The sequence below is a fragment of the Cetorhinus maximus genome, chromosome 7 (genome assembly GCF_964194155.1).
Source record: "Cetorhinus maximus chromosome 7, sCetMax3.hap1.1, whole genome shotgun sequence".
Taxonomy (NCBI): Eukaryota; Metazoa; Chordata; class Chondrichthyes; order Lamniformes; family Cetorhinidae; genus Cetorhinus; species Cetorhinus maximus.
The window spans coordinates 27,151,992-27,440,349 of NC_135885.1; the positions used below are offsets into that span (position 1 = coordinate 27,151,992).

Here is a 288,358-nt window from a genome sequence, read left to right on the forward strand (position 1 = left end):
TCACTCTTAAGGGGTTACAATTTCTTTTTTAAAAACTCCATCTCCGACCAGATAATCAGAGCCTGATCTGCATTCAATATTTAATGCGGAGCCCAGTCGCTTGGAGTTGGTGCCCGTACTGCCTAAAGGTTTTAGTCAACCTGATTAGAGTGGAAAAGGAGTGGTTAAGTTCACCACTCCAATTCTGTTACCATCACTCCCTGCCTCTACTCCCCCAACTCCTCCACTTCCAAAAGTGTCCAAACTAAAGGTGTATAGAATTCTCTGCCATAGATTGTGGAAGCAGAGTCCATGAATGCTTTTGAAAAGAAATTAGAAAGTTACCTTAAAAAGAAGGATTTTGCAGGGTATGGGGAAGCAAGCAGACCAGTGAAAAATCCGGGCACAGACTTGTTGAAGCCATTTACTTGTTTTTGTACTTCAATATCGTACAATTGTTTTTCATCCAGTCCACTGAAATACAATTTGAATATTCATTGCATAAATACGCTTTGCCCTAATTGAATTGAACCAGCCAATAATTCTAGGTTCACATCATTAATGTCCTCAATATGTCCCAAGTGCAGCAGAGTCGCTTCAAGAGCATCTGGTCAATATCAGACAAGGAACCTGAACCATTTTTGCAGCCCTTAGAAGCTTCAACCCTACAGATCCCAGTTGCTAACCCTTGTTATAACACAGCAGATGGTAAATGCTGAGCTGTTCAAATCCCAGAGGGAAACTTGAAACAACTGTCATGACTAATTTCCAATTTATATGTTTCGAGATGCAGGCTTTGAATTCAGTAGTAAGACCACCAAGTCTTAAGAGATTTTTTATAAAACTAAATTAAACATTTATTAATAAGAGAAATGATTTTAAATACATACATAGATCTACAAATTACTACCACTTCTAAATCCCCTAATCAATTTAACTCCCAGTTACACTTTCATTAATGCAAAAGATTTTAAGACCCAGGCAAAGAAACATGATACCCTGAACAAGTCTACTTCCAAGTGAGTTTTCTTAACTTCAGTCCTTTGAAGACAACAGTTTGAGGCATAGATGCTGAAGGCTTTTCACCCTTGTTGAATCTTAGATCGCCTACCCTTACATGTAGCCTGAACTCCTTTATACATATTTTTCCCTTTGAATGCAAATTCCCATTGTTTCACTATGTCTTTGGACTTTATCTTTCTGATAATAAAAATCTCTCATAGCACTAAGTTTACCAGTAAGCTTTGGGAAAAATAAACACATTTTTTCCAAACTTTGCCTGGCTAGGTGACACATTTCACTCCCTCTTTTGAAAACAATCTAGTTTGGTTTATTTAAAAATGCAAATGTTCCCTTTAAACTTCACATTTTAAAACTTCCCATGTTTACCTAATTAACATTTCAAACCTAACTTCTCTTCTTACATCAAAGCGCCCAGACTAGCCGCCTCTAATTCAATTAAGTCTCACTCACACATGTACACACGCACAGACACACACACGCACATACACATCCCACTGTCACTCTATCTTACAATAAATTCCAATAACATTACGGAAATTATTACATCTTCCTGGCACCCTAGAAAAATAGCCTTTCTTGTTTGGAGATGGGAAGGGTTTACTGGCAGCCCACTGTCTGAATTGGTAATCTGAAGAAGCGAGGCACAATTTTAAAGGGCGATTTTCAATGGCTGTGCTAATTTCTTCCATTCCATTCTGATTTCCAGTTTCATTTTGAAAGTTTCCAAATGCTTCCCTCTTCTCTACTTTGAATCACTCAACAATCACAGAGTTTGAAATTTCAGCTTTGAATTTACTGGTATGGTTCTTGAACAACAATACTTTTGCATTTATACAGCCATTTAATGTAGTAAAAAGTCCCAAGTGTCTATCAAGGGGTCTTTGGACACTTAACAGGAGTTGGGAGACGAATAACAGAGATAGGGCAGATCTGAAAGCAGCTAATTGAATCTGCAAGAATCTGTCCTGAAATTTCATAGGAATTCTATTGATCTCTCACCAGAACCATGGGGAGAACTCCAGCCTCTCCAGCCCCACAGCCATGAAGCACTATGGGCGGGCTATAAACAGGGCCAGCGTGGGACTCCCGCCCCCTTATTGGGATGAAGTCCTGCCCTTGGGAGCTGGCAGCCAATCCAATTGGCCAGCAGCTTCATCAGTCCCAGCAGTGCCAAGAAGGCATTAGTGGCCACTGCTGGGACTGCAATGAGGAAACAGAAGAAGGCTCAATGGATCCCAGGAAATAGGTAAGTCCAGGACTTTGGGCAAGAAGGGCTTGGGCAGGTTCAGGAGACAGGCGGTGAGGTGGTGGGGGTGCTGGGTTTAAGGCAGCATGCGAATAGGAAGAAAGGCAGGGTTCTATCTTGGAGCAGGGACCCCACAAAGGGCAGTACCCGAAAATAGAACCTCCCCCCCACCCCCACTCTTTCCCACCCTTTGAAGAATTTATTTTTAAAATCGAGCTGCCCACACCCACCCGACTGCCCGTTCCAAACGTTTCATGGCGCGGGAAGCGTATTATCAGGATCAATTGGCTTGGTAACAAGCCTAACTGACCCTTGATTATCTATTTATATAAGGTGGGTGGAATTTCAATTTTGGCACCTGCCCAACCTTCCTATTAAGGGGATGCACTGTGGGGTGGGTGGGAAGGTGGGCACCTACCCCCAGCCGAGAACCCACCCAGTGGAGGCCTGTAAAATGCAGCCCCATATTCAGGAGGCAGCTTTCCAAAGATGTGTGGCAACTAGGAACATCACCCAAAGTCAATGCCTATTGGAAGCTTCAGGTGTTGATGGTTTTCCAAAATTTGCAGTGCATGAGATTCCTCACTGCCATTATGTATTTTGAAACTTTAGAATGTAGTGTCCATGCAGGACCATAGAAACAGGAATAGGCCATTCAGCCTGTCAAGCTGGTCCTGCAATTCAATTTGATCACGATTGATCTGTATTGGAACTCCTTCTACCTATTTTGGTTCCGTAATCATTAATATCCTTGCCTCACAAAATCTATTTGCACCACCACCCCACCCCCACCCCCCCACCCCTCCCCAACCTCCCCACTGAGGTTCAATAGCTTTTTGGGGGAAATGAGATCCAAATTTCCACCACCCAAACAAGAGTTTCTGCCATTACCCCTGAATGGCCTAACTCCACTTTTAAGATTATGCCCCCTTGTTCTCGACTCCCCACCAGAGGAAATCATTTCTCTCCATCTATCCTATCAAATCTTTTAATCAGCATAAAGATCTCAATTAGATCAACACTTAATCTCATTTACGCAAAGGAGTATGAACCTAATTTATACAATCCTTTTAACCCAGGCACTTATTCCCAGTTAAATGGGACACGTACATGTGGAAGTTTATACACCTGGGTTAAAAAGGTTGTATAACCGTCGACATGTACAACCTTATTTGAGTCAGGGCATCTTGTCATTTAACTATCGTTGCCTAGAGTGGTGGTGTCCCTTTCTCTAGGCCAGAAGGTCCAGGTTCAAGTCCCACTCCAGGTCTTGATGGCCATGAAACTGAGTTCATAACATGGTCGAACAGGGTGTTTAGCAGCCTGTCAATCCTTCTAATACGCCTGATGGCAGTTGGTAAGAGCAGGAGAGTTTCATGGTCAGCCATACTACAGAAGGCAACAGCAAACCACTGCAGTACTTTGCCAAGCATGGGCCAACCCAATGGAAGTCCATGATTACCAATGCCCTCTCAAGGCGGGGTACCTGAAGGAGGAGGAGGGTTGCTGCAAAGAGAGCCTTCATTAAAATGGGTCCATGGAATTCTAAAATTGCTGACACTTGCTGGTGTGAATGCCAGTTCTATTAATCTGCCAGTCACTGTGGTGCTGTGAAAGACAGTAATAAAACTATCACAGTGACATAAACTGAGTCTCCCTCTGCCTTTTAGCTTTCAAAGGAGGCACTGTAAACTTGCAGGTAGGCAAAGAGGGGTAATTTACTGTTAAATTAGCACCTTCAAAATGTTCCATTTAACTGGGAATAAACAACGCTATGCCATATTTAATGCCATCAATTAACACAACATGGATGATGAAAATATCTGAGCTATAGCCAACTTCTACAATCATCTCATAAATTATTATTTTACCTTATAATGACAAAAATGTGTGCTTTAACCCACAATGCTCTCCATGGTGCACTATTCTAATATTTCAGTTTTTGCAGCTGTCTTTACTTTTCCATGTTCCTGTATATGTAACAGTAATTATTTCGGTCATGTTTTCAATTATTTAACTTTGTATTTTAAAATGGACAAAAAGTAAACAAAAAAATACCCTCAGGTTAAAGTCTGAACCAAATTTATAATATATATGTATATATTGGACACACACTGGGTAACAGGTTGGGCCCAGCTGAGTCCACTCATGAGAACGACTTTATAATTGAGATGAAAGTTACAAGTGAATTTTAAAATCCATTTTGCTGGAATGTACCGAGCCTTCACTTTTTTCCCATTATGTGTTCTGCTTATGTGACTTACAATGCCATAAAGATGAGGGAGGTCCCAAGTTCTTTCTCTGATCTTTGTTAAAGAAGACAATAACTGACCTCTTACTGACTGTCTGAGATCACATGTGGTGGCATGTGGAAAGATTGTTGGTATTGTGCAACCATACCCAGCATGAGTCAAATAGAATTGTTGGGGAGGGAAAAATACAACTCATGTGGGAAATATTTATTACTAGTTTAATACAATGATCGCAAGCGTATAAAGCAAAGCACTTTAATATTTTACACTGGGACTTGGCTCCTTTCTCTAGCTCCTCATCTTAAATCCCTTCACTGTCGCTGGGTCGAAATCCTGGAACTTCCTCCCTAGCGGCACTGTGGATGTACCTATACCATATGGACTGTAGTGGTTCAACCACCACTTTCTCAAGGGCAATTGGGGATGGGCAATAAATGCTGCCCTAGCCAGCGAAGCTCACATCACATGAATGAATGAAAAAAAATAACCCTCAGTAGATTTGTTGTGACCATTTTGATCTTGGATCGAAGGACCGTATCATTTAGCTTCCTAAACCTGTAAAAAGACAAAATCTTGACTTTTGCCAAACTCAATGGCCAACGTACAGTCTCCCCTTCCACATTACCAATCACAGACTTCTTCTAACCAATATCTAGTATCTAACCAATAGTTCCTAATTTACTCATTCTTCACTCTAATCTTTTCAATTTATGTCATACCTAGTTTTATAATGCTCCTGTGAAGCACCATGGGATTTAAAGGCACCATATAGATATAAGTTTTGTTGTTGTTGTATGCAGGACTGTACCACATGCCTTAGCTTTCCCTGCTTCCACATGTGTAATACTGTGTGACTAAGTTTTTATTATACAGATTGAATATCCTTTATCCATAAACCTGAAAACCACACATAAGACCATAAGACCATAAGACATAGGAGCAGAAATTAGGCCATTCGGCCCATCGAGTCTGCTCCGCCATTCAATCATGGCTGATAAGTTTCTCAACCCTATTCTCCCGCCTTCTCCCCCGTAACCTTTGATCCCCTTACCAATCAAGAACCTATCTATCTCAGTCTTAAATACACTCAATGACCTGGCCTCCACAGCCTTCTGTGGCAATGAATTCCATAGATTCACCACTCTCTGGCTAAAGAAGTTTCTCCTCATCTCTGTTCTAAAAGGTCTTCCCTTTACTCTGAGGCTGTGCCCTCGGGTCCTAGTCTCTCCTTCTAATGGAAACATCTTCCCCACATCCAAAAACTGCACTTTTTTTTGCATCTCATTGACCTTTAGTGGGGGAAATCTAGTTGTTTGTCTGCACTGTTTACCTTGCGATTTTTGTGGCTAAGTGTCAAAAAAGAAACTTATTACAGGTTCCCTGTATTTATTATTCCATGATACATCTCACTGGTCTAGCCATTTTATTTACTTTAGACTATAGCTAGCCTAGGCTTAGGCCATTGTAATGTAAGTTTAGGTGTGGTACCCGAAAACCGAAATTATCTGAAATCCAAAATGCAATCGGTCCCGAGGGTTTCAGATAAAGGATACTCGACCTATAATAATCTAATGCAACAATCTATAAAAGCCCTTCTGAAAATTGTCATGTACATTCACCACATTGCCTGTATTTATAAAATTTTGTGGATTTCTTATCAAAGCAATTTAGTTAAGCACATTGTGACCTTTAAAAATTCATCTGGACTTACCTTATGGGTCCACAACCCTCTCACTATTCACTACTTACATGCCAATTTAATCAACTGCAGCAAGCCGAATTTCTGTGGAGTTCTCCTGAGCTCCCAGTCAAACTTCAACAGAAATCCCAGTGAAACAATATAAATAGCCATTTACACCAATTTTCCATCCAAGTTATGGAAGTATCGCCACTGACATTCTCCCCACCCCTCCCCTCCCACCCCACCACCACCCACACCCCCACTAAAGGTTTATCCACAACCCAGGCAAGGCTCACTGGCTAATGATATCCCTCACCCTTAAGGGTATAACATTTACCACCCTGCGGTCCTTTGAGACAATTCCCATTTCTGTCATCACAACAAAAGCTGCAGAAATTTAAGGAAAAAGTTCATCATTCTCTTCTCAAGACAACTCAGGATGGAGATGTGGCCTTGCCAAGATCGCCTATATCCTGAGATTAAAATTTAAGAAAGGATCTAATGACTTATTTATTTTTAGACTCAACTTTCTAAATAAAATTTTAATATATTATCTCCAGTTCATTCTCCTGTGGTACATCTATAGGCTCATTTTCTCCTTCTTCTGTAAAAATAGAAGTGAAATACTTAAAGCATTTGCACCGTTCCCTCATTCTCAACTGCAAGATGTCAAGTTCATCTTTAAACGGTCTTTTTCCTTTTTTTGATTATCTTATTTCTTAAAGTTCATAAAATGCGCTGTTGTTTCTCTGAATATTGACATTCTTTCTAATCTCTCTTTTGATGACCTTCTGTACATTTTATATGGGCAAAGTTTTTAGCTCAGTGGAGGGGCGTGCGCCCGACCCGCTCGAGCGTAAAAATGATGTGCGATAATGTCGGGCGAGCTTCTCAACGTCAATGGGCAGTCGTGTGATATTTTGCTTGGGGGGGTGGGGGTGCAGACCGGAGGCAGCAGCACGCCCACCAACAATTAAAAGGCCTGTTAAGGCCATTAAAAAGATAATTGAAGGAAATTTATCACTGCCAGTCCAAACTTATGGCAAAAATAAAATAAAAAATTTAAAATTTAATTATTAACATGTCTCTGCTCGTGTGACAGAGCCTGTGCCCCAGGGAGATTATCAAGCACAGGCACAAAGTTCGTGCTCGCACCGCTCACACTCCCCACCCCCGCCCCCGCCCGCACAGGCAGTGCTGAGCGCTGCCGCTCGCGTTTCACTCTGGGTGGGCCCTAATTGGCCCAGCAGCGTGAAACCACCTTCCGGCCTCGATCGCAGGCAGTGGTCAGCTTTCCGACTGCACCTACGCCCACCCACCCCCGCCAAGCCCACCCAACAAGGGCAAAATTCTGCCCATATATTTCAAATGTTTTTTTTCTTTATCTACCATGGGGAGGTGGAACCAGTACAAACTGGACGGGTTACACCTGGGCAGGACCGGGACTGATGTCCTGGGGGGAACATTTGCTAGAATGGTTGGGGAGGGTTTAAACTAAAACGGCAGGGGGATGGGAACCTATGCAAGGAGTCAGAGGAACGGAAATCAAAGACAAGAACAAAAGACAGAAATGGGAATGAGAAAAGTGATAGAGAAATCAAGGGCAAGAATCAAACAGGGCCTCAGTGAAAAATAGTGGGAACGGGACAAGTAATGTTAAAAAGACAAGCCTTAAGGCTTTGTGCCTTAACGCAAGGAGCATTCGCAATAAAGTGGATGAATTAACCGCGCAAATAGCTGTAAACAGGTATGATATAGCCAGGATTACGGAGACATGGCTGCAGGGTGACCAGGGATGGGAACTGAACATCCAGAGGTATTCAGTATTTAGGAAGGACAGACAAAAAGGAAAAGGCGGTAGAGTTGCATTGCTGGTTAAAGAGGAAATTAACACAATAGTAAGGAAAGATATTAGCTCCGACGATGTGGAATCTGCACGGGTAGAACTGAGAAACACTAAGGGACAAAAAACATTACTGGGGGTTGTATATAGACCCCCAAACTGTAGTGGTGTTGTTGGGAATGGCATTAAACAGGAAATTAGAGATGCATGCAATAAAGGAACATCTGTAATCATGGGTGACTTTACATGCATGTAGATTGGGCAAATCAAATTAGTAACAATACCGTAGAGGAGGAATTCCTCGAGTGCATATGGGATGTTTTTCTGGACCAACATGTTGAGGAACCAACTAGAGAATAGGCCATCCTAGACGGGATATTGTGTAATGAGAAAGGAGCAATTGGCAATCTAGTTGTGCAAGGCCCCTTGGGGATGAGCAACCATAATATGATAGAATTCTTCATCAGGATGGAGAATGACGTAGTTGGTTCTGAGACTAGGGTCCTGAATCTTAATAAAGGAAACTACGATGGTATGAGGGGCGAGTTGGCTATGATGGATTGGGAAACGTTACTTAAAGGGATGACGGTGGATAGGCAATGGCAAACTTTCAAAGAGTGCGTGGGTGAGCTGCAACAATTGTTTATTCCTGTCTGGTGCAAAAGTAAAAGAGAAAAGGTGGCCAAACCATGGCTTACAAGGGAAATTAGAGATAGTATTAGATGCAAGGAAGAGGCATACAAATTGACCAGAAAAAGCAACAGGCCTGAGGATTGAGAGCACTTTAGAATTCAGCAAAGGAGGACCAAGGGATTGAATAAAAAGGGGAAAATAGAGTACGAAAGTAAGCTTGCGGGGAACATAAAAACTGATTGTAAAAGTTTCTATAGGTATGTGAAGGGAAAAAGATTGGTGAAGACAAATGTAGGTCCCTTACAGTCAGAAACAGGAGAATTTATAATGGGGAACAAAGAAATGGCTGACCAACTAAATACATACTTTGGTTCTGTCTTCACAAAGGAGGACACAAATAACATACCAGAAATGTTGGGGAACACAGGGTTTATTGAGAGGGAGGAACTGAAAGAAATCAGTATTAGTAGGGAAATGGTGTTGGGGGAATTGATGGGATTGAAGGCCGATAAATGCCCAGGGCCTGATAATTTACATTTCAGAGTATTTACGCAAGCGGCCCTAGAAATAATGGATGCATTGGTGGTCATCTTCCGAGATTCTATGCACTCTGGAACAGTTCCTACAGATTGGAGGGTAGCTAATGTAACCCCACTATTTAAAAAGAGAGGTAGAGAGAAAACAGGGAACTATAGACCAGTCAGCCTGACGTTGGTAGTGGGGAAAATTTTGAGTCCAGTTTAAAAGATTTAATAGTTGAGCACGTGGACAACAGTGGCAGAATTGGACAGAGTCAGCATGGATTTATGAAAGGGATATCATGCTTGACAAATCTACTGGAACTTTTTGAGGATGTAACTAGTAGAGTTGATGACAGGGAGCCAGTGAATATGTTTTATTTGGACTTTCAGAAGGCTTTCCACAAAGTCCCACATAAGAGATTGGCGTGTAAATTTAAAGCGCATGGGATTGGGGGTAGTGTATTGAGATGGATAGAAAACTGGTTGGCAGACAGGAAACAAAGAGTAGGAATAAATGGGTCTTTTTCCAAATGGCAGGCAGTGACTATTGGGGTACTGCAGGGATCGGTGCTGGGATCCCAGTTATTCACAATATATATTAATGATTTAGATGAGGGAACTAAATGTAATGTCTCCAAATTTGCAGATGACACAAAGCTGGGTGGGAGGGTGAGCTGTGAGGAGGATGCAGAGATGCTTCAGTGTGATTTAGACAAGCTGAATGAGTGGGCAAATGCATGGCAGATGCAGTATAATGTGGATAAATGTGAGGTTATCCACTTTGGTAGCAAAAACAGGAAGGCAGATTATTATCTGAATGGCTATAAATTGAGAGAGGGGAATGTGCAACGATACCTGGGTGTCCTCATAGACCAGTCACTGAAGGTAAGCATGCAGGTGCAGCAGGCGGTAAAGAAGGCAAATGGTATGCTGGCCTTCACAGCCGGAGGATTCGAGTACAGGAAACAAGGATGTCTTCCTGCAATTGTACAGGCCTTGCTGAGACCACACCTGGAATATTGTGTGCAGTTTTGGTCTCCTTACCTGAGGAAGGATGCACTTGCTATAGAGGGAGTGCAGCGAAGGTTTACCCAACTGAGTCCTGGGATGGCGGGACTGACATATAAGGAGAGATTGAGTCGGTTAGGATTATATTCGCTGGAGTTCAGAAGAATGAGGGGGGATCTCATAGAAACCTATAAAATTCTAACAGGGTAGATGCAGGAAGGATGTTCCCGATGGTGGGGGAGTCCAGAACCAGGGGGTCACAGTCTGAGGGTACGGGGTAGACCATTTAGGACTGAGATGAGGAGAAATTTCTTCACCCAGCGAGTGGTGAGCATGTGGAATTCGTTATCACAGAAAGCAGTTGAGGCCAAAACATTGTATGTTTTCAAGAAGGAGTTAGATATAGCTCTTGGGGCGAAAGAGATCAAAGGATATGGGGAGAAAGCGGGAGCAGGCTATTGAGTTGGATGATCAGCCATGATCATAATGAACAGCGGAGCAGGCTCGAAGGGCCGAATGGCCTACTCCTGCTCCTATTTTCTATGTTTCTTTGTTTATCATATGTTATTTATTATAACTTCAGTTTATCTCTACATTCCTTACTTGTCCCCAGGACTATTTGAAGTACACCATTTACATCCAGTATTTAATCTGGAGCGTATAAATTTCGGCCCTGATTTTCGTGTCGTGATTAAGTCGTGATGGGTACGGGTTACACAAAAATCTAGTCAGTGGATCTGCAATTTTGAATTTCCTATTGGAAAAGTAGCCCAGACAAACTTCCCACAGTCAGGAAAAGATTCAAGTCATGCTCAGGTTTAGAGTGATGATGCACAGTCTCTGGTGTCGGGGTCACCACTGACGGCCCTAGGGGAAATTTGTTTATCCTGTACCTCTAGTATTTTCTTCAGGTCAGGTGGGTTTTGCACAGCTTCTGAAAACCCACCTTGTTTGCCCGTTTGTGATCCCTGGGGGAAGCCTGCTGAGGAGCCGGCAGGTAAATGGGGGAAACAATGGCGTAGTGGTATTGTTGCTGGACTAGTAATCCAGAAACCCAGGTGATCCAGGTTCAAATCCCACAACAGCAGATGGTGGAATTTGAATCCAATATAAATCTGGAATTAAAAGTCTAATGATGACCATGAAACAATTGTCGATTTCCCCTTTAGGGGAAGGAAATCTGCCACTCTTACCTGGTCTGGCCTACATGTGACTCCAGACCCACAGCAATGTGGTTGACTCTGAAATGGTCTAGCAAGCAACTCAGTTGTATCAAAACCGCTACAAAGCCTCAAAAAAGGAATGAAACTGGTTGGACCACACCTGGCACTGGAAAAGACAATGGCAAACTCAGCCTTATCAACCCTTATTAACATCTGGGTCTAGTGCCAAAATTGAGAGAGCTGCCTCACAGGCAAGTCAAGCAGCCTGACATAGTCATCCTCATGGAATGGAATCACAACTTACAGTCGAGGTCCCAGACACCACCATCACCATCACCGCCCAGCAGAGGTGGCAGCACAGTGGTAAATAGTCAGGAGGATGTTGCCCTGGGAGTCCTCAACATTGACTTTAGACCCCATGAAGTCTTATGGAACCAGGTCAAACATGGGCAAGGAAACCTCCTGCTGATTAACACATACCGCCTCCCACTCCCTCCCCCACCCCCGCCTCAGCTGATGAATCAGTACTTCTCCATGTTGAACACCACTTGGAGGAAGCGCTGAGAGTGGCAAGGGCACAGAATGTACACTGGTGGGGGACTTCAATGTCCATCATCAAGAGTGGCTCGGTAGCACCACTACTGACCGAGCTGGCCAAGTCCTAAAGGACATAGCTGCTAGACTGGGTCTGCGGCAGGTGGTGAGGGAACCAACAAGAGCGAAAAACATACTTGACCTCATTCTCACCAACCTACCTACTGTCCATGACAGTAGCAGTAGGAGTGGCCACTGCACAGTCCTTATGGAGACAAGGTCCTGCCTTCACATTGAGGATACCTTCCATCGTGTTGTATGGTACTACCACCGTGCTAAATGGGATAGATTTTGAACCGATCTAGCAACTCAAGCCTGGACAACCATGAGGCACAGTGGACCATCAGCAGCAGCAGAATTGTACTCGAACACAATCTGTAATCTCATGGCCTGGCATATCCCCAACTATACCATTACCATCAAGCCAGGGGGAGGAAAGAGTGCAGGAGGGAATGCCAGGCATACCTAAAAATGAGGTGTCAATCTGGTGAAGCTATACAGGACTATTTGCATGCCAAACAGCATAAGCAGCAAGGGATAGACAGAGCTAAGTGATCACACAACCAATGGATCAGATCAAAGCTCTGCAGTCCTGCCGCAACAAGTCGTGAATAGTGGTGGACAATTGAGCAACTCACTGGAGGGGGAGGCTCCACAAATATCCCTATCATCAATGATGGAGGAGCTCAACACATCAATGCAACAATCCTCAGGCAGAAGTGACGACTGGATGATCCATCTCGACCTCCTCTGGAGGTTCCCTAGCATCACAGCTGCCTGTCTTCAGCCAATTCGATTAACTCCACATGATGTCAAGAAATGGTTGAAGACACTGGATACTGCAAAGGCTATGGGCCCTGACAATATTCCAGCAATTGTACTGAAGACTTGTTCTCCAGAACTTGCCGCACCCCGAGCCAAGCTGCTCCAGTACAGCTACAACATTGGCATCTACCCGGCAACGGGGAAAATTGCCCAAGTATGTCCTGTACACAAAAAGCAGGACAAATCCAAGTCGGCCAATTACCACTGCTTCAGTCTAGTCTCGATCATCAGTAAAGTAATGGAAGATGTCATCAACAGTGCTGTCAAGAAGCACTTGCTTAGCAATAATCTGCTTACTAACACGCAAATTGGGTTCCGCCAGGGCCACTCAGCTCCTTGACCTCATTACAGTCTTGGTTCAAACATGGACAAAAGAGCTGAAATCCTGAGGTGAGGTGAGAGTGACTGCCCTTGACATCAAGGCAGCATTTGACTGAATGTGGCATCAAGGAGCCCTAGCAAAACTGGAGTCAATGGGAATCAGAGGGAAAACCCTCCTCTGGTTGGAGTCATACCTAGCACAAAGGAAGGTGGTTGTGGTTGTTGGAGGTCAATCATCTCAGCTCCAGGACATCACTGCAGCAGTTCCTCAGGGTAGTGTCCTCAGCCCAACCATCTTCAGCTGCTTCATTAATGACCTTCCTTCCATCATAAGGTCAGGAGTGGGTTTTTTTGCTGATGAATGCACAATGTTCAGCACCATTCACAACTCCTCAGATACTGAAGCAGACCATGTCCAAATGCAGCAAGACCTGGGCAATATCCAGGCTTGGGCTGACAAGTGGCAAGTAACATTCATGCCACACAAGTGCTTGGCAATGACCATGTCCAACAAGAGAGAGTCTAACCATCACCGCATGGTGTTCAATGGCATTACGATCACTGAATCACCCACTATCAACATCCTGGGGGCTACCATTGATCAGGAACTGAACTGGACTAGTCATATAAATACCGTGGCTACAAGAACAGGTCAGAGGCTAGGAATCCTGCGGTGAGTAACTCCACCTCCTGACTCCCCAAAGCCTGTTCACCATCTACAAGGCACAAATCAGGAGTGTGATGGAATAATCCCCACTTGCCTGGATGACTGCAGCTCCCCAACACTCAAGAAGCTTGACACCATCCAGGACAAAGCAGCCCGCTTGATTGGCACCACATCCATAAACATTCACTCCCTCCACCACCAACGCACAGTAGCAGCAGTGTGTACCATCTACAAGGAGCACTGCAGGAATTCACCAAGGCTTTTTAGGCAGCACCTTCCAAACGCACAACCACTATCATCTAGAAGGACAAAAGCAGAAGATACATGGAACACCACCACCTGGAAGTTCCCCTCCAAGTCACTCACAATCCTGACGTGGAAATATATTGCTGTTACTTCATTGTAGCTGGCTCAAAATCCTGGAACCCCCTTCCTAACAGCACTGTGGGTGTACCTACACCACATGGACTGGCAGCGGTTCAAGAAAGTAGCTCACCGCCATCTACTCAAGGGCAACTAGGGATGGGCAATAAATGTTTGCCCAGCCAGCGAAGTCCACATCCTGTGAATGAATAAAAAAAAAGTGTTACATGGTTTGACAGCTTCAACTATCTTTATTAGATGCTATCTGATAAGTTAGATGTGTTTTTAGTGAAGTGATTGATCATAGGTCTCTGCCCTGCAAAGGTAATCAACCATTAAATTGTTCAGCATTGTGTAAGTGTTGAGATGCATTAGAGTACTTTTCATATTAGGAAAAGTGTTATTACGCTTTCAAAACTGAAGAAAACAGTGCTGAGAAACTCTAATGTCATGATCGGAAATGATTTAAATGTCCACAGTTTTTTTAAATTTGAGAAAAATGGGACTGCAATTTTCACTAAGAGAAAAAAAAGCCAGTAGCTTAGAAAAAAAAGCTAGCCATCTGATTTTGTAGTTTCAATTGGCTTCATATTTTGGAGCTGTAATGGTTTGTTTTGACAGCTGAGACCATTATGAATGCCTGGCTGAGTTTCAGAAACTTAAGAACGACTTATCTCACCGGGGTTTTGTTCACAGTTTGATTGGCAGTTTTAAGAGAGTATTAAAGGATTATCTGCCTTTGATGTGGCTACTGAATAGATGTTTGTTTGCTTTTACAACTGAATGGCCACTTGAGGGGATTTACATTTTTTCATTGTGTCATGAATTCTTTAAAAACTGATTGGCTGTGTTTGTCCATGACAGCTCATTAGATTGTTAGAGGTGTACCTTTTAAATTTCAATTTCAAAGGATTGTCATTGTTAATACATGGCTCCTGAGGACTGTGTATATTTGATTCTACATAACTGGCGATGGAAGATACCTGGGTGTTTGAAGGGAGCATAGGGTATAAGGGAGAAAAGGGGTATAGGGAATATAGAGGGGACATAATAAATATGAGGGAACATGGAGGGGGCATGGGGAACATGAGGGGACTTTGAGGGGGCATAGGGAATGTGAGGAGGCATAGTGTATGAGGGAGCATAGGGGCATGGAAGGTGTACAAGGGGGCATGAGGTAGGTATGAAGAGCCATAGACAGGACACGGTGAATATGAGGGAAATGGGGGCATGAGGGGGCATGGAGAGGGCATGGGGGTGTGTGGGGGTAGGGGGTGGGGGCTGAGGGTGAGTGGGAAAAGAAGGATGTTGGAGAGCTAGGTTGATGTCGTAGCGAACTGAGGCAGGCCTTATAACCAGCCCACCTTGGCATCTCTCTCCTTTGACTCTGCCTCAGAAATCAGAAGACCCAAACCCTGCCCATCCATACCTCTAGGTGATAAAAATATGGTGGGTACGGGCAAAGGTGACGGACATATGTTTTCAAAGTCCCGAATGGCCCAATTCCCATTTCCTGAGCCCAGCGTGAAAATTTAGCCCAAAACATTTAAATAATTATCACAACTGATCGATTGTATGCCTGTGTATTTCATAGTCTGTTGGTTACCTTTTACATGTTAGTGATTTAATGCATATTGGTTCCCCAATACATGGTGGAAGTAATAGATATGCAAGTACTCCATTTTATTCATTACCTTGTGAACCTATTGTGCCTTTATTATTTTCTAGGTATCTGTATCATGAATAACTTGCCTTGTCAAACTGCTTCAGTGCATCATCTTATTTGTAAAGAAATTTGACTACTAGTTTTAGCCTAACCATTATGTTCTGACAGGGTGCTTTCTTGCATCTTTTCCAGCAGACAGTTGAACATGGTGAAAATTCCACATAAGCTCCAGTGCACTATATCATAAGTAAGGTAATTATTATCTATTACCTGTACTATTTCGCTCATGGCATACATAAAATTGCAGGTCTTAATTCATGGCAAGTTTGGTCTGCATATGAAGCTGTTTTTGCATGAGCATGAGAGCCTGAACTGTACTATCAGGTGTGGTTCTATTAGTAACAATGGAATTAATCACATTTATTATTAGGTGAGAAAAATGTTTTCTTAGAGCGACATGCTCCTTCCTGGCAGTGCTGAGTGTAGGAATTTCCTTGCTGGGGGTCTGTTCTTACCATTATTTATTATTTCTTCAATTAAATTCTTCTTTAAGTTTGGCAGGAAGGCAAGATGTGTAGGAGGATCAACTTAAACATACTGGCTGACTCAGAAGGACTCTGGTTCAGTCCTGCTAATTTAGGGGTCTGGGGACAACTCACCTGTCCTTTCTTTAGTTCCTATGATCAATAGATTCCTTGGCTGGAGCCAAACTTAGCTCCATGGCTCTTGTTTCAGAAGGAATACAAAGGCTTATTTATAGTGACAAACAGAAATCGGATTCTTCTCAAAATCAACTGAAATCTGACCTTCATTTGCCTCTATAAATCACTCTTATTATGCATTTGTGATAAGTCACCAGTGTTAACAAAACCAATCTCAGAGGTAGCTACTCATGATAGTAAAAGCAAAAAACTGCGGATGCTGGAAATCCAAAACAAAAATAAAAATACCTGGAAAAACTCAGCAGGTCTGGCAGCATCTGCGGAGAGGAACACAGTTAACGTTTCGAATCTGTATGACTCTTCAACAGAACTAAGTAAAAATAGAAAAGAGGTGAAATATAAGCTGGTTTAAGGCGGTGGGGGGGGTGGGGGGACAAGTAGAGCTGGATAGAGGGCCAGTGATAGGTGGAGATTGCCAAAAGATGTCATAGACAAAAGGACAAAGAGGTGTTGAAGGTTTATTATCTAATATTATCTAAGGAAAGTTCTAAATAAGGGGAGAAAGCAGGACAAGCAAGGTACAGATAGCCCTAGTGGGGGTGGGGTGGGTGAAGGAATCGAAATAGGCTAAAAGGTAGAGATAAAACAATGGATGGAAATACATTTAAAAATAATGGAAATAGGTAGAAAAAGAAAAATCTATATAAATTATTGGAAAAAAAGGGGGGGGGTTGGAAAGGGGGTGGGGATGGAGGAGAGAGTTCATGATCTAAAATTGTTGAACTCAATATTCAGTCCGGAAGGCTGTAAAGTGCCTAGTCGGAAGATGAAGTGCTATTCCTCCAGTTTGCGTTGAGCTTCACTGGAACAATGCAGCAGGCCAAGGATGGACATGTGGGCATGAGAGCAGGGTGGAGTGTTGAAATGGCAAGCGACAGGGAGGTCTGGGTCATGCTTGCGGACAGACTGAAGGTGTTCTGCAAAGCGGTCACCCAGTCTGCGTTTGGTCTCTCCAATGTAGAGGAAACCGCATTGGGAGCAACGAATGCTGTAGACATGATAGTGTCAGTTTTGATGCATATATAGTTCGGTTAACAAATTCACAACACAAATCTTCCTCTACCATTTCACGGCTCTCCCTGTCCTATTAACCACACCTACCCCTATCTCATTAAGGTCTCTCATACATCACAACTGCCTTGTGCAAGCCAAGTGCTGAAGTGAATACAGATGTCATGCTGTACAAGAATGGCAGTTCCTCTCACTCTGCTAAGTCTGTCCTTCACATCAAGATGGCAAGGCCTCTATATAAGGGGAGTCTCATTATTATTACCTATTTAAGTGGTGAGTTGGAAGAATTACCATAACTTTTAACATTCTATTTAACTTTTCAATTTACCTTGATATCATCAATCGTCTTTACGCTTGGTCCATTTATCCAGGTAACTTGACATCATCAAAACATTTTATATGACTATAAACACATTCTCTGCACAATTTATGAATAACACTGACATCAGGAGACTCAAAACAGAAATTGCAAAATTTCACAACTCACCAAAGATTTCTCATCAATTACCATGAAAGGCATTCTATAGCCAAGCCAGTTTTCAATCCTGCTAGCTAATTTATTATTAACTCCTCAACTGCAACTCTCTTTAAAAGATTCACATGTAATGCTTTGAATTGAATGCCTTCCGCAATGTTGTTACCTCCTCAAAGAATTCCTGTAAATTCATGAAGCATGACCTATTGCTTCAAAAAACTATTCTGACTGCTTCTTCTGGCCTCCAACACTTTAGATGAACATTGATAGCATCCTGTAGAATGCACTCATCTATAAATGTTGGACTCACTGGTTTGTAAATGCCAGATTCCTGTCTCAATCCTTTCATGAATATTAGGATAACAGTCACTATCCTGCAGCTCTTAAGCACAGTTCTTCAATTAAGGGGAATTCTAAAAATATCAAGCAGAATCTTGGCTGCTTGAGGATTCGTTGATGGACTCCATCTAGGCCATTAAGGTTAGTTTGCATGCTGCTAGCTTTAATTGGAAAATCCAGTAAGGTGTACATGGTGATAAATATTTAACACCAGTGGACTAAAATAATGCAATAAACCAACTATTGAGAGCATAGATCTAACTAAGGTAAAGCATGCCACATATTCTGATTAGCAAAATAGTGCAATTTGACCAAATGTCACACATCCGGCTCAACCAAATTGTCCTTAGACCCCTGAATTAGGAGGCCTGAGCCTGCTGAATTACATTCAAAGCGACAGCATGGTTCTCATATGACTTTATCGATGAAGCTATGGGCACAAATGAAAGAGAGAGCAGGAAAATCTTCTTCATGATATTTACTTTGTGACTGAATATCATTCCTAAGTTTAGTGGGGAACCGTAGATACAAAGTTTTAAACATTTCAAGCTGATGACAATTCTCATTGGAGTTCTACAGCAAAACGATTGAAGAGAGATCACATTCTTTGAGATTCAATTTGAATGCAGGTAACAGATTCACACAGCAGCCCACTAAGCTCGTCCCCCAAGTTATTGGGCGGAATTTTCCATGCCCACTGGCGTCAGGCGGCATGGCATGTGTAAGTGGACAATGTGACGGGAAGGGCAAAAATCGCTTTCACGCCGTTGTGAAACATGTTTGCAACTGTCCACTCCACCCATCAATGGCGGGCCATGTTTCCCACCACCAAACATTGGGAACTTCATTCCAATACATCTGCATGTCATTATAAGCCCAGCTCGCCGGAATCACACCCCCACACTGGATCATTTGAGCACGTTAGTGTGATTGCACGCCGACGTGTTTCACAACAGCATTTATAAGGCGTGCAGCTGGGGGGCTGCACTTCCAGGGCAACTCGGAGGTGAGTGCATAGTAACGTTACGCAACACTCGTGAGGGTTGCCTATTAGCCCTCAAGGTTGAGGCGTTGCGGATTCAGGCGAGGGCACAGGCAGGTCGCTTTTTCCCAGCTGGCTGAGGCATGTTGGTGGGATGGAGGGGGGGCAAGGGCTGCCCTGTAATTGAGGTGAGTTGGGGGTGGTGGGGGGGCAAGGGCTGCCCTATGGTTGATGGTAGTGCACAAGCAAGTGCAGGGAGGGGGTGGGGATGGAAGTGGTCATGCATTGGGGAAACCCAAGGTGACCATTGTGTCGTAGCTGAGACAGTTCAGACACAGCCACATTGATATGCTTGGACACGGGCCTCTAGTATATCTGCCCACTCAAGCAATGCAGAGGCCTGAAAGCACCACCAAGTGCTCCAGAGTTCTTCACCCCTCAGGCACAGGCTGCAAACTGATGAGCATTTTAGTGGACTGCAGAACAGCTGGATAACTGGGCACATTGTACAGTCTCTTTGCTAAAGCTGGCCATGGAGCAGTCACTGGTGGAGGTGCTCACAGCCCCTTGCAATGTCATCATCCGGGTTTGGACCATTCTCCCCCATGGTTCAGGCTAACACCGCAGCCTTGCAGTGCGGGTTAGGAGAATGGCTGCACCTGAGCTGAGAGCACAGCATGCAGTCCAGTGGGCAAAGCTGCTGCCATTCGATCAAGTAGAGTGGGGCGGAGTTGGGTAAAGTTTCAGGCAGCCATACAGCGCACTAAACTCTAGCCATCCAAGTGGTTGCCAGCACTCTTTGGGATGTGTTAAGGGGCCTTCGGACTTAACCAATCAAGGTTCTTAGAACGCCCAATCTAACCCACGTATCTCTCTTTTATCCCGCAGGGGGAGTACTTCAAGAGCACGGGGCTTGGTGAATTAGCTGTGTGCCTCATGGCGTACAGAGAGCAGAGACAACGAAGAAGAGAGTGACTGAGGTGCCTGGCTGCGCAGAGGGAGGCGCAGTACCCTCAGGAAGAAGGGGTGGCTGGGGCTCCCACACAGGCTGCTAAAGAGCCACAGCGAGCAGTTGCTGGTCAGTGCCTAGGCAGACCCAGGGTCTATAAATGCCGCCTGTCATTCCTGCAGACCGAGAACCAGTGTCGCCAAAAACTGCGCATGCCTAAGGAACTGGTCGATCACGTCTGCCATCTGCTGCAGGATTTGACGCCACGGGGACATGGAGGGCATACACTGCCATTGGCCCTGAAAATGACTGCGATGCTCAATTTTTATGCCAGTGGCTCCTTTCAGGGATCCACAAGTGACCTCTGTGGGATTTCACAAGCCTCCACCCACTCTGAGGAGTGCAGTGGACATCCCTTCCTGATGTTCCCGAGCTTGCCTTTGCAGCTCCACTGACTGTGACATGACCAAGTCCAGAGGCTCGTCATCTGACTCGGACTCAGCAAATTTCTGGCCTCCAGCAGTCCTCCCAGTGCCGGGGGCCTGGGAAGTTCCTGCCACCAGCTGCTGTGGATCAGAAAGGGCAATGTGCTCAGCAGATTGTGACCCCGAGGCTACTCTAAAGCTAGGCCCCACCGAGGTGTGTGTCTGTGCGCTGGTGGACAGTGTGGGTGAGCGCTGTGATGGGACTTCAATTGGGGTTTCAGCAGATTCCTCTTCCGGGCTTGAGCCGAGGACCTGAGTCGTGGAATCCCTCGGCTATTTCCCAGATGTGCCTGCGGAAGGAAGGGGAGATAATTAATGCATGGCAGTAGCCTGTGAAACAGGACACATCACTCACAGCATGGTTGTCTGATGGATGTTGCACTGCTGGATCCTCACTTGATAGAGCACCGCCGACCTCACCAACAGCACAGGACTGGTCTATATCGTCGCTGGCTAGATGCTTGGCTCTGTTTTCAAAGTCTGTGAGGACCTTGATTTCATGCATTCCGCCAACAGTTTGTAACCTCTCCCTTTTGTTGTGTGCAAACAGGACGCATGAAGACAGATGGACAGAGTGTAACCAGAATGCTTGCCAGGCCAGGTGATAAGTATGCCTGGCATGTGCAGGTGGTGAATCAGGCCATGGACAGGATGAGGACAATGAAGGTGTTTGTGAGAGAGTGAATGGTGATGTCCTTTGAACTGGCAGTGAGTGAGGTCCCTGTGGATGTGTAATGGGTTTGTGAGTGTGTGAATTGAGAGTGATGAGGAGAGTGATTTACCCTAGTGGAACAGAGGAGACCTTTTTCGGCACTGGGTGGCTGTCCTCTTTTGTAGGGCGTTGGCGCTGACCACCGCTGCCACCACCTCTCATGCTGGATTGGTGATGTTGCTGCACATCCTGCAGCCAGATCGAGGGCAGAGGACATCACCGTGGGCCTCCACAGCATTCAAAAGATGCTCAAAGGAAGTGTCATTTAACCTGGGGACTACAGGCTTCTTGCCTTTTGGGGCCATGTCTTCTGTGCAGCAGCCCTGGGCTGGAAGCACTGAGAGGTATGCATGAGGCTGCATAGTGTGATGAAGAGGCAGGGTGATGGCATGGTGGGTGAATGAGACCCGCTATGCCATCGAAACGGCGTGTTCCCCAGGAATGCATAATTAATGTGGCAGGATTGAGGCAATATGGCTTGAGAAGCCACCATTGTGGCCAGTGGGTAAAATGTCATTTTTCCCGCCCACTACCGCACTTTGTGCAAATCTGGGACAGTTCCACCCAGGGACTTCATATAGTCATTACAATAAATGCTGTAACTCTCACTTTGAGTCAAACTGCCCCTTAAATTGGCATGTAGAATGCAATCAAAGTTAACACACATTCTTTTAAGACAAAAAGTTGATTGGCTGAAATTGATGTATCCTGATTCCCAAATATGGAGCTACCTTACTGCTGTATCTTTAGACAATGTACAATTTTCACAAGAGGGAACGCCATCTTATTTCATTTCCTCATGACAGGGAGTACAGCTGTTAAAATTTTCCTTTGTCATCTAATGTAATTGAATTATTTGATTCTAACATTTTAATCTGTATTATTCCACCCAGCTGCATTCCTTAAATGACATTTCTACAGCCTGAATAACACAGCAAAGTTGTATTTTAGAGCATTAATCACTTCATGGAATCACAGACTGGTTACAGCACAGGAGGAGGCCATTTGGCCCGTCGTGTCTGTGCTGGGTCTGCAGGAGCAATTTACCTAGTGTCACTCCCCGCAGCCTTCTCCTCATAGCCCTGCACGTTCTTCCTTTTCGGATCATATTTGCTTCTTTCTACATTTGTTCTTCTTGCTTTCAATCAGTTTCCATCTAATTATTTTAACTGCATTAATATTTTTGAGGGGAATGTATTTCATTTTACCAAATAACCTGAGAGAAAAAAACGGCGTCTAATCCCAGTGTTAATTTTTAACCTGCTATGCTCCTATCCCTCTAGTTCTTTACAAACAGGTAAATAGCCTCGCATGCCTCATCACAGAATCACAGAATCTTAATGGCACAGAAGGGGGTCATCCAAGCCCATCGTGTCTGTACTGGTTCTCCAAATGAGCATATTGACCTAGTGCCATTGCCCTACCTTTTCCCCATATCCTTGCACATTGTTTCTATTCAAATAATCATCTAATGTTCTCTTGAATGTCTCGATTGAACTTGCCTCCACTACATTTCCAGGCAGTGCATTCCAGACCCAAACCACTCAGTGTGTGAAAAAGTTTTTTCTGACATCATACTTGCTTCTTTTGCAAATCACTTTAAATCTGTGCCCTCTTGTTCTTGATGCTTTTACAAGTGGGAACAGCTTCTCCCTATCTACCCTGCCCAGCCCCTCATGATTTTGAACACCTCTATCAAATCTCCTCTCAGCCTTCTTCTCTTCAAGAAGAATAGTCCCAACCTTTCCAATCTATCCTCATAGCTGAAGTTTCTCATCCCTGGTACCATTCTTGTAAACCTCTTCTGCACTCTCTCCAATGTGTGCACATCCTTTCTATAATATGGCGACCAGAACTGTACACAATACTCCAGCTGAGTTCTAACCAGTATCCTACATAAATTCAGCATAACCTCCCTGCTCTTGTACTCTATGCCCCTATTAATAAAGCCCAGGATACTTTATTAACTGCTCTCTCCACCTGTCCTACCACCTTCAATGATCAATGCAATTATACACACAAGACTTTCTGCTCCTGCACACCCTTCAAAATTTCACCCCTTATTTTATATTGTCTGTCCATGTTCTTCCTACCAAAATGCATCACCTCACACTTCTCTGCATTGAACTTCATTTGCCACCTATCTGCCCACTCCACCAACTTGTCAATGTCCTCTTGAAGTTCCACAACATCCTCCTCGCAGTTCACAACACTCCCAAGCTTCGTATCATCTGCAAACTTTGAAATTGCCCCCTGCACACCAAGATCTAGATCATTAATATATGTCAGGAAAAGCAAGTGTCCCAATACCAACCCCTGGGATACTCCATTACAAACCTTCCTCCAGCCCGAAAAATATCCATTTATCATTGCTCTCTGCTTCCTATTTTTCAGCCAATTTTGTATCCACGTTGCTACTGTCCCTTTTATTCCATTGGCAATAACTTTTCTCACAAGTCTGTTGTGTGGCACTGTGTCAAATGCCTTTTGAAAGTCAATGTACACCACATCAACAGCATTACCCTCATTGATCTTTTCTGTTACCTCTTTAAAAAACTCTTCAAAAAACTCCAGCAAGTTAGTTAAACACATTTTCTCCTTTAGAAACCTATGCTGGCTCTTCCTTATCAACCCATATTTTTCCATGTGACTATTAATTCTATCCCAAATAATTGTTTCTCGAATCTTGCCCACCACTGAAGTTAAACTGACTGGTCTGTAATTGCTGGGCTTATCCTTATAACCTTTTTCAAGCAAGGACATAATGTTTGCAATCCTCCAGTCCTCTGGCACCTCCCCTGAGTCTAGGGAAGACTGAGAAATTATGTTCAGTGCCCCTGCAATTTCTACTCTCACTTCCTTCAATATCCTTGGATGGATCTCATCCGGTCCTGGTGTGTTGTCAACTTTAAGTACTGACAGTCTATTAAACACTTCTTCCTTGTCAATTTTGAACCCTTCTAGTGACAGAGTTTCCTCGTCTGTCACCATGGCCTGTGTAGCATCTACCTCCTTGGTAAAGCCAGATGCAAAATATTCATTTAATACCCCTTCGTCCATGTGTAAATCCCCTTTTAAATCCCTAATCGTCCCTACTCCTCCTTTTACCACCCTTTTACTATTTATATGCCTAAAGAAGACTTTGGGATTCCCCTTTATATTGACTGCCAATCTTTTCTCATAATCCCTCTTCGCTTCTCTAATATGTTTTTTCACCTCCCCTCTGAACCTTCTGTATTCCTCTTGGTTCTCAATTGTATGCTCTACCTGACACCTCTCATAAGCGCACTTTTTATTCTTTATCTTAATTTCTATCTCCTTTTTCACTCAAGGAGCTCTGGATTTGTTTGCCCTACCTTTCCCTTTTGATGGAATATACCTTGACTGTGCCCGAACCAATTATTTTTTGATGATAGCCCATTGTTCAGATGCAGCTTTTCCTGCTAATCTTTCATTCCAGCCTATCTGGCCCAGCTCTGTTCTTGCCCCATCGAAGTTGGCTCTTGTCCAGTTAATTATTCTTACTCTGGATTGCCTATCATCCTTTTCTATCATCATCCTAAAACATACAATACAATGATCACTGTCTCCTAAATGTTCCCCCCACTGACACTTGATCAACTTGGCCCGCCTCATTTCCAAGAACCAGGTTCAACAGTACGTCTTTTCTTGTTGGATTGGACACATACTTCTGTAGAAAATTCTCCTGAACACAATCTAGGAACTTCTGCCCCTCTCCGCCCTTTACACTACCACTGTCCCAGTCAACATTTGGGTAATTAAAGTCACCCATTGTAACTACTCTATAATGCCTGCATCTCTCTGTAATTTCCCTGCAAGTTTGTTCTTCTACGTCCTTCTCACTATTTGGTGTCCTATGCACTCCACCGAGCAATGTAATGACTCTAGCCAAATTGATTCTGCCCTTGAACCCTCTGGGACCTCCTCTTTCTCCAGCACTGCAATACTCTCCTTAACCAATACTGTCACCCCTCCTCCTTTCCTTCCTTTCCTATCTCTTCTGAACACTTTGTACCTGGGAATATTTAACACCCAGTTCTGCCCTTCCATGAGCCAGGTCTCTGTTATCGCCAAAACATCATATTTCCACATGGCAATCTGTGCCTGTAACTCCCCAATCTTATTTACTATACTCCATGCATTCACATACATGCATAGTAACCCTAATATAGATTTTGTTACTTTCTCCCTCACCCCTACTTCACCTATTAACTTACTATTCTTTATACTAGTGTTATCTGTCCCTCCCAGTATTTTGTTCACCCTGGTATTCCTCTCCAATATTTTTTCTTGGCTCTCATACCCCTGCCAAGTTAGTTTAAAGCCCTCCAAACAGCTCTAGCAAAACACCCTGCAAGGAATTCAGTCCCAGCTCTGTTTAGGTGCAACCAGTCCAGTTCAGGTGCCATCTTTCCCACAGCCAGTCCCAGTGCCCAAGGAATCTAAAGCCCTCCCTCCTGCACCATATTACCAGCCACACATCATTCTGCCTTATCCTCCTATTTCTATACTCACTGGTACGTGGCACTGGGAGTAATTTGGAGATTACTACACTAGAGGTCCTGCTTGTTAATTTTCTATCTAGTTCCCTAAATTCTGATTACAGGACCACATCCCCCTTCCTACCTAAGTCATTGGTACCAATGTGGACCATGGCCTCTGGCTGTTCACCCTCCCCAAGGAGAATGTCCTACAGTCACTCTGCGACATCCTTGACCCTGGTACCGGGGATTCAACATGCCATCCTGGAGTCAGTTCTACAGCCACAGAGCTGCCTGTCTGTTCCCCAAACCAATGAATCCACTACCATTATAGCACTTCCTTTCTCCTTCCTCCCCTCCTGTACAGCCAAGCTGTTCATGGTGCCACAAACTTGGCTGTGACTGCACTCCTCTGAGGAACCAGCTTCCAAAACAGAAAACCGATTTGTGAGCAGGACCACAAGGGACCCTTGCACTACCTGCCGACTTCTCTTGGACTGCCTGGTGATCACCCATTCCCTCGCTCTCCCCAGGCCTTTAAGCTGCGGCATTACCACCTTTCAGAGAGGGAAGCATAGCGAGAGAGGAAAGAATCAAAACTAGTGTGAAATGGGTGTAAGTAAATAATAAATAGAACTGAATAATTATCACCATATTGGGATGAAACAGTCATAGTGACGAGCTCCCCAACAATTCAAAGACAATACCTCACGTGCTGTAATATTGAGCTGTACAGAGCAGGAACTGGTGAAAGGATACAACAGTTGAACCTCATATGCTTGCGAAGAGTAAGCAATTTGCTTTCCAGTGACTCTTGATAGAAGTTATATGTGTGAGGACTGAATCATTCTCACTTTAGAAGATTCTTGTTGAACAGCTTGTCAACACTGAATATCTAAGCTTAGGCCCAACAGGCCTGAGTTCAGTTGTGCACGATGAGTCTAGCTAATGAAAGGTCATCAACCTGAAACATTGGGCTGAATTTTCCCAGTTGGGCCGCGATCCTGAATCAGCCTCTAATCCAGTTCGGGAACCTGGAAGTTACCGTGGCAGGACATGGATTACGATCTTTGCAGAGGTGGAAGATTGAGAAGGCTCCTCTGGGAGCCCTGTCCAATTAAGGATGGTGGCAGACCAGGGAAGTTGGAGGCCCAGTCGGAGGGCCTGCAGCAACGTGCGGCAAGCAACCTCACCGGGAGAGGTGGGCATCCCTGAAGAGGAGGGAGGACTAGGAGGTGCCTCAAAATGGAGACACTCATGAAGGCCTCCTTATTCAGCTGAAATAAAAGGCACAGTTCTGTGAAGAACCTGAGGGTGGAGGGATAACCTCTCTGGAAGAATGCCTGTGGCCACTCCTAGAGCCATGTGAGCCTTGTGGTCCCCTGATGCAGCCATTTAATGCAGCCTGCAGTAGCCTGTCAACCTCCCGGTGAGAGGTAGGGGCGTCTGATGGCAGGAAACTTCCATCACTTTTGGAAAATAGCCCTTAAGAGGGCGTTAATTGTCTGCCCACCTCAGTGCAATGAGCTACCAACTTTTATTCAAAGCCAGCCCCTGGAAAATTCCCCTGGAGGCTTTCTCTTTATTCTTTCATGGGGTGTGGGCAATGCTGACAAGGCCAGCATTTGTTGCCCATCCCTAATTGCCCTTGAACTGAGCAGCTTGCAAGACCATTTCAGAGGGTGGTTAAGAGTTGACTACATTGCTGTTGGCCTGAAGAACGGATGGCAGATTTCCTTCCCTGAAGGACATTAGTGAGTCAGATGGTTTTTTTTACAACAATCACGATTGTTGTTATGGTCACCATTACTAAGACTAGCTTTCAACTCCAGATTTATTAATTGAATTTAAATTCTGCCAGCTGTAGGGGTAGGAATTGAACCTGTGTCCCCAGGGCATAAGCCTGGGCCTCTGGATTATTAGGTAATGGATTAATAATTACCACTATTACCACTACACCATCATCTCCCTTACACAAGTGACAAGGTGTCGAGGAGCAGTCCCGATGAGGGTCCCCCCTCTTCTTTGGATACAAAGAGTTTAGGCTAATGAGGGAGGACTCTGCCTCTGGATGTCATAATGAAGGTAGATTCCTCATTCCACATTTCTGTTATGTTTTTTCTTTAAATCAAATGTACCAATCATACACAAAGATTGGTGAAACGATAAAGTGGATTGCTTATTTGAAGATAAGACTATATACAGATAGTGTTCACTGGGAGACTATTATAAAAATATCGGCCTGAACTTTACTCTTGGCAGGTGCGTGTGATTGATGGGCCTGGGACCAGCCGAGCAAAGGACCCCTGACCGCGATTTCACACCGGCTGGCCAACTAACGGCTAGCCAACGTGAAACGTGCGCTGAAAAGCTCAGCGCTGCCGAGGTGGGGGTGGGAAGAGGGCAGATGATCACGTTACTGCGGGTGCGGGTGAGCGCTGCGAGAGAGCTCCCTGAAGGCAGATAGCTGTCAGACAGCTGCCTCAGGGAGCTGCAGACCTGCAAATGATGAAATAAAAGGCAGAATTTTACACACCGCAGCCGGGGGCATGCCCGACCGGCCGGGCATAAAACCACACGAGATGATGTCGGGCGAGCGTCCTGACATCATTGCGTACTCTTGCGATATTTCGTTTGGTGGGCACGCGCAATGGCTGGAAGCGCACTAGCCTTCAATTAAGAGGGTAATTAAGCCCATTAACGGCGCAATTGTCTCCAATTTTTCGTGGCCCGTCCAACCTTATGGTTGGCAGACGGGTGAATCGACCAGGCGGCCTTTACATTTTTCATTGACCCTCATCCAAGGGCGGGGATGAAATCTCTGCTACGAAATAAAATAAAAATAAATCTCTGGGGACAGCATTTTTTTATGAGGTATGCTTTCAGGTGCTTGATTGTGATGCATGGGCATTTTTTTTGCAGCTTTTAAACCTTTATTTTAGCATTTGCAGGTCTGCAGCTCCCTGAGGCAGCTGTCTGCCCACGGTGACGTCATCACCCACCCTCTTCCCGCTCTCACCCCAGCAGCGCTGAGCTTTTCAGCACGTTTTTAACGCTGGCTGTCTGCTGTGAAGTCGCGGTCAGGGGCCAATCATGGTCGGGGGTCCGTTTCCTAGCTGCTCCTGGGCCCGCTGCTCGCGCATGCCCGTCAAGGGCAAAGTCAGGCCAAAGGTTGCAAAAGAATGTCCATGCATCACAATCGAGCACCTGAAAGCATACCTCATAAAAATGCTGTCCACAGATATTTACATTTATTTTATTTCATAACGGAGATTTCATCCCGCCCTTGGATGAGGTTTGATGAAAATGTAAAGGCCGCCTGGCCGATTCACCCATCCACCGACCGTAAGGTTGGATGGGCCACGAAAAATCGCAGACAATTGCACGGTTAATGGCCTTAATTGCCTGCTGAATTCTCGGTGGGCGCGCTTCTGACTTTTGTGCGTGCCCGCCGAGCGAAATATCGTGTGAGTGCGCAATGACATCAGGACGCTCGCCCAAAGCCATCTCGTGTGATTTTACATCCGGTCGGGTTGGGCACGCGCCCGCCCGCCCGCAGGACATAAAATTCTGCCCATCAGTATCTGCGTACTTACCTTCAAATAATGAACCCACAATCCTTGTGTGTGATTGGTACATTTATGTCGAAGATAAGAAAAACATAACACTTCCTGTAGAGCCATAGCCAAAAACCTGATCCATCCTTCTCACTCATAGGCACAGTAATCTTGCCAACAAACTCAATACATATCTATAAAACATCAATATACAAAGTACTCCAGGAACAGAATGTATCTGAATTAATCTGATTAAAAAACTACAGAGTTCCACTCACAGACATTTGTCCATGTACATGTTTAGGGGAGTTCTTTAATACTTCGACAGTATGTACAAAGTCTAACATGTAAATATTGGGGTAATGTAACTTACAACAAACTCTATTTACAATTCCATTTTTACAAAATGTCTTTACAGGAGGTTCATTATCTCAAAGACGACAGAGGTACACTAAATGGACCAAAAATGGTGTTATACAATAATAAATATTGATCTAAAAATGAATGCAATGAGGAACATGATTTCTACAACCAGTTCAGTAATAGACAAAACAGTACAGGTATTTCCACACTACATTATCATTCCAATATTAAAAAGTAAATAATTTGTACATATAGACTTTGTTAATTATTCTGTAAACTGTATCATGTTAATATATTCAGCAGAGGTAAGATAGACATAGGACTCATGCCTATATGGAACACTGACAGGTCTACCATGCAACCATATTTTGCCAACATCTGATAAGATTCATTTACATTTATAATTTAATAACTTTATTACATGCATTAGATTAATTAACTGACATAATTCTCATTCCCAGTTAAAATATTCAGATTCTAGTCACATTTTCCTAGCTGTCTGTCAATCACAGGTATCCACAGGAAATATGTAAATGTTGCATATATCAGGATCAGCACATTCAACAAAACAGGTTAATAAATAGCACAATTTCAAAGCCACCCTTTGAAGATACAATACGGTGATGGTAACACTGAAGAGATTACAATTTTTATGGCACTGGTTTGATCATCTAATTTTAAAAGGGGTGCTCAAGGGAGACATTCTTCTGCCTTCTTTTCTATTGAGGAGAGATGAGTCTTTTTTTTATTCTTGTCACATCAACAATCCTTAATCGTCTTTTGTAACGTAATTATAATTGTTTCAGTCTTTTACTGATACTGGTTTTTGCTGCTGATGATGTTTCAGCTTGGGGTCTAAAGTAAAACAGATAAGAGTCAGTCATGCATAAACACCATACAGACATAATACTAAAGTCACATCACTTTACCAGTGACAAGCAATGAGATCAACAGGTAAAGACTGGAGAAACAGAGTTGCCAGGGGACTATGAGTGCTAAACAATTTACTAATAAATGTTACTATTATTAAGATAAATTCTGACAATTTCATCAACTGTAATCATTTCCTCCTGCATTCCAAGTATTGACAAGATTAAAATCTATGACGTATGATTCTCTACCACAGTTAAGATGGTGCAGGCACTGCCGCTTACTGTATAAGAGGGATGAGGATAAGCTAGGTGTCTGGAATGTTTTGACAGTTGCTGGTCCCTCTCCAGCTGTAGTCAGCAGTTGTACCTCCAACCTGTAACACGTTGATGGCCTCAGATTAGACACAATGAGCGAGTGGTGGTCCTGAATAAGAAAAACACAATATTTCAGTATTTTAATGTTTATCGTACTCTTGTTCTAAATGTAGAATCTACTTGGCTATATAAAACAAGTCAGATCAATACAGAATTCCCTATTGTGGATTAACAAAAAATAACTTAATTGAGGCCACTAGGACACGAGGACACCAGGACCAGATGTACTAAGTGGCATCATTAATGGAGCTTGATAGGAGAATCAAGAAAGTAACCTCAAAGATCAGTACAATTTCGTATATTTTAAAATAAAGCACCTAAATATATTAAAATGGAACAGTTCTGTGGCTATGCCGATATTTACTGTAAATCACTCGTGGCGGTGTATTTACATAGTGGCGTTTGTTTTTCGATTCACCATTTTATTGTGGATTTTTACAGTGCTAAAGTACAAAGGTACAGATAGAAACATCCATTTTATGTTGTATGCTGGGGCTTTCACATCACATTTATTTCCACGTGATCCTTATTATTTTGCAAGAAGAAATGGCAAAGTCAATTGGGAAAATCCTCATTGGTATTACTACTCTTCAGGCACTACACTTCCATACCACAGGCTCACAAGTTCATTGATATTACTCATTGGTATTACTACTCTTCGAGCACTACACTTCCATACCACAGGCTCATAAGTTCATTGATATTACTCATTGGTATTACTACTCTTCGAGCACTACACTTCCACACCACAGGCTCACAAGTTCATTGATATTACTCATTGGTATTACTACTCTTCGAGCACTACACTTCCATACCACAGGCTCACAAGTCCAACCCAAAAGTTCACTGCCATGAGTGTGTCCAGTTTCCAGTCAAGGTGCCCATGTGATATGACAAAAGGCCCATTCTGCACGAACTTTGATCATGCAGAAGCTGGTAGCAGGTGGCTTCCTGATGCTCTGGCCAGGTAAGGTGCAGGCATCAGGGGCATTCAAAAGGGAAAAGGTATCAAAAAGTTATTTGAGTGACTACAATCAAACGATAGTAATTGGCTTACTGGTGGCAATATTTGCGACTGGGATATAATGCTGTTCGGTAAGCTGTTTTGCCGGCTCTCCGTGGTCACCTCTGCCCATGTAACCTGGAATCCTGTTATCGGCTGATGAAGCTGTGTTTTAAACACTCTCCAGTGGAAGTGTCCCGTAATGTTTCCTGCGTGAATTATGAACGATGCTGACAAATTCTCGGGTTTGACCAGCACTTTAGGGATGGTTGTCACTGTAAAAGAGGAACAAGGGCTACACAATTGTTGACTTTTCGTACTTAAGGCTTTAATGATGCCTAGAACGCCAGCAATAAAATATCTGATGGTTAACAATTTAATGCAAGCTCTGTTAAATCCTAATTGAACTTACTCTATTACTACCAAGGCACAGAAATGGAGCAGACAATACTAGTATCTGTCTTTAACCTAAAGGAAACACATAAGGCTGAATGTTATGGGGTGCCTGACCCCCGCACAACCACCCCACTCCGCCAACCTGCTAAAAGGTTGGGGAGTCGGTGGGGGGAGGGGATGATGAAGGAGCCCCCTCGTGACCCCGACTGCTGGTCTGCAGCAATCTCAACTCTCCCCCAAGGAAGAGCCCCACCAACAGCAACCTGCACAGCTAAAGCTGCGGGGCTTCCTGCATGGCTTCGGCCTTGACCCACCGCAGGCAAAACATCAGCAGTGGCAGGATGAGGTCCTTAAGTGGCCATCAATGGGCCCCCTTTGGGCCTCATTAGGCCCAAGGGCAGGCAGGCTGCCGGACACCCTCCCCCGTAAAGTTTCAGGAAGGTCCGGGTCAGCAGGCAGGAGGCGGGCAAACAACCCACTGGACTTTACAAGCCCCTCCTCGATTTTGAACCCCCGGAGGAGCAGAAGATCCAGCCCATAGTCTGACATTTTTCAGAAGGAGAATATTTTGTGCTCAGATAGGTTTCTCGTTATCAAATCCGGGACATAATACAAAATAGGAATGCAGATGCCTAAACAAACAGTCTAGCTTATATAAACTTTATGGTTCAGCAGAATTTGCTTCTGAAAAACAACAGAGGTATCAAACATATAGGAAACAGAACCCATTTTGTGTGTGCTGTCTGCTATTTAATCTTATCCACAAGTAAGGTTGGCAGCTATCCATGTTTGACTACATGGTCCAATTTTTGGACAGGTTTTCCAGTTGTTATTGTATGTTTTTCCTGGATCATTTTCGTCTGAGAAAATATGAAAATTGGACCAATTTAAACTGTTTCTGTGGCTACAAGATTGACCGGGGCTTCAAAATTAAGCTTTGTGTCATCAATAAGGTCAGGGAAGCAGCCAGTTCCACAAGCTAATAGTTTGTATCTAAAATTGTAAAATCTAATTATGTAAATGGCCACAAACAGCAGCCAAGAAATCCTTACAACAATGAGAGAGGCTGTATTAAAATTAATTTACCCTCATGTTATTAATAAGTATGGTATTCTTGGCTTTATAAATAGAGGTACAGAGCAATAGTTAATGTTGGTAATGGGGGTCTTGCCTGCTGGCTGGAGAGCTGGCCAGAGCCCCGTGTTGCTTCTTTTAGGGAAGGCATGCTGAATTGCCGTATTAAGCTCCATTCAGGCACTTAATGGGACAGCGAGGGGCCTTCCGTGGAATCAGGAGCTGTTCGCCAAGAGCTGCCACCCAATCAGAACCCAGCGTCTCTAATCAATGGCGGCGCGGAGGGGAGGCGGTGGCTGCTGCCGCCATGACAACCACCCGAGGCTCAGTGTCGTCGCTGGATCCCAGAGCACAGGTGAGTGGTGCCGGGATGGGGTTTGCAGGGAAGGTGGGGGGAGGGAGGTCGGCAGCAAGGTCAGGGGATGGCTTTCAGCAGGGCCCTCTTCCCAATGCCGGATCCCTCGATCAGGCACTGAGAACCGTTGAACGAGGGAGCACTCCCCGGGAGAGCAGATTTGCTTGTCGTACATTAATTGCCCACGTAAGAGCCTCAATGGGTGACAGGGGGGACTTATTTGGGGTGGTGGTGATGGGAAGTCGGTGGGGTCCCCACCTTCCACACTCCTGCCTGATGAAATGCCCCCCGCTACCAAGCTCACCATAGGGCAGGGCATTAAATTCCAACCAGAGTATAAAAGCGTAGTAGTTAAGGAGCAGAATTTTTTGTCCCATGGGCAGGCACATGCCCAACCCGAATGGGAGTGAAATATCGCGCGTTGATGTCGGGTGAGCATCCCAATGTCATCACGCAGTCACGCGATATTTCACTCAGCGGGCACATGCGGGTGCCAGAGTGGCGCCCGCCGTTAGTTAAGCGGCCACTTAAGGCCCTTTATCTTGCCCATGCTCATCGCACAGGCAAAACGGGCAGGCGCCAGCCAACATTTTCACAAACCTGATCCAAGGGCAGGATTAAAATGATCATCAGTATTGCCAATGTGAGTAGTGCGCAGTTTTGGAGATAGTTTGCAGCTGTCCAGGGTGCAATCAACTGCACTTGCGGCCATCAAGGCGCCAGCAGGTGAGCCCGGTGCCTTCCTCAACAGGAAGGGCTTCCACTCCATGAACGTACAGATAGTGTGTGATCACAGGATGCTGATTCTATAAGTCTGTGCAAGGTAGCCAGGCAGCTCCCATGATGTCTACATCCTCAGACACTCCCAGATGCCGAGGCTCTTCAGTGCTATAGCCGACTAGATGGATAGCTGCTGGGTGATAGGGCTAACCATTGAAGAGGTGGCTCATGACACCTCTCCGCCACCCACAAACAGAGGCAGAGAAGCATTACAATATGAGTCATGCCTCCACAAGTGTGGTGGTAGAGAGGACCATAGGTCTTCTCAAAATGTCTGGACCGTTCAGGGGGAGCACTACAATACCCCTCAGAGCGGGTATCACTGATAGTAGTCGCATGCTGCGCTCTCCACAATCAGGCGCTGGAAAGGAGGGACCCACTGGAGGAAGAGGATCTTGAGGCAGCTGCACAGGCCACAAATGATGAGTCCAGTAGTGAGCCCAAAGAGGAGCACGGTGAGGAGAACGCTGTGGGCATAGATCCAGACCTCAGTAACCTCCAGGGAGGCAGGGGCACCAGGGACGCCGTAATGCAACGATCCTTCAGCTAGGCCATCAAAGATCAGCTTCAAACGCATGTCAGGGCTACGGCCGCCATCCTGGATGTCTGAAAGGACCCTTTCATTTGAACACAAAGAACACTCAGAGCCTGTGCAATAAAGTTCAGAGGCACATCCAGCATTACATACTGGTGTACCCTGCACCAATAAAAATGTGAAGCATACTCAGGCCATGACGACAAAAACAAAATTTATCTCATTTTGACAACTCCAAACTATTTACATAAACTTCTCTGGTCTTCATTTCCAGACCAGTATAGATAAAGTAAACATATATGAATATAAATTCACTCGTGACCTGTCCCTCTTGTGCTCATGGAGCCTTTAACTTATGCTTGTGAGTGCTACATTTAGGTGCTGTCCCCTCGCTGGGACCGGCATTGGAGACAGCCTGTGACTCTGCTGTCTTGTTGGCCTTGATGACTTTGGCGGTCGTCCTCTGGCCGGTGGACCCTGTGCTGGCCCCGCCTGGGAGGGAGCGGCCGGTGGCATCTCCCCTGTCGCCGCAGCCTCATCAGATGCCACAGCCACTGGCAGAGGGGCGGAGGAGCTGCTGCCCTCATCCAGAGCGCCCTGAGAGGAGCCCACAGAGATGACAGGCAGCTCGTGCGCCAACATGAGGTCGCTGTGGACCTCCCTGCTCGCCATTGATGGACAGGTACCCAGCTGGGATACTGGGTGCCTCATCCATCTCCCACACTGACACTGACTATCGGAAGTTAGTGCCTGTGTAAGGGCTTGCAGGTCCGGGTGCAATCCTAGGGACCCCTGATTCTGTTCCTGGAACTGCCCCTCCATGAGAGTCACCATTTTCTCAATGGAGGAGGCAGTGCGCTCACTCTTGGCAGTCAACGCAGTGCTCACGCTCTGCATGAACTCATCCATCATGGGACCATGGCACGCACACCCTCATGGATCTCCGCACAATTCTCCCGCACATACTGCTGGACGTCCAGCATCTGCCACCTTTTGGACAACTCCAGAGGCTCATCATCTGCCTTCGACTGAGCATCGTCCTAGTCTCCAGCAGCCCTCTGTTTGCCGGCGCCTTGGGCACTCTCCACCTCTACCTGCTCCTCAAGAAGTGCCCTCACCAATGTGCACCTAGATACTAGCCACCACTCTAATGCCCACCAAGGTGCTGGTATCTGCGCTGGTGCCTACTTCAGAGAGCGGATGTGACACAGGTGAAAATGACACCCGGTGGTCCTCCAGTGTCAGGGGTGGCCCTTCGGGGTCTGCAGATCGGACGCCTGTTGGCGAACCTAAAAGGGAGAAGAAGCACATGTCATTAATTAAAGTCATCACACTGTCACCGCGCATGCCAGGCACCCTGGTGAGACAATCACCGTGCCATCGTCTTTCAATGATCAATGGGGACTCTATGTTCGAGGCTCCCATCAATTAAGAGACTACACTAGAATGGTTGCATAATCCGAAAGTCTCACCTTTGTGCACTGCACTCATACTTCTGTCGGGCACACCCACCTCTCTATCCCCGGTTGCATTGGGACCATGCCGGCTCTCCCGCTCCAGGGTGTCCTGCTTGAACCAGGAGAGCAGCAGCAGGTTGGGTTGGCCTCCGCCTGTCCACGACCTCTCGGTTTGGCTATCGCTCATCTTCTCCTGAAAGGACAGAGGATCATTGATTAGTCCACTCTGTACCTGCAGCGCCATTGCAGCCTGGCCAACCCCAGCTGAGGAACATCTCATAGGGCACATCCAAGTCATGGCCCTCGAGCTGCAAGGCACTCAGTCCAAGCAGCCCGGGCTCACCCCCTTGGCCAGCTCTGGCATCACTGACAGTTGGCACTCAGACTCTAACACCCCTGAGGTACATGAGGGGATGACCACACCTTAACACTTCTGCACACTGACCCATGCCAACACAGTACTCACCCATCCTGAGCACAGCAGGTCATTGAAGCGTTTCTGGCACTGCACCCATGTGCATCATGGATGCTCAACAGGGCTGCCACCTCCTCCCATGCCCTCTTGGTGTGTTGCGGTGGCCTCCTCCTCCCACTTCTGGGCACAAGGGTGTCCCTCCTGGCAGCCACCTCCTCCAGGAGGGCAGCGAGGCACACACCATGGGGTTGAGTGCCCACCCAACCTACACTCCCGCCTGGCATTTGCAGATGCACTTGACTCCATCGTTACAATGGCAGACAGACGTCCTTCCCTGGCAGCCTTTCTGGGGCTGCCTGGGCCGTTTTTAAACAGGCCACCAGGTCGCCATTCGACCCAGCGGCCGACGGGCCCCCACCCCCGCCCGGCCCTTCCCAATCAGTGCGGGGTCGAAGTTCAGGCTGGGCGGACCTTAATTGGCTCGCCAGCATGAAACCGCGGTCAGGGCCCGATTGTGGGCGGCGGTAGGTTTCGCAGTCATTACTCAGCTGGGCATTGCGTCCAATTCTGGGACAACATCTTCTCAAGGTCTCTGAGAATGTGCAGAGCAGATTTAACAGAATGGCACCAAGATGAGTGACTTCAGTTATACAGAGAGAGTGCAGAAGGTGGGATTGTTCTGCTTGGGACAGTGAAGGTTAAGGGAGATTTAATAGAGCAAATGGTCACAACCTTATTTACAGGTCTGTTATTCAGTTACCTCCATTGTGATGACTAAGATACTCTTTCAGATTATTGGCAAAGTATATTGAGATGTTGTTGTAGGAATCAGAAATACACAGGACTGAATTTTTCGTTCGTCAGGCGCACATGGTTGGTGGGCCCAGAAACAGACGGGAAATGGGCGACAATCGGCCACCGACTACGATTTCACACTGGCTGACCAATTAATGGCCAGGCAGCGTGAAAGGCGAGCTGAGAAATGCTCAGCGCTGCCGGGGTGGGAGGGCGGGAAGAGTGCGGGCGCCGACCTAACTGAGGGTGCAGGTGAGCGCTTCTAGTGAGCTCCCTGAAGGCGAACAGCGGGCCCCAGGAAGCTGCAGGCCTCCACAGAATAAAGGAAACGGCAAATATGCTGCAAAACATATCCATCCAGCACAGTCAAGCACCCGAAAGCATACCTTATAAATAATAGTCCCCAGATATCTCTTTTTATTTTACTTTCCCACGGAGATTTCACCCCGCCCTGGATCGAGGTTTGAGCAAAAATGGGAATGCCGTCTGGGGGAATGGCCCGTCCGCCAGCCGCAAATGTGGACAGGTCACGTCAAATCGCTGTTAATTGCATCGTTAATGGGCTTCATTGCCCGCTTAATTGTCGGTGGACGTACTTCCAATTGCCGCGGCGCCTGCCGAGTGAAATGTCGTGCAAGTGTGCACGGTGATGTCAGGACGCTCGCCCAACATCATGTCGCTCTACTTCACACCCGCTCGGGTCGGGCATCTGCCCGCCTGCCCGCCAGTGGGATGTAAAACTCTGGCCATAGAGAAAGGTCCAGATGAACCAAGTGCATAATCTACCACAAATGAGTCACAGGTAGGTCCTGGGTAATCAGGTCCGCGTGGGGAATTTTCTGTATTTATACTGTGTCCGCTGGCAGATTTTTAAACCAAGTTTTTGACATTTCAAATTCCTGTTTATATTTGAAAATTGCTCCTGAAAGAGCAGATTCCGGATGACACTCTTAGACATGCATCATCGTGTTATTGGGCCTTAATTAGACTTTGTGTTATATATGCGCCATCACGATATCCCAGGTAAACTTGTCATCGTATCCAATATAATATCTCAAAAATGGTGTAGGACAATTCTCCCAACAGGAAAAATTATAAACGTTGGGAGGAAATGCTAATCATCAATCTTACTCTTTTCGTAAGAAAGCTTCATTGGTGAAGTTCAAACTTACTTTGTAGTTTTTATTTGTTTTTTCCATTTTAAGCTATGTTAAAGATTGTTCTCCCACTCTCATGACCGCTTCATATCATGTGCACTTCCCTTGGCTGAAATGTAAGCAGGTGACCAGTTCCCAGCTGGCTGCCCATGTAAATTTTGAACTGTTCTCCAAGACGTTTCTTAAAAATTCGTTCATGGGATGTGGGTGTCGCTGGCTAGGCCAGCATTTATTTATTTATTGCCCATTCCTAATTGCCATTGTTCAGAGGGCATTTAAGAGTCAACCACATTGCTTTGGGTCTGCAAGTGCTTCGAAATTTTCGACCCCCGGAGAGTTATGGCCGCTCAGTTGAACGGTTGCTAAATTTGCCGATGACACATAGATGGGTAGGAAAGTAAGTTGTGAAGAGGACATAAGGAGTCTGCAAAGCGATATGGACAGGTTAGGTCAGTGGGCAGAAATTTGGCAAATGGAGTGCAATGTGGGAAAATGTGAACTTATCCACTTGGGTAGGGACATTAGAAAAGCAGCATATTGGGCCTGAACATCCTTGGAGTGGCAGTCAGTGTTGGATTGACCAGTTTCTTACCTGGTTTATTTCCCAGCCTCTCAGGTGTCAGGCCTCAGGCGTGGCAGGTTGGGCCTCAAAGGCAGAGGGTGCAGGTGAGAGCTGGTCTCAGGGTGGGCAGTGGGGGTGGCGGTGGTGGTGAGTGGGGTGGTGAGTGGGGGCAGGAGTCCCATGTGGGTGCGGGGAATCCCATGAGGGGGTATTCAGGGGGTGGCGGGAGACCTCTGGGGGTGGGGTAGTCCCACTGGGGGTGGGAGGGTAGCCGGGGAGTGCCTGAGGGTCAGGGGGTGCAAGAGTACCGTGGGGAGTGTGGTCAAGTTGGGGGGGAGACCCCTGGGGGGTTGGGGTGGGTGGGTCCCATGATGGGGGGTAGTCATGGGAGGGATTGGGGGGTGTCGGGGTCAGTCCCATGAGGGGTCAGTCTGGGTGTGTAAAATAGCTACCTAGAAGTTAGAAGTGGTTTTAATCCTTCTAACTTTTTCTGGGTAACTATTGGTGTAACCCAGTCAGAACCATCCAAAGCTTATGATTTAAATCGCACTTTCGAATGGTTCCCTCTGTAGGGCAGTTGCTCAGGGGATATTTGCACTTCTGGGCAATTGCCATCAACGCCTTACCTGGGAACTTCCAAAGGGGATTCCCCAGCACATCTTTGGGATACCCCCCCCCCTCCAATCTGACATTGGGTAGCTCAGAAGTTATGGCCCATTATTTAAATGGAGAGAGATTACAGAGGTACAGAGGGATTTGGGTGTCCTGGTACATGAAACACAAAGATTGGTGTGCAGATACAGCAAGTGATTAGGAAAGCAAATGGAATGCTGTCATTTATTGCAAGGGGAATGGAATATAAAAGTGGGGATGCTTTGCTACAGCTGTGTAGGGCATTGGTGAGACCACATCTGGAGTACTGTGCACAGTTTTGGCCTCTTTATTTAACAAAGGTTATAAATGGGTTAGAGGCAGTTCAGAGAAGGTTCACTTGATTGATACCTGAGATGGCGGGGGTTATCTTAATGAAGAACGGTTGGACAGGCTTGGCCTATTAGGGTTTAGATGATTGAGAGGTGATCTTATTGAAACATATAAGATCCTGAGGGGACTTGACAGGGTGGATGCTGAAAGGATGTTTCTCCTTGTGGGAGAGACTAGAACTAGAGGACACAATTTTTTAAAAGGGGTTGCCGATTTAAGATGGACATGAGGAGAACTCTTTTCTCCCAGAGGGTCATGAATTTTGGAACTTTCTTCTCCAGAGAGCGGTTGAGGCGGGGTCATTGAATATTTTTAAGGCAGAGGTAGATAAATTCTTGACTAACATGGGTTATCGGGGGTAGGCGGAATGTGGAGTTGAGGTTACAATCAGATCAACCATGATCTTATTAAATGGCAGAGCAGGCTCGAATGGACCAAGTGGCCTACTGCTGTTCCTAATTTGTATGTTCGTATGTTCAAAACCGAGGTCAATGGATTTTTGGATACTAAACGATTTAAGGGATGTGGGGATAGAGCTGGCACATAAGAACCTACATAAGAAATAGGAGCAGGACATGGCCATTTGGTTCTTCAAGCCTGCTCCAACATTCATTAAGATCATGACTGATCTTCTGCCTCAACTCCACCTTCCCACATTATCCCCATACCCCTTAATGGCTTTGTATCCTAAAATCTATTGATCTCTGTCTTGAATATACTTAACAACTAAAACTCTCACAGCTCTCTAAGGTAGAGAATTCTAAAGATTCACAATCTTCTTGATAAAGAAATTTCTCCTCATCTCAGTCACAAATGGTCGACCCCTTATTCTGAGACAGTGACCTGCTTGCTCTAGACTTCCCAGCCAGGGGAGCATCCCTGCAGCATCCACTCTGTCAAGTCCCTTAAAAATTTTATACGTTTCAATCAGATCAGTTCTCATTCCTTTAAATTCTCAGCAACATAGGGGAGAATTTTGCCGTTGGCGGGCGGGCTCGACGGGGGCGGGCAGGGGTGGTTGGGAAGCTGACCGCCGCCCGCGATCGGCACCGGACCGTGACTTCATGCTGGTGGGCCAATGAAGGCCCGCCCAGCGTGAAACACGAGCGGCAACGCTCAGCATTGCTTGTGTGGGCGGAGGAGGGGAGGGAATGCGAGCGGGCCGAGCATGAACTTCACGCATGCGCGTGGGTGAGCGCTTCATAATCTCCCTGAGGCACAGAGCTATCCCAGGGAGATGAAACGTTGTTCAATAAAGAAAATAAAAATGTAATGAAACATGTCCCCTCATGTGACTCTGTCACATGAGCAGGAACATGTTATTAATTTGATTGCAAAACTTCTATTTTATTTTTATTTGCTTTCGGAAACCTCATCCCACCCGTGGATGAGGTTTCCAAAAAGATGCAGGCCGCTTGGCCTTTTCACCTGCCCGCCAACCGTTAGGTTGGACAGGCAACAAAAGTGTTTAGGTTCATTGATTATTTAATGGCCTTAACAGGCCTTTTAATTGTCGGCGGGCGTGCTGCCAACTCCAGCGTGTGCCTGCCGACCGAACTATCGCGCGACTGCGTGGTGACGCTGGCACGCTCAGTCGACATCAACAAGCGCCATTTCTCGCTCGAGCGGGTCGGGCACACGCCCGCCCGCTGAGCGAAAATTTCTGCCCATAGGCTTAGTCTACACAATCTCTCTCCATAGGACAATCCCCTCATCCCAGGAGTTAGTCCAGTGACACTTGCCTCTAAACTAAGTATATCCTTCTTTAGGTAAGCAGACCAAAACTGTACACAATCTGCCAGTTGTGGTCTCACACCTATTGTATTAAGACTTCTTCACATTTATACTCCAATCCCTTTTATTTACTTTCCTAATTGCTTGCTGTACCTTCTTGTCAGCTTTCTGTGATTTGTGTATCAGGACACCCAGTTTCCTGCGAATACCAACATTTCCCAGTCTCTCGCCATTTAAAAAAAAAATTCTGCCTTTTTATATATTTCCTTCAAAATTGGATAACTTCAAACTTCCCCCATTATATCCCATCTGTCATGTTCTTGTCTGCTCACTTAATCTGCCTCAGACATGCCGACTCTCGCAGTGAAGTTATGAGAGGCGCGTTTCTTATTAAAATTAAACATCTCCTCTGAGAGGGTTCTATGATTTTTCACAGGCTGCTACATCCTTGGGGAACATGTTTTCTAAACTGCACCAATTTGAAGAATTGCTTACAGGTAGGAGACTTCATAGAGGATATTTATTTAACTTCTGAAGGCAGCACTTTAAATTGAAAAGCATTTCCCAGCATTTATTGTTCCGTTGCTGGTCAGGGAGCAGGGTCGGGACCAGGTTGCTGACTCTCTGTAACCAAGGGCAGGATTTTCGGGTTGTCGAGTGGGCCCGGCGGGCGGGCCTGCGATCAGCCTCCGACCCACATTTCACGCCGACTGGCCGATTGACAGCCAGCCAGCGTCAAAGTCGCGCTGAGAAGCTCAGCGCTGCCGATGTGGGGGCGGGAGGAGGGCGAGTGCAAAAGTCTGCGTATGCGCGGGAGAGCGCCGCACTGAAAGCTCCCTGAAGGCGCAGAGCTGAAGAATTTTAAGATCAAAAATAAAGATTTTGAAAATCTGAAAAAAATGTCCCTACATAGGACTCACTCACATGAACGGAAACATAATAAAAATTATGTCAAATCATTTTTAAAATTAATGCTGGAAACCTCATCCCGCCCGTGGGTGAGGCTTCCTCCAAGATGCAAAGACTGCCTGGCCGATTCGCCCACCTGCCAACCGTAAGGTTGGACGGGCAGCAAAAAAATCGCTGCTAGTTAATACTTGAATGGCCTTAACAATGCCTCTTAATTATCGGCGGGCGCGCTGCCGATTCTTGTGTGTGCTCGCCGACCGAAATGTCGTGCGAGCGCGCAATGACGTCGGGACGCTCGCCTGACATCATCGCACGCTATTTCACACTTGGGCGTGTCAGGCACTCACCCACACGCCAAGCGGAAAATCCTGCCCCAAGTCGCCAATCAGCAGACTAGGCCCAGAATCTGAAGGACAAAAGCAAAAAAACTACGGATGCTGGAAATCCAAAACAAAAACAAAAATACCTGGAAAAACTCAGCAGGTCTGGCAGCATCTGCGGTGAGGAGCACAGTTAACATTCCGAGCACGAATAACCCTTCAACAGGACTAAGTAAAAATAGAAGAGAGGTGAAATATAAGCTGGTTTAACGGGGGGTGGGACAAGTAGAGCTGGATAGAGGGCCAGCGATAGGTGGAGATAACCAAAAGATGTCATAGACAAAAGGACAAAGAGGTGTTGAAGGTGGTGATATTATCTAAAGGAATGTGCAAATTAAGGGTAGAAAGCAGGACAAGCAAGGTACAGATAGCCCTAGTGTGGGGTGGGGTGGGGAGAAGGGATTGAAATAGGCTAAAAGGTAGAGATAAAAGGTAGAGATTGTTTTATCTCTACCTATTAGCCTATTTCGATCCCTTCCCCCCCACCCCACCCCCACTAGGGCTATCTGTACCTTGCTTGTCCTGCTTTCTACCCTTAATTAGCACATTCCTTAGCTAATATCACCACCTTCAACACCTCTTTGTCCTTTTGTCTATGACATTTTTTGGTTATTTCCACCTATCACTGGCCCTCTATCCAGCTCTACTTGTCCCACCCCCCCTTAAACCAGCTTATATTTCACCTCTCTTCTATTTTTACTTAGTTCTGTTGAAGAGTCATACGGACTCGAAACGTTAACTGTGTTCCTCTCCGCAGATGCTGCCAGACCTGCTGAGTTTTTCCAGGTATTTTTATTTTTATTTTTGTTTAGGATTTTCCTTATGTTGTCTCTGAATCTTTTGCCAATCGTCTTAAATCTGTGTGCTCTCTTTATCAACTCTTTAGCCATTGGAAACAGTTTCTCTTTATTTGCTTTATCTAAACTCTTAATGATTTTAAATCTATTAAATCTCAGGGCCTTCTCTTTTTCTTGTACATTCATGGGGATGTGGGCACAACTGGCATTTGTTGCCCACCTCCGCCCTCAGAGCAGTTGAGAGTAAACCACATTGTTGTGCGTCTGGAGTCACAGGTAGCTAAGATAATGGTGTTAAATCATTTTTGGGACATCCATTACTGCGGTCAGGTAAAGACAGCAGATTTCCATCCCTAAAGGACAACTGTGAATCAGATGGGTTTTTTATGACAACCAATGATCATTTTGGGGTTACTATTACTGATACTAGCTTTCAATTCCAGATTTTGTTTTAATTGGACTTAAATTCCACCAGCTGCCATGATTTAAACCCACGTCTCCAGCCTGGGCCTCTGAAGTATTAGTCTAGTAACATTACCACTGTACTACCTCTGCTATTAGAAGTTGAGGTAGGAGAACAACCATAATCCCACTGAATGGTGGAGCAGGCTCAAAGGGCCATATGATCTCGCCTTCCCCTATTTCTTATGTTCCTACATTCTTACGAGTATCCTGGATCGACTGTCTGTCTATTGTTTATTCTTGCTGCTCCGAGTTATTACCCAGTCTTGGCATCCCTCTGATGACATGTCTAAGATGGCAGAACTGTGCTCCATGATCCCAGCAGTCTTGTTAAAGTTCAAACTCAAACTCTTAACTTGCTGCATTTTAACAAACAGCAGCCAACTAAAATGAGCAATGGCTTCCTGTGGAGCCACAACACTTAGGAGGCTAAATTGGACAAGGCAGGTATTTTAGTGCCGCTCCTGTTGATTGCAATGCAGGCAAAATGCTAACTTCGTATTGTCTGCTGATTTGAACTCTGTATCCAGCCAGTGCTAACCTTGCCTGGCTGCATCAGCAGGTTGCCAACATCATGAGTGGACACCACTTAAGGTCAGTGTGCACTGCTAAAAGCAGTGCATTGTGGCTGAAGCAGATGCTGGGAGTCACAGTTGAAGGGAATTTGATCTGGGAAAGAATGAGGAATGGCACAACAGGGGAAAGCGTGAGCTTCAAAAGCTTTTCAGACTGGAGGTCTTGGTGGAGGAGGTGGAAAGGAGATGGGATATCCTGTATCCATGGAGTGGGTGGTGGGGGGTGGGGGTGGAAGGAGGCCATCCAGACATATAGTCAAAAGGTTGTTGGAGCAGTTAGAGGTGGGGGTCAAGGCCAGGATTCAAACCCTGAGGACCTGGATGCAGTGTCAGAAGAATTTCAATGACTCACACGAGTGCTCAAGGTCAGTGAATGTATCTTCAAATGCCATATCCACCAACTGTACCACTAACCTCAGCCACTGCTCAAATCACCATACCCCCGTTACTCACCTACCAATAATTTCTATTAATCAGGACTCATACCTGACATTCAATGCTTCAACTGACTTTCACATGCTTAACATTACTGCAAGCCTCATTCCCACATTTCACAGCTTGTACTCAGTCAGCTGTTAACAACCTCAATAGCCACTTCAGCCAAACAGATTGTGCAACCCTCGCCAATACATTTCCCCTCTCTCTTGCAGTAATGGTTAACTGGGGACAGCAGGAGCCAAAAAGATGGGGACAGACATGGCTGCATATCCTAAACCCGATGGAGATGGTATTGGCTATTTTTGGGATGCCCATTGCTGAGGCCGAGGCCAGCAGTGGGACTAAAACCATTGAAGATGACAGTATCTTCATACCTGATCCTTTTTCCCACATCCCACTTATCCGTCACCCCAACCTCTCTTCTGATTTACAAGCTGCAGAGAGTGTCAGCATACAGCACTTACATTCCCCCTTCCCCACACGACAAACTCTTGTTCCTTTTCTTTTTCAGACACCCAAGAGGTGCAACCTGGCCGGGCAGTGAAGGACCACTAAGAAGAGAGTGATGATGAAGATAAAGGCTTGTTTCACACTCAGCCACAAACTCACAAACTGATACCAAACATAAGGGCAAAGTTTTCCCCCGTTGGGGGGGAAGTGCAGGAGCGGGCGTGGGCAGGCGCGCCTCCGCACTGCCATTTTATGTGGGAGGACCAATTAAGGCCCGCCTAGTGTGACATCCGCCAGGAAGCACTATGCACTCCGTGCGCATGGTCGGGGGGGGGGGGAGTGGGGAATGGCAAATGCGGAAGTGCGCTCATTCGCACATGCGCGTGAAGGACTGCTCCGATCTCCCCGAGACTCAGTGCTGCCTCAGGGAAATCGGTTACCAAAGGGAAAAAGCTTTTGTTTCGAAAATTTCATTTGCCATCCATGTCCCCTCATGTGACAATGTCACATGAATTGGGACATGGACATTACTTTAAGTAAAAGTGAATGTTAATTTTTTAATTCAGTCATGCAAGCTCATCCCGCCCGTGGATGAGGTTTTATGCTTTTTCAGGTGGCCGCCAGCACTCCCGACCTGCCCGCCAACCTTAAGGTTGGACGGGCAGGTCCATTAATGATGTTAATTACTTTCCCAATGGCCTCAATAAACCGCTGACAGGTCAGCAGACGCACAGCTGATTCGGCTGCACCCCCGCCGACCTGAAAATGCAAATGATGTGGGAAGACGTCGGGAGTTCCGCCCAACGTCATTCTACGTGTCGGCGAGCGGGCCCCACCCCCGTTCGCTGACGGGAAAATTCTTGCCATAACTTAGGGAATAGATTAGAGGTGGAGCTTCACCTGATGAGACATTGGGCACTGCAGCCAGGGCGGGGGGGGGAAAGAATAGGGCAGGTGCCAGTTTGCCTGAGGGCAAGGATGCACATGAGTTCTGATGTGATACATGCTACAGTTGGCATGTGGCACCTGCAAAGTGGTGTGCCTGCAGTCAACGGTGCTGTGCACCATGGAGAAAGCAGAAATCCTCGAAAAACTGCCTGTTCCACCTATTTATCCCTGGCAAGAGAGAATTAAATGTAGTTAGTTATCTTTGAATAGGGAGCTTCAGTGACCTCTCTTACATAACAATGGACAGCAAACTGCAACTACCTGCAACTCCAGCCTGGAAGGAATCAGATGCCTAAAAGTTTATTGCCACAGTCACCTTCACAGATACTGACAACGTGGTTCTTTCCCTGCTCTGAGGATGCAGTTTTGGTGAAAGCAGTTGGCAGATTTCAGTGAGGACATCCTCACTGAAGTACAGCTGTCTCATAAATGCAATGACCTCCAGGTAGGAGGATTGACCCTTGAATAACCTGGGTGGATATGACCTCCTGCTGAGACCCCTTCTCCTCTTCCTCCTCCTTCCAGGAGCTTGGTCTGCTCTGTGTCATCTCTGCTGATTCTTCAAGTCAAACGATATTCCAAGGAGAATACCTGCTAAGTACACACACATCTGGGAGTAACTGGTTTGTGCAGGAGTTCGAATTCAGGAAAAAGTTCTTCAACACCTGCCACACTGCTCCCTGTAGACTTATGCCACTTAAAATAACTTTAGAAATCACCAAACATTTCCAGAATCATCGAAACAGCCAGAGGAATTTGATCAGCAACAAACCTGAAATTAGCCGGTGATCGCTGATGATCCCTTTAAATAGTGCTGGTGGGAGGAGGGGTCATCCTTTTGCTGAATGCACATTCACCTGTGCAAGATGAAGAGAGGGCATTGGCTAGAGCATTGAGCTCCATTGAGCCGGTGTCCAGTTTGCATGGTCTGCCTGCTCTGCATGCATCCAGCAGACAGTCACCACACAAGGACTAACGTCCACACCAACACGCCGTCTGGTGTAACTCGCCACACCAGTGTGTGCTTTTGCCACAGATGCCATTTTGGGGCACTAAGTAAATTTGTAGCAACATAAATGGACAGTAGTGAGCCAAATTTCTCTCTCTCAACCTTGGGAATATGCGCTAAAACATATAAAATCAAATTGGGTTGAACCAGGCCTGTACAATCCATTGTATGCCATGTTTATATAGGACATGAATTTTCCAGTTCTGATAACTTTACACATAAAAGAGTACTTAGATAGAAATTGGCAATGGCAAACCCTTTAACCCTTATCCAACAAGTTTAGTGCAGTTGGGGTGGACTGATATGTATGATTTATCATCATTTCAGCTTTATCTATAGTATTTGTTCCACTGTACAAATATTAGAGTTTATTTCTTATACATTCTTGTCTGTACAGAGCATGATATGCAAAAGCTGACATTGGTGCATTGATCCCACAAGTTGAGTACCAATGTCAGGCTTTACATGGCGTTCAAATTGCATATGATTTGAGTAAGAGATAGATGATGTTTATGGTCTCTTTTGGCTTCTCCTTGAGAGGATGTTACAGAAAGAATTGCATTCATTTAAAGCTTTTGACATCCTTAGGATATCTGAAAGTGCTTTAGAACTAACAAAGTTCTTTTGAAGTGTGGTCACTTTTGTAGCACAAGGAAACGTAGCAGCCAAGTTGTGCATACCAAGGTCCCACAATGAGGTAAACGGTCAGTTAATATTTTTTGTGGTGGTATGAGTTAGGTAATAAATATTGACCAAATGAGACTCAGTTTAAATGCATTATATATTAAAGGCAGTGCCTCCAACAGTGCAGCACTACACTAAACTGCCAGCACAAATCTTTGAAATAGGGATTAAACCCATGGGCCTGAATTTTACCTTTGGCGGGTGAACGCGATCGGTGGGTCCGGGAGCGGCCGGGAAACGAACTGCCGGCCGCGATCGGCCCCCAACCGCGATTTCACGCTAGCTGGTCAATTAATGGCCAGCCAGCGTGAAACGCACGCTGAAAAGCTCAGTGCTGCCAGGGTGGGGACAGGGAGAGGGTGGGCGATTATGTCACCGCGGGCGCGGGTGCGCGATGCGAGACAGCCCGCTGAAGACAGACAGCTGCCTTAGGGAGCTGCAGACCTTAAAATGATGAAATAAAGGTTTAAAAAACTGCCAAAAAATGTCCATGCATCACAATCACCTGAAAATATCCCTCCTAAAAATGCTGCCCACAGATTTTTATTTTACTTCATAACGGAGATTTCATCCCGCCCTTGGATGAGGTTTGATGAGAAATGTAAAGGCCGCCTGGCCAATTCGGCTGTCTGCCAATCATAAGGTCAGAGGGGCCACAAGAAATCGGAGACAATTGCGCCGTTAATGAGTTTAATTGCCCTCTTAATTGTCGGCGGGCGCGCTTCCGACTTATGCGAGCGCCCGCCGAGCGAAATATCACGCGAGTGCAGGATGACGTCAGGACACTCACCTGACGTCATCTGCCGTGATTTTACGCTCAATCAGGTCAGGCACACACCCACCCGCAGGACGTAAAATTCTGCCCATGATCTTCCAACTCAAGACACTCTAGCGACAACAGTGCTAGCCATGATGTCAAGGGCAGTCGACCTCACCTCACCTCGGGAGTTCAGCTCTTTTGTTCATGTTTGAACCAAGGCTTTAATGAGGTCAGGAGCTGAGTGGCCCTGGCGGAACCCAAACTGTGTATCAGTAAGCAGGTTATTCCTTAGCAAATGTTGCTTGATAGCACTATTGATGATGCCTTCCATTACTTTCTGATGATCGAGAGTGGTGGGAGTAGTCTATAGGCTCCCTAACAGTAGCTATGCTGTCGGACAGAGAATAAATTAGGAAATAATGAGGGCATGAGAAAAGGCAGTACATTAATCATGGGTGACTGTAATCTCCATGTAGATTGGGAAAATCAAATTGGCAGAGTTAGCCATGAGCAAGAATTCATAGGGCAGAATTTTTCCCCCATTGGGGGGAAGTTTAGGAGTGGGCGCATGGGGGCGCGTCTCCGATCGGCGCCACGATTGGGGGCACGTGTCGCCATTTTACGTGAGCAAGCCAATTAAGGTCCGCCCAGTGTGACGTCTGCAAGGAAGCTCTATGCGCTCCCTGTGCGGGCGGGGGGGGAAATCCCTAAACCGAGAGCGTGCTCTTTCACGCATGCACACGAAAGAGCTCACTCATCTCCCTGAGGCTAAGTGCTGCCTCAGGGAGATCATTGCCAAATTTAAAAATGTTAACAATAGAAAAAAAAAACTCCCCTGACATGTCCCCTCATGTGACACTGCCACATGAGTTGGGACATGTCCATCACTTGCATTAACACTTTTATTAAAAATTTAAAAACCTACATGAAACCTCATCCCGCCCATGGATGAGGGTTCATGCTTTTTCCAATGCCCGCCAGGGCTCCTGGCCTGCCCGCCAACCTTAAGGTTGGACGGGCAGGTCCATTAAGTATTTTAATTACTTTGTCAATGGCCCCAGTTGGCTGCTGACAGGTCGGCGGGTGCACAGCTGATTCTGCTGTGCCCCCGCCCACCTGAAAATTGAAATGAGGCAAGGTGACGTCGGGAGTTTCGCCTGACATCACCGCGTATCATTTTACACGTTGGCAAGCGGGCCCTGCCCCCCTCTTGCCGACCGGGAAATCCTGGCCTTGGAGTGTATTCGGAATAGTTTCCTAGAATAAGATGTTGTGGATCCAATCAGGGATCAGGCTATTTTGGATCTGGTAATGTGTAATGAGGCAGGTTTAATAAATTGCCTCAGAATAAAAGATGCCCTAGGAAACAGTGACATGGTAGAATTTAGCATTCAGATTGAGAGTGAGAAATGTAGTTTGGAAACAACTGTGCTAAACTTAAATAAGGGTAATTACAAAGGAATGAGGGCAGAGTCAACCATGGTTAATCAAGGAAGTTAAGGACAGTATCAAAGTGCAAGAAAAAACATACAATGTGGCAAAGATTAGTGGTAAGCCAGAGGATTGGGAAAATCTTAAAAATCTTAAAAACAACAGACGATGACCAAAAAAAAATAAAGAGGGAGAAAATAAACTTTGAGGGTAAACTAGCAAGTAATATAAAAATGGACAGTAAGAACTTCTTTAAATATATAAAAAGGAAGAGAGAGGCCAAAGTCAATAAAGGCCCCTTTGAGAATGAGGCTGGGGAAATAATAATGGGGAACCAGGAAAAGGCAGAGGAGTTGAATAAATATTTTGTATCAGTCCTCAAGGTAGAAGACACTAATAGCATACCAAAAATACTAAGCAATTATGGGGCAAAAGTGTGGGAGGAAATAAATACAATAACTGTCACTAGAGAAAAAGTACTAGGGAAACTAATGGGGCTAAAGGCCGATAAGTCCCCTGGACCTGATGGGTTGCATCCTAGAATATTAAAGGAAATAGCTGCAGAGAGTAATCTTACAATAATCCTTAGGTTCTGGAGAAGTCCCAGAGGATTGGAAAACTGACAATGTAACACCCTTATTCAAAAAGGGAGGGAGACAAAAAACAGGTAACTATAGGCCAGTTAGCTTAACATCTGTCATTGGGAAAACGTTAGAGTCTATTATAAATGATGTAATAGCAGAGCATTTAGAAATACATAATCTAATCAAGCAGAGTCAGCATGGCTTCATGAAGGGGAAATCACTTCTGACAAATTTATTAGAATTCTTTGAGGAGCTAACAAGCAAGATAGATAAAGGGGAACCAGTAGATGTAATATACTTGGAATTCCAAAAGGTGTTCAATAAGGTACCACACATAAGGCTACTTAATAAGATAAGAGCCCATGTTGTTGGGGTTAGTATATTAGCATGGATAGAGGACTGGCTAACAAATAGAACACAAAGAGTTGGGATACAGGGGGGCATTTTCAGAATGGCAACCTGTATCTAGTGGAGTGCCACAGGGATCAGTGCTGGGGCCACAATTATTTACAATATATATTAATGACTTGGTTGAGGGAAATGAATGTACTATCACCAAGTTTGCGGATGACACAAAAATAGGTGGGAAGGCAAGTGGTGAGGATGAGACAAAGAGTCTACAAAGGGTTATAGACAGGTTAAGTGAGTGGGCAGAAACGTGGCATATAATGTGGGAAAATGTGAGGTTATGTATTTTGGCAGGAAGAATAGAGGAGCTGAATATTGTCTAAATGGAGAAAGACTGCAGAAAGCTGCAGCACAGAGATTTGTAGTCTTCGTGCATGAATCCCAAAAAGCTAGCATACAAGTTCAGCAGGTAATAGGTAAGGCAAATGGAATGTTGGCCTTTATTTCAAAGAGAATGGAGTATAAAAATAGGGAAGTCTTGCTAAAACTATACAAGGCACTAGTTAAATCACACCTAGAATACTGTAAACAGTTTTGGTCCCCTTATCTAAGGAAAGATATACTGGCATTAGAGGCATCCCAGAGAAGGTTCACTTGGTTGATCCCAGGTATGGAGGGATTTTCTCATGAGGAGAAGTTGAGTAGGTTCGGCCTGTACTCATTGGAGTTTAGAAGAATGAGAGGTGACCTTATCGAAACATATAAGATCCTTAGGGGATTTGACAAGGTAGATGCTGAGAGGTTGTTTCCCCTTGTGGGAGAGCCTAGGACCAGAGGGCAAAATCTCAGAGTAAGGGGTCACCCATTTAAAACAGAGATGAGGAGGAATTCCTTCTCTGAGTCTGTAGTGAATCTGTGGAATTCTTTAATGCAGAGGGCTGTAGAGGCTGGGTCGTGAAGTATATGCAAGGCTGAGACAGACAGATTTTCAATCAGTAAGGGAATAAAGGGTTATGGGGAAAAGGTAGGAAAGTGGAGTTGAGGATTATCAGATCAGCCATGATCTCATTGAATGGCGGAGCAGACTCGATGTGCCAAATGGCCTACTTATGCTCCTACATGTTATGGTCTTATAGTAGGCTGATGGGATACTAATTGGCTGGGTTAGATTTGTCCTGCTATCTGCATACTGGACATACCTGGGCAATTTTCCACATAGCCGGGTAGATGCCAGTGTTGTAGCTGTCCTGGAACACAAGCTCGGAGCGCAGCAAGTTCTGGAGCACAAGTCTTCAGTGCTATTGCCGAAATATTGTCAGGGCCCATAGCCTTTGCAGTATACAGTGCCTTCAGCTATTTCTTGATGTCATGTGCAGTGAATCAAATTGGCTGAAGGCTGGCATCAGTGATGCTGGGGACCTCCGGAGGAGGCTGAGATGGATCATCCACTCGGTCCATCTGGCTGAAGATTGCTGTGAATGCTTCAGCCTTATCTTTTGCACTGCTGTGCTGGGCTCCTCCATCGTTGAGGATGGGGATATTTGTGGAGCCTCCTCCTCCAATGGGTTATTTAATTGCCCACTGATATTCACAACTGGATCTGGCAGGATTGCAGAGCTTAGATCTGATCCGTTGGTTGTGGAATCACTTAGCCCTGTCTATTGCTTGCTGCTTATACTCTTTTGCACGCAAGTAGTCCTGTGTCGTAGCTTCATCAGGTTGACAACTCATTTTTAGGTATGCCTGGTGCTGCTCCTGGCATGCCCTCCTGGACTCTTCATTGAACCAGGGCTGATCCTTTGGCTTGATGGTAGTGGTAGAGTGGGGATATGCCAGGCCATGAGATTACAAATTGTGGTTGAGTACAATTCTGCTGCTGCTGATGGTCCACAGCGCCTCATGGATGCCCAGTCTTGAGTTGCTAGATCTGTTCAAAGTATATCCCACTTAGCATGGTGGTAGTGCCACACAACATGATGGAGGGTATCCTCAAGGTGAAGACGGGGCTTCGTCTCCACAAGGGCTGTGCGGTGGTCACCTCTACCGATACTGTCACGGACAAATGCATCTGCGGCAGGCAGGTTGCTCAAGATGGGGTCAAGCATGTTTTTCCCTCTTGTTGGTTCCCTCACCACCTGCTGCAGACCAAGTCTAGCTGCTATGTCCTTTAGGACTGGGCCAGCTCAGTCTGTAATGGTGTTACCGAGCCACTCTTGGTGATGGACATTGAAGTCCCCCACCCAGAGTACATTCTGCACCCTTGCCACCTTCAGTGTTTCCTCCAAGTGCTGTTCAACATGGAGGAGCACTGATTCATCAGCTGAGGGAGGGTGGTAGGTGGTAATCAGCAGGAGGTTTCCTTGCCCATGACCTGATGCCATGAGACTTCATGGGGTCCAGTGTTGATGCTGAAGATTCCCAGGTAACTCCCTCGTGATTGTAAACCACTGTGCCGCCACCCCAGGGATGGTGAGAGTGGAGTCTGGGACATTATCTGTAAGGCATGATTCTGTGAGGATGACTATGTCAGGCTGTTGCTTGACTAGTCTGTGAGACAGCTCTCCCAATTTTGGCACTAGCCCCCAGATGTTAGTAAGGAGGACTTTGCAGGGTCGACAGGGCTGAGTTTGCCGATTCCAGTGCCTCCGTTAACGCCAGGTAGCCCAGCCAGGTTTCATTCCTAATAGATTTTGTAGTGATTTGATACAGCTGAGTGGCTTGCTAGACCTCTCCAGAGGGCATTTAAGAGTCAACCACATTGCTGTGGGTCTGGAGTCACATGTAGGCTAGACCAGGTAAGGATGACAGATTTCCTTCCCTAAAGGGCATTAATGAACCAGATGGGTTTTACGACAATCATTTCTTGGTCATCATTAGACTTTTAATTGCAGATTTATTAATTGAATTTAAATTCCACCATCTGCCATGGTGGGATTTGAACCCAGGTCCCCAGCGCATTACCCCGGGGCTCTGGAGTACAAGCCCAGTGACAATATCATTATGCCACCCGCCTCCCCCGCCAATCTTGCCAAATGTAATGACATTTATGACATGTGTCTTTTTTCCTTGAGTTGGATCGCTCATATACTTTTAACCATTTTGACACTATTGCATACACCAACTAGATTTTGCTTGGTTTGAGAAACAGCATTTCCAATTTGCTATGTTCCAGCTGTATTTCACCCCCAAGGCACCTCATTAAACCACTGGATATAAATTTCAAGAACGGATCAAACTTCTTACGAAACCTAGAATGACGGGAGGCTCTAGTTCAGCAATCTGGGATTCACTTACCCTAACTAGGAATGGCCCCATTATCTGAGAATCTTATCAATCTAATCCACATTCACTTGCCCCAGTTGAGAAATACTGAGAAGGAGTGACAAGGAGCTCAGGAACTCGAATCCAAAACATTTTGATGGACAGTCAAATTTCACACTGCATCAACTGTTGAGCTGGCCTATATTTACTTGTCATACTTCTTTGTTTTTCAAACACAAACACTAATAAATCAAAAAGTTCAATGGAAGCATATCATTCAGTCTTGTAGTTATACTTACTCCCCTCGCCAGGACAACTGTTGTGCTTGTGACCTTTGCCTCGAGGCGAGGAGCATGATGGAGTTGTGAAGATCACAGCCTCTGCTTTTCCATGACCCTTGGCCATTATTGCTTGGACTGTAACTTTATATTTGCAAGAGAATAATAGTCCTGGGAGAATTATGTAATTTTCCTGTGCAGAAGATAAAATAATATTCTACTTACTGGGTTGCTCTTGGAGTTACTGCTCTGGGATGGATGGTAATTAAATCATGAAGCATATGAATATTTTAATGACTTTTTCAAATGATTAGATACATCAGTAAAGAAATAGAAATCTGGTTTCATTCTTTTATGTTTATAACTGCAAACAAATATCACATTGCATTAGGTGACCCATTTAATATGTTCCATTTGTGTTTATTTTCATCAGGAATTCTTTGACTCAAATGTTCCCTATTTTTTTGTTTGCACGTCACTTATGCACCTGTACAGTGCTACTTGAGGTAAAAGAAGTCCGCTTCTAAGGAACTGTCATACTTCTGCTGTTGTGCTCTATTACCAAGCTTAAAATGATTCAGAATAACAAAGTTAGGCCCCCTTCCTCCACCGCCCCTTTACCTTTACACCATGAATGGCCAACAAAACATCACAATTGAAGCCAATCAGTGCCAGGCAGACTGGGACCTATAACAACTTAAATGGGAAAGCAGCACCGCTGGGCTGCTGCAGTATAATTAAAATGTCAAAATAATAAATGCTCTAAAGGCAACAGGATATATTCAGCAAACACAGCAGTCTCAGGATCCCTTGGTCGCTTAGTGATGACCTGATGGGGGGGGCTCAGCAATACATACCAAGCACAGATTTCAGTTGAAGTGCCAGTACAGGCAACACAATCAATCTGTGCCTCAGGCTGGGCTGGGTAAGAAAATCCACTATGACTCCCATTCCTGATTACTGTCCAATGATTCCTGCTGGAATACATTTGTGTTGGTGTTGGATGACAACAGAATTGGGCTCAGCTGTGGTGCCTTCCGAATTCAAATTTGATGTTTTCTGTCTAACTTCACATATAACAAATGACCTCATGGAAGAGCTTTCCTGAGGACTATAGGTGCCTGTTGAGCCATACAACAACAAGAGTCAATGCTTTTAGGAGTGAAAGAGGGAAAATTGAGGGAAGGGAGGACAAATAAAAAAAGTCCAACTTTTGTGATTGAAGTTAATGCCACAGAAGTTCAATTAACATAAGGAAGAAAGCTAATGTGTTGGAACTTACATGGGAGATGGCTTTTCTAGAAATCTTGGTCTCATTGTGTGTGCAGGACTCCGGCATCCACTGGACAAGGTATCGCTCCGCAATGTCACCTGGATCTAGGAACAATGCAACTTGCATGTTATCATCCAGCAGGTGCTCTTAACTGAATTCACGTGCAAATTAGAAGCTGTTGCCAGCCATATGTTAATCAGATATGACAGAAAATTTCAATGAAATATTTGGCCTGAAGAAAGACGATGCCAAATATTCTTATCCTTTTTTTGAATGTGGGAACGTTGACAATAATTGTAAACAGATCTATTATTCTCCTTCAAGATGGATTTCTATTAAATCTTTTATGGGAGTCAATGTTATCCTTGAGGTCTCTATAGGAAATATAACTTCTAAACTTCATGTTTTGCATTATTCAATAAGAATTCTCGACAGATTTAAACCAATGGAAATGAGCAATTAAGGTTAGCAATTAATATTTAGGCTGCTACTCCAGGGTTTGATGAATTCAAGACGAACGTTTCCACTGCTTTCCTCTGACCATTCTGAACTGCATTAAAGTCACAGATGGCTTATGATGCAACCCCACATTAGCCAAAGTAATAAATTTCCAGGGAAATGTCTTGTTATTAGCTCAACAAGACCTGATGGGCTTGTAGAGTTACATTTCAGAAAATACAATGAAAATGAAGCATACAATGGGCCAACTGTTTCCCGGCTGTACATTTGGCTATCCTACAAAAAATGCTGGCAGTGGTTGTTTAAAACTGGAACTTCAAGTAAAATGCTATGAGCACAAAGTGCAGCTAAAGCCAATACACCCACCCAAAAACATTATATAAACATTTTTCAGTTAGGATTTCCTATTTCCCTGTCCCAACTGACTGGGTAGATATGTCGTGCAGTAGTCACGGATTTTGAAAGCTTCTGAATGAATCTGTGGTCTAGCAGTCAAGTTGTGTGTACACATGGCTTTAAGTCTCTCTGGGGTAGAGTTCTTACTGGTGATTTTCATCCAGAGTGGAAATTTGAGTGTAGAGGAGAACAGATTCCTCAGTTAAGACAGCCTCAAGCTGAAGAACATCAAGATCCCTCAAGCATTATAAATAAATCATCTCTACCTGATTTCACAAATCACTGACCTCATTTTTAATGCTAATCCTATCGACAGTAATTAGAAAACGCTAACTTGCATGAATCAATTTTTCAGCATTTGATTGCACATCAAAAGCTCGTTTGTAGTTTTAGGATCAAAGCAATTCTTTGGTAAGAGCAGGTCCCTGTTGGCAGCGGTCGTTGTGTGCAACCTGGAAGCTTCACGAAATAAAAGAGGGCTGACAAATAAATAGAAGGTAATGTTGATCAGACACCACTGCAAATGGGGCTTACTGAGAAGTCAAGCGTGACTGACAGCTTGCTTCAATTGCACAAATGGTCAACATGAGACTTCTGGGTATTACAGGAGCAGGCACCTGGGAGATTTCCAGATCATGGGCACCGTTCTACTGGCAAGGACAAAAGGTCCTAACTCTGCCAGTCATGAAATTGGACACAGACAATGAGTTATGAAAGCTATTGTGATAAATTTTACAAATTAGCACTCCCAGCGCAGACCTGTGCACAACTGAAGTGCCCTTTGGAAACTTAGGCGCAGAGATCAGATTCTTCATCAGTTCAAGTTAATGAGAGATAAATAAAACATCATTTTAATGGATAAAAATGTATGGGGTGCAATCTATTCCGTATCCCAATTACCATTATGGTCTCCTGTCGAACAAAGTTCAAAGACAGAGCATGAATCTGTAAAATCTACCCTGTTGCATTGACTAAACATCAAATCCTTTGGTACTGTACTCAGAATGCATCAGATCTAGACCTTTTAAACATGAGTTAAACATCACAAATCTCAGCACTGTATTATATATCTTCTGGAAGGCTCTAAACCATCAATTCATTCAACTGTCACTAACATGAGAAATGTCTCTAAATAATGGATGAATACTGCAAACTGTTCACAGAATCCTGTTGACAAACTAACAGGCATTTATTGTTGTTTTATGAGCGCCAAAAAGTCTTTCAGAACAGATTCAAAATCCTACGAAGGTAAAATCCTGCCCTTAGTGTAACAAAACTGTGTGTGTTGACCACTATAATTGTGGGGAAGATTGAACACTCTTCTTGTACAAGCTGCCCAGTTACTGCAGAGGCAGGATGTCTGGATAATTACATACCTGACTTCTGTTATGACAGGTGGCCAATTATGTGACCTATGTGAATATAACTGTTTATTGCATACATGTGACACTCGTGATTGTAATTTTCCAGTGTTCAGTCACAATTACAATAGGCAACTGTCACACTAGGTGATCAGTAATATAGCTAAGTACGAGACTGACAAGTGTATATAATCAGATATGGGGTGTATTTAAATGGGTCAGTCTAGCAGAATGGTAAGAAACTCACAGATGGTATTGTTTAAAGTCCTTCAACCTAGGTTTCGCTTATCCTTCAAGACCAACATCAAATCCAAAACATTAGCATTTCATGTGAGTCTTTGAAATTTTCCGTTTTAAGCCTTCTAATGCAAGTGCAATAAAGGGCAGTATTTTGGAGGCTGATGGGGGTAGGAACTGAGGTGGGCAGGCACATTTGCCAGCACCATTCTGTCCCTGGGCCATTTTTGGGATGGCCAGGTCAGAGGATGGAACATCTACCTGCCCTCACCCAGATGGGTAGCCAATCGAGCCAAATAAGGGGCACATTAAGACCTTTCTCCCACACCAAATAGAATTTTCCAGTCATTAGGTGGGTTTCATACAGCAAATGGAACATGGCCAGCTCAACAAGACAATCACCTAATAAGGGGAGGGTTGCGCTTTGTTTCATCCTGCTAGGAACCCCACCTGCCACGACCAGCATGGCTGCCAGACCACAGCTGCGGCTGCTGGTCGTCCAGTGGAGAAGCTGTGGCCTTTCATAAGTTAAATTCTTTTACGTGGTCTTCAGAAGGCACCTCCATTGTGGAGGTGTGGAAGGTGGAGCTGCCGATGTGTCATCGCTGAAGGTCCTTCTTTAAGTGTCTAATCTCAAGAATCTACTCTCAAAAGAGCCATCTCTCCATTTCCTCCAATGAGTGATATTGTTCCCTGAGTTTATTGTCAGTAACAGTATAGCTATGTGGCTGATTGAGAGGCTAGGCTAGCAGGGCTAGCAAAGAGTTGATAATGCCTTCTTGGATGCAAAGAGGACAATCTTGATTAGTTGGAAATTTGTGAAAAATATAGACAAAGGGTATTATTCTCTGCATCTGTAAACCTGCAGTAATATTCTTCTAACATCATGCTGCTCTGCTCTCAAAAATCAGCAATCCATGAAGTTTACAAGAGACTGATAAATGCCACAATGACTGTTAATAAATACATGCACACACCTGCTTATTTGAAGGAAAAGGTGAATGTATTCTTTGACATGAGAATCAAAGCATTATAAGAAAAAGTCTTGAAAGCTGTCTGCATTTTTCAGATCCAGACAAAATGGTAAGATGAATACAAAGTGCTGACCATTTGAAAACATAGTTGCGGGGACAGAAAAAGATGATTTATTTTTAGCCTCTAACCATACCTTGCTGTTCAGATTATGGCTAAAGAATCCCTTTGTGGGTTTTAAGGTCATTTGAGCTCTTTATAGCCTTTCCACTATCCATTAATCTCGATAGAGGTGGACAAGGGGATACTATAACTTTTACTAATAGACATGTTGATGAAGTAATAGCAGCTGTTAAGGTATGTAGCATACCGAACTCACAATACAGTAAGTACAGGGACAATTCTGACTTATGCTTCCAATTGGGAAGGTAAAGTGCAAATTTCATTCTTTCCTCCAGCAATTCTTCACTACCTGTGACTAAACATCTCAACTAAGACATAACTGAGCAACCAAGAAGATACTGTCTTTCCAGGATTCAATGAGAGCTTAACATATATGCCAAGCTATTCACAACCACTTGTTCATGTGCACTGCCCCTCTGAAAACCATGCCAATACTACATAATTTAACTTGCGGATCTATGCAGCCAGGATTTTCATCCAAACAGCTCCCAGTTCACCACTGTCACTGGAAAATTGATCACAAGAATATAGGGAGGTTTCCTGCGTCTTAAAATACTCTATGATCTCAATGAAGCCAAAACCTGACCTATACAGTTACCATGAGAAAGTGTACAACAACCTGATTATTCCACAGATCTTCAGGTGAACAACACAAAAAACCTCCTAAACAGTTCTAGTTCCTTGGTGGTATTCAGGTTTACTAGAATCCCTGTTCTATGTTTATTCCAAAGATGAGATAGAGCGATTGCCCTTGACATAAAAGCAACATTTAATCAAGTGGTTCTCAAAGAGCCCTTACAAAATTGAAGTCAATGGGAATCAGGGGAAAACTCTCCACTGGTTGGGGTCATACCCAGCACAAAGGAAGATTGTTGGAACCAAACATCTCAGCCTCAGGACATCACTGCAGGAGTTCCTCCAGGCAATGTTCAGCTGTTTTATCAATCGCCTTCCCTCCATCATAAGATCTGAAGTAGAGTTTTTAGCTGATGTTTGCAATCTCTTTAGTAACTTGTCAATAATGGAGCAGTCCAGGCCCACTTGCAGCAGGTCCTGAACAACATTCAGGCTTGGGATGATAATTGGCAAGTAACATTTGCACCACGCAAGTGCCAGGCAATGATCATCTCCAACAAGAGAGAAACTAGTCATCTTCCCTTGACATTCAACAGCATTACCATTGTGGAATTCCACCACCATCTACATCCTGACCAGCAACTTAACTGGGCTAGCCACAAAACTACTGTGATCATAAAAACAGGTTAGAGGCAGGGAACTAAATGGAGAGTGACAGCTCTTGACTCCACAAAGCCACTATCAACAAGACACAAATCAGGAGCATGTTGGAATACTGCCCACTTGTCTGAATGAGTGGAACTCCAACATCATGCAAGTAGCTCGACACCATCCAGGACAAAGCAGCCCGTTTTTTTGGCATCTCATCCGCCATCTTAAACATTTATTCACTCCACCAATGACGCACAGTGGCAGAAGTGGGTGCCATCTACAAGATGCGCAGCATCGACTTGCCAAGGCTCCATCAACAGCACCTTCCAAACCCGCAACCTCTGCCTCCTAGAAGAACAAGGGCAGCAGACGCATAGAAACACCACCACCTGCAAGTTCCCTTCCAAGCCACACACCATCCTTCCTTCACTGTCACTGGGTCAAAATCCTGGGGCTACATTTCTAAAAGCACTGGACTGCAGCAGCTCAAGAAGGCTGCTCACCGCAAGCTTTTCAAGGGCAATTAGGGCTGGACAAAAAACACTGACCTTACCAGCGATGCCCACAACCTATGAATTAATTTTTAAGAAAGCATGACCAATGCCATTCTTCCAAAACTCCTGCCTGGAGCAGCTTTTAGAAACTGAATTTGAGTACTGTTTGTGCCTGCTGTCTGCTAAACTATACGATGTCCAACCCACTTCCTGACATTAAACTGGCTCATTAAGGCCTAACATCTGCGTGGGACACTCCACTAGTTTTTTTGGAGCTCAATCCGCATAGGTTTTTCCTCCAGTATGTTGGAGTGGAAGCCTGTGAAGAACAGTGCTCCTTCCAGACCATAGGGATGCCCTCCTGCTTTGTCGGGGAGCATCAGACTTTTCTGTCATTATCACTAGTCCAGGGGAACCATTTTATTCGTGTTTAGCAATAGACAGGTCAGTAGCAAGGTCATTTTGGATTAGTTGGTACTGATCTATTTTTAATGTGACAGTGTAAGGACTGTGCAATCTCCTTCAATGGAATCTTGGAACTGCATTCCCAATATCCCTGTGCATTGTTGATGATTCAGAGGAAATTGAAGCATCCGGGATATATGGGCAATATTAACAGGTAACACAAGTCATACCAGTTTCTTAAAAAGCACAAAGAAATCACTGAATAGTAAATGAAGGAGCCATTATGCCTCTGGCAGCTCCTTGGTAGAGCAATCCAAAATTAATCACACTGCCCTGCTCTTTCTCCCCATTATCTTCTATTTCAAATATTTATCCATTTTTCATTAAAACATTCAAGGGTCTTTGCCTCAGGAGCAGAATGGCCTTTAGTGACTGTCACTCAGATTCTGCAATGTTCCAACAATGCCTAGGGATCCCTAAAACATTTTACTAAGTCACTAACAAAACATACATTTATTTCTGTACAGTGGATATTACTTAGATACAAAGGAACAAATTAAAAGTTGCAATCTAGTCCTGGGAGTTCAAATGATGTTTATGAATGACTTCAGCATCAGTCTTGGTTATGATATTACAATAATGCTAATAATATTTATTCCTCCTAGATAAACCATTTTTATTTTGAACAACTGCTCTTTAAACACACACATCAACACCGTCAGCTTAGAAAGGCATTATCCCAGCCAAGTGTTCAAATAGGTATTTTAGCTTCCTTTCTTAATTATTGCTTGACTTCTAGTAAGTTACTGCCACACCTATGATTTCAGAATTAGCAGACAAGAGAAAATAATACTCAGGCATTACAACAATTAGGGTATTGAGTAAGCGTTTTTTTTTACAATTCATGAAACACTTCCAATGATAGCATCAAATGTTCTCTGGGAAGGGATTTCATGGGCTAGGCATCAAATGAAGCTCCTTCTAATCAGTTGAAAAACACACTAGCTTCAAAACAACACGACTTACTAAACCAGTCCTACTCACCTTTTCCCAAGGTAGCCATCATTAGGCCATCACCAAGTGATGCTCTACATAGGCAATTGACCTAAACCACTTTGTCTCTCCACCTCTCTGTTTTTAAGATGCTCCTTGAAGCCTTCTTCCTTAACCATGTTTGAATCATCCGCTCTAATATCTCTTTAGGGGGCTCAATGTCAAATTTTGTTTACAATGCTCCTGTGAAGCAACTTGGGACATTTAACCATGTTACCTTGTTGTCATTTTGGTGCTAAGCCCTGGAAAGAGGTTATGTAAACTCATCTCATGCAAGACCTTTATATGTAGGAGAAAAGGAAAGACGTTTTCATCCTATCGTTCTGATTGGATTCAAACCCAGCTCTTAGAGGTGAAGATGTGCTGACCCAGTGTGCCAACCAAATGGGCCAAATAAACAGTACGACTGCAATTCAAAAAAGGGTAAGTACAAAAAAAGGAGTAAAAGACAAGAAGCCAAGGTTTTATGGAAAATAAATTACCAACATAAGAGGATCCACCTTTACCTATCACAAATTTTACTGCCAGATACCCAAAATTAATATCCAAGTTCCATCACTACTTTTAATTGCTTTCTTAATATTTCTCCCCTATGAATGATAAATCTTACAGTTTCATTCTGACACTGAGCAAAAGGTGAGATTGAACACTTAGAGTTACTTAAGGTATGAAGATATGGATCTTTTAGTAATACATACCTTCCATTTTCTTCCAGTAAACTTTAACCTGAAGCTGATTGTCCTGATAGAAAGGGGCCCTGACATCAATGAGACGCATTGTTCTTTTCCCATGAGCTGATGGGAGGGTATTGACAACACCATGTCTGGATTTTGTTGCTGAAGATGATCCTTTGAAGAAATAATGCCAGTGTTAAACCAACTGTTGCAAAATAACACATCACATCTGGAGCAGCTGATGGATTACACCATCCAAATGCAAGCTCTGTTCATTATTTTAGACAAGTTAAGATGTTCCTAAATCCGCTGCAGAAGGGGATTTCTGAAAAATGGCACCCTGGTTCCTACTCATTGTTGCTAGTAATAAATCATTTGCATTACAACATTTTTGCCAACAGGTTAAACTCTGGCAGCAGCAGATTAAAGCAAACAAAACCATGTCTCCGAAGCACCAACAACCACCTCAAATGTTTTTTGTTTCTTTCAGCACCTCCTGAGGCAGCACAATTTATTTGTCACACAGGCAGAACGTTCAGTCCTCCTGCACAGCTTCAACTTGAAGTAAAGGCATGCGGTGAAGCACGGTGAGGTGTGGAGATTTGATATGTAGGCAACAGCCACGGTCCGCACAGCAAGATGCCACAAGCAACAATGAGATGAATGATCAGTTTTTAATGGCGATTGCTTGAGGGAGGAATGTAGCCCATGATAGTGGGAGACTTCACTTCTCTTCCCTGTGCAGTGCCATATGGAAAATTTAAGTGCACCCGAACCAATGGAACAGCTAAACAGGGTTTCATTTAACATCTCATCCAAGGAAGACACTTCAGGAGAAGCAGCGCTCCTTCAGTACCATAAGATAAAAGCAAAATACTGTGGATGCTGGAAATCTGAAACAAAAACAGAAAATGCTGGAAAAACTCAGCAGGCCTAGCAGCATCTGTGGAGAGAGAAACAGCATTAACGTTTCGAGTCCGTATGACCCTTCGTCAGAGCTCTGTTTCTCTCTCCACAGACGCTGCTAGACCTGCTGAGTTTTTCCAGCATTTTCTGTTTTTGCTCCTTCAGTACCGTATCAGAGCGTCAGCCTAAGTTGTATGCTCCAGCCTGTGGTGAGGTTTGAACACTATCTTTTGATTCAATGGCATTGGTTGAGGTGAGGCACCAATGTACTAGTCACTACAGAGACAACATTAAATAATTGCATTTCGGTATCATTATGTGTCATTAAGATAGATCCATTAGCAAGTTGCCGATGGTGCAATCGTCAATTAGGTGTGTGCAAATTATGCCCCACGTTTCTTCAATCCAGCCACCACTTTAAATCATTTGGTTTCGATTCACTGATATCCATACAGTAGAGACAGTGACTTGAATTTTCATCTCGCGGCGGGTGTGCAGAGAATTCACGGCTCCGCAAACCCAGCTTCTGTAAAAGTGTCCCGGAACTTCTGATTTTCGGGCACAGGGTGTAAAGGGAGTCGTGGTGAGAAACCTGGAAGTAGTGTGGAGGCAGAGACAGGCCCAGTGTGGGTTGGGCGACTCGGTTGGGTATAAAAAGTGGGCCGTTAGGAAGGCCATCTTGTGAGCAAGGAAGTCAATGATTCAGTATCTGTGTGCACAGAAAAAAAAGTCACTGTTGCTGCCTATTCACATCATACTGAAGGAGCACAATGAGCCACTTAAAACATCGAGTGGCTTCACGTGACACAGCCATGGAGATGGCAGCATCTTGGCACCATGACCTCCTCAAGATATTCTGCAGTAATGTAGTTAAATATTATGGGCAGGTTTTTCCGGTCGGTGAGCGGGGGGGTGGGGCCCGCTCACCGACGCATCAAGTGACGCGGGGATACATCGGGCGTGCGTGCCGACGTCACCCCACCTCATTTAGACTTTCAGTTCAGCAATCGGCTGCGCGCCCACTGAACTGTCAACAGCCTATTAAGGCCATTAAAAATCTAATTAACTTGGCTGATGGACCTGCCCAACCTTAGGGTTGGCGGGCAGGCCAAGAGCCCAGGCGGGCTTCAGAAAAAGCATGAAACCTCATTCACAAGCGGGATGAGGTTTCATGGGGGCTTTTAAATGGTTATCAAATGTTTAAATAAAAGTTAAGGATATGTCCCAGCTCATGTGACAGTGTCACATGAGGGCATATGTCAGGGAAATATTTTATTACCTTTCTGTTAACTTTTGAATCGGAGCCGATCTCCCTGAGGCAGCACTTTGCCTCGGGGAGATCTGTGCGCTCTTCCGCGTGCATATGCTAAAGAGCGCACTCCCGGCTCAGGGAATCCCCCTCGCTCGCTCAGGGAGTGCATAGTGCTTCCTGGCGGACATCACGCTGGGCAGGCCTTAATTGGCCTGCCCATGTAAAATGGCAGCGCCCCCCCCCCAACCGGGGGCGCCGACTGCAAGGCCGGCCACCAACGCCTGTTCCCGCACTTCCCCTGCGACCGGGGGGAAATGTTCCTCTATGTCTCAGTGGATACATAATATACAGTGCCACAGTCCTTAGCCCATCCATCTGCCCTCTTGCCACTCGTCTATCAGGAAACACCCACACAGTTGACCCTTCACCAGGTCCCTCACAGCTGCACACTGGCATGGCACAACAGTGTGACGAAGAGGGAGTGCGCCAGTAGGGTAGTTAGTGATCGGGAGCACAGCATGCTATCTGGGAGTGACAGCAGCAACATCCATGGCACCATGCGTTTGTGGGGAGCCATTTCCACCCCTCAATGCAGGTAAGCAAACAAATGTGATTGAGTGCATTGTAAGGTGCATGGCTCACAACCTTTCTCCTCTAACATCTGCATTGCCGGATTGTCACACAGAGGTGATGGTGAAGGAGTGGGTGGTGCTGCAGCATAAAGGTCAGTGACCAGGACTTGCAGATGTTAGTGCAGGAGGTACAGAAGAGAAGACAAATTCATGACCCTGCTGGCCGCTGCAACCTTCCTGCCACCACGAAAAAGGCATGGGTGGAAATACCTGCCTCGGGTGAACACAGACGATCCCAGGTTCAGTGCCGGAATAGGCACCACGGCCTGCTGAGTTTTCTGGCACGTCCACACAGTGAAGGGTCATGTCTGCACGCTGCAGCTACGGTGCAAGAGCTGCCACATATCTCTGCTATCGCACGGAGGCTCTATGTCCAAGCTGCTCATGTAGCTGTGCACAGTACAGAGGTGAACGACCCCTGTGATGTACAGACACATTAAAGAGAATTCTCCCTGCATCCCTCACGAATGTCCTTTAGGGGAAGGAAATCTGCCGTCCTTACCTGGCCTGGCCTATATGTGACTCCAGACCCACAGAAATGTGGTTGACTCTTAAATGCCCCCTGAACAGGGCAATTAGGGATGGGCAATAAATGCTGGCCTGGCCAGTGACGCCTACAACCCATGAACGAAGTTTTAAAAATGCACTATATATCAGGCTAACATAAAATCAGATCTTTGCCGCCTAAGAGGGTCCAAAACGCCAAGGAGATGGCCCGGACTGGAGGTGGCTCAGTGAAGCTGCAGAAAATCTGTTCCGTCGAGCAGACAGCCATGGAAGTCGCCAGGGTACCTGTCCAGTTCGCTGTCGGTGATGGCAAATCACCCACAGTAGGTGATAAAGGCAGCGGTGAACACACTTTGGAACATGGTGGTTATGGTGAAGGTCGTTCCGTCAGTTCACAGAGCACAAGGGGACATTGCCATGAGAGGGAGTGTAAGGGTGGGTTTGCATCATAAGGGCAGCGCAAGCATGGTTAAAGGCAATGACATGGATCAGGGCGTGCTTTCACAATGTGAAGGGCTATACCTACACAAGTCCTTTTGTATCTCACACAGGTTCCAGCTCTGCTCTCTCACCCAACCCCGGGCCAGATCATCCCTCAGGCATCAAGAGGAGGAACAGATATCCAAGGAGGCAGCATCACATGTGGACTAGCCCACACTCCGCCAACTCAGATACCAACACTTCGGAGGTATGTAGCATGCATGTAGAGTAAGTGGCACAGGGTGAAAGTCACTGCACCGGAGCGCAGGGGGAGGTGACAGAGCCAGGGACATTGGTGTAATCTCCCCCTCGGAGCAGGACGGTTAGTCACGATGATGGTCCAGTGGAGCCTTGACAGTCACCTTTAGGGGCGCAGTTTTTTGGCCATTCAGATGCAAACGTGTGGACATCTGGCGGAGTTCCCTGAGGCAATGGGAGCTCTAAGACTCTGAATGGAGGAGTCCATCACTGTGATGAGCTCCACATTGTCCCAGGGGCTCAACAGCATAAGCTCCAAATGCGGGCGATTGGCTAATCTTGTGGAGCGACACATGCAACAACAGGCGGATTGGATGCAAGAACAGTGTCTTGGCCAGGAAAGGGTGCAAGCCTCCTCAGTAGCCTACATCAGTCTGCTCAGGGCATGAACACTGACATCCATGGAATACACGAGGAGCTATGTACTCTTAACAGGATGGAAGCACTGTTGGCACAGCAGTTGCTGGAATGGACAACTGCTGCACACTGGCAACCAGCCCATCAATCCCACTTGAAGACCAACCCTAGGACAGCAGAGGTAACTGAGGAAGGTGAAGGTACCGAGAGATCCTTGGCATCTTCATCTTCTTCCACCTCCCCAGCCCGCCCGCCAGAGCCCTCGTCAGCTCACCAGGTGCCCACGTCTGCCCATGCAGAGATGCAAGAGCCACAGTCCGAAGGAGGTCCCCAATAGGTGTCTGCATGACGAAACTGTCCACCATGCTCCTCATTGCTGTATAAGCTGAGAAGTGAGCAGCCCTGCTTCAACCTCCTCTGAGACAACACAGCGGGCACGGTAGGAGTGTGTGTGAGCGCAGGGCGCCGCCTCATCTAAGGCACTAATAAGTTCACCATGTTTACACTTTTCACATTGGACATATCACAATTAAGCACTTTTTGAATACGTGTGCATAAACTCTTTGGGCAGGATTTTCCCCTTGTTGGGCGGGCGCCTATTAACGGCCAGCCAGCATGAAACGCGTGCTGCAGCGTTCAGTGCTGCCGGGCTGGGGGTGGGAGGAGGGCGAGTACGGACATTCGTACATCCATGCGAGTGCGCGCAATGAAAGCTCCCTGAGGCACAGAGCTGCCTCAGAGAGTTGGACATTTAAAAAATCAGAAATAAAAAACTTAGCAATGTTTAAAACATGACCCCTCATGTGACTCTGTCACATGAGCAGGGACATGTTATAAATGAAATTTAAACACTTGTATTTAATGTTTAATTGTTGTTGGAAACCTCATCCCACCCACGGATGAGGTTTCCTAAAAAAACCCAAGGCTGCTTGGCCTTTTTGCCTGCCAAGCAACCGTAAGGTTGGACGGGCAATGAAACATTTCATTCAATAATAACTTTAATGGCCTTAGTCAGCCTGTTAACTGTCGGCGGGCGTGCTGCCGACTCCCATGTGTGCCCGCCGGCCGAAATATCGCGCAAGTGCACATCGACGTCGAGACGCTTGCCCAACGTCATCATGTGTCATCTTACGCTCGAGTAGGTCGGGCACGTGCCTGCCCGCTCAGCGCAAATTTCTGCCCTAGGATGTCTTGGTGTGTGTCCCCAGTGAGAATGCTAATATTATGAAGGATGTTCTTACCAGTGACACTGAAGGCAGCATGCTGTGCTCCATCTCACATTGACCTTATCAGGACCAAGGATGTGACCAGATTTGAGAGGCAGTGGAAGATTTCTTCCTTCTCTGGTCTTTCCCATAAGGCAGTGGTGAACAAAGGTTTGAGGACTGAGATGCTTCATGCATCATTCATTGTCCATTCCATGCTTGAATTCAAGGGAGGCATAATCATCAGACTCAATGATCAGATGGAGTTGATCAGGTGCATTTCAAGCATGAGTGCTGGGTGCAAGGCAGTCATCACCCGCCAGTGTTACACAGGCAATGCAAGTCGAGATGCCATGTATGCTGCAAGGAAAAATGCTTGTCCGCTGTCCCCACTGCTTTGGATGCCTTTGCATTCCAGATGGCAGAGGCTGTGGTCGGAAAGGGAGCCAAGATTTGTGGGAGCAATGCATGTTGCATATGTTGCCCACTCCTGAGGTTGGACCATGGGGGTGACTGGTTGATGTGCAAGGTCATTCATTCAAAGAGCTGATCTTGCACAGTTGCGGCCTCACCCTGCAAAATTTGCATTATCTGTATGTATGTTGGCAAATACAGCTCTAGAAAGATTCTGATGCATAAAAACTTAGAACCACAGTAACCTTTACAGCCACTGGCAGTGCATGAGGATCTACAAACTGTGGTTCGAGATGTTGTTGCATCATGCCACACGTCGGTGACCACTTCTCGGCTTAACCTCATTTGGCATTAGTTCTCAGTCGAAAGGGCAAAATCTGGTTGTCATCCATTTCCTTCTCCTCGCTGCCTCTAACTTGTGTCCTGGTGCCTTCCCTCTAGCCTCAGGTTGGTCATGTTCACTTAGCTCTATGGTGCCAATGTGTGAAGGTGCCATATAGAAACATAGAAACTAGGAGCAGGAGTAGGCCATTCGGCCCTTCGAGCCTGCTCCACCATTCATTATGATCATTGCTGATCGTCCAATTCAATAGCCTGCTCCCGCTTTCTCCCCATACCCTTTGATCCCTTTTGCCCCAAGAGCTATATCTAACTCCTTCTTGAAAACATACAATGTTTTGGTCTCAACTACTTTCTGTGGTAACGAATTCCACAGGCTCACCGCTCTCTGGGTGAAGAAATTTCTCCTCATCTCAGTCCTAAATGGTCTACCCTGTATCCTCACACTGTGACCCCTGGTTCTGGACTCCCCCACCATCAGGAACATCCTTCCTGCATCTACCCTGTCTAGTCCTGTTAGAATTTCATAGGTTCCTATGAGATCCCCCCTCATTCGTCTGAACTCCAGCGAATATAATCCTAACCGACTCAATCTCTCCTCATATGTCAGTCCCACCATCCCAGGAACCAGTCGGGTAAACCTTCGCTGCACTCCCTCTATAGCAAGTACATCCTTCACTTAGCTCTATGGTGCCAATGTGCCATTCCCCTGTTGTTTCTTCTTTGGCACAATGTGCAATGCTCCCTTTGCTGGCAATCTCTCGTTCCTGCCACCTGTGTGCCCGAGCCAGTAGCAGCCAAAGATTTTGCCCTGCCAAGTGCAGTTGCCCCACCTCCTACTCCATTGGGTTAAAGCCAGATACTTGGGGTTGATTTTTTTGCCACTTTTGCGGCAGTTGCTGAAACTTTTCAGCATTTTCCAAAGGGGTCCCTGCACCTCTCCAAAAGGGGTGCCCATCAAAGCAACTCTGCAAAGTTTAGGTCTGTTCTACCCCATGTAATCTTTACACATCGTACTTTCCACTCCTAGCTGACAAAAATCAGACCTGACTGGAGGAAGCTGCAGTTTTATATGGGCAGCTGCCTCCGTGAAATCCAAATCCTGAACTGCCCCCATTCCCCCCCCCCACCCCACCCACCCTCCCCCGCCCCGCCCCCTCCTCCCTGTGAAAATGATGGGGGCCTGGTTCAGTGGTGGGACTTCCACATTTGGGCCTCCGGCGCCATTTTCGTTGTGAGGAAAATTCAGGCCAACATCCTAGCAACATTGCACTGCTCTTAGCAAAAAGTCATTTTGTGCCCTTTTGTGCCTCACAATGTTGAAAAAAATAATCTTATAAATTTCCCACACGATGTGTTATTTGTTTGGCCAAACCTGTTTAAAGTGAACACACCAATACCACAGCATGGTAAATATTTTACACAGCTGTAACTGCACATTTGGTCACTAAGTAAATTCTGTTAGTTCACTTCATGAATTTCAGATTTGTGCTTAACATCACTATCAGTTAAGTTGCAAATAGATGTTTCAATTCGGCTCCAATCTGTTTCTTAAGAGTAACAACTTTGTGTTACTTTACACAAATATTAACTGCTTTAAAAGGCTCTACATATTACCTTATGGATTAGTAAGTTGACTTAGGGTTTATTATTGGGTCTAATGCCAAAGGCTTTTATAAATATGACAGTACTTGAGTACTTTATTTGTTTTAGTTATATTTACTTTTTGGGTCTATTCACTAAGTTCAGCTCATTAGCCCCATGAAGTCAATTCAGAGCATTTGGCAGCAATCACCTTTTCTGTGGGACAAAATGGTAAAGGTCACTCAATTGTGTTTGCTATTCTCCTACCCTCTGATGATACTTTCTGAAGAATGCAGTAATTCCCAGCTGGTCAATAGTCTGTATTGAAAATGAGATTACATTTAACAAACCACATGCAGGTTTCTGATCCACACATCCTTTTGTTTATGTGCAAATAGCCAGCTTTTGGAAGTTCTGATGCTAAAATATTATACGGTCAGTATGGTGCGATAGTAAGGAACTCCGAGGACAAGAGAATTCATTGTTGCCAGAGTCAAAGGTCATGTCATTGTAATTTTGCCTGAAAAGCTGTAGTCTTCTCTTACTCTCTGATCTCACCTGCTGAAGGTTATGAAGTCGCTCAATAACTGTTTGACATGATTTAACAGAAAAATAATGGAATTCTATACTCATCCAATATATTTACTGACATAAAGGGATGAACGTTGAAGGTTCTTATTTTTGTCAGCCTTTACAATGTTTTTTTCCACAAATTTCCATCTAATCAGAAAGTCATCAAACATATACAAGATTTGTTCTTGCTTATCATGTGTTAAGGTGTACGGTAGTGGCCTCATGATATGGAGCAAAGTATAATTGATAGTTGTGGCAAAATGTATACAAGTGCACAAACCTCACTCTACCTACCCAATTGAGTGTAATCCTTCCTCTTCCTCAACCTGATTCAAAGCCTTTCTGAGCATGTCTGCTTAAACCCTGATATTACTGCCTCTCCCCATCTGTCTGCCTGATTCAGCGCCGCTTGTCTCTGGTGTCAAACTGACTCCCCATTCTGCTGCCTTCCTCATCCCCTTGTGGTGGGCCAGGTCATACATGAGAGAAAAATAAAGACAAAAGGAAAGAGAAAAATGGAAAGTATGAAACAAATGTGAAATGATGGTGGCGGGGTTGGGGGTGGAGCGCATGGGGGAAGTGCAGAAAAACAGGGCAACAAAAGCAACCGAAGAAAACTAGAGGCAAAGAATTGAAGGGGGAGACAGGATGAGCACTTTTACATTGAGACTTTCATTGGCAGCATTGATGCACTTCTCCCATCTAGGAACCGAGGATGTAATAACTGTAATACGCTCCAGTATAAAGCGATTGACCTCCAGAGACTCCCCAGAATTGCAGATCCACATTTCTCTGGGTCTTGCAAGCTGTATTTGGTCTTGATGTACTTTTTGCTGAAAAGGTTATATTCTTGGGAAGCCCCACAAACAGCAGTGTGATAATGACCAGAAAATAGCACAGAGGCAAATAGCGTAAATTCAGTTAAAGGGAGGCTAGGTAAGTACATGAGGGAAAAAAGGAACAGAAGGATATGCTGATAGGGTTACATGCAATAAGGCGAGAAGGGGCTCATGTGGAACATGAACATTGGTATAAATCTGTTTGGCTGAAAGGCTTGTTTCCGTGCTGTAAATATTATAGTTTTTTTTAATTCCAACAATAGGTGGGTTTGGGTCGGATGAGAAGTCAAAATGTTAAAAATTACAATCCCAACTCCAAAGTGCATCAAGCCCACCCACATCTGGTTTTAATGGAGTTGCGATGTACAGTGGGCAACCAATTCACTCTCACAGGCAGGCTGGTAGGCAGAAACCTTTAAGGAAACTATGTGCCTCCATTTTAACATGCTTTTTCTAAGTTATAGCTAGTTGGCCAGGTTTACAGGGACTCAGGAATCCCAGCAGATAAAAGGAGACAGGGAGGGTTTAATCCATTAGCTCAGTGCTTTAGCAGTGCTGTCTGTTGACCGGGAGGAACAGGAGTGTTTCCTTTAGGCCCAACAAGGTAACCTGCAAACATTTGGCATGCACTGCCCACTCCCTGCACCATGATCCTGCCCCCCCAACCCACCCCACCCTTAGCATCAGCTTGAGCCCCCCAATCACCATCTCACTGCTTCCCCAGCCCCAGGCTGCGATCTCTCCCTATCTACTCCTCACTGTATCCTTCTGCTTCAGGCTTTCCCATTCTACTGGCAGCCAGCCTGTCAATCAGGTTGGTTGTTGGGTGGAAAACCATGAGAACAAAGCTAAAAGTTTTTAACTGCAGGACATTTCCCACCTGTACCTCCTCCTACCCCCACCCCAAACCCCCAATCCGAATGCATAGCTCAGTAAACATTGGGCTGCATGTAATGATATCTATGGTCAACTGGGGGAGCATTGCATAGAGGTTTCAAGGAATATTGCTCTCTCAAAACCCTATACCAAGTGTAACAGTGCTAAGTGAGGAAACAGAAGTCTCTAATACACAATTTTGCCCCAAAGTTTAGCACAATGAAATGACAACCCTAACTGCAGCAGATTCTCATGTGGGGAAATGTGGCAAGGAGTATGGTCCCTTCACTCCAGTAACAGAACATTCAATAATGTTCCATTCATTTCACATTTTCGACAATAGAAACTGTGCATTCCAAATTACTGGTGATGTTATTGTGCAGAACATTTCACAAGCTAGTATGAAATTACTCTTTTAGCTATTTTGACCCATTCATTTTAAATAGGATGGTGCTAAAGGAAGAATTTGATATGACTGAATCAAACCTTCAAACGTTAACATCACTGACAGTAATTTCCAGGCGAAGGTTGTTAAAATGTAAAACAATTTAAGACCTTAGCTCACTGATCATTAAACTGCAATCTCAAGCTCACTTTAGCAGCCTAGAGTTACCACAGCTATTAACACTGCAATAATCAGAAAAAAAAAAGATTCCTTACTTATGCTGGGTGTTCGAGGAGTGCCAAAGTACAGAGAGACTTTGGCACCTTTTAAACGTACTTGTCCCCAATACGTTACGGCTTGCAGGTCCACCATATAGCTACTGTTAGGCTGGAGTCCCTCCAGGACCACATGGTTTTGAGACTGTAAGAAGTATGAAATAGTACTGATAAGCATGAAGAACACAGTTTGATTAAGATCATCCACATTCTGCTTCCAGCATTGAATACAGGCAGAAAATTCAAATGTGGCCTTTGTAAACAGAATTCCTGTGTTTTGTTGAACTACCTTACCAAATTGAGCCCTTGTTTGCCAACTAAAATAGTATACAATCATCCAAAATTGTTAGGTGGATGCACATACAAGTAGAGATTTGTTATATTACTGCATGGGAAAGGCTCTGCCACACAAAGCCTTTGTGTCTCATACTTTTGCTTTTTTTTTTAAAGCTTGTTGACCTCACTCACCCCATTTATGGTTTTCCTCCTTTTCTTTTTGGCTGCCACTACCGACTTCGCATTGACAGTCCAACTCCAGAAAACTTTGTAATGGTGCACAGGAATATCAGGCTCTTCCAACATATCCCAGATGATCCTGGTGGTAATGGTGCCATCACTCTTTGCAGTAAAGTTGCCGACTCTCACATTAGATGGTGCGGGTGGGGCTGAAGGATCTGAAACCACACCGAGGGGAAATCAGTGAAAGCTAAAGACTCAGCATCACGGTGTATTTAATTGTCAGCCTCTGTTGAAACCAGAATACACTCAGAAACGTGATTTAAAACATTCAAGCACTTGAACTTAAGTAAGTATGATATTCTGGCCATCCTTGGAAGTACCTTTAACTTTCAGATTGCACACAGATCAAAATTTAATTATATCCTTAGGCTTTCTGTGTGTAGATAATTCCTTCTTGTAGTGTTACTGATTGGTTTCTCACTCAATACATGAGAATAAATTGCCTTTAAGTGGAGAAGTCTATAAACCACAACATGTGCTACAGCGAAGTTGTCAGTAAAATGGATCTTTTGTAAAATACTACTCCTGGTGAGGAATAGTTGGAAAATCATGCACGGTTCACACCTGAATTTCCAATCTGTGCTTTTGACTTACTAGGATGCTGCTAGAGTCGAAGGGACAAAATTAATCCTTTAATGTCTTCCTATACTAGCTTGTTTTCTGTCTGAAGAACAGAACTAGCTTTTTTGTAAGATTTCACCTTCTTTCAGACCAATGAGTGCGACTTTTCCACTCTCAACTTTAAACACTTCAGGTGAAGGAAAATATGTTCAGCTGCACAGTGAGTATTCAAACTGCCCCAAGGTTGTACCTTTATTCCTTCTGTAAAAGTCCACCCCTCAGAGCACTGAAGTGACATTGCCATATCAGTTGTGCTAGGACCATGCTTGATCGTGCCTTCCAGTACTAGCCCCCTTGCTGGAGTTTTTGAGGTCAGTAGGAGGGCCTCTCATTAGGGAGCACAAGCACTTCTTCATCTGCATCTCTGGTGTCTCCTGCTCTGTGCCAAATAAAGGAGGGCTCGTCCAGGCCCTGTCTTCCCGCTCAACCAAATCTCTGGTCACATGTTCCTCAGCTCCGAGGGCAGGGAGGTTAATCTGGCAAGTACCATGGCTGCTTGCCTGGCTTAGATCTGAAAGTTGAAGCTGACAGTCTTGCAGCGGACTATGCTGCCAATCACTTGGCATACCAGCTGCTACAGATACATCAGCACTCCTTGCAGCCTCAGGAATGGGAGCTCCCAATTTAGGGAGTCCCTGCCTCTGGCTCTGTCCCCTGCCATACTTTGGAGGCTGTGCCCCTTGCAAGGCAACCAGATTAACTCCTAGAAATAGCACAGCAGGCCTACACCATTTTCCTGGCAGGAATCAAGGCAGGAGACTGGCAGATTCACGGAGAATTTCAGGGCCTGGATCTAAGAGGAAACTTTCATCCCATCAACTGGACTGGGTTTGACCTCACACCTCAGGAGTCTGGTAATGCACTCAGCACAGAGCAAAAAAAAGAGGATTAACTTAATTGCATTTTGAATTTAGCCCCAAAAAAACTGAATGAAGGAAATGCTCAGATCAAACCTCACTCTTTTCTGGATTGCCTCTAAAGGAAATAACCACTTATAATGGGAGGTTATTCTTAGGCTATCATGAGGAATAAAATCTTCTTCCTGAATTCCATCCATTTATTTGAGTCTACCGCTCACTCAAGCTCCAGCTCAATTTGAAGGACTCTGAGATCGTGTAAGTTGTTTCCTTTCTTTTGGTGCGATATTTTACCGTGAAGAACAGCAGTTCAGAACAGGAAGCAATGTCTAAGGGCTGTTTGTCCCAGTCTTGGTTGGGAAACATATCTCCTGCATCACTCAGCTTGAGATGCTATCTAAAATTACCTTTGCATCAAAAGTCTGACTTAATAAAAATCTGCTTGTCTATTTCCTTGTTGGGTGTTCAGTCTGCTATTCTTGGGAGAAATAGTCTTCCAATGTTCCGGGACATTAATCAATCATTAAAATCGGCCAAATACTAATCTTTGGATTTTGGTGAATAAAAACCTTGATGAGCATCTATGTCACAATTTATAGACTGTGACTGGCCATTTGTAAGACAGCATCCATTGTCAATTATAATGCATAATTCAAGCCTACCGTGAGTGATGATGTTAAGGTTTTCCATTTTAAAGTCTTCCAGATTTCATCAGGAGAGTATTTAGTGAAATATCAGAAGAGGAAGAAGCAATTATTTAATTACCCTATTGCACCCAAAATCCTTCTGTCCCACTCTGAGCAGTCAATCTGAGCAGCCCTTAAGTCAACACTGACAACCATAAACAAGGTATAAATGAATGAGATTATCATTTCCTTTTTCTCCCCCCATTATTCTAAATCCATCACAAATAACCGAGAACATTTCCCGTTGGCACAAATCTCACGGAGACATCTCGTCCAACAGCTCTGAAGTTTACAAGGCCTGACAAGCAGGCTGGGAAAAGTTGCTTCTTTTAACAATAACACTGCAGTTTTATAAAAGCTAAAAAAAGAGAGAAAACTTTAAAAATCTGAAAGTGGCAGATGATACCAAGACTTTAAAAGCCTCTGGACTAACAGCAATTTGGCCTGCTGCCAGAATATTCTTCACTCTGGAAATAAAAGGTCTGCCCTAGTAAGAAGACTAAATCCTATAAGTCCCTCTCTCTAATCTCTGATTACATATGGCTGCTGTACTTTACACAGGTACCTCGTCCAAATCATTTATCACCGCTCCCCTTCCACACATCTCCCCAAATCTCAGCGGTGACTTCAGTGGGCCAGAGCTCCACTGATGGAAACTCTGGCCTTTCCTATCAAAAGGAATGTTTTGTGGAAGTAGAATTTGTGTTCTTTTAAACTATTTAACTTACCTTTTTTCTTGCAATTGAATATTTTTTTTTCAATTCTCACAAATTCTGTTGCCAATCAGGGAGAACAAAGGAAGGCCATTGATCTATTAGACCCGTTAATGTTTTGAACCTTTTAGTCATTTACATTACTCACTCTTTATGACATGGTTTTGTTGCCCTAAGTCTGGGTACGGTATTTAGTGAGGCAAAAGATGTGTTGAAAGCAGCTATCATTTAATACAGTCAGTACTTCATCGCATAGCTGCAAATCTTCTCTACCTCTCCATTCAAAACTCGCCTTTACTGCCGAGATGTTAAGCGTTTCCTGGACAAAGTGCAAAGAAGAAAATTTGCCAAAGAGCATCAAAAAGCTGGGAATTTCCAGTCCTGCCCACGAAAGGCATAATGGCGAGCAGGGTGGGGGGGGAATATCACAACAGGGAAAAGTCAGTTTCCTGTCCACGTAATAACAGGTTGCGATCATCCACTCCTGCCCTCAATGGCGGCACGGTTTCCCCACTGCACCATGTCGGGAATGCCATTTCAGTACATCAGAACGTCGGGAATGCTCATTATCACAGCTCACCAGAATCATGACCTCACGCTGGATCAAAAGGCCATGCCGGCCGGCATCTAGTTAGACCGGCGTGATTCACAACCGCGTATAGGCGAAGTGCGCCTGGCGACCTGCACTTCACTCGTAACTTCGAGATGCGTTCACCTACCTTGCATCGTGTTACAGAAGCAAGGCTCTATATACCAGACCAGCGGTAAGACAGGGTTAGGCTGTAATGTGCTACAGGGCAAGGGTTGGACTTTGGTGGGGAGGGGCAATGGGGAAGACAAGACAGAGGCAAAGAAAGGGACTGGAGGGTATGGGCTCAACTGGGGGGAGGTGGTGGGGGAAGACAGGATAGAAACAAGGGAAGGGGCTGGAAGGTATGGGCTCAACTAGGGGTGGTGGTGGGGAAGACAGGACAGGGGCAAGGGAAAGGGCTGGAGGGTATGGGCTCAACTGGGAGTGGTGGTGGGGAAGACAGGACAGGGGCAAGGGAAGGGGCTGGAGCAACAGAAAGAAAACCTTTGGAGGCTGATGCTCAGTTATGTCTTTCTTTTAATGTCCCTGCAGAGAGGAAACCTTCAGGAAGATGGAGGGTGTATTTCATGTTGCTGCATCATCGGATGCAGGCAGGAGGATAGGCGGAGGAGAGTGCTACGGCAGCACCAGGCTTGCCAAAGGGAGGAGCTCCATCCCGATGAGCAAGGGACAGCAGGGGTCCCTCCAAACCCAGAGGATGAGGCTCACAGAAATGCTGCACGCAGGCTCCTCTCAAGACCGAGGGTGCACAGAAGACGCATGTCCTTTCTGCAGATGAGCGAGAGACAGTGTCGTCGATGCCTCCGTATATCCTGGAATCTGGTGGCTCACATCTGCCGCATTCTCCAGGAGTTGACGCCACAAGAAATGGGAGGACATCCTTTGCCAGTGGCTCTGAAAGTCGCCACCATTCTTAACTTCTACATGAATGGCTCTTTCCAGAGTTCCACTGGGGTCCTCTGTGGGATCCCTCAGGCTTCCTCCCACAAGTGCATACAGCAGGTGACAGATGCCCTCTTTGCCAAGGCCCATAATTATGTGCACTTTGCTAGAGATCAAGCTAGCCAGGCAGCCATAACACTGGGCTTTGCTGCTATTTCCACATTCCTACAGGTACAGGGTGCCATCAACTGCACTCATATGGCTTTGAGAGCTCCCTGGCAACAGACAATGCAATACATCAACAGGAAAGGCTACCATTCGCTCAATGTGCAGTTGGTCTGCGATCACCAGAACACATCAAGCAAGTTTGTGCGAGATACCCACGAATCTTCCACAACTCCTACATCTTGAGTAGATCACAGATTCCAGACATCTTTGAGGGACCGCACAACATCCTGGGTTGACTCCTTGGTGACAATGGCCATCCAAAAAGAACATGGCTGATGATGCCTGTCCAATGGCCACATACTCCAGCCAACGGAAGGTACAACGATGCTCATTCCATCGCATGAACATTAGTAGAGCAAACCATTGGCACCTTGAAGATGCGATTCAGATGCCTTGGCAGGTCTGGCAGAGCACTCCAGAAGGCTTCATGGATCATCGTAGTTTGCTGCACACTGCACAACCTGGCACTGCAAAAGGGGGAGGACTTGTCAGATGCCGAGATGGAGGAGCTGCACGTCTCCTCCGATGAGGAGGACGTCGAGAGGGATGAGGGGCGATGAGGTTGAGGAAGCTGAGGCTGCAGGAGGAGAAGCCATAGCACAGACCAGACAAGGTAGGCGTGCATGTAGGGCATCCATACCCACCAGATTCCAGGACGATGATGACGAGCAGCAGTGCTTATCCTGTCAGCGCTATCGGGCAGCACTTGCTTAACAATAGCCTGCTCACTGATGCTCAGTTTGGGTTGTGTCAGGGTCACTCAGCTCCTGACCTCATTACAGCCTTGGTTCAAACATGGACAAAAGAGCTGAACTCCCAAGGTGAGGTGAGAGTGACTGCCCTTAACATCAAGGCAGCATTTGACCGAGTGTGGCATCACATGGCAAAACTGGAGTCAATGGGAATCAGGGGGAAAACTCTCCGCTGGTTGGAATCATACCTAGTACAAAGGAAGATGGTTGTGGTTTTTGGAGGTCAGTCATCTCTGTTCGAGGACATCACTGCAGGAGTTCCTCAGGGTAGTGTCCTCAGCCCAAACATCTTCAGCTGCTTCATCATTGACCTTCTTTCCATCATAAGGTCAAAAGTGGGGATGTTCGCTGATGATTGTACAATGTTCAGCATCATTCGCGACTCCTCAGATACTGAAGCAGTCCATGTCCAAATGCAACAAGACCTGGACAATATCCAGGCTTGGGCTGACAAGTGGCAAGTAACATTCGCACCACACAAATGCCAGACAATAACCATCTCAAATTAGAGAGAACCTAGCCATCCCTTGACATTACCATTACTGAATCCACCACTATCAACATCCTGGGTGTTATCATTGACCAGAAACTGAACAGGACTAGCCATATAAATACTGTGGCTACAAGAGCAGGTCAGAGGCTAGGAATCCTGTGGCAAGTAACTCACCTCCTGACTCCTCAAAGCCTGTCCATCTACAAGGCACAAGTCAGGAGCGTGATGGAATATTCCCCACTTGCCTGGATGAGTGCAGCTCCCACAACACTCAAGAAGCTTGACACCATCCAGAAGAAAGCAGCAACACAGGCGCTATGTTCTGGACCAAGGTCTCCATGGCAGCTGCCAACCTACCAGTGTAGACCTTGGAGCGCTGGCATATCAGCACTAGTACCTCAGGATGAACGCGGGACTTGTTCTTGCCTTGTACCTTGCAATCTTCTACCTTGGAATGCAGCTGCCTGATATTCCCGGGTCTGTTACTGCAGCTCCAACATTTACATTAAGACCAGTCAACAGGCTCGACATCTGACTGGGACACAGCAGAATCCTGACCTCCAGCAGTCCTCTGAGTGTTGGGTGGCCTTGGATGTCCCTGCCTCCGCCTGCTGTGGATCAGAATCTGTGCTGTGCTCATCAGATTGTGACACTGAGCCTGTATTAGGCCGAGGTCCCAGCATGGCACTTGTATCTACACTGGTGGAGGGTGAGTGCTGTGATGGGTCTTCCACAAGTGGGTCCTCAAAATCCTCATCTGAAGTGTCTTCAGGGTAGAATATGAGGGGTTGGCTCCGGGTGGCTGTAGTGCCAATGACAGACAATAGAGATAATTAGTGCATGGCAACAGATTCCAAGACATAACATTGACAGTCTCACTGTCTGAAGGATCAGCTGGTACAGGGTCTTCACTTGGGTGTACAGCACCGACCTCACTATGACCGAGGGCACGGTCCCAGTCCTCTCCGCTCAGGTGTACCGCACACTTCTCAAACTGGGTGAAGGCCCTGATCTCTGGCATCTCATCACCGTCTGGGACCTCTCCCTCTTATTGTGGGCGAGCTTGGTGTCTGCATGAAGACAGATGGAGAGACTGTGAGCAGGAAGCATGCCAAGGTAGGTGATAAGGATGCCTACCTTGTGTGGGTGCCGACTGGAGCTGTGCACAGGATGAGGACCTGACTGCACAGGATGTGAGCCTAGATGGAGATGTCAGGGTGTGTGTGGGAGAGTGAGTGCTGATGTCACTTGAGCTGGTAGCATGTGAGATCCCTGCGCACTGTCATCCTGCAAGCGTGTCCGGGGCTTGTAAGAGTGTGAGCTGAGAGGGATGAGAAGGCTGACTTATCCTGGCTGTGCGGACGAGATCATTCATCCATTTGTGGCACTGTATCGCTGCTCTCCTGCAGGCTGGGGTGGCGCTCACCACCACAGACACCACCTCCCAAGCTGGGTTGGTGACCTTGTTGGACCTCCACTGGCTATCCCCAGGGTAGAGAATGTCACGGCAGGCCTCGACAGCATCCAGGTGACCCAGCGAGGAGTCACTAAACTTGGGCAGGCTGCACTCTTCCTGCTTTTGGGGGCCATCTCTCACCTGGAGCAGTCCTGAGCTGCAGGCCTTGTGTGCGGGTGCGGTTTAAATATGGCGCCTGGAGCAAGGATTCGCTGAGGTCATAGGCGAGCAAATCACAGGTGGACAATTGGGTGTGACATTGTGCCACTGCAGTCGGCGGGGAGAAAGCTGGTTTTCCCGCCCACCACCACACTTAGTTCGTGGAGGGGAAAATCCCACCCACATTGTTATCAGACCCCACCCAATTTTCTCTCCAGCAAATTGATTTTCCTGGCCAGCAGGGGGGCCAACCTAACAGCACAGGAGGCCACAGCCAGTGACCCCTGAGAACTGTTCCCTGTGATCAAGATATGGGCAACAGACGTTTAAATATGTTAATGAAGTCTTCTGCCTCACCAAGATGGGGTACTCGCACGCTCTGAAACCCGGTGCCACTGAGTCGGGAACACATTTCACATTTTTTATATTTAACCAACTCCCAAACTGACTTCCTACTACTCTTTGTGGGATTTGGGGGTGGGCTTGGTTTGGTTAGGTTAACATCGAGGCCTGTGAGTCTGAAGCCTGTCACAGTTTTGTCCATTCAGTGGATTGCACTGTCCCTAATCCCCAAACTTTTTATTTCTTTTTATTTCTTCCTATTAAACAAAGCTTCACAAATGGCATATTCTAATTATTGCCAATACTCTGCTGTGATCTTTATCTTTCAGACGGTGTTTCAGGAACAGAAATACAAGGAGCAATTTATATATCTTGTTGGTTGGCACGAAAGCCATCAAGGTAAAGTTTTCAACTGGTTGGAGTCTTTGGAGTACCTTTTGGGTACAATCATGAGGAAAGCGACCACTTTGAGAGAAGCTTACCAAGGTCTTACGAGTCTTGAAACACAACACATTTCTAGAATTCCTTTTAAGCATTTCCACAGAGCCATTAGGTGCCCCCCAGGCCTGCTGAGGTGAACCTTTGTACTAACCTATCCCTTTCGATACAAAACTTTCTTTGCTGGTGACAACATCTTCCCTGTTATGCATCTGCAAACAGGAGTGCCCTGCAAACTTTTGGTGCCAAACAGGGAAAGCCTAAGTATCATGAGTGGATCTGCAGCTGCAGCATTCATGAGTTCTGCCACTTGCAAAGTGGGAGAGAAGTTTTTCCACGCAGTGTGTGTAATCCTAAATGTTCTTGACAAGCAAGTTGACAATTTGGTTACACAGAGTGCACAGAATTTATTTTTCCCTTAGTGATGGTTGTCTTCTGAAATTTGAACAGCGAATTGCTATCAGAGTGCTCTTGCAAACTTCAAGGAATGGCAGTATCCATTAACATCGACTGCATCTCATTCAGAGACCAACTGCACCACATTGTAAAACTGTATTAGTTCCACATGGCTATCAACAAGATTACTGTAGACAAGGCCCCTGCCTCTTTCTGTGATTTGTATCACTCTGACTTAAATATTTCATCACACAATATTTTAACACACTGTAAAGTTTTATTTTTTACCTTGACATGTGCAGCGAAGTCCAGAATAAGGATATTCAACAAAAACAATAGTTCTGAGCATTTCCCCTCCCAGTAATGTAAGTTGAACTCAATTGAAAGCATCCCTTTATTTGGGATGAATTTCATGCTTACCAAGGCAGGGATTTTAACGCTACATATGGAATATTTTTCCACCTGTTACACCAAGGGCCGAACTTTCGCGCCCTAATTTGAACTGGAACAGAAACGGGCAAAATGGCAGCCACACCCTGCAGCCAGATATCCCACCTCCATGTCCACTGTCAGCAATATTCCCAAGGGTGGGGGAGGGGGCAGTGCGGGCCTCCAAACACCTCCACGCTCCTAAACAGGCCGATTATAAAGTTGTTAAGGGGCTTGCGAGAAAAGCCGACTCTGCAGCCTTTGTGAATTTTCCCAGGGGGGCAGCCAGTGTTCAGCAGCTGTCTGAATTGGACCAGCTGCAGGTAGGCGAGGGCAAGGCCAGGGGTGAGTCATGGAGGCGGGAAAAGTTTAAAAAGAGGAGGAGCCAGCATTTAGAACTCTGCCAGTTCAGGGGCTCATCACCTTCCTGGCATCGTGGGGGCATTGGAGGAGTGGGCATGGCTGCCTGGACTCTGCCTGAGCATTGAGACAGCTGCAGCTGAAAATGAGTTCTGCACCCTCAGAGATTCAGGCCAGGGGGATGAGCAGCAGCAGCCTGCAAAGGAAGGGCAGAGCACCAGGCATCAGGAGACCAGGGGAGAGGGATGAGGGGCATGAAGGAGAAGAAGACACTGCCCAGAGCACAGAATCAACAGGCAGGGATGAAGATACCTGGAGATGACTGAGAACCGGTGTTAAAGGAGAGCGTGACTTGCTCAGCAGATGGTCACAGTTTTCTGTGTCCCCGTCAATGCAGACCTCTGAGGCATCTCACAGGCAGCTGCACCCCGGTGCATCACCCAGGTGACAGATGTCCTCTTCACTAAGACTCTCCAACACATCAGATTCACAACTGGTGAGGCCTCACAGGCTCAGAGGGCACTGAGTCCGGTGCCTGGACCGGGTGCTGGAAGGTGATATTAGAATGGGCAGCCAGTTTTTTTGGCCGGTGCAGACACGATAGGCGGAATGGCCTCTTTCTGGGCCGTAACTTTTCTATGGTTCTATGGTTGTATGGATGGTGCCCTGCAATGTTTTCCTCCAAGGGTCTCGGTCATTGTGGTTGTGTGCTGCACTCTATACAACATGGCCCTCCAGAGAGGTGTGTGCCTTGAGGACAGTGAGGCCGTGGGGTGGGGTGGTGGGGGGAACAGCTTATTAAGAGAGGAGCAGGAACAGGAGGTACGAGAGGAGGAGGAATTGGAGGCAGAGGGAGATGACGCTGAACAGAGAGGTGCCCCTGCTGCATGAGGAGGTGGCCTCCTCCTGCCACCCACCAGGAAGAGGATGTCCTACCTCTCCCTCATGGGTGCCGGGCCTCTGGCTCCCCTGTGACATCTTGCTTCCCTGTGGCGCAGTGGTGGGCTTCAGCACAAACTCTCTCCCTCAGGATAACCAGCTGCCTCAGTGAGTCTTAGGTGCCTGAAACCTGCTCCATTTCTGCCCCCTTTAATCGGCCAGGAAACCCTTCTCCATATCAATTAAGGATTCGCTCCCACAAAAATTGAACTTCAGCCACTGGGAGCAGGTTTCTGACACAGAGTCCCAAGTATCAGCAGTAACTGCACACGATGCTAGGTAAAGCCAATGTTAACAATGTTTTATACTATTTTAAAATAATTGCTGTTAACTGTAAAGGGTTAACATTTGATATTCAAGTTTCGTTATTGTAATTCTAATATTTGCTTGAGCTTCACAGTTCATGAACTGAAAACTTTTAAAAGTGTTGGACCAGAGGCCCTTGAATGTTCCTGGACTTTTGCAGCCTAAAGGTTAATTTTTAACAGTCCCGTTCATAAAGAAAATAATGGGATCAAGTACTTTTCATTGTATACTGTAGATTTACCGAGGATTATAAGCAGAGTTGAAAAGAATGCTTAATTCTGGCTTGACTACTAATGACACCCACCACAGAAACCACAGTTATTCCCGGCACTTAACTAGATCTGGGAAAATCCACCTGTTTCAAGGCTTTTTAAAAAGGGGGACAAAAGATGAAGGCAGTTCTTATCCTTGACCAAATTCTAGGCTGGTGTAACATGTAAAGAGTAGTACAAACCTTTTGAGGAGCGGAAGTGTTTGCTGGGAGCAGTGAATCCCCTTGTGCCATGTACATTAATGGCAGCAACTCGAAACTGATACCACCTACTGGGCCGGATGTCAGGCAGCTGAACTCGTTCTTCTGTGGTCTGGTGGCATAGAAATGATTTTTTTTTACATTTGAATCAAATCAATACCAACAAGAAATACATCAATCTGTGCATGAAGCATATTCGTAGGCATCATTTCTAAACTTTGCCACATATATTGGTTGTGTCTAGTAAATGACACCGACTCCTAGCACTCTTCAATATAGACTAGACTTGTGATTTTTTTGTTGCAATATTTAAGGCATTTATACTGCAGTGCAGGTCCACGAGAGTTCAGAATCTCTCAAGAACCCCACTATATCGTATCACCAGCTTGGTATTGACAGTCAGCAGACTATTGACAATAAAGGGCAATGCCCCAAGCCCAACCTTATCCTCAATCAACGTTCAAACTCTTTTCAGTGTCACGTGACATTGATCAAATACAAAAGCCTTGGCTGACTAGTCCAGGGACGTCTGGATCAATTATAGCGTCTTCAGCATCAACATGACTGAGATAAACAATCTCAGTAATGAACAAGTACAAAATTGAGGCTCAGGGAGGGTACTTAACCACAGCACCATTGAGAGAACGTTTGTGTTTTTTTTTTAAATATCACGTTATGATGCCAAGCTATGAAAGACTAAATGAAATAAAGTGTTGATCTAGATTTTTGCTGGCATCAGTAGAGTAACAGCCCTCCTGCTTGATTTCAGAGTTTGAAGAATTGCTGTCACTCACACCCGTCTGTCTCTGTGTTTCTACCCTGGGCAACTAGTGAATAGAGTTGGACAGAAGCAGCAGCAGCAGCAGCAGCAGTTACTCAGGCCAGCCACAGTTAAAGGAAGGTGGCCAACAGCTTGAAAATAATTTTATTTAAAAAGATCCACTTTTAACTCAGTAGATTGCTGGTAATATATTCAAACATCCGCCAGCAAAGAAACAATAGCCAGAATCATCCACTCTGAAGTCTAATTTTGGTAGCGGGCGCAGAATGGTTTCCGTTGGCAGTGGGCAGGTTGGCTGTTCAGCTCATTAAATATGCATCCGTGAGGAACTCGCTGATTCTCACAATGGCGACAGGCAGGAAGTTGCCGTCCCCATTGTCAAATGGGGGGTCAAAGGTCCGGGCGCCATGTTTAAAGGGCACCCGGACAGCCTGCACTATCCCTTCCACCTTTGCCCGGCCACTGCTCCAGCCTTCCCCGCTAACCCTTCCTGCCTTCCTTGGACATCCTCCACGCAACTTGCACTGTCACCACCCGGTCTCAAGCATAGGCTGACATTTACAGACGCTCCCCAAAGAGCAAAATACAGCAGCAACTCACCATTAATCATGGAAGAAATCTACCTCGCCAGGGGCATACCGCTTATGTGTAGTCGTAAAAGTGAACGTTCTCATTTCTCCCCGCTGGGAAACTTATTTTGAAGGCGCAACTTAATTCTGGCGTTGTGGCCTTTTAATGAGCACGCATGCCATGCTAAGCTCATCCCGCCATCAGGAAACTGAATTTTGGCCTCATGCCAAATTAAGATCCCCCACCTGCCAAGCTTCTCGCTGCTGGTGGGACCGGAAGATTCCACCAATATGTCAGTGCAACACAGTGTTATTCTATTAAACTCAGAATTTGCAATTCCTCAAAGGCTGCTGGTACGAGTTCACTAGAAGTAAACAATGCTGTTTGCACTGTCAATATAGTGTCAGCATTAATCTTTGCATGTAATGGTACTCTGCAGTTTAAAATAGAAATCATTCACAATCCCTCTGGGAATGTTTAGAATCGGTAAACTGATTACAGTCATTAAACTACATGTTGAGGTATACAGGACACCTTCCAATTGGCTGGCTCCTAATTGTTTTTCATGACCTTTTAGCTAAACACAGTTTGCTGATCCCCAAAAGCCTGTGAAAAAGTGCTCCATCTCAAAGTCAGTTGAATAATGTATTCACTGCTGCAGAGCATCTGTTTGTAGCTCTGACTGAAATAGTACTCCAGCTAGAAACTGGTAAACCAGGGACAATCAGAAAATATCACAACAAAACACACAGGTTAACCAGTTCTGAACTTGGTCAATGTACCAGCAGTAAGAGAAATCATATGGCAATCACTCATTAGTGTGTTTGCAATGAGTAAACAAATAACGAATAGTCATGGAAAAACGACAGCAACAATCCCCCTTCCTTCCATTAAAAAAATCCAAAGGCGAGAAGCCACGAGGTTAGGTAGAACCAGGGCTCTTATATTTTATTAATAACAAGGCTGACTGTTTTTTTTTGTTTTGTGGGCTGTCGTTTAAAATGTATTATTTTGGGGGGAGGAGGGGAAGGGAGATCCAGAGATAAATGGGCCTCAAACAGGACAAAATACCCGAATAACTGACACCCACTTCATTAACATATATAATGCAGCTCAAAACATTCTGGGACAGGAAGTCAGGAAGTTATAGATTCAATGAAGTAACAGCTTTGGTACCTGCACAGATACCATGGAGGGAGTTTTGCGGAGCCCACAAGAGCGGGAAACATGGCGTGCTTAACACGTGACTTAATTAGACGGGGTCCGAAATCTAGATTTCCCAACGGTGGGTTGAAGTGCAGAGATAAAGTCAGTGGTGTGCTTGCAGCCTGTCAATCATTATGCTGGTCTGAGGCAGGTTCATACTTGTAATGCACTTGCCTGCCATGAATACTCATTAGTGACAACCCTTTTTTTAATAAAGTCCTACCTTCGGGATAAAGTCAGCGATGCACGGGAATCTCGTGGCACCCGGTTCAAACTTGTTTAAAGGTGCCATGCACCTGCCAGCTTTGTGCAGTTGTGTGTAAGGTCAGCGGTTTTCCTTGCTTAACTCGGCGGCAGAGGGGAGGAGAGCAGGAGAATGGCAGCTTGCATGGAGGCTGGCAAGGTTGAGTCAGTGCTGAGGGGAGGGTTGTGGAGTGGGGTCGGAGGCATGGAAGAGTGGAAGAGGGATCCAGGGGAGGACAGAGGGTGGGGACGGGGCCATGGAGGAGTGAAGTGGGAAGGGCCTGGTATCCTGGGTGTGGTGGAGGCAGTCAGTCAAGGTAAGAAAATGAGGGGCCTAAAGGGCGGTATCAGGGCTGTCCAAGTGTGTACCCACCTCCGAGTGTTGGTTGGCAGAGTCCTTACAGGACTTTTGAGTTCAACAACAACATTTCAATTACCTCCACTGAGATTGCTCTCGGACAATGTCCTTTATAATGCATAGAAGGGAGGGCTAGCTGAGCCAACAAGTTCAGCCATGTCCCACAGAGTGGCGAGTGCGACACTGGACACTAACATGAGCATTTAATAAAGGGTGAACAAAAAAACTCAACTAACTCGCCTGTAACCATCAATGTGTGACAACCATGAGGCGTGCCTGTACATTTAGCTCTCTGAGTTACTCTCAACAAATAACAATGATGCACACATGTATAAAGTGAAATCAATGTAATGTGAAATATTTACAAGTGAAATTAAAATTTGAAAAACACCCGTGCCATCTTTGTGTTCCCAAGTCTTGTGCTAACAACAATGGAGTTGGGCTGGAAAGTTGTGGCCACGATGCAGAGCCTCCCTGTTTGCCCAGGAGGCTCTTTTATAGCCAGCCCATAGCTGCAGCATTGTCAACTGATGGTGGGTTTCACCAGTGAAAAGCTACACTGGTGGCACTTAGAAACAGGAGGAAGAGAGAGCACATATATGGAACGTTTACGACGTCTGGCGTGGCAAAATCCCGTCCCTGTGTTATAGAGTCAAGTTGCATAGAGTTGGCATTCCTCTCAATACCATTTAGCGAAATGTTGCAGCTAGGGCAAGGGTTAACAACCTTTTTTTACCTGACCCTGTTTTTAAAAAATTGCCTAAAATAAAAATGATTGGGAGCCACAAAATGAAAATTCAGCATTTCTTAACCAAATACTTGGTAAATTGCCAAACGTCTCTGGTAGAATATATAATTTATAACTTGTAATAAAATGTATGTTGAATTTATGTGTCAATAGAAAATAATTGAAATTAAAATAGACCTACCCCTGAATTATCATATTTTTGACATTTTTTGTTATTCTTTCACAGGATGTGGGCTTCGCTGGCTGGGCCAGCATTTGTTTCCATCCCTAACTGCCTTTGAGAAGGTGGTGGTGAGCCGCCTTCTTGAACCACTGCAGTCCGTGTGGTGTAGGTACACCCACAGTGCTGTTAGGAAAGGAGTTCCAGGATTTTGACCCAGCGACAGTGAAGGAACGGCAATATATTTCCAAGTCAGGATAGTGGGTGGCTTGGAGAGGAACTTGCAGGTGGTGGTGTTCCTATCTATCTGCTGCCCTTGTCCTTCTAGATGGTATTGGTCGTGGGTTTGGAAGGTGCTGTCTAAGGAGCCTTGTTGGAGTCATATCTGGTTCCTATAATTTTGTCACTAATCTTTAAAACAACTTTAACTTAAGATGCGTCAAATTAAGAATTTTTTTGACTATTAATTCTCTTGATAAATAAATATCTTTAATAGCACATTCAGAGTGGCTTATCATCTCAGCTATATTAGAAACAGCAATGGTTGCAACTATAAATCCTGTTCCACGAACCAAAGGCATAATCTATAACCATGGTGGAGCTATAGCACTCAAACAGGTTTATTTAGAGCACAATGATGCTCTCTGGTAAAATAATTGTTATGACCGGGATGGGGGACGTGCACTGTCTGTCTCTAGTTCCATTGCTCCATGGATTACAACATGTAGTTAAGTGAGTTTTCCAGCTAGCTATATGGCCAACTATGTCCTTTACCTATGAATCTCAGAATGACCCAGGTTTCTTCAATAACGCACAAAATTATTAGTTTACGATAAAACCAGACTTGTCAAGTAGAAAGGCAAAGCTTATTAACATACAGTATGAAATATTAATGTAACTATTCTTTCTAAGTACCCTAACACACACACACACACACACGTAATGGTGGAGTCCTTGAAATGATTTTCAGGTATACAGTTGGTCTCTCAGCACTGGTCTGCGAAACAATTGATGACTCTTGCACTACTTTTCAGGCAGACTTCGAGGAAAACTTGCTGTCAGTTGACTTCAGAACGTAGAGTGTCTTTGTAGCAACTTCCATTCACTTTTTGCTTTGCACTAGGTCAGGAGCTTCAGGAGCTGCTGTCTGCTTTACCCAAGCAGTTGATCCTTCTTGTTTCCCCCAAAGCAAAGCCCGACCAGCTTTTAAACACAGTTTTCCAAAGCATTTATTTTTTTCCAAAGCCATAAACCACCGTGTGACCCTTTTGTAAACAGTCCACCTGGGTCAAGAGGTTTCCAACTTCTTTAAAATTGCTCAATTACCTTTTCTTGTAAAATGCTGCTTTTTCCAGGAACAGCAGCAACCAGAGTCCTTGCATTAACCCTTTAAGGGGCAGTCTCTTTCAAAAAACACAATTTCTTCCAGAATGTTCTTAGTCCTTGAAGATGAACCATTTTTCGTGATTAAAGTGTTTATGACATAATCATTTGAAACAGTAAAGTGCAATACAACAATTAGCCTTTTATCCCCACAATAAAAACACAGGCCGGGATTTTCCAGCCCTGTGGTGGTGGGACCCTCTGTGGCAGATTCGGTGGCCCCGCCAAAGGCCCATTGGCTTTCGGCAGGCCAGACGATCCCAGCAGAAAATACCGCCCTCAGATTTTACTTCCTTGACTGAATGTTTTCAGCCGTTGTTCATGTTAATGCGTTCTAGCTGGAGAAGGCTGTGAGCCGCAACTAAAATGAAATGAGCCACAAGTTGCAAAGCCCTGAGCTAGGCACATGGTTATAGTTTTGTTCTGCTTGTGGCTGGGTTAAATCAGGCGAGAGAAACATAATTTTACATGAGTATTGTATTATTTAACCAAGGCAGACTTCAAGCTGGTGTACAGGTATATAAAGTATACATGAAATGTTGACCTTTATCTCAAGGGGTTGGATGTCAAAAGTGAGGGATTTATGAAGTGATGTTTCAGTTGTATGGAGTCTTGGTGAGACCCACATCTGAGGTATTGTTCAGTTTTACATTCAGCAAACCTCAGGAAATATATATTGGCCTTGAAGAAAATATTTGCATTTATATAAGCCTTTCAAGCACTTTCTAGCTAATGAAGTAAGTGAAGTCACTGCTGTAATATAGGAAACACAGCAGCCAATTTGCACTCAGCAAACTCTCACAAACAGCTATGTGACAATGACTAGCTAATCTGGTTTTGTGATGCTCATTGAGGAATAAATATTGGCCAGGACACAACAGATCAGTGTCAGTCATGGCTCAGTTGATAGCACTCTCACCTCTGAGTCTCCAGGTTTAAATCCCACTCCAGGGCTGGGATTTTCCAGCCCCACCGTGGCGGGTTCCCCCGCAGTGGATGTGGCGAACCAGCCAAAAGTCCATTGACTTCGGCGGGACCGGAAGATACCACCGGCAGGTGGGGTTGGAAAATCCCGGCTCAGGGCCTAAGCACAAAAATCAAGGCTGACATTCCAGCACAGTACTGAGGGAGTGCTACGCTGTTGGAGGCGCTGCCTTTGGGATGAGTTTTTAAACTGACACTCTGCCTGCTTGGGGATGGATATTAAAGGTCTCATAGCACTATTTTGAAGAAGAGCAGGTTACCCCTGGTGTCCTGGCCAATATTTATCCCACATTATCACACTGCTGTTTGTTGGAGTTTGCTGTGCACAAATTGAGTACTACGTTTCCTACAGTGGCCGGGATTTTCCGGCCCTATCGCGGGCGGAACCTGCCATGGGCGAGGCGGCGCCCTAGCCACAAGTCCATTGACTTGCAGCGGGACCGGAAGATCCCAGCAATGGGTGGGTGCGGAAAATCCCGCCCAGCGACTACACTTCAAAAAGTACCTCATTGGCTTTGAAAAATCAGATGATCGTGACAAGCGTGTTATAAATGCAAGCTTTTCTTATCAACTCCCCTGCGCTTCTTCAAAATAGTGCCATGGGATCTTTTATATCCACCTGAGAAGACAGTTTAAAAGTCTCAGCCGAAAGCCAGCACCACCCGACAGTGTAGCACTCCCTCAGTACTGCACTGGGGCATCAGCCTGGATTTTTGTGCTCCAGTCTTGAAGTGGTACTTGAACCCACAACCTTCTGACTCAGAGGCAAGTGTGCTATCAACCATGACTGACACCTAAAAGGGGCACAGCACAGATTAATTAGAATGATGACAGGGTTTAAAAATTTCTATTATGAGAACCAGTTGCATAAACTTGGCTTGTATTCGCTTGAGTTTAGACAGCTGATGAGAGATCTAATCGAGGTATTCAAAATGATTTAGGGATTTGTTAGGGTAGATACAGAGAAACCATTTCCTGCGGTGGGGGAATCTATAATAAGGGGGCGTAATCTCGAAATGAGATCTATGCCATTTTGGAGTGAAATCTTGAGATATTTTTTCAAATATAGGGCAGTGGAAATCTGGAACATGCTCACCCAAAATGCTGCGGACGCTTGGTGAACTGAAATTTTCAAGCGGTGTTTGTTGCTTGAGTGAAATTTGAAAAAAATGAACAACGAGTTTGCTTCTTGTAACTGACCTGTGCTACAGTTTGCCAGTTGGAAGCATCATCTTCACTAGGGTGGATGCCATAGTTCCATCTTCGCTGCACCACATAGATAACTGGTTCAACTGAAATGTTGAACTTTGATGACCATTTGATCTCCAGGTTTCCAGTTTGTAGCTCTGTAAAACTTAGCTCCTTTCTGGGTTTCAGTGGGACACCTGCATCAGAGGGTACAAAAGGAGGTCGTCAGTAGAGCAGTTAAAGAACACATGTAGTGATGCAGAAAATATTCAGGTTCAAACAAAGAGAAAGGCATAGGCCTGGATTTTCACTGAGTCAGGTGGCTCAGGAAGCTTTTAAAAATGGCAGGTGGGTCCCGATTTCCAGAATTCTCAACCCCATTCCAGAGTGCGGGCTGGTTCCTGTCAAAAACCTGCATCAGACATTCCCGACCTGGCTGACTGCATTGCAGAGATGGGCATGTCCTACTCCTCAATTTTCATGGAGTCGGGCTAGGTTTTTAAAGAGTCCTGGTTCTTGCCTCCTCAGAGGAGTCCTGAACCCTGGTCTGTAAACAAACATTGTGAAGTTGACAGCAGAGATCAGAGAGCCTGAGCTGTCGATCAAACAACGTTTTCCCTGTGGCGCAGCTGTTTCAACAAGCTTAATGAAAGTCTGGGCACTCAGCCAAGCCTCATTATGTATGCTTGGCCGAGAGCCCATGCAACCTTTAGAATACTAAAGCACCTGCACCCCAGACAAAACATAACTTCAGGTGGTTTCAAGGGTTTGTGGTTTTTGTTACTGATACCTTAGGGGGTCTGGCTGATTGACACTTTTATTTGCTTGTAGTGAAATTACATTTTTTTTGACCTTGGGGAAAGTTATAAATGAATTACTTTTTTTCAAAGTTTTTTCAACACTCCCTACTGTCCCGACAGGGTTCATTGGTTCTAGACATAGTGCATAGTAGGTCAATGGGCATGGAAGTACCATGGCTTGGCCTGGGGCATGAGGGGCCATGGGGTGGGGGGGTCGGTGTGTGGAAGGGCAGAACTTGGCAAAAGGGGCCATGGGGGGGGTTGGGTGGAAGGGCAGAGCTTGGCATAAGGGGCATGAGGGGGTATGGATAGTGCATGGGGTGTGTTTGGAGGGTGAGGGAGTAAGGGCTGGAGGGCCTCTATATTTTTATTTTAACTGGGCCAAAATCCCATAGCACTGAGGCAGGCCTTTTAAACAGCTCGTCTCCGTGCCCAGCGGGTACTCCAAGTGGTGGCCTCCAAGCTTCCTCCCAGGCCGACCTGACTCCAACCCGCCGGGTGCAGCCAGGAAATTTCCCAACTTCCGCTATCCACCTCGAGGATGAAAATCCAGGCCATAAACATATCAAAGATTTCATATAAAATTAAAAGAAACAGGGTAAAAATGAAAAGGCATGCAGAGGTGCTGTGATCTCCATTTTTTTCGCTTTGTAACTGAGCTTCTCATGTGCCTTTCCTCAGGAGTGGCACTACTCAAGAACCAGGTGTTGTATTAACTACGAGTTAAAACATTTGCCCTTTTTTTTTAAACACACCTGCACAAATTCACAACTATACCCGAAGAAACTCAAGACCATTAGGGTGCGCAGTGAAAACAACTGAGTAGTCAATTGAAAAATATATATAATGCTGTCGTACTACCGTAGTTAATCAGCACAGCAACATGCATTTATATAGCGCCTTTAAAATAACAAATATGCTGAGGCATATTGTACACATCCAACCAGTAGAAGAATTGACCAACAGCATGTTTGAAGAGATCAGTATTGAGGAGACTGGTAAAAGGCTTTGGTCTCAATGGTAGATCTGGAAGAAGTGTACATAGGACTCACAGTCAGAAAAGTCTCATCACCATACTCCGTATGATCACCACCTGAAGATCATACCTGCCCAGAGACAAATGGATCAGGAAGCAGAAGGTAATTTCCTTCTCACAGCTATGAAAAAGAACAAGGATGGTGACTGAGGGAGGACTGGATGTTGCTGAGCAAAGGCATAGCATTGATATAGGCCCCAGTGAGTTACTTCATGCTTCAAGATTCTCGGTTAACTGTAAAATGAAGGATATGTCAGAACCACATTAGTTCCTTGACTCCTTGAGAACAGTACTGTTGGGTGAAACAATGCTCTTTCATACAGTAACAGTTGCGCTTTTGTTATCACCTTTTTCCTTTTCCTCAAACTACACCTTGGGCTCCTCTTCTTCTTGCTGAGCATAGCTTGTCACTGTTCATCTTCCAGGAATATGGATATACTTCTTCCAATTATTATGTTGTACAGCAATGTGATTGTTCTAATGTTCTCTGGGAGTACTTGAGTGCACTAACTGTCTTCTGAATGACGCCCCTGTCATCTTAAATGTGCTTGTTGTAAGCAATTTGTTGGAACTGGTGGAAAATTGCACAGCAATGCCATAATTCTCAACTGAAGTGAATAACCTTAAACCTCGGAGGAGTTAACAATCCTGGAATAATTTCGAAGGAAATAAGTGGGCAACTCAAAATGGCCTTAAAATATGCGTGTTGTGGTCACCCTCTGTAACTCACCATTAATGACTTTGGGATGGTCACATACCATTAACTGATGATTTCCATGAAAAGTTGCACAAGCACAGAGATGTAAGGTCACAAGGTTGCAGTTAATCATGTATGTACCGTCAGAACCACATCATTAGAATCTCCTGTTGCTGCTGAATGATTTTAATGTATTCACCAATCTATTATTCATAGCTGTGTTGATATTATTCTGTGGTTGTGGGTATGGTTGCAAGGGATACAACAGCCCACTCATGGCTTCCCCACTCATGGCTTCCCTGCTCTGCTTTGGTTTCTTCACACGTTGCTCCTTGAATGATGTCTCTAACTGGAGGATGATAGCTCAAAGGGTATTGATATAACGGATACAAAAACAGAAACAGAAATACCTGGAAAAACTCAGCAGGTCTGGCAGCATCGGCAGAGAGGAGCACAGTTGACGTTTCGAGTCCTCATGACCCTTCAACAGAACTAAGTAAAAATAGGAAAGGGGTGAAATATAAGCTGGCTTAAGAGGTGGGGGGGAGTTGGGACAAGCAGCCAGTAATATGTGGAGATAACCAAAAGCTGTCACAGACAAAAGAACAAAGAGGTGTTGAAGGTGGTGATATTATCTAAAGGAATGTGCTAATTAAGAGTAGAAGACAGGACAGATAAGGTACAGATAGCTCTAGTGGGGGTGGGGGAATACTAAAAGGCAGAAATAAACAATGGGTTGAAATACATTTAAAAATAATGGAAATAGGTGGGAAAAGAAAAATCTATATAAATTATTGGAAAAAACAAATAGGAGTGGAAATAAATGGGAAGGGGGTGGGGATGGAGGAGAGAGTTCAAGATCTAAAATTGTTGAACTCAATATTCAGTCCGGAAGGCTGTAAAGATCTAGTTTTAGATCTTGAACTCTCTCCTCCATCTCCACCCCCTTCCCATTTCTTCCCCCTCCTTTTTGTTTTTTCCAATAATTTATATAGATTTTTCTTTTCCCACCTATTTCCATTATTTTTAAATGTATTTCAACCCATTGTTTATTTCTACCTTTTAGTATTCCCCCACCCCCACTAGAGCTATCTGTACCTTATCTATCCTGTCTTCTACCCTTAATTAGCACATTCCTTTAGATAATATCACCACCTTCAACACCTCTTTGTTCTTTTGTCTGTGACAGCTTTTGGTTATCTCCACATATTACTGGCTGCTTGTCCCAACAACCACCGCACCCCCTTAAACCAGCTTATATTTCACCCCTTTCCTATTTTTACTTAGTTCTGTTGAAGGGTCATGAGGACTCGAAACGTCAACTGTGCTCTCCTCTGCCGATGCTGCCAGACCGGCTGAGTTTTTCCAGATATTTCTGTTTCTGTTTTTGTTTTGGATTTCCAGCATCCGCAGTTTTTTTGCTTTTATTTTGATATAACCGATGGTAACTGAATTCTGTTGGGGTCTCCTCCAAATTTCCTACCTATTGGTTGCTACTCGTCCTCATTTCCTTCTCCAATATATCCAATAAAGTGGCACTTATTAGAGCATTTCTAATGCTGTGTGGCCTGAAACAGTGAGTTACCTTTAAACCTACTCTGCCCCTCTGCCACTGACTCTTCCCAATGCCTCAACACCTTACAGTGGAAACCATTAACAAGATTTGGCCTGAAAGGCAAGTATGGTGATATTTGCGGGTCTGCCTTCAACTGATACTTAATAAGCTCCCAACAAGGCAAAGAAACAATGATCCCAGAGTCTGTGCACTGAATTGTGTTAATCTGGTTTGGTTTTAGGAGGAATTTTTGGAAGTGTCAGCAACAATGCACAAACATGAATCTGTATTTAAGCTAAACATTACTTTTAACACCGAATAAGCTCACTCCATTTGTCACAGTAAGATCAGGCAGACATTAGTGTAGTGGTAATGTTACTGGACTGTATCCAGAAGCCCAGGCTATTGCTCCAGAGATTTACTACTCTCATTAATAATGATCATGAAACTACCAGATTGTTATAAAGACCATTCTGATGAAAAGCCACAAAGCTGAAACATTAGCTCCATTTCACTCTCCACAGGAGCTGCCAGAGCAGCTGAGTATTTCAGCAAGATTCAGCATCTTGTATTTTTCTTCTGTGCATTTTGCTTTTGTTTTGTGTATTTTGTTTTTGTGTTGTGTCATTTTGACCTTAAAACCCATCCGGTTCACTAATGTCCTTCAGGGACGAAATCTACATGTCCTTACCCAGTCTGGCCTACATGTGACTACTGAGGGCTACAGCGATATGGTTGACACTTAACTGTCCCCTGAAATGGCCCTAGAAAGCCACTCAGCTGTAGGCAGCTCACCACTCCCTGCTTGGGAGCAATTAGGGACGGACAATAAATGCTGGTGTTGCCAACCGCACTCACCTCCCCTAAAGCAAATCAAAGATGTAAGTTGCACCCTTATAGAGAATATAAAGCTGTGCATGAAGGTGTAACTTGTACACTACTATAAGAACCTTGAAAGAATATAATAGTACAATATTTCTCCAGAGTAAGTATCAAACATATGAGTAGCTAAGTGTGGGGTTAATAATTCACAGAAGGAGATATGGTTTTATATTCTGATTCATCATAGTTTACTTTTATTATTTGTGACAGACGTTAGCATTCAGTTCACTTACAATTATAAACAGTACTTCAAGCAACCTAACTGCCTGAAGGTGATTTTTATCATGTTAGCCTTCCTGTCAACCTGAATCATAGCCTTCAAATTTAATTGCAACGTGCAATGAAACTGCAATTTACATGTGAAAGTACAGTGCTTCTGTTTTTTTAAAATTAGAATTTGGTTAGTTCTTTCACTGAAGGTAATATAACATCTCTCCTGTATTTAACTGTGGCCAGGTGTTCTTTGGAATCACAAGGAGCACAATATCATTGCCTATCTCATTGACTCTGTAAACTGCAATCTGCAACTTTGGACCGAAAAATTCAACTGAGATTATTTGTTACACTATAATTAAATTTAAATCAGTGTAAATCCCCAGTTGAGCCAGTGGTTAATGGCACCATCCAGTGTAATGCCAAGCCACACCGACCAGACAGCCAAAAATCTCATCCCAGTATAGAGTTAGTTGATTCCAACTGGCTTAGACAGAATTGAATGGGATACTGCAGTCTTCACAGTGGCTGTGGTGACTGGGAGGAGCTACTTCTGAAGAAAATGGAAGGGACACAGGGAAGGTCTTCAGCCCCATAGAGTTGTGAAAGTCTCCTGCAGGAATTGCCAGCTATTTCCTCACCAAGAATAATATAAGCTCCTAGGCGGAATACTACAATTGCCCTCAGTGCCCTAAGGACTACAAACAATAGTTAAAAAGGGAATGAAGAAGGGGAATATATGCTGGAACGGCAGGCATAGTCAACAAAGGTCCACTGGCGTCTCTTTCCATGAGCGAGACAATTGGTTACATTGCTTGAGGGGCACCACTCTGCATCAGATGTGGAGCAAGGAGGCAGGCCTTCATAAGCTACCAGAGCACAGATGCTTAATGAACATTTTCCCTCAGTTTGTATAGGCCTCAGGAGCAGGTTGAACAGCCACAAAAAGACAAATATTCAAAAGAAAATTGTATTAGAAGAACTAATGGGACTAACATTAGAAGACCCACCACCATATTGTACACATCTCAGAACAGTGAACAGGTGGTGGAAAGGAGATCGTGGAGGCACTAACCATAATTTTCCAAAAACATTTGGAAATGGGAATCCTGGTATCCTAATGTCTTTCAGTCCCCTTCCATCTTCCCCGGGACAGGTTGGGAATCTTGTTGGCAACCAGCGTAGCAGGAAGGAAATTGTAGTATTTAAGGAGGCAATTGAGGGAAATTTGTATCTGTAATGGCTATTCACCAACAGCAGGTGGGCCACACACAGCATATGGAACACAGCAGCTTAAAGGAGGCAAGTACATAGCAGGAAGTCACTGAGGCCTGAAAATGACATGCATTTTGTACTATAAAGAAGCAAAGTGTGCAGGCCTGAGGTCAGGTATGGGCAGAGGCTTACAACGACAGGAACAGGTCACTGAGGCTAAGATTAATTATATAATTCTTCATAAGGAAATTGCTGGCAATTCCTGCAAGAGACTTTCCGAACTCCATGGGGCTGAAGACCTATCATGTATCCCTTCCATTTTCTTCAGAAGTAGCTCCTCCCAATCACCAAAGCACGAATCTCTGTACAGCCAATGTGAAGGCTGCTGGTGTCCCTTTAAATCCTGCACACTCAACCGCGGGTCCAGATTTGTCATCCTACCCACCATCCATAATTGATGGTGATCCCAGAGGTAAGTTCCTAATTGGATGCCTTCCAGAAAGTTCAACTGGAAGGCCCACTACTCACTTGTCCACATTCCTGACCTGGAAATCATCCCTCCATCCATGCTAAAACTAAGGGCGGAATTCTCCCATGCACCCTGCGGTGAGTTTAATGGTGGGCGGAGTGGGGGAAGGGGGGAAACAATGTGGCGGGAGGTCCAAAAATCGGTTTCACAGCGGCATAAAATGACGGCAGGGTCTTCCGCCCCCGGCTGCCACGGCAGCTCACAATTCCTGGCAGAGGCCAGCATGAAACTGATTTGCATCCCACTGACGGGATGCAGACGAAGTCCCGGCCGGAATTGCCCACCCCTCCCCCCACCCCCCCACCCCACCCCCCCCCCCCCCCGCCTGATTGTCTGTGCCACCAGCGGGAAATCACGCCAGTCCAGAACACATCTGGGCCAACATGGCATAGACATATCAGCACTTACCTGAAGAAGGCCTGAGGCAGCCTCCAGAGTTCGGGGTGGAGGCCTCCAGCGACTGTTTACTCTCCGAGCTGCAGTAGTGAGCTTGGGGGAGCGTCTACCAAGTGAATCTTCCAGCTTCAGTGTCTTCCAGGAGGACCATCTTCCAGCTTCAGCGTGTTCCTGGAGATCCATCTTCTTTCTTCACTGGTGGGTCATTGATGTCCGGACGCCTTTTAAAAATGGTGACTGGATATGATGGCGGGGCGCCACGTGAAACGTTGAGAAAGCCCCCCGGCTGCATAATTAATGAGGTGAGGGTTGCGCGATACAGAGCGACTTCCCGGTGGCCTCCACATCAGGAAAATCTCCCCACCCCCGCCTCCGCCACGGGACTTAATCACACGGGAGAATTCCACCCTAAGATTCTGCTCCATGAGTCCCAAACTTACAATGTGCATTGGTACAGCTGAAAGCATAAATTCTCAAAATTCCTGTCTGGGTCCCATAACATGGGCTGAAATTATTGAATGCTAATATAGTACGCATGATTCTAAATTGGCAACCAACTCTACATTCTGCTCCGGCATCAACTTTAATAGTGCTGCGAAATATACCTTTTAGAGCCAAGTAGGGTTTTACATAATTCGTTGCGAGGTATTCTTTTATAGAGAGATAGGAGACACTTGGACCTGATTTTAACCCTGCGCAAGTTTTAGATGGATTTCAAAGATTGTCAGCAGAACCAGGTGGTATAGAGATAGTTAAAATGTTACGAGTTAGAATTGAAATGAGCTAGAGGCATAGAGGTTTGGTGCACCGACAGGGCATTCATAATGGAAGCAGGTTTAATGACAAATTGATCAAGGCCTTGTAATACACACACTGAAGCACTCCCCTGTTTGTGATAAACGTCACGGAAATGTAAGTTGCAGTTGTCATTGATTCAGGACATCAAAGGGCTTGGGTTTAGTGCCGGCCTGATAAGCAGAAAAAAAGCAGCAGAGCCATTGCTAACAATAAGCACTGAATTCACTGAAGATGGCCATTCAATAGTGTGGGAAGTTATAGAAATGATAGATTCAATTTTGTTTGACATATCGTTCAAACATTCTGCCGTTACCAAGGTGTACTTAGCAACGTAAGAGATATTTTTAACTGCAGGAGAATCAGCCAACATGAATCTGTAAGAGTCAGATGAGGAAAGGCACTGATTTTAATGATATAAATGGTAAATGTCAAATCTTTTATTGCCTAATACTGCCCCATTTCATTTTTGGAAGTATTTTTACATCCTTGCCTTAGTTTATTTCCATGACGCATTCAACGTTTTGATTAAGAAGGGAACACTGTTTTGTTAGTGTCCTAATAAAAATGTTCCTGAAGATGCAGGGTAGCATCCCAATCCCATTTTAATCCCATCAGTGTAGTTTCAGACAAGGTGACTTAAAGTTCTCACAGGGGTACGAACATCTCCAGGATGCAATGTAACTCTATGCCATTGAAAATGTGATTTACTTCTTCAATTTCCACAGCAATCAGCCTAGGACAATCCTAAATAACAAATAAAACAGAGACCCAAATAAAAATAACCTCCACTTTGACTTTCTGGGGTTTTATATAATACGCATTAAAATCTTCACCATAGACAGAGATAGCATTAAGCAGAAAAAAAGTCTAATAATAGGTTCAGGTTTTGTTCTTTGAATTTTATAGATGACAACACTTTTATAATTGTGCAGCTCCATCAGGCTCTTCATCACCCCCTTCATCACCCCTTCAAAAGTTGTGCAATAAAAACAGTGCAAAAGTAATCTCTCAAAATCATATCCAAAGAGAATTCTGACTGATATGTTATGAACATTTCATTATTCCATATGGAAATTTAGAGTGTTGCAAACTTGGAAAAAACTGAGATGCAGCAGTTTAAGGTTACCAGGTTGAAGTGTTGATGTATTATTGTACTATTTGAACCCTAATGGCAATAAGGAGTTTCAGGCACTACAAAAAGCAAATACTTGCAGAGCTGTGGGACCATACTTGTGGGCAGCATTATTTCGAAGCATTGCCATCAGTTTTGAATGTATTGGTAGGGTAGTTGTGGAGGTGGGTGGGGAGTGGTGAGAGGGGTATTCTACATTTGGAAGCAGTTTTGCAAATAAAAGCAATGCAACACAGCTCACAAAAGTACTATGAGGCTAGACTTAAACGGATGCACTGTCTGCCTGCTCAGGTTTATGTTAAAAACCTCACGCACTTGTCAAAGTGGACAGGGAACAGTACCTGAGCCCTGCCAACAATGTTCCCTCAGTCAACAATGCCAAAAAACAGATTAAATCCATGCTATGCTGTTTGTAAAACCTTGCTGTGTACAAGAAAGTTGCTTAATCCACCTATGTAGTGACAGTGAATGAACTTCAAAGTAAATTGATTTGTGAAGCACTTCTGGACATCTGAGATGCGCTATGCCACTATACAGCTGCACAACAGAGCTTTCGATATTCCTTTCATATAAATGTGAGGAGCTCATGGATTTCTAAGCTTGAGTCCAACTGTTCAGCTGCCTCTGCCACATCACCATTCCAATTGCCAAACTTCTCAAGATGCCCACCTGCCCTTGCCCTTTCTCTAGTTTTCTCTCCTATTTCACGCCCTCTCTGAGCTTATCTTGTGGTCTCAGCCTGTCCGAAAACGCTTCACAGTTAGGTAAGTACTTTGTGACTGGAATGAATCACTACAATGGGAAGATCATGCTGGATGAGTCTCAGCATCAAACCCAGAATATAGCTTGTATTTTCACATTCTCACGTTCCTTTCTAATAAATGTGAGGGGAGTTTCTCATTCAGTGTTACTTATATCAATTTGGAACAGCTTCCAAAAATGTTTGACCTCACAAGACTATTTTTTTAATGATTTAGTGAATATATCAATGGTTTTACATCTGTTAAAAAGTACTGTTAAATGCTGCAGGTTGATAAATGGTTATATTTTAATGTGACCATGAAATATGAATGGTTTCTCTAATCCATCATTCCTACACAAATCATACAAAAAAATGTCCTTGAAATATCTTAAATAATTACTGCCTGAAATTAGGTCTTTCGATTATTATGAAAGATATTTTTATTCTGCTCGTAAGCTCAGTGGAGGAGCTGCAGGAGTTGGTGGATTGTTTTGGTCAAGTTACCCAGAAATACAGTCTCCTACTCAATGTCGACAAGACCAAGGTGATGGGGATGGGTGAAAAGACCTGCAAGATTCTGATTAATGGAGTTCAGCCTGAATAGGCCGATACCTTCTGCTACCTTGGGTCACTTATCAGGGAAAATGCAGAGGCTACAAAAGAAATTCGGGCTAGACTTAACAAGGGTCATGGCGTTGCGAACTCACTTAAAAGGATATGGAGAAGCCCACAGCATCTTGACTACAACAAAAATTCACCTTCTGAAAGCCCTTGTGTGGCCAGTGACAATGTAAGGCTGTGGACCATCAAGAAGAGTGAAGAGGTTTGAATAAGAGCATTTGAAATGAAAGGACTCAGACGGATATTAGGTGTGTCATGGATGGCCATGCGGACAAGCGAGTGGGTGCATGAGAAAGCTGGTGTTAAGAGGAGCTTGTTTGAGACAGTGATATCAGGGAAGCTCCCATACTTTGGACACGTGATGTGAACAGGAGGCGAACGTTTGGAAAAAGAAATAATACAAGGCAAGAAATCTGGAAAATATACACAAGAAGATAGCATGGATGGATAATATCAGAACGTGGACTGGCCTCTCTATATGTGGACTGGCCTCTCTATGGGACAGGTGATGAGGGCAGTGGAGAATAGAAATCAGTGGGGGAATATTGTTCATATACAACCATACCTTGGAATAAGGACAGATGAAAGGCAGACAGATAGACAGACTTTTATTGGATTGACTTTTTTATATCATAGTGTGATTGGGACTTTTACCCCATGTATATTCTCATTGGGCAGAATTTTACAGCCCACCAGTGACGGGTTTGCAGACAGGGAGCCTATAAAATGCCATGGGCGCCGAGCCTGCTACCTACTTGCCTGCCCTGACACAATATTACACATAGCGGGGGAGGCATCAGGTGACCTGCCCACGAGGCCTCACCCTGCCCTGGCAGCAATTTTTCAGGTGGCATGCGGAGGCCAGAGATGGGTCAGAAACCTGGCAGGTAACATTGCTCAGGCTTTGGGTGGCAAAGTGGGGGAGGGGGTTGCCTCCCTTACAGACCCCCTGTTTTCACCCACATTTCACCTTCACCCTGTCCGCCTCAGCCCCCAATCTCCTCTCCCCATTCCCCCCAAGGGAGTGCCCGCCTAGCTCCAGCGATGCCCTCCACCCCGACCCCTTACCTTGCATCTGGCTCCAGGTTGAACATTGTTAGGAACTGGACGCAGTCCCAGCAGCGGCCACCGCTCCCGGTGGCGCTGCTGGGTCCAGAGATCAGCCAGCCATCTGACTGGCTGGCCGCTCTTGGCAGCAGGACTCTCTGATGAAGTTGGATGAGTGTGAAAGCCTTGCCTCAAGGGAATTAACATCCCAATGGGCATTAAGTTATTATGGAGCAACTGGACTGGGCGAGAGTGGAAAATACACCCACTTCCACATCTGGCCACTGCGCCTATTCGCTGGATGTAAAATCCAGCCCATTATGTTTGACACTGAAATCTAAATAGGAACAATTACAGAATGCAAATATGCATTTCCCCTTTTAATAGCATTCTCATGTGTCCATTCACATTAACTTTCAGCAGAGGTTACAGATGACAAATTGGAACTTTGGCTGTGAGGTCAATTGAAGTGCCACTCTCCCTGCCCACCTGAACAAACATCATAGAGCAGGAGTCCAACCTAGGATCTTTCCTGGTCTACAAAGCTCCGCTGTTCACTTTAAATGCAACTAGCCATCATGGCAGCCTTTGTTTGATACTTTAATTGTTTTGAAGCTTGGATTTTTGAAATTCTTTCACAGTAATACATAGATTGTTCAGTCTCGACAGTTACTACTAAGTAATTTATCAGATCACATTTTCAAATGTCCTAATGGAGACTGAGCCAGTGGTGCCTAATTCCCTGAAGTATTTTACTAAATTCCTAAGCTTAGTATTCCATCCTAACCACAGCAAAGACCTCTATTGTTCTACATTATTAAAGTGTGCATTGATGGCTGGATTGCTTTGCAACCTACGAAAAATGACCCGCAGTCTCACATGTTGAAATGCATCATTCCGTAAACACTCTAGTGCTAGTTCTTAGATTCCTCACTCTCAGGAGAGCCATGTTAACAGGGAGCATGGGTCAAAGAGTCAGGGCTGTAATGTTGTTGCCCTATCTACAACCTGGGCTCCCTTCTTACTGGAGTGCAACATCACAGAATTAAACCTCTGTTAGACCCCATGAACGGTACAAATATACATGTTGTAGTCAAGATCTTAGACACAAGTCAAAAGCATCATCAGCTTAGTTTTTATGTTACTTCCGCAGCATGGTACATGAATTACACACAAATATACCCAAGCTGAATATTTGCCTGAAAACTTTTATATATTCTTGGTTACACCTTTGATAGTGAGTATCCCTTGATAGTTATTTCACGTTTGAACATAAGTTTAAATAGTAGATGGTATGGTTGGCTGATAAGCCTGCCATGTATCACAGAACAATGGGCTTGTGGCCACAAGTTCCACAGAATCGGAATTGTTAGTTTCAGTTCTGCCATCCTGGAGACAAAAGAAGCTTCCCGAGGGAAGGATGGAGTTAGAAGGTTAAGAGCTGATTCGACTTAAGTTTCCGAGATATTACAGGGAGGTGATATGGTAGATAGAGAGAAACCATTTCCACTCATTTCGGAGTAAGGGGCTTGAATTTTCCGACAGGAAAAAGGGTTGGAACTGTTTTCGCAGCCCAAAATTTCAGCTCTAGGAGTAAGGGACATGGCCTAAAAGTTAGAGGCAGGCCTTTGAAGTGAAGGTAGGAAATATTTCTGTCTGCAAAGGGTGTTAGATGTTTGGTACTCTCTCTGCAAATGGCAATTCAAGCTAGGTCAATTGTTCATTTTAAAACTGAAATTGATAGATGTTTATTCACCAAACATGTTAGGAGATATGGGTAAAAAGCAAGTATATGAAGTTAGGTCACAGATCAGCCATGATCTCATTGAATGGCCGAATGGGCTCCAAGGGCTAAATAGCCTACTCCTGTTTCTGTGTTCCTATGAGAGAACGAAGATGGAAGGAATCAATCCAAGTTACTCCAGGTACAGCTAATCAGCACAAGAACAGAAACAGAGGCCTGGTAACATGTCACTGAGTCTATCCTGTCCAATGAGACACATTCATAGTGCATGTAAAGAGGGGAAGGAAAGATAGGAACCAAGAAGGGGGAAAAACAAAAGATCTGGGAGAGCAGACTTTTATTTAAATCACACACAATGCTCATTCTCTTGACTAACTGGATCACTCTTGTAACAAATTACTGTTGTCATTATCAATGTCAGTATCATATCTTGTTCTGTGAAGCGCTTTGGGACATTTTTACTACATTAAAGGCATTATGTAAATGCATGTTGACAGAAAGTATTGAAGGATAAGACTGCAGGAGACACTTTAAAGCTGTGCTACTATAATCCTCCCAACAAGCAATAATATTATTGGAAAACATTTGATATATGGAACAAACATTTTAATGTTTCAGTTAGCATTGTTCAACATATAAGGCAGGTGCATACCCCTGAACAGGTTCCGTGGTATTTGGCAAGTATGACCACAGCCATTGGAACAGCATTTCTTCAGTCCCGAGCACTCATCATCTACCTCACAGCTTTCAACACAGGCAGCAGCGAAGCCACTGGCCTTCTCTGGAGCGGGACAATCACCTTGTTTCGCTGACTGGATTGATTTGAGAAACTCACAGCTGGTCAGGCACTCATAGTGTTTCTTTGGAAAGAGAGACTGGAAATTAAATAAAAACAACTGATTTATTTACTAAAAAAAGCTTTTTTCTCGAACTAATGCTGAAAGATTTACAAAACCAGTTGTTTATATGGTAAATAGCAAGGCTGGAAGAATTCTATAATTAATGTATTTGTTTTGTGAACATTTGAAAAAAAATTTGGTCCCAAGTGATGAAACTCATTGTGCTGTCTTTCCATTTCAGACTGCAGTTTCACATCCCTCTTGGTACAGTATTGCCATTGGCGTTTAAATTCAGTAATCCTACAAATTGAACCAGAATTTTGACTTATCTTCAAAGTTGATAGTAGCTAAAATAAATCACCCAAGGGTGGACCTTACCTCACACTTGCTTTGGCAGTGAGTCTCCTGTAAGTCCCAGGATTCTTTGCAGGGCTCCAGGCACTGTAAAGCAGAACAAAGTGCCTGTTAGTGTCAAAAGCCACATCAAAGGGATAAGATGCATTAAAGTCCATTTCTATCCATGCCTGTGGCTCACTCTTACACACTGATGCCCTCTTAAGTGACAGGAATGATGTCTTAGAAAAATTGGAAAGTCATATTAACTCCATTTGAGTTGTCAAATCTATTCTGATGTGGTTAGAGATACTGCAGTGTTTTCTTTGGCAAAGGCATTTTCAGCGAAAGAATTATGATGTTTTCAACTCACTAATTAAAAAAGAACTCAAAATAATATTTACAGTCTTGAAACAAAATGCAACTGTTGCACTGCATGATGAGATAGATCTTTACATTTTTGCATGCTAGATCGGATTGACTGATATATCTGTGACCACCCAAAGAGCTGATGCTTTCCAAATGTAATCCCTGCTATAACTAAAAGCTCAAGCCAACCAGCTATTATATTAATATCCAGTCCTGAATGTGCTCCATTCATGTTAAATAGTCACAGAGCTATCCTGCTACCAATATTTACATATAAGCAATTTTACTGACTTCCCAACACCATTTTTGTTTAAAATGTCATCTAGAATGATTTCAGTTTTGTACACCTCACGGATCAAAGTTAGAAACTAGTAGCTGCTGTTGACTAAGAGACAAAGCCAATAATTGCTGCTATATTTGTAATACTGCCTTAACCACCAGGGACTTTATGACAAGTGGGTTTAATGTCTGTGTCTGAACCCCATCCAGTCATGAAAAAGACTGAAACAATTGTTCATCTAACCCAAGATTTAACATTCCCGATAGCTCATACTGACAGGAAAAGAAGTGTCTTTATATTCAACTATTTTTATCTCAGGCAAAGCTGTTTACATTCGAAACATCTCATTCTGTATAATGTCTGGCCAAAAATAAATACTTTGGCTAAAATCCAGTCAAGCCACGTATGAGACCAAAGCTTTGCAGAAGAAAAAAAATCTAAGTTGATCCAACAATGCGTTATGATCAAGACCATGCCATTGATCGTCTCTGACACATTCAATGACTGTTCTTCAAACTGAAATGAAGACTAGAAGTGTAATTTCTCTACACCATTTGAACATAATTTCCGGATCTTAGAAATTATACTTGGTGGTAGGTTAGATTTTTAAATGGATACAGACAAATAGACAGATGGATGTAGGGAGATCCACTTCTGCCTCCAGGTGGTTTAGAGAACAAGGGAAGTAAGATCAGAGGAAACTACTTTTCATGTGGGAAGAAAAACTTCAGTCTTAATGATAAACATTTTACTGGGAGGAATTTTAACATTTGGTTGATAGTGTAAAACCATTTCAGCCACCATTAAACATGCTTTTACCTGATTTTTATTTTCATTGAGCTCCAGTTGTAAAATACCTTGCTCTTTTTTTACATCTCTGCACCATCGCATTGGTGATCTTTTAAATCATTTCATTAAGCAGACTGCAGGTGCACCAACCTATCAGCCCCTCCATATCCATTGACCCTCTTCCTTTCACCTCTCCTTCCATCTTCCAAGCTAACTAAAATGCTTGTTTATTTTTCCAACTTCAGCTCTGATGAAGGGGACACACCCGAATTGCCTGAACCTATCTTTGGAGAAAGAAACAGAGTTGACATTTCAAGTCCGTGTGTCTCCCCTTCAGAGGAGTCTGAAGAAGACTCTGAAGAAGAGTCATATGGACTCGAAACATTAACTCTGTTTCCCTCTCCACAGATGCTGTCAGACCTGCTGAGCTTTTCCAGCATTTTTTGTTTTTATTTCAGATTTCCAGCATCCACAGTATTTTGCTTTCATCTTGAACCTATCTTTTCTTTTTACATATGCTGGCTGACCTGCTACGTACTTCCAGCATTTCCTGGTCTTATTTGAGGAAGGAATTATGGGTTTATTTAGTTTTGAAATTTAAAAATAAATTAGGGATGCACATAGAACTACTGGTTTGTCCCACATTAATAATATATGCTAGAATTTCTTTAGTATGTTGCCCAAACACACTGATTTATTACAGGTAGAGTACCTCAAAACCAGCTATCCCAAAATTGACGGTGTCTGAAAACCTGTCATTTTTATAATGTTCCATGTGTCAATTTTAATTGAGTAAAATTTTAAAAATAACTTACTGGAAAATTCAGCTAAATGCTGCATTGGCAGGGTGTGCTCCAGACTAGTTACCGGCTTTGTCAGTTTGAGCGCTGTTCTGTCCCGCACTCCAAGTGACCCTTGACCCTCACCCCCACCTGGCTTGACCCGAACTGCCCATGGCCCAAATCACCCAACCCGAAAACCAGCAATATCCAAAATCCAGCAAAGTCTCGGTCCCGAGAGTGCCAGATTTGAGGTTACTGTACCTGTATACATTTGCACACAATGCACTAACTGTTCTCTTCACAGACCATGGCAAAGGCATTTGACTAGCAATATATATCTTACATAGTAGAAAGACATCTTATTTACGGCACAAAAAAAACAGCCACTCAGCACAACAGGTCCATGTTGCTGTATATGCTCCACACAAATCTTCTCCCACCCTTTTTCATCTAATCCCATCAACACATCCTTCTATTCCTTTCTCACTCTTGTATTTATCCAGATCATCCTTAAATCCATCAATACTATTCACCTCAACCACTCCTTGTAGCAAGTTCCACATTCTCACCTTTCGCTGGGTGACAAAACTCCTTCTGAATTCATGCCAACATATGAATTAGGAGCAGGAGTAGGCCACTTAGACAAATGCAGGATAATTAAGGAAAGTCAGCATGGGTTTATCAAGGGAAAATCAAGTTTAACTAATTTGCTGGAGTTTTGAGGAGGTAACAGAGAAGGTTGATAAGGAAACATTGTTTATGTGGTGTATATGGATTTTCAAAATGATTTGATACGGTGCCACACAACAGACTTGTGAGCAAAATTTTAGGTCATGGAATAAAAGGGAAAGTAGGCACTTGGATAAGAAATTGGCTGAGTGACAGGAAATAGGGAGTAGCGATAAATGATTGTTTTTCAGGTTGAAGGAAGGTTTGTAATGAAGTTTCTCAGGGGTCAGTGTTGGGACCCTTGCTCTTCCTGATATATATTAATAACCTAGACTGTGGTGTACAGGGCATGATTTCAAAAGTTGCACATGATACAAAGGTTGGAAATGTTGTCAACTGTGAATGGGATAGTCTTGAACTTCAAAAGGACATAGATATGTTGGTGGATTGGGCAGACAAGGCATGGTGCGACAATATAAAGGGAGAGCCTCTAAAGGATGTGCAGGAACAGAGGGACCTCAGTGTATATGTAGATAGGTCATTGAAGATGGCAGGGCATTTTGAGAGAGCAGTTAATAAAGCATATAGTATCTTAGGCTTTATTAATAGGGGCATTGAGAATAAGAATAAGGAGGTCATGTTGAACTTGTATAAGACACTAGTTAGGTCTCATCTGGAGTACTACATCCAGTTCTGGGCGCCATACTTGAAGAAGGATGCGAAGGCTTTGGAGAGAGTATAGAGGAGATTCAGAAGTATTCCTGGGATGGAAAACTGTAGCTATGAGGATAGATTGGAGGGGTTGGGACTGTTTTCCTTGGAGAAAAGAAGGCTGAGATGAGACTTGTTAGAGGTATTCAAGATCCTAAGGGGCATGGACAGGGTAAATAGTGAGAAACTGTTACCACTCAAGAGAACATCAAGAGCTGGAGATTCAAAATAATTGGCAAAAGGAGTAAATGTGATGTGAGTAAAATTTTTTTCACCCAGAGGGTGGTTGGAGTCTGGAACAAACTTCCTGAAAGGATGATGGAGGCAGGTTCGATCGAGGTATTCAAAAGAGAATTGGTTTCCTACCTGAAAAGAGAGAATGTGCGAGGTTACAGGGATAAGGCAGGGGAGTGGGACTAGGTGAAATGATCTTTCAGAAAGACAGTGCAGACTTGATGGACTGTGATACCTGGCCCTTTGAGCCTGCTATACTCATTCAAGAAGGTCATGGTTGATCTGATTTTAGCCTCAACTCCACATTCCTGCCTACCCCCAATAACGTTTCACCCTCTGGCTTATCAAGAATTTAACTACCTCTGCCTTAAAAATATTCAAGGTCTTTGCCTTTTGAGGAAGAGAGTTCCAAGGACTCATGACCCTGTGAGAGAAATAAATTCTCCTCACCTCTGTCATAGTGCATTTAGGAATTCCCTAGTGGATTTATGAGTGACCATCTTATATTATGGCAAAAGCAAAATACTGCGGATGCTGGAAATCTGAAATAAGAACAGAAAATGCTAGAAATATTCAGCAGGTCTGGCAGCATCTGCAGAGAGAGAAACAGGGTTAGCGTTCAAGACTGTGACCTTGAAAGTGGCAGAAAGTCACTAATCAGTGATTTTAGCCTGAAAGGACTACACCAGTCAGCTGAAACTTTTTGTTGTGACTGACCGCATGGTTTCCATGTTTCACCCTTCATCTGCTCCTATCAGGTCAGTTTCATTCTACGATGAGTTCCCATGTACACCCACCTCCTCCAACGTGGCGAGTCGTAGACACAGCGTGAAACACATGCGCCATTGGGAAGGAGCGAATCCACGCTTTAAAATGTTCTAAACTGCCTTTTAAGTCAACTCAATTTCTTTCCCACCAGGCCGTGGGGCTTCCCACTGGACTAGCAACCCCACCTCGGGGAAAGCGGAAGAGGGAGGGATCACGTCGGGATCCCACCCAGACATCATTTTCCCACGGCATTCTGCTTCTTCTTCGCAGATTGAGGCACAAGCATTAGTAGTAGGAATGGGACTGACTGAATTTCTCCCTAAATAGCTGGCATGGACTTGATGGGCGAAATGACCTTCTCTGTGCAGTAATGACTCTATGCTGGTGGTTAACCAGAGCCTGACTGCACTTCTTAATGCAAAGCTTTAACAAGGCTCTAACGAGTTGAATGGGCCTTTCCTCCTACATTTCTAGTGCAATTTTTACTCTCTTTGAAAGGTGGGAATACCAAAAGCACTGATAAAGATGGAGAAATCATCTACCATTCCACTATTCTTTACTTGCGACCATTTTTCCCACTAAAATTAATGATCACGCAAATAGACCCCTTCCTCTCCTGTCACCAAACATTTGTTTTAACCTATCCACAGATGAACCATAGGTTAACAATTTGCATGACAATGCATTTTCCCCGTGCAAACACGTTGTCATTCTTATCGTCCAAAATTCATGTAACTGCAATATTATATAGTTTAGAAATTTTAATGATGTGCTTTCGGTCAAAGTACTATTGGGAACACAGCACACAGATAAAGGCAAGCAATGCAGTTGAGCACTGTTAACATCTTGAAGAACCCTTACTCCAGCATAAATGCATTGAAATTTTCATTATGGTGACTGCCCTGTACCTCCTAGGCAGCAGTAATTGAGGGCATTATAGGAATATAGGCATGAAACATATATTAAAGCCTTCGTCAAGATTATCAGCAGGATTTAAACTGCTACAGCTGAATGACATTACTCACACCCTTCCATGTTTGTTCCATGCCTTTGGTTTAAATGGTGGAAACAGCACCCACTTTTCACACCGACCAACAGGTAACATTACCGGGGCCGGAGTTTCCCATCCCGGTGAGGAGCTGAATCGTGCTGAGCGGGCTTAAAAAGTGGCGGGTGGGACCCGCTTCCGGGATTCCCGCTCCCATTCCCAGCACTGGCAATTTTCAGTGGTGCAGGAGAAGGGGGCGGGTCACTAGCCTGCACGCAGCTGCTCTAACATTGCCGGCACCATCGTGGGAGTGGACTTGGAGGCCTTCTGCAATTTTCATGGTGTTGGGTTGGTTTTTGAAGTGGGCGTGTTCCACACCAGCACAATGGGGAACCATATGAAAAGGAAGTTCAAAAGTTGTTGCCAACTTCATGGGGAGGATCTTCAGGTCGGCAAGTGGGGGCGGGGCCCGCTCGCCAACGCATAAAATGACGCAGGATGACGTCGGGCAAAACTCCTGACGTCGGGCAAAACTGCTGATGTCACTCCGTGTCATTTCCATTTTCAGATCAGCGGGGGTGCGGCCGAATCAGCTGTGCGCCCGCCGACCTGTCAACTGCCTATTGAGGCCATTTAAAAAGTACTTAACATAATTAATGGACCTGCCCATCCAACCTTAGGGTTAGCGGGCAGGCCGGGAGCCCTGGCAGGCTTAAGAGAAAGCATGAAACCTCATCCACGGGCAGGATGAGGTTTCATGAGCGTTTTTAAATATTTAATGAAGGTTTCACTAGAAGTGATGGACATGTCCCAACTCATGTGACAGTGGCACATGAGGGGACATGTCAGGGGAATTTTGATATAGTCTCTTTAACATTTTAAAATTTGGAGCCAATCTCCCTTAGCCTGCCCGCGCCTGCTCCTGCACATCCCCCCCGACTGAGGGAAAATTTTTCCCCCTGTGTCATAAGGAGGTGCTGCAGCGTAAGTTATATACATTGTTAATACAGTGAGTGATGATAGAGCTTTTTTTAAAAAAGGTAAGTGACCATTAAATAACGTGTCTACCAGGTTGTCACTTCTGACTTCTGGCAATGCGAAAGTGTAAATGTCTTTGGATGCATTAGAATGCATTATCCACTAGATAAGGAGCTATTCTGCATTGTACAATAATGAAATAATGATGGTGTGAAATGTGCCCAATGCCTTGATTTTTTTCCTTGAAGTTCAGCTCAGCTATCTTTTTCGCTGTTTCAAAGCCCTGACATGTCTAAGCTTCTGGCTATCTTTAAAGGACTTCATGTATTCAGTTCATGAGGGTTTGTTGACACAATTCTTCAACAGCACCTTGCCTAAGCCAGCGAGGCCCGCATCCCATTAAAAAAAAAATGAAAAATTTATGAATGTTTGGCTGAGTTCCAAATGCATTATGTTCAGCAGAATTAGTTGACACAGGCATCAAGGGGAATGTGAGCTTGGCTATTTAGACAGATTCATCCACTGTCATAACGATTGTGTTTTAAGTGGATTTTCAAGTAATGTTTATTTATTTTAATAGATTTATGAGCTTCTCAAAGACTTCCAAATGTTACTAAAGGACTCATGGGTTCTGTTTATAATGGATACTGGGAAAGGAGCTATTGGGGGGGGTGGGTGGTGATGGTTAGGGGACCTCACATTCATCTCCAGAACTGGGCCAATGTCTCAGTGAATGGGGGCGGCCTTTTAACCCACCTACGTCTCCACCTCAGGCTGCTGCAGGAGTGGTAGGCCCAACTCTAGCCTGCCCCTTACTCCCCGTCATGAAAATAGCTTGGGTGCGCATTGCTGCTCAGGAGGCGGGATTGCGACGTGAGGAAATCTCCTTCCTCCCAATTCCCACTTCCAAGGTGAAAATCCAGCCCCAGGATTCCCAGTTCTTCGAGCTGTCCTGCTTTCCTCTGGTGACGTGTTAATGGTGCTGTCAGTGGCTTGTTCTACCCATTGCTATTGTAACCATTGCAGGAGATGGAGGAAGTTGGCCATGTGGACTGTAACAATCCTTGCTCTTCGTTTCAGATTTACACATTCCAGTACTAATGACACCAGCTGGGCACCAAAGTCTGCCCTTGTGTTGATCTTCAAGCTGATCCTGCTAAAGGCTGCTGCTTCCTTCCTTTTCGCATATCACTTACAATCATTTCTTGAAGAATGTCAGCTGCAATTTTTTAGGGTTCCTTTGGGTATATAATCCAAGAAGCTAGGCGAATCGAATGGGACTCTGAAAATGTTCCTAGAATGGGGTCTAGCAGTCTCTTTGCATTACATTATTTTTATTTTAACACAGTTTGCACTACAATATCAATGATTTATTGCTCCCCAGCATTCTGATTTATTACATATTCTGGCAAGATAAAAATAACTGATTCTGGTTACATAATTTTCTCCTTTTATTTTCTCTGTCGTTGGGCAGCTGCAAAAACAATTCAATTTTCAATAGGGAGAACCTTCAAGCCACAAGTTTAACTAAAATCAAGAGAAGGATTTGTGTAGCCAAGATTCACTTCATAATCTCTCCACGTTTCCTATCTCTGCACTGCGGGGGGCAAAGAGATATTTAAAAATATTGAGGAGCCGCGTTGTCTCAGCTTTGATTCCTGATCTCCAACAGGGTGCTGAAAGGTCTCAGCTACACTGGATAAGAGATGGAAAGCATTAGTTCCAATCCTGATTGCTACACAGTGAGGATTCTGCAAACTGAGAATGTTTGAATGTCAGGTCAGGGTAGGATTGTGGTTGGACGCAATGCCCACCACAGCCAATAGTCTATCAGCACATCCTGACTGAACATTTGAGTGAGGAATAGGATGGCCAGCACTCATGGAACCATAAGTCAGTGCCTTTAGAAGAACTAGGGACAAAATGGAGGGAAAAATGAACAGAAGTATCTCAAGCTAAAGAAAAAAGTAACACTTGAACAAAAGTTCTTTACAGTCAGAGTACATCCAAATCTGTAAGCCAATACAGCTCAATTGGATCATGTTCCACTGCGATCCATATTTCCGACATGTTGCTTGACATCTTTGTTTCTTGACACAGGTCGGTTGATATCCCTATTTATGCGGACGCCTGGGAGTCAAGCGGTATTTGGCCTCCCATTGCAAATCATCATGTGAATGGCATTGAAAATATTATAACCCTGAGCAAGTTAGTAAACTGTAATCTAATCGAAAGGCTCAGGTGACATTGTAAGCCACAAAAAGCCATTTATAATACCCATTTAGAGGACACAAGTGTAACTAGAGGACACAAGTATAAAATTAACAAGCATAAAGCAAGGCCTGGGATTAGAAGGAATTCTTTCCCTCCCCCCCACCCCCTGCCCCAAGAGTCGCAGACGTGTGGAATAGATGGAATAGATTTCCGACTAAAAGAACTAATCCTTCGTTGATTAATATTGTTATGAACCCTGAGCACTATAAAAACACATAGGAGTAGAGGCAATTAGAGGCTGTATGGAACGTGATGGAATCTGAGCTGCTGGGATCGTGGAAATGTCATGCCAACCAGTTTAGCATTTAAGAACAGGTAGATATTCTGGAGGTTTGTGCTACTTACCTTTGGGAGAGCAGAAGCAAAGTGTACACAAGCTTAAATGAGTTAGTTAGAGTTCATAAGAGAGCAGTTGAGCTTTGTTATTTGTATTGCTGTAGAGGGTTGAACTGCACGGCCTTTTGTGATTCAATGCCCTCTTCAGTTTACATCAGGAATCCAAGATTATATCACGTGTCCAACGTTAAATTCACTTCCAAGTTCCTTTTATGAAGCAGCAGGCAATGCATTAGGCATGCTGACCTTGATGTCTGAATTCCTAATATATACACCTGTCATCCGAAGCTCCGTGCCTAGAGTACTACATCATAAAATTTAGGCCACGATGTCGTCTCATTTCCCAATAATGCATGCATGATCAAGTTCCACTACTCCTGCAGTGATAATGTCACTAATTTAATCCTTCAGCGAAGACATCATCATGTATGAATGGAATGTGGTGACCTTGCATTGGATATCCGCCATGATATTCATAGATTCTTTTAAAATGAAAAGTTTTGGGCGTTCTTTCAAATTAGCACCATGTGTATGTTAAAAAAAAAATCAAAAAGGGCCTGGGTGGGAGCGGTTATATTGAAAATAACTGCACCTCATGATTCAATCTCTGCTCTGAGTGATCAAGCTGAATTTTCCCAGACCCATGGCATCTGGGAGGCAAGAGGTCGGGACAATAGAGAGGAGCCACATCAAGATGGCTCCCTGATACATTTCTATGAGTGGGGAGCTTTCCTGGGGTGAGCTGGAAAGAGGATCAGCTGCCTGCTCAAAGCCGGCGGGCAGCCAATTATGATGGTTAAGGCCCCAATCAGGGGCCATTCACTGGTCTCGTCGATATTTTTCCATTAGTGGAGCAGCCCCTTCACCAAATGCAGAGGCCATCAGCTCAATGGAGGCAGAGTCCCTGAAACAGGCCAGGGGTCTAGTGGAGCTGGAGGCTTCATGCTCCAATGAGAAGGCTAAGGTCAGAGAAAGCCACATCCATGACCCAAATGATTCCTCCAGGGAGGTTTTCCCTCCACTCCGAGGAGCCGAATAGCTTCAGCCCGCATATTTATTGAATTGGATCATTGATCTGAGGGCACCTCCATGTTGAAGTGCCCTTGGAGGCCCGGCCCACCTCAGTAGCCCCGCCTGTCCTGGTGGGGCGCTGCGCCTTCAGAGCTGGCGGTCCTCTGACTGGGCCGGCAGCATCTACATCCTGCCCGCCCAGCTTAACTGTCTGCCCAGCTCCGAGGTGGCCAATTAGGCAGCTGTCTCTCAGGAGATTGTGTCGCCGGTCTCACTGCCGACAACTTGAGAGATCGGGACTCCCATTTGATCCTAACGTCAGGTCCCTAAGCCTTCAAGAAAATCCAGCCCTTTACAATGAGATTGTTTACATTTAATCGCTCTCAATCTTTATGCATTTATATATCTTATTCACTTATACATCTTTCATTTGTTATGGATGCTATGCAAACTATATTACAGACACTTATTTAAAACAATGCAACTAGTGGTGTTAATTAATGCCACTGGCGATGCCTGATATAGGACGATGTTTTTGTTATATGTATCAATGTTTTCAGAATCTTAATGGCGCTGGGTGAGAGTGTCCTAACAGGGTTAATTCCTCACTCCCAGTGGAGGGCTCCACTAACAGGGAGCACATACCAGAGAATCCAGCATTGTAGCCCTATTACTTTGAACGTAGCTTCGCCGGCTGATGGCAAGGAATTGACTCATTAAGTATCTCAAAAGAAACAACCAACCTATGGAGTTAGACCTCCAACATTGTGCTTCTCAAAGCTTGCTACATAGGGAAATATTGATGCATCCTTGAGGATTCCCTGCAAATGCTGACACCCTCCCTGCATCAATTCATCGCTTCCAAAAGGTAGAGTGGCTGCTCAAAGTGAAAGCAATGCTATAGTTGCATATCATCAAGCCAGGAAGTACAGGAAACACATAGCACACAGAATTCTCAAGACAACATTTGTTTGGTACTCGACGGACAGAAATCAAATAACCTCACAGGTCCTTACAACCCATGGGACCCAGTTTGAAAACCTTGGTGCCAACAGGACTTGTAAATTACTCAGTAACTGAGCAACCTCTGTACAAGGCAGTTGCACAACATATTTGCTTAATTTGTAAACATGGCAACAAAGCTTTTTGATATTGTCTGTGTCAATGGATCATTTTTCTTTCACTTTGGTCATTATTTCCTTCCATTTCAATGAACTCTTAGTATTTATGTCATGTACAAACTTGCCTTAGGACAACAATGTGCAGTTGCAGCCTATTCCCAAAGCAGTCCGAGCTGCCGAGCTTCAATTCAACAACGTTCACATGACCAGACAGCATTCTGGTGTGAAACAAATGCAAATAGCAGCTATTTCACTCCATTATACAGATCTGCAAGATTATAGCCAGTGTAGGAAAGGTAAATCTAGAACACTGCGTCAAGTTAAACCTAAAATGTGGGTTCTAAATTTAAACTTCAGTAACAGTCAAATTGAGCATTGATGTCAGGTTATCACAGAGGTATCAACGCATGGAGTAGACTTTTGGGGAGAGTAGTGAGTATAAAAATTATGCGCTCATTGTGACGGGGAACTGCAGAATCCTTTCATCAATGGGTTAAGATGGACTGAGCGGCCTTTTTAGCTGATTGAGGAAACGTTACCTTTAAAAATTCTGCAGAAAGGAGAAGGGGTGAGCACAGATCATGCAGGAGTCATTTGAAAGGGTGAACAAAGGGGCAATAGAGAGATCTAGGCCTGAATTTCACGCTCCCCTGCAGGCAGGTATTTGGGCGCGGGGGGGGTGCAGTAAATTGAAGAAACGGATTCCCTCCAGGTTTTCACCCACCCTGGCCATGCAGTGATTTTACGCTGGGTTGGGCAAAGCCTCAGATGGGCTACATGCCCTTGCCCCAATTGAGGCCCTTAAGTGGCTAATTATTGGCCACTTCCGGCCCAGCATCAATTTTTAGGCTGGCAGGAGGATTTCCCCAGCGTAGGGGAAGCCTGAAATTGAATGGGCTTAGGTCTCGAGCAGGGGGTGGGGAGGGGGTTTGGTGGGGTGGGGGGGTTGGGGGGCGGGGGGTCCTCCATCAGAAGCTCTCTTCCAACTGAGGGTTCGTCCTCCCCCCCAACCGTTTAAGGTCCAGTGATCACTGGACCTCCCTCTTCCCTCCCACTGGCCTGTCCCCCAACACCCCAATCACCCACTTTCCGCTCCTTTAGGCCTTCCCTAGCCTCCCCACCCTGGGACCCCGAAAACTTACTTTGCCGTCCAGTCCTAGGACTTAGGCTCAGACATCTTCCTGAGCTTTCCCATCTGCAAAATGCAGCTCCTGTCGCTGCAGGGACTAGAGAGCTGCCGGCCAATCAGATTGGCCAGCAGCTCTCCAAGTCAGGACTTCCTCACGAGTGATAAAAGCAAAAAACTGCGGATGTTGGAAATCCAAAACAAAAACAAAAATTCCTGGAAAAACTCAGCAAGTCTGGCAGCATCTGCAGATAGGAACACAGTTAACATTTCGAGTCCGAATGAGCCTTCAACAGAACTAAGTAAAAATAGAAGAGAGGTGAAATATAAGCTGGTTTAAGGGGGGGTGGGACAAGTAGAGACAGTGATAGGTGGAGATAACCAAAAAATGTCACAGACAAAAGGTCAAAGAGGTGTTGAAGGTGGTGATATTATGTAAGGAATGTGCTAATTAAGGGTAGAAAAAAGCAGGACAAGCAAGGTACAGATAGCCCTAGTGGGGGTGGGGTGAAGGAATCAAAAAAGGCTAAAAGGTAGAGATAAAACAATGGATGGAAATACATTTAAAAATAACGGAAATAGGTGGGAAAAGAAAAATCTATATAAATTATTGGAAAAAAAAGGGGGGGATCGGAAAGGGGGTGGGGATGGAGGAGAGAGTTCATGATCTAAAATTGTTGAACTCAATATTCAGTCTGGAAGGCTGTAAAGTGCCATGTCGGAAGATGAGGTGCTGTTCCTCCAGTTTGCGTTGAGCTTCATTGGAACAATGCAGCAGGCCAGGGACTGACATGTGGGCATGAGAGCAGGGTGGAGTGTTGAAATGGCAAGTGACAGGCAGGTCTGGGTAATGCTTGCGGACAGACCGAAGGTGTTCTGCAAAGCGGTCCCCCAGTCTGCGTTTGGTCTCTCCAATGTAGAGGAAACCGCATTGGGAGCAACGAATGCATAGACTAAATTGAGGGAAGTACAAGTGAAATGCTGCTTCACTTGAAAGGAGTGTTTGGGCCCTTGGATGGTGAGGAGAGGGGAAGTGAAGGTGCAGGTGTTGCACCTTCTGCAGTTGCATGGGAAGGTGCCGTGGGAGGGGGTTGAGGTGTGGAGGGTGATGGAGGAGTGGACCAGGGTGTCCCGGAGGGAATGATCCCTGCAGAATGCCGCCGGAGGGGGTAAAGGGAAGATGTGTTTGGTGGTGGCATCATGCTGGAGTTGGCGGAAATGGCGGAGGATGATCCTTTGAATGCGGAGGCTGGTGGGGTGATAAGTGAGGACAAGGGGGACCCTATCATGTTTCTGGGAGGGAGAGGAAGGTGTGAGGGTGGATGCGCAGGAGATGGGCCGGACACGGTTGAGGGCCCTGTCAACCACCCGAGTGAGGTCGGAAGTCCTGCCTAAAGCGAACTGACGCTCATTCGAGCATGAAATGGCTGTGGGGGTGAGTCCGCGGGGATGTGTTCCCCACCGACTCTTCGGATGGCAGGAAGGGGAACCCTGCCACCTGTAATATTCGGGCCCTAGAAACATTACAGTTGAAGAGGCAAGTATTTCCAAAATTAGATGGTATGTATTCCAGAGTATGGATAGCAGGGAGATTTGCAAAGTGCTAACAATCATTATGAGGAGGCAATGGCCATCGCAGAGGGACCAATAGATTGGAAACAGGCTGTTGTGGTACCCCTATTTAAAAGGGCAACAAAACAGATACAAGCAACTACATATATATTAATCTTATTCTAATACATGTAAAGTTATAAAATTGGTTATCCAGTGTTAACTTGATGATTATCTGTGCAGCAACAGCCTAGCTTTAGACAGGGAGGATCTTTGTTAATCATCCTCCTTAATTTCACTGAGAAAGCGTCAACCCGAATTGGGTATTTTGCACTTAAGACTTCTAAAAAGCACTTTAAAAAGGTCCACTTGAAATGGCATGAATTCAGCTCAGAGATGTGGGGATTCAGTATGGATAGGAAATTGCCTAAAGGGTAGAAGGCAGTGGTTAGAGGGTTTATGTCATGACAGGTGTTGGGGAAAACATTGACAGGATTGTCCTTCGGCTCAGTATTGGAACCACTGTTGTTTCTACTTACACCAATGATTGGAGTTTAGGAGTTTACAGGTGCAAACTGTTCAAATTTTGCAGATGACACTAAACTTGAATGGCCAAGGAGGCATCAAAGAAATTACAGAATGAGCTAAACAAAATATGTGAGAGGGCTGAATGGTGGGTGAAATTTAATGTAGATACAAGTATAAAGTATTGCAAATAGGGTGTGAAAAGTATTGACACGCATACTTGTTTATGTTGAAATAGCTATGGACATTTATAAGAATATTAGTAGACTCAAAACTCAACCAACCAACATTCAGCAAAATCAACAAAATATTAACTTACATAGCAAAAATAGTAGAAAGCAAGTCAGTGGAGGTAGTGATCAAATGTGCATTGTTCTGTTTAGACTGCACCCTGAATACTGTGTCCAGCTCCAGTCACCAAGGATCAAGGGAAATATTCAAGTGCTGGACACAGTGCAGTCCCTAGTTTCCGGGCTCTAAATTGAGGTAAGACAGGATAGGCTTGAAACATAAAAGGTTATTTTAAAGAACTAAAAGATAGTAAATGAAATGGAAAAGTTAAATCCAGAGTACAACTTTACATTAAACAATGGGAGTAGGTCAAGGGGGCATAGATTCAAATTAGTAGCAGGTAACTTTAGGACTAACTTCGTTGTGCAAAGACTGATTAGGCTTCCAGGCAGGGTGTTAAAGGCAACAATCCTGGAATCATTTAAAAAGCAACTAGATGCCCGAGTGGCAGGGGCAAAGTAAGCTTGTTCTATATGGATGAATTGATTCCTCCATTGAGCATCTGGTGACACCCTGTTATATTACAGCACTGCCATTAACAGCTGCCTTGAGTTGAGCGGGAGCATTGTCGAGAGTCAGCACTTCTGGGGGTAGTGCCTGAGTGCTCTTTCAGAGGCAGCACTGCGTGTGGCGGCAAATAGGAACAGCTTGCTCTGATTGCACAGGGCACTTTTTTTTTCAGGAATGTGGTTTTCCCATCAGTTGCTTTCTTGGACCTTCTCCAATCATCGAGAAAAATGTGTGGCCGACTGTTTTTGCACTGCTGCTGCTGGTAGTGTGGAATCCTCCTGATAGATTCCATAATGCCAGCAGCCCAGTAAATTACAAAGCTAATTCGACTTCTTTGAACAAATAATTTCATGCCCCAAGGATTACTTTTAATTAGTTTCCCGTTATTTGAGTAAACTTCTGATAAAGGAACAAATTGGTCTTTGACAATGTCATGACAGTATCCCAATAGAAACATAGGGTTCGGTCTGGCCCTTTAAATCATTCTTTCCCAGGGCCCCAAAACCATTGAACTCCTTACCTTCCTCAGTCTCTCCTGCCTCCTGCTATATATAGGTTTTAAAGATCCATCTTTGACATCACTGCGTCACTAATTCTAGATTTACTTTTTTCATCTCTTTTCATCCAAATTTGGTGGCCAACTGCTCTACAATTCCTGCCTCTTCGGTCTTTTCATTAAAAAACTGATCACGTCAGCCCTTTCCACAAGGATAATCAAGGAGGAAGAGGGCAAGGATAATTATGTTCCTCACCATATCATCACCGCATATGAATCGGAAAAATCTCTGTGGTATGAAAAATTGTCCGCGCTACAATAAACGTGTGGAATTTACTGATCCCCCAGAGGCAGGCTGGGAGGTGAGTTAGCCATAAAATGCAGCTGGAAGATGTGGGGTGGAGTGAAAGAGTCAAGGGCGGCTTTCCCGCCTGGAGGCCAATTGAGGACTTTAAGTGGCGACTTAAGGGCCTCATCCTGTCACCGTGCAGGTCCATGTCATGTAAGCAAATAGCCATGTAAATTCCAGTGGGTATGCCTGGAGACTGCTTCTGGGGCAGTGGGGAGATACCTCCTTTTTAGGCATCCTGTGCCCAATGGAGGGACCCACCGGTGCCAAGACAGGGACCCTTGGGGAGGCAACAGCCCCACCCCACCCTTCACAATGACCCTCCTCCCTGACTGGCCTTGGCAATCCCATCCCAATCACCTTGGTCCGGGGGCCCCAGCACCAATCCTTCGACAGTGGCCACTGCACATGAAGGCACTGCTGATACTGGAGAGCTGCTGGCCACTTATTGGCTAGCAGCTCTTGAAGGCGGGGCATTCGCCACCCACCATACCAGGAAGCTTTTCAGGACATTGGCCCCAGTAGAGCCTAGGACCCCGAGGTCAGCCTGCTGCCTGCTTGGGACTTAAACCCAATGGTGCTCCTGGAAATGGCCATGGCATTGATGAGACCGACTCTTCAGCCAGTGGATAGGCCCAGTGCCAGGACCATTAAATTCTGCCCATGTCTCTCAAAATGTTCTAACACATTCCAAAAATATCAAGGAGTTCTATTGGCACCATTCTGTGCTAATGAACAAAATTGGCCAAGTAAGCATTTCACTAATACATGTGAAAGAAGCAGCATTGTTTAGCCGAAACAAAACCAACAGATTCATTTCCATGACAACACTGTTTTGACAGCAACTAATTGAGCTTGTCAGTTTTAATGTTCATGTGAACCTGTTAACTGGAATGACAGATTCACAGCTACTCTGAGGCAATTTGTGTTTTTGCTGACTACCATCTTGACAAGTTAATTCCTTGAAGTTCTTTGCCTTTTTCGCATGATAATATTTTGCTGGTGGCTAAGCTCTTTACCCTTCTGTTCTGAGAAAAAACTTCAAGTGCACGATTTTGCAGCTTTAAAACCACCAGTCCCTAGCTCTAAAATTGCACGGATGAGGAACAAATATATTGTCGCACAAATTCCTGTCTAAAGCTGTGTTGACTGCTGTTTGATAGGCTGTTCCTGTACAGATAATCATCAAGCTAACTTTGGATAACCAATTTTATTATTTTACACAAACTAGAATAAGATTAATACATCTGTAGTGCCTACATCTGTTTTGTTGCCCTTTTTGAATAAGGGTGAACAATAGCCTGCTTCCAATCACTGGTACCTCTGCAATAATAATTGCCTCTTCATAATGATACGATTTGCATAGTTACTGGAATTATTTTATTTGAAGGACAGCTCCACCCTGGCTATTGGTCAAGCAGAAAGGTTACTTTAATAGGTGCTAAATTTTTGTTGACTTGGCGATATCCGGAAGTACATCTAGGTGCACGAGTAGCTCAGTTGAGTGTAATGGAGAACACAGAAACATTCACTTTCAAGCTGTGTCACTTTCTTCTTTAACTCACTGCCTCCAGCTCATAGGTGGAAAATGTGACTTGATGAGGTACTGGGTCTAGCAAGAGTAAATCACTTCAGAAGAAAAAGTACAGAAAACTGGGAAGAAACACAGAATGCTATAAACAAATCAGGATGTCCAACATTTCTGTAAGAGTATGCTTTACTACATTTTATAACTATTTCAGTAACATAGGGCTGCATCTTCTGGTTGGTGAGCGGTGTATGGGGCCCGCTCACTGATGCATAAAATGTAGTGGGGTGACATTGGGCGTGTGTCCCGATGTCACCCTGTGTCATTTAGAGTCGGCCATGCGCCCGCCGAACTGTCAACAGCCACTTAAGGCCTTTAAACAAGTAATTAAGCTAATCAATGGACCTGCCCATCCAACCTTAAGGTTGGCAGGCAGGCGAGGAGCCCAGGCAGTCTTTAGAAAAAACATGAAACCTTGTCCAGGGCAGGATGAGGTTTCATGAGGGATTTAAAATGTTTAAGAAATGTTGAAATGAGAGGAATTGACATGTCCCAGTTCATGTGATATTGTCACATGAGTGGACATGTCGGTAATTTTTTTACCCTTCTTTATTGACACTTTCAAACCTGAGCCGACCTCCCTGAGGCAGCACTTTGCACTCAGGGAGATCTGTGCGCTCTTCCGGGCGCATGAGCGCACTCCCGCACAGGGAATCCCCCCCGCCGTCCGCACAGGGAACAATTAGTGCTTCTTGGCGGACGTCACGCTAGGTGGGCCTTAGTTGGCCCGCCCACTTAAAATGGTGACGTGCCCCCAACCAGGGGTGCTGATCGGGAAGCCGCCCGCTCCTGCACAACCCCCCCAACAGGGGCAAGATCCTGCCCATTATCTTGCTACATTGCCAGCATGTGCAAATAGTTGGAAGTCCAGCTGCTGGATTTATTACAAGCAGGACTTATTAAACAAAACTGCTAAGTACCTAATTTCACAGGCAACAAGATCCTTGGATCAAACAGGTATCACTTAGGCAAGGTCATCACCTACTGATGTTCCCACAAGCTTAACAGATGACTAGTTAAAGGAGAACAAGCTTCATGCAAGAAAATATCTGCCAAATGTTCTACGGCCAGAGGAACAAGATACATGAGAATGGGATAGATCTTGACTTTATGCCCTAGTGGAAATGGATTGGGAACATCTGTCTCCAGCCCACTCTGCATCTCTCCGATTTCCAGTGATTTCAAATCAAGAGAGAGGTAAAACAGGCTGTCAGCTCACTGTCATCCATTTTACAAAATCACACATAGTCAAGCCTTACCTCCATGTATTCCCTTCAGTACAGTGATCTTGCATTTGTGATGGTGCATTTCAACATGATGTCTTTGTAATGTACATTTGAACAAATAAATGAAGACAGGTTTGCTGTATGGTAACCTTTGAATGAAGTGAGAGGAGTAACTGATCCATTACTAAAAAGGCACAGAATAGTCACTGTTTCTGTCAGCACTGTGTTGACTGTCAGTGTATGCTGAGGAAGAGGGCAGTGCTCAATATTCGCCCTACAAAGCAGTACTAATCTGTAATATACAGGGTAAGCAATTTTAACAGCAAAGAAGTGCTGGAAATCTAAAGTAAAAATAGGACCTGTCAATCAGTATCTGCATGAGACCCTTCCTCTTTTCAGATGCTGATGGGCTTGTTGTTCATTTTAAGCTAAGTTGCTTCTCTGTTCCATTTAATTAAATGAACACTCGCACTACTGGATTAACAAATGCGGAATCAGACCAGTTTGAGTCATCTAGCATGTATGAATTATGCCCAAGAGTGTGTCATGCCTCACATTTCCTCATATATGGGACCTAACCAGTCAACTCTGCTGTCTTCAATTTCCTCATAATGTTACATGCAATACAATGTCAGAGTGATAAGCACTTCATTATAATGTACACCATTGAGTGCTATGTGCAACATGTTTTTCAACTCCTAAGAAGCTTTTGCAGTAATGAACAGTACTGTGCTTTATTTTAGCACTCACTGCAATGGACTGTTATTTTGCTTCTTTGATGCATTTGAATGGCTATTACATTTTAAAATATACTGATTTAAAGAGTTAAAATTTGTTTTAGTTATTTTTCTTTTCATTTCTGTGCTTCTGATGAATCAATGCTTTGGTAGGACAGAACTTGAGTATTGCTGGAAAAAAGAGATTTTTTTGTTAAAGCTTTTGGTCTGGCACTCATCAGGACAATTCGCAAGAAAATGTCAATATCAGGGGAAACAACATATTTATACTGTATGAGGAGAGAGTGCTGATTAGTTGACAAGTGGACTCTGATTAGTAGAGGCTTTGCCACAGAGAATCCGCAGTTACATGTAATAATTTCCTTGCATGTCTTAATGGGCTCCATCCTGCGCTCAATTTCACCTTTGGAATGGAGCAGTCAAATGAACTCCCCTTCCTTGACATACTAGTTGAGAAATCTGCCAGGGTGTTTCTCTACCACGGTCTACCACAAGCGTACCTTCACTGGTCAATATACGGGTTGGGATTCTTACAGTTCCACACGCTATAAGAGTGGCAACCTTGTAAATAGGTCCTGAGCCTTTTGTTCACCATGCAAGCTTGTTACTAAAATAGGGCACATCATAGCCATCCTGCGGGATAATGGCTACCCTGATCAGGTCATTTCGCACTGTATATCGTGCAAACTAATAAACAGGCCCAAGGCTGTTACTTTTGGCCTTGAAAAGTGCCCAGTCTACCTCAGATTACCCTGGAAGGGCAAGATATCTCAAAACTTTGGGCAACAGGTGAAGCTAGCTGTTTCAGGCTGCTACAATGCAGTAGCAATGCGAGTGGTATTCGCCACTAACAGGATGCAGCCGTCAAGCCAAAAAGACGTTCTGCCTATCACCCAAATGAGTAATGTGGTATATGAATTTCAATGCCAGTGTGATGCTAGGTATGTAGGCCATACATCCCAAAGACTGGCGGATCATATCAAATAGCATGTCCCTTCCACTTTTTGCAATGGGCAAGGTACAGACCGTACCCAACCTGTGCTTGCAAAACTCAAAACACAGTGTCCAACATTAAATATGATTCCGCAGTTGGACAACATTTGCTAAATAATCCTCAGTGTGCTAAAAAATTATGCTTACAACCAATTTAAGATTGTCAGTCAGGCTCGCAATGTGGTGCATTTGTGTGTACTGGAAGCTACATATATTAATACACAGGGCCCTGTTCTTTGCAGACAGAAAGAACATCTACACACATTGCGCTTGTTTCAGCTAAACAAAATAAATGACAGCCACTCACTGGTTCATTCCCCAGGGAAATGTCTTGACCAATCAGAGTCAAGCTGCCTGATTAAATTTCCAAAAAAAAAATGCTTGGCAGTTAACTGTCAGTCACCATCAACTTGTGCATTCTCCATGACAGTGCCTCAACCAATCAGAGTCCACTTGCCAACCAATCAACACTCTCTTCTCATACAGTATAAATTTATTGATTACCCTGACATTGGCATTTTCTTGTGAATTGTTCTGGTGAGTGCAAGATGAAAAGTTTCAACAAAAAATGTCTCTTTTTTTCAGCAATAATCAACACTTTAGAGTTATATTCATTTCATTGCCAAAGGCACCTTTCCAGCTCCAAGGTACCCAGAAAATCCTCTAGTTACTTAAACTTAAAGGTGTATGTTTTACACCTTAAAGTTCAAATGGCGATAAAACCTTTAAGCATTGCACTCAAGGTTCATAATGTATAGTATCATCTGTACCTTTTGATATACTGTTGCCCTGTAACATGCAGAGTTTTTGATTCTCCCGTATGAGGAGTATATGTGAATAAAATGTAATAACTAGGAGAAGCATACAACAAAGCTTTCATTATGCAGTGTTACACCACCAGACTATGGCAAGAGCCTATAAACTGTGCCCTACCATTTCGGTGGGACTGTCAAAATTACACAGTTCTATTGGAATGCACTGAGAGATGAAGTTCATGCTTTTTCATACCACTGAACATAAGTGTTGGTGCACATAATTAACAAACCAATTGTTTATTTTACCCTGAAGCAATATATTCTGTATTAGCAACGAGTAAGAGCCAAAGGAGGCTTTTCAGTCTGGATTTCACACCAGAGCAAAATGCAGAGGTCGCCTCACTGAAAGCAGCCTGAATGGTGTATTATGTAAGCCAGATTTGAGAGCTTAAATGATACATCGTGGCAGCAGGCATCTGTGCCTCTTCATATACCAATAGCACGGAAGGAGTAGCTGTCTCCGAGTGCGCTTCCCATGGGGACGCAATTATATTCTGCCACTCGAGTGAAAATCTGGAAACTGTAACTGGTGCCTTCCATTCTGATCGACATTGCAACTGAAACTATGGTGAATGGAAATGAGGATCTCACGTAGCGGCTAGCGTCTGATGCTTTATTTGACTGAGGACAGTTGGTGTATCTAAATTATTTACAATGCAGTCAGCATTGTCACTGGGATTTCTATAAAATGCAGTGGTGGGTTCATGTGAGAATGTTGAACGAATTATTTTCAGCAGGGGATGTCAATAAAGCACAGTAACAGTTCCACTGTGCTACTTGAACAAGAGCCAGCTGTATAATTACAGGCTCTTTCCTTCCTAAAGGCTCTTCTACATTTCAGAGTTCACATCACAGATAATAAATTCTGCGTGTTACTAAAATCAAACTCTCTTATCCTGACTGGATTCGTCTCGGCTACTTACAACCTATATTAATATCTTAGACGGAAAGACCAAGAGTAACGTAGCCAAGCTTGCTGACAATACAAAGCTAGGTGGGAATGGAAACTGAGGAGGACACAAAGAGGCTGGAAAGAGATATAGACAGGTTAAGTAAGTGGGCAGCAATGTGGCAGGTGAAGTATAATGTGGGGATGTGTGAGGTACTTTGCTGGTAAGGATAAAAAAGCAGAATATTTTTTAAAAGTGTGAAACTTTTAAATATTGATGTCCAGATGGACTTGGGTGTACTTGTACAAAGAACACAGAAAAGTTAGTAACAAAAACAGAAAATGCTGGACAAATTCAGCAGGTCTGGCAGCATCTGTGCTAAGAGAAACACAGCAACGTTTCTAGTCCATATGACTCTTCTTCAGAATCATACAGACTCGAAACGTTAATTCTGTTTCTCTCTAGTATCTTTAATTAATAGGGGTATAGAGTACAATAACAAGGAGGTTATGTTGAACTTGTATAAGTCACTAGTTCGGCCTCAGCTGGTGTATTGTGTCCAGTTCTGGACAATGCACTTTATGAAGGATGTGAAGGCATTAGAGAGGGTCAGAAAAGATTCATGGGAATCATTCCAGGGAACGGAGAACTTCAGTTATGAAGATAGATGGGAGCAGTTAGGACTGTTTTCCTTAGAGAAAAGAAGACCGAGTGGAGATTTGATAGAGGTTTACAAATTCAGATGGGGTCTGGCAGAGTAGATAGGGAAAAACTGTTCACACTCATGAAAGGATTGAGAATGAGACGGCACTAATTTAAAGTAATTTGTAAAAGAAACAAAAGTGATATGCGGAAAAACTTTTTCACTCAGCGAGTGGTTAGGGTCTGGAATGCACTCCCTGAGAGTTGGTAGAGGCAGGTTCAATCAAAACATTCAAAAGGGAATTAGACTGTTATCTAAAAAGGAAGAATGTGCAGGGTTACAGGGAGAAGGTGCTGGAGGTTGGCAATGGAACTAGGGGGAGGCAGTGGCGGTGTAGTAGTAATGTCATTGGACTAGTAATCCAGAGACCCAGACTAGTGCCCTAGGAACATGGGTTCGAATCCCACCAAAACAGCTGGTGGAATTTAAATTCAATTAATAAATCTGGAATTAAAAAGCTAGTCTTGGTAAAAATGACCATAAAACCATTGTCAATTGTTGTTAAAAACCCTTTAGGGAAGGAAATTTGTCCTTACCTGGTATTCTAGAGGGCACTGCATTCTAGAGGGCAGTGCAGGGGGCACCACAGTAATGGGGTTGACTCTGAAATAGCCTAGCAAGCCATTCAGTTGTGTCAAGCCACTACAAAGCCTACAAAGAGGAATGAAACTAGACAGGTCACCCAGCATTGAACTACCAGGCACTGGACACGACAACAGCAAACCCAGCCCTATCAACCCTGCAAAGTCCTCCTTACTATCATCTCGGGGCTTGTGCCAAAATTGGGAGAGCTGTCTCACAGACTAGTCAAGCAACAGCTTGACACAGTCATCCTCATGGAATCATACCTTATAGACAATGACCCAAACATCACCATCACCAGAGGTGGCAGCACAATGATATACAGTCATGAGGGAATTGCCTTGTGAGTTCTCAACATTGACTCTGGAGCTCATGAAGTCTCATGGTATCAGGTCAAACATGGGTAAGGAAACCTCCTGCTGATTAGCATCTTCCGGTACTCCTCCATGTTCAACATCACTTGGAGGGTGGTCCCTGGCATAGGTTGACCACTCACTCACTAAAATATTATTTCTGCGGATTAAATTTGAATTTGCTCCCTTTCACATGCGGGCCATGTCATCTTGTTCTACTGTTCTGGACAAGGTGACACAGCTTGTCAAGGTCAATATTATCTAGTCCCCAACTCGTCCATGCCCTTTATCACACCCTTTATCCTCCCATGGATCCCTCTTGCACTCCTCTGTGCCCCTGTCCCCACTCCACACTATGCCCCAGCCGCCCCACCCCCACCGCCTCACCACTGACTCACCCTCGCCAGTCCCGAGCCTCCATGCAAGCGTCCATTCTACTGCTCTCCTCTGTGGTGCCGCAGAATTCAACAAGGAAAATGACTGACCTCAGATTCAACCCTCCACCAGCCGACTGGAGCATGCAACCTTTAAACAAAAGAGTACCGGGTGCAACAAGATTCTCGTGCACCATCGGCTTTATCTTGAAAGTAGGACTTTATTTCAAAAAGCTGACGCTAATGAGTATTAATGGCATCCAAATGTATTACAAGTGGAAATTCTGTCACAGGACGCATGAGGCCTGACACAACAAAAACACGCCGCTGACTAGATCTCAACCCACTTTCACTAAACTGAAATTCAGTCACCTTGCACAACACAGACTGCATAAAATGCACCTACCCCCCCAACCCCCGCCTCCAAGTGCCTTTCCTGCTGCCCACTCACCTGTCCCCAACCTGGTCGCAACTTAATGGGTGGTAGGCGAGGCCCACCCTCATACCAATTGAAGCCTTTAAATGACCAATTAATGACCATTTAAGGGCCACTTCTGATTTGGCCACAAATGTCTGGCCAGCGGGAGGAGGTTTGTAACAGGCTGGAAGCCTGCCAGGTAAGCCTGCTTGGGCCTCAGGCTGGAAGGGGGATGGGGTGGGGGGGGCGGGGGGAGATGGCCAGCTGCCTCCTTCATGGGCCCCCTTTTCCAACCGGAGGCCCCTCCCCAAGGTCTGCATTCCCCACGAATGGTGATCCTTCCTGCCCCCAGCCTCCACAACCTCTGCACCTTGGCGCCCACCCTCATGGATGCAGTGCCAACATTGGCCACTGCTCCCAGTGGCCCTTCTGGGTCTAGTGAGATGTCAACCAATCAGGTTGTCTGGCAGCTCTCGGAAGCGGCATTCCTCCCAGGATGGTGCCGGAAGGCCCATCTCAAACCAGCCAAAGTTGCATCATCTTTACAGATTGACAGATTTTCTAACATAACCCGTGACGTTCAAGTTTTGTAGTGAACCTGCAGCTATTCCATCTGACCAAATAACGTGCTTAATACTTTCCTAACTTTAGTATTACCTGTCCATGCAACTTGTTAAACAATATTTCGGCCTGGACCAATGAAATTCAAATGGAAGCTTGCCAGTCATTTCCTTTGTAAATCAGGATTTCATTTATCTTTTCTCATTTTATTTCTCCATGGATAAGCAATTCCTTTCTATTCTCCCTAAACCCCATGTGGCTGAAAGGATGACCATAGATGGCAGTGGTCAAACGTTATCGAATTTTTTTTTGAAATATTCATTCATGGCTAGGCCAGCATTTATTGCTCTTGAGAACCGAGTGGTTTGCTGGGCCATTTCAGAGTCAATCACATGTAGGCCAGACCAGGTAAGGACAGCAGATTTCCTTCCCTTAAGAGCATTAGTGAACCAGATGGGTTTTTACAACACTTGACAATGGTCATCATTAGATTTTTCCAAATTGAATTCAAATTTCAACATCTGCTGCAGTGGGATTCAAACCTGGGTCCTTAGATCATTACCCTGGGTCTCTGGGTTACTAGTCCAGTGACAATACCACTACACCACCTCCTCCCCTAAATGCACAAAGTGAGTCCAAGAGTTTCCCTCTAGTTTGCTCTTCCACTTGAGAGGAAACTCCTGGCTTCCAAACACGAGCTCCCCATTGTAAAACAGTGGTGGTCAGGAACTCATACAACAACCTGCCATATAACATGGGGTTACTGTGTCACTGTGACTGTCCTCTCTGTTTAGATTACAAATAGTTGACCATTTGTGTTCCCCAGGCGTGTGTGATTATGACACTGAGGTGGGAACAGGGACCGCTACTGTCGTTTCATCCAGATTCAAGTCAAATGTAGCATGAGTTTCCCTACCATATTCCAATAATGTACACTACCTGCAACCTTAGAATCGCACCTCTTATTGCTCAGGTTAGAGGTTGGGGATTAGAGCAGAATATAAGGTATAGTTTTCTGCTGTAGTTTCATGCTCTGTACTGGATAATGCAAAAGTATTCCCACCATTGACACTCACTCAGGGATTTTAGGTTACCTCAGCTTCCTGAACAAGGAGAAATAGTGGGCTCGGTAAAAATAGGTGGAATGTAAAACACATCATTTAGTCAAGTAAAATAGTTGAGGTTTGCCATAAAAGTTGACTTTAATTGCCTATATTGCAAAATCTATCAGTGTGCTGTGTTGCCAACTCCAGTTGGGGATATTCCATGGGGCTTTAACGCATGACCTCCCACTTCAAACCACCCCACCTCCACTCTCCCAGCATTGGCCAGCCCGCCAATGGCGCATTGTCATCCCCTACCCCCCCAACATAGTGGAAAGCAAACAGACCCTTCATTACCTGATTGGATGATTCTGGACTGTTGATCAAAACAGCTGTTCTTAAACCATCTCCAATATTGCTTACAGCTAAAAAACAAGAGTGCTCAAAAACATTTTTTTTTTTAAAAAAGCACCTATTTTTAATGTCCCTATGATTTTTCTCCTGGGTTATTTGCAGCAGTGTCCTGGAGATTTATCTTTAATTCCTGGAGACTCCAGGGCAATCCTGAAGGGTTTGCAACGCTAGTGCAGAACATGATGCAGAAATAATCTGTGCTGTAGCTGGTTCTATTCCTGCTGCCTTTGGATCTTAATCATAACTTTTACTTAATTATGACTTGTATTCAAAATAAAGTTAAAAGAAAACAATAATTTATAGCACCAAATGCAAACATTGAAATGATTCAATCCCTGAAGTGGTTCACATTATTGCACAATGCTCCATACACAAATAAAACAAAAGCTTTGAATGGTTAGACAACAAACCTTTACACCATCTTCTGAAAGAGTGGAATCCAGATCTAAGTAGTGAAAATGTAGTGCTCTAATGTACCCTAGCAATAAACTCCATGCTTCCATTTTTCAAAAGTAATGTTCAGGATGTGGGCATTGCTAGAGTGGCACTTTTGCTGCCACTATGCAATGCCAGAATTTGCTGCCTTTCTGTAGTCATCCTTGAGAGGCTGATGATGGAACTTCTTGATCTACTGTAGTCAGTGTGGTAAACTTTCTTTAAATTTTGACCCAATCTCAATGAATGATGACGATATATGTCCAAGTTGGTGTGTTATGTGACTTGGAGAGAGGAACTGAGAGGTGAGACTGGAAGAGGTGAGCAGAACTGGAAAGCTTTTTGGGCCAAAAGAGAACAGAGGCCAGTGTACCTTCTTAGTGCACTGTCTTCCTCTGCAGCGAATGTGGCAAGCATTGCCACGTCAGAGTGAGGCTCCTGAGCCACAACGGGGCGATGCTTAACACAGAATTAACCACCACATTGCAAACCATCGTCTTACGAGACAGAAGGCTGGCAAGTAGTAGAGGTGACAGTGTTCCCAAACACAGGCTGTTCCTCCATCCCTTCTTGACAATCACAAATGCTATGGGCAGAATTTTCCTGCCCCGTTTCGGCAGGGATGGGGCCGTAAAATGCGGCGAGACATTCTAAACCCCATTGACTTCGGCGGGAACGTAAAATCCCGCTGCCGTAAAATTCTGCCCTATGAGTAGTATTTAATGGAGGCAATGGTGGTCTCGTCCACCAGCTAGAGCATCACCTTTTTAGGGAAGGCCCATCTTATTCTTCTTTTTTTCATGGTTTCTAGCAAATTCACACCTCTTTGGTGTATTACTGCCACCTACTATATCGGAGGAAGAAGTGCAATGCAAATAAAAAACAGAAAAACTAAATTCTACGCGCTAATCCGGTGAAAAATAAAAAAGACAACAAGACTTTATAAAAATCCCAATACCCAAATATAACTGCTAAAACACTAGCCACTGTATCACACTGTATACCCTTCTGTTGTAAATTAGACTGCATAGTTCCCCTTTCAGCTGCAATCTTAGTACAGTGTAATAAAACATGCTCCACCGCTTGCAGGAATCATTCCCCACACTCCTGACACAAATCGTCAACATGCTTCCCTATTAAATACAGAGACTTTTATTTAACCCACAGTGCCCAGTCCTAATCCTGCTCACAATCATCTCAGCCCTTCTACACTTCCCAGTGAATTTACTAGATAACTTCACATTGTTTTGAATCTGATATAAATGTCTTCCTTTCTCAGCCATATCCCACTTTTGTTGCCATTATGCATATAGTTTATCCTTAGTAATTGATTTAATTTCCGTCTTCCCTGATGAAATCCCAATATCTGGAATCAAGTGATTTACTGAACTTTTAGCCAAAGAATCTGCTGCCTCATTCCCGATCACACCTTTGTGCACCGGCATTCATTAAAAAAAACCCACCACAGTACCTGTTGCGTGTTATACAATAAATGAAAAATTTCAAAAATAAAATCCTGTTTTGGATCAGAAAAACAAGATTGGATAGAGACCAATGCTGACGACAAATCTGAACAAATGATCACTCCCAATGGCTTTACCTCCACAAGCCACTCTAAAGCCAACATAATTGCCATCAACACAACTGAAAATGCTGATATAAAAGCAAAATTCTGCAGATGCTGAAAATCCGAAATAAAAACAGATAATGCTGGAAAAACTCAGCAGGTCTGGCAGCGTCTGTGAAGAGAGGAACAGAGTTAACGTTTCGAGTCCATATGACTCTTTTTCAGAGCTAAAGAGAAGTAGAAATGTGATGGATTTTATACGTGTAAGAGGGACTGGAGCAGGTGGAACAAAATAGAAGGTCAGGGATAGGTGACAGCTAAGGAGAGATTGACAAAGGTGTCATGGACACAAGACAAAGGGATTGTTAATAGTAGTGGTAAAGAGTAAAGAAGGTGCTGATAGTGGCATAAAGGTAAGATAGCAAAAGGTGTACATAGCAGAACAAGGGTCAGCGCTCTGGGAAAACAAAACAAAAACAAGTGGCAGACGCCCTGTGGGGGAAGGGGGGGGTTTGGGGGAAAAGGATTTTAAAAAATTAACAAATAAAAAAAGAATAAAATAAAATATAAGAAAATAAATAAATAAAAATAAATAAATAAATGAATAAATAAATAAAAATTGGATTAAAAAGGGCTCAAGAGGAAGGAGCGAGTTCATGGTCTGAAGTTGTTGAACTCAATGTTAAGTCCGGAAGGCTGTAAGGTGCCTAATCAGAAGATGAGGTGCCGTTCCTCCAGTTTGCGTTGGGCTTTACTAGAACATTGCAGCAGGCCAATGTCGGACATGTGGGCATGAGAGCGGATGGTGTGTTGGAATGGCAAGCGACAGGAAGGTCTGGGTCACGCTTGCGGACTGAGCGAAGGTGTTCTGCAAAGCGGTCACCCAGTCTGCGTTTAATCTCCCCAACGTAGAGGAAAATATTGAAAATTTGTCAGATGGCCTTTTCACAATCTTAACATTAAATTCAGGCATAAAATATGCTGAACCTATCCTTCCCATCCCTGCATCCTTAGAACCAGCAGTATAAAGTTGAATATAAGCAAACCAATTCTGACCTATATATTCTTTTACAAAACTAGACAAATCAAAACTAGACAAATTTAAGTTTGTCCAGTATTGTAAAATTAACCTCTGGATATTGAGAGTACCAGGGTAGAACTACTGACCAGCATGCATGTGTGCTTATATTAAAAACTTGCAGGCCCAACTCTTCCATTAAATTACTTACTCCATTTCCAAAACATTTCCCCCTTATTTGCGATCCGTGCTCCCACCTACCTTGAAGGGCACATTTGGTTAAATGATTACTTTTCTGCCCTACCAAGTTCACCCAATAATTCAAATCCACCCACCTTCTCCTCAGGCCCATCCTATTAACTGCCATTCAGGCACTTAGCTGGACAGCGGCAGGCCTTCCCTAGGAGGGGATGTCCCATGCACTGAGAGCTGCCAGCCTCTGATTGGCCAGCAGCTCTATTGAATGTTAGGTCCACTGGAGAGCTGGTGGCTGCTGCCAGCCTGACGTCCACCTGAGGCCGAGTATCATCGCTGGAGCCCAGGCCACAGGTGAGCCATAGTGGGAGGTGGGTAACGGGTGGGAGTTGAAGAGGATTGGCAGCAACGGCAGGGGGTAGCTCTGAAGTGAACCATCCTTCCTGATGTTGGGTCCCTCGATCAGGTACTGAGCGCCTTTGAATGAGGGACACCCCCCACCTTCCCCACCCCTAGAGCCCGTAAGCAACCCCACACAGGTTTGTTTGTTGTTCTCCCCACATGGCGAGCTCCCTACCTGCTGCTGGGTAATACCAGTGGGTGGTGGGATGAGGCCGTAAAGTAGGCATTAATTGCATAAGGCATAAGGTCCATAGCTTTCCTGCCATAGACTTCATTGAGATGGAGGTGGGAAGATGACGGGGTCCCCACCCGCCACCCTCCCACCAATTAAATGCCCTCCTGCCACCAAACCCACCGTAGGGGAGGGCATTAAATACTGCCCAATATGTCTTTCTATAAGATTATAAGTTGTACAGGGAGTCCTCGCTTAATGTCGTAGTTACATTCCTGAAAATGCAACTTTAAATGGAACACATTTAAACAAACCAGATTTCCCATGACAACCAATGCAAAAACTGTGGTTAGGTTCTGTAGGACCTTCCTCATCAGAAAAAAATTAAAACATTATACACTGTAAGTTGAAGTACTGCAAATTCCTATATTTGTAAATTAAATAAAATAAATTTAAAAATGTAACGAAATATGCTAACTTTCTACGTATTTCCTGCATGTCACCTCTCCCACCCACTGATCCTCCCACTTGCTGCCTCTCCTGCTCATCAACCCTCCTACTCTCTGACCCTCCCACTCATCATCCCTCCCACGCCCTAACCCTCCCGCTCACCGCTCCCTTCTCCTGGTCCCTCTTGCTTGCTGCTTTCCTCTCCCAAACTCTCACTGTGAGCGCCGCCCTCGAGCTGCAAGGGGCCCTTTCTAAACCAAGTGGAGCACCAGCTGGGCTTGCAGGCTGCAAGGAAGGTGAGAAGGTCACTGGTTTTAGAAGTTGGCAATCTTCTTATATAGCTTTGCAGCAAATCGCTGTTGTGTACAATTACAAGGCATGTTCAGGAGAGGGGCGGAAAGAGGAAACGATGCAGGCGAGGGAGAGGAGGGAACTGCAAGTGGGAGGGTCGGGGGGGAAAAGCGGCGATCGGGAGGGTCAAGGGGTGGGAGAGACTGCTCCAAAATGGCCCTGATCGGGTCAGGTGATGCCACATCGACTCCTGCGCAAAACAACACTAAGCAGAAATCCCAACACTAAGTGCACGTACTGGCTCCATTATATCAGCAACGTTAAAGTGGAACGGCTTAAAATGGGGCGACTTAAAATGGGGACAGGATTCATTTATTTTGTTTAATCTTCAGTTCAATTTTGTGTTGACTCGATTGAAGTACTGAACATTTTTCACACTTTATGATGTGACATAATTATTCGGCACTCCCAAGTCGGGCAACAATTGACTTTAATATCAGCTTCAGAACAGCACAATCATTTTGATTGAAGTTGCCATTTGGTGCCAATTGGTGCTGAATTATTAACAGCTTTGTGCAGAAGGCTCAAAACCACAACAAGCCAATTCAAATTGCTGAAACTCATTTAATGTACAGCCAAAAGAAAGAAGTAATAACCCCATCAATTAGGGTTAGTTTTAAACAGAACTTCAGAAAAGGAAAACCTACCGCACATTCTTAAAACTGATACAGTTTCTTCTTAAACAAATTGTGCTTTAGGCACTAATAGAGCTAATCACAAATTATATTAAATACAAGGAAAATTTAGACTTTTGCCAAAAACACTTTTGTGTAATCTTCTGCTACACCCTGTCTATGAGAAATCTCACCTATCATTATTTTCTGTCAATTAACTGAAATAACCTGATTACCGCTGGTATTTGCCTAACACCCAGCAGAGAATCAAGGCTCAAATGACAGCGAATTCAAAGTGTAGGGCAAGTTGTTGAGGGATGACAGACAGAATGGTGTATGGTATTTTTCAAACATTTCAAATCTCTTTTTTTTTCACTCTAAACAGTTGCAGCATCTTCTTTTGGCTGTGTAAGTGCTGGAAAAAGTAAAATAGGTTTTCCATCCACGTTGGTTGACAGGGCCCTCAACCATGTCCGGCCCATCTCCCGCGCATCCACCCTCACACCTTCCTCTCCCTCCCAGAAACATGATAGGGTCCCCCTTGTCCTCACTCATCACCCCACCAGCCTCTGCATTCAAAGGATCATCCTCCGCCATTCCCGCCAACTCCAGCATGATGTCACCACCAAACACATCTTCCCTTCACCCCCCCTGGTGACATTCCGTAAGGACCGTTCCCTCCGGGACACCCTGGTCCACTCCTCCATCACCCCCACCACCTCAATCCCCCTCCCACGGCACCTTCCCATGCAATCACAGAAGGTGCAATACCTGCCCCTTTACTTCCCCCCTCCTCACTGTCCAAGGACCCAAACACTCCTTTCAAGTGAAGCAGCATTTCACTTGCTCTTCCCTCAATTTAGTCTACTGCATTCGCTGCTCCCAATGCGGTTTCCTCTACATTGGCGAGACCAAACGCAGACTGGGTGACCGCTCTGCGGAACACCTTCGGTCTGTCCACAAGCATGACCCAGACCTCTCTGTCGCTTGCCATTTCAACACTCCACCCTGCTCTCATGCCCACATGTCCATCCTTGGCCTGCTGCATTGTTACAGTGAAGCTCAACGCAAACTGGAGGACCAGCATCTCATCTTCCAACTAGGTACTTTACAGCCTCCCGGACTGAATATTGAGTTCAACAACTTTAGATCATGAACTCTATCCTCCATCCCCACCCCCTTTCCGATCCCCCCTTTTTCCAATAATTTATACATATTTTTCTTTTCCCACCTATTTCCATTATTTTTAAATGTATTTCCATCCATTGTTTTATCTCTATCTTTTAGCCTATTTCGATCCCTTCCCCCCACCCCACCCCCACTAGGGCTATCTGTACCTTGCTCGTCCTGCTTTTTACCCTTAATGTCACCTATTATCACATTTCTTAGATAATATCACCACCGTCAACATCTCTTTGTCCTTTTGTCTATGACATCTTTTGGTTATCTCCACCTATCACTGGCTCTCTATCCAGCTCTACCTGTCCCACCCACCCCCCTTAAACCAGCTTATATTTTACCTCTTTTCTATTTTTCCTTCGTTCTGTTGAAGAGTCATTCGAACTCGAAATGTTAACCGTGTTCCTCTCCGCAGATGCTGTCAGACCTGCTGAGTTTTTCCAGGTATTTTTGTTTTTGTTTTGGATTTCCAGCATCCGCAGTTTTTTGCTTTTAAAACAGAATATAATCCTGGTAGGAAAATGGTCTAAATCTTCAGGCAAAGTTTTGTAGAAAACCACCACTTGCCACCAACAGAAGTGACAGATTCGAACATATGAATTAAGAGCAGAAGCAGGAGTAGGCCACTCGGCCCATCGAGCCTGCTCCGCCATTCACTAAGATCATGGCTGATCTGTCTGTAACCTCAACCCTGCAGTCCTGCCTACCCCTGATAACCTTTCACCCCCTTGTTAATCAAGAATCTATCTAGCTCTGCCTTAAAAATATTCAAAGATTCTGCTTCCTCTGCCTTTTGAAGGAGAGAGTTCCAAAGACTCACAACCTTCTGAGAAAAAGAATTTCTCCTCATCTCTGTTTCAAATGAGAACCCCTAGTTCTAGATTCTCCCACAACCTCTCCACATCCACTCTGTCAAGGCCCTTCAGGATCTTAAAGGTTTCAATCAAGTCACCTCTTACTCTTCTAAACTCCAGTGAATACAAGCCTAACCTGTCCAGCCTTTCCTAATAAGACAACCCACCCATTCCTGGTATTAGTCTAGTAAACCTTCTCTGAACTGCTTCTAATGCCCATGGACTGGTCTATATAAATGCCAAGCAAATGAGGGAAATATACAGTAGGGGTGTGTGCATGTGTGTGCATGCTGTGTCCAGGCTCACGTGTGAAGAAAGGTCATTGTAAAAGTGACTGAACAAAGCTGTTGCCCGTGGAATTGCGCTTCCAGCACAGAAACACCAATCAGGAGAGTTAGGAAGATAACCAGAGAGGATCGAAGGAAATCAGTTAGTTCGTACAAAAGCTGGTGGGCAGAATTTTACAGCCCCATCTGGGCGGGGGTAGGGCCGTAAAGTGTGACGAGCCATTTAAAAGTCCGTTGACTTCGGCAGGGGTGTAAAATTCCGCCTGGTGTACTTTGAAAACTGCGTGGCTTCAAAGTAATGGCTCAAAGCTTCGTGGAGATCTTGTCTAACAAAGACATCGACAAACACCACGAGGGAACGACCTTGAATTGTTGACTAAATATAATTGCAGTGGTCCTGATGAGTAACGTTCTGAAAATAAGTAGGTTAGCTTGCCTTCTTTGAAATGAAAATCTTCGACACAAGTGGTAACGAGGGAGGGAGTGACATTTAAGCGTCCTCATGAACTTTCAGCACCTATGTTCGTGCCAGGGTACATGATAATCACATTCCTGGTACTCTTCCACTTCGCATTCAGTGTTTCACATGTGACGCGAACTAGATTAGTTCAACAAAGCCAAAAATCGCCTCCAAAAATTACATTTTGCAGATATTAAATATGTATTGAAAAGTTCCCCAAAAAGGGATTGAGCATGTGTGCATTTTTTGTCTTTACTCGAAATACTTGTAAAAATATTTGCACCGTCATTCAACCACTGATAGATGCTGACAGCTATGAATAGTCAAACTGATACATTATTTAAGGGACTGATAATGGTATGTGTCTTCATTTAGAATGCATGGTTGCTGCCCAAGTAATAAAAAAACACTTTCTGTCTCCTGAACTAGCAGAGTGATTAAAGGCAAGGACTATAATGAAAGGTTCTGTACAGAAAAATGAAGTATCAGCTCTCCGCATCAAGCGATGAGATTTTCAGGCTGAGATATTGAAAAAGTCGAGTTACATTTTAGATGATTTCAACAGAAATAAGAGCATGGATCACAGCAGAGTATACACTGTTATATAATTATACTGGGAAGTATAACGTAGTGCACAATGTATTTTTCAGCTGCTAAACTGTGGTTGTGTTTCTCTCCACTTAAGGCCACAAAAGTCTAACGGGTGTAAGTAGGAGATCCTGAGATTAATTTGAAGTTAATTGGTGTTGGTGAGACAAGCTCACACTTTAGCGCTTGCTCCTAATTGTCCAACTCTAGGTCATAAGAAACCAATGTGTAATGACTTTTTCTCTATAAAATCCAGGATTAAAGCGTAAATCGTTTTTCTAAAACTGTATGCTCATGAGCAATCATTCAATTTACATTTTTTTACAAGTTCTAAGGCCTGAATTTTTCAGTCGGTGTCCAGGGGCGGGCCCGACACGCCAACACGTAAAGTGACGCACGCTGACATCGGGCATGCGTCCCGACATCATCGCGCTGTCTTGTGATGTTTCATTTGGTGGGCGCGCGCCGGAGTCAGCTGCATGCCCACCGATATTTAAACGGCCTATTAAGGCCATTAAGGAATTAATTAATGTAATTGTTAAAGCTGCCCGACCAACCTTGAGGCTGGCCCCGACTCTCCCTCCTCCTCCCGACCATACAGGTAGCACCTTAATTGGCCCACCTGCGTAAAATGGGTGCGTGGAGCTGATTGAGGGCGGTGATCGGCTCGGCGACCACCCCGGTCAGTTCCCGCCGAGCCCGCCTACTGACTGAAAAATTTGGGCTTAAGTCTTAACTTCTGTAATTATGTTCCTACCACATTCCTGCTGGGAGAACACAACAATGTATGCCCATATCATTATAGAATGCCATGTGGGCTAAGCAGGTTGCAGAAAAGCAAGGTAGGCCTTTGTCGCACTGTAGTGGCACTGCGCTACTCAATTTTGCGCCCTTTAGCTTTTTTCTATCTAAACGTTTCATGATTTGAAATACATCCATCAAATCTCCTCTCAGCCTTCTCTGTTTGAAGGTGAACAATCCCAACCTCTCCTGTCTCTCCTAATTTCTCGTTCTGTCTCCAGCTTGTTCTCAGTCCCCATTTCACTGTACCGCTCAGTCTCCGCACAAACTCTAGGGGGCTGGATTTTTCACTCGGCGTGTGGGGCACGTGTCCGACACGCCCAAGCTTGAAATAGTGCGTGATGAAGTTGGGCGAGCATCCTGACGTCATCGCGCACTTGTGTGATATTTCAGTTGGTGGGCGTGCACGAGAGTCAGCAGCGCGCTTGCTGACAATTAAGAGGCCTATTCAGGCCATTGATGTAGCAATTGACATTGTTTCTTCGCTGCCTGTCCAACATTACAGCTGACGGGCAGGCGAATCGGCCAGATGGTCTTTGGAATTTTGAGGAAACCTCATCCAACGGCGGGATGAGGTTTCCGATATTAATTTTTTTTTAAAAAAATAAAAATGTTTGGGCAGAATTTTTATCATCGATATGTTTCTCATGGGTGGAAATTTTTTTCCAAATTTCAAAATGTTTGTTTTTGGATTTAAATTTTTTTCAGCTCCCTGAGGCAGCTCTCTGCCTTCAGGGAGCTTTCATTGCGCGCTCCCCCGGGCCTGCGCTGACTTCAGCGCTCGCCCTCTTCCCGCCCAGAGCGCTGAGCTTTTCAGCGTGTGTTTCACGCTGGCTGGCCGCTAATTGGCCAGCCAGTGTGAAATCGCGGTCCGGGGCCGATCGTGGACAGTGGCCCATTTCCCAGCCACTCCCACCACACCCGCCCGACAACCTGAAAATCCTGCCTTAGCTTTCCTCTACTCGCCTCTACCTGTTTTTGTCTCTATTCTTTTTTCTTTCTGCCTCTTTCTCTCCTTCTGTCTTTCTTGGTCCCTTTCCATCTCTCTAAGCTTCTAACTATACCCAGCATTTCAGTCAAGTTTATTAACATTGACATTAACTAGGGGTTCTGGGTGAAAATCAGTACAAACTGGCTCAGAATTTAATTGCAGTTTTACTGTAATTGACAGAAAATGAAAGTCGACCCTTTGGCAATAGAGTGCTAACAGAAACCAGATCAGGCAACTACAAGAAGAGTCCCAATCAGTTATAATGTCCTTCAAAAACTTGACTGTGCTAAAACGCAGGAGAGAACTCTGGCTTCCAAAGGATGGCAGACATGCTGCATATGTCCCAATGGCAAGCGTTGTTGCAAATTGTAAAATACTTTGAGACCCAGAATACACATTATTTTCAGGATGTACATTATATTAAATCATGTGTGGTCTAAACAATCGCGCAGAGATTGTTAATGGTTTGTGACATTTTGAAGTTGATTTCTGAAAATATCATGGATCTTGGACATTCTCCAGTGACTGGAAAAAATGTTAAATTCATCTGCACAGGCTTAAGAATATATTAACAAATAAGCATGCATGGTTTGTGCAGGATCTCTGCTTCAGTTTCCTGGAATATGGGAAATATTCCAGTAATGACCCTGACATATATAATACACAAGTTAATTACTCATGAAAAATTTTCATAATGCTCAAGGTACCAAAGGCTGTCCTCCAATATCACTTTACTGCAGGCATTATTAGACAATGCAGAGTACAAATAATTATGACTTGTGGAGTCTTCTCTATCTCTATTCACACAGCAATCACCTTATTCCAGTAAAGCGGCAATTGATTATACGCTAATTACATCTCACGGAATACAAAGAAAAAGCTGGAAATGTAGCTGTAAACTCACTGGCTGGTTGAGGCCATTTTTTCTAATTTCCTTTTCATTCATCACAAATCCCGATGTAAAATATTGTGGATATTCATCTTGAACAGGGATCATTATAGCTACTATTATAGGACTGGTCACTCAAGAGGAGATGAATGATAAGAAGCTACAAATGTTCAGATGCAGTGAGAAAGTAAAGAGGCAATTTTAGGTTATTCATCTGTTATTGGCTTTATTCAGCAAGTTGGTCCCATCTGTAAAGGCTGCACCAGTTTAAGCCCAATGAAGTCAGTTTCTGTTCAATAATTCAAATCCTCGGAGCATAAAATGGCTGTGGGCCATGTGGGCTGTGATCATCGACCGCTGAGTCTTCAGGTGGCGGGACTGAAACTCTGTCTTCCGAAAAATCCTGTCCATAATGTAACCATCCTCCACTGACTGCATTTCACCAGGGAGACTTTGTTTGCTGTGGATCATGTAAACCACAAGCTGCACCCTGCGTCCAACCAATACAATCAATATTCACTCTGATTATTTTATCCACGTTGGAAGGCTGAAAGGCTGCATGAACCCTGCTGGGACCTGAACTCAGGTCTGGCTAGGCTAGAGTCTATTACTCAACCTACCCAATCACCCAGTGCTGGCATCCAAGCTGGACATGTTAAAATTGATCTGCTCAGCATACAACAGCAAAGCCCTAATGCAGGTGGGAGACATAAAACAGCAGGTAGTCCAAGTACATAGATTGGGATGAAATTGGTTGCTGACTTGCTGATTAAATTAATCGTTAGTGGGACAAAAATTTCCATATGTCATGATTTTGAAACAAAGGAGTGTTACCAAGAGGTGAAATGTAATAATAATAATATGTATGTATTATTGATCATATAATACAAAGGTTGTTCATCCCTCTAACATAACAACTTTACTTTCACATGCAGTTACAAATGAAAGTGGAATGTTCATAATTCGAGAATTAGAGATCAAACCAAATTCGAAAACACCCAGTGAAGCTGTTTGGTACAGTGGCCTGTTGAGAAAGCAAGCTGTTTCTAAAAACAGCCTTCCATTAAATTTCAAATCACCTCAGCAATACATTTAACACAATATCCCAATATTAATAATTATAAAAGGTTAGACTTTTAATTCAATTGGGTTGTAATTTCACTATAGGAGTCTCATTACTTATAGTTACACAATGAACAAAGAAGCAACTGACCTATTCATCACATACACAGAGAGATGTTGGAACATCTATCTTGTACACAGAGGGACAGTTGAACATTTATCCTTTATACAGAGGGACAGTGGAACATTTACCCTGTACACAGAGGGACAGTAGAACATCTACCTTGTACACAGAGGGACAGTAGAGCATCTACCCTGTACTCAGAGGGACAGTTGAACATTTATCCTTTACACAGAGGGACAGTGGAACATTTACCCTGTACACAGAGGGACAGTGCAACATGTACCCCATACACAGAGGGACAGTAGAGCATCTACCCTGTACTCAGAGGGACATTTGAACATTTATCCTTTACACAGAGGGACAGTGGAACATTTACCCTGTACACAGAGGGACAGCGCAACATGTACCCCATACACAGAGGGACAGTGGAACATCTACCCCGTACACAGGGGGACAGTGGAACATCTGCCCTGTACACAGAGGTTCAGTGAAACATCTACCCCGTACACAGAGGGACATTGGAACATCTACCCCGTACACAAAGGGACATTGGAATATCTACCTCGTGTACAGAGGGACAGTGGAACATCTACCCTGTGCAAAAAGGGCAGTGGAACATTATAAACTTTGCTGAGAAGCCTTGGAGGGAATTGTGGATAAAACAATATTCCCAAGTTAAAGGCATTGGTGAGTGATGTGAGCCAATGGAAGTTTACCAAGCAGACTGAACGAGTGGGATGGGGAATGTTGAAGTATTGACTTGGTTGTAGTCTATGCAGAGCGGAACTTGGGAAGTTGCCGATGAGAGTGCTGGAAGTTAACTCAATTTTGTTTACATGTCTAGTTTTATGAATTGTACATAATTTAGTCATTGAATATTTTTTAAAATTACTGCACAGAAGAAAGTCTTATTGTATCTGTACCAGCTCGCATTCCCCCACTCATTCCCCAAAACCTCTTCAGCTTTCCTTTTCCAATCTACTTTCCTTTTAAAATCTATTATGTATTCTGTAACTGCCTCTCCTTCTGGCAGAGTATCCAAGCCCTAACAATTACTAATGATCATTGATAGATTCTACAGCCAGGTGCCATTATTATATCTTTCCTCTTTCTCTTTTAACTCCAATTCGTGGCGCATTTCCTCTGATGATCATTGAGATCAGAGTAATGGTCATAGCTTATGGTAATCCAGCTTCCTCTACCCAACCACGTCAATAAGCTTACTGAAAGCTGAACAAAGTTACACCTGGAACAACAGCCCTGCAGAATGTGTTCATTCACTGCTCCACAAGTTAAAAACAAGGCACTTTGTTGATACCTGCACAGAAATAATCTTTGGGGTTTTCGACCCAAGATTTCCTCAAATATGGTACAATATTCTTTCTAGATGTTGTTCAATGTCTTGGGTAAGATATGCACTTCTTATCCACAGACTTTACCTCTGGCTTTCTATTTTTGTTCATGCTTTTGTGTCAATATTTAATATTGTTAATTATGTCAACATTTACCATTCAATTTTGCTACGTCAACTGTTACAAAGTAGTTGCTGGTCCTGGCCAGTAAGTGGCTCTGTCGAGCAACTTTCAATTACCTGGAACGTACAGCACAGAAAGAGGCCATTTGACACTGGTTTGTCTCTCTCCACAGATGCTGCCAGACTTGCTGAGTTTTCCAGCACTTTCTGGTTTTATCCTCCTTAAGGGCATCTATGCTATTTGCCTCAACTACTCTTGGGTGGCGAGTTCCCCATTCTCACCACTTTCCACTAAAATCAATGGAGGTAAAGGTCAGGACTCATGTAAAACAGGCTGCAGATTTGGTACCATCCATTTTACTGGCATTCACAGTCAAAATCTACCTCAAAGTGTCAACACTCCTCTGTAGCAGATGATTTCCTTGAACATGCATTCCACAGTTTTGTTTTCGCACTTTAGCATTTTATTGCCTGTTACATTGTAACTGGGCATATTAAGCACCAAGCTTACTGAGGCCTGCAGTTCCTTTTCAACCCCCTTCACCATTTTGATACCATTCGTTAATAGCTGATATCAGACATTTTTATCCCCTGCACTGTAATGCAGAGGCAGGGATCTCAAACACACAGGTAAGCCAGCTCCCTCAGGCATGGACTCAATGTGCCAAATGGCCTCCTACTCTGCCATAAAGGACTCCATGACTCAAGCAGGTACAGGTTACATCAAACACAAATCAAGGGAGTGGGACCCTCGGATAGACAGGCACAGAGAAAGAAAAGCTCAGATGCAGATTGGGGAAAATAGGGTCCTTAGACAGCGGAGGGAGTTTTAACGTTTCATGCTGCCAGGAGTGGGAGGGACCGGTAGCACTGGTGGCAAACCCAGAAGTCAATAACAAAAACAGAATTATCTGGAAAAACTCAGCAGGTCTGGCAGCATCGGCGGAGAAGAAAAGAGTCCTCATGACCCTTCAACAGAACTGAGTAATATTAAGAGAGGGGTGAAATATAAGCTGGTTTAAGGTGGGGGGTTGGGGGAGAGAAGTTGGGGGGTGGGGGGGTGGTTAATGTCAAATGTTTCAATGTCAGAAGTCAATGTTTCCCTGCGTGCTGTGGAGTTGTCACTGATAGGGACCCCTCCCAGAAGTCAGTCTGGTTGATGGGAGCTCAGAGGTCTGAGAGATTGGAGGCTGTGGGGGTGAGCAAAACGGTGTCAGAAAGCTTGGGGATGAGATTAGAGGCCTGGAGGATGGTGGGGTGGGGAGAGATCAGGGGCTTCACTGGGAGGTCAGAGGTCTCTTAGAGGCCTCATGGGGCGAGGTCTTGGGTTGCCAACTGTGATTAAATGTATTCCTGGAGGTTTCATAACATGACTTTCCCCCACCCTCCAGCCATTAGTCGGACAACACACCCATCCTTATGTTACACTGCCTTCCTACGCCAATTGGAAAGCAAAAAGGCTCTTGAACCAATTTAACTGTCAACCAAACAGCCTTTTTCTTTTGCCAATTTCAATATTTTTATATCTGGTAAAGAGAAATGTTCAAAGAAATTGACAATCTTTTTAATATCCTGATGATTTTTTCTCCAGGGTTGCAGATTGATCTTCAATTCCTGGAGACTCCAGGCCAATACTGGAGGGTTGGTAACCCTCGGGAGGTCGGACACCGTGGGGGGAGACCTGAGGGAGATCTGAGGAAGATTGTAAGGGTCCAAAGGGCCAAAACCAATTGAGGGAGAAATCAAGAGGGTTGGTGGTGTGGTTGTATCCAGGTGAGAGGAAAGGAACACACCTCCCAGATCCCAGTCCTAACTTTTCTTTAGTTGGCAGGTTTCCTGAGGCTCAGGAAACCTGGACAGCCAGTGTTAAATTTGAAATAGTGGATAACTAAGAAGCATGCGGCCTCATTATAGTATTTACATTGCTAACTCACCTACTGGGAGTGGGTCTGTCACCACCCTCTCTAAAGCCTGCACATCCTTCTGAACGTGTGGTGCCCAGAATTGTCCAGTGGTTTTATGAGGTGATTATGTTTTGGACTGTATCTTTAATTTACGTTGAATTGGAGAAATGAAGGTAGTCATGTGATCTGCTATGATTTCTGCCCAACAACAAGCCTGTGTGGCTTGGTTACCATGGGGACAAGAGGAGAGGCTATTGAAATGTATGTCCAAATTTCACAGCTCGAAACAAAGGCAAGGGTAACTGGGTTGGCTATGAACAGACTTTCAGTCTTCAAAATTTTGAACAGAAAGAGAGAGAGACACACAGAAAAAAGGCTGCAGCTGGTGTGATCAGCAAAATGGAGGTGGCGGGTCCTCTGCGAGCTACCAGGCAGAATGCGAGAGGGAGGATGGTCTCTAGTCAAGGGGAAGCATCCAATGGCAATCTAGACTCTGGAAGACTTTCTCTGGTGAAACCAGGAGAAGAAATCACTGCAATGGGCCTTGCTGTTGGTAATCAGTTCAAGAATTCTCCAAAAACTGAGGCAAGAGCCTGTTACAGTAAAAGTCTTAAACTTAAAATCTTGTTGTGCAAGTCCTTTAAGCAGGTCACTGGGAATTCATCTTTCTAAAAGTTATTGGACTCTATGGGGATGGTAACAACACAATATTCCAGTTAAGGTCGAACCAGTGTTTCAGAAAGGTTCATAATAATTTATTGACTTTTGTAACCTGTGACTCCATTTATAAAGCTTAGGATCCTGTTATTAATCACTTACTCAATCTGCCCTGCTGCCTTCAATGATTACTGCATGTATACCCCCAGCTCCCTCTATGCCTGCACCCCATTAGAATTCACTTCCTCTACTCGTTTTCTTTAACAAAATGTAGAGCTTCACAATCGCTGCATTAAATTTCATCTGCCGTGTGTCTGCCCATTCCACCAGCCTGTCTATCTCCTCTAGAGGTTTTCACTATCCTCCTCACAGTTCACAATGCTTCCAAGTTTAATGTCATCTGCAAAATTTTAAATTTGTGCTCTGTACATTCAAGTTTAGGTCAGTAATGTAGGTCAAGAAAAGCTGTTGGTATAATACCAATCCCTGGGGAGCCACACTGTATACCTTCCTCCAGTCCAAAAAACAGCCATTCACCACTACTCTCTCTTGGCACCTAGCCAACTTCATATCTGTGCTGCCGCTGTGCTTTTTATTCCATGGGTTAGCCTATTATCCAGCACTTTCTCAAACACCATAACGTCTGGCAACAAACAATGAAAGGTGCTGGAGTTGCTGTCAGTTATCACGGGTCGCCATTTTGAGCTCTAGATGTCCAACGGAGCCAATCAATGTGACATCGTGTAACATCCAAGGAAAGCAGTCCCACAGTATAAATCAGTAATAAAATGCAAACAAAAATCGTTTAAGGATCTTGGGAATATTTTTCAATCGCCTTGTATTCTCTCTATGATAATGGTTTAGCTGAAAGAACAATGTATTTTGAAAGGGCAGAATAAACAGTGAGCTACAACTCAGCATCATCATTACAGTTTCCCTCTTTAATTGTGTGAGAGGAGGGCACACAATGCCCGAGAAAGGAGCAGGACAGGAGGCGGTGCCCCAAGCCTGACCATCCTGACACCCATCGAGGAGGAGGTCCTGCAGTTGGCAGCCAACGAATGGAGCCAGGCCGTAGGTCAAGGGCGAGATAGGAGGAAGGCCCTGGGATGGTGAGATACCAAGGACACATTTGTACAATTCCAGCAAACAGTTCTGAAAGGGCTGGGGAGGGGATGCTGGCAGAAAGGTAGCACTGATGGTCTGTGACTTTGAAGGCTTCCTGACATCGAGGAGGAGAGTGTGCCTCTACGCTGAATGGTATAAAGCTCAAACAGCGAATCACATCTCCCAGTGGCCTTGGTGTTTGCAATGGGAAAGTCTCAGCAAACTCACCTCAAATTTGAAGATGCCCCTAACTGTCCTTTTCATTTCCCACACAGGTACAACTTTGCCAGCTGCAGGCAGCAGCCCCGAGGGACTGGCATTAATCTTTGAGGAGGAAGAGGATGCCTCAGAGGGTGCAGCATCACATCCTTGCTCCACACCGAGCACCTCAGCTCGGTGGGTATGGGCGCTTCGGCTGTAATGGGCAGATGTACTGGCGAGAGCATATCACAGTCATAGGAACATCTGTCAGACACTGTGATGGAGCAGGGCCTCTGGCAGTCGGAGGACTGCTGGAGGTGACCTGGATGCTGAGCCCCAGGGTGATGATGAGCCGCTGGAGTCGCCCATCAGGCAACATACGCTGGACGTCCAGCGTGAGGTGTGTGGAGATGTGGCAGAGATACCAGAGGGTTGCATGTTCTGGCACGGAGGGTAGAGGAGTCCATCCAGGGCATGAACACTGTGAGGGCCCACTCAACAGAACACATGGCTTCTTCCATTGACAGACTGGCGGCTGCCATGGAGGGCCAAACCCATTAGATCAATGATCTGATACTGGGTATACATCCTGACCTGCACTCCATCACCTTGTCTCTGAGCTCAGGGGCCCAGAACCAGGGTGAGAGGGGGACGAGGAGCCTGGAGTCACATCCAGATCCTGGTTCCTCTCGGAGTCACGTCCAGATCCTGGTCCCTCTCGGAGTCACATCCAGCTCCTGGTCCCTCTCAGGAAATCAGGGAGGGCCAAATGGACCGCAGCTGCCTATGCCACTGGGGGGCACCTCTCAGGGCATTTCTGCTGGCCATGGCTACTTCTCTGCCCCTTTGCCATTGACACAGATACCTCTGAGTACCAGTGAGCCACTTGCCACTGTACAGGACAGTCCCATCATGCCGGGGCCCTCACAGCTTCAGGCGACCAGGGGGTGGCTGCCAAAGTCACCCCAGGCAAGGGGACATTAGGGTCAACAGCCTGTCTCCCACACAGCTGGCAGCGAGGGGGGGGCACCACGCCATAGCATTCGGAAAAGAATCAAGAAAACCCCACATTAGTCACACTTCGGTTCACAAGGGTGCCTTGCCTATTTTTGGGCAGAATTTTCCCCCCCTCCCTTAGGAATTGGCATGAATCAGATCAGAAGTGTACGAACAACAAACCTTTCACCAGGACCTAACCTTCAGTAGACTCTTCTGCTAAAGTCAGTTGGAGTCCCACTTGCAGCCTTTATAACCCAGCCTTTCATCAGTCTTCGAAAAATAAACGTGATTCTCACCGACTGTGTTTCCCACGCATCCACCTCACGATAAAGTGGATAACTTTTTATCGCAGTCAATTGCACAGTTGACTACCCAAATCGGCTCTTAATTAATGGTTTCAAAATGGCGGACAGCAGCTGATTTCAGAACGCGCCCACCTGCCCTATCATGGCAGACCGGTGTCATGACACCGGGTTCCCGACCCGACATCATCACACCAGATTTGACACTTTGCCGGGACTACGGCAGGCTTGTTTTGGCCACGTAAAATTCAACCCATGATGGTTTTGTTCCTCCCGTCTTAGTGCAGTCAGAAATAATTTAAATACTTAAAAACATTTTAGAAGGTGGAATTTGACCTTTTTGCACCCATTTTACAACAGTCGTGTCAAAAACACGCCCAGCGCTAGAACGGCGTAGGTGCTGTAGAGGTGTTCCTGGCAGTCGCCCTATTGCAGGCGTTAGGCGTCTTGAAGATGCTAACAGGGGGCCTAATGCTTTTTCTGGAACCAAGCCATAAACTAGTCAGACCTGCTGCGTTCAGGGTCACCTGGTCTACAAGAGGCCAAACCAGTCTCCTACCAATTGTACACAAACAGTACGGGCTGCTATTGACCACCACTTGCCCCCTTCCGAATGCACCACCTTCACGCGGGATTCACCTTAGGTCCAGCAAACCGATCATGCCCTGTACCGCCCTACCCTGGCTGGCGTGTTGCCCCAGGGGCCACAATGGTGCCCACAGTCGCAGCTTGCTTACATTATACTTGAGCGGAGGTGCCAATCCGATTTCTAGGCCTCAAGCTGGTTAGAATTTCAATTGTCATCCTATCACTTCGAAGTCTGGGGTAATCTTGATTACATAGTTCAGTTTTACACAGTGAGAAATCTGATTTTGATGATTAAAAGTGAATCTGCGGAGACATGGAGATTTGCTGCCAGCTGGGAGGAAGAGCTAGTCTGCTGAGTTGCAACGTCTTCGGCCTCTTTACTAGAATATTTCAGTGGTTTCTAACCATTGTTTGAACCCTCGCATTAGGCTGCAGTCTTGACATCCCTCACTGGCATTTGTTATGGCTCATCAGATGCGCCACTTAGATTTTGTTCTATTTCGGAGCAGACGTTCTATTTTTGAGCAGTTTCTGGGCCTGCGGTAACTTTCGATGTGCCAACTAGCTGTCAGTGCACCTCCTGTCCTTGATACATGATAATGGTGGCACCGCAGGATAAACAGTTACAAAGTCATTACTGCAGCTTTATTGAGAAATTGTCTGCAGCTGAAACTCAGCACCAAGTTAATATCGAATGCTTGACAATCTCAATAATATTCCTCAATAATCCACAGTCAGATGTCTGGAATCTCTGAGTCTGGTATACATATTACAAAAGTATTATCACTTCAACTGTAGGAGGAACAAAAAAGCCTTGTGTTTTCTGAGTGTAATACAATATTGGCCACACATGGCCATAGTTTACCAGGGTTTTCTGTTAGCTGCTAAGATTCTTCATACGAAAAGGATTTCTTTTAATAGTTAACTGTAGACTGGTTTACAATACAATACCTGTTAGTAATAGACCATATGGAAATTTCACTTTTCACTTGAAAAAAGGCTAACAGAACCAGACGCGTAGGGACTATAATTATCATGGGCCAACATCCTGGCTGTCAGGAATCATTGTGTATGTGTATATATATTTATTTATATATATACACACATATATATATATATATATATATATATATATGCACTGCACATATTGGACAGGTGCAGTATGAACTTACATCACTCTTAGCGCTGAGGAGGCTCATTGTTTCTAATCACACACCATTAGGTATGAAGGGTTTCACCTTTCACTGAATTTTAACCCAGCACGGATGAGGCTTAGGAAGGAAGACTAGGCTGTTCCCTCAGCCTAACTGGCCAGCACTGTAGATTTCAAATGTAAAAACAGCCCCCTGTTCTTTATTATCTGAATAATTCACTTGATGGTAAAGGACAGTTAATGAGATGAAAAGTGCTGAAAATTCTTTGCTTAATTCCCTGTGTAATTTCTACACAGGAGAACATTAAGATCAGCTCATCAAAGTTATTAGAATGTTAAAAACTGTTGAATAAAAGTAAATGTACTCCCCTCTACCTCACTTATTTTTTTAATTCTTAAATTTCGTAAATTTTTAAAATAATTTTGATCTTTGATTTCCCCAATTTTCTCCACCCTTACTAGCAACGTACAGGCTTAAAGAAGCTGCCTCCGGAAACTTCTGAAGACCAGATGGCAGGACAAAATACCAGCACTGAGCCGCTCACCCGAGCTGGCGTGCCAAGCTCCCACATCATATTGAGAAAGTCACATCCAAATTGGGCTGGCCATGTAGCCAGCATGCCTGACATTCACTTACCAAAGCAAATCTCCTATGGAGACCGTGAGCCTGGGGTGCGCTCTCATGACAGTCACAGGGAGCGCTACGAGGACACTCTGAAAGCTTCATTAGGAGTTCATAGTGACTTAGAGACCAGGGTGAAGCTCACCCAGGATCGCCGCACCTGGCGCATCCGAATGAAAAGTGGCGTGACCTCCTTCGAAAGCAAGCGCATTCCAGAGGCAAAAAAAAAGGGGAATCCTGAATCAGCAGCTCATCCAAAACACAGTCACCCGTGGTATCCCGATCTATTTGCAGCCGAATCTTCCGGGTGCAGATCGGCCTTAGCAGTCACCTCCGTACCCACCAGAACCCTACCAAACACCCCTGAGGAGGGTCAGCTTCACCTCAGAGGACAAACAAGAGTAAAGACAGGTTTAAGTGTTATACACAGAACAAACATTTCAAAACTGCAACCAAGGCAGCAGAATGAACAGCAAGGCCCAGTGTGTAGGAGACAGGGGGCTCGGAGAGTTTGCCCGGAAACCTCAACTTCTCTAGAAGCAGCCGACCATAAACTGGTGGCGACAAAAAAGAAAAACTCGAATCTGAAATAAAAACAGAAAATCAGAGCTGATGACAGGCCTCAGCCGAGATGTTAAACTATCTATGTTTGTCAGGTGCTGAATGACCTATTCCGAACCTCTACCATGTTCTGTTATCACTTTCAGAAAACGGTGGCATGGGTCAAGGCCAGATGAGTGAGACTTAAATACTTATTTCAGCGGCAAACAGCAGTTTGCATTTGTTACAGTGCCTTTAATGTAATTAAGCATCACACTTCACATGGGAGACGAAAAGCTGGGGGTTTTGCATAGCTAGACACAGATAGTGAATTAAGTTTTGATCAATTTTGTTTAAAGATTGGGTAGGGAATTTGCGAGAGGAAGAGATTTGTGAAGAAAATTCCAGAGTGCGGGCAAATTCAGCTGAAAACTCAGGCATCAGATGAAGAACAACTGGAAAAACAGATGCCTAGAGTCAGCAGACCTAAAGGCACAAGACTTGTTTGGGGCTGAAAAAGGCTACAGAGATTGGTTTATGCAGCAAGTGATTAGGATCTGGAACGCACCATCTGAGGGAGTAATGGAGGCAGCTCCAATCATGGGTTTCAAAAGAGAGTTGGACAATTTCCTGAAGAGAAAACATTTGCAGTGTTACAGCACAAAGGTAGGCGAGCGGGACTAGCTAAATTGCTCTTATTGAGAGCCAGCACAGACACGACAAGCCAAATGGCCTCCTTCTTTGCTGTAACCATTCTGTGATTCTATTTTAACAAGCTCAGGGCTGATTGAAGCCCGGTGTGGAACAGGAAGCAGGTGACAGAGTTTTGGGATAAGTTGAAATTTTTACAGGGAAGAATCCATGAGCCCAGGAAAGTGCGTGTTAGAGTAACCAAGTCTTGAAATGGGGAAATGGCGGGCAATGTTGCAGAGACGACAGTTTGCAACTTAGCTCAGATATGAACAGGGCAAATTAAATACGAAGTTATATTAACATTGTGCTAACTCTCAGGTTAAGCAATTTTAAAATGTTCCAATGGAATATTTCCAAAGCTAATTTCCGATTCAACACAACCAAAGCCACTATGAATTTTCAATGTAATGAGCTAAAATTCTTTACATCCCTATTTTTAAGTCTGAAAATTATGCTACTTGATATTATCATAGAAACTTTTAACATGTCTGCATCAAATTTCTTTGACCTCTATCTTAGCTGGGGAATGAACCTATTCAAAACAAATGAGTTAACAACTTTATTAAAATATCAGAGAGCAGTTTGACATGACTGTATATGAGTGCTTACTGGACAATGTAATTTCTTTGATAAAGTGTTTCCATTTTCCTATGTGCAGCCATCAAGTTGTTTTGCCTCTTATTTCAAATATGTGCAATTATTTTATAACCAAATATTTTCATATAACAACAATTTGCATTTATATAGTGCCTTTAATGTGGCAATACATCCCAATGCACTGTACAATCTTCTCACTGCTTCTCAGTGGCCTGAATTTTACCTTTGGCGAGCACCGTGATCGGCGGGTCCAGGAGCGGCTGGGGAATGGACTGCTGACCGCAATCGGCCCCCGACCACGATTTCACGCTGGTTGGCCAATTAACGACCATCCAGCGTGAAACGCGCACTGAAAAGCTCAGCGCTGCCAGGGTGGGGGCGGGAAGAAGGCAGGCGATGACATCACCGCGGACGCGGGTGAGCGCTGCGAGAGAGCTCTCTGAAGGCAGGGAGCTGCCTCAGGGAGCTGCAGACCTTCAAATGATTAAATAAAGGTTTAAAAAGCTGCAAACAAATTTCCACACATCACAATCAAGCACCTGAAAATATACCTCATAAAAATGCTCTCCACTGATATTTATTTTCATTTTAGTTCATAACGGAGTTTTCATCCCGCCCTTGGATGAGGGTTGATGAAAAATGTAAAGGTCGCCTGGCCAATTCACCCGTCCGCCAGCCATAAGGTTGGACAGGCCACGAAAAATCAGAGACAGTTGCGCCGTTAATGGGCTTAATTGCCCTCTTAATAGTCAGTGGGCATGCTTCCTACTTTTGTGTGCACTGCTGAGAGAAATATCATGCAAGTGTGTGATGACATCGGGACACTTGCCCGCAGGATGTAAAATTCTGCACATTGTATCCTTTTGGATTCTATAAAGTATGCTGTGAGCTCTGTCTAGGACTTCACTAGGTTATCCAATGATTGGCATTTTCAACAGTGATTTATAGCTACCATGCGCTGCTAACTGCTGGAATACTTTTTGGATGATCATTTGAGCTCGCAAAGATACACTGGATTAACAGAAAGTATCTGGGCCAATGTTGAAAGGGATTAGGCAGGACTAGCAGTGCAGTGCAACTGGTGAGTGATGTGATCCACTGTCACTCAGTTGGTGCTTTAGGTTACTATTTTTGTCTGCCAAGAATCATAAATTATGGAGGTATATTTCAATATATTTCAAAGTATTTCAATGAACGTTGTAAGTATTTAACAGTTCTATTTTGAATTTGTACAAAGATCCAAAAGGTGGTTTCAATCATTGAGATATTGGTGGTTTAATCATTTTTCTACTATGTTTTCCATCTTAAATCTACTCTACATTGAGAACATTTATCTGATTAAATAACCCCACAGATCTTTCCCCATTCCCTATTAGAGAGGGGTGTGATACATTGCATTATGGGAATAGTTGGCAACAGCCTAACTAGCTAGTGCTACAACAGAAACATGGGGCAGAATTTCCACCCCATTGTGGGGGAGGTTCAGGAGCGGGCACGCCTCCGATCGCTGCCATTTTACGTGGGCAGGCCAATTAAGGCCCACCCAGCATGACATCCGCAAGGAAGTGCTATGCGCTCCCTGTGCGGGCGGGGGAGGATTCCCTGAGCCAAGAGGGTGCTCCTTAGCGCATGCGCACGAAAGACAGCACTCATCTCCCTGAGGCTGAGTGCTGCCTCAGGGAGATCGGCTCCACAATAAAAAATCTTAAAAACAGAAAAAAAAATTTCCCTGACATGTCCCTTCATGTGACACTGTCACATGAGTTGGAACATGTCCATCACTTTTAAATGCACTTTTATTGGAAACCTCGTCCAGCCCGTGGATGAGGTTTTGCGCTTTTTCCAATGCCCGCCAGGGTAAGGTTGGACAGGCAGGTCCACTAATTACTTTAATTACTTCATCAATGGCCTCAATAGGCCACTGACAGGATGGCGAGTGCACAGCTGATTCGGCTGAGCCCCCGCCGACCTGAAAATTGAAATGAGGTGGGGTGTCGTCGGGAATTCCACCCGACGTCACCCCAAGTCATTTTATGCGCCAGCGAGCGGGCCCCCCCCCTCCCCACCTTCGCCAACTGGGCAATCCTGGCCATAGGAATTACCAGATGAATAAAGGCTAAGGTCCATCTAGGTCGCCTTCTACCATCCTACTAGTCACACGTTACAATAGTAGTGAAGTTTTTGACGAATCATAGCAATCCATTAGCCTAGAATTGGCACGGGATAAACACTAATGATGGACACCTTTGGGACTCATAGGTTCAAAGTCATCCCTTTCCTCCCTGGCTTGCTACTCACCACATGCCATGTCTCAAATTACTCATATACTGTATCCCAAAATAGAACAGTAATGCCATAGACAGAAGTGGAAAGAGTTATGTTGCCAGTACTTTTAAAATAACATTTTTAACATTTTTCACACTCTGATCTACATGAACCCCTAAGTTTAAAATCGTACTTTACTCAAGTTTGTTTTCCTTTCCTCTCAGTTTTTCCCCCTGTTTTTCACAGGAAAGATTTATATAACATTGTTACACTTTTCACATTTTCACATCTTGGAAATATTATGAAGTCCTTCATTCAAATTAATTTTTGAAGTGCAGGTAGCTTCTGCATTAGAAAGTCCCACCAGGAACAACATGATGAATGACTGTGTAATCCATTATTGGTGGTGTTGGCTGTAAAAGGAACATTGGCCTGGACATTGGGAGAAGTCCTTCAAATAGTACCTTGGGATCATTAGCATTCATTTGAATAGGCAGATTGGGCTTAATATCTCATCTGAAAGACAGCAGCCCCCGCCCCCCCCCCCCCCCCCCCCACCCCCCAACATTACAGCGTGGTCAGCTCAGATTATAAACTCACATCATGCCGTAAGGCTTGAACCCACCACCTGCGCCTCCAGCAACAGTGTTACCATCTGAGCCATTGGGGGGTTATTTAATGCAGGTGATGGGGGTCTTGCCCGCCAGCTAGAGAGTCGGCAGGTGGCCCAAGTCGCCTCCTGTGGGGAAGGCCTGCTGAATTAAGCATCTCTCAGGCACCCAAGTGCTCCAAGAGCTTCCAGCCAATCAGAGGCCAGCAGCTGTGAATTGTAGAGGGTGCCAGTGGGGGAGCGATGGTAGCAGCTGGTAATGCACCCACTAGAGGCTCTGGATCAGCTAGGGACCACGGCCACAGGCGAGTGAGGACGTGATGGTGGTCGCAGGGTGGAGGTCACGGGGTGGGGATCAGCAGCAAGGGCAGGGGAGTGGACCTCAGGGGTTCCTCCCACCCTTCCCAATGCTGGGTTCCTCAATCAAGCACTGTATCTCTGAATGAGAGACCCACCTGGAAGCATGCAAGCAAAACCATCAGAGTTTGCTTTTTGGGCTCCCTGCATAGCGACTCTCCCAGACAACTGCTGATTGAAGCTAGCGTTGAAACTATGAGGCACTTAGATGGGTATTTATTGCCCACTTAAGGACTTCAATTGGCGGTAGGGCAGAAAGGCTGTCTACAAGCCTTCCTGCCCTAGACATAATCAGGGCAGAGGCAGGAATGCAGCAAGGTCATCACCCACCACCCTCCCGCCCAATTAAACCCTCCCCCCGCTTTAAATTCCACCAATGGTGACCACAAGGCACTGACTCAATTGGGTAGAGACAGTCCACCAATACCTCACCCAAGTGGCTATTCTTTATGTTTCAGCCTACTCAGTGAGCATGTACAGGCTACTTGACCACTAGGAGATTATACCTAGGCCTAGTGTAATCCATACGTATATATGTTTCAGCAAGGTCACTTGAACAATAGTAGTAGTGATCTGCCTAAGGGCATGTCCACTGCTCATTTCTCCACACCTTGTAACCTTGTGCTTTCATCTTCTATTGCTCATTGGAGCCTCCCATTTTCAATTTCCAGCTGTCTAACATCATTCTCTGAAGAAGAGTCATACAGACTGGAATCATTAACTCTGTTTCTCTCCCCATGGATGCTGTCAGACCTGCTGAGTTTTTCCAGCATTTCCTGTTTTTATTTTATCATCATTCTCTTTCTCCCTCTTGGTCTACATCCCTCTAATCTTCTTTCAATCACCTCCTTCTGCAAGTTCTCATGCCTTAGAATATGACCAACTCAACCTTTCTTGATGATATACACTGACAATCTTTCCTCCTCCACATTCCTGAGAACTTCTTCATTGCTCTTGTGTTGTCTCCAACTGAACCACATTTCACAACTTTCTAGTCTTTGGGTGTCCACTTTTCTTAAGGTCAACGTTTCAGCCCCGGACAACAAGACACTCAAATTAAAAGTCTTGATAATGCTTTTCTTAGGATCTCTACTCATTCCTATGCTGAGCAAACCTTCATGTTTGGAGAATGCATTCACTTGAACAATAACAAAGAACAATAATCTTTGGGAAGCAAAGGTCAATTTTAGAGCCATTACAAGCACCCTGGCCCAGCTAGAATCAGTTAACTCAATACTGAAAGAGAAAGGCTTGCCTCATCTTTAGGAAATGACTAAAATGTCTCTACTTTTCTCCATTTTCTCTCGTTTCTCACTCCCCAATTGTTTTACTTATTTTTATACTTGTGTTTTTCTGCTTTATCTAATTGTACATAATCTTCTTCATGTTTTTCTTCCTAAAATTAAAATGAGGTTTAAGTCTTATACCACAATTGTTTCTTCTTCCTCTTGGCTCCCATTGTTTATTTTGAGATGGGAACAATGGATTTTAGAGTGCAGGCACTGTTATTAAATAGGCACATGAGGCGGTCCATTTTCAGGGAGCATTATTCCACTAAAGCAACTAAGCTAGTTTTAATTGGCTTAAGTCCTGGACCCATAAAATGTCTGGTTTCTTGGCGGCTGGCCATTTTGCTCATCTATCTACATTAAAAGAAACAAAATAAATGCTCATTCACTTAATTATTCGAGTGAGCTGACGGCACTAGCCTCTTTCTTAAAGGTGAACACCAATCTGATTGCCTGGCTGCTCGTGGCCTGAAATAAGTCCCGGGTTTGAGTGGAGGATACTGAAGTGGGAGCAGTGACAAGTGCTGTGGAGTTGGGACAGCACTCTTGCCTCTCAGTAACGATACCTGAACCAACCAATAAAATAACATCACTGCTAGCCACAGAGGCTGCTGTTGAACCCCAAGCTGAGCAGGCCGGACTCCCGCTCTGCTCATCGCTGAGCAATTTCAGCAAGGACCCAAAAAACAGGCAATAGGTCCCTCACTTAATTATGTATGTGGCCTAACACCACGGCTATTACCGGTGTGTAAGTAATAGATCCAAAGATTTTAGCAGTGGTCCAAACATAAGTGCAGAATGCGAGTGAGCTGATATTTGTCAGATTAGATTTGTCATCGTTGTGCCAGTTTTACAACTATAAAATAGGCTCAACCTTATGAATTGAGCCCCCACTGAAGATAGTACCAATAAGTGCAGAAAAGCTGCCCCTACATGAACAAATAAAGGTAAAAGCCTTATCACACTGTTCTGTTCTTCCCTATTTTTCCTCCATTTTCTCTTACTTCTCACTCTCCACTTGTTTCCCTTATTTTTAAACTTCAGTGTTATTCTGTATCTAATTGTATCTTCCTCATGCTTTCATCCTCGAAGTAAAATGAGGTCTAAATCTTTCACCACCACTGTTTCTTCTTCCTCATTGTTTATTTTGGGATGGAAACAAGTTTCTTTCTTAAGTTAAAGGTTTCATTAGCTGTACAATAAATTCAGAATTCCCACTCTGAAGCCATGATCCACACTCAGATGATCACATTGCAATCCAGGTCAAGTTTTTAATTCTCCTCGGGGGTTCCAGAAGCCTTGCAGTACCCGCATGAGTAAACTCAAAGAATACCACACATCACAGCCCACTAGGACTTCCTGCTGTGGACCTTTTTAAATTATGGGTGGACTTTCCATTTGAAATCACAATGCATTGGGGCTTTTAAAACACTCTTGGGCCTTCCTCATAGCCTCGGGCAGCTTAACGCACTACTGAATCCTTGTGAGTGTGCTTACAGTATTGATGTATCCACATCTGCAAACACTAAGAGGACCTAGAGTGGAGAGACGTAAGTGGAAAACTCCCATTGCAGCCAGACCATCTGCTTTCCTTAAGAACACTCAATACATTCAACATAATTGTTGCAATCTCATGCTGAGAGATCATTCAAATTGTGAAAATTGAACAGAAAATGGGGACAGAAAGCCAGGAAATAGACAAGTAACATCCCTCGGCATTTATAGATGCTGGCCTGCTAATATCAATGGTTATTCAATTATTGTTAATGTTTATTATTTCACTTTAATGCCTCATTTGACAAAACTGAAAATTTCACTCCTTTGATTTTGCCCATTGCTTATAATAGTATTATGGTTACTTTTATTCCCTCAACACTCCTGAAAGAAAGTTTTGTTGATAATGGGCCACATGTGCCTTTCCTTAATGCCTTTTCTTCATAAATGAGCTCAGATAATGAGCGTCGGCAAGATGTGCAGCATTCAGCAGATCCATCTCAGCCATCATTAATGCCTGCTCCTAATTGCCCTTGAGGTGGTGGTGAGCCGCCTTCTTGAACCGCTGGAGTCCTTGTGGTGGCGGTACCATCACAGTGCTGCTAGGAAGAGAGTTTCTGTATAGTGTATATAGAACATGGCTTTTTGTTACTCCCTTTACCTGTATCGCTTTTAAATTCCTCCACAGCCTCAACCCTCCCCATCTCCTCCAATCCTACAACTCTCTGAGATATCTGCACTCCTCTAATTCTGGTCTCTTGACCTTAATCACTCTACCACTGGCAAACTTATCAAGGCTCTGGAATTCCCTTGCTAAACTTCTCTGCCTCCCTACCTCTCTTCCCTCTGTTGAAATGCTCCTTAAAACCTATCATTTTGACCAAGTTTTTAGTCACCTGCCCTAAAGACTCTTTGGGCAGAATTTTGCTCTTGGCGTGCGGGATCCGCTGCCCGTGATCGGGCCCGGAAGGCAATTTCACGCTGGGTGGGCCAATCAAGGCCCGCCCAGCGTGAAAGGCGAGCGGTGGCGCTGAGCGTGGGAGTCCGAGCTGGGCGAGCGCAACCTTTGTGCATGCGCACGAGTGCGCGCAACATAATCTCCCTGAGGCAACTCTCTGCCTCAGGGAGATGAAGATATATGAAAAAATGTAACTAAAAAAATAAAAATGTAATGAAACAAGTCCCCTCATGTGACTCTTTCACATGAGCAGTGACATGCTATAATGAAAAAATAAAGTATTTATTTGATTTTTATTTGCTTTTGGAAACCTCATCCCGCCTGTGGATGAGATTTCCAAAAAAGTGCAAAGGCCGCTTGGCCTTTTCTCCTGCCCAGCAACCATTAGGTTGGATGGGCACTGAAAAATTTCTTTTAATTAACTTTTAATAGCATTAATAGGCCTTTTAATTGTCGGTGGGCGCGCTGCCGTCTCCCACATGTACCCGCCGACCGAAATATCGCGCGAATGCGCAATGACATCAGGACACACGCCCAACATCATTGCACATCATTTTACACTCAGTCTGGTCTGGCAAGCGTCCACCGAGCTCAAAATTTTGTCCGAAGTGGTTCAGTGCTTTATAATGTTGTGTGAAGCATCTTGAGACATTTTGCCCTTTTAAAGGTATATAAGTTGAAGAATTATTGTGCTGCTAAGCTGCATCAAGCCTTCAAACTGAGAGTAAAAGAATGACAGAAGTAAAAGCTGGTGAAAAGAAAAATTAAAGGTGGCTTCTAGCATTGCAACATGCAATAAGACTTTTATTTGGTTTCATGGCAACAGCTGTTGAAGTACTTTGGATCGAATTTGACTTGCGATAGTATAAGATGGGTGATAGTATGTTGGAAACCTGCTTTACATCTCTCCCAATTTTTATCTACACTGAAGTCACCCTTTTTACACTTTTTGCACAAAGTCAAGTATCTACCCACTTGTCTCTGTCCAGGTTTGTGTCCTGTTCAAAGTGCCTTTCAGTTCAGCTATATTAGTCCAGTTGGCACTGCATTATAAAATGTCACTCTGTAGTGACAATCATGTTGGGTCAAATGCAACGCTGTGTCTTGGTTAATCCTTGAAAATGGCACTGGAATAAGAAAAGGAATTAAAGTGAAGAAGCACTTATCATTTCATATGTTATTCATTTAATTTTATACAAAAGAGCCATAGTTTGAAAGAACAGCACAGATTCAGCATGCCAATTCATTGTATTTGTCAGACAAGTAATGAAGCAAGAAATTGTGTAAATAACTCAGCAGGGTCTCGTTATGTGCGATAGGTTGGGACAGATGAGAACATTGTTTGCAAAAGATGCCTGAATGTGTCATTACTAAACAGGGACATAGAAACAGGTCACAGACCTGAAACATTGGGTTGGATTTTCCCAGCACCTTGGACTTGGGCTTCAAGGCTGTCAGAAAAATAGAGGGGAGCCACATTGGGAAGGCTCCATGACCCATTCCCACTGCCAGGGACCTATCCAGGGTCGGCTGGTATCAGGAACAGCTGCTTGTTCCACTGATGTGGACAGCAATTCTGGTCATTTAGGCCCCAATTAGAGGTGATTTCACAGCAAAACAAGAACTATCTCACTGGTGAAATAGCCGCCCCACCTCCTCACTGCCTGCAGAGGCCATCAGATCATTGGAGGCTGCATCTCTGCAGCAGGCCAGGAGGCCATCAGAACCGGGGGCTCAATGTTCCAATGACAGGACCACATGAAAGGCTTGAGTCATGCGCATGCAATCCTGCCGAGGGGTTTCCCTTCCCCCTGATCGCTATAACAGCTTCGGGAGTCTTCAGTGCAGGCCAGGAAGGGTGATTCTATGTTTAGGTGGCCCCACCATTTCAGACCTGCCTCAGCAGCACCCACTTCTCCAAGTCAGGCTGTCAAGGATTCACAGCTGCCTCCAGCCTCAGGAGCCCTCCCGCCATCCTTAATAGGACGACGAGCATGGAGGCAGCCAACTGGGAGGCCACTTCCCGGAAGATTGTACTGCTGGTCTTGCTGCTGGCAAGGGCGAGCTCAGGACCTCCACTTGGGTCCAACACAGGGTCTCGACACTCACAGGAAAATCCAACCTGTTAACTCTGTTTCTCTCTCCACTGATTCTGCCAAACATGCTAAGTATTCCAAGCGATTTTTTATTTTTATAACATGAAACAGAAGTAGGCCATTCAGCCCGCAAACCTTCCACCACTCATTCAGAACTTGGCAGATTTATACCTTGTCATGAATACTGAACTTTACAAGACAGATACGTTTTGAAATGTACCTTTAACTCAGAGTAAAACAGAAAACTGCAGATAAACACCTCAGCTCAGAGACATGCCATATGATCCGGTTGCCATGGGAGAGAAATTCAAACGGAAACCCATTAAGGTGAGGTGCAGTTTGAACACCTTTTCACAGTATCTCACAGAAAATGAACAGCTGCTGCTTGTGATGGAAAAACAGAAAAGCCACTGCTGCGGGACAGCAGGGAGAACTGTTCTGTGTTAACAGCCAAGCAGGATTCCTGTAAGAGTTTGGTCTCTGTTCAAAAGAAAGGAAACAGAACTGACAGAGCTCATGAAGATTTAGGCAACGGAGACTCACCGAGGTTTGCTGGTGGTAATCGTATCCAGGAAAATTCAGGCTGAGTGGAACGATTGCTGAAGGACACTGGAAGTTTCAACCTGGCATAGTGGGGAGCAGTGAACCTCCACTGGAGAGCTGGGAGTGACTGTGGGACTGTTCCTGTAAGGCTACATATCTGCTAGAAGTGCGACACACAGTGAAAGGGTTTCGTGAAACATATTCTGGTTCCATTAATTAGTTAAAGCGAAAATACCTTTCCTTTAATTTGATGTGTTAGTTGCCTATTAATTAATGGTTGATCAATCTTGATTTTACTTTGTTACAGTAAAAGTCTTAAAAGGTGGAATCTTGTCCTTCAGTTCTTTCAGTCAGTCGCTGGGGAATTCATCTCTTTTTAAAAGTTATTGGTCTCTATGGGGATCACAACAACCCCAATTTCATTCACCCACACTTGCTCCATATTCCTTAATACCCTTGCCTAACAAAATTCTATTGACCTCAGTCATGAGCATTTCATTTCACCCAGACTCTACAGCCTTTCAGGTCAGACACTTCCCCATATCTCAGGAAGGATGTGCTAGCCCTGGAGAGGGCCCAGAGGAGGTTCACAAGAATGATCCCAGGAATGAAAGGCTTAACATATGAGGAACGTTTGAGGAATCTGGGTCTATACTCGATGGAGTTTAGAAGGATGAGGGGGGATCTGATTGAAACTTACAGAATACAGAAAGGCCTGATAGAGTGGACGTGGGGAAGATGTTTCCATTATTAGTTTTTCTGTATGTGGGAATGGGCATAAAAGTCATGGGGCAGACAGGAAAATGGAGCTGAGGCCACAATCAGATCAGCCATGATCTTATTGAATGGTGGAACAGACTTGAAGGGCCAAATGGCCTATTCCTATTTCTTACATTCTTAATTTCTGGAGACTCCCAATCACTTGCCTCCAGACTCATGCCTTGGATGTCTTTTCCCTTCATGATTATCTGTGACTTTTTCAGCCTTGTCAAGGGTTGCTAATGAGTCATGGTGTCTTCTGTGCCTTCTTGAAGATTTTCAGAGTTTTTGTCCCCTTAATCTTAGATTCACCCTTAATTTTATACTTCAGTTCAAATTAATTTTCTGCCCCCACAGCTTTTGTACTCCTTGCGCAAATTCACAACTTAAGCTACGGAGATGAGTTATCCTCTAAAAATTGGGTGAAGCAGTATAAATGTATTTAAGTGTGTCCAAAACTTGTCTGTACACTACATTGGGTACAGCAAAAAAAGAGATCATTCAGTCCATTAATTCTATGCCAGCTCTCTGTAGAGCAATCCAATTGGTCCCATTCCAACACTGTATTCCTGTAGCCCTGCAAGTTTATTTCCCTCAAGTTCCAATTTCCTTTTGAAATAATTAATCATCTCCACTTCCACCACCCTTTTAGGCAGCAAGTTCCAGGTCATTACCACTTACTGTGTAAAAAGATTCTTCCTTCCATTCCCCCTGTACCTCATGTCCAAAATCTTAAATCTGTGTCCCCTAGTCTCTATACCGTCAACTAGCTTTTCTTTGTCAACCTTATCAAACTTGTCATGATCTTGTACACCTCTATCAAATCTCCCCTCAATCTCCTCTGCTCCTAGGAGAACAACTCCAGCTTCCCCAGCCCAACCTTGTAGTTAAACTTCATCATCTTGGCACCATTCTGGTAAATCAACCCTGAACCCTCTCAAGGACCCTCACGTCCCTCCTAAAATGTGGTGACCAGAACTGGACGCAAGACTCTAGCTGTGGCCTAATCAAAGTTTTATAAAGGTTTAGCATAACCTCTCTGCTTTTGTACTCAATACCTCTATTTTTGAAGCCCAAGATCCCATTTTACAACTACTCTCTCAATATGTCATGCCACCTTCAAAGATCGAAAAAAGCCCCAGGTCCATGTGTTCCTGCACACGCTTTAGAACACTGCCAATAAGTTTATGGGCAGAATTTTCAGGTCGATGTGTGGGCACGCGCTTGACCCGCTTCAGCGTAAAATAGCGGGTGACGTCAGGCTAGCGTCCCGACATCATCCCATGCTCATGCGATATTTTGCTTGTCGGACAGCACAGAAGTCGGAAACGTGTATGCCGACAATTAAGAGGTCAATTAAGCCCATTAAAGTTGTAATTGTCCCCGATTTTTCGTGGTCCGTCCAACCTTACGGTTGGCGGACGGGCAAATAGGCCAGGCGGCCTTTGCATTTTTCATGAAACCTCATCCAAGGGTGGGATGAGGTTTCCATTATTAAATTAAAAAAATAAAAATCTATGGACAGAATTTTTATAATGTATATGTTCAGGTGACTGTTTGTGATGCTTGGACATCTTTGTTCTGATTTTAAAATCTTTATTTAATTGTTTTGAAGTCTTCAGCTCCCTGACGCAGCTCTCTGCCTTCAGGGAGCTTTCATTCAGCGCTCGCCCGCGCGTACGTCAGCGCCCACCCTCCTCCTGCCCCCACCCTGGCAACACTGAGCATTTTAGCACGCGCTTCACGCCGGCTGGCCGTTAATTGGCTAAACAGCATGAAATCGCAGTCGGGGGCCGATTGCAGTCAGTGGCCCATTCCCCAGCCGCTCCCAGACCCGCCGTTTGCGCCCACACACCAACCTGAATATTCTGCCCTAAATTTCCCTTCCCATCCTTCCTGTCAAAATGAATCACCTCACGTTTTTCTGCATTAACTTCCACCTGCCACTTGTCTGTCCATTCCGCTACCACATCTATCTCCTGTTGGAGTTAATTTGTATCACCCTCATTATTTGCCACGTGCCCCAACATCCCCCCCACCCCCACCAAGTTTGGCATCATCAGTAAGTTTTGAAATTTTACTCTGTATCTCAATATCCAAGTCATTTATATATATCAAAAAGGCAGTGGTCCTAGCACTGAACATTGGGGAATACCACTGTCCTCTACCACACCCTCCATCTGAACAACAACCATTTACCACAACTTGCTCTTTTCTGTTCTTAAGCAATTTTTATCCAAGCTGACACTGTCCCCCTCTTCCATGAGCCTCAATTTTGTTAACCAGCCTTTTATGCAATACTTTGTCAAAGGACATCAGTGGCTATAATTCAAAAAGGTACTCCATTGGCTGTAAGGCTTTTGGACATCCTGAAGTTGTGAAAGGCGGGTTACACATTGCAAGTCTTTCTTTCTTACTAGTCATTTGGGACTATGTTGTAACCATATTACGAGATCTAGGCTAGTATTAAAGCAGGAGTTGTTCTTTCAGCTGTTACTGTGCAACATGTGCTGTTGTGCATTCTAATTTCTTCTTTCAGATTTTTGTTGTTTACGCTTTTTCATGGCAGTATCTTTTGTTGGTCTAAACTGACAAACAAAGCTTCTCCCTCACCCAGCGCTAACAGCTCAAAACACACAACTCGTTCAGATCATCCTCTGAATAAAGCGGACCTCGGGACAATTCAAGCAACTTTGTTTGATGTCTAGTTAGCATTAGGAGGAGTGATGGTGTTTGGCTCCAGCTTTGCATGTGTCTTTACAAAAGACTGTTCCAAAGTCATCGTAAACCAGTGAGAATTTGACCTACCTGACCTAACTGTGCTGGAGGGGCTAATAGTAATGAGTCGAAGGTCGGGCATTATTATCCAGAATATTGCCCACTGACTATGTGTGCCTCCTGATCTGTTATATAGCTACAGTCTCTTTATTTTCCCATTTAGTTCAGGCTTGATGGCTGAATAGAGCTTTCTTTTCATGCCAATGCTTATTGAATATAGAATGTAAACTCTTTCACGCAAACTAATGCACCAGCACATGAATTAAGTGCTAAATGTGAGGTACAGCATATGACAGCAGAGGGAAAAGTTAATTTGACATTTGGGATTTCAGGGCATGTAATGAAGAGTAAAAAGGTCAAGACAATTTGCACACCCCAACCTGACCCCTCTCTCCCTCTGAATCATTCAGTGTTCATTCCATACTGACTCTGCTGTTCAACAAGTGCTAAAAGATTTCTTTGCACCACTCGGTCATTAAATCTAACGCATCTGGTAACAGCTTTAATTTGTTAAAATGGAGGGTGTTATGGATCGCAATGCAGAAGTAGAAAGGAACAGCGGCGACTGGTGAGCCCTGTTTAGAAATCCCTGGATTTACAGAAGTCAACCCTGCCAAGAATGCTCTGCTACAAATGAAGGAAGCCCCTGTCATGGATTTAGTGCCAGTCTTATATCGGAAGGAAGGCAGTATAAACATGGTTTGAGACAGAACTCTGATAGAGCTATCAGAACCCTTGCTGTTAACAGGCAGCTGAGACACCGGTGCAAAATGACATCTTCAAACTCTTGCTATCACCTTGCTGCTGTTTGCCAGGCATCTGTCCCTGGGCTCAGCCTGAACCATAAACTTTCATCTTGCCCCACTGTGACGGGGTCAGTTCATATCACGCGTTTGACAGCACCTGGAAGAAAGTCTAGTGCAGCTGTAATGGATTCTATTGTATATGGAGGCAGGGAATTTTTATCACCATACTATTTAACATCAGGATCAGCTTATCTTGTGAGAAGTCATTTTACAAGTGGAAAAAAGTCATTTTACAAGTGGAAAAAAGACATTTACAACAGATTGTATTTTGTTTCTGTACGGAAATGCTAATAAATTAGATAAAAGCTGTGGATCCATCACTACAGTACTTGCACAGATTGTACTTGGGGCAAAAAGCTTACACATAGCTCTTCGGATGCTTGAAACAAAATGTTTTGCAAACATTTTTCATGAAGACAGTACCTCTGACAGAAAACGCTTGATCTCTCAAACAAGTCTGTCAGCACTCAGAAGGGAAAAGGGCGAATCATTCATCAGAACCCGTTCATTTGCAGCACTGACTTGTCTTCTACGGCCAACATTTTCCGCTCTCTGAAATTTGTGGTTTTACTGTGTGCAAGTACTCAAGACTGAAGGATTTTGCCATATAAGAAACAATAACAGGATCCTGTGATGCACAGCACACTAGGAATTACTAAACAGGTTCTTCCTATCAAATTTGTGCAACATGAATGCCCTTAATAGGAATAAACAGGGGCTTGTTAAAAAAGTGTTAACTGAACTACCTCTTTGCAGATTTGACTCCATTCACAGTTCAGTTTCTAAAATATTTCCTATTACAACATTGGTTCCATACTAAAGAACAAGTTGAACTGTTTTTATTGCCTTGCCATTTTTCTTTCTCTCAAAGTCTGCTGCAGTCCTGCCTTCCACGCTAGTCTTCAGAGGTCCAACACATTTGACATCCACGTCCACCACCCAGAGTGTGAATAATGAGTCTCACAGATATCAGTCAGCAGTTAAGTCCCAAGACCAAATGAAAATTAACAACCGTAACCGGATCTGGCTCTTCCTGCTGGGATTCGCACAGCCTCCCATCAGCACTCACACCACCCAGAAGCTGGCCTGGTGCATCAGTCTGGATATGGATGCTGATTGAGTCTGTTCCCTTTATATTGTGGATTTCTGCACATTATTGCTTGTTGCTGCTTCATGCCATTTTGGCTGCTCCAGAAAGGAATCTTTAATTCTACGCATTTACAACATGAGAAAATCTCACCTCAATAACTTTCAGCTGGATTAATAAGAACAGCGCAGTTGCGTGATGTGCAGCAGCATTTCTAATGTACACGAGGATGATCAATTTGCTTAATCTGAAACTTATGCTTCTTTGATCGTTAAAACGATTTCATTTTGAAGTGACAGAGAAAGTGATCCTTTCTGCAGTTACCAGCTGACCCTGAGGTGTTTTAATATACAGGTCTGCTTTTCATCAGTTCTCCAATTTTGCCTCTTTAAAAGGGAAGGGAAGGCCAGGAGAGTATTTTTCCTATTCTAACTGCCTCCCAAATATCTATTAAAAATAAAAAACAGAAAGACTTGCATTTATATAGCACTCTTCACCATACGTCTCAAAGCAATTTACGGTCATTGTAGTGCTTTTTGAAGTGTAGTCACTGTTGTGGGAAACGGGCAGTTAATTTGCATTCAGCAAACTCCCCCAAACAGTAATGTGATAATGACCAGAGAATCTGTTTTTGTGACGCTGATTTGAGGGAGAAATATTGGCCAGAACACCTGGAATTAACTCCCCTACACTTGTTCAAAATAGTGCCGCGGATCTGCTACATTCACCCAAGCAGGGATCTCTCTTCCAAAGGGCAGCAGTGCAGTGCTCCCTCGGTACTGCACTGGAGTGTGAGCCTTGATTTTTGTGTTCAAACCACTTGAGCCCAGAGGTGAATGTGCTAAGAACTGAGTCACGGCTGAAATACAGTCAAAAATTATTTATTCATTTCATCAACCTTCAGAATTTTCGGCTGGGCGGAAACCTGAAATTTTTGGATTTCCTTCCCTTTAAAGCAGTAGCTTGCAAACCTTTTTGTCTGTGGACCATATAAGCGGGGCAAAAGATCCTGCGGAGCACCTACCTGCTTTCACTTACCACTGCAAAATAACTCAGCAGAATTCATGGGAATAATGGAGCTGCTTTTGGAGAGACTCCAGCCGAGGTGATGTCTCATTCCAAGCTGGAGAGTGTCCATCTGATGTCAGACTCCACGTTCAGCCAAATCCTCCCCTTTGTTCCCAGCCCCACAAGCTTTGAAAATCCTATCTTGCAGTTATAATGTTGTAATGGTAACATAATTTCGCTTATAAAACTTCAATGTTGCTGCTTGCGCTTCTGGTGACTTGTGCCAAGCACATGGGAGCCAGCCTGGTTGTGTGGCCTCATGCGAGTGGTGGGGATGAGAGTTAAGGCCTATTCTCTCTTATAACCGTGGCCATGGTGTTGTGTATCAGTGACATCCACTATGAACCAGCCCGTGGGCCACCTGTAGGACCCTTGCAGACCACCAGTGGTCCATGGACCACACTTTTGAGAATCACTGCTTCGAAGTTACCACAACTGTTTGTGATCCAGTGCAGATTTGCCTGACCTGGAGCCTAGCAGTCGGTAGTATGTGTATTCTCATCAGCAGACAGTTCTGGATTAACATCCAAGTTGCAGACTCCTTTGAAATGAATTTGATCATTCAGTATGCAAATGCCTCCTTGCTGCCCTTAATATAGACTTGAGCCACAGACCCAAAATGGAAAGTCATAGATGGACAGAAAAATTAGGATTTTTTTGGAGGGGGAAGTGATAAATAATTTTTGTGAGAACATTTTGTTTACGGTGGGCACACAACTTTGAACAAAATAGTTGCCTCGCGTATCTTCCCTTTAAAGCATTCACTCACTAACTAGATAAACCTTGGATCCTCCAGCATAAGAGGCCATGATAATTCTTTCCCACTCAGTCCCATTGACACTCCGCAGTTTTGCCTCTTTTTTTCAACTACGCCCCAGTTCAGCCAGGTCCCTGCTATCATCACTCTTAACAAGTGCCTTTTCTATCTTATTCCCAAAATTATTCCACATTAATTCAGCTAACCTTTTCATCGGCAAGGCCAAGCATTTAGAATTGAACAAATGCTCTTTGGATGTCATTATATGTACACACATGTAGAACACCAACCCAGCAAACAGCACTTCAGTACTTTTTTTTTACTTAGTTCTGTTGAAGGGTCATGAGGACTCGAAACGTCAACTTTGTTCTTCTCCGCCGATGCTGCCAGACCTGCTGAGTTTTTCCAGGTATTTCTGTTTTTGTTTTGGATTTCCAGCATCCGCAGTTTTTTGTTTTTAGCACTTCAGTATTACTTCGCGTCATTTACAAGTGCTGGATTCCTGATAAAAACACAACAGCCTGACACCTGTCAATGGCCCAATACAGGGTACATAAAGCAAATACACAAAGTCATGTGTCACTGTGGTGTTTTATTAAAGGGGCTGTCATCACCTTTGGCCCCTAACCCTACTTGCTTGGCACTGATTCCATCCCCTTTTTGCCACATTCTCCGGCTAAACCAGACTGTTCACAATCTGATGCCTCATTTAACCTTAAGCTGAGTTTCAGACCTCAGATCCTCTCCACCGACCTTCTTTCCCTTCTGTAATATCACCCGTCACCACCTCTATCTCAGCCTATCACCATTGAAACTCTCTTACATGCCTCCTCCATCTCCAGGAGTAATTATTCTAATGCTCTCTAGGATAGTTTCTCAACATTCTCTTTTTATAAACTCCAGCTCGTCCAAAACATTACCGTCATATCCTATACCAGGCCAAGTCCCACACATCCACCGCCCCTTCTTCAGTGACTTCCACTGACTCTCCATCCCACAATGCCTCACAATTTAAAATTCTCTTCCTCACCTCTAAATAATTCTTCCAGGACCTTATCCCCCACAAACTCCTTCAACCCTACATTCTCCCTTCAACTCTACATTCCTCTGATTCCAGTCTCTTATGTATCCTCCTCATCCCTCCATCTTATTATTGATTGCAAAACTTTCAGTGACCTAGGCCCTACACTCTTAGCCACCTCCATTTGCCCAGCTTTACACTGGTCAGGGGGACCCCGGAAACAGGTGCTCTGTGTAGGCTTCCCTCTCCAATGATGTCGTGGTGTTCTGCTTCAATGATATGAATGAGAAGTTTCATGTCTTCAATCCACTGCTTAAATGAGCAATGAGATGTGACTGAGAGACACCAGATTTAGCATCCCTGCCTGGATGAATGCAACTCCAACAACGCTCAAGGAGCTCGACAACATCCAAGAGAATGCAGCCTGCTTGATTGGCATTCCATCCACCACCATAAACATTCACCCCCTCCACCACCAGTGCAATGACAACAGTGTGTACCAGACAAGATGGACTGCAGCAACTTGCCAAGGCTTCTTCGGTAGCACCGTCCAAACCTGCAACCTCTACCACCTTTTATAGAGCAACAGGCACTTCCAAGTTCCCTTCCAAGTCACACACCATGCCACTCCTTCAGCATCACCAGATCAAAATCCTGGAACTCCCTCCCTAACAGCACTGTAGGAGTGCCTTGACTACAATGACTGCAGCAGATCCTCATTCAAGGAGGATCACCACCACCTTCTCAAAGGAAATTAGGAATTGCCAATAAACACTGGCCTTGCCTGCATCCCATGAATAAATAAATAAACACACTTTAAAAATTGATTATTCAATCAACAACGTCGACTTATATTTATACAGTGCCTTTAACATAAAAACCTTCCCTGGGAACTTCAGAGATAGACTTGAAGAAAATGGTCATAGCAAAAAAAAACAGACAATATAAAATAAGGGGTACAACCCTAAAAGGTGAGCAGGAGCAGGAGCAGGGGGACTTGGGTGTATATGTGCATAAGTCATTAAAGGTGGCAGGACAGGTGGAGAAGGCAGTTAATAAAGCATACAGTATCCTAGGCTTTATTAATAGGGACATAGTGCATAAGAGCAAGGATGCTATGCTGAATTTGCATAAGACACTAGTTAGACCTCAGCTGGAGTATTGTGTACAGTTCTGGGCACCATACTTTAGGATGGATGTGAACGCATTGGAGAGAGTGCAGAAGAGGTTTACAAGAATGGTTCCAGAGATGAGGCACTTGAATTACGAGGATAGATTAGAGAAATTGGGACTGTTCTCCTTGGAGAGGAGAACACTAAAAGGAGATTTGATAGAGGTGTTCAAAATCATGAGGGTCTGGACAGAGTAGGTAGGGAGAAACTGTTCCTGCTCGTAAAAGGATCAAGAACGAGAGGGCACAGATTTAAAGTGATTTGCAAAAGAAGCAAATGCGACGTGAGAAGAAACTTTTTCACACACTGAGTGGTTCGGGTCTGGAATGCACTGCCTGGAAGTGTGGTGGAGGCAGGTTCAATTGAGGCATTCAAGGGGGTGTTAGATGATTATTTGAATAGGAACAATATGCAGGATTACGGGGAAAAGGAGAATGGCACTGAAACTATCCTAGAGCTGATGCAGACACGATGGGCCAAATGGCCTCCTTCTGCACCACAACTATTCTGTGATGCTGTGATTCAGTGCGGTTAGGAGGGTTGATTAATAGCTTGGGCAAAGAATCGGGTTTAAGAAATTCTGACAAATATATTGCCACTTTTAATAAATGTTACATAACAGTGTGATCATGGCTGATGTTATTTCAAATATAAATGGAATCATCGAGATTGAAATGTTTTTCAATTTAACAAATGTTCACATCTTCCTATGAAATTCCTTTGCTACTATTTTAACAGCTGGTGAGCTGTTCGACATTTTCATTAAAATATCAACCAAAGGAATTTCATAATAAAGCAGAATGAACAGGTTTCATATTAATATAACACAGTGTGTTTTCAACCCAAAAGGTGTTGCTTCTTCTGGGATCTCACACAGAAACAGGGAGGGATGTTTTAGTAATTCTTCCTCACTTTTGCAACATTTTACATTTATTTAGTAGTGAACAAACAGTTAATTAGGGCAGCTGGATTATTCAGTGGGACCTATTTTAACATATTTTGTCTGAAGAACTTCAGTTTAGAAACAATATTCAAGTAGCCCTGAACGTTCCTTCAGTAGAAATCATTTTTTATGTAAACTTTCATTAATTATGTCAGTTGTCATTTGCTTTGTTTAGCCATTGTTGCCTTTTCAAATTAAGGGATTGAAAGTAAGTGAACTATTTAACCTGAGGGAAATCCAGTTGAAGAAAGATACACAAATCAAGGATAAAAATCCTTCATGATGCATTTGATTTTTTTAAGAAGTACATGACAAAAAGGTGGCAGATTTATTTCTCTGCTCTCCAACCCTGAAGAGTAACCCCACATCCCTTGCCTCAGCCAACAACCACACTAGCTAAGAGGCATGTTTTCAGAGGCAAGCTGGCAAAGAAAGGCTTTGCTTCTCTGCTTTGTTGTGAAATTGTGCAGTAACTGTAGTGAAGCTTGACATGAAATTGTGACCACCAATTTTATATATATTAGTTGGCTCAGATCTGAGGGGCTTTGGAGAATTCCCTAATAACAATTTAGGGGAAGGGTATTTCTTTCTTTGCCTAACCTTTGAAAAAATAGATGAAAGTGAGTTTAAGACACATCATAATTATTTTTTGAAAGCATCCATTGAATGAGGCTTTGTTTCAGAAAGTATTGCTTTACCTTGTGTGGAAACGCCAGGGAGATTCCTCGCTTTAGATGTGTTTTGGCAGGTACTTCAGAGCTGGCTAATCAACATCTTCATGCCAATTGACTGGAATTTACAGTTGATTAACTTCCACAGCTCAGTTAGTATAGACTGCTTTCAAGCAATGACTTTTGACTGGATAAATTAAAAGTCAATGGAAGAGCTGTATAAAAAAAAGAGCCACTTCATGTAGTTCTCTGACTCCACACATAGTATTCACTGATGCAGATAAAGTGAAGTTAAAGGGACAATTAATGCCTCAGTGTGTAGTTTTAAGGGCGCCTTTGAAAATGCTGCTGCACGATTGCACAGATGAGTCTCCCTGTGAGCTCTCTTGGATTAACAATGCCAAAGACTCCCAAAGAGTAAAGGCAGACAGACATGTTTCTCATTCCCTGATGTGTCTCTGTGTAATTCACAAGAGATGTGAACCAAATAAATGAGTTGACAGAATGTTAGGAGATTGCGCAATGAGGATGAGTGCAGTTTGAGTGAATGGACTACACTAGATAGTCAGGCTCTTACAGCTTACATTTGCTCGGTGTTTTCAACGTGATAAAACAGCCCAGGGGTTTCACAGAAGCAGCAACCAAACACTCAGCAATAATACTGAGTAAGGCAGGTGAAGCAATGATCAAAGGAGGTGTTGAGACAGTTTTTTCAATGAGTCAATGCACAGGAGGCCACAGTCAGAGGAATGAAGAGTATTGTTTATAGAGCAGGAGGAGATTACAAGAATAGGGAGGGGCCAGGACATTAATGGATTTAAATGTAAGGATACAAAGTTAAACTTGCGTGCCCAAGGTAAAGAAGCCAAGGGGGTGATGGGTGCATGGGAGTTAGTGTGGAGTTTTAGATTAGTTCAAGTTTACGGAGCGTGGGGAATGAGGGGCTGGCCAGGCAAGCAGTCCAGTCTAAAGATGGCAAAGGCATGGAGTTGTCAATAGCAGTTAGACTGAGGAAGGAGAGCAGGTGAGCTATGTTAGAGGTGAAATGGGTGGTATTTGTGATGGCGAGGATATGAGGGCGGTAGATCAGCTCAGAAGGGAAATATTCACAAGTACATGTTGCTACAAATGATGTGAAAACATCTGTGCCTCCCCCTAAGCCATGGACAGTGATTAGGCAATTCTAATTGTATTCTCAGTCAAATATGTTTAGCTCATATGCTTATCTGAACAAGACAATCTATAAATATGATCATGGCCACGACCAACAAGCTTTAGCCTATGCTGAAACATAGAAACATAGAAACTAGGAGCAGGAGTAGACCATTTGGCCCTTCGAGCCTGCTCCGCCATTCATTATGATCATGGCTGATTATCCAACTCAATAGCCTGCTCCCGCTTTCTCCCCGTGCCCTTTGATCCCTTTCGCCCCAAGAGCTATATCTAAATCCTTCTTGAAAACATACAATATTTTGGCCTCTACTACTTTCTGTGGTAACGAATTCCACAGGCTCACCATTCTCTTGTGTGAAGAAATTTCTCCTCACCTCAGTCCTAAATGGTCTACCCCATATCCTCAGACTGTGGCCCCTGGTTCTGGACTCCCCCACCATCGGGAACATCCTTCCTCATCTACCCTGTCTAGTCCATGGAAAACAGTGGCAGAATCAGACAGAGTCAGCATGGATTTATGAAAGGGAAATCATGCTTGACAAATCTACTGGAACTTTTCAAGGATGTAACTAGTAGATTTGATGAGGGGGAGCCAGTGGATGTGGTTTATTTGGACTTTCAGAAGGCTTTCGACAAAGTCCCACATAAGAGATTGGCGTGTAAAATTAAAGCGCATGGGATTGGGGTAGTGTATTGAGATGGATGGAAAACTGGTTGGTAGACAGGAAACAAAGAGTAGGAATAAACGGGTCTTTTTCCGAATGGCAGGCAGTGACTAGTGGGGTACCGCAGGGATCGGTGCTGGGACCCCAGTTATTCACAATATATATTAATGGTTTAGATGAGGGAATTAAATGTAATACCTCCAAATTTGCAGATGACACAAAGCTGGGTGGGAGGGTGAGCTGTGAGGAAGATGCAGAGATGCTTCATTGCGATTTGGACAAGCTGAGTGAGTGGGCAAATGCATGGCAGATGCAGTATAATGTGGATAAATGTGAGGTTATCCATTTTGGTAGCAAAAACAGGAAGGCAGATTATTATCTGAATGGCGATAAATCGAGAGAGGGGAATGTGCAACGATACCTGGGTGTCCTCGTACACCAGTCGCTGAAGGAAAGCATACAGGTGCAGCAGGCGGTAAAGAAGGCAAATGGTATGTTGGCCTTCATAGCCAGAGGATTCGAGTACAGGAACTGGGATGTCTTGCTGCAATTGTACAGGGCCTTGGTGAGACCACACCTGGAATATTGTGTGCAGTTTTGGTCTCCTTATCTGAGGAAGGATGTTCTTGCTATAGAGGGAGTGCAGCGAAGGTTTACCCGACTGATTCCTGGGATGGCGGGACTGACATATGAGGAGAGATTGAGTCGATTAGGATTGTATTCACTGGAGTTCAGAAGAATGAGAGGGGATCTCATGGAAACCTATAAAATTCTAACAAGGTCATGGGTCTTTACGTACCTGTTTAACAATTGGAAAAAATTTCTCCTCATATATTCGTCTACCTAACAACATTCAGGTCATTGTTTGTGAGAAATGTGGTCAAATTTCCATCACAAAATTCCCCAAAACTAACAGGATTGCATAGTCTTTCAATTAAGTCAGCTGGATTGTGAATCTAGAAATCATCATGGGCTCTGTATTACATAAAATTATAGATTCACAGAATGACACAGCACAGAAGGAGGCCATTTGGCCCATTGTGCTTACGCCAGCTCTTTGTAAAAGCTATCCAATTAGCCCCACTGCCTCCTATTTTCCCATTGCCCTGCAAATTCCTCCCTCTCACATATTTATCCAATTCCCTTTTTCAAGTTATGATTCCATTTGCTTCCACCATCCTTTCAGGCAGTGCATTCCAGATCATAATAATTTGTTACATATTTTTCTTCCCCTCATGTCACTTCTGGTTCCTTTGCCAATTACCTCAAGTCTCTGCCCTTCAGTTACGGACTCTTCTGCCACTGTGCACTGTCTTCAGAAGACTAATTTTTCCAAATGTTTTACAAATGGGATATTATATATTGAAAATAAAAGGGGCTTTCATTCCTCAAAGGGCTAAGGCTATGGGAAGGTAGGTCCCCACTGCTTCCAATTTAAAACTGAAGTGCCAATAACCCTTTCAAGTAGTTGATGTTTGGAACTAAAGTACTAGTCGGGCTTATAATTAGATATCACCCTTTGAAATCACTTCTTGATTATACTAGAAATTCTTAGATTGAATTTATATTTTGGTGAGATTTCTATAGTTTTCGCAAGCATATTGCAAGGGTAAAAGCTAACAATCCACCAACCTACCCACCTCCAGTAGGCCTCCTACTCTTCTTAGGACAAACCTTCAATCCATTTTGAAGGACATAAATCTTTTGCACAATGAACAGAACAAATAAAGCTAACATTAAACCTGTGGTCTGAAACTCAGCAGTTTTATTTCTTTAACCCAGGAGTGATGCTGATTGCGCCCACCTAACCTTGGGTCATTTACATCACTTTATCGCTTTATCAAAGAAAAATATATTTTGTTTTATTGGGCAAATATGTGTGTGGTATATAACAAGTTGCATCGGTGTAACACTTTTCTATATTGAAAGACATCCTACACTACTTCATAAAGACAGGATGAAAATCAGATGTCGCTCCAAAGAACAGATTGGGAGGGGTGACCAAAAACTAGTCAAAAAAGTGAGTTTTCAAACGGGTTGCAAAGGTGGTGAAGAGGCAGGGAGGTTTTGAGAGAGAATTCCAGAGTATAGGGCCTTGGCAGCTAAAAGCACAGCTACCAATAGTGCAGTAAAGGGAGAAGGCCAAAGTCTGGAGAGCTGGTGAGTTCAGACAGAAGGGACAGAGATAGAGAGTGAACAATGGAGAGATTTAAACACAAGAATGGGAATTTCAAATTTGAGGCACTGGGGGATCAGGAGCTAATATAGATCAATGAGGACAGGGGTGTTGGCCAAGCTGGATAAGATAGGATAGGATCAGCAGAGTTTCGGATGAGCTGAGTTTGTGTACAATAAAGGATGGTGAATGGGAAGCCAGCCAGACAATCAGTAATTATAACGAGGGGCTTTGAGAGTGGTGAGACAGGAGGAATCATCATATTTCTAACATTGAGAACTTGTCTTTGAAGCGTGTGCAGTATTTTCTATATAACGTTGCTGCTGGTTGTTTATTGTTTACATATGTGAGCTCAATTTTCAGCCAGATTCAGGTTCTTTTGCTGTCCCAGTTAAATTTGTACATCAGGTGCGACTAAACCAGTTACAGTATTTTTCTGGTACAGATGCACGAGTTACACATTTTGAAGGTGGTGTCATTTTAATAGTTTACTTAGTGCAGTTAATTTATGATGTGATAGCTTCAATGAAATGTGCCCATGTAAGGCAGCTGCATGCTAATTGCTGATGAACTCCAGATTTTTAAAAACTTCTTGCACTTTGAATCTGTAGCCAAAACTTCCATTCCCCTTGAGCTCTCAGAAGCCCTTTAGAAAGAGCTGACATCTGTTTTAAATTGACACAATTTTAGGTTTTACAAAATATGTGTGCAAGGTGAAGCAATGATGTTAATCCACACTGGATCGCACCATCATATGTTAATATTATGCGACAATCACGAAGACAGCAATTGTCTTGAAACTAGGTATTGTCGCAATATAGGACAGCTAACCTGGCAGTGGGAGCTCTCTTGCTTCAGAGTCAGAGTTCAGTGGGTTCAGGCCCCACTCCTAAGAACTAAGCACAAAAATCCAGGCCAACACTCCACTGCACTGCTGCACTGTCGAAGATGCCATTTTTCGATGAGAAATTAAATGGAGATCCTTTCTCAACTTTCAGGTGTGCAAGAAGGATCCCATGGCATTATTTTATTGTTTGCACTTATGGCGCCTTGCTATGTGCAATTTGGCTGCTGTGTTTGCTATATTACAACACTAACTATACATCAAAAGCACTTCATTGACTGTTAAGCACGTGCTGAGGACATGAAAGACATTATACAAATTCTAGTTTTACTTTCACATCTCACATTGATGCTATGTAATTTTGGCCTTGCACCAGTCAAAATTTGTAGCTTAACTTAGTAATGAAGTGACCCAGAATGAGTTTTTGTTAAGTCTTGTGAGGCCACTTTGGAGTAGTCCAAGGGTGAGCTTCCACTGCAACTACCAATCTTGAGAATGGTAGCTGGGAATCCGGCCTTATTTAACATCTCCTGCCTGGCTGGAGTATGGCCCACTGTCCTGCGTAGAGGGGAGAGCCCTATGCAAGCCAGGGAACTTGCCAGGGAATTCCAGGGAATTGTATGGAATTCATTGCCACAGAAGCTCTGTAGAGGCCAGATCATTGAGTGTATTTAAGACCGAGATAGATAGGTTCTTGATTGGCAAGGGGATCAAAGGTTACGGGGAGAAGGCGGGAGAATGGGGTTGAGAAACTTATCAGCCATGATTGAATGGCGGAGCAGACTCGATGGGCTGAATGGCCTAATTTCTGCTCCTATGTCTTATGGTCTTATGGAACATGCATGGGCTGAGCTGTCTCACAGGTGTTTGATATTTACATGTTTAGAGATCGAGGAGGGGGGAATCACTACTCACTAAAGCTTTAAATCCAGTTTAAAATTTACAAAGTATCCAGAAGAGGACTCTGAAAACTAGCTTTGACACCAACATGGATTTACAGACCATATGGTGTCATACCAACACCTCCAGAAATTCGCACTTTGAAGCTTCCAGCTTGGGTCCTGATTCCAGGTTTATATTCCCAGTTAATTGCCTCACAGCCTACACTCTGAGGATTCTCACTAAATGGGCAGCTTCACATTCACTACTGTGCAACTCCAACTACACACAAAGTTTCAAGGGGTCCAACTGAATGTTCTTAAACTTGTTTAACTTTCTTAATGAAAGCAGATCAGCCACGTGTTCCATCAGCTCTTTGTCCTTCAATACCATTGGACGGAATGGTATATATTCACCAGGTCAAACTAGAATGAACCAATGAGTGAAGGTAAACCAACACTACTAAACACAAATGCCAGTTCCACGTAGCTGTAAACAGCAGCTCATCTCAAACTAGGTCCTCAGTATACCAGAACCTTAAAAATAATGTTAAAAACAGCTGTTTGAAAAAGGCTGGAAGATCCCACATAATAGTGAGCAAATGAATTACCAAATGTGTGTAATTTCTTTACGCAAGTCTCATAGTGAAAGCACCTTAACAATTGCCCCCACGATTGTCAAACTGTAAGCAAGACGACCCAACCCATTAACACCATTCAAAGTGGATTCCAGGCTCAAGCTTCACTTCAAAAGCAGAAGCTTTTTTCCACAGCAAAATGACAGATGGCACAGTGTTGAAAATCTTTACTTGTTGCGTCAATGGTTAACTAATCTCACAGCACATAACAACATGTGAAAAGGACTGCAGAAAACTGACTACATTATCCTGCAACCAGAATGTTGTGTAGGATGCTTCCTGGGCTAAAGCCTTTGTAATCCTGTTTATCTTTTCTTTCACACTCTCGCTCTTTAAGCAGCAAGAGAAGTGGCTATAAATGATGTTTGAGCAACCATCATGACACCACTGCCATGCTTAATGCTAATGCAAACTAATAATAAGAGCCTGACCACTGACTGAAAGCCTTGTGCCATTTTACTTATGTTCTGCATCTGCTCTGAGTTACCATTCCTCCCTGAAGTTATCACCCATTTGCAGGCAAATAATTTCTGCCAGTGATTTCAAAATAAATCCTGCATAAACAGAAACAACTACCATTTTAAATTGAAACTGGATTAACACCAAAAACATGAAGAGGGGATTAACTGAATTTTAGTAGAGAGAAGCTGTAGGCATCGCCACAAAAATACTTTTAAAAAAAGCTATGGCAAGCTACCTGTCAGTTACCGTAGGATCTGAAATGCATACAATGTCCAAAGCAAATCTTCTAACCAAGGAGTAAAGCTATATAACGGCACAGACACGCTGAGCCTCCAGCTGCGCGGCAGCATTCTAATGCCTATAAATTGGCAATTTTCTCTCTGTCCTAAATTATCACACTCTCTCTGCTTCCCCCACCCCTATTTCATGTTCTCATTCCATTTAAGAAGATGTCGTTGTTGGTAGACTCAATTGCCAAGAGGGTTGTATGAGCCAATAACAACCCCACTTCTCCTAGATGAGCTGGTCATGACTGATAAAAAAGAAACCCAAAGAACAAATGTCAAGTGAGATGTGACTCTTACTCAACAGTCTTATGCTTCAGCGTTATTGAGACTGAGCCGTCCACACCGTACTCTTCCACTCCAGATTTCCAAAGCGGAATAAACAAAACACTGGAGAACAAACTTTCCTTTCCCTAAAGAAAAAATGCATTATACGCTGAGAATTACCGCCCATTACCCCTAATGACTGACTGCACTTGGAGGGGAAAGAGGGATCCCAACCACTGATTTTAAAAATAAACTGTGACTAAAACAAATCAAAGCAGCCCTTATTACCATTCAGTATCATTAACTAGGCCTCTCACGTACAGTGTTTTCACAGGAGGAGTAACACTCAATTCTAGTCATATGGAGAGGCAGTTAGAGAAATATTAGAAGTTTTCCCAAGCAATCTGCTCTCCGCTGCTAGGCTGGGTGTTTCTCCATTTCTAATGCAACTGGTACTTTTTAGATTAGGGGATTTATACATTTGCATAACATGAATGCAGAAAATTGAGAATTGGAAGGATAAACTGGAATCCTACCATGAAAGCTGACATCCTGCCTCTGGAGCCAAAAGTGTGAGCTGACCCTACTTGGGCAGGCAGTAAAACCCAGGGAGGCATATTCCCAGCGGTGCCAACTAAGTGATCACTTCTGGGGCTGCCATCCCAATTATGAATGGTGCCCATAAGAGCTTATGGCCCAGTCAGAGGGCTGGCAGCTCAGCAGCCTCACTGCTAGCGGTGGCCATTGCTGAGGCTGCAGTTGCTTGGAGAGAGTGCTTCATGGCCAGGCACCCTCAAAGAGGGAAAAGTGGGATTGAGGGCAGGCAGGCCTCAGTGACTGGGGGAGAGGCAGTCATGGTGTACAGGCCACTGTCACCAGGGCAGGGTGGGGAGGTCTCCCTGTGCCCGTGAGTGCCCAAAAAGGATATCTCCCACTGGAACCTATTGGGAGGCCACCAGGTTTCACTGGGTGGTATCCCCACCAAGCAGCATGGCCCCATGTCATGGGCAAAGTCCCCATGGAGGTGGGAAGTGGTCCTTAATTGGTCATTTAAGTGGCTCTTTGGGCTCCCAGCGGGCAGCCAATGTGCCACTGTTCCATCTGCTAGCAAAATGGCTTAGTGGCAGGTGCCTCCTGACACCTTCCCACACTATTTTGCCAGCCTTTCGCCCTTCTCAGGCCACTGGCAATGTGCTGGTAACATTCTAGCCAAGTGGTTTATCATTAACACCAGAGCATTGGTAAGTGAAGCAAATCCTAACCCACTTCATTCTAGCAGTAAATCGATACGCTTTTTCAGTCCTATGTTAATGTGAGGGCACGGTTATCCTACAACTGAAGACCACCAGTTGTACTGTAAGTGCAGTCGGAATCTATTGTCAGGGCTTGAACTGACACCAGAGGAAATGGGAGTGAGATAGTTTAGAGGAAGGAGTTGTGCTACATCCAATTTATAGTACACAAGTTTAAAGTCAGTGTGAAATCAAAAGCGCATCACACCAACACTAGATTTGTATTATAAGTGCCCCCATAAAAGTGTTCCCCTACTGGTTCCAATGCTGTTGTTCCTTTAACATATTATGGTCATGTATGGATGGGTAAACCTTTCTGGTAATAGTGCACATAAAGGAAGGAAAAGGGAAGGTTAAAACTTGATCAACACAGACTAGAAAGGAGTTAACATTTGGAAGGTGCAATTCTAAAAAGTCATACCAGTTTCTATTCTTAATCCTTAGTGAACCAACAGAGAACCTGAAGTCAGCTGGCAGCACCAATAGTAAAAGGAATTGCTGCTGCACTCACTAATGGATGCCCCAAATGGCCCGCTAGTCATTGAGGTCATAGGATAAATATGTCTCTGGAGGAGTGTAAACAAAAAAGTGATCCGGAAACAGCTGTTCAGTTAACTCATTTGCTCACGGATCCCTTGGCTGTTTAAAGTGGTGTCTGTAATATTAAAAGGGCATTAACAATGCTACAACCTTAATCTATGCCATTGACTCAGCCGCCTGTGATTAAATGAATCACTTTGCAGCCTAATCTATATAAGGACGTTGATTGTTGCAGTCCTTTAGAGGCCACTAGAGATAATATATTACATTTAATGAAAGAATGACAAAGGGAAACTCTAATCATCCTGGTTTTATTAATGTTGCAGAGGTAATCAATTCTCCTTGTGTGAACAGTATGGGGAATTGCAAACACTTAAAATAATTAAAGCAAGTCAACAAAGATTAACATTTGTTCACTTGTCTGATTGAGGAAATATTTCTCTAAAAATATGCCTGGATATTTTTACATGTAAACTCATTACAACACTTAAAATCATGCTCATGCTGCTGGCTTCCACAAAAGCAGGGCTTGTACACCCAACTATATTGGAAGTCAAAACTTACATTTCCCTCCTGGTGTTTGACAAGGTGTTTACTAAAACTCGCTTTCACAGCCATATTTCCTTCCTCAGCATCTCCATCTCCGACTTACCCCACGTGGGTTCCAATTGAAGTTCCATTCCTCATGTTTCGAATCCACCCAGGATGACAGGTATCTCCGGAACATACAATTTTCCTCAGACTGCTGTTCTTGCCGCATTCTGAGATCCACACTCAGTGCCATGCGCCGCCATATTGACACACTCGACCTCTCCCTCAAGCAGCACCGACCCATCCTACCTCAAAGCTGTCCTTGTCCCCAATTTCATTTTATTCTTCGTCTCATCTGCACCTTAACCAGAAACTTTTCCTCTTCCTTTCAGATGCGAAGGAACACAAGCTCCAACAACTTATACCAACGTCCATCCAGGGCTCTCCACCCCTTCCCGTCCCTCTGACCCCATTCCGCCTTCTAATCCCAGCCCTTGTCGTGTATTCACCATACCCTCTGACCTTCCCCTCGCTGATGCTGAATGTTCTGTACACAGCAAAGGACTTAGTTTCATACCCTTACACCCTCACCTCAATGAATTTCGGGCTCGGCACAATGTTGAACTCTTCTTCCGCCTCCTTTGTCTCCGAGCTCACTTCTTTGGGCAGGAGTCCTCTCCCCGTTCCACGGATCCTTTCACCTGCTTCCAATATTCTCCCTCCACCTGGACTCCTCCCTCTGGCCTCTTACCTGCTCTTGATCTTTTCTTTGAGAACTGTTGACGTGACATCGACCATCTCAATTTCTCTGCTCCTCCCACCCACTCTAACCTGTCTCCTCCTGAACTCGCCGCACTCCGTTTTCTCAGGTCCAACCCTGACTTTGTTATCAAACCTGCTAACAAGGGTGGTGCTGTTGTTGTCTGACGTACTGACCTCTACCTCGCAGAGGCTGAGTGCCAACTCTCAGACATTTCTTCCTACCTCCCCCTAGACCATGACCCCACCACTGAACATCAAGCCATTGTTTCCACGACTGCCACTGACCTCATCTCCTCTGGAGATCTTCCCTCCACAGCTTCCAACCCCATAGTCTCCCACCCCAGGCAGCCTGCTTTTACCTCCTTCCCAAAATCCACAAACAGGACTGTCCCAGTAGACCAATCATCTCAGCCTGTTCCTGCCCCACAGAACTCATTTCTTCCTATCTTGACTCCGTTCTCTCTCCCCTTGTCCAGTCTCTTCCCACCTACATCCGCAATTCCTCTCACATCCTATATCATATCAACAATTTCCAGTTCCCTGGCCCTAACTGCCTCCTCTTCACCATGGATGTCCAATCCCTCTACACCTCCAATCCCCACCAGGGTGCTCTGAGGGCTCTCCGCTTCTTCCTTGAACAGAGGTCTGGACAATCACGATCCACCAACAATCTCCTCCGCCTGGCTAAACTTGTTCTCTCACTGAACAATTTCTCCCCAAAATTGTCTCATTTCCTCCAAATAAAAGGTGTGGCTATGAGTACCCGCATGGGCCCCAGTTATGTCTGTCTCTTTATGGGGTATGTGGAACATTCCTTGTTCCAGTCCTAATCAGGTCCTCTCCCACAACTCTTTCTCTGGTACATCCATGACTGTTTCGGTGCCACTTTATGCTCTTACCTGAACCTGAAAAAATTTATCAATTTTGCTTCCAATTTCCACCCCTCTGCCAACTTCACATGGTCCATCTCCGACATCTCCGTTCCATTTCTTGACCTCTCTATCTCCATTTCTGGTGATAAACAGTCCACCAATATTCATTACAAGCCCACCGGCTCCCACAGCTGCCTTGACTACAGCTCCTCACACCCCGCTTCCTGTAAGGACTCCATCCCATTCTCTCAGTTCCTGCGCCTCCGTCGCATCTGTTCCGATGATGCCACTTTCCAAAACGGCACTTCTGACATGCCTTCCTTTTTCCTTAATCATGGTTCCACCCCCCACTGTCGTTGACAGGGCCCTAGTCATGTCCGACCCATCTCCCGCGCCTCTGCCCTCAACACTTCCCCTCCCTCTCAGAATCATGATAGGGTCCCCCTTGTCCTCACTTTTCACCCCACCAGCCTCCGCATTCAAAGGATCATCCTCCGCCATTTCCGCCAACTCCAGCATGATGCCACCACCAGACACATCTTCCCTTCACCCACCTCGGCGGCATTCCGTAGGGACCGTTCTCTCCGGGACACCCCGGTTCACTCCTCCATCACCCGCAACACCTCATACCCTTCCCACGGCACCTTCCCAAATAATTGCAGAAGGTGCTACACCTGCCCCTTTACCTCCTCCCTGCTCACCGTCCAAGGGCCCAAACATTCCTTTCAGGTGAAGCAGCGTTTCACTTGTACATCCTTCAATTTAGTCTACTGCATCCGCTGCTCCCAATGTGGTCTCCTCTACATCGGGGAGACCAAACGCAGACTGGGTGACCGCTTTGTGGAACACCTCCAGTCTGTCTGCAAACATGACCCAGACCTCCCTGCCGCTTGCCATTTCAACACCCCATCCTGCTCTCATGCCCACATGTCCATCCTTGGCCTGCTGCATTGTTCCAGTGAAGCTCAACACAAACTGGAGGAACAGCACCTCATCTTCCGACTAGGCACTTTACAGCCTTCCGGACTTAACATTGAGTTCAACAACTTCAGACCATGAACTCTCCCCTCCATCCCCACCCCCTTTTTATCCCCTTTCTTCAACATTCATTTTTATTTTTTATCCACTTATTTTATTTTTATTTTTATTCATTCATCCGTCGTTTTATTCCCCTTTTTTATCCCATTTTCTATCCTTTTTTCCCATCACCGCCCCCTCCCCCCACCCTATCCCCTACAGAGCCATCTGTCACTTGTTCCATGTTGTTCTTTCAATCAACGCTACCCTTGTTCTGCTATTATCACATTCTGCTTTCCTACCTTTATGCCACTACTAGCACCTTTTTTAGCACTAACCACTGCCATTAACACTCCCTTTGTCATTTAGTTTATGACACCTTTGCCAATTCCTTCTTTGTCCCCACCTATCGCTGGCCTTCCATCCAGCTCCACCTGCCCCGCTCCCCTTAAACACTATAAATTTCATCACATTTCCACTTCTCTTCAGCTCTGAAGAAGGGTCATATGGACTCGAAACGTTAACTCTGTTTTACTCTCTCCACAGATACTGCCAGGCCTGCTGAGTTTTTCCAGCATTTTCTGTTTTTGTTTCAGAATTCCAGCATCTGCAGCATTTTGCTTTTAGCTTAAAACTTACTGGGTCTTGCTTAGACCAGTTATCAGGAAGATCCATTTGTAGGTCTTCCAGGCTGACACTTTGCGAGTTCTATTGAAGGTGTCATGGCGTGAGCACATGTTCCCACAATATTTCCAAAAGACACGACTGAGACATCCACCCAAATCAAGTTGCTGATTGCCCAGTACGAATTACACGCTCCTGTCCTTGTAGGCTCTTACCAAAGTTCAGGGAACCTACATACAGACTGACAAGAGCCAAGGCTTATGGATTCCCATGGGCAAGGGCTGGAGGTTACTAGATAAACCCACACAGGTTACTGATACAGGGCATATGCAAGCTTATTCAGCAAGGATTGGCCATTAGGGGAGTCACTTACACTAACGCATATAAGCTCCACTATGGGATCATTTGCCCAGGTTGCAGAACCAGCAGTCCTGAGTACTATAGACCTGGCTGTGTCAAGGATTACTAAATCTGTCGCAAAGCACCAAGGGACTTCAACCTCCTATCATCAGGCTTGGCCCTTAGATCCAGCTCAACTCAAAAAGCAGGTCCAATTTTTTTTCTCTCTCTCATCCACAGACCCACTGTGTTAAAACACCTTGCCTGCGGATTACTCCAGTGATATCCCTGACAGGGAAATATCCTGACTTGCTCCAGTTTGAAAGTCATCTGCAAGCCTGTTTGCCCAGGGTCAGACAATTCAGAATCAACATCCAGAGCAGTTCAAAACCATGATGGTGCCCACTGCAATCAATACAGCCATTTCACAGCCACATTATCTGCTTCCCCTACTGATATCATCAACAAGGTCTGGAATGGAAAGTAAAATGTCACAGCAATTTTTAAGAGCTTCTTTCCTTTAAAACTGTACCCCACACCCAACCCCACCCCCCCTGCCACCGCTCCCCATACCTTCCTTCTTCATTAAGTAATTCCATGTGATGAAGAACTGGAGTGCATGTAATGGAGATTCTACAAGGCATGGTTTGATTATACCTTACTATATTTGGAGCAATCTATAAGAAATTGCAGATAATTTGAATTAGGTATACCGGCACTTTGTCAATAAATGAAAGCCAATTTCTTGATTTTGTCCCAGTTCCTACATCTTATTGGGCGTGGAGATTCAGACCTACTATGGGTATGTATGTGTTCACCCGGAGCTCAGCAGTAGAGGGTTGTCACTGAGACAACTAAATGAAATTATTTGTGAGCTTTTAGCACCAGGGAGTATGGGCCAGTTTAACATGTTAGCCATTATCTGCTAACATTGGTTTCTAAAGTAAAACCCAGACTAAGACGTGATGTTTTCATTCCAATGTATTCCAAGGTCAACCACCCCTGAATTCAGGGTCCCAACTCTGTCAGATGAAGTGCAGCAGTTCAGGATTCCCATGCACTCACAGCAAAGAACGCGTTCCTCATTCCAAGTTGCAAGAACAGGGGCTGGAGTTTTCAGCCCCCCACCCCACTCCTCACTCACTGCAGCAGGTTCCCCCCGCAGCAGTGCCAGTGAGCCACTGAAATCTCTGTTCACATCAGCGGGAATAGAAGACCCCGCTAGCGTGAGGGGCTGGAAAATTCCAGGCAGGGTTATTTAAATAGGCAGGGTGGTGGAAATTACAATTCATAGTCATTCCGCCAAATGGACCAGGGACTTTTCCCAGACCAAAGCAAAAGGTTTATCTTTCTCTTTGGCTCCTTAGAGAGCACTATTTGTAGTCAATCCATTTGTTCCACTAACTTTTGGGGCTGATACTAGGCCCTGACTGTAAGGCACAGGAGCTTTCCATTTTGTATAATAGGAGTTAAGTGGAAGAAATACCAGGGTAGTCGGGAACTTTTCTCGGATATACCCACAACATGTGGGGACACAGCTGGGCAGAAGCCTTGCCTACTCGCCACTCACAGGAATGCATAGCTAAATGTAAACAGGGCAGAAACTCAATGCACCTGGGTTGCACGCCACATTCCAGCCTGCCCCTTTCAGCGGATGATGTGCCCACTCTTTATCCTCCAAATGTTTTAGGGCCTATATATCCACTAGGCCATTTGTAATGGCAATTGGAACTGGGAACGAACATGCAAATCAGCAAAATATGAGTTCCTGTTTTCATGTATCACATCACTTTATTAAATTCCTTTGAGGAAGGTTTCATAATAAGTCTCATTTGGAGATAGAACAATATAAATAGCTTTTGGATTAGATCTGCTCTGTTCCTCCCATCATGTTTCAGCTGCCTCAACCCCATAATGGTCAACTGTCCCACATTGTCTGCCATCTGTTCAGCGTATGAAAGCATCCTCGGCCAAACAACAAAATCATGCGTTGGCTGGAGACCAGCCGAGAACATCAAAGACTTGCAATTGTACTGTTGAGGGCCAAAGAGATAAGCTTTCAGTCTGTTTTGATATTGATGTGAAATAGTTGCACTAAGGAGTTTTGCTCTTGCTTCAGGTTTTGCCAGTTTGGTTGTGGTGCAAATATGGTTGTGAAAATGGTAAGGCTGGTCAGGAAAATTCACAGATACCCACCCTTAATTTGAACCAATGGAAAAGCTGGTTGAAAAGCACAAAAACACAAAGAGATTAAACTGTAACGAGCTGTAGTGCAGGTCATTCTGGAGGCAATCAATTTCCATCATTTGATAATGAAAGTAAGAACATACAAGATAGGAGCAGACGTACGTTGTTCAACCCTTCAAGCCTGCCCCACCATTCAACACCATCCTGGCTGCTTTTCTACCTTAGCTCCACCTTCTCACACTATCCCACAATCCTTAAACAAACACAAAAACAGTTCAAAGCGAATAGCTTTTCGACAAATTATACTTTCTGCGAATGTCAGGATGATTCATCTGCTTTCTATATGTAATTTGTTTTATTACTTTTTAAAAGGTTTTGCTCTTTGAGAAATATTAAATACACAATACAGAATAAAATAAGGTTGTTCATATTCATGTTCCAGGTATTTTCTTTAACCACTGTTTCCCTTTTCTCCTCTACGTCTGATGTTCGAGAACCAGTTTGATTACTCAACTTTTACACGTTTTTTTGAGCAAATAGCAGTGTAAAGAAAACTGAAACTGAAAAACATCAGCTGATCCCTGCCCATGTTAACAATTGCTCCAAATAATGAAATTGTAATCTTTGCGTTGAAGACAGAAGTATGCTGATTTATTTTCGTCTCACAAATGAGCAGATAGCAACTGGAAAGGTTCTCCATTATGCCTGACCTCCAACGACAAATCACCTATTGAACACACCCAACACCCAGGCTGTCTACTGGACTTGCAATTAGTGACAATGCTGAATTACGTATTAACCCAAAACTAGTACGTTTTATATTGCCTTCTCTGTGAGAGTTAGATATTGTAGCTAAATGTGAGACAACTCCAGAGGTATTTTAACATTTCACCTTTGAACTTGTTGATTAGAATGAGAGTCCTAGTCTCAGAGCTATGCACTGAATAAACTTTATCTCACCAGCAGCGGACAAAAGAAGCTTTAACGCCAATTTTCATAGAAAGCCGATCAATTCCAGAAACTTGCTCAAATTTCTGTTTCAAAAGACAATCTTCTATTAATAGATTTTTAAGGAACGTTAAAGTTTTCCATGTTCAGTTTCCTAAAAAAATATAATTCATGGAAATTGCTAGAATTTGCAGCATGAAGATAATCAAGTAAATATTTCCCATTACGCAAACATTAGCCTTTAACTTGGGTAAAACAAGTCTCAGTTCAGTGTAGGATCCACTGGTGCCCATTCATTCAATCATGTTCCTTCAAACAACGAGGGCACTACAAGTTGCCATACGTTGACTGTAAGAAGATGTTATCAGCTTCTGAGCTTCAAAATAACAAGGTTTACTTGCGCCATGGTTAGTTTGTGATTCAGAACACACCAAAACATTGATTCAATGGAAGCAATTTCTGCATTGAGATCAGTAGCCCTGTTTCCTATTTGGGCACCATCTACTATGCTGTAGACTTTTGGAAGTCCTGCAGCCCACTTAACATTTTGCGAAATCTAGTGATGGCGTTGCAAATATAGCATCTGTCACATGTGATGGCTTTTTGGGACCAATGAGAGTAAAGAAGGGAATGGATGGAGTTACTTGGAATCTTAACTATGTTAAATTTGAAGCATTTAAAAAGAACAGCCATCTGTGTAGAATTGCACATTGATTTGCTTATGTGATGTATTATGGAGTGGTAGTTTCCAGCTTTGAGGTACATGATTCTTTACTCTGTAATGTTTCCGGTCTTGTTGGAAGGAGCCAAGGAGGCTTCCCATATTCCAATTCCAAATATGGAGGGTCAAAAAATTAATGGGTGAGCCAACCGAAACCAACAGCCAAGGCTAGGGGCGGGAGCAGGGGATGAGGGGGGAGTCAATGGGCCAAACACTTGACCAACAAACAGGTGGGAGGTTGAAGAGGGGGACCTAAAAGACAGTAGAAGATTGCTTTGAAGTCTTTTTTAAAAAGGATGATTTTGAAATAATTCTATCTGAGAGTTATTCAGTCTAGGCTCTCCAATTGAGAAGAAATTCAAAAGATCGCAGTGCAAAGACAGTCCAGGGGAGAAAAAGTTTACACAGCTTACAGTCAAGAGATTCTGCTCCCCAAGAATGCATCTTTATTTCAAAGTGAACTTCACTGTAAGCACAGCAGAAAGGGTAAAGATATTCCATACATATTTCCTCATTCTGGAAATATGCCTTTGTGACTGAGAGATTGGTAGTGAAAACATCGGCAACGGGAGTCATTATTCTACATAATGACAAGAAGCTGTCATGGCTATAATAACATAGATTAGCATGCATATAACATATCTTTTATTCATAAGTTCATAAATAAAACATTTTATAGCAATAGTTGTCAAACTTTGAACAAAAAAATGCTTTATATTATCTACATTTCAAGATACATTGCAAATATACTGTTTGATCATTTTAAACAAATGATCCTTTGTTACACTTAAAGCCATAGCTATAAAACCCTTTGCAAAATGAATTTATGTTACATGTTGTAGCCTGGCATTGTTTTTCAAACTGTCTATATTCATTCTCTATTTTAACACTATTCTAAATTATGTGGCAACAGATATGTTTAACATAACAATAAGAAACATTTCCTTCAATCAATAGGTATATTAGGAGGGATTGTGCATTACAAATTCTCACTGCAGCATGAATTATTTTTTGCACTTGACAGTGATGGAAAGCCAGATATTCACCTCTGTCCTTGAAATAACAGACAGACACGGACAGCGATTTGCTTATTTGTTACTCCAAGCAGGCAGCTGTCATTTAGAATCCACCCTTTATTGGATTAAGACTTGACACAATTTGAAAACTCCAACTGATCAACAGGATTGGCAGTGTTTTTGTCTGTCTTTATTCCAAACATTTCAGTTCACAAACGGTAAATAGTAGTCTTCTTACAGAATATTTTTTGTCCCTCGTACACAATATTTTCTCATCGCAACAGAGGTAACTGCTAAACCATGAAGGCTGGGATTTTCCGGCCCTGTCTTGGCGGGACCTGCTATAGGGGATTAGGCAGCCCCGCCAAATTGACTTTCGACGGGATCAGACGAACATGTACGTGACTCTAAGTTGGTGTCCAACTGATGCCAAAGCCTTGCGGAATTGTCTATGCCTCAGTCCTCCACTTCCTGCTGTTTCTGTCAACATCCTCCCATCTACAAAAGATGATGGACATGCAGCAAACAATCCATTTCGAATGGGATGTCTTCATGTGGCACATCTTTGCTGACGGTTGAAGAGGTCAATCCTTGAGAGGCGGGTTCTGCCACAAGAGCCGCACATGAAGCTTCCAAGTGTTGTTGTGGGTTGCTGTTTTCACCATTGGCACTGGTTGCCAGGCTGCTGTAGCCATGGTCATCATGGTGGCGCATGTCAGCCCACACAAGGTGTCATTTTCCTCCGTCATCAGTTAGTGACTCCCAGGTGTGAAAACTGTAGTCTGGGGCATTGATGTCACTCTTGCAAACATCCTTGAAGTGGAGCTTTGGGCATCCCACTGGTTCCAGCTACCTCACCATACAGAAGGTCCTTGGGTATGCGACCATCTTCCATCCTGCGGATGTGCCTAAGCCAACGAAGCCACCTCTGTTTGGTGAGTGATAACAATCCTGGGCGCTCTGCCTGTGGGAGGACTGCTGCATTCGTGATTTTGTCCTTCCAGGATATAACCATAATGCACTACAGACAGCGAAGACGCAAATTATTCAGCATCCTTTCTTGATAACTGTAAGTCCATGTTTCACAACCATGCAACAAGATGCTGAGAGCACAGGCCTTATAAACCGTCAGCTTGGTCCTAAGGGTCAGCTTGATGTTACTCTATGTCCATTTCGTGAGTCAGCCAAAGGTGGTAGCTACTCTCCCCACGTGTGTATAAAGTTCTGCATCAAAGGACAGACAGGCTGCCTCTCCCTTCCTACCAGCTGTTATTTTCATACAAGGCACTACATTTGGAAGGTACTTTATAGGATTGTCTAACATTAGTAATAAGGACTGTTGAGGGTGACTTTCTGCTTAACACCCCACATGCTGAGGGAATAACTCATGAGTACATCTGGAAACATCGCTCGCCCTTTTAAAATAATTTCAAAGCATAATGTTCAGCCAGACACAGTGGCTGAATATAGTAAAATCTTGTGATTTGTGAATGGAGCGGCAACACTTAAATTTGGCAGCCATTTTAGTGAAAGGAGGCAGTGGTTAAAGTGCGGCAGTGACACTTGGCAGAGGGTCAAAGTAACAGTCCATGGTCAGCACAAGTGAAATTCTCAGGTATGCAGGTTTACAGCTAAGGGGACACTTGGTCAAACTGGAGATTGTCCAATTATATTGTTAGCTAACATCAAAAAGAACAATAAAATAGAAGCCTTAAAGCTTTCACACCTTGTTATATTCTCACGTAACCTGCAATGTGTGACTCTATTATACAAAGTAAATGATAAAACTGTGTAAATAGTGATCAGTGATGAATCACAACAGAGGGTGAAAATTACAGATATATTCTATCATGCATATTGATGTCAGAATATGTTTTTCAAAAAAAAATGTAGGAGTATACTTACAATATTAAATCACTATGCCTGGCTAAACATTGTGTTTTAAACTAGCTAGAAGACAGTAATGCTTCAGAATATTCTCATCAGGTGTTCAACAGGAGATACTTTCATGTAAAAACAACTCAAAGTAAACATAACATCGTATGGTTCTGTCCAATAGTGTGATCTGGCAATCCAACTACCTGCACTCAATTTGAGGAGTAAGTTATTGATTCTGTATGTACAATTCTAGATAAATATTAATTAACACGTCCCTGCAAACAAGGAGTTAAAGTAATTCCCAATATCACTGTACTAAATTAAAACAATATGAGCAACAAGTAAAAAAGTAAAAGGGACAAAGATAATATGGAACATACCCAATTTGCAGCTATTAATAAAATGATGTAGTAATTTGTCTGGAGACATCACATTATATTTAACAGTCCGGCGGACTCCACGTTAAATTATTTACTGGGTCCTTCATCAGTTCAACACTAAATGTGGTATTACCCACGGAAAACGGTGTTCCACAGATGCTGAGGCAGGTACCAATCAACAATTTTTTGACTGCTGACATTTTAATTACTTCAAACAGTTTCAACAGTTATTGTACATCAAAGTGAAGCTTTTCACCTCAGGAGTTCTAGAAAAGTCAACACAGCAAATAGGTAGGTAGCCAAGAAAAGATAGGTGACTTCAAGAAATACTTAGGCCTGAATCTTTCCTGTGTCAGGCGGGCCCGGTGGGAGTGGTCGTTGAGCTGACCACCACCTGCGATCGGCTCCACACCGCCGTTTACGCGGGCGGGCCAATTAAGGCCCACCAAGTGTAATATGTGAGTGGAAGCACTGAGAGCTTCCGATGCCCGCAAAAGAGCGCTTCTTAAAAAAATGCAATAAAAATTTAATGAAACATGAGATGGGACATGTTTTTATTTTTCAGAAAAAAGTTTTTATTTAATTTGTAAAAGCTTTCGGAAACCTCATCCCGCTCATGGATGAGATTTCCTAAAAAACGTAAAGGCCGCTTGGCCTTTTCGCCTGCCCTCCAACCGTAAGGTTAGATGGGCGGCATGAAATTCAGGTTAAGAACCTGCTTAATGGCCTTAATAGGCCTATCAATTATCGGCGGGCACGCAGCCGACTCCGGCGTGCGCCTGCCGAACGAAATATCGCGGGACAGCGAGATGACTTTGGGATGCACGCCTGACATCATCGTGCGTCATTTTACATGTCGGCGTGTCGGGCCCACCCCGACTGTAAAATCCTGGCCTAAGGATAGGCCATTTGTTCCCTCTGCTCTTATAACCTAGACCTATCCATCCAGCTATCTTCAAATTCCACCTTACCTACATTAATTAAATTCAATCCCACATTTACTACAATATCAAACTCCATGACACATTAAATAAGGTACCTAAACTGTCAGTGGAAATACTCAGGTGATCACAATTAGATCTCCCACTTGATCAGAATTGCAGTTTATACAACAACAACTTATATTTTTGTAACGCCTTTAATGCCCCAGATCTTCCAGTCCTAATCGCCTGGTTGGCTGCACCCATGAGAAAGCCTGGAATGAATATTGCCAATAATACAACAAGTACACACTTCAATCATATAGTGGCATCAGGCGGGGTTTTCCCGCCCAGCCCACCACCGGGATCATCTGGTGTCACAGAAAGTCAATGGACCTTTGGCTGGGCCGCCGAATCTCCCGCAATGGGTCCCGCCACGACAGGGCCAGAAAATCCCAGCCATCATCTCATTCAACAACGTATATTTATATGTCACCTTTAACATAATAAACGCCCCAGGGTGTTTCACAGGAGCATCACAAAACCAAATATGACACCGAGCTACATAGGAAGATATTAGGTCACGTGACTAAAAGCTTGGTCAAAGAGGTAAGTTTTATGGAGTCTCTTAAAGGAGGGAAGAGAAGTAGAGAGGCAGAGAAGTGTAGGGAGGGAATTCCAGAACTTGGGGTCTAGGCAACTGAAGACATAGCCACCAATGATGGAGCAATTAAAGGCTTGGATGCTAAAGAGGCCAGAATTAGAAGAGCACAGATATCTCGGAGAGGTGTGGGGTTGGAGGAGGTTACAGAGATAAGGAAGGGCAAGGCCATGGAGGGATTTGAAAACAAGGATGAGAATTTTCAAATCAACACGTTGCTTAATCAGGAGCCAATGTTGATCAGCAAGCACAGATGTGTTTAATTGGTCCCTAGATTACTGGTCCAATGACATTACCCTATGCAGGAGGCCAGCCAGGAGTATGCTGGTATAGTCATGTTTAGAGGTAACAAAGACTAGTGAGGGTTTCGGCAGTAAATGAGCTGAGGCAGGGATTAAGTCAGGCAATGTAACAGAGGTGAAAATAGGTGGTCTCAGTGATGACATGAATATGTGTTTGGAAGCTCACCTTGGGGTCAAATATGATACCAAGGTTGCAAACAGTTTGGGTTAGTCTCCAACTGTTACTCAGGAAAGGGATGGGGTCAGAAGCTAGGGAATGGATTTTAGAGCAGGGACCAAAAACAATGGCTTCAGTCATCCCAATATTTAATTGGAGGAAATTTCTGCTCATCCGGTAGTGGATGTCGGACAAGGAGTGTGACAATTTAGCAACACTGGAGGATTCGAGCGAGGTGGTGGTGAGGTGGAGCTGGGTGTCATCAACGTACATCTGAAAATTAATGCCATGTTTTTGGATGATGTCGCCAAGGGGCAGAAGTGGATGAGAAATAGGAGAGGTGGGGGCAAGGATTGATCCTTGGGAGACACCAGAGGTAATGTTGGAGAAGCCACTGCAAGTGATTCTCTGCCTATAATTAGACAGATAAGAATGGAACGAGGTGAGGGCAGTCCCAGCCAGCTGAATGACAGTGGAGAGGCTGTGGAGGAAGATGGTGTGGTCAACTGTGTCAGGAACTACAGGCAGGTCAAGAAGGACAAGGAGAGATAGTTTATTTTTGTCACATTCACATAGGATGTCATTTGTGACTTTGATAAGAGCCATTTGGGTACTGTAGCAGGAGCAGGAATCTGATTGGATGAATTCAAATATGGAGTTCCGGAAAAGATGGGCAGGAGTTTGTGAGGTGATAGCAAGTTCAAGGACTTTGGAGAGGAAAGGGAGATTGGAGATGAAATGGTAGTTTGGAAGGATGGTGGGGTTGAGGTTTGGCTTTTTTGAAGACAGGAGTGATGATGGCAGATTTAAAGGTTAGATTTAAACATGGGGACCAGGAGGGAAGTCGATGGTGAACAGTTTAGTGGGAATAGTGTCAGGAAAGGGGGAGGTGGGTCTCATTGACAAGAAAAGCTCAGAGCGAGCATGACAGGATATAGGCAAGGAACTAGAGAAAGATGCAAGTTCAGAGTTAGGGCAGGGGGGTTTTTAGCGGAGCTTTTGCCTGGTATGCACCAGCCAACAAAAAATGGCATATCTGAACTTATATCAATGAAGATTTAACAACTCCTATTCCAACTCATTTTGAATCAGATTACTCATCTTCCATGGAAATAATTTGTGGCTTCAGAATTACTAAACTTCTAATGCAACATTATCCCCGCTCAGCCACTACCCCAAGGCCCAGCTTGTACAACCTATTTTCCAGATTGGACCTATTCAGGCCCACTCCAGCCTTGGTTCTGTCCAAGCCTCGAGGGTACATGGCCTTGTTGTGAATCAGTCTGCTGCTTTAGGCCCCGTAGTACTCAGAGAAGCTGTGTTGGCTGATTGGGAACTGAGCATATGTCCAGGGATCTGATTGGCGCAATCTGATTTGTTTGAAGCTCATTTTATTTTCAACCAGTAAAGGTCTATACTGTTATGGTGTCATTCACATAGGCCCAGTTTTTATATATACATATACATCTTATAAATAAATTGCAAAATATTTCTGGATAAACCCTTAGCAATTAATTCTCTTGTGTGATCACCATCATAGGGAATGAGTGAAAATCTTTTCATCAATAATTATATTCCATTAACTTGTCATGACTTCAAAGGAGGATTTCTCCCTTCCCCAAACAATTTGATTACAATTACTAACAGGGGGAATTTAACCCCAAACATGTACGGTGGTATAGAAAGACATTGGTGATGTAAAAACAGGATAAAACTCACAGGTAATTGAAAGAGGTTTACTATAAGTAATGTCAGGTTAACTAGGAGTGCTTTCAAAGCTTAGTCTAATTCCTAGCTTTGAATAATGACTAGGGCAACTGTTTAGGCTCAGTTTCTGAAAGATAACAAATCACTTGCCCTAAATATCCCTAAATTGTTTGAACTTCATTCTCACCATTTCTAGTGATACCTGAACTCCTTTTAGGTTATAGTCTGAGGTATTCATTATTTTACAGCTTTTCATTTATGAGCTACTATTTGACAAAGGAAAAAGACTGCATTTGTTAGAGATATAATCCAGACATGTGCGGCAGAAAGTTGAATGAAATCATGCATTAAATATGAATTTATAAATGGTAATACATTACAGTCGAGTGCCAGGCTCTTCAAAGTGCTACCACTTGCTTCAAATGATTGAATCTCAACTCCTTCAGTGGTTGTCACTGATGTGCTGTGCTAGACAACTGATATGAAGACAAAGAAGCTGACAGCTTGTCTTCACTCATTCTTCACAACTTTGAGTGAAATAATCTTCAGGAGCTACAGAAGGGTGATCCTTCCATTGTATCAGTGTGAAAGGAATAACCCAAGCCTGCAGTTTCTAGTGTTATTCTGACCCTGGATGATGCCAGCACATTGTCCCCTCTCACCAGGAGTCTTGAACTCAATCTAACCAAGAGGATATGGGCTTTGTTATTGTGTGATCTATTGGGGTCAAAGAGTCAGTGAGAATCAGGACAAAGGGTGTCGGACATTTTACCAAGGAAACACAGACAAATAACAACTGATGTTGATCTCTGCTGCTGTTCAAATGAATTTAAACCATTGGTTTCAGAAGCTTGTGATGTTCTTTCTCCCCTCAAAAATCTTCTGATTCTGGAAACATATTTCATCAATAAATAACTTTTTAAACATATTATTGGTCAAAAAAAGTCAGAAGGATAGGGTTAAGTGAGGTTGTTTTCTTCACAAAAAGAAATCTGATACTTTTTTCAAGTGTTGAAGTTAGCTCTCCCCCCATGACTGAGGTTGTAAATGCATGGTCCATTATGGAAGGTCCCACATTCAATCCCCCTGTCGATATGAAGATAGCTGATCAGTTTGACTGGTAATAGAGGAGCTGCCATTAGTTTCTGCAACCCTGAATCAGGTGGGTATAACACCAGTAAAGGTTCTCATTCATAAATAGGGGGCGATGAGTCCTGCTGGGATTTGCAGCTGTATGGACAGTGGGTGAGATTGAGAGTAGGCTTGGCTGCAATTTCTCATCACAGTCAAATAACCTGCCAGCACTCATTGTGTCGACTCACTCAGGAAGAATATTTGCTTGACTGGGTACTGGGTAGCAGTAAGGGCACGTGAAACCCCAACACAAGGAAGTACCTTTTAGAGAGGAGGAGGGAGAAGGGGCAGAGCCAGTTCAGGTTCAACTAAAAGCGTGTCTAATGTAATGCATGTTAAATTGCTTGTTATACTACCTTTAATATTTACTGTACCAAGTTTGATGTGGGAAGTACTTACACAACACATATCATATCTCTCACTTGCGGTGCACTCACCTTTGAGCATTGCTTGTGATTTCGACACCAATTCAGGGATCCATTATTCTGCAAAAAAAAGAAAGCTGTTAAAACAAGAACAAGATATTTATATTTTTATTATCATTTGCACATCCTGTAGTTAGTTTTTAATTGACAGTAATCTAAACAGTATTTAACTGTTTCTTTTAGCTCACAAAGTAGCTCAGCCTTGCAGTGATTTCTGTAACAGATCTGCATACTAGTGGTGGCCTGCAGGTATGATCTGAATTGTTCTGCAAAAAAAAATCACATTCCTGTGTAAATGCTCCTCTCTTACAATTCCCCTTACCTCCACCCCAAGGACATATCAAAAAAAATTACACAGGCAGAATCCATAATTTTGCCACTTGAAAAACTAAGGGCTGCAGCTTTCCAGTCACAGAATCACAGTGCAGAAGAGGCCCTTCGGCCCATCGAGTCTGCACCGACATGTGAGAAACACCTGACCTACCTACCTAATCCCATTTACCAGCACTTGGCCCATAGCCTTGAATGTTATGATGTGCCAAGTGCTCATCCAGGTACATTTTAAAGGATGTGAGGCAACCCGCCTCCACCACCCTCCCAGGCAGTGCATTCCAGACTGTCACCACCCTCTGGGTAAAAAAGTTTTTCCTCACATCCCCCTAAACCTCCTGCCCCTCACCTTGAAATTATGTCCCCTTGTGACCCTTCAACTAAGGGGAACAGCTGCTCCCTATCCACCCTGTCCATGCCTCTCATAATCTTGTACACCTCGATCAGGTCGCCCCTCAGTCTTCTCTGCTCCAACGAAAACAACCCAAGCCTATCCAACCTCTCTTCATAACTTAAATGTTTCATCCCAGGCAACATCCTGGTGAATCTCCTCTGCAACCCCGCCCCCCCAGTGCAATCACATCCTTCCTATAATGTGGCGACCAGAACTGCACACAGTACTCCAGCTGTGGCTATTATGTCCTATTATGTGATCCCAGGGGCTGAGCCCAGTGTGCGTAGAAGTGGGACTTTACCAACAATTGTGTAGGGTGCCATTAGCACCGATGTATGTCCAGTGCAATTTTTCAACAAGCATCTTTCTGCTGTTATCGTGAGTCATGAGGATCAGTAAAGTCCCACGTTTGAACCTGATGGGCAGATTTCAATGCCTTCCCCCGCCAACTCTGCTCCCCCGCCCCCCACACACACACACACACACACACACATACACACACACACACACACATACATACACATACACACACACACATACACACACACACACACACACACACACACACAAACACAGGCAAGTTTGGAGGTGTGAGGCCATTTAACTGGGTGGGACAGTGTGAGGCAGGAACCTGCCGCCTTCCTGCCTCCACCCAATTAATTTCAGGGCCAGAAGGCAGGCGGGAAGCTTCTTGCCCAGACGCCAATTGAGGCCTTCAAGCGGGCACTTAATGTCCACTTCGGGGCTTCCCACTGCCACTGGTATTCAACCAGCAGCGCGCAGGGGAAGTCGCCTCACAGAGAACCTGTAAAAGCAAATCCAAGCGGACTCCCAGGTGGAGGGGAGGATGTTGGGGGGTAGCCCCCTTGTTCAAGGGCGCTCAGTGCCTGATCGAGGGGCTAGGCATCGGGCAGGGTGCTGAGGTCCACTTCCCCTCCCCCCCCTACTCTTTCCTCCAAAACCCCTCTGCCTCCCAGGTAACAAACTCCTCACCATGACTTCCACTCTGCCATCACTCGCATGTGGCCTTGGTCCCTTGGCAATTCCAAGCCCCTGGTACAGCAACCACTGCTCCCGGTGGCGCTGATGGGCAATGGAGGGCTGCCAGCCCCTGATTGGCTGGCAGCTCTCAGGGCTAGGATTTCTTCCCCCAGGATCTTAAATCCACGGAAGGCCCGCTGGCCAGTTAAGTGCCCAGTGGGCACTTAATTCTGGTGGGACTTCCCCAAAGGAGGGGATGCAGGGCTCCCGCCAGTTCTCCATCCCAATGGGCGAGACCCCGTCACCAACACTAAATTCCACCTGATGTGCGCTCAGTCAGAGCAGCAGTGGGGAGAGGGGCATTATAATTGGCCAGAATATTCCTGCAGTAGGGAGGAAGAAGTCAAATCAGCCAGTGCTAAGAGAAATGACATCAAACAGATGAAGGCAAAATTGGGTTTGGCTATAAACAGCCTCACAACGTTCACTAGGGAGGAGGTAAAAATCACCGCTCCTGATTGCTACTCAGTGATTCCTGATTCAATGTGTACATGCGCAGGTGCCAGATTAAAACAGGATTGTGAAATCTCCCATGGCGGAACTTTCAAAATCCCGCCCAAAGTCAGTGGACTTTTGGCCCCTCTCCAAATTTTCTGGTCCTGCCCATGATCAGAAAATCCCAGCCCCCGTGTCAAATAGCCTATCAATGTGCACGGTTTCAGGCCCTAAATAAAAGTTAGATCCCAAAGAGCTTGCGGCCAAAGCTGAGCGAGGATCTTCAAGGGAAGCTGGCAAAACTGCAGGTTTAGAAAAGATTACAGTCAGAACGTTACTTTTTTATTTTGTTACTCACTACGATGCAATATTTTAAAAAGCAGCGTCCCCATGGTGTATATCTTTTACATATGCAGCACATCTAATTGCTCTCTACTTTGGAATCAGTATATAACAAAAATATACCAGCAATTCTTTCAAATGCATCATGATGAAAATAAATCAGCACCACTTGGCGGTGAAACAGACAACGTCAGAACGTCATTAGCTCTGATACAGCATGACCGACCGTAACTGCCTTCTGAAAGACATTTTAATAATAACCCACTCAAGAAGGCATAAAACAATCAGTCAATGAGACTATTGTGCACAGCTTCTCATGGAATATTTAGAGTCATTTTCCCAACATATCATTTTTCCAGAGAGTCTTTAATTTTAATTACGGCATCATTTTATAATCTAATTGGTGCTAAGGTGCTACAAGCGTGCCATTTCCCAATCTCCCCACCCACTAAGTTTTACGCTGCGGGAGAGTCAACTTAATAATGTCGCATCCCTTAAGGGCTGCAGTGAACTTTGATCCTTTTGGTGGAGGGGTACAATTACCCTGAAAAATTGAGCAAATCTTTGACATTTCAAAATACAGCTCTATGATTCAATAGTAATTTGTGAAGCATTGCTTTGCTTCCAATGCCTTTGTTGAGACTTAAAATGGGACATCTTGATATTGATCATAACAAATCCAGAAAGCTCTCAGTCACAGAAGCTAAAAAAATTAAAAAACGTTAAAAAAATATATAGAATGAGAAAAGTCAAGCATTCATGAAACCAATTCCATGCACATGTATGATCAATCCTATCATAGGTCCCATCCCCAACTATCACATAACGTCGTATCTGGGTCTCCAATAAGCATTGTCCCAACTTTACACCCCTGCAATTGGCAAGAACAGAATAGTCAAGCAGTGAAAATCATCAGGATCCCCTGCAGTACACCGTTCCTGCCAGAAACACACACAGGTCAATATTTTTTAACTTCACATACCATCTTTAAAAAAAAGTGACTATTCTTTTGTTTTTTCACTTTAATCATACTGTATTTCACACAGTTTGTACTGAACATGTGGAGAGATGACTTTTAGGATGGAAATCTCAGCCTCCTGCTATTAAATGCAGTGCCCTAAAAGACTAAAAATCATTGACACTGGACAAATACTATTAAAATGTCATAAGTCATGACCCGAAAGCCAGTGATGCCTGACAGCGTCGAATGGCTGATTGCCAAAACGCGGCTGGTAAATGGAAGCTTGGCATTTACCAGCTTATTTCAAATACAGCTACTGTTAGGTGGAACAGTGACAAACTAAGCTACATTTCAGGAGGAGCTGGTGGAAAGACTAAAGCTTGTCCTATTGGTCATTTGATAGCTGGAGTGAGTCATTTCTCAATCCACAAGAAATAAGGGAATATGAGATCTCTTCAGCCAAATAAAAATCTACATCACTTGCATCAATTAAAGGTTAACTTGCTGTGATCTAAGTGTTCTTTGTTGCAGGAGATCACAAACAGCTTAGCAGCTGCGCACATAATGCCTTAGATAGCTGAAAGTATTCAATGTTATTATGATGTATTCAATGAGTATTCAAGAGTATTCATTGCTATTAAGTTGTCCAATCTTCACCGATGGATCTTTGGATACTAAAGAAATTAAGGGCATATTGGGATAATGCAACAAAGTTGTATTGAGGAGGCAGGTGACATAGTGGCATTGTCACTAGGCCAGAGACCCAGGGTAATGCTCGGGACCTGAGTTTGATTTCCACCATGGTAGATGGTGAAATTTGAATTCAATAAAAAATCTGGAATGAAAAGTCTAATGATGACCATGAAACCATTGTCGATTGTTGTAAAAACCCATCTGGTTCACTAATGTCCTTTAGGGAAGGAAGTCTGACATCCTTACCTGGTCTGGCCTGCGTGTGACTCCTACCCACAGTTATGTGGTTGACTCTTAAATGCACTCTGAAATGGTCTAGCAAGCCACTCAGTTGTATCAAACTGCTTAAAGTCTAAAAGGAAACCGGACAGACCACCTGGCATCGACCTAGGTACCAGACAGCACTGTGGGTGTAGCTCGCCACCACCTTCTCAAGGGCAATTAATGCTGGCCTAGCCAGCAACACCCACATCCCATGAATGAATTAAAAAATGTAGATTATTGATTACCCATGATTAATTGAATGACGGGGCAGGGTCAAATGCCCTTTTCGTGTTCCTAATCCTCAAGTTCTTATGTTCTGCTATTAAACTTTCTGATCGGCATTTAGCATGCAGAGATTTTCTTTTCTTCCTTAATTTCCTTCATCCTTCGCTGTACCTGGTGATTCTTGCTGAAGTATGGTGCCGACGTTCAGGTAGCCATTTTTTATTATCAGACAAGACCATGAGTGCTGAAGGTTAATCCTACATGAAGGACACACAGCCTGATCCTTATCACTTTACTTTCACTCATGCCCATTTTTCAGCACAACTTGGTCCAGAGTGGTAAGGAATAGCAAACATGTCCACTATTTTTTATTGAAACCCCTACTGACTCTGAAGCTGAAATCAGACAACAAAACCTGAACCAAGAATCACCTTTGTTGCCAGCATAACTCAGTATCTCATTGTGCAGTGCATGCCACAGTGCCCCATCATGGGAAGCTTGTGAATTTGTGCCTACATGATGCATTCAGTCTGTATTTGATTCTGATGCCCTCATGCACTGCTGAAGAATTACTACTTCTCTTCAAATGAGATGTTGCCCACATGTTTTGGGGGAAAACAAATTATGTTTTATGGTGGGGTGATGGTACTTTTAAAATTTGTGCTATAATGCAAATCAAAAAATTATATATTTTATCTGTATTTTAAAATAATGGAAGACTTTTTTCTCATGGATTCAACAATTCTCATTAACCACACTCTGGGTATCTTCCCTTTTGTTGCTCTATTGAAAATCAATAGTTATAACATTCCCTGAGGGCTCTTCAATCGGAAGTTTCAAAAAATTTGGGCACTAAAGCAGCCTATTTTACAAAAGTGAATGTGTCAGATTTATAATTTCATAAAATTGCTGTTAATGGAACTTTAATTTCTTTTCAAACAATGGAACTGCCTAATTTAGAGAGATCATTTTCAACTCACTTCAAATATACAGTAGCCTCTCAATTAGAACATCCTCCAGCAAGCAAAATACTTTCTTTATCTGATCATGCGTACTTGGTAAACACTATAGAGTGGACAGAGAACAAAAAGGCTTTCGAGTAGATGCTCTCTTCAAACTAAAGCTTTGTCGCGTTGAAAAGAAACAGTGCTTTGAATAGAAACAAGGTCTCCATTAACACCATCACAGTGGAAGCACTGGGGATAGCTTTAAACATTTTATGACTCAGCTCCTGTTTAACCCTACTCATGTCAATGACTCAAACTTCCCATTGTTTTCGGGATGTAAAGTTTTCTTTTAAAAAATGCTGTCTAGACAACTCTACACTACCTAGTGGTTACAACATACCTTTGATTATATGACAACCTTATGAATGTAGCCTACATAAGATCCTGCTGTGTCCACTGTACCAGGACCAAATCCCCTTTCTAGTATTTTAAACTGTTGAAATGCCAACCACCTATGTGTAGAGGGAGGCTCAAATCAAAATTCAAGGTGCTTCAAACTTAAGGTACCCCTTGTGTGATTAAAGGATTCAAGTTTCCAGTTTAGCATAAGTACTGAGCAAACAAGCTTTTCAATAGTGATAGTGATTATATTCTTATACAAACATTCAGTCGGTGATGCTGTATGCTTTACTTGCATTTTGTTCTGCTTCATATTTTTTTATTTTTAATTATCAAAAACACAACAATGAAATAGTTATAGAGAACTGTGTAATTTTTCCAAACATGTTTTGGCACAATAGATATGCCTGTAACATGTGTAGCATTTTGATTGTGAAAACCACATTAGGAATGCAATGAAGCTGACAAATTATTTTTCAACTGTCTCAACAGGTCCCTGTTTAAGAAAGGAAATGGACTGAAGAACATGTACTTTTCACCTCTGAGGCCTGTTCAAACTCAAAGGTTATTGCAGAAAATAAAAGCTCATGGTGTAGAGGGTAACATTTTGGCATGGACAGAAGATTGGCTAGCTAACAGGAGACAGAGGGTAGCCATAAATAGGTATTTTTCTGGTTGGTGGGATGTGACGAGTGGTGTGCCATAGGGATCAGTGCTGGGTCTCAGCTTTCTACAATTTATATATATTACTTGGATGAAGGGACTAAAGGTATGGTTGTTAAATTTCCTGATGAGACAAAGATAGGTAAGAAAGTAAGTTGTGAAGATGAGACGTAAGGAGACTACAAAGTGAAATAGATAGGTTAAGTGAGTGGGCAAAGATCTGGCAAATAGAGTATAATGTGGTCAAATGTGAAATTGACCATTTTGGCAGGAAGAATAAAAAAGGAGCATAATATCTGAATGGTGAGAGGTAGCAGAGCTCTGAGATTCAGAGGGATCTGGGTGTTCTAGTGCATGAATCACAAAAGGCTACCATGCAGGTACAGCAGGTAATTAGGAAAGCTAATAAAATTTTATCATTTATTGTGAGGGGAATTGATTACAAAGGTAGGGAGGTTATGCTTCAGTTATATAAAGCACTAGTGAGACCACATCTGGAGTACTGTGTACAGTATTGGTCTACTTATTTAAGAAAGGATGTAAATGCATTAGAAGCAGTTCAAACAAGGTTTACAAGACTAACACCAGGAATGGGTGAGTTGTCTTATGAGGAAAGGTTGGACAGGCTAGGCTTGTATCCAATGGAGTTTAGAAGAGTAAGAGGGAACTTGATTGAAACCTTTAAGATCCTGAGGGGTCTTGACAGGGTGGATGTGGAGACGATGCTTCCTCTTATGGGAGAATCTACAACTAGGGGGTCACTCATTTAAGACAGAAATGAGGAGAAATCTTTTCTCTCAGAGGGTTGTGAGTCTTTGGAACTCTCTTCCTCAAAGGCAGTGGAAGCAGAGTCTTTGAATATTTTTAAGGCAGAGCTAGATAAATTCTTGACAAACAAGGGGGTGAAAGTTTATCGGCGGTAGGCAGGAATGTGAAGTGGAAGTTACAATCAGATCAGCAGCCATGGTCTTATTGAATAGCAGAGCAGGCTCAAGGGGCTGAGTGGCCTACTCCTGCTCCTAATTCGTATGTTAGTATGTAACCCAACAAATAGGACAAACACCTTTTCTTTCTGGTGAATCCTAAGGCTGATAAATGAAATTAATTTTGGAACTCTCAATGCTGTTACCTATGAACATTGCTTTAAAGAACAAATTATAAATTGTCACTAATTAGACACTCTCATGCAGCAAAACATAGGGACAGATGGTGCTATTCCATGGGCATAGACATTCCATGATGCTTGGGGGAGGGGTCACAAATTAACTCTTTCTTGATGAAAAAAGACAAATTTCTTTTACTTTTTAAATCCTCTCATAATCCTTGCAAATCCTAAAATAGCATAAGAGACGAGGTCTGTCCTAAGAACCCATGAAAGTCATATCATAATTAACAAAGTTGGCCAACAATGAGCAAATTTACTTTGTTTAAACAAGATTTAATGCCATGGTAAGGATTTGTTTATAATTACTTAAAATAACAATCAGAGGCAACATTGCTATATTCCTTATTATACACACATATATATACATGCACACGCTTTCATCTGTTATGTTTATTGCACCGGAATTTGAAAGAAGCTTTTATTTTTGTCCATAGGTAAATGGTCACTTGCCAGCTAGTGAGTGATAGAAACACATTCAACAAATTTTGTGCATGTTTCAGGACATGCTCCATCTCTGCACAGGCCAGGCTACCCATCAAGACCTCATTTGGTGCTGAAAGGGCTCATGTATTTGTGCAGCTGACTACAAGCTAGCCTGTTGGTTTCATGCTGCTTTCAAAGGGTGGAACGAGGCACAGTGGACACCCAGATGTAGGCTTCCCACAGGATTTGGAATGCAACAGAAGGCATCGCCTTCCCTTCTTTCCCGAAGAACCATAACATACCTGAGGTGACGGAGAGTAATGGCATTGAGCAGCCAAACAAGAGGAAAAGCGTTGCAAACATATCTAAAAGCAGAAATCCAATCTGCTGCTGCCAAATGACTTGTTCACACTTTCTTCTTTACGCTTGCACAGATGGGTCATCAAAACAGATCATTAATTTTAAGGCAACGGCATGCAACAGGGAGCACACAAAGTTTACATTTATGCACATTATCAGCTGAAAGAACTGGGGAAAAAAGTTTATTCATTCATTAAAATAACTACAATAAGGTGTCAACTATAAAAAACAGGTTTGTCAATGTTTTATTTAGAAACCTAATTAAAGGATGAAGGGCCACTGTCCTAGAAACCACCAAGGAGAAAGAGCGAAGCCTGAAGTGAATCAAGATGTAGAATTTATGTTGCACCAAGTTTGGGTTTTCGATGCCAGTCAATTATTTGGACCAAAGGAAGGCAAGAAAGGCCACGGTGCTAAGGGGTTGAAAAAGAATGAGCCCGTTGACAGATATTGTGGAGATCTTGATCTCAGCACAATAAGAATGTTGAGGAGAAAGAGCATTCAGGAGCATAAAGAATGGCAATAAAAAGGAAAATTTAGGAAACAAGTTAGCGCAAGCTACTTAAAATTTTCCGATTACCCTGTTAATCCAGTAGATCTAAGTGTTGTCAGTTCAATTCTCCTAGTGCTTGCAATTTATGTTTCAATATTAACCAACTGACAAGAATACCCTTGGTACATAATATTACCGAAAGAGCAACGTAAATGGACGTAATTTAATTAGGAATAATCTCATTTAAGTAGCCATTTATCAATCATCAGACATTTTTTTCATCCCTATGTGCTTTGAATGTTTCTGTAGCACTCATTCACAAATTAGCTCCCAGACTCCATTACTTGGAAGCATATCTCAGATATAAAGATTCTCAGATATGATTCAGCAGTGTTGTTTTTACTGTAGTGAGACTTTTGTCATACAATGTGAACAATCTTGGAGATGCTCACATTACACCACCAAATCTACTATTTAAAGTACACAAGCGTGGGTACAACTGCTTGCATGGCAACCTCAAGCATCACGCACTGCTGACAAAGTTTCCTGTTTCAACTGCAATCCTACCTTTAAACAAAAATAGTTTAAGCATTCTGAATCACTCATGAAACAGGGATGCACTGCACATTTTATGAAGTAACCATTATTCAAGATCCTTTAGCAGACCGTGGTAATTAGGAAGCACTGCACCACACTCATTTTCAGTAGCGATAGGAAGGAAAAGACCTTACATACCGCTTTACCACTTATGAGTTCCTACTGAAAAGAAGCACACTGATCTAAGGACTGCAGTCTCCAATTGCTGTTGTCTTAAAACTTTGGTTAGCACAATAAAAGGCCAGTATCATTCCCAAGGCTGCTTTGGCAGGTACAAGGTCAGGAACAGGACAGGATGTCTCTCATAGCAACAGCAAGCACATCAGCGGAAGGTAAAGTAATGACGGCAACGCCCACATAGACTGTGGCTCTGAAAAAGACAGTAAGAAAAAGAAATGAAGCAAACATTAAAAAAAAAGATGGAAGAATATGGAGGGAGAAAGAAAGATGGTGAAGAAACAAGGTGGAGTCAGAAAAGAGAGAAAGAGAAAAAGATAAAGCGAAGAAAGGTACAAGGGAGAAATGCAGAGAAAAGTGTTTACCTACAATTGAGAAAAGTATTCACTTCTTTCCAACAGCAACAAAATTGGAATAATAAGCAGCATTTCTCCATATAAGCAATAAAACAAGCATCATTCAGTACTGGTATTCATGAAAAATCTACCTCTATTTCTCAATAATAATAAACCATGAACATATCATAACTTAGGAAAGCAGTTCATCAATATGACAACGTAATATTTGCTTAAATGAATATTTATATAGCAATATAATTGCTTAACTTGCTGTTTGCATTCCATGGAAAAACCAAAAGTTCAAATGGAACACCACCATTGCAGGGATAAAATTAAAATACTGTGGATGCTGGAAATCTGACATAAAAGCAGAAAATGCTGGAAAAACTCAGCAGGCCTGGCAGCATCTGTGGAGAGAGAAACAGAGTTAACGTTCCGATTCTGTTATGACTCGACTGAAGAAGAGTCATACGGACTCAAAACGTTAACTCTGTTTCTCTCTCCACAGATGCTGCCAGACCTGCTGAGTTTTTCCAGCATTTTCTGTTTTTATACCACCATTGCTGGGTTTGAGTAGTCTTTACCAACAAAGCAATTTATGATGAGTTGAAAATTAAATTATTCTAAATGACATCTTACCTAAATGTTTAAAATCACACAAATGCGATTCAGAAGATATTTGAAAAACGTCCATTAAAAGACGAAGAGTTAAAGTATCATGCCTCTCTCCCATCATGTAAACTAACCAGCTAATCCCTTGAGGTTCAGTACATGGAAATCAAAAGGCTTGATTCTCAAAACAGAGGTGAGTAGTTTCAATGATCATTAAGGGGGATTTGTAATTACAAGAAAAGCCCCCTACAACCTATGATAAATTGGAGGACAACAGGTCATTGCAAGTGTGATATTGACTTTTTGTTTATGAATAATAGACCCTATAACTCACTGACACTGCACACATGGGTAAATCTATTGTGTGGCTCATTTTTCATGAGTAAATCAATATCACTCTCCAGAGTGGTTATAGCTCTAATTATTACATGTGATTATTGTGTTTTTTCAAAAGTTAATTTAAAAAATGAATTATTCATACCCACATGATTCTTTCTATATGTTACCAGCTACACAAATAAATGTAATTTGTGAAAACTTCACCATAAATTGGCACAAGCTGTTCAGTTCACAGCTTTATTATAAAGAAGCCTACCCTCCCACAGTGGTCATAGTTTATATGTTTGTTAGTTATGCAGCACATTGCTACAACACAAATGATACCACAGTGGTTCACTACAACATTCATACAACTATGTGCGACAGCTGAACTCTCAAAAGGAACATTGTACATCAGCAATTCTCAACATTTATTTAAAATGATAAATATTTTATCATATTATAGCAGTTATTAAAATAAGTGGCATTTTTATGATTTCAGGGAAGCATAGACTGAAGGCAGAGAAAAGCCTTGGATACACCAATTATTCCGCTGGTAAAGGAACAGATATGTTTAGAACCAAGACCAAAAGACTGCAAAGATCCCCGACTTGGTGTCCAGCCTATGTGGAGTTAGCTGGAGTGCTATTATGGGTTCTTCACTTGACCTCAATCCTTCTGAACAAAAAAGATGCATTTATATAGCATCTTTCTTGACTTAGGGCACCCCAAAGCACTTTACAGCCAATTACATACTTCTGAAGTGTAACCATCAATGAACCCTTGAAATTGTCTTTGTTGCCTGATTATTTCAATGCACAGTGCCTTTATTTTTTTTATATACAGCCACACATATATCTTAAAAGGGGTGGCTTGCAAGCAACCTGCACAGTACTTTCACAACTGCTGCACAGCCACACACTCACACAGCTTTGGGGGAACATTGATAATCACTGTTGTAATGTAGAAAACATGGCAGTCAAATGGCACAATGCAAGGTACCACAAACAGCAATGAGAGAATAACCAGATAACATTTATTGATGTTGGTTGTGGTATAAATATTAGCCAAGATACTGGCCACTAATGCAATGGGAAAAGTCTTCAAAATAGTGCCATGGGCTCTTTTCCATCCACCCTGCTTAATGGCTCATCCAAAAGATGGCACTCCCAACAGTGCAGTACCCCTCAAACTGCACTTGAATATCATTGCTTGCTCGAGTCTCTGGAGTGGAACTTGAATCCACAGCCTTCTGATTGAGAGCTGAGAGTGTTACCACTGAGGCACTGCTGGCAATGACAAGAAAGGGTTTCCCCTCCTGACCACTGTCCAGTGGCTCATTGAGTGAAAACAGGAACATGTTGAGGTGTTCTTCACAGTCAAATGACTTACAAGATATCAGACTGCTATCTACTGTTCATAGCTCAAATATAAAGAACAGCCATATGGTTAGGGTATCAGCGAATATTCGTAGAGCTATGTCATAGCCTTAGGAGAGGTTGAGAAAACTAAAGGGGAATGTGTTTTTAATAAAGACCTAACACTCTGCGATATGAGGTCAGACTGATTACTATGATAGGTACACTTAGGATTTTGAATCAAAATAATAGTTTGGAGATTAGCTTTATTATTCACATATAACTTCAATTGAAACAAATAGCTAAGATGCCTTAAAACTCTGACCAGTGTTGTCTACAGTGACGTAACAGTGACGTTCCCACCAAACCTAGTTATTTTTTATTAACAGCAATGACTACTATTCATTTCTGTCACTCTCAGTGATAAGGCAGTGAGTCGCACATGTTATATGGTGTATGTCACTCAGGAATTTTTCTAGAAAATCATTAATGAATCCTGTAGCCAACGGTTGGTGTATCTTTTAAGAAAGGTAGTAGAACATTAGAATCACAGTCTAACTCCCTCTACAGGAACAACGCTGAAAGTAACTACATTATACCACTGCAGGATGGGTCCACCCAGTGCTGCACAGCACAAAGCACAAAAATGTTTTAATCCTTTAAGTGGGTATTGAATATATAGGGGTTGAAATATGACAGAATGTGAGCATGGTGTCCATTCTATATAAAATTGTGCTCATTAACCATTGTGTACTGAATACTTATCTCTCCCATCTGGTACCAAACATTACCCTGTCTGTCCCATTGCCTGGGCAATGGTCAAATTAACTCTAGAGAGTGTCTCAACTTTTAGAGGATGTCACGTTTTGTCCTTGCCTTGGCCCAATAATGATCATAATAGCCACTAAGCTCTCCCGGTAATAGTCATCCCTGCACATTACTACAGGATCAGAACTCATTCACAAGTTCAATGCAGAGAAGTGAGCCAGAAATAGGTGCCTGTGTTATCTGTTTGGGTGAAGAGTTGCGTTTGCAAATAAAATTACATCGCCCATGGCTTATCTTTCAGTCCTTCTTGTTTTAGGTTTCAAAATGAGAATTTGAAAACGCAGAATGGGCAACATGTACCAACTACTCAGGAAACATTGGAAGGAGGTTTCGGGGATTATGGGGGGGGGGGGAGCCACGAATGGACGGGCTGGGGAAGGGGGGCTGCGGGAGGGTGAATGAAAATGCCTGTGCGGTGGGAACAGGGGTGCACAATGGTGTGGGGAGGAGGTGCCAGGCGGAGATACAAGTGTTGGGTCTCAGTGACAGAGGCTGTGAACCAACCTCTGACAGCAGACAGGAAAGCCACCTAGGAACCCGCAGCACTAATCCCTGCGCAAATATGCTGACCCGCTCGCTGGAGGCTGCCTTTGGCTGAGGACTGGGGATCAATCCACGGTTGTAATGGAGCTTAAATAGCCACAAGGGCCTTCTAGAGTCAATAAAGCCTACAAGGCGTTTGATGTTCTGAAAACGGAGCACTTAAGGTTGTCTGAAGTCAGGAACTTTCTGCGAGTCTGCGATCAGCGATATGTCGACACTGCCTCTCCATATTTGTTCAGCTCATTCGTGAACTTAACCTTTACTGGTCATGAGCCTGTTAACAGGCGGATCAGTGGCTTTACCAGACAGAACTGCAGGCTGCCTTTGGTCAAGTCAGAGCTAAAGTGCCAGAAAAATTCCACCTCCTTCTCAATAGACCCAGTTTCCTCCGTTCCCTCAGGCAGGAGGAGCCTGCAGGGCTCTAGGTTCACTTTTCCTCCTTGCTCAGGCAACTCAAATAGCAATATTTCCAACCATTTCAGCACAAGTCTCCCGTATTACCAAATACCGGGGGGTGGGGTAGGATTATTTAAGAGGAGTGGGGCTTATTGTGCAGCTCTGTCACAGACGCAATGGGCCGAGTGGCCTCCCAGGTCATAAAAGCAAAATGCTGCAGATGCTGGGGGATCTGAACTAAAAACAGAAAGTTTGTGGGGGGAGGGGGGTGGGGGGAAGGAAAAAAACTCAGCGGGTCTGGCAGCATCTGTGGAGAGAGGGAGACAGAGTCAACGGTTCGAGTCTGTCTGACTCTTCAGTTCCAAACGTTAACCCTGTTTCTCTCTCCACAGACGCTGCCAGACTTGCTGAGCTTTTTCCAGCATTTTCTGTTTGTGTTTCTGGCCTCTCCCTGTGCTGTATCATTCTCTGCTTTGGGCATGTCTTACATCTCCCTGTCCTTCCACGCACATCAGTAACACTGCTCTTTCTAAGGATTAAACGATAGTCCCCTTAAAGGTAGTAAAAGGTCATTTGTCCCGCATGTCAGCGGAGGGGACAGAAAGAGACACTGAACCGACCAGGCGTTCGCTTCACTTCTTGCCTGGTGTAAACTATAAACAGAGCCACGTGTGTACCGGCTCCGTGCCTTCGCCCATTGTGCCTGGTAATATTTTGCATTCCACAGAATATCATTTTGAGGGGGGGGTGGGGGTTGTAATGCAAAGCATGCTCGTTTCATCAGAACAGAATAAGACCGAGGTCCCATAGGGCGCGTCCTGCCGGAGATTCTCGGCGCCCGTTTCATTAAAGTCCCAAGATTTCGATGTATGGGTTTTACACGGCATGGGAGAACAGGATGTTGGACTGAGACAGTGATCTTCCAATGGAGACAATTCTGAGGATTCTCCATCCAGCTACAACTATTTGCACTGATCGAGTTATGTCGCGACAAAGATTCATTCTGCTGAAGCCTTTCTCATTTTTGCAAACTAAGTCTGGACTCTTTGAAGTTTTTACCGCATTACACGAAAATACGAAGCGCCAAAACTACTGCAACAGAAGTTTCTGTTTAGAGCCGGAATCACGAACGTTAAAAGTCCAAATGAGGTTTTTTTGGGGGGAAAAAAAAAGGAAATACGAACACTAACGGGTTCCCTTTAACGGGTGAGATTTCGCCAAGGTTACCTCCTAATTTATAAAGAGACTCTGTTTCTCTCCCCTCCCACAGATGCTGCCTGATCTGCTGAGTGTTTTTGGCAACATGTGTTTGTGTCATCCCCCAGTGTTATTGTTGAGGCGCTCAAATAATCCGAATGCCCCTGCAGAGTGTGAAAGAACAGCTCCGCAGGTTAAAAGTATAGCTGCAGGTTAGAAATCTTAACTCTAGTGGGGTCGGCATCATTTCGAAATCGGACCTTCCTCCCCCCCCCCACCCCCCCCAACCCCATCTCCCGACTGTGTTACTCTTTAGTTTTTAATTTTAAAACAGAACACAATTATAAGGAGGGCGAACTGATAATTCTGCTGCATGTAACGTTAACAACCATGTGCTACACTTCATGAAACCCAAGTGTCCCTGCACCGAGAGCTATAGAATATTAAACAAGCCCCGATATTGAACTTAAATCCGGTTGCACGATACGTGGAAACCATGTGATATTTCAATCTTTTTTAAAAACGAATGAATCCAGCCCGAACTGCACCGTGGAAATAGTAATATCTCTGCAGAGTATAAGGCATTTGAAAATTGAGGTGTCAGTCCTCGGGATTTTTGTGTTAAGAATGATTGTAAACTATTTCCTACCAAAGAAAGATTTCTGCAAATTTGGTTTTTTAAAAAAATCCCAGCACTCCCTCCAGGAGTACATGCATCAACATGTACCCGACTGAACTCCAAAATTTACCCCCCCAAAAACTGAAGTAACTGCACCTCCCCACACATCGTGTCAATTCATCTGGTTTGACATAAATGACGCGAACTAACTCCATCTGTACAAATCCCACCAGTTCCTAACACGAGTTATTTAACGAAAAAATATACACCTTATAAAGTAGAACCGAGCATCAGTTTCTCCCCCCCTTTTTTAAAAAATAAAGCGTTGCAACGCAATTCCCACACGCGTAAAAGCAGTGATTTCGGTTTAGGAGTGAACCGGGCAAGTTTCATCTGCACATCCATTCGGTTCTGTAAAAACTCTTATAAACTGACCGGCGAACGGAAATGGCAGGGATCACAACCTTTCATTGGCGGCACTTTGGCAAACAGGCACTTCCAAGCATACCTGGACCCGTCTTCAGCACCTGATAGACTGAGTATTCTCTCACCACGGACTTCTACACCATTCATGATAATGAGAACTTCATGATATGTAGAAAGCCTCAGGGCCAAGGCAATAGCCTGGCAGCTAAGGCAAGTCTTTTACATTGTGACTGTGTGCAAGGAATGATCACTCATCTACCTGAAAGTTCTTGAACAAAGCTGAAAGCCGAGTGATGTGCAGACTCAGGCAACGGGATGTGCATCTGGCTTTGGAAATACTGTCGGTGCCGAGCGACTCCTCCTGCTTGCGACCAGCCCAGCTCCATCCGGCTGTAATCCACAGAACGAGAGCCACACGGGCAGCCAGTGCATTGCACCGAGCCATTTTGGTGCCAGGGTAAGACTGGGGTTTTGGAGTTTGAGCAGTGGGATGATGAGCCCGTCCTGAATGCGATCAGTTCTCAGTCTACAGACTCTCATCCCTTTCTCAGGCTGGACTCAAAAACTCTTGCCGCCGCCTCCTGGAGGCGACACAAAGCGCTCGATTGGCTCAGTGCTATTTGATTGACAGGCCAGGACGCAACCCCCCACCTCCTCCACACACACGCCTGTAGGTGAGCGACATTAACTCATAATCTGAAGAAATTCACTGCAGAAAACGTTTGAGAGCAGCAGAAGCTAAGAAGCTAATAATTTTAGCTGGGCCACCCATTATTAACTCAGCGCAAGATGCCATAAACAACTCAGCGTGTTATTTAATGAGAAGCACCTTTCATATCTCTGGAAGATTGCCTTTGTTACGACCAAATATTCTTTCTGGAGAATAAAGAAAATATTCAAAGTTTCAAAATTGTAGTTACAGCCTGAAACAGAAATTGCAATTAAATTGTGAATAAAAATAATGGAAACGTTCCCAATGTGCATTAGCCAGTAGATATCAGGATAATCTAATTTATTAACCTAGATCTCTGCCAGGTCGCTTTTTCTATGCCCTGGGATTGTATGGGTGCAATTGTACTGCAACTTTCAACTTTGCTATGTCAGGGTCTCTCTCGATTCCCAAGAGAAGCAATAGGAGAGCCTCTAGAGGAAGCTGTCTAACAATGCTTCAGTTTGACACAGCGTAGTTTACAAGTCCACTGTGAATGTGCGTTTATATAGCACCTCGCACAACTTCAACATTCCAAAGTACTTTTGAAATGTGGTCACGGTTGTAATGTAAGGAGGCCTGGCAGTCAATTTGCACACAGCAAGATCCCACAAATAGCAATGTGGTAGTGACTAGATCATCTGTTCTAGTGATGTTGATTGAGGGACAAATATTGACTAAGACGCCAGGGATAATTCCCCTGCTCTGATTAAAAGTAGGGGCATGGAATCTGTTACATCTACCTGAGAGGTTTAATGACACTCCAAAAAAAAGCAACACCTTTAACAATGTAGCATTTCTTCAGTACAGAACAGCACTATTGCTCAAGTCGCTGGAGTGGGTCCAGAACCCACAATCGCCTGACTCAAAGGCAAAAGTGCTACTAATGGCCAAAGGCTGATGTCCTGCTATGGTGTCAATCTTGATCTAAAAATTTACCAGGGAGCCTCTTGGGACTGACTACATGTCTTAAACCAACTCCTGAACATTTTGTTTAAACATACATGGAGCTGATTTTAAATGTTCAGAGAGGGGAGAATATGTAACTGTGCTCTCTAAATATTAACACATTAATCACGAGGATGGGAGCATTGTCACCACACATGCACAGAAGTCCGATCCGGCAAGTTGGAGCCTGGACACTATAAACCAGGTATTGCCTGGCTTCAACCAGTGCTGCAGATGCTACAATGTTCACGCAGAAAACCCATAGTTTTGTAATCGCCTTCATTTATCATCATTTTAAGAACAAAAAGATTTGGCTCATGGTAAGTAATGCAAGTTATCGCCAGCTAAGGCCAGTGCAAGCATGTAACAATCCTTTCTGTAACAAGAGCTTATTTAGTACTTAAATAGCAGTCGACTACAAGGAGTCTTTTGCACTATAAAGAACTCCTGCAATCACATACTTGTACAGATTATATACATTACTGAGTATATATCTACCGCCAAAAATGCCATGCATAAATATACCGATACTGTGATCACTATGACTGATCAGTATGAGCCCAACAGGTGAGATGATTTGTTTTCAATGCATACATAAGTTAGTTACACTTCAGTACAGGAGGTATTCGCAGTTAAACAAAACCTATAAACACAAGCTTTCGGGGAGATGGTGGTGTAGTGGTAACGTCACTAGCCTAATAGCCAGTAACCCAGGCTAGTGCCCCGAGGACATGGGTTCAAATCATGCAGCTGGTGGAATTTAAATTTAATGAATAAATCTGGAATATTAAAATACCTGCTGCAGGAGTGGGTCTGTAAAATGTGGTGAACCATTCAAAAATCCATTGACTTTGGTGGGAGGGGCCGTAAAATTCCTCCCAGTCTCAGTAATGGTGACCATGAAACTATCATCAATTGTTGTAAAAATCTGTCTAGCTCACTAATCTCCTTCAGGGAAGGAAATCTGCCTTCCTTACCTTGGCTGATCTACATATGACTCCAAACCCACTGCAGGATTATTATGTTGCAAAAAACAGTAGCAAATCTGAGGATGGGGACGGTTTTAGAAACCAGCAAAATGTTAATAAAAAAATAGGGAAAATAGAATATGAGAGCAAACTAGCCAGAAATATAAAAACAAATTGTAAGAGCTTCTATACGTATATAAAAAGGAAGACAATAACTGAAGTAAACGTTAGTCCTGTAGAAGGAGAGACAGAAATACTTATCATGGGGAATGAGGAAATGGCAGAAGCATTGAAGAAGGGTCATGAGGACTCGAAACGTCGACTCTTTTCTTCTCCGCCGATGCTGCCAGACCTGCTGAGTTTTTCCAGGTAATTCTGTTTTTGTTTTGGATTTCCAGCATCCGCAGTAGTTTTTTGTTATTATCTCTGTGAACAAATATTTTGTCTGTCTTACAGTGGAAGACACAAGTTTCATACCATAGTAACCCAAGGGCTAAAAAGTGAGGAAATTATGGAAATTAATATCAGTGGAGAAAAAGCATTGGAGAAACTTAAAGGACTAAAATCTGACAAATCTCCAGGACCTGATGGCCTACACCCTAGGGTTCTAACAGAGATAGTGGATGTGCTAGCTATGATTTTCCAAAATTCCATAGATTCAGGAACGGTCCCATTAGATTGGAAGTCTGCAAATGTTACGCCACTTTTCAAGAAAGGAGGGAGAGAGAAAACAGTGCACTAAAGGTGTTAGCCTGATATCAGTTGCTGAGAGATGCTGGAATCTATTATTAAGGAGCTCTTAACAATGCATTTAGAAAAGCATAGTATGATTGGGACAAGTCAAATTGTTTTACTGAAGGGAAATCCTGTTTGACTAGAGTCTTTTGAGTGTGTAACTAGTATGGTAGATAAAGTGGTATATTGGATATCGAAAAGGCATTCAATCAAGTTCCACGCAAAAGGTTAATAGGCAAGATAAGGGCTCATGGAGTTGAGAGTAATATATTAGCATGGATAGAGAATTGGCTAGCAGATAGAAAGCAGAGTGGGCATAAACGGGACTTTGTCAAGTTGGCAGGCAATGAATAGTGGAGTGCTGCAAGGATCAGTACTGGGACCTCAGCTATTCAGAATCTATATTAATGACTTAGATGAAGAAACAGAGAGTAATGTATCAAAGTTTGCTGATGATGCCAAGCTAGGTGGAAAGTTTAGCTGTGGGGAGGACACAGAGGCTGCAAAGAGTTACAGACAGGTTAAATAGTGAATAACAAGTATAATGTAGGGAAGTGTGAATTTATTCTCTTTGGTTGTAAGAAAAGCAGAAATATTTTTTTAAAAGATGTGAAACTTGTAAGTGTTGATGATCAAAGAAATCTGGGTGTGCTTGTACAAGGAATGCAAAAAGTTAGCATGCAAGTGCAGCAAGCAATTAGGAAGGCAAATGGCAAGTTGGCCAGGTAGTTTGCAAGGTGATTGGAGTACAAGAATAAAGAAGTCTTGCTACCATTGTACAGGGTTTTGGTGAGACAGCATCTGCAGTACTGTGTCTCTACATATAAGAAAGGATATACTTGCATTGGAGGTCATACAGCGAAGGTTCACGAAATTGGTCCCTGGGATGAGTCTTATGTTGAGAGGCTGAGTAAATTGGGCTTATATTCTCTGGCCTTTAGAAGAATGAGAGGCAATCTCACTGAAACCTACAAAATTCTGAAGGGGTTTGATAGGGTGGATGCTGAGAGATTGTTTCTGCCGGCTGGGGAATCTAAAACACGGGGACACAGTCTCAGGGTAAGGGGCCAATCATTTAGGACATTGAGGAGAAATTTACTTCACTCAAAGGGTTGTGAACCTTTGGAGTTCTCCACCCCAGAGGGTTGTGGATGCTCCATCGTTTGGATATATTTAAGGCTGGGATAGACAGGTTTTTGGTCTCTCAGGGAATTGAGGGATATGGGGAGCGGGTGGGAAAATGGGGTTGAAGCCCAAGATCAGCCATGATTGCGTTAAATAGTGGAGCAGGCTCAACAGGCCATATGGTCTATTTCTGCTCCTATTTATTGTGTTCAGTGTAGTTGACTCTTACCTGCCCTCTGCAATAAGGCAAGGCAACAAATGCTGGTCTTGCCAGCAATGCCCAGATGCCATGAAAGAATCTTTTAAAACTTATGGCTAGCACTAACTGGTCTTGAGCATCCAATAGTTAATATATACAATATTATATCAGGAAAGTTCTACCAATAGAAGAGCACGGTGGAACAGCTGGAGGCAGGCAAGGGACAGAAGAGAGGGGAAAAACGGAGGATAGGAGAGGAAAGGGGATGTGGGAGAGGGGAAGATGGTGCAGCAGGGAAGAAGAAAGAGGTGCATGTCTGAAGGAGTGGGCAAAATGGGAGGGAGACGGGGATCTCTGAGCAAAAGCAGGGAAAATTAGCAAGGTGGGTGGGGGGAATTTCTTAGCAAAGGAGGGGAATGGGCTTCCCTGCCCTCTCATAGGGATGATTTTTATGTTCAGTGGGGGAGTTGACAGGGGGATGGAGAAAATTATTCTGTGGATGGGTTGGAAGGACAGGGCAACTGGTTGACACAACTTTCTTCGCAAGTGGAGGAACGTTGAGTGCCAGGTCTGATTTTCTTGTCAGCAGTAATTGTCTAGGCTAGAGGGATTCCTAGTCAGCTTTCTTCTAAGTGAGGGAGGGGAGTATCCTTTAGATTTCTACTGATTTATTTGTGATGGCGTGCTCTTCCTATTGGGGAAATATCATTTGTTTCCATGGATCTTATACAGACTCCTCTTGTAAGGACTTAAAAACCACAATTAGATCACTCCCCAACAAGTTAAGTTTATGCAACCTGTCTTCACAATTTAACCCTTTAAACCCTGGTAACATTCTGGTGAATCTGCATTGTTTCCCCTCCAAGGTCAATATATCCTTGAGATTAACCCAAAAGCTAAACCCAGTTCTCCAGATGTGTTTAACCTAGGTTCAGTACAACTGTGGAATCACTTCCTTCCTTTTATATTTTAACCCCCTTCAGATAACCACCAACATTCAATTAGCCTTTTTGGTTACTTATTCTAATACCTTTTCATGAAGTTTATTTTAGAGACTGGTTCATTACCGTCACTGAGTAACTTTCATTCCACGATACTTTTACGTGGAGTTCGGAATCAGGCAATATTTACCTTGAGATTGGACAGAGACATGCTGAAAATCGAGGAATAAAAACAGAATTGGGGGCTCTGCTGCTGCCAAATGTTTGGCCAGCAGGCAAGGATGTTAATACTTGTCATGTTGCTATGCCTATTTTGTGTGAGAGTGCAATGCAGATGTTGTTTTGAACTATTGTTTTAGGTTCAGATGCTTAAAAATCTGTGCAATTGGCTGTTGTTGTGATAGCCATTAAAGGAGAGTTCAGCACAATGGGACTGTCACATAACGTTAGTTCCACAGTCAACAATGTGATAAACAACCTGTTAATCTGGTTTTGGAGATGCTAATTGAGGGATATTTATTGACTAGGACACAGAAAGAATGCTTCTGCTCTTCTACACATAGGGCCATCATGGGCTTTTTACATCCACTAGAACAGGTTAGACATCCCATCTGAAAACCTGACTACGTGACACTCCCTCGTTTATAGTGCTGAGATTCTAGCCTAAGTTATGAGATAATTAGAATAGAATGGAGCAAAGCCAGGGAGCAATTTAAAGTGAGAACAAGAATCTTGAACACAACTTGTTAGAGCATGAATGAGAGCCAAAGGAGCTTGGAGAGTGTGAAGATACTGGGCGTGCACTTTGTGCAAGGGAAGATGCTGGCATTTCAAATTAGTCTTAACTTGGAAAGGAGGCAAAGGGAGCGTCAGAGAGGTTGAGATTTGAGGTGATAAGGGAAGGATTAAGCTTTTGACGGTGATGGAAACAGTCAATGACGTAGAGATGGAAAATGCTATATTGGTAACAGAGCAGATGTGGGAGTGGTAGCTAAGCTTGGAATCAAGAAGTATACTGGAGTTCTGCATAGCCTGATTCAATAAAATAGGGGGCTCCAGTGGGCTAACGTGATGGTAAGCTGTGGGTCCCATGTTGAGTTAGATTGTAACAGTGCAGAAAGCCAAATACAAAGGATTATAATGGGACTAGAAGCAAAAGATATAGTGTCATTCCACAAGGGGATCAGGATCACTCTTGCAGGCAGAACACAGATGTTTAGAAAAGCAAACACCCAAAGTGAATCATGTCTCCCCAATATAAACAACACATGTACACAGCCATGGTTTTTTTCTTACATATTTAAAGTTATAACATCTTCAGCTCATTCCCCACCAAGCAATAAGCAAATCATGTGAGTTGGAGGAATGAGTATTGCAAAAGGTGAAAGCAAGTATTTTAGGGCAGAAGTTGTTGAACTGCATTGTAGCTGATCTTCTGGATACATTGAATTTGTGAGTGGAGTGCAATCTTCCGTTTAGTGACTAGGACTTTGCATTGGTTCAGCTCGACTGGCCAATTCCTCGAATTTGGAACTTTAGGTGTGACAAAGAGAGATTTGATCCAGCTGAGCTAACGTAAAAACATGGGAAAAGAGTTATTTGCCTTGTGCAGCAACATCATAAATGCATCACTAAATGTGTTTATAATTTTGCTATCACATAGTGACCAGCGAAATCTTTCCACCTCCCCTCCCTGTCTTCTGAACTCACTAAACACAGCTAACAAATGGTCTAACATTCAATAAATTTAGCTAACTTTAACAGAATGTTAAATGTATCATACTTCCTATGCTATAAAGGTCTGAGTATGCAGTGGACTTCACTTGATTACATGTTGATGTCTGTTATGGAACCCCTGACTTGACACTGCTTTTGGATAATTCTATTTCATATTAACAGTGAAGTAGATCTTTTCATTTTCCTTTATACACATTTCGCTTCAATTCCCTGTCAACTGCTCTGCTGATTTTCGATAAGCTTTCCCTGCCCTATCAGTTTCAGGCAGAATAGAGCAGGTAACTATGAATCCAATTTTGTTTAATTCTAGCAACCACTGCACACTCTGGCCCAATTTTGCAGTGAAATGGTTTAATAACTGATTTCAATTTTTACACTCTCATCTCCCTTCCCTTCTCCATCTTGCACTGTTTACTTAGCATATTATATCGTGAGTCATTTCAGCTAAAAAAACATGGAACCGGCCCACACTTACACTTATTGTCTTATTCATTCTCCTTTGCAGATCAGTGAGAATTTCCACTCCATCTGTCTCGATTTCATTTTTTATATACATAAATTGAATGTAACAGCAACGAACAATGATCTGCAGTTATGTAATCGCATTTCACATAGAAAAACATTTCAAGGTGTTTCACAGAGAGGTTTAAGGAAAAACAGATGCTAAGCCAAAGGAACGATTAGGAAAAGATGCCCAAAAATATGGTCACATTAGAACCATAGAACCATAGAAAAGTTACAGCACAGAAGGAGGCCATTCGGCCCATCTTGTCCATGCCAGTCCAAGGACTCCCAGGTGCCCTTTCTAATCCCACCTTCCTGCACCTGGCCCATAGCCCTGCAGCTTACAGCACTTTAGGTGCAAATCCAGGTACTTTTAGGTGGGTTTTAGGAAGGTTCTTAAAGAGCAGAGGCAAAGGGGATTAGGGAAAAGATTTCAGAGTACGGGCTCTAAGTGCCTGAAGGCACAGGCACTAATGCTGGGGCAAAAAGAGTAGGGTACACATGAGCCAGGCATCAAGGAAATGGAGAGTCAGGTGAGGAGGGGTTGCAGGGTTGGATGAGGTTACAGAGCCAGGGTGTGGTTTAAATATAAGGATTAAAATTTTAATTTTGAGGCATTGGAGACCAGGAGCAAATGTACATTTGTAAAGACAAGGAGAAGGACAAGCTGGACTTGGGGGGTTATCTGATACAAGCAGCAGAATTTTAGATGATTTGGCTTAAAGATGATGGCGGATGATTGGCTGGCCAGGACAACGCTGGAGTAATCAAGTTTGCCAAAGGCATCCATGAGGATTTCAGCTCTGGGAAGGCTGAAGTAGGGCCAGTGGCAGGCAATGTTACAAATGTGGAGGTCCTTCTGTCCTTATGATGAAAAGGTTGTGAGATTAGAAACTCAGCTTGGGATCAATCAGGACACCAATTCAGCTTAAGGCTGGAATGGGGGAGTTAGAGTTGCTGGTGAGGACTAATGCCATGTCTTCAACTGATGTCACAATGGGATAGCATGCAGATGAGGAAGAAGGGACCAAATATAGACTTCGGGGTCTTAGGAGTTCATAGTTTGAGCATGGGATGAGAAGCCATTACTATCACGCTCTGGCCAGATAGATAACCTTACAAGCAAAAGTAGTCCCAGTAGGCTGACCAAGGGAAGAGGTGTTAGAGGAAAAGGGTAGAATTGACCACAGGGTCACAGAGCAGTTGAGGGATAAGGAAATCGGGATAATGCACCATGGTCACAATTTCATAGAATGTCATTCAAAAATTTAGTTAGGTCTGTTTCAGTAGTATGGAAAGGGCAGAATCATGATTTAACAGAATTCAGACAGGAATTTGCGGGAGAAAGGGGTATGATCTGGCAGACATAGGAACAGGGGAAGGCTATTTAGCTCGTCGAGCCTGCTCTGCCATTTAGTACGATCATGGCTGATCGAACACTTTGATGCCCTTTACCCAAACTATCCCCATAACCCTTTACATTATTGTTAATCAGAAATCTATCAATCTCTATCTTAAACATACTCAATGATTGAACTTCCAGGGCCCTCTGGGATAGAGAATTCCAAAGATTCACAACCCTCTGGGTAAACAAATTTCTCCTCATCTCGGTCCTAAGTAGCTTCCCCCTTATTTTGAAATTGTGTCCCCTGGTTCTAGACTCCCCAACCAGGGGAAACATCTTACCTGCATCTACCCTGTCTATTCCTTTAAGTATTTTCTAGGTTTCAATGGGATCACTTCTCATTCTTCGAAACTCTAGAGAATACAGGCCCAGTTTCCCCAATCCCTCTTCATAAGACAATCCCGCTATCCCCGGAACTAGTCTGGTGAACCATCATTGCACTCCATCTATGGCAATAATATCCTTTCTGAGGTAAGGGGACTAAAACTGCACACAGTAGTCCAGGTGTGGTCTAACAAAGCTTCTATACAATTGAAACAAGACTTCACTATTCCTATACTCAAATCCTCTTGCGATAAAGGCTAACATTCCATTAGGCTTCCTAATTGCCTGCTGCACCTGTATGTTAGCTTTCAGTGACTTATGGACAAGGACACCCAGGTCTCTTTGTACATCTACACTTACTAATCTTTTACCATTTAGGAAATACTCTGCACATCTGTTCCTCCTATCAAAGTGCATAACCTCACATTTTTTCACCTTACATTCCATCTGCCATGTTCTTGCCCACTCACTAAGTCTGTCCAAATCCTCCTGTAGCCACTTTACATCTTCCGCACAACACACATTCCCGCCTAGCTTTGTATCATGGTGAACTTGGAAATATTACATTTGGTCCCCAAATCATTGATATATATTGTGAACAGCTGGGGCCCAAGTACTGATCCTTGCGGTACCGCACTAGTCACAGCCTGCCAACGTGAGAATGCCCCGTTTATTCCTACTCTCTGTTTTCTGCCTGTTAGCCAATCATTAATCCATGCCAGTATATTGCCTCCTATCCCATGTGCTTTTATTTTGCTAATCAACCTCCTGTGGGGGACTTTATCAAAAGCCTTCTGAAAATCCAAGTGTACTACGTCCATCAACTCTCCTTTATCAATGTTGTTAGTAAACTCAAAAATCTCCAACAAGTGTGCCAAACATGATTTCCCATTCGCAAATCCATGCCAGATCAGATCATGAGTATCCAAGTATCCATTTATCACATCTTTTATAATAGATTCTAGCATTTTTCCTACAAGTGCTGTAAGGCTAACAGGTCTGTAGATCCCTGATTTCTCTCTCCCTCCCTTCTTAAATAGTGGGGGTGACCTTTGCTACACCCCATGTTCTAAAGGTTTTGGGAGGAAAGAAGATTGGAGATTGGAAGTAGTTATCGTGATTGATTTTATTGCGACATATACTGAAAGCTTTATAACCCAGTGAAGGAGAGTTTGATTTTTGCTAGAATACTCCTTTTATTATTTGTATGAACTAGCATAGCTGGAAAAACCCAGCTGTCAGACCATCATTAAATTAAAAGAGCTTCCTCCTTTTTGCTGGTAGGACACATAATTTAAAATTGCTTGCAAAACCGCATGCAATCTAAATAGCTTAGTAGTCATTGACATCAAGAATGAAACACAAAGCACAGGCTTCATCATGAAGCTTCAGTGCAGAGCTCATTAACACCACATCAAGTGAACTGTAAGCAATATAACAAAAAACATTAAAGTATATGATGCCTTTAATGTTCCCTGGCACTTCACAGGAGCATTAGCAGACAAAATTTGACACGGAGCCACATAAGATATTAGGGCTAGTGGCCAAAAGCTTGAAGAAAGAGGTTGGTTTTAAGGAGCATCTTAAGGCAGGGAGAGAATTCCAGTGTATGGGGAAGGCCACCAATAGGTGAGTGGAGTAAATCAGAGGGCAAAGTAGAGGCCAGAATGAAAGGAACACAGGGTACAAATGGTCTTGAAAATGTATTCGGGGCTATAACCCATCCCTCGGTTTGAATGAGTTCCAAAGGTCAGGCCAGCCTCATTATCGAGTTTATGCCCTCATCCCGAATTACAGCCTGGCAACACAATTCTCTCTGCACCTGGAAAGGTCGGATCCGCATGAGGATGGAACAGGAATGGGAAACCTTGCTCCCTGTATCTCAGCGCCCCATGCAGTGATCATGCTGACATTGCCTGTGCTAGCCCGGGGAGCTGAAACGTCGCACTCATCCGCTGGGCCTTCCCATTTGCTTCCCAGGAGGACAATACATTTGCATCGTTTTATGCAATGCTGGATTTATGCGTGTCCTAGATAATTGGCAATTAATTTGCCGAATGCTCCTTTTAAAGGAGGATTTTAATAAATAATCAACAGGAAGTAAATGCGCCGGATCTTTCATAAAAACAGACAATTCATCCACCCCAGGGATATGTAACCAGCCCGGCGTGGGTGTCAGTGAACAACATCATCTATCTGGGATTCTACAGTTAACAAAAAAATGTGACTAAAGATCAGCGTACTCGTGTGAAACTTCCTGTTCAGTCGATTTGAGTAATAATTGAATTGATGGAATCATCCAGTTGCAATGACTGCATGTAGCCTTATGATTCACACTAAATACAACTGCTGATCCAGTCTCACTGGATCCGTATGTTTCCCTGTCTTCTGAAGTGGGAGAGGTAGAAGTGGGGGTAAGTTATACCTATTTACCTCTCCAGAAGGAGGGGACTTGTTTTTAAAATAAGTCCAACGTGTCATGCTCATCCACACACGTGTGTGAGGGGAAAGTAAAGAACAAGAGACACAAAAGCAAACTGTGGAAACGACGCGCAGCAAGTGGACATGCTTGGGACGAGCTAAAGGGGAAAAGATGCAGAGGGCCAATAACCGTGACCTTCCTGCACCAAGTGATTATCGGGTCAGTTTTCCCCGCCGCTCAAGCCAATGTAAACACATGTATACTTACACACACACTCAGGTAAACACAAACCCAGGTACATGCTCAAATACACACATACATTCACACAGTGATAGTTAACAGAAAACCAATGATAAGCTCACTTTAATTTCCAATAACAAGGTTCACATTTAAGTTACTGTGATCAAACATGACTCTTGCTCCGAAAAGACTTTTAATTAAATGGGATAAAAGCAGAAAGTGCTGGTAAAACTCAGCAGGTCTGGCAGTATCCGTGGAGAGAGAAACCGAGTTAACGTTTCGGGTCCAGTATGACTCTTCTTCCGAAGAGCTTTTTCAGCACTTTCTGGTTTTATTTCAGACTTTCCAACTGGTTCGCAGTTAACTGGAATGACAGGATTAAGTAAATACAATTATATTTGATGCTTATCCTCTAATCAATATTGCTCAGCAATAACCAACTCCTGTGACCATTTAGTGAAATCACAGGGTGCTTTGCAGAATAATGTTGTGCTGGATGCTATGTATACACAATGCGGAAAGTATGAACAGACCTCCAACAAATCCAAGTTAAACAGTTACCTTTGGTCTTGTATTGTGAGGCCTGGTTGGAGTTATGTAGCAGAAAAGGACGCCGCACTCTGGAGAAAAGGGGAAAACTCAACTGAAACATCCAACAGCATCGAACTGATGTGAAGATAGCGTTGTGATTCTGAATTGAATAAATTCACACGTCAATCCAATCGTTAGGTTGTCTCCTTAGACAATATATCAACATCGAACCTAGTAAAGGAAACCTTTCCAGTCACTTTCTATTTTTATTGTTTTTGACTATTAATGACTCGTATCACTGATTTCAGTTGATCTATCTGTGCTCTGATTTGAATAAACATCATCATTTTTCTAGTAAGTTCAATAACATTTCCAGACCTCAATAATATCTCAAACACAATGAAGATATTTTTTGTTTTGTCTAAAAGGAGAACTCTATGTGTCTTAGGGCAGACATGAACAGTTAATCGAAGTCAAATACATTTGGGATGAAACTTAATGTGGAGAAGTGTAAGGGGATACATTTTGGGAAAACAATGAAGAGTTGAAATAGACACAGTGGTAATACTTTAAAAGAGGAGACACGTAGGCAGACTTAGGTGTTCCCATGCAAGAATTTTTAAGATAAGAGGATATCACAGAACTGTTACAGCACAGAAGGAGGCCATTCCGCCCATTGTGTCTGCACTGGTTCTCCAAATGACCATTTCACCTAGTGCCATTCTCCTGCCTTCTACCCATAAGCCCGCAGATTGTTTCTTTTCAAATAATCATCTAAGTCTCTCTTGAACACCGTGATTGAACCTGCCTCCACCACACTCTCAGGCAGTGCATTCCAGATCTTAACCACTCCATATGTGATTAAGTTTTTTCTCGTATTGCTTTTGCTTCTTTTGCCAATGACTTTTAATCTGTGCCCCCTCGTTCTCGATCCTTTCACGAGCGGGAACAGTTTCCCCCTTTCTACTCTGTCCAGGCCCCTTATGATTTTGAATACTTCTATCAAATCTCCTTTTCTCCAAGAAAACAGTCCCAACTTTTCCAATCTATCTTAATAACTGAAGTTTCTCATCCCTGGAGCCATTCTCGTAAACCTTTTCTTCGCTCTCTCCATTGCCTTCACTTCCTTCCTAAAATATGGCACCCAGTACTCTAAGCAATACTCCAACTGATGTCTAACTAGTGTCTTACAAGTTCAACATAACCTCCCTGTTAATATAAACTGTAAATATCATTCATGGGACCCTAGCTATTATCAATAGGGTCATAAACTAGAAAAGCAAAATTAATGTGAAACCTATGCCAATAATTGGTTCAGCCCAACAGCTAGAATATTAGACTGCCTCCACAGGAGTGGACTCACTCAGTGCAGAAAGGCACTCACCATGAGTGATGACCAGGAATTGTCAGGCTGCAGTGTTTGCTTTTCCAGCCTTTCAATAAAATGGATCAAACCTGAAGTTGTGTGAACCTGCTATTTCCCAGATGACATTCCCAGCTACACTGTTCCATCCTGGGAGTACCCAATCAGGAAACCAGCCCTTTTCATTCCAATTCTGGGCTCCTACTTTAGGAAGGTGTCAAAACAATGGAGTTGGTCATAAGGAGAGACTAAAGAAATGCAAATGGTTAAGAAATTTAATATAAGTGTTCAAAACTTTGAGGTGCTGATCAGGTATCATTTCTACTGGTCAATTAGTTTTTATAAATTCTTTCATGCATGTGGGCGGCGCTGGCTAGGCCAGCATTTATCACCCATCCCTGATTGCTCTTTAGAAGCTGGTGGTGAGTGTCTTCTTAAACCGCTGCAGTCCATGTGGTGTAGGTACACCCACAGTGCTGTTAGGGAGGGAGTTCCAGGATTTTGACTCAGCGACAGTTAAGGAACGACAGTATAGTTCCATGTCAGGATAGTGTGTGGCTTGGAGGGGAACTTGTGGATGGTGGTGTTCCCATGTATCCTTCTGCTTGGTAGAGGTTGCAGGTTTGAAAGGTGCTGTTAAAGGAGCTTGACGAGTTGCTGTAGTGCATCATGCAAATGATACACACTTGCTGCCACTGTTAGTCTATGGTGGAGGGAGTGGATGTTGAAGGTGATGGATGGGGCGCCAATTAAGCAGGTTGCTTTGTCCAGAATGGCATCAAGCTTCTTGAGTGTTGTTGGAGCTGCACTCATCCAGGCAAGTGGAGTGTATTCCATCACACTCCTGACTTGTGCCTTGTAGATGGTGGACAGGCTTTGGGGAGTCAGGAGGTGAGCTACTCACCACAGGATTCCTAGCCTCTGACCCGCTCTTGTAGCCACAGTATTTATATGGCTAGCCTAGTTCAGTTTCTGGTCAATGGTAACCCCCAGGATGTTGATAGTGGGGGATTCAGCGATGGTAATACCATTAAATGTCAAGAGGTGATGGTTAGATTCTATCTAATTTATGTTCTGTTGAAGGGTCATTCGGACTCGAAACATTAACCGTGTTCCTCTCCGCAGATGCTGCCAGACCTGCTGAGTTTTTCCAGGTATTTTTGTTTTTGTTTTGGATTTCCAGCATCCACAGTTTTTTGCTTTTATATTATGGTTAGATTCTCTCTTGTTGGAAATAGTCATTGCCTGGCCCTTGTGTGGCATGAATGTTACTTGCCACTTGTCCGTCCAAGCCTGAATGTTGTCCAGGCCTTGCTGCATAATGACACCGATTGCTTCAGTATCTGTTGTTAAGGAACATAAATAACTTAAAGATAATCACTAAAAAATTGAAGGGAGATATATGGGAAAATTTGTTTTATGCAAAAGGTTGTTAGCAGATTAGGCTCTGTAGTGCCCATTTTTTGGGCATTACAATGAGAGGCCTCTTCAATTAAGAAAATGGTGTGCATGAAGCGCACACATATTCAAAGGGAAGCTCACCGGAGGCCATTTTTATAAGGGGGTTACCACACGTGCACCTAACGGCCACTGATAGTATACAGAGTAGGCAAATTATGATGTTGAGTTGATTTGGTACCTGCCATTTTGGAGCTCCATGCTCTAGCCTACCCCTCTCTTAACATCCCCTAGTTTGAATAAAAGCAAAATACTGCAGGTGCTGGAAATCTGAAACAAAAACAAAAATTGCTGGAAAAACTCAGCAGGTCTGACAGCATCTATGGAGACAAAGACAGTTAATGTTTCGAGTCCTTATATGACTCTTCTTCAGAACTAAAGAGAAGTAAAAATGTGGTGAAATATATACTGTTTAAGGGGGGTGGGACAGGTGAAGCTGGATAGAGGGCCAGTGATAGGTGAAGGCAAAGGAGAGATTGCAAAAGATGTCATAAACAAAAGGTTGAAGGGGTGTTAAAGGTGGTGATACTGACTAAAGGAGGTGATAATGGTGACATTAAGAGTGGAAAGCAGAATGAGCCAGTGACAGATGGCCCTCGTGGGAGTGTGGTGGGGGGAGGGGACAGTGTGGGGGAAAAAAGATCGAAAATAAAATTTTAAAATAATAATAATAATAAAAATAGGTGGGAAAAAATATATATAAAAATTTAAAAATAAATATTTGAAAAAAGGGGACCAAAAAGGGGTGAGGATGAAGGAGAGAGTTCATGATCTGAAGTTGCTGAACTCAATGTTAAGTCCGGAAGGCTGTTAAGTACCTAATTGGAAGATGAGGTGCTGTTCCTCAAGTGTGCGTTGAGCTTCACTGGAACATTGCAGCAGGCCAAGGACAGACATGTGGGCATGAGAGCAGGGTGCTGTGTTGAAATGGCAAGCGACAGGAAGGTCTGGGTCATGCAGACAGACTGAAGGTGTTCGGCAAAGCAGCCACCCAGTCTGCGTTTGGTCTCTCCAGTGTAGAGGAGACCGCATTGGGAGCAGCGAATGCAGTGGACCAAATTGAGGGAAGTGCAAGTGAAACGCTGCTTCACTTGAAAGAAGTGTTTAGGCCCTTGGACGGTGAGGAGGGGGTAAGTAAAGGGGCAGGTATTGCATCTTCTGTGATTGCAAGGGAAGGTGCCGTGAGGGGATGTTGAGGTCGTGGGGCTGATGGAGGAGTGGACCAGGGTATCCCGGAGGGAACGGTCCCTATGGAATGCTGACAGGGGGCGGTGAAGGGAAGATGTGTTTGGTGGCGGCATCATGCTGGAGTTGGCGGAAATGGCGGAGGATGATCCTTTGAATGTGGAGGCTGGTGGGGTGAAAAGTGAGGACAAGGGGGACCCTATCATTGTTCTGGGAGGGAGAGGAAGATGCAGGGCAGAGGTGCGGGAGATGGGTTGGACACGGTTGAGGGCCCTGTCAACCACTGGGGAGTGGGAAACCTCGGTTAAGGAAGAAGGAAGACATGTCAGAAGTGCGATTTTGGAAAGTGGCATCATCAGAACAGATGCGACGGAGGCGAAGGAACTGAGAGAATGGGATGGAGTCCTTACAGGAAGCAGGGTGTGAGGAGTTGTAGTCGATGTAGCTGTGGGAGTCGGTAGGCTGTAATGGATATTGGTGGATAGTCTATCACCAGAAATTGAGACAGAGAGGTCAAGGAAGGGAAGGGAAGTGTCAGTGATGAACCATGTGAAAGTGATGGAGGGGTGGAAATTGGAAGCAAAATTTAAAAAATTTTCCAGGTCCAGACGAGAGCATGAAGCAGCACCGAAACAGTCATCAATGTACCGGAGAAAGAGTTGTGGGAGGGGTCCTGAGTAGGACTGGAACAAGGAATGTTCCACATACCCCATAAAGAGACAGGCATAACTGGGGCCTACATGGGTACCCATAGCCACACCTTTTATTTGGACAAAGTGAGGCAAGTTTAAGGAGAAATTGTTCAGTGAAAGAACAAGTTCAGCCAGATGGAGGAGAGTGGTGGTGGGTGGGGATTGTTCGGGCCTCTGTTCAAGGAAGAAGCAGAGAGCCCTCAGGCCATCCTGGTGGGGGATGGAGGTGAAGAGGGATTGGACATCCATGGTGAAGAGGAAACGGTTGGGGCCAGGGAACTAGAAATTGTTGATATGATGTAGGGCATCAGAGGAATCACGGAAGTAGGTGGGAAGAGACTGGACAATGGGAGAAAGAACGGAGCCAAGATAGCAAGAAATGAGTTCCGTGGGGCAGGAACAGGCTGACACAATTGGTCTACTGGGACAGTCCTGTTTGTGGATTTTGGGGAGGAGGTAGAAGTAGGCTGTCTGAATTGGGAGACTATGAGATTGGAAGCTGTGGAGGGAAGGTCTACAGAGGAGATGAGGTCAGTGACAGTCCTGGAAACAATGGCTTGATGTTCGGTCGTGGGATCATGGTCCAGGGGGAGGTAGGAGGAAGTGTCTGCGAAGTGTATGCAATGTTCCAGTGAAGCTCAACGCAAACTGGAGGAACAGCACCTCACCTTCCGACTAGGCAGTTAACAGCCTTCCGGATTTAACATTGAGTTCAACAACTTCATATCATGAACTCTCTCCACCACCCTCATCCCTTTCTGATTCCCTTTGTTCAAATATTTATTTTTTAATTTTTATATATTTTTCCCACCTATTTTTATTATTATTTTTAAAATTTATTTTCATTCATTGTTTTGTCCCCACCTTTTAGCCTATTTCGATCTTTTTTCCCACATCATCCCATCCCCCCACTCCCACTCAGGCCATTTGCCACTTGCTCATCCTGCTTTCTACTCTTAATGTCCCCATTAGCACCTCCTTTAGCCAGTATCACCACCATCAACACCCCTTCGACCTTTTGTTTGTGACATCTTTTGCAATCTCTCCTTTGCCTTCTTTCCAGCTTCACTTGTCCCACCCATCCCCCTTAAACAGTACCAGTGGACTCCGTGTGCTCCCTCTCCAGGGCCACTCGGCCGCCAACATAGCCAAGTCAGGTCGGACACCCCCCTCAACTGCCCGCTGCCTGGACCTGTTGATGGCCACCTTGGCCAGGCCCAGGAGCAGGCTAACGAGGAGCTCCTCCTCCCTCTCTGTCCCCCTCTGCACCGGGTGACTGAAGAGGGGCTTAAGTGCAACCAAAGATTGCGGAGCAGCCCCTTCAAGTAACTAAAAAGGGGATGTAACCTCTGGCAATCTACATGGAACACGGACTCCCCTTGGCCACAGAAAACACATGACCTGGGAATCCATGAACCACCTTAACTTACAATTGTATGGCACTGCTGCAGGCAACACACTCCACTCCTTTACTGTATATGTATACATAGTTCTTATAGTTAATAAATACATACAGATAACCTTCTTAAGACTATGAAGACTTCATTAAAACCTACCAAATGATAACAGACACCCTACAACACTTTTGATTGCCAAGAAAGGAGGAGGAGTGAGAATGCAGTGGCTAATCAAAATTCGCAGATAGGAAAACGGAATGATGTTGCACCTGATCTGTCGTGTATGTCATTTGCCACAATTTTCACCACTCTGCTCGGAGGCTGACGAAAATCTCTCAGTTCAAATTTGTGCATTCCTATCTAATTTCATGTTATTAATGTTATAGACATGCTGATCAAAACTTCCTCTTTACATCTGCTCTCCTGAGTTCCAAACAACAAACACTTATCTGAAGGCTTGTTAATCAATTGGTGTGATCTTTATGCATTGTTTGGCAGCTTAATTGCAAGTGTGATATTCCCAGTCTGAGTGACTATCAGGTAGTTAGTGAAAGCTGCGCTCATTAGTTCCGTGTGCCTGAGTCTTCAAAACTAACCCAGTAATAATTGACCAATTGACACCAAAGGGATTCACTTAGACTTTAGTCAGTGGTATACAATTTTTTGTTGCACTATTGAGAACTAATTTAGGTTAATCCCTGGCCAAAAGCAGTGAACTACTATTTGAATTTTTTTACTGAAATGCTAGTCATTTAAAATGCTATTTATTCTGAAAATACTTTAACAATGGATTACAGCTCTGTCCTAACAATAGGCTGAGTAAGCAGAAACCTGCCCCAGTAAAGGCAGTGACATAAACTAAATTGAGGCTGTGGCCAGCTTCAGCACAGGAGAGTCAAATTGTGCAGAAATAGAACACTACAGAGGCATTTAAGGGGAAAGTAGACAAGCATTTGAGAGAGAAGGAAATAGATGATTACCATGTAGATTTAGATGAGAAAAGGTGGGAAGAGACTTGAGTGGAACATAAACAGCAGCAGAGACAGTTACAAAGCAAAAGAAATGGGAGCAGGAGTCAGCCATTCGGCCCCTCAAACCTGCTCTGCCATTCAATAAAATCGTGGCTGATTTGCTTGTGGCCTTAACTCCACTTTCCTGCCATCTCCCCCCAATAACCTTTGCTGCCCTTGTAGATCAAAAGATTTGGCTAACTTTGCCTTGAATATATTCAATGACCCAGCCTCCACTGCTCACTAACGACCCTCTGAGAGAAGAAATTCCTCCTCTTCTCCGTCTAGCTCTAGATTCCCCACGAGGGGAAACATCCTATCAGCATCTACTCTGTCAAGCCCCCTCAGAATTTTATATGTTTCAGGAAGATTACAGGCCCAACTTGTTCAACCTTTCCTCATAAGACAAACCCTACATCTCAGGAAATAGTCGAGTGAACCCGCTCTGAAGTGCTTCCAATGCGAGTATGTCTCTCCTTAAGTAAGGTGACCAAAACTGAACAGAGTACTCCAGGTATTGTGAGGAATATCCAGTTCATGGTTCATGTTAATATTTTAGAGGTTTTTTTTTAGCTCTGGGAAGATTAAAATTTAACTGTAGAAAATGGGTTAAATGCAACTAAACAACTTGAAGTCTATTACATTTAAAAGGCTGGGGCCATGTTGATTTAAGGGGTTAACAGCTAGAAAGGTAGGATCCTTATTTAGCTGGAGAGCTGAAGACAGGATATCTACACCGCTTCCAAAGAAGCACAGTCCAGAGAGATCCACATGAGATCTGTCTTGGTCGCATCTGCCATTTAATGGGCAGTGTGCTGCGTTGTCTGTCAATTCATATTTACCTTATGTTAATTCTGAATGTTCAATTCATATTTACCTTATGTTAATTCTGAATGTTAGAGCATATGACAGATATTGTCATACTGCAGATTTGCCTACTGCATTTGCTGCTCCCAATGCAGTTTCCTCTACATTGGAGAGACCAAATGCAGACTGGGTGACCCCTTTGAAGAACACCTTCGGTCTGTCCACAGGCATGACCCAGACCTTCCTGTCGCTTGCCATTTCAACACTCCACCCTGCTCTCATGCCCACATGTCCGTCCTTGGCCTGCTGCATTGTTCCAGTGAAGCTCAATGCAAACTGGAGTAACAGCACCTCATCTTCTGTCTAGGCACTTTATAGCCTTCTGGACTGAATATTGAGTTCAACAATTTTAGATCATGAACTCTCTCCTCCATCCCCACCCCCTTTCCGATTTTCCCCCTCCTTTTTGTTTTTTCCAATAATTTATATAGATTTTTCTTTTCCCACCTATTTCCATTATTTTTAAATGTATTTCCATCCATTGTTTTATCTCTACCTTTTAGCCTATTTCGATCCTTTTCCCCCACCCCACCCCCACTTGGGCTATCTGTACCTTGCTCGCCCTGCTTTCTACCCTTAATGTCACCTATTAGCACATTCCTTAGATAGTATCACTACCTTCAACACCCCTTTGTCCTTTTGTCTATGACATCTTTTGGCTATCTCCACCCTCTATCCAGCTCTACCTGTCCCATCCCCCCCTTAAACCAGCTTATATTTCACCTCTTTTCTATTTTTCCTTAGTTCTGTTGAAGAGTCATTCGGACTCGAAATGTTAACTGTGTTCCTCTCCGCAGATGCTGTCAGACCTGCTGAGTTTTTCCAGGTATGTTTGTTTTTGTGTTGACAGATATTGTAGATTGTTTTACTTTGCTGACTTTGTATAGTAAAGTTTATTTAATTTGTTTAAAACTGGTTTTATTCTCTTAGTGGGTAAAATCTTATTTTAGGATTAGGGCTAAATTAGTTCAAAAGCATTCAGTAAACCCTGAAAGGCTACATCGTCATGGGGATGGGTAAAGCTTAAGAAGGTTCACTGGCTTCAATTTGTCTGTGTGTTTGCTGGGTTAGTTGCAGTTTGGATCTTAAGTGGTTTGAAGCTCACAGAGAAGCACTAGGGGCTGTTAACAGGCTCCAGGCAGTTAGGGCTCAGAAGCCCTGGGAGTCATTTATACCTTGGTGCAACCAAGAAACTGGAGTTCAGAGAAACCCAGGGGCAGTGCCAGCTTAGTGAAGCTAGCAGTCTGTGAAAGAGTTGGATTTGTGCCAGTAATTAGAAGTGGGAGTGCTTCTTTGTGAATCCAGTGGAACACAGTCTCAGGAGAAGAGATTGAACCATTGGGAGGTGAGCAGTCATTGAGGCAGTCTGAGTTTGAGTGGCTTTCAAGGGAATTTTCAGAGGCTAGATCTTCAAGAGTGAAAAGTTGAAATCTCTTGTGAGGCTAACAGAGTTCAATGGGATTTTGTGACTCAGGTGAGTCACTGAGAAATCCATGGGATCTGTCTTGGTCGCATCTGCCATTTAACGTGTTCAACCACAGTTGTCTGTTAATTCATATTTACCTCATGTTAATTCTGAATGTTAGAGTACATGACAGATATTGTAGATTGTTTTACTTTGCTGACTTTGTATAGTAAAGTTTATTTTATTTACTTAAAACTGGCTTTATTCTCTTAGTGGGTAACTGGGTTTTCAAACTTTGTCTACTTTAAACAAAAAGTTACTGGTCCATAACAAGATCATAACAGCGTGGTCTCACCAATGTCCTGTACAGCTGTAGCAAGACTTTCCTACTTTTAAATACACCACCCCTCTTAAAATAAAGTCTAACATTCCATTTGCCTTCCTAATTACTTGCTGTACCTGCATGCTGAGCTTTTGTGATTCATGGCTTGTTTCTATGCCATATATCCTATGTAATCCTATGTAAACACCATGCAGCTTTCTTAAATCTTCACAACGACCTTCACCTTTATTTATTTTCTCTCCTTGCCAAGTTTCTTTCCTCCTATTGCCCTTTCCGGGCATTTTTTATGCGTGAGCCTTAGCAACCATACAGGCACAAAAGCTGAGCCTGATCAGGGCCTGGATATTTGTTTTGGGCTCAGAAAACGCAAGTTGGGCCCATTCCCAACTTCCAAAACCCCAGCCCGTCTCCGAGCCCCATTCCTGCCATACAATTTTCTCTGAGAGTTGTGGGCAGTGAGAGTTTGGGTTTTGCAAATCATGATGCAGTGCAGGAGTGCAAGTGTGGAAGTGGGCTGGTTAGAAGGCCCACCTCAGTTCTCAGGGACAACAGCCCAGCTCCCAATGTCATTTGTATGCCACCTAAACCTTACCCATCACCCCTTACCCATCCCATTCCCCCTCCATGCCCCCTCATATTCCATGCCCCCTCTTACTCCCCAGGCCCCCTCCATGCCCCCATATCTCCGTGCCCTCTCATATCCACCATGCTGGAGAATTGGAGACGAGGGGTCTACATGGCTTGCAAAGGAATGCAGCCCAGAGAGTTGTTTTGTTTTGAGAGTTAGAGCTGCAATTAATTTAAAAGCATTCAGTGAGCCCTGGAAGGCCACATCATTGTGGAGATGGGTGAAGCTTGAGAAAGTTTTAGGGTTTCAATTAATCTGTGTGTTTGTTAGGTGAGTGAGTGTTCTGCAGCAGGAGGAAAGGCCATACTGGAAAGGTGCTGCTGTTAGCAGGCTCCAGGCAGCAAAAGTGTTGCTGTTAGCTGGCTCTGTATAGTTGGGGCTCAGCAGAAGTCCCAAGAGCCATTTAATAGCTCTGTGCAGTTAGGGCTCAGGAGAAGCCCTAGGGAGCTGAGAATGTGGCAGAAGGGCTCTGGCTCCATGCTGAAAAGGGGTAGGGCTCAGAAGAAGCCCTATAAGCCATTTATACCTTTGTGTAGCTGGGGAGATTGGAGCCTGGGGAAATCCAGGGTCAGTGTCAGCCCAGTGAAGCTAGCCAGCTATTAAAGAGCTGAAATTGCACCAGTAAGTAGAGGCTGGAGTACAGACTCGGAAGTCCAGAGAAACAGGGTCCTGGGAGATTAGACTGAAACCCTGGAAGGTGTGCAGTGGGTGAGGCAATTGAGTTGCAGCGGCTTTGAGGGAATTCAGTGGCTTGATCTTTAAAAGTGAAAAGTTTGGGGTCCCCAATGAGGGAGACAGAGTTTCAACGAAATTGATTGACTCACTGTGCTTACTGACATCAGGGTAGGTTGTTCCATGGGGCAGAATTTTGCCGTTGGCATGCAGGCTCGACAGGGGTGGGCAGGGGCAGTCAGGAAGCCGACCGTTGCCCGCAATCAGGCCCGGAAGGCAATTTCACATTGGCGGGCCAATTAAGGCCCGCCCAGCGAGAAACATGAGTGTCATCACTGCCTGTGCAGGCGGCCGGGGGTGGGGGGGTGGGGGGGGTGGGGGGGTGGGGTGGAGGAGGAGGGCAAGCCGGGTCAGCGTGACCTTCGTGCATGCAAACAAGCACACTACATAATCTCCCTGAGGCAGAGAGCTGCCTCCGGGAGATGAAGATATATGAAAAAATATCATTAAAAAAATAAAAATGTAATGAAACGTGTCTCCCATGAGCAGAGACATGTTATTCATGAAAAAAATGAAGTTTTAATTTGATTTTTATTTGCTTTTTGAAACCTCATCCCGCTTGGCCTTTTCACTGGCCTGCCAACCGTAACGTTGGATGGGCAGTGAAAAGTTTCTTTTAATCAACTTTTTAATAGGCCTTTTAATTGTCAACAAGCATGCTGCCAACTCCTGCGCACGCCCACTGACCAAAATGTCGCATGAGTGTACGATGATGTCAGGATGCATGCCCAACATCATCACACGTCATTTTACGCTGGGTCAGGTCGGGTGCACACGTGCCCGCCGAGCTAAAAATTTTACCCATGGAATTTGTTTTGGTCACATCGCCATTTATTGTGCATTGTGGTGTGTTTGACCACAGTCTGCCTGTTAATTCACATGTACCTCATATTAACATTGAGGTTTTAAAAAATGTGATGTCTCACTCACTCGAGCCACCCAAACTAACACTCACGTAAAAATTAGATACAGATGAAGAAAAAAATATACAATTACAAAGTATGTTTGTCTCACTCTCTTTTATGGCAGGCCTGTAGTTTCTGACATGATTGATGCTTTAATTGAAGCAAAGGTCTTGTAAATAGAGGTTTCTCAGTTGAATTTCCAGGGGGTTGGTTCACAGGTGAATTGGAATTTGGAACACGTTGGGAGAGTCCTTCTCCCACTTTCAAGGTATTGCTGTTTATTACCTTGGTCGCTTAGTTGACTGCAGGCAGTTTGACGGCATTCTGCTGGTCCTCTGTCTCTGCAGAGCTAATTCTTTCTGTTTAGAAAACCGGCAACAAATATGGCTGTCTCACCATGTGAACTGTTACAAGTCCAAAGTCCTTTTCCAAATAAGGTGGATGACCAGGTCAATTATACATCCCATGCGATGATTTTCACACCTTGAGAATTGCAACAGCTAGTGTTGTTATAGCTGAACAATCCATTTAATTTGAAATTACCCTTTTCAAATAGTTTCAGAGAAATGGCATTAAGTCAACATTAGTTCCCTCATGAGACAGGGAATTGTTTCAGCCACAAGAGAAATCAGGTGATTCTCTGGAGGGCCATCTTTTGTGACCTTTTGTGGTTTTTAAAAATATAAAGTATTGACTGAGAGTTCATAATATAGTGGAGCATGACATCTGTCTTAGTTGTATCTGTCATTTAATGTGTAAAGCATAGTTTATAATCAACCATAATTTGCCTTTTAATCACATTTAATTTATGTTGATTTTGGGTTTCAATTGCTACAGTAAAAGTTTTAAAAAGTGAAATCTTGACAATCGGATTTTTCCATTGGGATCATTTGGGAAGCTTGGTTCTTTCATGATATATGTCTCCAAGGGGATCATGACAATGCATACATTATGACAAATTGCATTTATATACTTTTTAACACAGAAAACGTCCCAAGTTGCGAGGGGAAAAGTTGAAAAATGTTAAATACAAAATATAGCTTGAATACTCAGAGCTAATTATCCTTCATATGTGATCCCAGTGAAAGGAATACAGCAGCTGTTTCAGCAATGCCTTTGGCCTTATGATTAAACTGCTCGCTGATTAGTTTGAATTTATTGGTGCAAGTATGAATGATGTGTTGGGCAGAACAAACACTATGTAAGGAAGATATATTACTGAAATAGTTAATGTTAATCGGTACAGCTTATATTTTGAAGAACAGTTAACTGGGTACAGTTCCAGAATGATAATTTCAAAGCCCTCATCTTGTTAACGCTCGAAGGACTCCAGCAATGTCTCTGCACTGAAATTAATAATTTCATGTATTTTTTAAGACCATACTGTTAATTAGGGAAAGTGCTACAGCTCTTTCCATTTCTCTTGAAGCTTCATTACCCTACAAGCTTTTTTTTAAATTTGAATGTACTTACCAAGATAACAGTTATTTAAAGAAATAATTCTCCTGTTCGTTTTCAGCCCTGAGATATTGCCTGGAAATTACTGTTATCATATAAACATTTAATGTAATCATATTAAATTCAATGGAGGCATTAATCCAATTCTTTTTACAGGAATTTCCAGGTTACGGTAATAGTAATTGTAAGTAGGAGTTTACTTTGGCAGAATAAAAGAGAGTTTGTTATTATTCAGTTAAACATTTTCTCTCTTTTGACTTTAAGATAGTTCATCTCAGAAACTATGTAGCGCTGTAATATTAATTTAGTCTTTGATGAAGAGCAAGGTACTTATTTAATCTATTTCGATACATGTATGTGACAAATTGTGTCAAGAATAATGAATATAAACATTCTCATAAGTTGCTAATTTTCTATTTAACATGGCTTCTCACATACATATCTTTTTTTTATTCATTCATGGGATGTGGGCGTCGCTGGCTAGGCCACCATTGTTGCCCAGCCCTAATTGCCCTTGAGAAGGTGGTGATGAGCTGCCTTCTTGAACCGCTGCAGTCCATGTGCTGTAGGTACACCCACAGTGCTGTTAGTGAGAGAGTTCCAGGATTTTGACCCAGTGACAGTGAGGGAACAGTGATATATTTCCAAGTCAGGATGGTCAGTGGCTTGGAGGGGAACTTCCAGATGGTGGTGTTCCCATGTGTCTGCTGCCCTTGTCCTTCGAGATGGTAGCGGTCATGGGTTTGGAAGGTGCTGTCTAAGGAGCCATGGTGAGTTCCTGGAGTGCATCTTGTAGATGGTACACACTGCTGCTACTGTGCGTTGATGGTGGAGGGAGTGGATTTTGAAGGTGGTGGATGAGGTGCCAATCAAGTGGTTCTTTGTCCTGGATGGTGTCAAGCTTCTTGTGTGTTGTTGGAGCTGCATTCATCTAGGCAAGCGGAGAGTATTCCATCACACTCCTGACTTGTGCCTTGTAGATGGTGGACAGGCTATGGGGAGTCAGGAGGCGAGTTACTTACCACAGGATTCCTACACTCTTCACCTAATTGTTACAGAATCTGATAGTTTGGGATGCACTACTTAAAAACAAAAAATATATCGGAAGAAAGGAAATTTTCTGAATCAGACCCATCCATTTGATCCAAGGAACCCATTCCCACTTTTTGATTGGTCTCACCCCTTGTACAGGTGCTGTTCATTGGTCAAACTTTGTAAGCTCATCTTTTATTTTACTGCTTTCTCAAGTACTGATAAGGAATGTAAATATCAGTAATCAACCAAGAGATTTACGATGTGTACATTTGTATGCCATTTTGATTAACTAGCATCAATCAGAATTTGGGTTGAAAACATTTTTAAAAAGTCAAAATTTCTTTGTTTAAGATAGCCATCTTGTTTTGAAGCCTCCTTTAAAGAGTCTAGAAATATCTTTTTTGTTGAGGCAGTAAAGTGGATGTTGGTCAATTACATCTATTCGGAGAATGCCCCATTATCCAAAAACAAAAGCAATGTAGCTAATGTGTTAAGACACCAACTGGAAAGCTTTTAGTGTTTCAGTTCTGAAGCTTTTGTTACATTAACCACAACATAACAAGCCCCGGTAACAGACACACTTGGTTACGTTGCAAAATTGATCAGAGGCAGGTGTTTCTCTTTTAAATGCACTGAAATGTAATCTGAAAAACAACACAAATAGATTTAGGGATCACCTTGATTTGTGTCACGAGAGCAATTCAATTTCTCATCAACAAAGTGAATGTTGCTGTTTAGAATCATAGAAAAAGGTCGAACCATAAAATGGTCACAGCACAGAAAGAGGCCATTCAGCCCATTGTGTCATTGTCGGCTCTCTGCGAGAGAAACTTAGCTAGTCCCACCCCTCTGCCTTTTCCTCATAGCCCCACAAACCTTTTCCCTTCAGGTGGTTATCCAATTTCCTTTGGAAGCCAAGATTGCACCTCCCTCCACCACACATTCAGGCAATGTATTCCAGATCCTGACCAAACCCTGCATTAAAAAAGGAGCTTTCCCACAAAGTGCTAGCGAATTTAATAATAAAATCCCAAAAAACATTGAAGGGGCAACACTTAAAATACAGGAGCATAGGGAATAGGAGCAGGCCATTCAGCCCTTTGAGCTTGCTCTGCCATTCAATACAATCATGGCTGTTCTTTTACCTCAATTCCACCTTTCCACATTACCCCTTATCTATCAATTTCACTTCTGAATATCCTCAATGACTGAGGATACCTCCCTCTGGAGTACAAATTCCAAAGATTCAAATCCTTTAAGTGAAGGAATTTCTCCTCATCTCAATCCTAAATGGCCAACCCTTACTCTAAGACAGTCACAAGAGTACAAGCATTAGTTGCAGGGGTAGACCAATCGGCCCCTTGAGTCTACTCCGCCATTCGATATGTTCATGGCTGATCAGATTTTGGCCTCAAGTCCACCCCTGACTCCCTTGTCGATCAAAAATCTATCTAACACCACCATGAACATATTTAATGATCTAGCCTCTACTGCTTTCTGAGGAAGAGAATTCCATAGGCTAGTGACCCTCTGAGAAAAATAATTCCCTGCCAACTCAGTCTTAAATGGGAGACTCCTAACTTTTAAACTGTGTCCCCTAGTTCTAGACTCCTCCACAAGGGGAAACACCCTCTCAACATCCATCTTGACAAGTTTCCTCAGGATCTTATATGTTTCAATGATATCACCTCTCATTCTTCTAGTTCTTTCAGGATTCTTCTAGAATACCTCTAGTTCTAGACTCCCCAGCTAGGCGTAACATCTATCCAGCATCTACCCTATCAAGCCCTTTAATAATCATATATTTAAAATAAAATTACATCTAATTCTTCTAAATTCCAGAGAATATACATATGAACATGCAAATTAGAAGCAGGAGTAGGTCACTTGGCCCCTTGAGCCTGCTCTGCCATGGCTGATCTGATTGTAACCTCAATTTCACATTCCCGCCTACCCCCGATAACCTTTCACCCCCTTGCTTATCAAGGATCTACCTTAGCTCTACCTTAAAAATATTCAAAGACTCTGCTTCTACTGCCTTTTAAGGATGAGAGCTCCAAAGACTCACTACCCTCTGGAAGAAAAAATTCTCCTCGTCTCTGTCTTAAATGGGTGACCCCTTATTTTTAAACAGTGACCCTTAGTTCTAGACAAGAGGAAACATCCTCTCCACATCCACCCTGTGAAGTCCCCTCAGGATCTTAAAGGTTTCAATTAAGTTGCTTCTTACTCTTCTAAATTCCAGTGGATACAGGCCTAGCCTGTCCAACCTTTCCTCATAAGACAACCCACCCATTCCAGGTAAGGTCTAGCAAACCTTTTCTGAATGGCTTCCAACATGTACAAGGGCATCTTCAAAGATTAATTTCTTATTTTGATCGTACTGTACCTTGTTATTTACAAGGAGAAACATTCAACAGTAACTGCTCCAGCAAGATTCAGATTGACATTGAAAGACTTCACCTGAAACCTGAACAGAAGTCAGATTTTTTTTGTAACTGATTCAGTTGCACCAGGAAAATCCCTATGGGCAGGATTTTCCCACCGTTGGGGGCAAAGTTGAAGGGCGGGTGCGCACAGGCACGCTTCCGATCAGCGCCCACAATTGGGGGCACGGCGCCATTTTACATTGGCGGGCCAATTAAGGCCCGCCCAGCCTCAGGGAGATCGGCTCTAAACGTAAAAAAGCTAAAAATAGGAAAAGAAAATTTCCCTAACATGACAGTGTCACATGAGTTGGGACATGTCCATAATTTTTACCATAACTTTAATAAATTTTTAAAAAACCTACATGAAACCTCATCCCGCCCGTGGATGAGGTTTCATGTTTTTACTATTGCCCGCCAGGGCTCCTGGCCTGCCCGCCAACTTTAAGGTTGGACGGGCAGGTCCATTAATTAGTTAAATGACTCTGTCAATGGCCTCAATTGGTCATTGACAGGTCGGCGGGTGCACAGCTGATTTTGCTGAGCCCCCGCCTACCGGAAAATTTAAATGGTGCGCAGTGACATCGGGAGTTTTGCCCGACGTCACCGTGCGTCATTTTACGCGTCGGCGAGCGGGCGACGGGAAAATCCTGCCTTATGTTTGATTCTCAAAGATAGGTTCTCTCAGCTGGGGTGGCTCTCCGCCTCCGAGCCAAGAGGGAGGAAAGACTGCCCCTTGTACTCCCTAAAGGACTCCCTAGTGACTAAATTTGAGGTGGGGTTTGTGGAGAAAATGTGGTTTCGTGTGATTCACTTCTCATCTGCTCACCGATCAGTCACGTTGTAACTCTTGATATTAATTGCATCCACTACATCCTTTCTCTATGCCCTATGTCTTCACACTTTTCTCTTTGGCAAATGCAGGGTGGACTCATCCCAGATTTGCATGAAGTGCAGTAGTGAGCGTGAAAAAAGTAATTTTACCCGCCGGCCACAATGGCGGGTTTTCACGCTGTATCGTCCCCTTCCCAGTGCATCCTGCCTCATTAATAATGCATTCACAGGAAACACACCAGATCGCTGGCAGGGCAGCCTCTGATTCGCCTGCCCCGCTGTCATCTCAGGTCTTCACCAATCCGGGCACCATATTTAAAGGGCGCCCCTTGCACAGAGCTAGCACTCTCTAAGGGATCGGAAGCTGCTGCAAAGTCATGGCTACCAAATGAAGGAAACATGCTGCTCGCAAATTTAGCAACACCTCCTCGGGCACCTACTAGACCAACAAGCACGGCGATAAATCCAGCACGGGAGGTGGTGGCAGCAGTGGTCAGTGCCAACCCCCTGCAAAAGAGGACAGCCACCCAGTGCCAAAAGAGGATGAATAATCTCTTTGGTTCCGCCAGGGTAAGTCACTCTTCTCATCACTCTCAATTCACACACTCACAAACCCATCACACATCCACAGGGGTCTCACTCACTGCAGTTCAAGGGACATCACAATTCACTCTCTCACACACACCTTCATCTGCCCTGCAGATCGTGTCCTCATCCTGTCCATGGCACTACTTGCCACCTACATATGCCAGGCACCCTTATCATCTGGCCTGGCAGGCATCCTGCTGACACTCTCCATCTGTATTCATGCAGGACAAGCTGGCACACAACAAAAGGGGAGAGGTCACAGACTGGCCAAGGAAATCCTGACATCAAGGTCCTTACAGACTTTGAAAATAGAGTCATCCAGCTGGCTGGCGACAATCTGGGCCATTCCTGTGCTGATGGTGAGGTTGGCAGCGCTCAACCAAGTGAGGACCCAACAATGCACCATTCATCAGACAGCCATGCTGTGAGTGAGTTCCCCTGTTCTACAATCCCCTGCCATGCACTAATTATCTCTTCTTGCTTTCACAGGCACATCTGGGAAGCAGCCGAGGGGGTCCATGAGCCAGGTCCCTGTGTCTCGGAAGAAGAATCTGATAACACCCAAATTGAAGACCCATCACAGCACTAACCCACACCCTCCACCAGCACAGAGACACGCACCACGGTGGGACCTTGTTCTAGAGTAGCCTCAGGGTCACAACCTGGTGAGCACATCACACTGTCTGATCCACAACAGACGGCGGCAAGGAGTGCCCAGGTGCCTGGCACTTAGAGGACTCTGGAGGCCAGGAATCTGCTCAGTCCGAGTCAATTGAGGAACTTCTGGACTCAGTCATACCGCAGTTGCTGGAGCTGCAAAGTCAAGCTCAGGAACATCATGAAGGGATGTCTGCTGCACTCCTCAGATTGCAAAGCATGATGGAGGAGTCCGTCCACCTTCAGTCTGAGGTGACAGTGCCGGCATGCCAACGCACTGAGGTCAGCACTGGTAGGGTGGTAGCCGCCATGGAGACCTTGGTCCAGGACATTGGTCCTGCACAGCTGCACTGACTAAACTCCATCGCTGACGCCATAGTTGGCCTCCAACGGTGTCAACGCATGAAGGGTGTGGGGCAGCTCAATTTCACTCCAGCTTACCCTTCTCCTCGAGGAGTAAGCCAGGGACCCTCAGGCACCCATAGGGAGGAGGATCAGCAGCTCAACACCCCAGGGCCATCCACCGATAAGACCATAAAGCCATAGGAGCAGGAGTAGGCCATTTGGCCCATTGAGTCTGCTCCGCCATTCAATGAGATCATGGCTGATCTGATAATCCTCAACTCCACTGTCCTTGATTCCCTGACTGATTAAAAACCTGTTTATCTTCACCTTGAATATATTTAATGACCCAGCTTCTTCAGCCCTCTGCGGTAAGGAATTCCACAGATTGACTACCCTCTGAGAGAAGTAATTCCTCCTCATGTCTGTTTTAAATGAGCGCCCCCTTACTCTGAGCTTATGCCCTCTGGTCCTAGACTCTCCCACAAGGGGAAACAACCTCTCAGCATCTACCCTGTCAAGCCCCCTAAGAATCTTCTATGTTTCAATAAGGTCACCTCTCATTCTTCTAAACTCCAATGAGTACAGGCCCAACCTACTCAACCTCTCTTCATAAGAAAATCCCTCCATACCCAGGATCAACCTGGACTGCCTCCAATGCCAGTATACCTTTCCTTCGATAAGGGGACCAAAACTGTTCACAGTATTCTAGGTGTGTCTAACTCGTGCCTTGTATAGTTTCGGCAAGACTACCCTATTTTTATATTCCATTCCCTTTGAAATAAAGGCCAACATTCCATTTGCCTTCCCTATTACCTGTTGAACTTGTATGTTTTTTTTTGGGATTCATGCACAAGGGCTCACAAATCTCTCTGTGCTGCAGCTTTCTGCAGTCTTTCTCCATTTCAATAATATTCAGCTCCTCTATGCTTCCTGCCAAAGTGCATTACCTCACATTTTCCCACCTTATATTCCATCTGCCACTTTTTTGCCCACTCACTAAACCTGTCTATATCCCTCTGTAGACTCCTTGTGTCATCCTCACCACTTGCCTTCCCAACTATTTTTGTATCATCTGCAAATTTGGCAATGGTACATTCACTTCCCTCATCTAAGTCATTAATATATATTGTAAATAATTGAGGCCCCAGCACTGATCCGTGTGGCGCTCCACTAGTTACAGGTTGCCATTCCGAAAATTCCCCCCTTATCTCAACTCTCTGTCTTCTATTAGTTAGCCAATCCTCTATCCATACTAATATACTACCCCAACACAATGGGCTCTTATCCTATTAAGTAGCCTTATGTGTGGTACCTTATCAAATCCTTTTGGAAATCCAAATATATTACATCTACTAGTTCCCCATTATCTATCCTGCCAGTTACCTCTTCAATGAATTCTATTGATTAGACTATGTAATTCTAAATGCTCTGCTATTACATCCTTTATAATAGACTCATTTTAATTTTCCCAATACAGATGTTAAACTAACTGGCCTATAGTTACCTGTTTTTTGCCCCCCTTCCTTTTTGAATAAGGGTGTTACATTGGCCATTCTCCAATCCTCTGGGACTTTTCCAGAATCTAAGGATCTTGGAAGATTACTACCACTGCATCCACTATCTCTGTAGCTATTTCCTTTAATATCCTAGGATGCAACCCATCAGGTCCAGGGGACTTATCAGCCTTTAGCCCCATTAGTTTCCCTAGTACTTTTTCCCTAGTGATAGTTAATGTATTTATTTCCTCCCCCTCGTTTGCCCCTTTATTATTTAGTATTGGAATGCTATTAGTGTCTTCTACTGTGACGAGTAATACAAAGTATTTATTCACCCAGGTGACTCCGGGAATGTCCGGCTGATAAAAATCCCCTCTTCCTGGGACCCCAGCAGCTCCAGCTCTGCAGACCGATGAGGGTGTGGCTGGCCCACAGCAGACCACCCAAAGCTTGGCGGGGACCTCCAAGTCTTGGCCCTCCAGAGGACACCTGCCAATTTCATCACAGACAGGGCGTAGCAGTCAGCAGGCTGCCTCCACCTCCACTGAGGATGCCAGGGGAGCACCAAGATGTAGCAGCAGGGTTAGGAAAGTTAAGAAGATGCCGTTGCACATTGTGGGTGCTAATATTTGTACATAATGTTCGCTGTTGTAAATAAACTCCTGAGAATGTCTCCTTGCCTATGGCTCCTTGTTCTGATGAGCATGTTCATGTCACTCAGATGTGAAACCTTGGTTCCTGAATGAGATAAAGGCAGGTTTCTCAGTCCTGCGTCTCTTCTTTGTGCAGTGTGTAACCTTCAGAGCAAAGTGATGGTCCAGCTTCACACTCCCTGGAAACATTAGTGATGCCTGCACCTCGATGGTGCTTGTCATTGCTGCCCGAATGTTGTGGGCAGGTGTCACAGAGTTCCGCCATTCTCTCTGTGTGCTCCCAGCACCTTTGAGGTGGGGCTGACCCTCCCATCTCGTCAGCATCTGTGCCCGGCGATGGTGTGATCCTGAAGGGGTCAGGTGCTGAAGGCTGACAAAGGATCAGGTGCATTTAAAGTTTCACGGCTACATCTCCATGATATGACCCTGATCACAGAATGCAAGCGAGCTGCTCTCAGCCAGACAGGAGTCAGATATTCACAGAGGCTATGTGAAGATGTATGGAGTGTCCTCACTGCATGTTGTCATCATCCTCCTGGAATCTAACGACTATTAGGGCCTCCACTGCATCTCCATGACATGAGCCTGAGCACTGAGGGTATGTGCGCTGCCATCAGCCACACAGTCAGGAGTCAAACATTCACTGATGCAGGTTGGGGATGTCAGGACTGTCCTCACTGTATTTCATCATCATCCTCCATGAATCTTGCAGCTATGGGGGCCTCATGAGCACGCCTGCCTCGTCTGGCCAGTGCGATGGCCTCATCATTGGGGGGCATCCTCACCTTCAAGGACCTCATCACTCTCATCCCCTTCAATGTCCTCCTCATCAAAAGAGACGTGCAGCTCTTCCATCTCCCCCTCATCCAGGTCCTCCCCCCGTTGCAGCTCCAGGCTGTGTAATGCGCAGCAAGCTACGATGATGCGTGACACCCTCTGGGGACTGTATTGCGGTGCTCCACCAGACCTGTCGAGGTACCGGAACCTCATTTTCAAAACGCCTATCATTTTCTCCATGAAAGTCCGGGTCGCAGCATGAGCCTTATTATACCGTCTCTCTGCTGCAGTCTGAGGCCACTGCATGGGTGTCATCAGCCATGTCCTCTGTGGGTAGTCCTTGTCCCCAAGGTGCCAACCCTGCAGCCTCTCTGGACCCTGGAAGGTATCAGGGATCTGAGACCTGCTGAGGATGTAGGAGTCTTGGACGCTCCCTGGGAATCGTGCGCAGACCTGTAGGTTCTGTTTGTGGTGGTCGTAGACCAGTTGAACATTCAGCGAGTGGAAGCCCTTGCGGTTGACGTAGTTGACTGTTTGTTGCCACGGAGATCTAAACACCACATGAGTGCAGTCAATGGCACCCTGCGCCTGTGGAAAACCCGAGATCTGCACAAAACCCAGCACTCTTACTTCCTGACTTTCCTGATCCCAGGCGAAATGCACAACGTTCTGTGCCTTCGCAAAGATGGCGTCTGTGACCTCCTGGGTACACTTGTGCATGGAGGCTTGCGAGATCTCACACAGGTCGCCTGTGGAGCCCTGGAAGGAGCCACTGGCGTAAAAATTGAGCGCTGCGGTCACTTTCACGGCCGCTGGCAGTGGATGCCCTCCATGTCCCTGTGGCACCAAACCCTGCAGCAAGTGGCAAATGTGACCAACCATTTCCCTAAACATGTGCAGTCTTTGGCGACACTGGTTCTCAGTCATCTGTCAAGCGCTGTCCATGGACCCTGGGTCTAGCAAAGCACCTATGAGCGACGGTTCTCTGTGGATCTTCAGCTTCGTGAGCAGCAGCCCTGATGCCCTTTCATCTTGAGGGAGGTGCTCCTCCCTTTGCTGAGCCAGGCACCTCTGCCACTTGCTTCTATTTCTTCTCTGCTCCCTGTAAGCCATGTGGCATACCGCTAAATCAGCAGGCTCCATGATCCTGATGTTCTCCTCCTGCAGGATCAAAGAGAGAGACCCGTGGGTTAGCATGTGCCCTAAGAACCTCTCTTGGTTAAGTCTGAAGGCCCCTTCATGCATACAAGAGAGTTCTGGCCGCCACTTGGATGGGCAGTATGTAGTGCGCTCATTCGCTGTCTGAAACCCCATCCACCTCCGCCCCACTCCACTATACCGATTGGCGGCAGCTTCACCCACTGGACTGCATGCTGTGCTCTCAGCTCAGGCACAGGCACAGGCACTCTCCTAACCCACACTGCAAGGCTGTGCCATTAGCCTGAACAATAACAGATACTGGTCCAAATCTTAACGAAGACATTGCAAGCGGCTGTGAGCATCTCCACCAGTGACTGTGCCATGGATACCTTTCACAAGGGGATTCTACAACTTGCCCAGTCGGCCAATTATTCTGCTGAACCCTAAAATACACATTAATTTGCAGTCTGTATTCGAGGAGTGAGAAGTTCTGGAGAATTTGGCAGCACTTTCATGCTTTTGTGTTGCTTGAGTGAGCAGAAAAGCTTCAGCGCCCCGACTCCAAGCATGTCAATGGAGCTGCAGCTGAACAGCCTCAGCTATGGAAGAATGCTCACTTTTGACAAGCTTTTCCAAATGCATGGCCACTTCCCTCACCCATCTGCAGCATGTGCTTGAGTACTTCTTCAGTCTGTGCTGCCTTGCCCCCCAGCTCCCTGGCCTGGCCCACACTGGAGCCCTTGCTCCGGCACCACACTGAAAGCCAGCCAGGAAAAAGCAACTTCCTTGTGCGCCCCCCGCCAAATGCACGGCACCTCTTCCTTGATGTCCTACGGGCAATGCTGGCGAGCGCTGTGCAAGATTGCGTGCACTCACCTCCGAGTTCCCCTCGAAGTTCAGATGGCCAGGCGCAAGTCGCTTATGTACAGTTGTGAAATGCGTCCGGACGATCCAGTGTGGGGGGATGATCCCGGCGAGCAGGGCTTATAATGAGATGCTAAAGTTCCCGACATGCAGCGGTAGGAAACACAGCCCACCATTGATGGGTGGAGCGGACAATCATAAACTGGTTTCACAACGGCATGAAACCAATTTTCGGCCTTCTCGCCATATTGTCCCCCGGTCTGCCATGACGCCCGCCACCAATGGGACCGGACGATTCCACCTGCAGTACCCGTTTTTTAATGTTTACTATAAAGTGTTCAAAATGTGTCTTGTTGTTGTTTAAAAATAGTTGAAGGAAAGCTACTGGGCAGAAAATGCTAGGAGGTCAAGATAAATATCAAATCAGTGCAATTGATGGGAAAATTACTGATTCGCCCTGTGAATCTACATATACAACACATGTTCAGACGGGACAACACGGATTTAGCTCACAGAGTCACAGACCAGGACAAAAGTATTGACTCCAAGTCCAGTCTTCTGGAAGACTTTAAAGTAAAACTTTAATGAAGTAACTAAAGGAAAATTCCACGGGCAAATTTTATCATTTACGGTGAAATGTGTATTTTTAAAATATTTTTAACATTTGTTTAGACTCCAATTTTGGACAGTATAAGTATCAGTTGTTGAGTAAAAAACAAATGGTGGCTAAAACAGAATACTCAGAAAACATCTGAAGCAATTTATGAAAAGCAGGTGACCAGATTGCATAATCTCATGAAAATATATTCCAACTATAAAATCAGAACTGTTGTGTGTCACAATAACATTGAAAATGCCTATCACAACACCACATGTAATTCTAACAGATACTGCATCTCACCTACTAAACTGAAGGTATAATAGGCATATTCACAAAGCTATGAATTCTGTCCTTTTTACAGTAAAGGCTAATACTCAATGCATAGTGTACGTCTGAAGCATTCAATAACAGCATTATTTTAAAAAATGCAACACCCGCATGTCTGTCATTACTTTGAATCAAATAGCATTTGAATAAAGGGATTTTGTTTCATCCATCTTATTAAATGCTTAAAGTAACCCTTTCTCAAAGCTCAATCGCTGCATCTGTTCCAAAGGCACAGGCATGAATCTGTACTTGTTCAAATAACTCTTTGAGTTTAGAAATGCATGTGTTGCTTAGATAAAGATTTTAGGTCACAATGTCCGTATCATTAATAATAAAATAAAGACCTGATTGATGAAAAAAATCGGATTAAAAATGGTATATATTTGTGCTTCTCAAGGAGATGGATGGCAGTGCTGGAGAATGGAATATTTTCCTACTTTATTTCCCGTGACAGCCTGTTTAAGCATGGGTCAGCTCCATTTCAGAACTCATTCTAAATTATCCTGTCAACATGCTTAAAATAACTGAATCAATGCCACTTTTTCTCTCCCCATTATGTCAATTCTTATGGCCTGAATGAAAATGAAAAAGCAGCAATTTTCATGCAGGGAAACTCCCTAAACTAATTTGATTTTGAATCCACAACAACTATCAATTCATTGCCTCCGCTCGAATGGAATTTTAATCTGAGTTAAAGGGATGAAAGAATGGTGCTGCAACATGTTAATCCACCCATACTCCACAGAAATTGGTCATCTAAAATTAAAAAAAATCCATCCTGAAAATATCCACACAAGTAACGTCGAACTGACTGCAATATTTCAAGTACAGTTTATGGTTTAACTAATGATTTAACTAATATTTAGGAATTGGCGCCTGTCAACAGACAATAAGAATTTTTTTGCATGTAAATTTTAATACAAATATTAAAAACACAGGCAGCAAAAAAAAATGCACAACGGACTGAGTCACCGTCAGAAACAATAAATCCATGTTATAGATGAGCATTAGTGCTGACAAAGCCTTGGCCAATCCTTCACTTGCATTTGTTGTTAACCTGATGGACGTCTCAGCATTTTAGAGTCCTTGCGATCCATTAATCAGCTATGATGTGTGCCATGGAACTTCCGATCTTCCTCATGCAATTTGACATGTTCATGAGAGCAGGAAGGTACGGCAAAAGAAATGTTTAAAACTTGGTAATCCATAAAAAAAATAATGGAATCCAATGTCATGGACAAACTGGAGGATTACAACAACATGGATTCATTAACAATAACACATATTTATATATGTTTTTAAAATAATGTAACACCATAAGGCACTTAAAGAAGGAGAAAATCCTGTTTGACTAACCGCCTTTGTTTCTTTGAAGAAGCTACAATCCCAGTGGAGGGTGGTAATCTATGTGGTTGTCTTTTTAAATTCATTCTCGGGATGTGATTCACTGACAAGGCGGCATTTATTAGCCAACCCTTGAAGTAATGGTTGGCCTTCTTCTCGAAACACTCTAGTCTGTGTGATGGAAGTACTCCTAATATGTTATTCCTTCTAGTGGTTTGATACAACTGAGTGATTTGGTGTGTTACAGAGGGCAGCTAAAAGTCAACCACAATAGTGTTGGATTGGAATCACATATAGACTAAAAGTGGTTTCCTTTCCTAATGGAACTCAGAGCAGAATTTTTTGGATGGTGGAGTATCCCGCCTGACCACCCAAAGAATCTGTGGGGAACACATCCCTGTCAATACTGGCTGCCCGGCAGCCATGACTGGAGACAGAACATCCTCCCCTCACTGGGGTGGAAGTCCTGCCTCATTGAGCTGCCAGGCAATCTAATTGGCCAGCAGCTCTGTAGTCCCAGCAGTGCCTATAACAGTAGTGGCCAGGACTGGGACTACAAGCAGTCCCCAGATTCTAAGTCCCAGAGCCCAGGACCAGGTAAGTCACAGCAGGGTGGGAAGAGAGGGTTGGGGGGTCTTGATAGAGAGGCCAGAGGAGGAGAGAGTTCTCGTGGGGGGCAGACCTTGGGAAGGGGGGTGCCCGATGTGGAAAGGAGGCCATTGAGGGAGATGATGCCCCTTCACACCTGAGGCCCGCTGGGCTTCTCCACTGTCCCTGAAATCCTTCTACCAGCCTCAAAGTTGAGGCCAGATGGAAAACGGCTCTTAAGTGGTCATTGATTGCTCATATAAGGGCCTCAATCGGGGCAAGGCCGTAAAATTGTGGCGAGGTCGGGGCAGGCAGGAAGGCAGGGGGAAGCCCATTTGGGGAATTTTAACAGCCCTCTCCTCACCTGCAAACTGGCTGTCGGGGCACCAAACAATTCTGCCCTCAGTGGACTAATTAGTTATATTTATGACAAGCCAATAGCTTCATGTTCACTTGTCCTGAAACCAGCTTTTTATTTATAGATTGTTTCATCAACTGAATTTAAATTCTTGAACTAACATGGTGAGATTTCAATGCATAACCTTTGGCCTCTGAATTACTAGTCCGGTGAACATAACCATTATATTACTGGTGCTTGATTTTGCAAACAACTCTTGATTTCCATTGGCAAAATTTCACACAAATTATTAATCAATTAAATTGAAAGCTGTGCATATTCAAGGTAAAAACTTGGTTGGAAGGTTGCAAAAATGTATATTTATATCAGATTGGAGGGCAGTTCTGAATGGAACAGCAGCTCCCAGGCTTACCACTATTGTTGGGGTGAGTTCTCTATTGAGTATTTTAACAAAGTGTGTTATTTCATGCCCTCCCTCGAGGCAGGTTTGGAGGTGGGAGGGCATTTAATCGGGTGGGATGGTGGCATGTGGGGACCCCGCCAGTCTCCTCCCTCCACCCCACTTAATGTCCTCATCCCACCGTTGCTGCTATTAACCCAGCGGCAGGTGAATCTGTCACCACATGGGGTGCACAGCATGAAAACCTCTACGTGTATCTTATGGTCTCCTGGAGTGGGGTGGGGTGGGGGAGGGGGGGTGGGGCACTTATGCAACCGCATGTAGTGCCTGATCGAGGAGCCTGGCATCGGAAAAGGGGTGGTGTGCTGTGTATTGCCCTTTCTGACAATTCCTCCCCCCCACCCCCCACCCCCCATCCCCGGCGAACCCGTCCACCCTATGAAACCTCTCCTGGGCCTGGGTCACTCCTCGATCCTGGGCCTCTGGTGGGTGTATTTCTATAGCAGCCATCACCTCCCCAATGGTTCTGCTGAGCAAGAGAGCAACTGACCACCACCCCCGGGATCCTGATCCTGTGCAAGGCCCGGTGGTGGCCTCTTAAGTGCCTGATTGGCTCATGATTTGGCAGGCCTTTCCCAAAGGAAGCAATGTGAGTCTCTCGCCATCCAACCAATGGCTAATACCCTCCTCACCTTCATTAAAATTCCCCACAAAATCTTTAACCAAAGGGAAAATGGAGGAATTTCTCCCAAACACATTAGCCAACTTAATAAAATAACATAGAGAGAAATTTCCATCTGGGACATTAATCCCTACGATCTGAATCAAATGTTCCTAGATCACCATCAGTATCCCTGTGCGGTATAGCTTTTCTGTCCTTCTCAGTGATCTGATTGAGGTGTTTAAAACATTCAAAGGGTTTGATAGGATAGGTACCGAGAACCTATGGGCTATGTTTTAAGACCCTCCACTGGCAGGTTTGAAGGTAGAGGATGCTTGTAAATTGCAGCAAGTGGCCTACCCACAGTCTTCCTGCCTGCCCTCAAACTGTCTCCCATTTAAGGGAGGCAGTCGAGGTGTTGGGTGGCCAATTAATGGCCACTTAAATGCCTCATCCCGCCCACCACAATTGTACCCGCTGGAGAGGCCTGGGTTGGCCCAACAGCTTATGCTGAGCGAGCGCGTGTCAGCAGGAAAAGGGGAACCTCTTTTAAGGGAGTCCCTGTGACACCACACCCCCCACCCCCACCACCCCCCGCCAACGTCATACTCACGCTTTCACTCTTGCCCCCGCGTGGCCTCTCAACCCCGCCCCGCCACACCCCCTGCTAAGACCAGCCCTTGCCAATACCCTGGTCTTACCTTCAGTATGGCTTCCATAACCTCCTCTTCAGGTTCTGGCTGTAGTCCCAGCAGTGGCCTCCGCTCGAATTTGACCACAGAGATGCCTGGATTGGAGTGGCCAGCAGCTTTCTAAGGCGGGACTTCCTCCCCAGATGAAGGGGCAGAAGTCTTGCTCTAGAGCCAATTAGCACCCCACCGAATGTAAAATGGCTACGGAGCAGTCTCCAGGAAAACTTGCACAATGAAAGACTGTTCTGGAGTTAAAAGTTTCCAGGCTGGCAAAGGAAAAGCCCAGAAGTAAACCCTTGGGAGCTAAGCATAATTTCGGACTGAATTTGGAAGAATTGCATGTCTACTTAAAGGACAGTGTAAAATATACCTGTGAAGTGTGTTTTCCGATTGTGCTAAAAGCAAAAAGGGAAAAATTCTGTTCAGTTGGCTAAAGTACATGTTGCCTACAAAAGTAATGTTTAGTCAATATGCTTTTAGTCTGGTGCTAATCCAATGTGCTTTGCACACGTCGCCACTTTTATGTCTTGAGTAAATGGGTTCATTGGCCAATTGAACTCTAATTGCATGCCTTCCTATGTTCTCCTCAATTGCTGCTTGCAATCAATAATGGGGAGAGACAGATGTAAGAATAAACAGTGATGGTTTATTGAGACATAGGGCAGAGTGCCAGATCATATGTGCTCACTCAGAAACCTCCAGAACTAGATTTACAGTTTCCAGCCTGCACTGTACAGTGATTCATCAATGCTGTTACATGATCAATATGCTTGCATTCTCTTAAAGGGACAGGTTACCTCACTTTACCACACTGGTGTTACAATAAAAGTCTTAAAATGTGAAACCTTGTGGTGTTCTTAGTGTACAGTTTTGGTTTCCTTATTTGAAAAAAGCGTTAGAAGCAATTTAGAGAAGATTCACTCGATTCATTCCTGGGATGAGGGGCTAATCTTGTGAAGAAAGGTTGAACAGCTTGGGCTTATACACATTGGACTTTAGAAGAATGGGAGGTGATCTTATTGAAACATATAAGATCTTGAGGGGCTTTGATAGAGTAGACGCCGGAAGGATGTTTCCACTTGTGTGAGAGACTAGCACCAACACAGTTTAAGAATAAGAGGGCTACTGTTTAAGACAGAGAAGAGGAGAATTTTTTTTCTCTCAAAGGGCCATTAGTATGTGGAATTATCTTCTTGAGAAAGCAGTGGAGGCTGGGTCATTGAATTTATTCAAGGCAAAGTTAGACAGGTTTTTGATAGACAAGGGAGTCAAGGGTTATGGGGGGGAGAGAGGGCAAAGTGGAGTTGAGACCACAACCAGATCAGCCATGATCTTATTGAATGGTGGAGCAAGCTCAAAGGGCTGAATGGCCTAATCCTGCTCATAAGTCCGTTGTTCCTATTATCCTTTCAGCTATTAACTGGAGTCCAAATTTCTTTTTTTTAAAAGTTATCGATCACTACGGGGATCATAACATGAGGAAGTGCTGCACTGTCAGAGCTGCGTTTTTCAGATGAGTTGTTAAACCAAGGCCCTCTGTCTGCCTCTTAGGTAGACATGAACAATCCCATGGCACTATTTTGATGAGTAGAGGAGTGTCATGAAAATAAAATCATTTTCATAAGAGCCTTTGATTCATTGTAAAGGTAGGTTACTAGGGTGTGTGTGTGTGTGTGTGTGTGTGTTAGGATGTGAGGTATGAGGAACATTTGCATTTTTAGATAAACCAGAGTAATTTGAATTTCAAAGAGATGAAGGAATGTTACACTTAGCCATAAGAAGTTAAGCCAAACAGTGTGTTTCTTTTTCCCAAAGATTACTGATAATATGAGTACTATGAAAGATTTATTTTATTGGAAAAGTAAAGTTGCAAAGATATATTGGGACAATGGAATTTACATTAAAAAGGGAGAAATCGGTATAAAGGAGATGAGGTTATGTGTAAGGAGAAGGAATTCTAAGATCTAACAAGTGTGAAAAGCCTCCAGCCTCAATGTATCAAGCTGCTGTCTACAGGAACCAAAGCTAAGAGCATTCACTTTGAATATCACTGTCCAGGGTATTGTGTGCTTTGCCTCAGTCTGTTGAAATCTATTTTGTTTTACTGTTGCCTTAACGGAGGTGTAACTGGGAATTAGATTAATTAGGGGAACTAGGAGTAATAATAGTAGTAATTTGTAGACCTGTGTATATGCTTAAAATCTTTTCTAACATTAATAAATGTTTAATTTAGTTATGTAAAAAAACCTCTAAGACTCAGTGGACTTATTGCCACTGAATTCAAGGCAAATATCTTGTAATAAAAATACAAATTGCAAAACAGTTGTGGCAGCAGTTCCAAGTTTCCCTCTGGAATTTGAGCAGCTCAGCATTTACCATCCACTATCCATTACAAAATTGGAGGCTGTTTGTGGGATATATTTGAAATTCCTTGATTGGTTTGGGATCAGTCAATCTTAAGTTTACGAGTACAAGAAGCACTTTGAATTCAGGAGTTGGTGTGAGGTATTTTGGTTTTTTTTAAGTGGTGAGGCTGCAATATGGCTTTGGCTATTGGCTTTTGCTAAGTCTTGTCTGGGAGTTGAAGTTATAACTTTGGTTCATTTACAATAGTTAAATAAAGCTAAGTTAATGGAATTGGCAGATAAGTTACAATTAGGATTATCTGCAGGGGTAAGGAGATCATACATAATTGAAGTTGTAAAACAGGATTTGAAATTGGAAGGAATACCTGAGAGACTGAGCTCTCCAAGGGGTGGGTCATTGGAATGGGCTCAAATTCAGTTGCAAATGAAAAAATTGAAATTAGAGGCAGCAGAGAAAGAAAGGGCATTTCAAAGGGAACAGGCAGAAAGGCAGGAAAGAGAAAGAAAACAGGTCAGGGAATTAGAAACAGTAAGGTTAGAAAAGGAGGAAAGAGAAAAAGAGAAAGACAGAGAATTCCAGCTTAAAATGCTGGCAGTTAAATATGTGCAGAAAGACTTACCTCCAGATCAGAACCCAGTGGGGAGATGTTTAAATTTGTACAAGCTCTTCCAAAGTTTGAAGAAAGAGATGTTGAAGCATTCTTTATTTCACTTGAGAAAATAGCTAAACAGATGAAACGGCCACAGGAAAACTAGAGATTGTTGTTACAATCCAGGTTGATGGGTAGAGCACATGAGATTTATTCTTCACTGTCAGAAGAAATGTCCATGAACTATGATGTGGTAGACAAGGCTATTTTGAGTGCAGGTGAGTTGGATCTTGAGGCATGCAGGCAGAAATTTAGGAATAAGAGAAAGCAGCCTAGGCAAACTTATATTGAGTATGAGAGAGTAAAACAAAGTAATTTTGACTGGTGGATACAGGCACTAAAGGTAGAGGCGACATATGCAGCTCTTAGAGAAGTAATTCTTTTGGAAGAATTTAAAGATTCAATTCCTTCGGTAATGAGACTTCATGTGGAGAAACAGGGGATTGAAACAGTAAGACAAGCAGCAGAGATAGCTGATGATTTAGTTAGTTCATAGATCTAAACTTTTTTTGTCACGCTTTTAAATCAGAGAAAGATAGACAGTGGGAAGGTGAAAGGAAGGTGGGTAGTCAGAGAAGAGAAGAAGTAGGTGGAAATTCCCAGGAAGTTTTTTTTCAGGATAAAAAGGAAGGTGCTGAGGAAGTGACACTCGAAAATTGAGGTGTTTTCATTGTAATGAAGTTGGACACACTAAATCAGTGTGTTGGAAATTACAGGGAAAATCTGTTGGGATTATTGGGATGCAGAAAAGTTCTGGAAGTAAAAGTATTGTGGGTTCTGGGGTTCAAGCACAGGAAAAACCAATTGTTTGTGTACAGGTAAAACAGGAAGAATCAATGATAGGTAAAGAAGTGGGAATGTGTTTACAGAGAGAGAGTTCTGAGCAGCAGGTTACAGAAATGTTTAAAGATTTTGTATGTAAAGGGAAAGTCTTTCCATGTGTAAGGGTGGAGTAGGTAAAGATGTTAAAATTTTAAGAGACCCAGGAGCTAGTCAATCCTTAATGTTGTGGGATAGTGACATTTGTTGTTCAGAGGGAGTGTTGCAGGAACAGTTGGTAATAAGTGGGGTTCATGGAGATCCTTGTGGAAGGTAAATTTAAACAGTATGTGGAAAACAGGTGAGGTGCTTGTTGGAGTAGTGGAAAAATTGCCCATTGCAGGGGTTCAATTTATTTTAGGTAATAATATAGCTAGATCCCAGATGTGGATAATGCCTGTGATAGTTGAGCAGTCTGTAGAAGGGTATTCCACAGAAGTGCTGCAGATAGAGCATTCTGGATTGTTTCCAGATTGTGTGATAACAAGATCACAGGCTCACAGGTTGAAACAAGAAGAACAGGAAGTTAAAAGGCAGGGAGAAGTTGTGAAAGTCCAATTAGCTGACACTGTTTTGATAACATTGTTCAGGAAGAAAGAATGGAGGATAACGTAGCTGAGGTATTTAGCTCAAGGCAGTTGGTAGTGTTACAGAAAAAGGATACACAAATAAGACAGTTATAACAGACAGCTTACTCAGAAACAGACGGTAATTATTCAAATTAAGGGTAATGTTTTAATGAGAAAATGGTGGCCTTATCATATTTCAGCAAATGAAAGCTGGAGGGAAGTGCATCAGCTTGTTATACAATTTGAATATAGAAATGAGATTCTGAGAATTGCTCATGAAATTCCAATGGGGGGACATTTAGGACTTAGAAAGACACAGGCAAAAATACAAAAACATTTTTATTGGCCTGGATTGCATACAGATGTAGTCAATTTCTGTAGAACATGTCACACATGTCAGGTGATAGGGAAACCACAAGCTGTGATTAAGCCTTTAATTCCAATTCCAGCATTTGGATTAACCTTTTACTAGGGTCATGGTTGATTGTGTATGACCCCTCCCTAAGACTAAAAGTGGAAATCAGTACTTACTAACAATAACGCATAAGACCATAAGACATAGGAGCAGAAATTAGGCCATTCGGCCCATCGAGTCTGCTCCGCCATTCAATCATGGCTGATGAGTTTCTCAACCCCATTCTCCTGCCTTCTCCCCATAACCTTTGATCCCCTTACCAATCAAGAACCTATCTATCTCGGTCTTAAATACACTCAATGACCTGGCCTCCACAGCCTTCTGTGGCAATGAATTCCATAGATTCACCACTCTCTGGCTAAAGAAGTTTCTCCTCATCTCTGTTCTAAAAGGTCTTCCCTTTACTCTGAAGCTGTGCCCTCGGGTCCTAGTCTCTCCTACTAATGGAAACATCTTCCCCACCTCCACTCTATCCAGGCCTTTCAGTATTCTGTAAGTTTCAATCAGATCCCCCCTCATCCTTCTAAACTCCATCGAGTATAGACCTAGAGTCCTCAAATGTTCCTCATATGTTAAGCCTTTCATTCCTGGGATCATTCTCATGAACCTCCTCTGGACCCTCTCCAGGGCCAGCACATCCTTCCTGAGATACAGGGCCCAAAATTGCTCACAATATTCTAAATGTGGTCTGACCAGAGCCTTATAAAGCCTCAGCAGCACATCCCTGCTTTTATATTCTAGTCCTCTCGAAATAAATGCCAACGTTGCATTTGCCTTCCTAACTACCAACTCAACCTGCAAGTTAACCTTAAGTGAATCCTGGACTAGGATTCCCAAGTGCCTTTGCACTCCAGATTTCTGAATTCTCTCCCTACAAGATTTCCTGAAGTGATATCTTTGAGAAATATTACAACAAGAAGAATTGTGGAAGAGCTAACTAAATTTTTTTTACAAGACATGATTTACCTAAGGAAGTACAATCAGTCAGGGTTACAATTTCATGTCTTGGCTGTTTAAGGAATTAATGAACTATTTGGAGATAAAACAGTTTAAGTCAACTGCTTACCATCCTGAGTCACAAGGGGCTTTGGAAAGATGGCATCAAACTTTAAAAACTATGATGAAGGTGTATAGTCAGGATTATCCACAGCATTGGATTGGAGGAATTCCATTCCTGTTATTTGCTATTAGAGATGCTCTTAATGCATCCTTTTGAACTAGCTTTTGGTCATGGGGTAAGAGGACCACTGAAATTGATGCATGAAATTGGTGGGTCAAAATTCAGAAACTACTCTCCTGGATTATGTATCAAATTTCAGAGAAAAATTGGACAGAGATTGTGAGTTAGCTAGGGAACATTTAAAGATATCACAGCAAGTGATGAAAGTGAAGGCAGACAGGAAAGCTACAACTTGTAGTTTTGTGGCTGGGAAAAAAGTGCTAATTTTGTGACTCATTAAAGGCAAGGTTTAGTGGGCCTTACAGGATTGCAAAGAAGCTGAGTGAAGTAAATTATTTAATAAATACTCCAGTTAGAAGAAAGAAGCAGAGGGTGTGTCATGTAAATATGCTTAAAAAGTACTTTGACATGGAACAGGACCAAAAGGAGGTGTTAGTGGTGATAGATAAAGAGAAAAGGGTAGAAATTCAGGATTCTGAAATTGATTTTCCTCTAATTAAATTGGATAATGAAGAGGTACTTGAAAATTTAAATGTAATATTGAGTCACCTTCCAGCCAAGCCTCAAAGTGATTTGGAGAAGCTATAGCAGTCACACAAAGCTATTCGTGGGAATAAGTTGGGGAGGACAAATTTAGCTATATATGATGTTTGTGTAGAAGTTTCATCTTCGATTAGGCAACATCCTTATAGATTAAATCCGGCAAAGTTATCACAAGTACATAAAGAAATTGATTTCATGCTTCAAAATGACATTGAGTCTAGTTGCAGGAACTGGAGTTTGCCTATTGTGCTGGTACTGAAATCAAATGGAACACAAAGACTGTTTGTGGACTATCGATAGGTGAATACAGTGACAAAAGTGGATTCATATCTTATGCCACAGTTGGAAGATTGCATTAAGAAAGTGGGACAATCAAAATTTTATCACACAGATTGACTTGCTAAGAGGATATTGGTAAGTACTGTTATCAGAGAGGGCAAAGGAGATATTGGCTTTTGTGACACCAGATGGACTATATCAGTTGAAAGTTATGCCATTTGGTATGAAAATGCACCTGCAATGTTTCAAAGACTTACGAACAAAATAATTGCAGGACTGAGCAATTGTGCTGTTTATATTGATGATTTGATAGTCTTCAGTCAAACCTGGGAGGAGCATTTACAACATCTGGAAGAATTTTTTTTGTCAATTACAAAGAGCAAATTTGGTGATGAACGTGGCTAAAAGTGAATTTGCAAAAGCGCAAGTTACATATCTAGGCCATACCATTAGACATGGTATGGTTGTTCCAAGAGATGTGAAAGTCAAAGCTATCATGGATTTCCCCAGTGCGTACATCAAAACGAGAAGATTTGAGATTTCTGGGCATGAGTGGGTTTTACTAGAAATTTGTACCAAATTTTAGCAGTGTGGTTGCTCCATGAACTATTAAAAAAAAACAAGAAGTTTCAATGGACACAGGAGTGTCAGAAAGCATTTGACAGTTTGAAAACTGTATTGACTACAACACCAGTTTTGGCAGTACCCAGTTATGCCAAGCAATTTAAGTTGGCCCAAGTGATATAGGCATTGTGTTTTGTGTTAGCATTGCAGCATTTTGAGATTTACATTGCAAAAAATTCATCAGAAACAATTGCTTAAACAGACCACAATCCTTTAAAGTTTCTGGACAAATTTCGAGACAGAAGTGCAAGGCTAATCAGATGGAGTTCATTACTGCAACCATTTAATCTACAGATTATACATGTGGCTGGATGAGAAAATCTAATTGCAGATGCATTGTCAAGAGCTTGAAGCTGAAAGGGAAAATTGAATATTTAAAAACCTGGAAACTGGACTGAAATGATTTCTGTTGATACCAAGGATTTGTATATATATATTGTTATATTAATGCATGCACCTGGTAATGTAATAGTGTGAGTATACAGATAAATATAGGAGGTAGTATAAATTGGGTTGAGAAAATGAAGCCGTCTTTTTAAGTTATGATAGTTCATTTTCCAGTAAGGAGGGGGGTGTCATGAAAATATAATAATGTTCAAAATATTATTGTGATTTATTGTAAAGGTAGGATAACACTGGGCTTTGGATTAGTTTTTCAGTGTGTAGGTATGTGTGTGTGGGTTTTAATTGAATTGCAGACAACTAGTCTAAGGCTTTTGATTTATCAGAAAGGAAGCTAGGTTTGAAATGCTAAATACATAAACATGGTTGAAGCTTTAGGATGTGAGGCATGAGGAGCATTTGCTTTTTTAGATAAACCAGAGTAGTTTGAATTTCAAAGAGATGATGGGATGTTACGTCTAGCCATAAGACGTTAAGCCAAACAGTGTGCTTATTTTTCACAAAGATTACTGATAATATGAGTACTATGAAAGAATTATTTTATGGAAAAAATAAAGTTGCAAAGACATATTGGGACAATGGAATTTACATTAAAAAGGGAGAAATCTGTATAAAAGAGATGAGTTTATGTGCAAGGAGAAGGAATTCTAAGATCCAACAAGTGTGAAAAGCCTCCAGCCTCAATGTATCAAGCTATTGTCTACAGGAACTGAAGCTAAGAGAGTTCACTTTGAATATTACTGTCCAGGGTATTGTGTGCTTTGCCTCAGTCTGTTGAAATCTATTTTGTTTTATTGTTGGCTTAACAGAGGTGAAACTGGAAGTCAGATTAATTAGGGGATTTAGGAGTTATTATAGTAGTAATTTGTAGACCTGTATATATGCTTAAAATCTTTTCTAATATTAATAAATGTTTAATTTAGTTTTGTAAAAAACCTCTAGGACTTGGTGGACTTATTACTACTGAATTCAAGGCACATATCTCGAAATAAAAATACAAATCGCAAAACAGTTGTGGCAGCTGTTTCAAGTTTCCCTCTGGGATTTGAGCAGCTCGGCATTTACCATCCACTGTGCCATAACAGGGAGTTATCCTCAGTGTGACAAATATCTTTATTCCTCAATCAGCATCACAAAAACAGATTATCTAGTCACTATCACGTTAGTTTGTGGAACTTTGCTGTGTGTACATTCGCTATCCCATTTCCTATATTACACCAGTGACTACACTTCAAAAGTACTTCACTGGCTGCAAAGCATTTTGACAAATCTGATGGTCATGAAAAGCGCTATGTAAATTAAAGTTTCTTTTCTCTCTTTTTTGCTCTAATCACTCTAGTTTCTTCATGCTATGGAATGTATCTACTCTATCCCCTCATCATGTTGCTTCCTGGGGTGGGAGGGTATGCAGGGGGTGGGGGTATAAGTGCTCTAACCCCTCATGATATCATCTTGTTTGGCAATGTTGTGACCCATACCCTGGAGGGACGTAGGTATTCTATCCCTTTGCACTACCTTCATTCCAAGATGACATTGGTGCTGCTAAAACTTGTCATGATGTGATAACTCTTATCTATCCCTTGAAAAGTATAAATCAGACCAGCTTTACTTATAAGCTACAGAAATCTGTGGACATGAGGACAAATACAATTTGCCCTGCTCTTGTATCAGTGGTAAGACTTTAACAAAAAATTGCATCAAATCTGCAGCTTTTTAATTTGTGTTCTAAGAGTTATTATTTTAGTCAATTGCATCTGTGTGACAGGATTCGAAAATGGAACAATGAGAAAGAACAGCATGTGCTCAGCAGATAACCTGCTATAATGAAATGGTAATTATCTCGCTCCAGGACACTGCTCTTATAACAGCGATTACACCAGCAAAATGTGTCAAAAGTGGTGCATCAATTACTTGCTTTTTGTGACTGATTGCAAATTCTATTATTATCCATTATAGCTGTCACTCTGTTGATATCTCCACTCACTGTCCTTAAGTTTGTTAAGTCTGTAGTTCATATAAATGACACATTCATTCTCTTTTGCACTCATCATGGTTTTGAGGATTAGGAACATACAAATATAGGAATGGGAGGAGGGATTCAGCCCCTCGAGCATGTTCTGCCATTTAATTAGATCATAGCTGATAGGCACCTCAGCTCCATTTATTTACATTTTTCTTATATGCGTTAATACTCTTACCTAACAAAAATACATCAAACTCACCAAAGCTTTGGCTCTCTGCCTCATTTTCATTGCTCTGCAGGCTAGGGTGGCCGAAGAATGCACTTGTCCCAACTGACGTCTAAATGGCTGGTTTTGGTCATGACGACATTGCGAGTTCTAAATGCCATCATTTATGCTCTTGCCACTATTAAACAGGGGCAACTTAGATCAGCAGCTGAGGAAGGCTGATGCTGGGACCTTAATGGTGAATTGTTGTGTTTCATTGTATTGTTGAATGCAAACTCTTCTGGACTGATCTTTTGTCAACATTTACTCTTTAGTTTGAAGGCTTCTGGTTTTATTTTTAAGTCTTCCCTTGAAATGGTTTCTCATTTTGAGAACTTTCTTAAAAGTTGGATAAGGCTACAAAATGTTTTTGTTGCATGGAGATTCACCTCTTTATGATTTATTTGTTGGAGGAGAGAGAAGAAAAGCAGGCAAACCTGGAATCCAGACTCACAAGGTAACACCATAGGAGATCTAGATCCTCCTCTGGGTACTAAAACACTAGAGCATATGTCCCCATAAGATAATTCCTCAATATATCCATGGAATTATGCTTCCATGGAACATGATCAGAGGTCCTGGCACTATTCTTGCTCTAGGGTAGTCTATTCTGTAGATAAGCCTTTCTGATAAAGCCACAAAGGATGGGATTGGAACTTGCCACTATCCTTGTCATCTGCTCCCCAGCAGTGAGTCTTTGCAGTGCCTTCAAATAGCTCTGATATACTGTTAGCTTTTGTCTCTTTGTGGCAGGTCCTCAGAGATCACCATCTGAACGCTCAGTGGCCAAACTTTGATACCACCACTCAGGAGGGGATGGTGGCGCAGTGGTAATCCTGTGGCCCAGGCTGATGCTCTAGGGACATGGGTTCAAATCCCATTTATGGAATTTAAATTTAATCAATAAAAATCTGGAATATACAACTAATCTCTGTGATGGTGATCATGACAACTATCATTGATTGTTGTAAAAACCCATCTGATTCACAAACCAGACCTTACCTGGTCTGGCCTACATGTGATTCCAGACCCACAAAGCAATGTGGTTGACTCTTAATTGCCCTCTGCAATGGTCAATTATTGACCACTTAAGGGTCATTTCCCGCCCAGCCTCAATTTTCAGGCTGGCATGAGGAGTTCAGGGACGGGGTGGGGGGAGGCCTGAAAATGAAGCATATGCATGCAGGCAGGAAGTGGGGGTGGGGCACCTCCACCAGCAACCCCCTTTTAACATTGGACACCCCCCCTCCCCCGCCCCCAACAAAATGGTCTGGCCCTTGCAGATGCTTCCTCCCCCCTCCCCGCCTGACCTCTCCACCAACCTGCCCCTCTGCCCACCTCCCTGGGCCTCACCTCCCCACCCTGCCCTGAGACCCTCATACTTACCTGGTCCTGGAATCCCAGGACCTAGACTCTGGGGACTGCTTTACTTATAGTCCCTGTCCTTCTGGCATAGCAGGGATGAGGGAGCTGCTGGCCAATCAGCTCTCTGAGGTGAAACCTCCTCCCGAGTGTGGGACAGGAGCCTCATCTCCAGCCAACTAATACTTGATTGAGCATTAAACAGCTGTGGGCCAGGCAGTTTCGGCTGCGTTCTCTGTCAACTCCTCAGACGGCAGGAAGGGAAACACCGCCTCCTAAAAATTCTGGCCAGGGTGATCCACCTGACAACTCTTTGAGAATTTGCATCATTTCTCTTAATGCATTCCCACATAAATAGTGAAACCTCAATAGCTGTGTGCACATTGCATGCTGCTGCATCCATTTAATTGAATGTCTTCCAAAGGAATATGGATCAAAGGTGAAGGCAGGTAAATGGAGTTGACCTATGGATAGACTTGAATGGTGGGACAGGCTCGAGGGGCTGAATGGCCTACTCCTGTCCCTATGTTTCCTATTCGCAACTATTATTACAGATCACCTAGTGCACAGGATGATCCTTTAGATTTGTGAATGCCCTTTTAGGATAAAAAATTTGCTCCTTTGTCCCACTCAGCAATATAGAATTGAGCTGATCCTAGAATTTCTAATGGGATCAGCCTCGGGGCTATGCAGTGGAAGTCTGCTTGGAAGCACTTCGCAGATCATGGGTTTAAGTTTTCTGTTCTCTAACCAACTTCCTATCTTGCTGTCACATTCCCTTTAATATCGTGATTTTAATCAATAAGCTTCAATTTGGCACCATATCAAAATCTTTTGAAAATTCATATACACAACATCCACTGCACATCCTTTATCAAACAATCCTTTATTTCACAAAGAACTCTTAAATTTGTCTCATTCTGTGTGTAGTCTGCATCATAAATTGTCAATTGCAATCTAGTTTCTCTCCAGGGATTACAGTATCACGTGCTCTGATGGACTATGGTACATATACTGTGACCGAACAGTAATGTCTTAAAATTTACAATCTTGCTATTCAGCTCTGAATTTATCTGCTATGATTTAGTCATCATCACACATAACTGATCTTGTGATTTGTTGCTCATGGTCTTTCCTCTAACAACCTTGGTGCAACGGATTAGTTCAAGACTAGTCCCCTTCAAGCTCCCTCTTATAATTCAACCCCTGCTGACCACTTGTCAGTTATTTTCTTAACTATGTCTGTATTCATACCTTGCCCAAACAAATTATTTATCCTAAAAGGGTATTCACAAATCTAAAGGATCATCCTGTGCACGAAGTAATCTGTATTTGTTAGTACTGTTGGGGTGGGCTTATACTAGATTGGCAGAGGGGTGGGAACCTGAGCAGGGAGACACAAGAGAGGGAAACAAAGATAGGAATGAAAGACAGAAAAGTAGAAAGCAAAAGTAGAAAGCAGAAGAAACAAGAGCTAGCAGTAAATAGGGCCATAGTACAAAAAATATGTGTTAAAAAGACAAGTCTAAAGGCGCTGTATATGAATACACAGAGCATTCGCAATAAGGTAGATGAATTAACAGTGCAAATAGATGTAAACAGGTCCAATATGATTGGCTGCAGGGTGACCAAGGCTGGGAACTGAATATCCAAGGGTACTTGATATTTAGGAAGGACAGGCAAGAAGAGAAAGGAGGGGGCGTGGTATTGTTAGTTAAGGATGAAATCAGTGCAATAGTGAGAGAGGTTATTGGCTCAGAAAATCTAGAATTAAAATCAGCCTGGGTGGAGCTAAGAAAGAACAAGGGCAGAAAACATTAATGGGGGTTGTCTATAGGCCTCTAAACAGTAGTGATAAAGTAGGGCACGGCATTAAACAGGAAATTACAGATGCATGTAACAAGGGTGCTACAGTAATCATGGGTGACTTTAATCTACATATAGACTGGGCAAACCAAATTAGCAATAATACTGTGGGCGGATGAATTCCTGGGGTGTGTACGAGATTGTATTTTAGACCAGGGAACCAACAGGCTAACTTAGATTGGGTATTGTGCAATGAGAAAGGGTTAATTTAGAATCTTGTTGTGCGGGGTCCTTTAGGGAACAGTGACCATAACATGATAGAATTCTTCATTAGGATGGAAAGGGAAGTAGTCCTATCTGAAACTAGGGCCCTAAACCTAAACAAAGGAAACTACGAAGGTTTGAGGCATGAGTTGGCTAAGATAGATTGGCATTTTGATTTGGGGTTTTAGATTTGGCTAATATTTAAGGAATGAATGTATGCATTGCAACATTCCTTTCTGAAGCACAAAACACAACAGGAAAAGTGGTCCAACCATGGCTCACAAAAGAAATTAAGAAATTCAGTCCAAAGAGGAGTCATATAAAGTTGCTAGAAAAAGTAGCAAGTTTGAGGATTGGCAACAGTTTATAATTCAGCAAAGGAGGACCAAGAGGTTGATTAAAAAGGAATAATAGAGTATGAGAGTAAACTTGCAAGGAACATAAAAGCAGATTGTAAAAGCTTCTATATGTATGTAAAAAGAAAAAGATTAGTGAAGACAAATGTAGGTCCCTTACAGTCCGAAATGGGAGTATTTATAAAAAGAAACAAGAAAAATGGCAGAGCAATTAAACAACTACTTTAGTTCTATCTTCACAGGGGAAGATACAAATGGCTAGGGAACCAACAGTCTACTAAGAAGGGGGAATTGAAGGAAATTAGTATTACTAAAATAATAATGCTGGAGAAATTAGTGGGACTAAAAGCTGATAAATCCCCAGGGCCTGATAATCTACATCCCAGGTTACTAAAGGAGGTGGCCATGGAATTGGTAGATGCGTTGGATGTCATTTTCCAAAATTCTATAGATTCTGGAACAGTCCCGGCAGGCTGCAGGGTGGCAAATTTAACCACACTATTTAAAAAAGGAGGGAGGGAGAAAACAATGAATTATGGACCAGTTAGCCTAACATCATGAGTAGTAGGGAAAATGCTAATGTCTATTATAAAGGATGTGATAACAGAGCATTTAGAAAATATCAATGGGATTAGACAAAGTCAACATGGATTTACGGAAGGGGAATCATATTTGACAACTGAGGTTTTTTGAGGACATAGCTAGCAGGATAGATAAAGGAGAACCAGTGGATATGGTGTATTTGGATTTTCAGAAAGCTTTTGATAAAGTACCATGTAAGAGGTTAGTATGTAAAATTAAAGCACATGGGATTGAGGGTAATATGTTGGCATGGATTGAGAATTGATTAGCAGACTGGGAATGGAGAGTAGGAATAAATGAGTCTTTTTTGGAGTGGCAGGCGGTGACTAGTGGAGTACTGCAGGGATCAGTGCTTGGGCCCCAGCTATTCCATAATATATATCCATGACTTGGATGAGGAAACCAAACATAATATTTCCAAGTTTGCTGATGACACACACCTTGGTGGGAATGTGAGCGGTGAGGAGGGTGTTAAGAGGCTACAAGGCGATTTAGACAGGTTGGATGAGTGCACAAGTACGTGGCAGTGGCAGGTGCAGTATAACGTGGATAAGTGTGAAGTTAACCGCTTCGGTAGGAAAAACAGAATGGCATTATTTAAATGGTGATAGATTGGGAAATGTTGATGTACAAAGGGACCTGGGTGTCCTTGTGCACCAATCACTGAAAGAAAGCATGCAGGTGCAGCAAGCAGTTAATGAGGCAAATGGTATGTCGGCCTTCATTGAGAGAAGACTTGAGCACAGGAGCAAGGATGTCTTACTGCAGTTGTACAGGGCCTTGGTGAGACCTCACCTGGAGTATTGTGTGCAGTTTTGGTCTCCTTACCTAAGGAAGGATATACTTGCCATAGAGGGAGTGCAGCGAAGGTTCATCAGAATGATTCTTGAGATGGCAGGATTGTCATATGAGGAGAGATTGGGCCGACTAGGCCTGTATTCACTGGAGTTTAGAAGAATGAGAGGGGATCTCATTGAAATGTATAAAGCTCTGACAGGGATGGACAGACTGGATGCAGGGATGATATTTCCCCTAGCTGGGGTGTCTAGAACAGGGAGTCACAGTCTCAGGACACGGGGTAGGCCATTTAGGACTGAGATGAGGAGAAACTTCTTCACTCAGAGGATGGTGAGCCTGTGGAATTCTCTACCACAGAGGGCTGTGGAGGTCAAGTCACTGAATATATTTAAGAAGAAAATAGATAGATTTCTGGACTCTAAATGCATGAAGGGGTATGGGGAAAGAGCGGGAGTATGGCATTGAGATAGAGGGTCAGCCATGTTAATTCTGATTGGCGGAGCAGGCTTGAAGGGCCAAATGACCTACTCCTGCTCCTATTTTCTATGTTTCTATAATGGTTGCATATAGCAAACATATGGATATAAGTAGGCCATTCAGCCCCTTGAGCCTGTTCCACCATTCAAGCTTATCCATAGGTCAAATCCATTTACCCTGGATTGCTGGGGTGTTTTTCTTGTGAGGATTATTCTATTTATTTCCATTTTTGTGTCTACGCTAAGACTTTGCGCAACCTCTTCTAGGTCTTCAGTTGACTTCTGACTTCCTGCCCGGCATTTTATTAGCTCTAAATATAATTTCATCTCAATACCTTTGCACAGTTTGTGCAGCTTTCCGCTATTCTTGCTTGCCAGATGGCACAACTGTTTCAGTCTAGATAAATTGTCAAGACACACACTGTTACTTGCTGACAATCCCCGTGATTTTTGACTTCATTATGTGAAAGCTGTGAATCGAGATGAAATCTTCTGTCGCAACTCCTCTTCTCATGTGGCTTCGATTTGTCCCTTTGTTCTTCTTTAGAATTAGACATCACATTGTTAATATGGTGTTGACTTTGAAACATAGTCTGTGAGCCATTTTATTCAGATTTTAACTCCAGATCTCCATTCTCTTTCATGGCTGTAGGTTTCTTATTGTCCAGGTCAAAAAAAGTGGGTGGGGCTTTCCACCCCTTGCCCTCCACTAGGACCGTCCGGCCCCGTTATAGGTTAATGGACTTTCGGCTGGGCCATCGAATCTCCCGCGGCGGGTTCCACCACGACAGGACCAGCAAGTCCCAGCCAAAGTCTCAGCCAGCCGGACAGCTAAGTCGCCCTGCTATTTAAATGTAGTTCTCCGTTGCTGCTTTAAGAATCTTGTTAAGGTCACTGGCAATGATCAGTCAGAAAATCCTGATGTTCTTTTCTAGCTAGCTCATGGATTATTTTAATTTCGTTCCTTCACGCAACACGATCTTTGCTCAACTCCTTCCTCACAAGATCAACAGCTTCATCATTCTGAAATTTTAATTTACATTCCGAAACTCAAGTTCATCCTTGTAGCTCCACAGTATCAGCATCAGTTACAGCCAAGTCATTTTGTTTTCAAAGCACTGTCTCCCTTTGTTTCTGTATCAGCCTGGAATGCTGCTGCCTTATTCTGCTTTGACACCTGTGGTTAGGAACATAGGTTTCAGTGTCTTTTTAATCTCAGAAGTCTGACCTTTGACTCTTTGTACATCTCTTGAGTCATACCATTGTTCCTTACAACAGATTCAGAGACAGGCATATGTTTTTTCCAAATCCGTTGTCCTTGCCAATACATCCTTATCTTTAACAACTCAATGAATTTTATGGAAACGTCTGGAGGCAGCACATGGTCTCCAGCTAGGTCGCTTTCTAAGATAATGTCAATATCATTAAGAGGCAATTAGACACCACTCCCAATAACAGAACCACTGACTAAAGGGCAGTTTAAATTCACTCTACACAGTGGAACAGGGTAAACAATTTCCATCGATGCCCTGTATCAATACACTTCTATTTAGCAAACTTTCTGGGGAGAAAATCGTGGGCAGGATTTTCCCTTCGTCGGGCAGGTGTGATGGGCAGGCCTGGGAGCCACCACAAAATGGACCAATGCCCGTGATTAGGCCCCGACCACGATTTCACACTGCTGGGCCAATTAAGGCCCGCCCAGCATGAAGTGCCGCGCCACACTGACCAGGAAGGGCCGTGCGAGGGTGGGGACCTGTCGGCTGTCGGGTCCAATGGTGACCCAGGCGGCCGGTTTAAAAGTGGCCCAGGCAACCCCTGGAAGGCTGCCACGGAGGGTGTTCCCTGAGCCGGCACTATGGACCCAGTGCAGCTGGACACGGCAGGTGGGCGGGCAGGTCGGGTGGAGACTCAGCCCCTCTGATGAGTGCCTTGACATCCTCCTGGAGGAGGTGACTGCCAGGAGGGACACGCTTGTCCCCAGGGATGGGAGGAGGAGGCCACCACACTTCACCAAGAGGGCATGGGAGGAGGTGGCAGCTCTGGTCAGCAGCCGTGACGTAGTGTGGCGCTCCTGGGTGTAGTGCCAGAAGCGCTTCAATGGCTGCGGCACTCAGGAAGGGTGAGTACCATGTTGGCATGGGTCAGTGTGCAGATATGTTAAGGTCTGGCCGTCCCCCTGTGCACCTTAGGGGTGCTAGAGTCCGAGTGCCAACTGTCAATGACACCACAGCTGGCCAAGGGGGTGAGCCCTGGCTGCTTGGACTGAATGCCTTGCAGCTCGAGGGCTATGACTCAGAAGTGCCCTGTCAGGTGCTCCTCAGGCTGCAATGGTGCTACAGGTAGAGAGTGGACAAACCAATGCTCCTCTATTGTTCCAGAGGAAGACGGCCCACAACAATATAGAAAGGTTGCGGACCGGCAGAGGCCCCGCTAGCCTCTTAACCCTCTCAAGGTATGAGCAAGACACCCTGGAGCTCGGGAGCCGGCACGCCCCATATGCAATCGGGCATGGAGAGGCGGGTTGCCAGACAAAGGTAAGAGTGCAGTGCACGGAGGTGAGAGTTTCGGCTTGTGCAACCATTCTAGTGTAGTCTCTTCGCTGATGTGAACCTCGACCCTGGAGTCCCCATTGATCATTGAAAGGCGATGGGCACCATGATGCCGATCTCTGTTGTCTCACCAGGGTGCCTGGCATGCACAGTGACGGTGTGATGACTTTAACTAATGACATATCCTTCTTCTCCCTTTTAGGTTCGCCAACACACACACATTCTCTGGACCCCACAGGGCCACCCCTAACACTGGAGGACCACCAGGCGTCATTTTCACCTGCGTCACACACGCTCTCTGAAGCAGGCACCAGTGCAGATACCAGCACGTCGGTGGGCATTAGAGTGGCGGCTAGTAGCTCGGTGCACATTGATGAGGGCACTTCACAATCGCTTGAGGTGCAGGCAGAGGCAGAGAGTGCCCAGGGCACCAGAAGTCGGAGGACTGCTGGAGACCAGGATGATGCTCAGTCGAAGGCTAATGATGAGCCTCTGGAGTCGTCCATTAGGCGGCAGATGCTGGATGCCAAGCAAGATGTGCGGGAGGATCTGGCAGAGATCCATGAGGTAAAGTGGCATGGTTTCCTTGATGGAGGAGTCCATACAGAGCGTGAGCACTGCGTTGACCGTCATGGGAGAGCGTTCTGCCTCCTTCATTAAGAGAGGGGTGACTCTCATGGAGAGGCAGCTCCAGGATCAGAATCAGGGGTTCCTGGGGTTGCACTCGGACCTGCAAACCCTCACACAGGCACTGACCTCAGGAGGTCAGTGTCAGTGTGGGAGATGGATGAGGCACCCAGTATCCCAGCTAGGTGCCCGTCCATCAATGGTGGGCAGGGAGGTCCAGAGCAACCTCACATTGGCGCATGAGCTGCCTGCCGTCTCTGCGGGCTCCTCTCAGGGTGCTCTGGATGATGGCAGCAACCCCTCCGACCCTCTGCCAGTGACCATCACATCTGATGAGGCTGTGACGACTGGGGAGATGCCAGCCGTGGCACCGGCTCCACTGACCAGAGGGCGACTGCCAAGGTCATCAAGGCCAAGACAGCAGGGTCAGCAGGCTGTCTCCAATGCCGGTGCCAGCGAGGGGGGTGCACCTAAATGTAGCATCCACAAACCTAAGTTAAAGGCATCATGAGCACCAGAGGGAAAGACCACAGGTGATTTTATGTTCAGTTTTGTTTATTTTATGTATACTGGTCTGATGTTGAATACCAGAAACGTTTCGGTTAAGATTATTGAACTGCCAGAATGATATAAATTGTGTTTTTGTCATTATGGCCTAAGTATGCTTCAACTTTTTATTTTATTGGTGCGGAGAACACCAGTATGTAATGTTGGACATAGGTGGCTCTGAACTTTATTGCACAGGCTCTGAGTGTTCTTTGTGTTCAAATGAAAAGGTCCTTTCAGACACCCGGGATGGAGGCGGCAGCCCTGGCTTGCGGTTGAAGCTCATCTTTGGTAACCTAGCTGAAGGATCATTGGATCAAGGTGTTCCTGGTGTCCCTACCTCCCTGCAGGTTACCGAGGTCTGTCTCCATGCCCTCAGCGTTCTCCTCACCATGCTCATCTTCGGACTCACTACTGGACTCATCATCTGTGTCATGTGGAGCTGTGTCAACATTCTCTTCCTCCAGTGGGTACCCCCTTGCCAGTGCCAGATTATGGGGAGTGCAGCATGGAACCATGATCAGTGTCACCCGCTCTGGGGTATTGTAATGCACCCCCGAATGGTCCAGGCTTTGGAAGCACATCTTGAGAAGACTTATGATCCTCTATACCCCTCACTTTTGGAGGCATGAGTCATATTGTAACGCTTCTCTGCCTCTGTTGTTGGGTGGCGGAGAGGCATCATGAGCCACCTCTTCAATGAATAGCCCTTGTCACCCAGCAGCCATCCATCCAGTCAGGCTGGAGCACTGAAGAGCCTCAGCACCCGAAAGTGTCTCAGGATGTAAGCGTCATGGGAGCTGCCTGGGTACCTTGCACAGACTTGCAGAATCTGCATCCTGTGGTCACACACTATCTGCAAGTACATGGAGTGGAATCCCTTCCTGTTGACAAAGGCACCCGGCTGACCCGCTGGCACCTTGATGGCCACATGTGTGCAGTCGATGGCATACTGGATGCGGGAGAACCCAGCAATTGCTGCAAAGCCTCTGGCTCACTCAGACTGGCTGGACTTGGCCATATGGTAAAGAATAAAGGTCAGTACCTGCCTGAACAGAGTTTCTGTCACGAGCTTGACGCAACTGTGGGCAGCTGATTGGAAGACTCCACACAGATCCCCCACTGAGCCCTGGAAAGAGCCGGAGGCATAGAGGTTGAAGGCCACTGTGACCTTCAGAGTCACTGGCATGGGGTGTCCACCCACACAGTCGGAGCTGATCTCAGGCCCCATCCTCTGACAGATGGAGGTCACGCTCTCCCTTGAGAGGTGATGCCTCCTTCGGCATTGCACCTCAGACATATTGAGGTAGCTACATCACCACCTGTAAACCCTGGCAGCAGGGTAGTGGCATCTTTTGCAACACCTTCTGCTTTGGACTGCTTGCTGGCCCTGCACCTCTTGTGCCTGAGCCTCTCCTCCCACAGGTCCCTCCCCTGGAAGCTGCATTGGGACACCTGGCCTCCTCTCCCTTCTGCCCCTCTCTTCCTCTTCAGAGGAGATGCCTCCAGCGGAGACCACAATCCCCATTACCAGGGTACGGGAAAGCTGTCTGATACCTGGTCCACACGGTCTGAATCCTCCGGGGGCCTGGTAGACAGCAATGAGTCCTGAAATGAAGCCTGGAAATGCTGAGAATGAAGCCCCGAACAGAGATGAAGCTGCCAAGTGCCAATCAGCAACCAGCTGCAAACTAGCTCCAAAACTCCTCAATACTCACACTGGCAAATGCTGCTAACCCTTTTTATTCTGCCCTTGGATGAGGTTTGTGAAAATGTCAGCTGCCCACCTGCCCGTTTTGCCCATACGATGAGCAGAAAATTACGCGGGCAAGGAAAAATCACAGTCGATTGGAGTGTTAAGGGCCTTAAGTGGCTGCTTAATTAATGGCAGGCGCCGCTCTGGCACCCGCACGCGCCCGCCGAGCAAAATATTGCACGAGTGTGCGATAACCTTGGGATGCTCGCCTGACATCATTGCACACTATTTTACTCCCAATCGGGTCGGGCACATGCCCACCTGCGGGACAAAAAATTGTGCCCCATGTCTTTTGCAAACTTTAGGGATTGAGCCAACCCTGTATCTCTGAGAATAACAATCGTTTTAGTCCCTTTACCAGGAAAAATCTGGAGTTACTTGATCCTCAAATATCAAACTCACATAATCTTTTAGGTTTCGAATTACACCCCTTGTAAATATAGATAGTATCAATTTGTCACAAGCTTCACTCACTGGTACATACCTTAATACGTCCTATCCTTTACTACACTCTAGCCCATGCTGAAATTCACTTTTGAAATGGAGCAGTCCTTTCCTTGATGTGTTAGTTGAGAAATCCATTAATGGTTTCTGCACCACTGTCTACCACAGACCTACCTTCACTGGTCAATATACACATTGGGATTCAAATAGCTTCACGCACTATAGGATTGGCCTTATCAGCAATCTTGTAAATAGGGCCCTAGCCATTAGCCTTGCAAGCTTGGCACAGAAATAGAGCGTATCAAAGTTATCCTGTGGGGCAATAGCTATCCTGACCAGATCATTTCTCTCTGTGTACCACACAAAACTCACAAATGGGCCAAAGGTCATCACTTTGAGAACTGAAAAGTGTCCAGTCTACCTCAAATTACCCTGGTAAGACAAAGCAACTCAAAAATTTGAACAGCAGGTTAAGCCAGCCATTTCAGGCTGCTACTATGCAGTGAGTACACAAGTGGTATTTTCCACTAACAATCCTCCATTCTGCCCACCACACAATTGAGCAACGTCATGCATGAATTTCAATACTGGCGTGGACCACATGTCCCAGCAATCGGCTGATTGAATCAAACAGCATGTTCCTTCATCATTCTTCCTTGTTCCTAATGAGTACCAGCCATAACCAAGCAGCCTGCAGAGGCAAAACCCAAAACAAAATGTTTACTGTAGAAGTGATTCTACAATTGGAGTGCACTTGCTGAACAATCCTGAGTGCGCTAATAGCTATACTAAGAACAAATTTAAGATAATCAATCAAGCTCATAATGTTGCTCATTTACGCTTGCTAGAAGCGACATATATTCATACATATGGGCCTGTTCTCTGCAAACAAAAGGAATACGTTCAAGCCTTGGGCCTTTTTTGAATTACCAAGGAGCTTGGGGAGCCTATTGTTCCCTATTGCTTTCTCCATGGCAACACCTCAGCCAATCCAAGTCGAATTGCCAATCAATTATCATCCTTTTGTCCGGTAGTATGAATGATTATGAGTGTTTGAAATTTGGCATTCTTGCATTTGTCCTGATGAGTGCAAAAGCTTCGGCAACATGTCTCCTTTCAGCAATAAAAGCAACAGAATAGTCATTATAACATAGAAAAGGGATGAGTTAAAGTGATTAGTTAATGTACTCACTCATCCCCAAAACATTAACTGATCTCTTTGTTCTATTGGTGCTGCTATGTGTTTTCACAATTTTCAAGTTCTTCCTTTCTATCTGTCCAGCCCTTCTATGCAACTTGGATATTTTATGACTCTAGCTGAAAAGTGAGCACACGTGAATTTCAGGTAAATTGTAAGGATACAATTTCCACCCGCCCCAATCTACTACTTTGGTGTAAGAGCCTGCCAAGGTCCACACATGAGGAATGTACACTTGGGTGAAGTACCAAAGAATGACCAACACCTCCGAAACTTTATCCATTTTGAAGGTTTCACAGAATCTGTTATCATTCATTCCTGGGACGTGAGCATCACTGGCAAGGCCAGCATTTGTTGCCCATCCCCAGTTGCTCTTGGTGGTGAGGCACCGTCTTGGACTACTGCAGTCCATGAGGTGTAGGTACACCCACAGTGCTATTTCCTATAGTGGTTTGATAAAACTGAATGGCTTGTTAGGCCATTTCAGAGGGCAGTTAAGAGTCAACCATGATGTTGTGGATCTGGAGCCACATGTAGAACAGAAAGGGTAAGGATAGCAGATTTACTCCCCTAAAAAACATTAATGAACCAGGTGGGTTTTTACAGCAATCTGGTAGTTTCATGATCATCATTAATGACTCTAGCATTTTGTTCCAGATTTATTAATTAATGAAGTTAAATTCCCCTGGTGGTGGAATTTGAAGTCATGTGTCCAGAGCAAATTTCAGGTCTCTGGGTTACTAGTCAAGTGACATTACCACTGTGCTACCAACCAACCGACTATGCAGAAAGAGGCCTTTCAACTCATTACGTCTATCCCAGCTCTTTGACAGAGCTATCCAATTATCCCCCTCCCTGCTCTTTCCCCATAGCCCTTCAATACCCCCCTCCCCCCTTCAGGTATTTATCCAACTGTCTTTTGGAAGTTATTCTGGAATCTGCTTCCACCACCCTTTCAGGCAGTGCATCTCACAGCTTGCAGCAGGAACAAATCTCCCCATCTCACCCCTGGCTCTTTTGCCATTTTATTTTCTCTTCCTTTGAAGAAACTTTTAGTTTGAGCTCTCACACCAAGTGGAATATAAAGTTTTCCACTTGAACTTTAGAGAAGCGTAAACCCATCAAAGCTAAGTAAATTTTGAAAATTGCACTTCTTGTCTGGTTACCCAAGGGAAACAATCTTTCTTCAATAAGATATGGAGCC

The 288,358-nt window shown here is 44.0% G+C and overlaps 1 protein-coding gene across 1 annotated transcript; it reads right to left on the reverse strand.

Annotated features, from left to right (window-relative positions):
- Positions 1-29,812: 29,812 nt before the first annotated feature.
- anos1 (anosmin 1) lies at positions 29,813-222,852 on the reverse strand. Its single transcript, XM_078545237.1, has 14 exons — positions 222,555-222,852; positions 205,764-205,811; positions 109,192-109,254; positions 108,627-108,849; positions 94,580-94,764; positions 86,929-87,058; positions 75,775-75,980; positions 75,307-75,451; positions 64,449-64,598; positions 56,973-57,067; positions 55,712-55,883; positions 32,187-32,407; positions 31,037-31,178; positions 29,813-30,737 (listed from the first exon to the last, which is right to left on the reverse strand). The coding sequence occupies exons 1-14, from the start codon at positions 222,738-222,740 to the stop codon at positions 30,685-30,687; spliced, it is 2,019 nt and encodes a 672-aa protein (XP_078401363.1). The 5' UTR covers positions 222,741-222,852; the 3' UTR covers positions 29,813-30,684.
- Positions 222,853-288,358: the final 65,506 nt, after the last annotated feature.

What these genes read in the sequence shown, in the direction of transcription:
- anos1 (XM_078545237.1), bottom strand. Translation starts at nt 222,740, where the DNA reads ATGGCTCGGTGCAATGCACTGGCTGCCCGTGTGGCTCTCGTTCTGTGG. An exon ending in ACACTTCCGCTCCTCAAAAG is followed by an intron (nt 75,981 to 86,928) that starts GTTTGTACTACT and finishes GTGTGGTTTCAG; the next exon opens with ATCCTTCAGCCCCACCCGCA. An exon ending in CAGTTGTCCTGGCGAGGGGA is followed by an intron (nt 32,408 to 55,711) that starts GTAAGTATAACT and finishes CCTCTTTTACAG; the next exon opens with TGACAACCATCCCTAAAGTG.